The sequence below is a fragment of the Nannobrachium achirus genome, assembly GCF_963921795.1.
Source record: "Nannobrachium achirus genome assembly, chromosome: 16".
NCBI lineage: Eukaryota > Metazoa > Chordata > Actinopteri > Myctophiformes > Myctophidae > Nannobrachium > Nannobrachium achirus.
Window position 1 is genome coordinate 52390662 of NC_137823.1, and position 288358 is coordinate 52679019.

Consider the following 288358-nt stretch of genomic DNA (forward strand, 5'->3'; position numbering starts at 1 on the left):
GTGTAGACATTTTTACGGTCTATGGGTCTGCCGCTCTGACATCATGCTCTGATGTCACTGTGATGTCAGAGGAACCACTCTAACAGAATTGGGTTTCCGCTCTGACATCATGCTCTGGCTTCACTGTGATGTCACACTAACATAATCCCTTTTATGCCCATATATGGAGTTCCCTGATGCCATCGATAATAATGATATCCTGTTAGAGAGATCCCTGTGATGCCAGGGGGAACAAATCCCTTTTATGCCCATTTATGGAGATATGGAGATCCCTGTGATGCCAGGGGGAACAAATCCCTTTTATGCCCACATATGGAGATATGGAGATCCCTGTGATGCCAGGGGAACAAATCCCTTTTATTCCCATATATGGAGATCACTGATGTCCACAGGTCGCTTGTCTTGGGGGGGGGGATCAGGGGGAGAGTAAGTAAGCAACTTTAATAATAATTCTAAACTAGCCCTTACCCGTTCAAAGATATGAGCTCCAAAATGATGTGCAGTGTGTGGGTTATGGGATGTGCACTGTGCACACAGTATATGAGGGATGGAAAGTAACTTTAACTGGTGCTTGCATGATGTAGGAGCATCAATGTAAGAAACCGGTTTCGTTTAATGGCTACAGAGATACTGTTCCCCCCCCCCACCCGCCCGCCCGCCCGCCCGCCCGCCCACCCACCCACCCACCCACCCACACACCCACACACACACACACACACACACACACACACACACACACACACACACACACACACACACACACACACACACACACACACACACACACACACACACACACACAGTTAAACATTTTGCCTCAAGCTAGATGCAGAATAGATGTGCCTCATGCTAGATGCAGAATAGATAGTAGATGCACCATAAAAATGCTAATATACAGCATACGATTTGTGAAAGTGACAAACGGGCTTCACAGTTATGTCAGGTGTGTTCATATGCTTATGGTGATGCGATTTCAGATCAATTGCTCCAGCCACCGAGGAGAAACGCTGTGACAGACAGACACTCACTCACTCACTCACTCACTCAGACATTCGCAAAATTATAGTATAGATTATAGAGTACATTTCTAGATACTCAAAGATACTTTACAAAACAAATAAGTGTTTTTTGAAGTAATTAATTTAAGTAATTAATTTAAGAAATATCTAATCTAATTGTCCGGAATACGTCTTAATGCCAAGCTTCTTGTACCTTAGTGAGCCTATCGTGTAGGGCTGTGCCAGTTGGATGACGATGGCCCCGGATCCCAGCTGGTGGCAGGTGTAGCCCGAGTCCCAGTCATAGTTGCGCGTGTCTCCGTTCAGCAGTGCGTTCCTGCTGCGACTCACCCCTTCAATCACACTGGAACAGGCTGCGATGGTCGCCACATTCTCACTGGGCACTGTAAACAAACAGCAGGGCAGGGGAAGACAATTCTCAATATTTCTATTACTACTACTTTTATGGGTATTAACCACTTATGCCTAAGGATGGAGCTCATTAATTTTTATTGATAATGAGCACCTTATCGATCCAGCTTATTGAGCCGGGCTTTTGAGCCCACTATTGAGTTTCCTAGCTTGTAGCTGTTTTAGCTATTTAAAAAATAAATTAGGCTTTCGGCTATGACAAAATGGGATGCCGATTGAAAGTATGCACATCTACTGTATGCGTCTCTAAGCAAGACACTAAGAGGACAACAGTCAAAGACAAGACATACCCTAAAAGAGTAGGGACTGAATTAAATCATTATAATCATAAAGTGGTTAAGGCTATGTAAGATTTACAAATAAGTTGTATTGATGAGAAGAAAAGAAAAACAATAAAATAATTAATTTGATATTCCTAAGCTTGTTACACACCTAAAAGGCCATTTTCAAGCGTAAAGGGGCGGTTGGTGAACATGCATTCAAAAGCCACAAGGTGGAAGACTTTGTTGACAGTGTTGTGTGTTCCCACGATGCGAACGTACCTAAAGCAAGACACAAAAGCAGGATAAGTAAACATTGTACAGTAATTCTGATGTACAGTAGGTGATATTATAAAACCATGTATTCATACTGAGTGACATGCACTCCATGTATTCATACTGAGTGACATGCACTCCCTGGACAAGACAAAAACAAAGGACATTGCTTTGCACACTCAACTGCAATTATTATTATATATTATCATCATCATCATTATTAAAATTATAATCTCCCTACAGGGGTCAGTTCATAAAACCAAACAGTTAACATCATTAACCCTACTTTGAGTCACATTCCTTTCCAAAGTTTCAATTCTTTTCCCCCTTTTATTTTAAGATTTGTTTTTGGGCTTTTAGCCTTTATTGGATAGGACAGACTGACAGGAAATGGGGGAGAGACAGGGAGTGACATGCGGCAAAGGTCGCCCGGAACGGGAATCGAACCGGCGACGCCGACAGGCATTGATGCCGAAATGGCAATGCCTATATGGTATGCGCCTGGTCCACTAGGCCAGTGGTTCTCAACCTTTTCAGGCCGCGACCCCACAAATATTCATATTTGAACTGGGGACCCCTCCCACCCTGCACAAGCACTTGGAATTGTAGTAGTAGGCAGTTGGCATTACATTTAGTTTGACTTGATCTGTTCCATCTGTGAAAATAGCCAATCTACATGCTCTGTGAGCATGTAGATCTGCTATTTTCACAATTTCTGCCTCTAATATTACTAAAAAGGTCTTTAAAGTCTTTAAATTGTCACTTTAGAAATGTGAGATACACTTATACTGTATGTTGGTCTGTTAACTGTTGAGTGAGAAAACAATGTTAACATTTAGCTAAACGTCTGGGGACCCCCCAAAGTAATTTGGGGACCGACCCACAGGTTGAGAACCACTGCACTAGGCCACCAGGCGCCCCTCTTTTCCCTTTTTTTAAACAGCAAAAATAACAAGTCTACAAGTTCACAATGAATTATTCTTTGATAACCACACAGACCATCACTGATTCTCCCTTACATAAGGGAGAATCGAGAAAGAAAATTTTAGGTTTACCTGCACACACGAGGTGTGAAATATAGGTTCTGCCAAGAGCGACACAGGAACTTGGCATGGTCCACCACTCTCACCCAGTCCAGCTCATCCATGGACACTTCAATGTAGTAAGAGTAGGACCTGGACATAGTTACACAGACTCTGTCAGGGACACCCTCTCACTTTTTTTAAAACATGGAGCGTTCTAGTCCTAAATTAAAAAAATTAAATACAAACATCTGACATTTTTACCTGGAGCAAAATGCCAGTTAAAAAAATAATAAATAACCTGCAGGCAAGTGAAACCTGTCCAGTTTGAAACCAGACCTGCCCGGTTAGGCAAGTACCAATTGAGTGCAATGATTTGTCTTGTTTTCGTTCTTGATTTATCCTGCCAGTTGCAGGCTGCCTTTTCTGCATCTCTGTCTGAGCAGAGTACTAGACTAGAATCAAGTGTCTGTTAAAACGTTACTTGAACACATTTTTGCGAGTGCATGATGATCTGATAACCATGTCATGTCTGAAGAAACTAGTGAAGTGCACACAAGACAAATATATGTATTGATTGTCTCATTTATTTTTTATTTTGTATTAACTCAGTTGTGAATTGCCACACATGCGTGTTCACTACATTTTGGTCAGGTTGTGTACGAGGCTACAGCGCTCGCACACACAATTAACACACACTCCATAGTATGGAGTCCCATGCTGTTGATGTTTGCTAGTAGGTCTGCATGGTCTCAGATGATGCCATTTGCAGGCAACACAGAGTCTAGGGACATTACTTCACCAGTGCTACCAGTGGAAAAGTTATTCGGGAGCCCTGTAATTCTGAACTGACCACTGTTCAATTTGATAGGTTCAGTTTCTGCCATGTTGCTTTTAGCCGTCCATGCTTCAAATTAGGGATGTTAATCGACGCATTATTTACGAATCGACGCGTCGCGGCCGAAAATCGACGCGTCGATCGACTTTTTTCACTTTTATGTTTTTGTTTTCGCTAAGCAGCAGCTGAGAGGAGACTCAGGAGAGCACAACACAACGGGGCATTACTTTAAGCAACACAACTTATGCAGCTGCACCCATCAGAACTGGCATCAAAGCCCTAATAATACTTATAATTGCTCTTCCTTGTGTTAGCACAGAGTCTGTTCTCTAGAGACTAGAAGCGGAGTGACAATTTAAAGTCCATGGAACGTAGTGGTAGCGCTCTGGCTGGCTGGCACCCCAGGCTAGTGTATCAATGTGGAGGAGCTTTGGTCTGCCTCGATCTCTCCCTCCCCGACCGCATCCACGGGTGTCGCATTAACGACGATGTATTTTGTGTTGTTTTATTGTCAATCTTGACAAAATCACTGCACACGAGGCGACGCTGCCATTAACAAGCGAGCTTTCGTGTCAAGCATGCATGCACACAGGCACATAAACAAAACACATCCAGTCAGCGCGGTGAGCACGCACTGCTATGACGCGTGCACACGAACAGACCAGCAGTGTTTCTCAACCTGTAGTCCGCGGACCTGACTAGCGCCGTATGCATGCGAATCTGCGATGCATGCATGCACAACACAGACGTTCACTCGTCCCCGACACAGAGACACACACACCGGTCCGCTCACATTTGGAAAACATTAACGCTTATAACGTTTTTGAAGCGATTAAAACATTTTGGGGGGAAAAACTTTAGAAAAAAAATAAAAAATAAAAAGTAAAAAAATCGACTCATACGTTTTTGAGTCGCGGTGAGCATGAGTCGACTTTCGATTTTTTTTCACATCCCTACTTCAAATAAATTAAAAGTTGGAACATCTATAATTTAATAGATTGATTGATGAAATTCTTTTTTCGTCCTCTCCATTTTTAAGAAACTCATGTTCTGTAGTGTTTCACACATCAACAGACAATGGTTTTTACATACACCCAGTAAGCAGGGAAAGATTGGAGGAGTATTTGCTCTGCTCTGCAGGGCAAGTAGGAAAAACCTTTAATAGGTATAGAGGGTGCCATGGCATTGGGTCCGAAGGTTCATTAATCCGAAGGTTCATTAGTCCGAATTTGCTAAGAATACTATGCCTAACTATAACCCTATCCTCACTCAGTAGTCTCGCGAGGCCAGACTGTTGCCTCCGCGATTTGTGCAAATGCTCCCGGCATACGGTCTGGCAAACGGAAATAGAAACGATGAGTGCCAGATAAAGCGGATGTGACGCAACCGCCCCCTTGGTGCAGTAGCAATAACATGTCCTACTGGAAGCGTTAAGTCTCCTTTCAATATTTCTGGGGGGGTTATTTCATCTTTCTCTGGTGTTGTTGGTGTTACTTTCATGATGTTTTCTTAAACTATACACCCATAACAAGAATAGGCCACTCGAATGACTTTGTCTGAGCTATTGTGTTTCTGTTATGTTTCCAATGGGACTACAGTTCAGTGCAGCAGTGGCTACTTCCAGGAGCTGCCGTTCCAGACTCTATATAGCATTCGGAGATTGTGGAATAATTGTCTGGCTACGCGAGACTATATCCTCCTCAGTAACCTTAACTAAATTCGGACTAATGAACATTCGGACTTATGGGCAGTCCCCGGTATTAGAGTAGAATAAACATCTTCTCACCGGCTATCTCTGTCCCATAGCAGGAGTCTGATGTGGTTGATGATGGAGGGCTGACCCAGTTTGATCTGGATGCCAGCCCGCCCGTCCTCCTCTATGGGGTGTCTGGAGAACCCGTGGTCCAGGTCATAGTTCTGGGTGTCTCCATCCAACAGAGACGACTTCAGCTCCCCCTTCACCACCTGGGCTCCATACTTCATGGTGGCTATGTTCTCCTCTGGGACTGAAATGGACACAAGAATACATTTCAGTCAGACAACTCCAGGATTAAATAAATATTATCTATTAAGCGTAATATAAAGAGCATAAATATTTAAGTATATTTGGCATCACAGCTCTGTCCCATTTCATTAATTCCCTGTAAGCAGAATTATAATATAATGATTTGCCAACTATATTGTAGTGGCTAAACAACAATAAAATCAAAGGGGGCCACTGAGAGCACCAGGATGAACGAATCTTACGCAGTGCAGGGAAGGAGTCCACTGTCCAGCCAGAAAATGAATTTTTTGTTGACGTCTTTATTTCAGCTCTGGATTGTGGTACAAAAGATATAAAAACTGACTGCTAAAACATATCCCTGGCCTGCTGGTAAAAAACCATGTACCCTCCCGGTGCTCCTGACTGCCTGTGTGCTCATTAGTTAAGTAGAAACCAAGCTGTGCTCCCCAAATGACCTTGAACTCCGCCCATGAACTTAAAGGGGCACTCCACCACTTTTCAACCTATGTTCATATAATTGGTCCTCACTCAAAAATATCTTTTTTTTTTTTTTTCTCAGAGGAGGGCTGTGGGCAGGTCAGAAACCCATAGTCTTGTGACATCATCGATTGCCAATCCAGCTTATAGAAACTGCAGGCTTTCTATTCCTGAAAAGTTGCAATTTTAAAGTGGAAGCCATTGTTCTCGCGATAATAAAAATCTAAATATTTTTTTCAAAAATAATGATTAATTTTTATTTTTGGAAAATGATGATGTCACAAGACGATGGATTCTGAACTTCCCACAGCTCTCCTAGGAGACTTGGACTGAGTAGAAAAAAATTGTGATATTTTATCATGAACATTAGTGAGGACCTATTATATGAAGACAGGTTGAAAAGTGGTGAACTACTCCTTTAAGTATTTTACTTTAACATAAATTAACTAAAATAATACATTTGTAACCAAATTAATTAAGCAAAACAAAATAACAAATAATAATCAAATAATATAGTAAATAAATAGCAAAATACTGAATAGCTCCCACATATATTTTACAGGGAACAAAATAGACCTCCATAAGGGAAACAGAGCCCACAAGTGGATGCTGGGGTGGTGGTGGTGGTGGGAGCAAAAAAACTTTAGCGCAGAGTACAAAGCAGCAGCAGCAGCAGCAGAGCAGCAAGATGGCAGAGAAGCAGCAAGAAGAAACAGCTGTGAGCCTGACTGTGAATGACAGGTACAAAGATAATAAATAATAAACTCACTTAGCATGCCACGGTAGTTGAGGTCCATGTCGCGGCTCTCAGAGCGGGTCTTGATGGCGTCGAGCAGGTCGTCGGGGCTCAGCAGGCTTGAGGGTCGAACAACGTTGAGCATCTCCGTCAGGCTCATCAAAGGCAGACGCACCGCCGACATTACTTCCTGTGTGTCTGCCCCCTCCCCGTGCTGCCTGCACCAACGGCACAGTGCCTGAAAGATCTCCCTCTCACTGGATGCAAAAGAGTCCCTCCTCACCACCGTCAGTAGGGCAATCTGTAGACACACAAAGAGGACAGAGTAAGCTAAATAAAATCACTTGATAAGACACATTTTAATTCATACCTTACAGTATATTCTAGATTCAAAAATACCAATGATGTCACAATTCGATGTGGTGTTGTTTCATGGGCAGTTTCATGGCTTAGGGTTAGAAAAATGCACAGAAACTTTCAGAAGAATATGTATAATTTTTATAAAGTGAAAGAGTTGCGCAACATATAAGTTAAGTCATAATGTGACAACGGCACAGTTTTGGGATTCCATGGCCCCATGAGTCTAATGCACTTCCGCTAAACACTGCTTAACTCATTGGTTGTTTACAGCCGAGGAAACCAAAGATGTTTCTATGTCTTTCACTGCTGGCTTCTCCTACCTGTTAACGCAGGCGCTAATCCAGTTCCCATCGTGCGCGATCGGACACTGCATGCACCCTGTGTTTGCGTATTCCATCAGCTTCTCAAATCCTTTTAAATTTTGAAAATTGATCAATCCATTCTCCATCTGTAAGCCGTGGTGTTTACACAGAAAGCTATCGGGCCGGAATAGAGGACGGACCATCCGCTTCCGGTTTGCGGCCTTAATGTTAATCGGTCCGCTCCATAATGGGTCCGTGTAGAAACCAATCCTGGCGCATTAGTTCCGGCCTATTTTAGTTCGGCTTCGATTTGCTTTTTTTTATTTTTCTTTATTAAAGCTTATTAAATCTTGGGTTCCTCGGGCATGGCAGAGAAGCCCTACAAAGGGGTATTTTTTGGCAGCTGTTGTGTTAAGTGTGACATCACTAATGAATGCATGGTATCTTTACAGATTTTACAAGACCGTCTTGTAAAATATTTTTTAACATACAAACAAAATCAAGATGACAGCAAATCAGGATGCTAACAAAAAAAGTATGCCATTCCGCAAAAACGAACCCACTCCATATCCCATCTCTTACTTTGGATAGCGTGAGGAAGCCGTCTGAATTGAGCACCTCTGGAGCATGTCTGTCCATGTAGGCACAGCAGGCGGCGCTGAGCGCACTCAGAGAGTAGAGGCTGGCCACGTCGAACACCAGGCACACGTTGTTGGTGTGCAAGATGGTGCGCAGGAACTCCGAGGTGGAGTCCTCCAGCGGCTGCAGGCCGTAGCGGTGCGCCAGGCCCAGGAAGTCCAGGAGGACCTCCTCGCGGGCCGAGCTGAGGCTGGCACGGCCCGTGTAGAGGTAGTGGAGGAGCATGGAGAAGGCCTCCGCACGCGTCTCCTCCAGAATCACCTCAGCCTGGGGCAGAGATTCTTTCATGCCACCATATAGAAGTGCCCTAGGGAAGTAATAAGAAGCAGAACAACCATGGTTTACGTTACACAAAATCACAAAAAAGGAAGCTCTGAAGATTGCCGTCTGAGATGAGATTGCTGTCTGAGGAAGAACTCAAGTAGTTTGAAACACATTTTCTGTGTTACATGACACCGAATGGTGACTGTAAGTGTGCTTTTAGAACATTGCACTACTTAATAGTGCTATCACAGATTTTTGTGCAATCAAAAGGTGATTTTAGTTTTCATTGTTGCAGTTTTTCTGCATGTTTGTAAGCCCACTCTCTCTGTTGTTCTCTAGTTTTAAATCAATAAGATTTTCCAAGATGTGTTGCTTGCTCTGTTCTGCCTATACATGAAGTTAGTTAACATTTGTTTAGGTTTCTTTAGAACTTTGATTATATTGTGTTTTTCTCTAGATAGATATCCATTTACATTGTTATATTGCTGTTATTGTACTGACCTATTATCTTGTTTATTATTGTGATGTTGTATCTGCTTATTGTAAATCGCTTTGGATTAAAAGCGTCTGCTAAATGCCTAAACTGTAAACTGTAAACTGTAATTAAACACTATTAATTCTGGTTTTCAGTTTTCAAATTTAAATACTTTTTTCCTTTGTTTACAGGGACTTCACCTTTACATACAGTTATGAGGCCTCTCCAGTCTCCATGCCTTTACTAAGAGGATTCACATAATTGTAAAAATAATACCTGGATTTTACTCAATTTGCAGAAACAGAAAATAAATAATTCAATTAACACATTTACATATACCCCAAAGAAGCTCTGCTCACCTGTCATTACACATTTTACATTTTACACACTGTTGATGACCAAATGGGAACTAAATGCATGTGTAACTCAGAGATTGTACAAATTGAGTATTTGCATACTCTGCAGGGTTTCCTGCAGGAAAAAATCTTGACCAGGGGGGGGATGAATTTTTTTGATAATTAATTAATTAATTCCAGTAATTAATTCACTTAATTTTTAATATTAATTCTTATTTTTGCCCTCAAAATAATAAGAGAACATTTATCATTTTTGGCCTAAAGAAGTAAAGAGAAGTGTCTTAATTATTTTCAAGGTATTTGTACTTTACTTGTCTATTTCCAGTTTTCAGTATTTTGATTCCTTCTACTCCACCACAATTTCGGATCCAAATATTGTACCTTTACTCCACTACAAAAACATACATTTTATTTGCATAGACCTGATTGCTTGTTTCTCTCACAAACAAAACATGGCAACGCTGAGCAAAGTTAGACGGTCGGAGTTGGAGATGTGTTTATCTTAACACACAAACACTTGCAAGCAGGCTGGACACACATGCAGCTCAGTAACGTGTGGATATGTGTCGCTGTTGGGAGGAAACGTCGGAAAAGCAGTGTTGATCACCAGCCCAGGAGTTTGTTCTGAGTTTCTGACTCTTTGAAAACAAAGACACACACGCGCCTCTCTACCTAGCGCTACTCCTGTGCCTGTTTTGGGGGATTGAGAAAACTCACAGCTAAAGACTAGTTTCTCCATAACAGTCACTTCATGTTCGCACAACGAGGCATGTCGCTTTACGGGTTGCATTGCGCGATTTTGAATTAGTTGCAGGCAGTTGAGCGCTCATCGCGTCCGGATGCACGTCTTTTTTTTGCATAATGTGAGCCTGTAGATTAGCGGTTTTCATCAAGCTCACACGCCAGCAAGCCTGCACTGCACAACGTTCGTACGGGAGGGACTGGGGGGGAGAGAGAGAGAGAGCGAGAGAGAGAAACGGAACACTATTGCCCCGTTCAAGTAGGCTAAAGAAACATATCCAATGTTAATGCAGGCAGCATGTAGGATCCGCATTTGCAAACTGTTGACTCGCTGGGAGGTGAAGATGATGAAAACTTTTTGTTGTGGTTCTCATCTGGCATCGCGTCCCATCGGACACATAGCGGCACTGTTAGCATGTCGGCTAATAATATAGCTCTCCCTCTCTCTGCAAGTGTGTGTGTGTGTGTGTGTGTGTGTGTGTGTGTGTGTGTGTCTAATGACGACGACGTGAAGTCTCTTTGCAAAAAAGGGGTATGGTGTATGCTCTGCACGCTGCAGCCATACAGCACAGCACAAAAGAATAAAAAATAACAACTATGTAACACAAATCTATCTGGTGTTAATGTGCGCTGATAGACAGCGCAGCGAGGCAGGATGCATGCACATTCTTGAACACATTCCAGAGCCGTGTCGCCTGCCTGTACGCTTTTAGGAGGAATTTTGCATCATTTTCCCTGGACGTCTGGCCGGGCGGGGGCGATATCAGACCGGGCGGGGCGCCCGGCCTATATAACGGTGGCGGAAACCCTGCTCTGAGATTTAAATGAGGATTTTACTGTGTGTGTAGGCTGTACCTGAAGTAATGACAGCGAGCAGCTAGGATGACCCGATGCGCCGGGAAGCGCTTCCCCTCCACAATGAAGGTGACATCGCTGTACTCCTCACCGGGGACCAGGGCACCCAGCTGCTCTGACAGCAGGTGGATGTGGTCGATCTCAGACACGGAGGCCAGGGGACGCAAGGGATGACTGTTACTCATGATCACAGGTCACAGGACGGCCACGCCCCCACCACAGTCACATCTGACATGGGACAAAAAAGGTTAAACATTAACAGTTAAATGTGTCAAGTGATTCTCCAAGTGGGGTCCTTAGATAGATAGACAGATATTATTTATGTATTATTACTGATGTGAAATGATTCAGCATTGTGTAAATGCAGTATAAAGATGACTTGACATTCAACCTGGCTTTCTGCACCTGGGCAGGCTGGGCTGGTAAGGTGTGTGCAACTGTGCATGGTGTATGGGCTACCAATGGAGGTACCGAGTGCAGAATAAATAAGCAAGCAACAGTATTTAACCAATATATAGTACAATCATTACCAGTAACACACATGCACATATAGTAGGAATGCGAGAACTGTAGATGTAGATAATTAATGCGAATTAACAATCCAGACCAATAACTCTGACCAAAATGTTCATCAATTTGAAAGTTTCAAAATAGCAGAAATAGTACTGTAGTGAGCTTATATATAGTGGTCCTATGAAGTATATAGCCTGTTTTGGCCTTAATACATTACTCGTTTTGATTATTGGTACTGGTCATTGTCAGTCAAATTATGTGTCGTTGCCCTGTGCATTTTTTTTGTTTTTAACACCTAAAAAAGGCAAACAGAAATGTATTGTTCTCATTTTCTGTTGCACACTGAAGCTGAGCTTCCTCAAGCTGAGCAGCTTGCGCTGGCCCTTTTAGTAGAAGGCCTCAAAGTTGTCAGTCAAGTTTAGCTTGTCGTTCACATGAACAACACCACCTGGCTAGCCCTGAATGGCGGTCTAATATTCCATACATTGCATCATGTATTCCACTGTTTCCAAAACGGGAATGGGTCTGGACCCATTTGTGGGTCATAGACCAATTTTTAAGGGTCGAGACTCAAGTTCATTTTCATTTAATATATTTCAAATGATTTTTTTAAATACTAATACTTTTATACATTTGAAAACAAACAAATCTAAAAGAAATTCCGTAAAATGAAGATAATACTATTAGGCCCGGGCAAATGTTAAATCTCTCATTTAATTTGGGTCTTGACCTGAAAAGTTTGGGAACCACTGATGTATTTGTATTCCAAACGCACAGCGGATGGGATTCATTTTGGTGGCATTCAAATTTGTAGTGCACACTGTGCACTCATCCAATAATACATGTATGTGTGACTCAGTTCTGATCATCTAGTATCATATACCTGTACATTTGAAACAATTGAAAGTTCAGGCCCAACACACTTTCCACAAGTTTCACAGACCACATTCACTGTATGTGATGGGATGACAATCACATCACTCAACACTTGTAAACCTCCTTCAAAGAGCACATACTGTAGTATACATGCAGTTAATGTGGGCTAATCGTAATTAAACAAGCCTTGGATCAAGACTACTACTTTCGCATCTAACGAAAGTAAAAGTCAGACTCGATCAAAACGAAACACATCTAAGATAGGATTGATCCAAGACTTTGCATATGTATTAGCCCTGAATACATGACTATAATATACATGACATGATAGTCATGTATTCAGGGCTACACATCACATGTATGTGCTCATATGTATGTGCTCATTAGCTCTGAATACAGGACGGTCATGGTCATGTATATGACCGTCCTGTATTCAGGGCTATGTGCTCATATGCTTTGCGTGTTCTACAGCTGTATAGAATAAATGCAATGTTGTACGGAATATCAGCTATTCTAGGGCTAGTAGTGAACAACCAGATTTGATAACCCCCACAGCATTAGTTCACACAAAAACACTGTTGAGAGAGACAACAAGGCCATGTGTGTTGTTAGCTCTGACAGAGATTACTGAAGCAAGCTAACACCACCTGCTCGTGAAACTGGCCGGCCGGGGCTAACGTTAGCCACAATGCTAATAACTGTTAGCTAGGTTAAACATGCTAAACATTAGGTTAAAATGGACGAACCTTCATACAGTAGATTACATAAAAACAGAGTAGTATCTTTCACTCTGTCAGAGCCCATTAAACGCGTTAAAACCAGACCCAAAACACGAACATAATGCAGGAGGAGCATGACAAGAATGTAGAGCATTTAAACCAGGATATGAGGGATGTTTACAAGCAGACACACCGTCACAAACACTAACCCGACAACAACACCGCTGTCCTTCCTTTTCTTCCCCGTTGTATTCCGTACCAAGCGCCGTTCGTTTGGTTGGTGTTGTCCCGTGTGTAATGTTATGTGTAGGCCCAAACACTCACAGAAAAGTGATCCAATTCAGTCCTAGTTTAAGGTTAAAGCAGCAGCAGCAAGCCAGATAATTCTAGCATCACACCAGCGGATACGGAAGTAGCTGACTAGGATTAAATACCATTTATTTTGGCAGTACAAATATAATTATAAACAAATTGGGTCCATTTGGTTACATTTTGGCGTTGAAGTGATGGTTCTCTGCATAAACCTTTCAGCGCTGGCCGAGGCTTATCTTTGCTGTTGCTCTGAAGTCTGAACTCTGAATGAGTGCACACGGCTGGCCCTTCCTGGGTGATATTCGTAATAGTAATGTTATTAGGCTGTCTAAAAACTTGTATTTATTCATTTATTATAGTATTTAAATACTGTATGACATAGTGTAGTGCATTTTTGTTTAGTTGCTGATTCATTGTCATACAAACAATTGTAATTTAAGAAGGGTAAATTACAATACTGCATGTCTACGGTCTCTGTGGTCTGGTAGGACACCTACAGGTTGGAGAGTGGTACTGCAGTAAAAACAGGCTGACGTTAAATCATGCTGGAACATTAATCTTCTTTTACATGTTTTGGACGTTATACAGTAATTGTGTAATACAGACTGTATGACATCGTGTAGTGACAGTTGTGTTTATTGTAGAAGAATGGCACAGAGTTCCCTGATGACAGTACAATATAACATCTTTAGTGTACTGTAATTAGTGTAATTGCTTACTTTTGATGAATGACAGTATGGCACCATGTCAAGTAAACATATCATATATTTACACAGGAACCATTTAGTAAAATATTAATAGTATTGTTAATAGAGCCTCAAATGTCCTGTTATTAACATCATAAAGCATTTATTAATCACAGACTGAGCTAAAGATTAAATTAAAGTATTTTATTTTATGAAAATACAAGTCTTCATATCAAGAAGCCATAGTCAGATAGGCCTACATATTAAAAAAAACAACATAATTGATTATTATTTTTTTTGTTCTGACAAAGAATTTGTTCTTGGTATTTCAGCAGGCAAGAATTCTTTGGTCCAAACGAGGCCACAACTACAGAACACTTCTAGGAATTACACCATCATTACATTTTAGTTGATGATTCATTATCATACATACAATGATATCAATTACTATTTGGCTTTGAACATAATTTGGAACATTTGAATACAATGAATTACATTTCTGTTGACCTTTTAGGATTTGTAACCAAACATTGCACAAGAAAGATAAGATGACTTAAATACACAAATTAATGACTGACAATGTCCGTTAATAGGCCTAATCATAATACATCATTTGAGGGCCAATTGTATGTTTTTTCAGTGTCTTTAACAAACAGAAGATCAGCATGAGGCTATGATACCATAAGGCTCAGGCTAAGAATTCCTGAGAAGCTGCAGATCACATACAGTATAGCCCTAGGCAATCGCCTACTCTGCCTATTGGACGGGCTGCCTCTTGCGGTACAGCTTGAGATGTGGGCTAGGAATAAGCCTCTGTGCAAATGCCCTCACCGTGTCGTCCACAGTGTCACAGAACAGAATCCTCTGACATTCACCGGGAAGATTTCTGTAGAGGTGAGATGACAGAAAACATCAAGAAAAGAGGTTTGTTGGAGAGGAACAAGCAGACTGCAGGGCATTGAACAACGGTGTTGCTTGCCAGAAGGGGGTCATGTTACCCGGGTTCTATGTTGACCTTGTTCTATGTACCCCAGATTCTATGTCCCCCGCTTACCTTAGCGTTAGTCTAATTGGGTGGTAAGAGAGAAACATAGAACCTGGGGAACATAACTACGCTCCCCTGAAAATAACTAAATACAAATATATTTTTTTAGCATGAAGATCAGTGGTCACCTACTTGTTAACCCGGATGCAGTTGTCCAGGTGACCCTGTGTTGAAAGCAAGATGTCAGCCTGGTCCATAGCAAACACTGTGATCTCCTGGAGGCTGATGACCTTGTACTTCACAGACCAGTCTCTGACTGTGCCTGGGGTCCCCAACAGCATCTGTTGCTGCACTGCTGCTACTGGCCTTACTGGACAAAATACAGAGAGAGAGATACAATATAATTACATTGTCATATCATTTAAATGTTCATGTTAAAATGCTACTTCAGTTCAGTTCAGTTCATTTTTATTTTTCAGCACTTTTGGACAGTTCAATACAGGTGCATGTCTTTTATCAGTGCATCTGAACATAGTATATGGTATCAAAAGATAATAATAAATAAAGAAGAGAAATTCAAGGCGCAGAGTCTATTTGAAGTGATAGTGTCCAAGGCGCTTATCGAGCCCTAACCCTGGCTCAGTTTCATAGTAAAAAAGTAGGAAAATAAGAAATAGTAAGAAATACAAAACATGTGTTTTTTGTTTTGTTTTTTACAGATACGTATACAGGTGTTGTGTTTTGTATTATCAGGTTAACATAACAATATACAGTATAGATATATGACTACTTCGTCCAATAATGAATATTATTCAATAAAAAGAAAAGTGTTGTATGCTTACATCCATTGCCCCAAATTGCTAAAGCCACATGGACTTGTGGATTCAATCTTTGAATCATTCTTGTGATGACTTGGCCAATCTCCACAGTCAGCTCAGGGACGATCAAAATGGCCTGCAAGTGAAACAAAATAAAATAAAAACGTGAATTCAATCAGTGATGGCTCGTTTTCAAGAGAAGCCGAAATTGTGTGGTTGTAATTTGTAAATACAATGACACTTACCTGACAACACGTGTTAGATGGTTTGATATGGTTCATCATGGCTTTTAAATGATCATAATATCTGAAACCAGGGAGTGAGTATTGGACAACAAGCTGACATTTAGAGAAGCAAAAAGAAATGAACACATTAAATAGAGAATATAAAAGGGTTAGAGCCGGTCTTTTGCCGTTAAGAACTCAACTAGATAACGAAATAACACAATGCATCACATTAAATGAATAGCTTAATACAGTATGTGTATGTAGTAAAGTAAATTATAATTTGTCTTCTTGTAAATAGCTATTCATATTTTAAATCAATTATTATTTCTGAATTACCAGAACCTTTCTAACTAGAAAGATGCAATTCTGGGAAATTGCAAGTGTGGTTGCCGTGATTTTGGAGTCAATGAGCAAAATGTATTCACTAATAAATGAATGGCCATATATGGAGATCTCTGTGTCCCTTTTATGCCCATAGAGATCCCTGATGTCATCAATATTAAGCCAGTCATCGAGTGCCAGTCAATTGTTATTTTATGTACCTGATGATTGGCGTAGTGGTTTGTGAGATTAACATTAACCCTAACCCTAACCCAGACAGACAGAGACTAAAACATAAATTTCCCTCCTTGCATTGGGGCCTGGGGATTACAAAGACAGTGGATTAATTTACCTTTCCACCAGAGCAAGGTTGGGGTCTGGCTGGAGGATCTCACCATGGTTCTGATTGCTGTTCACACCTTGAACCTGGAGAGGAACACACAATGTTTGCGACCGTAGGTCGCATTTACTACTGTAATACTGAAAGATACTTGCTTAAAGTGTAGTTTCAGATGTGGTAGAAATGAGACATGGAGACATGGATTTCATTCAACTCTCTTTGTTGGCAGAACTTTCCCTCCAGCACAGTCAAGTCAACAACACCATAGAACTGGTGTCCCCTCCTCAAGAGTCCGACCATATCCCCCAAACTGAAATATATTTGTTCCCTCTTAAACTTATATTGAGATAATCCCCAAAACATTCCCTTTATTACAGAAACACTATAACACAGATAAATACCCTTACATTACTTCCCCCTCCCCAAAAGAAATGTCCTCATTTCAACACAATCAACTGAAAAGAATGTCATTGACAATTCGAAACACCCAAACATAACAACACTCAGAACACAGTGCATATCCAGTATCAGTGCACAAACACAATTCTTTTTTTTCCCCCTCTGTTTCTTTTTCTTTTCTTTTTTTTTCTTTTCTTATCACAAACAACCAAATATCCACATGCAAAAACAACTGCGACAGAGCAAAGAAACAACAACAGTGCATTCCGTCATGTGTGGCAAGGCAAAAGAGAGACAGTCTGTCAGGTAGAGGGGGGGGGATGAGTGAGTAGCTGGCAACTGACCCTCGTTGTCAACTACCTGTAGTTTCCCTGATTCGAGTTGGAGCGTGCAGGAGACTGGAAGCGCACACGACCAGGGCTGGGAGAGTGGCGATAAGGCTGGCGGTCCTCCCGGCGGTCAGGAGAACGGCCACGTCGGTCATAGTCTCGCGGTGAGGGGCTGTAGCCTCGTTCATAGCGGCCTGATGAAGCAGGACGTGTGTAGGTCCCCTGCCTGTCCTCAGGGCCCCTATCATGCCATTGGGCCCTACCAGGAGGGCTTGGTTTACGGTAGCGGTCAGGTTCATAAGAGTCTCTATATCTGAATCTGTCAGAAGAGGGATAGCGACTGTCGTGTCGTGCACCGTCAGGAGTGGGGCTCCGAGCATGAGACCTGTAGTCCCACGACTTGCGTTGGTCCTCTCTTCCTTGGCGTTGAACCTGCAGTTGCAATTGATCCATACGCTCAGAGAGCTGTTCCAGAGTCCTCTGCATTTTCTTGAAGTCGTCTGAGCTGGCAGACTGAATGCCGAGTGAAGGAGCAGACACTGGCACAGTAGGTGTCAGTGGTGAGACATTGGGCCAGGCAGATGTCTGTGGGAAGGACTGAGTGTGAGGGGAAGAGAACACTCTACTAGCATGATGAGCAGTCTCAATCTGTAAGGCAAACTTCAGCGCCTCCTCAAGTGTAGTTACACCCTGTTCATGACAGCGCAGCTGGAGGTATGGCTCAATTCCAGCAATAAATCTCCGAAACTTCTCTCCATCCTTAGCAGCCTTCCCATAGGTGGGGAAAGCCTCCTCCACCAGCCGACCAATCTCTGCAGCAAACACTGGAAGAGCCTCACCAGGCAGACGGGGACGTGCATTGACATAACTTTGAAAAGTGGAAAGATAAGCGGTTTGTCCAAAGACAACTTTTAGCTGCTCCTTCACTAGCTTATAATCCTTCTTCGTTGCATCCGGCAGACTGTCCCAATAGCTAAATGCAGCAGCACCAAGGTGTGTAGGCAGCAGTTTAGGCAAAGAGTCATCATCACTATCAGGGTTAGCTGCCACAGCCACCTCAAAACGCCTGCACCAACGGGAGAAGTCCTCCTTTCCATCTCCCATGAAAACATTTGGCATTCCTCCTTTACCAGGAGCTTCAGAGTGGAAGGGCAGTACATTCCAAAGGCTATTGTTGTTATCCATTGTCAAAACGGAATCCAATGTCCACAGTGTTACTTTTACTTCTTCTTCTTTCTTTTTTTTTCTTTTTTATTTGTAATTACTTGCACTACTGTCTTTACATTTACAGTCCATAAATCCTTGCTTCACCCCTTGCCGACCGCTATTATTCCTACCGTAGGAGACGCCGTTTGAAGGAGCGCTCGTTTTATTGTCCACGACATTGCAAGCGGCGCGAAGGCCAGCGGACCTTGGTCCTGCTCTTCGCCCCCGAGCGCCTGGGCAAGCCCACGATAAACGCATTCACACCCGCCCGCGCAGTCCAAGTGACTACAGCCGAGCGCTCCAGAACTCCGCTCCAGCCAATCACAGGCCGCGCTTTCTAATTTATGCACACGCGTCTCCTATGGTAGGAACCAGAGCCCTAGAATGGAGAGTTGCGTCACTCCCGTTCACTTCATGGGGCCAGGTCTTCTACGCACACATCTATTGGCGTATAGTGACAAACGGCCAACCGGAAGTTTACAAAATGCATTGAAGTCTATGAGGTGTAAAGTGACAATGAACCACGTGACCAGCGCTGTTTCTGACCCCGCGGTGACACCACTCTCTGATTATACTGCTCTGGTAGGAACACTCGCTTACCGACCGACACGACAACTTCTTCCGCTGTTTGGCCAAGGAAATTAAAAACAAGGTAGGGACATATACGTCATTTTCGCTATCATGCAATTCCAGACGGCAGATTCGTCTCACCATGGGAGCCAGACCTGCGGCCGGAAGTTTGGTGGCCTGCATTGGATTCCATGGAAGTCCGTGGAGAAGCTCATGAACAAACCAACAACAAACAATTATTCTGACTGTCTTAGACCTTTGTCAAATAATCACTTCTGGAAAATAAAAGACATCATATAAAACTTTTTTTTCTGCTATGTTACTTTTCAATGTGCACACTGTGCAATTTTATAGAGGTATCTAAAGAGTACAATGTACGTTCTGAACGTGCCAAGGATTTAGTGTTGCCATGTGTGCTTATTATAAGCGACTTTGGACTTATTTGTCTGTGAAGTTGCTTGTAAATATTGGTTATTGCAGGTGGCGTCTTGGGAGTGTGTGTGTGTGTGTGTGTGTGTGTGTGTGTGGGGGGGGGGGGGGGGGGGGGTCTGATGGAGCAGATTGAAGACCTCTGTTCTAAAGTGAACAAGTTGCTTATTTATTTATTTTTTATTGATTGAAGAATGTATTAAAAGCCTGGAAAACGTACAGTTTTATGACAGTAGGCCTACTTGTAGCCTAATCATTGGTACAAGGTCAACTAAAAGGAGATCCTAGTAAGCTTTTCGTCTTATTTTAAGCCACTTTATGTATCTCATAACATTGAAAGAGACCGATGGAGCACAGTAGGCTACTTTGCATAGGATATGCAGTAACAAGGGAATGGGCTTTTTATTGTTTTAACCAGTGGTTCTAAGTGGTGGTGGTGGTACCAACGTTTTTTACTTGAGTAAAAGTATCATCAATATTATAAACGTTTCGATCAATTGAGTACAAAGGACCCCATGGAAACAAGCCATAGCCTACTTGTACTTTTTTGGAAAAATAATTTTAGCAGAACTTGTACTGTACTGTAGCCTACACTACGGGTACAGAGAGTACCCGTCTCTGCAAACTGTAAGTAATCAATCAATACAGCAATTTAGAAATAATCTCACAAGTTAAACTCAGGAATTAAAAATGAATGATATTAAAATATAATTAAAGTACCAATATAGAAAGTGCTCATTATGCAGAAAGTTATCAAATTCTTAGCAGATCTATTAGCTTGTTGATGGTTATTTTCAATACAGCAGTAAGTGCTCATAAAAGCCTAGTACCTGCCTGGCCCTAGTTGGTTATTTTGGTCTTGTTTTCCTAGGCCTGGTTGCTTATTTCTCAGAACCTGGCAACACTACCAGAAACGATACATGACGGAGGATGACGCTGTTTAGATGCCTCAATAAAATTATACAGTGTGCACATAAAAAAACAATTGATTGGAAAACAACCTGTGATATGCATTCTTTTATATTCCTGGACCGATTAACTGACAAAAGAGACAAACGTTCAGAAATATTTTATTCACAACCATGGTCCAGCTGGCTGTCATCCTTCTGCCATGGACTCCATTGCAGTTCACACAACTTCCGGTCCCAGTTTTGGCTCCCATGAGCGTCAATGGCGGATGCCCAGCCGTTTTGGCGACCATACCTTCTTCTAATATATCTTGTGTTTGGCCAAAAGAACGGTGATCAAAGCGCTTGTATTCCAGGTGGTAGACGTAGCCACGTTGGTCTTCCAGGACGTAGACGGAGCCGCGGCGAAATTCGCGGGAGTACTTGTTGCTGTAACTCCGCGAAAATAACAGAACTTCAACTTGTTCAGTCCACAACCGCTGCCACCAGTGAAAGATACTTGCTTAAAGTGTAGTTTCAGATGTGGTAGAAATGAGACATGGAGACATGGATTTCATTCAACTCTCTTTGTTGGCAGAACTTTCCCTCCGGCACAGTCAAGTCAACAACACCAGAGTGTATACTACCAAAACCTCCACCGGCTGTCTGTGAGTGAGTGAGTGAGTGAGTCCGTCACACTTTTGCCCTGCTCATATCTCCACAACCGTTGCCCCCATCCATGCCAAATTTTGCACACACACTCCTTGACTGCCAAACTACAACCTCCAAGGACCCCCGGAGCCCCAGGGACACCCAGGTCCCTGGGGGACCCCCAGATGTAAAAAATGACCAAATGTGCAAAAACGACCAAATGACCACCCCAACGGGGCTGCTCACGGGGAATTCCCGGGGACCACCGACTCCTGGTGCTCCAGAACGGATGCAAAAGTGGTGGCGCCCCCAGTGGAGGACCCCCTGCCACTGCAGCGCACATAAAATCCCGTAACTCGGGCTAGGAGCGTCCGGGAGAGCCGGGGCCGGTACCTATTCGTCCGCCAAGGCAACGCGGAGACCCCACCCCTCATTTCTCACATGGCCCTATTCTAGCGCCACCTTCAGGCCGATTTTTAAAACACATTTTTGGACACTGCTCCTACAGTTTTTGCCCTAAAATCACGAATATCACTACACAGCATGTCTACACTCATGTCATCAACATGGATCAGGAAGATTTTGGAAAAACACATTTTTGCCCTATTTGTGGAGATAAGCCACCTACGGTCGCTTATCTCCCGATTAGGGAGTCTTACTGTACACTATAATTCATTGGATGGATTTGTTTTTACCTGCAGGGCTCTATTTTTAGAGTATACATTTTGTTCCTTCTATCTTTTCCTTTCCCAGTCTTGGCAGAGTAGTTCTGGAGTGGTCGAGAGGATAATAGGAAAATCGCATCATCTCCGTTCACTACAATGATCAACCGGAGATGACGCGACTGTCCACTAGAGGCGGAAGTCCTATGTTAAGCAAAATAATTTCGGACAAAAATGCTTTTTATTCAACAATCCGGTAGCGGCGTGTAATGAACGTTGTGCGGCGTCAAATTGTTATCAAGGTTGGCTTAGGTAAGCACTTTATTTTTGAAATCTGACGTTCCTAGCTCAAACCGTTAAGGGCTCGATTGCCCACTACTCCTCAAGTTGAGGCGGCACCAGGACTCCTGTATTCAGGGCTAGACAAACGCAGCCCCAACCGAACGCAAAAGCGTCGCCCCAACCGAACGCAAAAGCGTAGCCCCAACCGTGCATTCGAACAGACATTCGACCAGAGGGGCCGCTAATGCTGCCATTCCGGCTGCTACTTCCAGGCTTGTAAACATTACCGGCTGATAAAACTAGCGATTTTAAGGGGTTGTTTCATGCAGCGGTTCAAGTTTTATGCACCGAGGTTAGGTTTTTACAGTCTGGGAGCTCGGAACTGCCGTTACTTTTTGGACAAAATTTCGTTTTGTGTGTTTTCCAACTGTGATGTGGAGGCTGTCGCAAGATTCCGGTGGCCATGTTTCTAGGACCTCATCTCGGAGTCGGAGCACAACAGGACGCAGCGACGGGTGAGGTTCTATATGGGGCTAGAGACAATATAACCCTATAGCGCAATAGACAACATGCACAAATGCGCGCTGTATAATGCGAAATATAGACTAGCCTACTCTGTAGCGAATATCAGTCAGAGTAGAGCCTATATGTGCATTTCTGGTGACAGCAACGGAACACACAGCCAGGAAGTACAGCCTTGTATAACCGGTATGTTATTATTATTATTATTACCCTTATTATTTTCATTCAAAGGACCAACTGTGGGAAGCGCTGTCTTTATTTTTATTTTTTTCAAATTGAAATATATGTCTATATTCTATCTATATCTATGCAGCAGGGTGCATGTATGCACATATCACGCCCCATTCTGCAATCTGCACTGTGAGTATATTCTCTTGTCTTGAACATATTGTTCTTATTTTATAATATCTCTTTAACTCTACATTTGTATTTAAATGCAGGGCTGTCAACATTGGACTGTCAGAACTCCCCAACCGGAGTCTGGGGGTCATCCCCCCAAAACTTCTTTCTATATATTTTCCTGTGTTCGGTTGAATTTTGTGCATGTTTGATACATTTATCAGGCTTGCTTTACTATATGGGTACAATTTCAGCCTTAAAATGCCAAATGTAGGTGTACAGATGTGATGACTGAAGCAAAGTAAGACATCTTTAATAATGACTTCTCATCAATATCTGTTGCATGCATTGCCCCCACCTCTAAAGCGGGGGGCCAGGTCCTCCCCCAGAACATTTTTTAACATACAGTAGATGTAATTTCCTGTGTTCTGGTGAATTTTGGGAGTTTGATACCAAATCCAGGAGAAATCCAGGAGATTTGCCAATCCAGGAGATTCCCAGGAGATGGGGTCAAAATCCAGGAGACTCCTGGGAAATCCAGGAGCATTGACAGGCCTGATTTAAATACCCTTTTAAAATGTGCTTCTTAATGTTTTGGTGTTAATATTGTGTGCCTTCTTGTTTTGTCTTGTCTTCTAGTGACAGTCTGACAGACATTGTGAAGTGGCATGCAACAGTCCCATGTGGTGTGCAGAAACAATGGGAGACATTTTGTGAGCGGCCTGAATACTGGGTCTGAACTCAGAAGATCAGCCAGTATTCTGCTAGTTTCATGACAGAGGAATTACACCTTGATCAAGGTGAGCATCAGTGCCCTGTCATTTTCTTTCAATGTCTTCTGTAATGAACTGTAATTGTGAGGGGGTGGACAACAGCGTTATTTCTTTTTTTGTTAAAATGTATTTCTTTGGAAACTCTTGTGTTTTATTATTATTTTCGTTATTCTAATGCTTGTTTTATGTTTCCTATCATACATTTTTACTGGTTCTGTTGTATTAACGCTCTTCCTCCCTGAACGAAACTCCACTTCTGGTGTGTGTGTGAGCAGAGACTGATAGGATAACTAGCGGCCGCTACTCGGCCAATGTGAAGAGACTGATGTCATTGACTCATTCCCCGCCAATGAGAGACTGGCGCAGGAAAGGGGCGGCATTTATAAGTGAGACTCAGTCACTCTGTCGTAGAACGAGGAAGGAGACGGACGTATGTGTGTGATGGGCAGAGGCAGGTGAACCGGCAGAAGCACCCGGTGATATGAGGGACTGATGACCGACTGCTAACAGGAGGGCATGAGCAGTGAGCCCTAACCAAGACACATTGATGATGAAAACGAGTGAGCCGTAACTAAGAAACATTGATGATGAAAACGAGTGAGCTACACAGTGCGACGCAGTGATCCAGACAACACGGTGGCCCAGCAGAACCAGCAGTGTTCCCGCGGACCATCTATCCTGATTCAGACGAGCCGAGACGAGCCGCTCTGTCCGAGCTGACGAGAGGGGTCGCAGTGGTGACAGTGGTGTCGTGCGAATCACCCGCACCGGCAGCCACTCGGCTGCCTGGTTGTGAGTATCCTATCTATGCACCATTGTCTATTCGAGCCACTGACCTGAAGTTGTGCCGATAAATTGAAGTATACGAAGATACTGGCCTATTTTCCTTGTTCGCAGATGCGTGGGCCTAAGAAGTAGACGTTACCGAAGAGTTGCTGTGTCCCTCTACACCTCTCACTCACTCTGCTTATTATTATTATTACTATTATTATTATACCTGCCTTCGCCTATTCCTGTTATTACCTAGACACCTACATACGTCCTAACTGAATATCCTTAATTGCAATATTAGTATTATTATATAACGAGCCTTAATTGCTAACGGCGAATATTGCACCCGCACTTTAACTGTGCGGTGGTTTTGAGGGGGGGGGGGAAGTTACCCGGGTTGTTGGTTTTATTGTTGGTTGTTTTGTAGTTTTTAGTTAGAGGCGCCATAGGAGTGATAGGGTTATTTTATTTTATTTTGCAATTGTTTTTACTGGCGTATAGAAGCCCCTGTATTTTAGCAAATAAAGATTGTTATACCTTTTCTAAATACTGTGTCCGGTCTCATTCTCTCCTGGTTTTATATTGCTCTGGTTACCTGAAAAACGTACCTGTGTGTCTAAGAAGGGTTATTACTATACATCTCCTTTTCCTCTTTTATAGAGGTGGCGTTGTCGGAAGTCTTATAATTATATATGGAAATGCTAATGATGATAATTAAATAATACACTTGAATCAAAAGGGTGTAACATAATTATTTATTTGTAAATCCAAGAAATAAGGTGTTGACAAGAGTACCAGTTTATACTGGCTGTTAATGTGAGTCGGGGCACTCTTACATAATGAACAAGGATGATTCCTATGAGAAGCCCTTTAGGCCGATATTGCATAGTCAACTCGCACATACATGTATACTTCACTTGCATATACACACATAATGGTCCTTCACTTGCACATACATACATACTTCACTTGCATGTACATACATACTTCACTTGCACATACATACATATCGGTACATTATTTGCACATATATACATACTTCACTTGCACATACATACATACTTCACTTGCACATACATACATACATACTTCACTTGCACATACATACATACTTCATTCGCACATACATACATACTTCACTTGCACATACATAAATACTTCATTCGCACATACATACATACTTCACTTGCACATACATACATACTTCATTCGCACATACATACATACTTCACTTGCACATACATACATACTTCACTTGCACATACATATATACTTCACTTGCACATACATACATACTTCACTTGCGCATACATACAGTGTTGAAAATGTATATATGTGCATGTTGAGTTTGTTTAAATGTGCGCAAAAGTATGTATGTATGTGTGCAAAAGTATGTATATATGTGTGTGCAAAAGTATGTATGTGTGCGCAAAAGTATGTATATATGTGTGTGCAAAAGTATGTATGTGTGTGTGCCTGAGTATGTATATAACAGGAAGGCACAATGATATATCCGGAAGGGACCCTACAGTTAGATTTCAAATTAAAAGCTTTTGGAAAAGCAACAGGCCTACTGCTGAGTGGAGTGCACAACTGATGAAAGCAGCAGCAGAAAGCAAAAATGAAGACAGTCCATTTGATTTGTTTTGTTTTGATTTGTTCGCAAATAGCGTAGCTATTTTTAGACCCCATGCAGTAGTGACGTAGCGTCCAACAAACGCTACACGTTACTATCCCGGCGAAATTTGACTGCTAAATAAAGTTTATGAGGAAAATAATTCCCAACAGATCCCCAAACGTGTTGTTCTGCGCAGCGCAGCTTTGCTTTCACTTAATTCAACAAACCTCCTGTCCTCCTCTGTGTAGCGAGAGACTAAACCAAGGGATGTATGGCTCTTTGAAGTGAGACCGAGCCAAAGATCTGTCTCACTATGCGCTCTCTACTTCGCGCTCTCTGATGCGCGAACCGGATCCCATCGTTCACTTCAAAGAGCCGTTCAAAAGATTCGATTCGTTCGCGGACGTCCCACCTCCCCGCAACGACATGGTGAAGTGTTCAGACTTCAGAGAGCGTCTGAGTGAGAACTGACATACAAGCTCACATCGCGTTGCTAATGCCAACATTGTGAGCTTGTAGATCTCCGGGGGGGAGCATAAATCAGGCTTGACTCGCTGCGCTGCAGCCAGAGATGGACAGTACTTGACCCGAGTAGCCTACTTGAGTAAGAGTACAGAGTATACTCCTGGTCACATTTACTCCAGTCCAATCCATAGTACACTCAGTCAAAATGTTACAAGTAAGAGTAAAAAAGTACTTGCTTTTAAATAAACGTATGTATTCAAGAGTACATACCGGTACATGCTTTTAAGCTACTTGAAGTACAAATAAAAGTAAAAGTACTCAAGTACATTTACTCAGTTACTGTCCACCGCTGGCTGCAGCTTATCAGCTGTTTCGACAGCCAACATATTCTCACCTTTAAAGCTAACTAATGACAGTGAAGTGACAATGTAAGGACCTTTTAGACATTTTTAATACCTAAAAAAATATAAATAAAAGAACAAAACTGCATCAAAAGTTATCAACTATATAAAAACTGGTCAAACATTGGCCAAATTGACAATATAGTAAAAGAGGCACAAATTGTGAAAATGGCAGATCTACAAGCTTGTGTTCCGAGGCCTTGTGAGCTTGTAGATCTGCTATTTTCACAAAATGTATTGGTGGAACAGAAATGTGAAACTAAATATAATGCCTCAACTCCTAATTCCAATTGCTTGTCAGGGTGGGGTCCCCAGTTCAAATAGGATTTTTTGGGGGGGTCACAGCCTGAAAAGGTACACATTTAAAGCTATACTATGTAACTTTTTTAAGAAAACAAATCTTAAAATTGTCCTAATTATTAAATGCTAAAGTTTTAGAACACCCACTCTGTTCATTTCAGCTCCCAAAGCCTTTTCTTTATATGTGTTCTACTGATCCCTGGTGGCCGTGACCGTGGCTGTTTTTCCCGGCATATGCATCATTCTGTACACGTGTCTCCCTACCGGCCAATCAAAGCCCAGATCATACACTGCCGAGCTCTTCAGGAAGTACACTGCAGTGTTTACACTGGGCTAGGAGTTTAGCATGTAGCTCCCCAACCGAGGCTCGTAGAGGGACACGAAAGACCTCTATGGATAGGTCTCGGCGAGGCGAGGCGGACGCGGTGGTCTGAAGGCCCGGTCCGCGGCGAAAAACGGCCGAAAAAAGCAGACGCGACTGCTATAACGCTACTGACCACTAGTTGAGCAACTTACACAGTATAGCTTTAATTTAAAAAGTAAATGAGAGGATGACACAAAAAGCCAGACATGAGGGCTTGTTTCCAGTTTTATAATAATCAATCGAACTGAGCATTTTTTGCCTGCCTATTTGTTTGGTGGAAAGTTGTACTTGATCATGAAGTTGATAAAAAAAAAAAAAAAAAAAAGTAGCTTTGTTGTAGTAAGCTACTTTTGCCGTGTAGCTTGTAGCTTGCTTTGCTACATTTTCTGTGGGTAGCTTCGTTGTAGCTTAAGCTATATTTCATCAAGAGTAGCTTGTAGCTTAGCTTACTACATTTTCCAAGTAGCTTGTCCATCACTGTCCGTTTCTGGCCGGAATAAACTGTTCATTACCCCATATAGGAGAAAATTGAGATACTGTAGTATAGGCATATCTCTCATATGTTTATGAGCTGCAAACCAAACTGAGATTATATTTTTTAGGAAAGGATTTTTTGTTTATATGTGAGCCCAACTAACCTCTGCATCGTATTATTTTAATACTATTTCACCCCCAGGGTGGGTAAGCATCGGACAAGCATCTATTTCAAATTTACTATTACATTTATATATATATTCCAAAAGCTTTTAATTTGAAATCTAACTGTAGGGTCCCTTCCGGATATATCATTGTGCCTTCCTGTTATATACATACTCAGGCACACACACATACATACTTTTGCACACACATATATACATACTTTTGCGCACATTTAAACAAACTCAACATGCACATATATACATTTTCAACACTGTATGCGCAAGTAAAGTATGTATGCATGTGCAAGTGAAGTATGTATGTATGTGCAAGTGAAGTATGTATGTATGTGCGAATGAAGTATGTATGTATGTGCGAATGAAGTATGTATGTATGTGCAAGTGAAGTATGTATGTATGTGCGAATGAAGTATGTATGTATGTGCAAGTGAAGTATGTATGTATGTGCGAATTATGTATGTGCAAGTGAAGTATGTATGTATGTGCGAATGAAGTATGTATGTATGTGCAAGTGAAGTATGTATGTATGTGCAAGTGAAGTATGTATGTATGTGCAAGTGAAGTATGTATGTATGTGCAAATAACGTACCGATATGTATGTATGTGCAAGTGAAGTATGTATGTACATGCAAGTGAAGTATGTATGTATGTGCAAGTGAAGGACCATTATGTATGTATGTGCAAGTGAAGTATACATGTATGTGCGAGTTGACTATGCAATATCGGCCTAAAGGGCTTCTCATAGATTCCACCAGCACTCACATTGTATCACTGATGTAGGCCTACTTTTATTTTACTTGAAAAGTAAAATACTTGATTAAATTTAAGGCATTGAGCCAAAATGCATCAGTTTGATTGCCTGTTGCTTGTTTACCTTTCAAGCAAAAATAAAATAAAAGTACACAAGGGACACAACATGAGTGCCGGCATCATTCTCTTACTGTATATGTAAGGCTGGCCCGACTCACATTAACAGCCAGTAAACTGGTACCCTTGTCAAACCTTCAAATGTAATTACTGAGTTTCTGCCAATAAATAATGAAGTTATACCTTTTTGTCAAAGTGTATTATTTAGATATTATCATTAGCATACCCCATATAATCATAGAACTTTCCGACAACGCCACCTCTGTAAAAGAGGAAAAGCCTCACTGGAGAAACAGTGCCTTTTGTACCCAAGGACCACAGGTTCGTATACGGGCAAGTACCAGAGCAATACAACCCTTGAGAGACTGGACCAAGACACATCAATAGAAAAGTATAACAAATTTTATTAGCTAATACAGGGGCTTCTATACGCCATAAAAACACAATATTCAAAATAAAAATAAAAGAAACCTATCCCTCCTACGGCGCCTCTAATCTAAAAACCTACAAATCCAACAATAAAACCCATATAGCAAATCTCCTCCCTTAGCGTTCACACTAAATTAAAGTGCGACAGTGCTTAGCGTGCTGGGTGGTTAAGCAGTTATAATAAACCACTTTAAAATACAGAATAACGGCTTAAAAGATATATATATGGCAATAGGGACTAATTAATTACACAATTCTTATTTAGCAATAGCAGAGCGAGGCACAATATTTATCTAAGCGGTATGGAATTAATAATGAAATAAGCAGAGCACATTGATTCTATATTCTAAACAGGTATATATTACAGAGACAGCAGTGCGGTGCGTGCAGAGGAACCCAGTCGATCCTCGGTAACAGCTACGTCGTCTGGCCCCAATCTGCGGACACAGAACAAATGGCCAGTATCTTCGTTTTCTCTTAAAGTATTGCCAAACTACAGGTCGGTGACTAGATGACAGTGGTGCACAGAAGTTCTACTCACAACCGGGCAGCCGAGTGGCTGCCGCTGCGTGGATTACGCGCGCGCACCACTGAAGTCACGGCGGACCCCCTCTTTCGACTGGCTGGAACGGCCTGGACTGGACCCCGTCGGTTCCCTGGATTCGGTTCACTGGAGTTGGCCCGGATCGCCGCCCGGTCTCGCCGATACTCCGTTGTCTGGATTCAATCGTGTCGCTCTGTACAAAGTACTCGTTCGCACACTTTAAGTTCAGTTCCGTTCAATCGGTTCACATGCTCGCACTTCTAGCCGGCTGCTTGTCTCGCCCTTCGGCTGTGCTCACATCATTCGGTCCGCTCTGCTCACACGTCTTTCTCCCTTGCCGTTCGCCAGCAGAGTGATCCAGAGTCTACTCATAAAGGCCGCCTCTCTGCTCGACCATGCGCTCATTGGTTAGTGATGACATCAGTTCGCCCATATTGGCCGAGCTGTTGGCCCTCGTTACCCTATCAGTTCTCTCTTCAAGTCACACATGCCCACAAGAGGAGGAGTTGGTTCAGGGAAAAACAGCGTTAATAACACAAAACCAAATACATTTATACAGGAACATAAGGAAATAAAAGAAAATAAATATAATTACCAGAAAAATGAAAAAAAAAAAGGATAACACGCTTTCTACCCCCTCACATATACTTTCTGGAGCCGTGCACCAGGCAAGTTTGTCTTATCGTTTATATTTGACTGTACTTGTTTGCTCATATTTTCTTCTAGACTTCTATCTATACTATAATTTTGCGAATGTCTGACAGACAGACAGACAGACAGACAGACAGACAGACAGACAGACAGACAGACAGACAGACAGACAGACAGACAGACAGACAGACAGACAGACAGACAGACAGACAGACATGAAACAGCGTTTCTCCTCAGTGGCTGGAGCAATTGATCTGAAATCGCATCACCATTAGCATATGAACACACCTAACATAACTGTGAAGCCCGTTTGTCACTTTCACAAATCATATACTGTATATTAGCATTTTTATGGTGTATCTACTATCTATTCTGCATCTAGCATGAGGCACATCTATTCTGCATCTAGCATGAGGCAACATGTTTAACCAGCTCTCTCTGTGTGTGTGTGTGTGTGTGTGTGTGTGCGTGTGTGTGTGTGTGTGTGTGTGTGTGTGTGTGTGTGTGTGTGCAGGCAGGCGGGTGTGTGCGCAGGCGGGTGTGTGTGCGGGCTGGGGGGGGGGGGGGGGGGGGGACAGTATCTCTGTAGCTGTGCGGGCTGGGGGGGGGGGGGGGACAGTATCTCTGTAGCCATTAAACGAAACGGGTTTCTTACATTGATGCTCCTACATCATGCAAGCACCAGTTAAAGTTACTTTCCATCCCTCATATACTGTGTGCACAGTGCACATCCCATAACCCACACACTGCACATCATTTTGGAGCTCATATCTTTGAACGGGTAAGGGCTAGTAGTGACAAAGTCCAGGATGGCGAGGAGGCGGTGGAGGAAGCAGCAACGCAGCATCATTCAAGCACCATTCTACAATCTGCGCTGTAAGTATATTCTCTTATTTTACTCTTTTATTCGAATGCACATTCTCTGAGACTGTATTTTCCAATGGAACCAAATGGACCCACTTGGCTCCATTTGGTCCATTTGTATTACAGACCTGTAAGGGTCCATTTGGAGGGTTTAAGTGGTTAACTCTTTAGAATTGTATTTAAATGTGTGATTCTTCTTAAATCCCAATGCCTTAGATGTTTAGTGTAAATGTTCTGTGCCTTGTTGTTTGTCTCCCATAGCCCATGGTGCATTCCTCTGTGGGATGGAGCCTTTAAGGCTGCCTGTGAACAACTTGGGTACTCTGCAGCTGATCTTGGGTACTCTGCAGCTGATCTGTCAAAGGACTTGTACCAGCATTGTAGTATGTAAGTATATTGTATTATTACATTTAAAATTTGTATTCAAAATATCTTTTTATGCTGTTAGGATTTTGTGTAAATTGTTGTTTTTCCCCTCACAGCCCAGCCAAAGCAGTGCCGTATCCAGGCTAGAGACTCCAAGATGCCAGTAACAACACAGGGTGCTTTGTAAGTATATTTTGCCAAAGCCCGGAGGATCATCAAGGACCCCTTCCATCCGAACCATGGACAGTTTGTGGAGTCGTGGTCCCATCGGAACGGGACAAAATACCAAAGCCTTGTGGGCAAGACTGAAAGAACACAAAAAAACGTTATTTTATCAAGCAATAAGACTCTTTAACAAACAGTGCTCTGCATATACAAATGTGATGTTTTTAATTTAGGGGTTACCATTTAAGATAGTCTTTGTTACTTTTTAAACCTAAAAGCACCCTTATAATTTACTTTTTAATTTTTCATTATGTGATGTTTTTATAGATATATAAATAATATATAAAATATAATTATGAACTGCAAGTCTGAGTAGCACTGTCAAATGAATTTCACCCTTTTACTGTAAAGTATTTTTAAGGTGTGACAATATCAATATCAGAGGTCCAAATAGACCCTTACGGGTCTGTAACTCTGAGTGTGCAAATGCCATTTGCAAGGTATGAAAAAGGGGATCCATGGCCTAATGTATATCACATTTTGAGTCCTTAATTCAAAAGGTTATGGATAACTGACCTAAAATGTATTTTTCCAGCTTGGGGCGTTGATATAAAAGTGACATACAAACGTAACATTCATAGAAGAGTACATGCTTTTGGAGACAGCTTTTTGGCTACTTCTGTCACCAACTATGGTGACACAAGTTACAGAGAAGAGTGCTGATCTGGTCCCAAGTCTGTATGCTGTAAGCAACATTCAGCCACTAGATGTCACACTTTTACAGCACTTCTGTTACATACAGCTTGTTATTTCTGCAGCAAAGGCCTTGCTGTAATACTAATCATGTTATCTGTGATATTTTAATAATATATTTAGTGTAGAGTAACGTAGCCAATGAAAAGCTTTGTGTTTATTTTTTATATTGAATATACAAATATTAATGGGGTAATGTTTTAGCGCTGTGCTGTTTCATGAAGGCAACAGAATAATCTAGTGTTGGGATGCCCACTGGCCTGGTGGTCAAGGCACATACCACATACTAGGCTATGATGCCTGCTGGCGTCGCCAGTTCGATTCCCGATACAGACAACCTTTGCCACATGTCACTCCCCATGTCCTGTTAGTCTATTATCCTATCAAATAAAGGCATAAAAAGCCCAAAAACAAATCTTTAAAAAAAAAAGAATAACATGTATAAATATTAGAACCATTTTCTTAAACTTTTAACAACCAAATAGACACAATATAGCTTACTTAAACAGAGGTTTAACATATGTTTAGAAAAGTCTCCAATTATGCAGTCAAGGCCTAAAAACCTTAGGCCCTTTGCTTCAACAAGAGCTTAATGGCTGGTTGGTTAAAGATCCCTCCCCAGGGTTATTAAACTGTTTTGTGTAAGACTGAAGGTAAATGTAGAGCTCCCTTGAGACCAATTAGTTTAGCTTTACTCTTTTGTAGATGTGAGGAACTAAAGTCATCTTTATGACCCTGGAGGAAACAGTGGCTGTCCTAAAGAGAGACTGAGTGAGTGCCCTGAGCGGTGGTGGAAAGTAACTACCTAAAGTAGGCCTACATTTACTTAAGTCAGGGGTCTTCAACGTTTTCAGGCCAAGGACCCCTTTTTGAGAGAGAGATGAAGCAGGGACCCCCACAACTTTTTCATAGATTCCATATACCATTAGTTTAATCGTTTGACAGCAATCATCAGTGTGTTTTGGATTAATGTCAATTTGTTTTTTCAGATATTTAACCACTTGAACCGTCAATACATAATAAACTTGACCTTTCACTCTGTACTTAGTCTGCTCTTTTTCCCCTATACACCAAACCTCTAAATAGCAGATCTACAAGCTCACAACGCCTCGCAGCGCGAGGCATTGTAAGCTTGTAGATCTGCTATTTTTGGCTGAAGTTCTCAGAATATGGACATGGACACTAGGGTTCAAGTGGTTAATATAAAAAAGGAGAAAAAGTTACTATCACACAAAGATTTGGAGGACACCCTGTAGTAACTCCGAGGACCCCCTAGAGGTCCCGGACCCCCTGTTGAAGACCCTTGACTTAAGTACTGTACAATTATGAGGTATTTGTACTTTACTTGAGTAGCCTATTTCCAATTTCTAATACATTTTACTACACTACATCTCAGATCCAAAAACTGTACCTTTATTCCACAACATTTATTTGAGAACTTTAGTTACTAGTTACTTTGCTTGTATACATTATAATAGTATAAAATCCAATCTATTTGATACCTACGCTATTTGAAAATAGACAATCTACAAGCTGGTTTGGGTAGGCTAGTTGTATTTTGTCCCCCCGGCTCTATTGAGACATTTAGATTGTCTCGTCTAGACAAAGGATGTGACATGAATTTTGACCTGATGGTCAAGATTCAGTTTATCCCCTAATAAGCAAGCAGGCAGGCTCTATTAGCTCAGTGGTAAAAATGTCAGCACAGGGTTCAAATCCGGGGTAGAAGAGGAAAGTTACATAGTGTTGCTTTAATGTATGTGTTATAATCGGCAAGGTAACTATTTGACTATTTGACTATGTCAAATAATTGTAGTGGGGTGAAAAGTACAATATTTGAAAAATGAAAATACTAAAGTAAAAGCACCTCAAAATTAAAAAAGTACAGTAGGCCTACTAAGTGTAGCCTATATTTAAATTAAACTTTACACCACTGATTTAATCTAATGATCCACTTTGATCTGGCAGATAAAAACCCAGGTCCACATCATCAGGCACGTTCTGAAAACCGGGTGCACCGATGTCCCCAACATCCTGGTCAACTTCCTGGCTGCTGAGCTGATGATGTCAGTGGAGAATTCCAGCTCTCATCACTAAGAGGTCATCCTTTGACTTTAGGGTTCAAGTGGCTAGGTTCAATGTTTTGTCAGATGGTAGAATGGTTAAGACAATTCTGGTTTCTTGTGGTTACATGGTTCTGCTGACATCTAGTGCCTATGCCCCATACAAAATACCTGTCCAAAATGTATAAAAACATTATCATATACTGATATACAGCAGTGGTTCTCAACTTTTTCTTTTCACCCTGACAAGCACTTCGAATGTCGGAGTTGAGGCATTAGTTTCTTTGACTCGGTTCTACAGATACATATTGTGGAAATAATAGCTTGCAGATCTGCTATTTTCAAAATGTTCTCCTCTTTCTTATATTAATTGACAATTAAGCCAATGTTTATAGTGTAGTTTGATTATTTTTGATGCAGTATATGCTCTTTTTCTTTGCTTCTATAACAATTATAGAAGAAATATCATATGGGGAGCCCAAATCCCAGTGTGGTAACCACTGTCATATACAGTACTCTCTAGCCAATAGGCCCGAGCCTGATGGCGTGGCTATACCACCACGGCACGTGTCATGAGGAGGCGGACAGTGTCTGGGCCCGTGAAGAGGAGGCTGGGCTGAGCAAAGGACTGTATGTGTAACATCGTCATACACATGTGCATATGATCCAGGCTGCACACATTGCCATGGGAACAAGCATCGTTCCACTTGAGGCCACATTCTTCCACGCTCCTCCACCTCCCTGTATTCCCCTGCCTGCATGTGCTCTCTGGGTTTGGATCTAAAAAGAAGTCTGTGTTACGTGAACAATTCGTTCCCATGCATGCACGTTTGGATTTGTTGGGGGGGGGGGGATAAAGGGAGACTCCTGTTACTGAACAAACACTTAAATAGCAATGAGTACCAGTAGATAATATATATTTTAACAAAAACATATCACTTACCACATGATTTGAATGATTGGTGGGGAGAGTAAATGCTGTTTTTTTTTCAGTTTCTGTGTAAAGAGTTTTAAGCTGCCTGGGATAAAACATATCAAACAGCGATAAAAGGGGATATCGAAATCAAATCAGAGACATGGAAATCCTGGCTATACGTATACACTTAGTTGATGGGTGTCCCCCAGGGGTCTGTACTTAGTCATGTCCTTTTCCCCTTCTAATTCTCTTTCTACAAGCTCACTGGGAAATAGCAGATCTTGTCAAAAAAGATCTACTAAGCAGATCTACTTGATCTTTTCTTTTCATCTAATGTTCACCTGCAGAAGAGGGGGTTCATGTGGTTAAGACCGAAGAGTCAAAAACAACCCTGTGGCTGTACATTGTGTCCACACTCCACACACACACACACTCCTGAGACATCTGCAAGTTCCTGTTGCTTAGTAATAGTGTTCAGTAGTGTGATTAAAGTGAGCTTCAAAGCTCCACACGCTCTCATTAGCCACTGCTGGCTGAATAATGAGTCCCGGGGAGGAAGCTGATTAAGAACGCCATCCTCCATGTTCACTAGGCTGAACACAATCACGTCCCAAAGCCCTGCTGCTTCAATCTCAACCTGTGGTGGGCCGAGAGGAATTTGCTAATGGGCTACCCAAAATAATTGGCAAAACACTAAGATTCTAATGATATTAGTATTTAAAATAGATTATGTTGGTGCTGTTAAAAAAAAGGAACTTAAAAGTATTAATTCCATTGACCCATTGATTGATTGAAAATGCACGTGGCCCACCCACCTGACCACTTAACATGGCAGTCTACTGTATAAGAGTGCTTTTGAGATCGTCAAGTGGGCTCTGCTGCAGAAAAGGTTGAGAACCACTGTCTTATAGCACAGAGCTTACTTGAACCAAGTTTAGGCTATCTGCATCAGTGGTGGACAGTAATGTTTATCAAGTACTGTACAACTGTACAATTTCAAGGTACAGGCTTTTTACTTGAGGAGGCCATTTCCATGTACTTGTACATAAAGTCTTTTTTTCCTAAGTTCAAAATCTCAGTACTTCTTTCTTCACCACTGATCTGGATAGAACTGGCTGACGGAAGGCGAAATTTCCAGTCATGAATCAACCTGGTGACATTTCCTAGCTGGGCACGGAATTTAGAGGTTTAAAATGTTGGGATCCACCTGCAACCTTGTCTGCTTTGCTTCCATGTTCTCTGTGTGTCTTCAGAGATTCACTTCTCTTTGATGAGCAGCTTTTAAGGCTATTAAAAAGTTGTGCCTTTGAAATAGTGAATTTCAATTAAGATCTTTAAATCAACTATGTACCGAGGCAGAATCCTTAGCAGTGAGAGTATGAGCAGAATTGTAAGAAGTCGGCTGCTAATAGAGTTGTTTGACATGTACTCCACATGTACATAACGGCAGTGACGGGTGGAACCCATGTATATTATTTCCCCTTCTTTTCTAAAGATCAATGCTATTTTCTTACTTCATGTCTCTCTGTGGTTTTTACAATAAGCCCCGTCTTTGCTTATATGACATGCCCAAAATAGTGATGCTATATTGAAAGTGGTTAACCAAAGAAAAGTAACAACAATCTCATAACATTGGAATATGTTTTTCTTTTTTACATTTCATGTAAATGAACAGTTTTGGACACTGTAAGGTTTCCACCTGACAGCGATGATGACAGGTTGTTCGATGCAATCAGAGAAGTGGCGGATTACCGTACTAAACCTCATCTGAGACCTAGGCAGACTTAAAGGCAAACAATCTTATGGACTAAACGCATAGATGCACAATGTAGAATGTGGAACCACTCAGCGGAGATGACAGGAAGTCGAGTCCCAGAATGGAAAGACAACACCCTGGTGACGCATAGGTGAGGATAATTAATGCTAGGATCTCATAAAAGCATCACAAACATGGCTCATGATGTAGAAATGAGAGTGGTAATGCACTAGACTAGATTCTATCTAGGGACTACAATTAATTGTAACAATAAACAAAAGATGAACAATGTTACAATGAAACAGAATGTTCTCTGATTGCAAAACACAATCATAATTAGAGTATCAGGTGTTCCTGTGTAATATTGGCATACATGGCATGTTTTTAGATGGCATACAAAACCAGTAATAACTTACTGTAGAGAGAAAAAACATTTGCCACGGTTGTGTCATCTACATTGCAAATGGTGACCATGGGCCATGGCACAGGATTCAAGTGGTAAACATCTGCTGTATTGTAGTCATGGTGCAGAGTTGCTTTATCCCCGGCCGATCCACTTAACTAACCCCAACACTCAATGTACTTAACCTGAAACCCTCATTGACCGTGCCGTGGTCCCACAGGGGTTCCGACTTGGCTTTTACATGCTTTTCCCCTCTGCAGTACACCAAATCCTTTCCCAGGAAATAGCCGATACAAGCTCACAATGCATGTGAGCTTGTAGATCTGCTATTTTCGAACATAACACACATTACACACACACACACACACACACACACACACACACACACACACACACACACACACACACACACACACACACACACACACACACACACACACACACACACACACACACACACACACACACACACTAAAGGAACGAACCATAAAAAGAATACAAACTTTAGACGGCATTAACAATGTAAGAAATATCTAATCCTTTTATTACATTCAACAGAAATACAGTACACTGAAATTGCACATATTCACCAGATATAGCAGCATTCTGACTAATCAATAGGCACATTAAAAAAGAAACATTTAAATAAGAAACACATGTTCAAATGTGTTTTGGTGGTCATTTTCTGGACATTCAAATTTCACTGAAGCGGTTAATTTACACACCTTGTAAAACAGACAACTACGTGTCTAGAAACATACCTTTCGCTGCCCGTGACCCATTTCACCGGCAGGAGAAGACGGGATGAAAGGTCTAAAGCAATGGCAGTGATGAGGGCTCATGTCAGCGATTCACGCAGTCCAGTGCTAAACCACAGAACGATGCTCGCCACACACGTACATGGCACTCGGCTGAATGCGCCGCTTCGTGTTACCCGGCAGCTGAGGGAGGAACTTGAAGTACTTGGGCATCAAGTCAAGGCAGGCGTCGCGGAACTTCTTGATCCGCCAGTAGTAGATGAGGGGGTTGAGGGCCGACTTGAGGTAGCACAGCCAGAGGAGCCAGGTGCTGATTTGGAAAAAGGTGTCCCTGCGGTAGAAGTCACTGCTGAACGTGCTCACCAGGCTGTACGCGGCGAAGGGCGCCCAGCACACCGTGAACACGGAGAAGAGGATGAGGATGGTGGTGAAGGCACGCGTCTTGAAGCTCATGTCTATGTTCATCTGGAAGGGCCTCTGCAGGCTCATCAGTCCCAGCTTGCTGGCCTGGCTCAGGCAGATGCTGTCCGAGTGGCTGTGGATGCGGATGGCGTTGTGGCGGATGGTGTTCAGGATGCCCATGAAGGTGTACAGCATGACCATGAAGGGCGTGAAGAAGAAGACCAGCATCAGGATCAGCACGTAGGCGTGGTAGCCCCTCTCCTCGCTGAAACCGAACACACACTGCGGGGCTCTGGACGGGATCTGGAGGGAGGGGTAGCCGACGGACAGCGGGAAGGCGAAGACGAACGAGAGTCCCCAGGTTATCACGATGAGCACCTTGGCTCGGTGCGGGCTCAGCTTGTCCTGCTTCTGCACGATGATGAGGAACCGGTCGATGCTGATGATGAGCAGGATGGCCACGCCCTCCATCACGAAGAGCCAGAAGAGCATCGCCGACACGCGGCAGAAGACGTCCCCGAAGATCCAGCGGGTGGTCACCACGGTGACCAGGGCGAAGGGCATGTTGAGGACGGCCAGCATCATGTCGGCGAACGCCAGGCTGGCCAGCAGGATGTTGATGGCCGAGCGCATGGCCGACCTCTGGTACACCATCAGGCACACCACCACGTTCCCCAGGAGGGCCACCAGCAGGATGACAACCATGATGGCACAGAGGAACACCTGGAGCGGCAGGCTGACGCCGTGCTGCTCCTGGCTCCCCGGGGTGACAACCACCACGGGCGTGACCAGCTCCAGCGGCACCCGGTAGCCATGGGAGGAATTTGCCATGGAGATGTTTACCGAGGAAATGTCCTCCATGACCCCCGCAGCCGTCGAGCCCTCCGGGAGTTGCGGCTGCTCGGAAAGGTTCAGCAGCCCCGTGACGAGGCAGCAGAGGCTGGCGTTGAGCTCCCCTCCGGGCTTGGGGAGGGGGAGGTCAGTGGAGTGGACCATTCTTCCCCGGCCTGGAGATGGGACATTGTTGACAGGTGCGTTCTCAGCCTTGACACAACACCTCCAGTGCCTCGGACGTTTTGGTCACACGCACCCGCATCTTCACAGATCTGAAGGCCTGAAGAAACAAGCACAGATAAGGGTAAGGCATGGTACGGGGTAACATACATAATAACATGCATACATTTTTGTCAAATATGTTTTATTGACAACAGATTATAAAACATTACAAAATTAACATGTTGTCTGAGTTAGTTTTCTGTTATAGCAAAATCAAAGAAAAAAGAAAAAGAGCAAGAAAACAGAAATAAAATAAAATACAAAGCAAGCATGAAAACAACCCCTTGTCTACTGTCATTCCAATTGAGATGAGAATCAATATACTGTATCAATGACTGGGCATTTTATAAAAAATACTTTTGAGATGATATAATCTTCTTCCCCACATTAGTGTTGTAATGAATGAGACAGTGAGCACATAATCAAAGAGTCACAAGGGACGAAAGTGTACGCATATGGCCATGCCTTCAACTCCCGAAATTAACTCTAAATTACCTTAATCTCTCTCTATAATGAGAAGGGATCTACCATGATCAAGTTGAATGTCACATTAAGTTTGACCTCACAGCCTGTTCAGACAGAGTGAGTGAGGCATAATGGTGGTTAGCATGTGATAAAGAACATCAAGTGTTTCGAGCGTTTGAACTAATGAGTACAGTACAGTTAGTACAGTATATTATGGTTTAGATTAACAATAATAAAGGAGCTTGCTGGTACTCCCCCCTCCCCCAAATATGGTCATTGAGCGGTGGTAAGAGTGGCTGTCCGTGTGTCTGTAGCCACTTTTCCTCAGCGTTTTGCCATAGCAATGTGTTTTCCTCAGCGTTTTGCCATAGCAATATGTGTGTGCGCGTAGCCATACAGTATTACATCCTATTACATCACCAATTATCTGTAGCCACTATCTGTAGCCACTTTTCCTCAGCGTTTTGCCATAGCAATGTGTTTTCCTCAGTGTTTTGCCATAGCAATATGTGTGTGTGCGTAGCCATATTATATCACCAATTATCTGTAGCCACTATCTGTAGCCACTTTTCCTCAGCGTTTTGCCATAGCAATGTGTTTTCCTCAGCGTTTTGCCATAGCAATATGTGTGTGTAGCCATATTACATCACCAATTACATCCTAGACCTGTCTGTAGCCACTTTTCCTCAGCGTTTTGCCATAGCAATGTGTTTTCCTCAGCGTTTGCCATAACAATGTGTTTTCCTCAGTGTTTTGCCATAGCAATGTGCGTGTGTAGCCTGTATTACATCACCAATTACCAATTGAAGACGCAAGCACGACCACCGCTCACTTCACATTGGGTGTGATTTTTATTATACTGTTTATTTCAAAAGGTAGTGAATAATAACTGTTATGAAAAAGCAAAAGCCTAAAATGATTAATCCATATGTGAGCAGTATGCTGCAGTTTTATTTCCTGCAAGCCATGTCACTAGCCAACATCCAGTGCTCAACCAGGAAGAACTCAATACGGCAATAAAAAGAAAACCCTTATCGCTTGTATAAACACTGGGTGCTGTTATTTCAGGACAGCTGGTATAATTTACAATGGCTCAGCAGCATGTCAAATAATAAAATATGTTTACCATTGCTTTTCCGCACAACACAAAGGTTTTGAAAGAGCCCATTGAGGCCAGCTCATCCTTTATAAATGATACATTTTCCACAAGATGTGCATCTACTTTCCCCCTAAATCTGTCCCTTTCATTTCTATTATTAGTTGCACAATGTGGATGTGAAACTAATATAATTACAATAAGGCAAAGTATTGAGTGTGTCGCAATTACCCACAGCTTTGTTAAGCAGGAGCTTGTTAATGAGAACAAATATGAACAGGGCCATTCCCTTTCTACTCCCTGCTTCTCCAACTAAGCATCCTACATAGCCTATTTCAGTGTTTCTCAACCTTTTTTCTGCATGGGCACACTTTTCATGTCCCAAGAATCCATGGGCACACCAACATAATACGGGGTTGTATCGTCACTGTCGGGAAGAAACCTTGTATCTCCAAGTTTAAAATGTGTACGTTTCTTCGCAAAGTAAAGCCCTGCTTCATCATACAAGACTGTCGCACAACAGTAGTGAGAATAGCAGATCTACAAGCACACAACGCCTCGCACCATGAGGCGTTGTGTGCTTGTAGATCGGCTGTTTTCACTAGTTTAAATCGTTTTTAAAATGATAAATACAATACTGACGGAGTGACTTTCGAGCAGTTTCAAGGGGCACACTTGACCCTTCTCAGGGGCACACCAAAGGTCCCCAGGCACAGTGGTTGAGAAACACTGGCCTGTTTGATATTTTCTAGAGAGGATATTGTGTCAGGAGTGCAGTGCAGCAGATCAGGCAAAATGTACTATTAGTATTGAACACTGTTCCACATCAGGGAGGGAGCTTGTTGTTCTTTGCAGGCAATGACCTGAAAACATTAAAATAGCTCCTTCAACCTCTGAGCAATCAGGTACACCTGCAGCGAAATGGATGCTTGGATACACAGGATTGGCGAAGACTGGGGATCGCTCAAGTATAGACGGAGCAATCATCTCAAGATGGAAAATTGCTGAGAAACCAATTAAATCAATGAAAGACTTTATGCTACATAGCCTTGAATTCAAATAAATTGCTATCACTAAAATGTTTCCATCTTTGAAGTCAATAATGGCATGTTGTTGAGAGCAGCTAGAGGTGTATGGCATTAATAAAATGCAAAAATTGTGACATGCATGTCTTTCTTTATGGCCATTTCAAGTAGCTTCAAACCTTTATAACACGTATGATTTATGATGATAGTTTGACATGAATCTAGTACCAGGAGACTTGAACTCATCCTGTTGTGCCAATGCTGCAAAGCTGTGCCCGAGTCAACTTCTACCCACCAAGATACGGCTGGCATCACTAAAAAGAGGCCTTTGGAATTCATCCATAATGGTCCAAGGAACCCCAAAACATATACTTACTGTATAACATTTTAAATCACCCTTAACCCTTATGTGAAATGAATTAATTCTATAGATAGACTTAATAACATTTTAATTTATGGCCTTGCATACTGGCATTTGGCCTTTGACAGTGTGCACTCAAACAGGGACCTTTCCCCTAAAAATTACAACATTCCAGGCCTGGGTAGAAGAGAGCTTTCTCTCCCACCCCTCTTCATACTAGAGCACTGCACTCATGGTATTGGATTTTGATTCAGAATAGGGTAATATACATCAGCAGCAGTATCATGCACATAAACACGCAACATTACTAGCACTGTAGGTCTATATTTACATTTAAATCGAGGTTTAGTGTTATGGATGGACTATAGCTAAGGTGGAATCTTAAGGTATTGCCTAACTTGTTCACAAGGATGCCTTTAGTAAAAACGGGGTGGTGTAATTATATTACAATGTGAATCAACTCAACTGTTATAATCAATTTTTTTCTCTCTTTTTTTACACTATGCAGAATTCACTGAGAGAGATTGCGTTCTGCTGCTGATAGCGAAATGCACTTAAATTCGTCTTTAATAGAATGATATGTGATCACAGCCTGTCACAAAAACACCCATTCAACAGTTGTTTTTCACAGCGGAATGTAATTTTTATCACCCTGTGTGTGTGTTGTATTGCAGACGAGAGGACATCCGTAATGATTAGTGAATGAATGGTAGGCCTACAATAAATATATAACACTCAAATGGCCTACGCAAATAGTGTTCAAATATCTGTGGAGCTGTATGTGTTTTTAAATACTATCAATAACAAAATGGGCGATAGGCGTTGGAAAACGGTTAAAAATACATATTATTAGCAACTGCAGCCATATGACCCATGTATAAACACCTCAGCTCTGCATGATTTTATTTTATTCCACGCATCTTGTTTTTCTACAATTTTATTTATTTATAGTTAGCTAATCAAAAATAGCAGATGTACAAGCTCAGGCACCCTAACCCTGCCGCGCTATATTTGTAGATTTAGACCTACTATTTTTGAAAAATCATGATGAACATTTGTGCAAAATCTTTTTTTAAATCAAACTTTGGTAACTCAAAATCTTTGCTTCTGGGGGGTCCCCGGAACAACATATTTTGAGATGGGGGAGGGAGACCGGTCCACGGCCAAATGCATACGATTTTGGGTGGTCCTCGACATGAAAGAGTTTGAGAACCACTGATCATATAGGATTTAGAAGACATGTTGTAGAATCGGAGGTAAAAACACGTCAATGTTGTATCGATCACAAGTTATTGACTTGAAATGACTCCATTATTACCTTCATTCTCCCACACAGAAGCCCAGCCCAGCTGCTATCCAGATGAATCGGTTCAAGTGTGTCTGTCTGTCTCAGTCAGTCCTTCATCTCGTCGCCGTCGGTCTGAACCTCTTCTTTGTGGTCGAGGGGCATGTGGTGGTGGTGGTGGTCTGGTGGACGGATTGATCTCAAGCAATGTAATAACAAGTTGCCCTGTCCTTCGATCAGAACGTAAAGATATATTTAGAAAAGACAGTGCGACAATATAGGGCGACGTTCCCTCCTCCTCCCACACGACTGAAAACCGTGAAGAGAAATCCGCGCATTACTGTCGCTTCACTCTCGCTTTTGTTTCCACCGGGAGAACAGAGGAGGGGAAAGAAAAGATTGTTTTACCCTCCTCCGCGTGCGTTTTTCTTTTTACCACCAAATAAATCACGTCATCTGCACGAACACGTGAATTCACCGTTAGTCACTGATGAGAGCAGGCTGCCACCCCTACTACAGTCCAATGAGATGTTCGATGCAACATATATATCAGGCGCTTATTATTAATACACTACACTCACTAACAACACTGTATTCTTTGGTCGTGTCCCTGGAAACTGACACCTCCACCAGCCAGTAGTGTGGATGAGAACTGCCCTTCGGATTGCGTCCTCCAATAGAAATGGCCAAATGCGTAACAGGGGGAGTGGTCGTTTTGGTCAAAGGAATTAAGGGACAAAAATCTAATGTTTGATTTGATAGTTTGACTGTCACTGAAACAATTTACAGTATTGTCAGAAGCTCTTGACTTAATATCCATTCTGTTACTTACATAACTGCTTCTCAGACTTTTTTTTATTTCAAGGACCCCCATAATAACGCTCAGAGTTACTTACAGTCAGACCTAGGGTGTATTTGGAACCCCCTCAAGGAACCCTGAGGGTCCCTGGTGACAACCACTGGGTTAGTCCCTATTTTGGACATGTCATATAGCAGGGGTCTTCAACAGGGGGTCCTGTACCCCTAGGGGGTCCCCGGAGTTACTACAAGGGGTCCTCCAAATCTGGGTGATTTTTTTCTCCTTTTTTATATTAACCACTTAAACACTAGCCATATTCTGAGAAGTTTAGCCAAAAAATATCAGATCTACAAGCTCACAAGTGGTTAAATATCTGAAAACACAAATTGACATGAATCCAAAATACACTGATGATTGTGCTGTCAAACAATGAAAGTATATGGAATCTATTAACAGGTTGCGGGGGTCCCGCTTCATCTCTCAACTAAGGGGTCCTTGGCCTGAAAACGTTGAAGACCCCTGTCATATAGGGTGCAGGCTAAGATTATCCACAAATATCTAAATGTTTAAATTAATAAAGAATAGAGGAAATAGCAGATCTACAAGCTCACAACACACCAGAACTTGTGGATCTGCTATTTCCACTATTTGTTGTACAATTAAGTATCCAATGGTTAACCACTTAAACCCTCTACTGGACCTCAGTTGGATCTGTACTTGGACACCTTCACCAAAAACAAACAATCTACCAGCTCACATATATCAAACTACACGTTGTTGTGAGCTAGTAGATTGTCTATTTCTGTCTGATGTTCTCCCCAGAATATGAATGCTGGTGGTCAAGGTTAATTTCGTGGCATTCATTTATTATTATTACTTATTGTTGTGCTAAAGCTGCAGTGGAATAAAGATGTTAGTTAATTGGTTGACTACCGTAATTCAAGTAGCTAACCTAGGATTGGCATTACTGAGACTCAGTTTTGATAGTTCACCACATGAGGACCGACACATTAAAGACTAAATTTGTGTTTGCTATAGGCAACAAACTATAGACCACACATATCCACATCTTGCCATTAAGACAATGAATCGCCACCCTCTGAAAGTAGTTTTCAATGCAAATTTCAAACATGGCCGCCAGGCGAATATGGTCAACTGTATTGGGTCAGAGACTTTTTTGCCAGCCAAGTGAACCGGTTTTGTAAATGTGTTGACTGATCAGACACGATTGGCTTAGCTTGACATCACAATATATTTTGTGGTTAACCTTTTTTTGACATTAGTGTCCAAGATATCCAGCCTTACAACCCGGATAACATCTATAAAAAGGTTTGCAAGTGTACAAGACAGGAGTGACACAGAAGAAGTAGTGACATTATAATATGCAATATAAATACAAGACAGAATTCAAGAAGGGGACTTTCTATTAAACCCATGGATTAAAATGTGCAAATGGAAAGTATGATGTGCTTGGACCTCCTCAGAAGCGCTCTCGAGGCACCTACATGTCTGCATCTTCGGTGAAGACCCCTCCTTCTCCTAACTCAGCAGTTCCGATTGCCTGACTCAACCCAGGGAAGAACAACTATGAGATTACACTGAACAAACAGCACTACCACCATCATGGCCTAAAATGACAGCATCAGTGCAACCACACTTGCAATTTCCCAGAACTGCACCTTTCTAGTTTTATATCATCTCATGATGAACATAGACATTGCGACCCAGCTGAAATTATATGGAAAACGATGGCTAAAACAAAAGTTTATTGTGTGCGTACATGCAGCAAATTGAGGCAATTGCCATAAGACAATTCTTACAATCTTAAGAGTCACCACCTATATAGATCCACAGCAGCGCGACAGCTTAGCCAACACCGCAGAGCTCAAGACCCTGATGCTAGATAGGAGAGTGTGGAGGGCAGCGATTTAGGAGTCCCAAGTTGGTGTGGGTAGACGCACTCTTGCGTCACAACAGTCACTGCTTTCGATATGACTCTCTGTATTCTTTAACCTGATAGGCGATGTGTATACACATTTCTTTGGGCCCCTCTGGTATAAATTAATCTATGTATTAAATTATAGAACATCTTGATAACACACTGATAACACAACATTTAATTGCATATCGATTACATCCAATGTGGACTTTTATCAAGTGATATACATGGTAAAAGAAAACCAAATGTTTAGGACAATAGCATTGGTCACAGCAAACTGGAACTAGAGTAATATAGATTCAACAATGAAATTTACCATATTGGAATTTATCCAGAGCAACTTATGGGTAAAATCAGAGTAGCAGAGTAAGCATGAGCCCTAGAGTCCACAAACTATTTACATAATAAATATATCATGACTATTTGACGGATGATGTCCTATTGCTCAATGTATACTCCATCGTATGACCGTGTCACACACCGAAAATAGGCAATCTGCAAGCTCACAATGCATCAAATCCGCAATGAGTTGTGAGCTTATAGATCGGCTATTTTCTACACAAGACACCGCCATATGACAGAGTACAAATCAGGCTCAAGAACCCTTTATCTGCTTCACATTTTCCATCTTTGGCGGGATGATTTTGACTTCAAACGGGATGAAGAACTTCAGAAGGGCTTTTGTGTCTTTCATGGTAAGGGAATACTCCTGCGCGATCTTCTCAGGGGTCCATGTTTGTGGCTCCCGCTTGTGACTTGCAAGGGCTCTGAGAGCTTCCACGATGGACAGTTTGCCTTTAGGAACGTCTGTAATTTCAACAAGGCCGTAAGGGTCCCCGGGTAAGCTGTACTTCAGTGGTCTGCGCTCCTCTTCTTTCTCCTCAAGCTTTGGTGACTGTGAAGTAACAATGGCGATTGACAATTAACTGTTTTGTTAAAATAAGTGTTAAATAGCTCTATATTCTGATAGTAATCATTACCATATTAGTGTGTTTCTTCAGTAACAGAGGGTTCTTCCCATCTCTCCAGTAAGCGCTCTCCGGTCTGCCGACCGCTGGCTCAAAGCTTGGATTCAACCCAGGGAGAGAGGCTATACATTCTATAAATGTGGCCTGCCGCATTTAGCCTCCCGCCGCCGAAAAGAGCAGATATACAAGCCCAAGATGTGCACCTTCGCCCCCCAGTTCTCCCCCCCGGTGGTCCCCGACTGCTGGGGTCGCACCGACTTTAATTGGGTGAAATTATAGAACAAACACTTAAATATTATCATCACAATATAGAGCTTTAACCTTTGAAACAAAAACACTTTGTTTTAAGCAAAATAAAATATCAGATTTGGCAGGGGTTGACACCAACGGTTGCCCGAGTTTTGCAGAAACTGTCTTTAGTTCGCTATAAACATAACAAAAGATGTCTGTGGAATTTAATATAAGACATATTGTATAGCTACAACGATAGTTGGCATAAATGTTGAGGTATGTGTCCATATCTCACATCCCAAGGACTCGCAAGTAAAGTAAAAAATAAAATGCTTTGTGCTGTCAAGTCTGTCAAGTCAACCCGTTTGGTGTACATTGAGGGGAAAAAGGAGCAGATCTAAAATAGAGCCCTGAGGGACCCCAGTCAGAAATTGTTAAGTGGTTCTGGTTAAGTAAAAGTAGCAATACCATTTTTGCATTTTGCATTTTGCATTGAACCTCCGTGTCGTCTCCCCTTTTTTGTGGTGGTCCGGGAGCCAGACCATCACAACACTGTAAAATGTTAGTAACATCTGAGGCGTAGGGGAGTAGAAGTATAAACATAAAATGGAAATGCTAAATGTAAAAGCAACTCAATGAATGACCAGTGTTTTAGTAAACATAAGGACAATTCATCCCAATGCTTGGAATTTTGCAGGCAAACAGAAGGTGCTTGTAATAAAATAGCAGATGATTACCATTATAGTATTAAATGCAACTAAGGCCACTCTCAGCTGTGGCTTTGTCCCAGATACAGATTGTATAGCAACTAGCAACACATGACATTGTGTTGCACAAGCATGCAACTTGTGCCCATTTCTGGATAAAGGAGATCAGTTAATTCTGTCAGCTTAATGATTTTAGGCCCAAGTCAGATTTATAAGCTGCTACATGTTTACCTGGGCTCACTGGGCTGGGGCAGACACCTCAGGGAAACTAACATTCAGAGATGTTTATATCATATTGTAGATCAGTGGTTCTCATCTGTTGGGGCCACGACTCCACAAAATAATCATATATGAACTGGGGACCCCCCCACTCTGACAAGCACTTGGAATGTAGGGATTGAGGCATTCCACAGACAAATATTGTGAAAATAACAGTTCTGGTACAAACCCACAATCTGCCATTTTCTAAATGTTTGCCTCTTTCTTTTAGACAATTTGGCCAATTTCTAACCAGTTTTTATAGTATAGTTGGTTGGTGTCTTTTGATGCAGTAAATGGTATTTTTATTTCAGGTATTAAATTTAGAGATGGACCGATTGCAAAATTCTTGGCCGATACCGATCCACCGGTTTTATGAAGGTCTGACCTGCCAAAACCGATTTTTCCGATACCGATTTCTTTAGCTAAGAACTAGGAAATAGGGTTGCTCCAATACCCTTTTGTTTCAGGCCAAGTAGGCCTACAAGACATACTTCAATTTGAGTACCAATAAGCTAGAAGAACACTAATGCCAAATCAATCACAATAGTACAATATCCAAAATCACAGACAATATCCAGTCTAATATAACCGTCTGGACTAGGCAGGAGGAAAGCAGGTGACGCATGCTTTTTCCCCCCCCTTCTTTTTGGAGACGACATTGACACAGGATTATGGAATATATCCTTACATTGCAAAGGTAATCGGCACCATCTGTATTCTGTAGGCTGCCTCTAAGTAGACTAGACTGGCTGCTACTTGCTAATGTTTACGTCACAGGACAGAGCATCATGCTGTGCAGAGATACAATTGGCCGATTTTGGCATATTTGTCAGTGACCTGCCGATCACCGATTTGGCCGGTTTGATGTGATACCTGCCGATTTCTGATATTGGCCGATACCGATGTCCATCCCTAATTAAATTGGTCTTAAAAGTACTTAAATTATCACTTCACTGTCATCTGGAGACCCCCCAAAATCATGTGGAGGTCCCCACATGATGACACAGGTTGAGAACCACAACCACTGCTGTAGGTCAACAAACTCATTGTTTAGTGTATCCTGTTTTAATCATAACGTATACGGGTATTCACAAACCATTCACACATACACGCATTAGGCCTTATAGGCAGATATGATTCCATATTGCATCACATCATCACACATCAATCTGACCTCTGTTTCTGGATCTTTCGACTCCACGTACACGGTCTTCAGGAGCGACAGAAGAGGGTCGTTCTTCTGATGGATTGCATCTGTGACCCCCAAAGCTGCAAGAAGCGAACACCAGGTTTGACAACATGCTGAATGTTTCACACAAGTCTGACATGAACTTGAATGTGGGAACCCAACAACACCCGAGCTGACCCCAGGCAGTCAGACATGAACAACAGTCAGAATTTGTCACCTCACTCACTCACCTTCAGGACTGCTCTCAGCCTGGGCTGGAATGTTAACGTGGTGTCGTGGTGCTGGCTCTGGCTTCTGCTTGGATATTTCACGGTGTACGCGGTTCTCTAGATTAAAATTCCTAAACACCCGCGATATGCGTGCTCCCATGTTTGACATCTTACCATAGCATCTTACACAAAAACTGCAGCGCACGAACAATAAAGGTTGTACAAAAAATGCATACGGCAAGCGAGAGGGTCCACTCCAGATCGGTCCAGATACAGAGCCGAACTGGTAATAGTACAGCGACGCCATGCGTTTGGAAGACTATTCCTGGACAGTTACACGTAGTGGATACGTGTGGCCAGCAGATGGCAGGATTGTTCATAGATTGTCACTAGCAGTGGCCTGAAAAATTGCAATTTGCAAATCATTGATTGATTGATTTAATACTTTATTAGAAAGTATTTATTTGTATCTGCATAGGAAAAGGTAGGCTACAGGACAGTACAGTTCACTGATACAAGGTCAACAAAAGGATAGACCACAAGAAAGCTGTTAGGCTTGTTTGCATTGGGGTCCCTTTGTACTCAATTCATACAAAACTCAATACATAACTCCAATGGTCAGATGTTAGGTTCCATTTTGAACCCCCCCAACAGGAACACTGAGGGTTCCTCCTGGACCCTACTTTGAGAATGATATTGCATATTGCAGGAGACACACAGTATTAGAGAACAACAATGTGCAAAGTGCAAACACAGAAGCAAGATGTGTAATTACTGTGTAGATACTTCAATGGTTTCCAGTGGAAATAAGCTTAGGCTTTCAATGGATCTCCTTTTAGTAGACCTTGTACCAGTGAACTGTACCGTCATGAAACTGTACCTTTTCCTATGCAAACTTCTAATAAAGTCTTCAATCAATCAATAAGATGTTGCGATAGGAGAAGGACGTCCAATGGACAATGGTATACTGAGGAGGACTAATAATCAAAATATATCACATCATATTTAAGAAAATTGCTGCTCTTTCTCAAAGGTTTTATATCTATGTATGCCTACAGGGTTAGGTTTAGAAATTAGGCATAGTAGCATTCACCAGGGTAAGGTTAACCGTCAGGTTATCATTCAACAGGTTAGCACCTAACTCTATGGTTAGCACTCACCAGGTTAGCATTCACCAGTGTCGGCAGGTTAGCATTCACCAGGTTATCATTAACCAGCGTCTGTAGGTTAGCATTCACCAGCTTCGGCAGGTTAGCATTCACCAGCGTTGACAGGTTAGCATTCACCAGCGGCCGCAGGTTAGCATTCACCAGTGTCGACAGGTTAGCATTCACCAGCGTCAGACTAATGGGATGTCGGAACAATGAGACGTCGGACCAATGCCATGGCACGGCTCCTTCCGGGGACTGCCCATAAGGTGAACTACAAAACAAGCGCTCCGGTCCCAATCATCTCACTGGTACCTCAAAAACATTGTAACGTACAGTATATATAAAATTATTATACCTACTACAGCCAACATTTAGGTTTAGCATTATTATGACATCTGCAGTCTCTGAGACGTTTCATGGAAGGTTAGTTGTAGTGTGTCCACTGTCCACAGTAGGCTGGGCAGTTTCAGTCAAGTCACCTTTACATAAATGAATGTTGTGGAGAACATCTGGTACTGATTGACTCTATCAGTCAAAAAGAGAAGAGAAGAGAAGAGAAGAGAAGAGAAGAGAAGAGAAGAGAAGAGAGAAACATAATATCGTACTGTATTATGTAGTCTATCAACAGTGAATATGTGAATGGTCAGTCTATCAACCTGAATATTTGAGTGAATATTAAGTCTTTCATCACTACATCCTAGTACAGTAGTTCTCTAACGTTTTCATTTAAATGCCCCCCATAACACTGAGTGTACAAAAGGGTCCATTTGGTTCCATTCGTACACTCTCCATTTGGAACCCCATGGAACCCTCACCCCGAGCTTCTCCTGGACGGTCTGGACCCCACTTTGAGAACCATTGTATATTATGTAGCTTACCACTCCTGAATAGCAATAGTTACAATATGAATGTTTGGCGAAGATCACCGCTCCAACAGCTTTAAGGAAGAAATAACTAAAGAAAGAAAGAACTAAAGAACTAAAGAACGAAAGAAAGAAAACAACACCAACGTGATGAGAAAAATGATTTTATTCAGTTAACCCATTAAAACCGGGAAAGCACCTGTGTCATTTAGATTTTTGCATTGGCTATTAAAAAATAGCAAGTTCACAGCGCGTCACTTTGTGCCGCACTGTGAGCTTGTATATCTTTTTGATCATTAAAACATTTAATCTTGAGTGTAACAACTACTGATTCTAGAAGGCATTTGTAGAATCGGGACTGCAGGTCTGCATGGGTTTTAAAGACAATAAGTGTCTGTCTGGAACATTGTGTTGGTTTGTTGCTGTTGGCTAAAGTTCAACCAGGTGTGACATATCAGGATTTCAATCAGGATTTCTATTAAGATCTGTGCTTATTACATTATGACATGGAGGGTGAGGATTGCTTATTTATGTATTTATTCTTCATGTGCCACTGCCATTTGGCTGAATGATCTCTCATAATTACATTCAAAATATTCATGTGAGTGTGAATGAATGAGGAGTTAAATTTACAAAATAATGTGTGACAACATAAGGGTCCATTTGGTTCAAATGTTACACTGAAGACTTGTAGTAGTTGTGCTACAATGTTAAATATTGGCAGAAGAAAAACAAAGAGCAGTACAAAATACACTTATGATGACTAGTGAATGACTGACTACTGAGCAGTGTTTGAGAAACATAAGCCTAGTATACCTTCATGGGCTATATTCTATCTGAGGTAAATATGGCCACATATACACAGTCATTTATTATCCATTTGTACTCTGAGACTGTACAAATAACTGTACAGCCTCAGAGTTAAAGTAGCAGTGAGGGTTTTACTGTGTAAAGATAACGTCTTATCACAAACTGTTTCAAGAGTGGGTACAAATGGAACGAATATTGTCAATGACCGCGTTTCCGTCATAATCACTGATGGAGCACTCCAAATATTCCATGGCAGGTTCTCTGTTCCGAGTTCACACATCCACTATAAGCACAATGATAGTCTCACGTAGACAGACAGTTGGAGCTCTCCGTCTACAATACGTCTAGTGATGTAAATTCAAAATAGTTGCTAGAATAGCTGTGAGAAAGTCAGCTAAACAAACCTACACACCCACTGCTTTGGAAACCAATCAGGTCATCGCCTGAATATGAAGGACTGCCCTAACGTCTTTGCAACGGTTCAGCAATGTAGTAATTATTTTAATTCTCACTACATTGAATTGAACCAAGTTACCCTGGCCTGTTTACATGTAGGCCTACATAACTATTTCACAAAGTTACAATGTGACTTAGCTCCGCTTACATATTTCTTTATTCCCTTTTAATTTACATACTTTTTTTTTATGTTTGTTTTATTTCACATTTGCTTTGGCTGTTTTCTCTCATGCAAATAAAGCCCATTTGAGCATAATGTAGCCAGCAGATGGCAGCATTGTGCTAATGTGGGGCAAGTACAGCATAGGCAGGGCCATTCTATCAATCAAATTATCATTGTGGTACTTCTAATCTATTGATAATGATAAGATATTGGGTCTCAGGCCTACATTGAACACAGGAGTATACGTCACCTGACGTATCAATAGGCAGAGATCTGTGATCGTCTGGCTACGCGAGACTAGCAAAATGATGGTGCACATGATTCATTTTAATTAAAAATTGTAAAAAAAGAGAGAAAAACACCACCACGAAAATATATTTAGCTTTTATATATATATAATATATATATATATATATATATACAGTTTATGTATATACATTTCTACTTTACTCCTAAGAACTATATAGACATCTCAAGTACAGACGGATGGAGACAACAGAGGCATTTTAGTGGCTAACCTTGAGATCGTTTGACATTAAGGCAGGACACCTCGACACTGTACAGGAACACACTTCACACACGCAAAATTCCACAGCTCCACAGAAGCTTATTACATCAGAGGTGGTCTGGTTTCTTATAGGCCATTCATCAATTCCTATTTGGAATCAATATTTTCTTTTTTCTTTTCCTGGACACACATTAGGTAGATTCTGGCTCAGACTGAGGTGTATGGTTCTTTTCATCCATGATTGACCATATTCACACAGCCATTTTCAGTCTTTGGTGGGATTCATTCTACCGATTGGATAAAATTGGTATCCTGGCCTGAAAATGTGTTTTCTGTTGACTAAATAACTGGAGAGATGGGGGAAATCCAAAAAAGACGGTATGGTTCATGCTGTTTACTCAGAGCTGTGAGTCGCTCTGGACAAAAACGCCTGCTGAATGTCTAAGATTGTAAATCACAACCGAGTATGACGTAAGAGACTAAATGGCTTCCATGTGAATATGGTCAGTGAATGATATAGTCCACTGGTTCTCAACGTCAGGTCCGAGGACCACCTGGAGGTCCAAATGGACCCTTACAGGTAGGTCTGTAACTATGAGAGTACAAATGGAACCAAAATGGACCCATTTGTACACTCTCAGAGTTACATAAGTACTGAGGATTTTAAAGAGTAGATTCTGGTCCATTTTGGTTACATTTGTACTCTCTCACAGAACCTGTGAGGGTCCATTGTCCAAATGGACAATTTTCCTTGGTGGACGCCAGACCTGAAGTTGAGAAACAGCTACATAGTCAACGGATGATCCCCTTGTTAGTTACATGCCATCGCACGGACGTCAGCACTGTGTGTGCGAGCAGGATGAATAGAGGTACAGTAAGATGAAGCTGTCAATGAGAAGGACGCCATAGAAACAGCGCTGGGTGTGCAGGCTCCGTGCCCTCTGGAAGCGCGTCAGCAACACGGCCAGCAGCAGGAAGAACGTGGCTATGTTCAGGATCAGGAACAATCTTATGTAGGAGGCGGCGCTCGACGCGCCCTCGCTCCCGGCCGTGGCCACCATGTGGACCTCCTTGAACCGGCGGCCCTTGACGAAGCCCCCCTTTCGGTTCTTGCGGCCGTCTGCGTAATCCACAAACGCCCGGGAGTCCCCGTCCGCGCCCTCCTCCGGGTTCTCGTCGTAGACGCGCTTCGTAGTCCTCTTTCTCTCCTTCTTCTCGCTCTCCTCGATCTGTGCAAAAATGTCGGGCATGCTCTCCGAGAGCTTCTCCCCGAGGTTCACCTTCTTGCCCCCTTTGCCCTTGCCCTGCTTCTTGGACATGGTGAACATCTTCTCGATGATCTCCTCCGTCTTCCTCTTGTCCGAGAACTGGAGCAGGCGCTCCGCCGTCTTGCGGAAGCTGGCGTGGTTGAGCACCCGGCCCAGGATGTGTCTCTCCATCTGCTGGAAGACGGGCTTGGCGTGGCCCAGGTTGTCCTCCACCACGTTGACGTATTCCTCCACCTCCTCGGGGGAGCCGTCCGCCGCCGCCCCGGCTCTCTCGAACACGATCTTCTTCTGGTCCACCAGGACCATGGCGAACAGAGGCTTGCTGGGGACTTCGCCGGTCAGCAGGTAGATGGTGTAGGTGTGGTCCTTGGTGGCCAGGTAGATGTCCACTCTCTGGTTGTCGCCGCGCAGGCTGAAGCTCTGCACGTCCACCCCTGGCCCGAAAAAGATGTATGCCGCCCTGGTGTGAGGAAATCTTAGTGGCATGGTCACATTCACAAAGTTGGAGCCGTTGTACGGGTACCCGCGAGGGTAGTTCCAGTACCCCAGCGCTCCTTTGTCACTGAAGCCTGTGTCGTCCATCCAGAACATTTTATAAGAGTCTTTGCCGTGCAGGACGAACGCCCCGTGCACGCCGTCTACCTTGGTGTCCTGGAAGGGCAACTCGGTGTTGTGAAAAAAAGCACTCATGGCCCTGGTGGGACTGTCTGCGTCTAGATGGATGTGGTCAACCAGCAGCAGCAGCTGGGGGTGGAGGAGCAGAAGGTTCCTCTGAAAGCTCTTGATCTTCAGGTCAGGACTGTACGCGGCCTGTCCCTCCCCTCGCACAAACACCATTCCCTGTCTCTCCATAGCAGCCTCCACGCGACCCTGGGTGTCGGCCGCCAGGCCCACCTTGTACTTGAGCCACTTGGAATCGCAGGCCTCCGTGACCTGGCCCGCCCAGGGCCTGAAGCAGCTCCCCGAGGCGGCCGGGCCAAACAACACGCCATTGTTCAGGAAAGTGTATTTGGGTCCATAGAGCGCCTCCGTGATGAAAGGCACACCGTTGGGTGCAAAAGTGAAAGTGTTCTGGTCCGGGTGCTCGTGTCCAGCGTTGAAGTTTCTCCACCCTTTGATCCAGTCTTTGTACTTGTTCCGGTGGACGATGTCGAAGATGGCACGTCCTCCGAGCTTCCCCGACTTGAAGGAGAGGAAGGAGTGGTTGGTGTCGGCGGGTAAAGCGCTCCCATAGGTCACCACTCCCCAGTCCTCAAAGTGGTGGAGTCGAGATGTTCCGAAATCTGGGGGAGGCTTGGCGATCAGACCCGGGTCATACCTGCAGAAAACAGTGATGGGGTGAGTTCAGAACTCCACTTAATAAATCACATACGCACGTGCGCGCACACACACACACGCACACGCACACGCACACACACACACACACACACACACACACACACACACACACACACACACACGTATGTTTGTCTTTGTGAGGACCTGAAAAATTCAATTTTACTTAACATGTTGGCTAAGTAAAATGTTTTACTTTTAACTTAACACTTTGACTCATTGATGAACTCAAATTGGGCACAAACACCTCACTGGACTATGAAACTGGACTCATTGCCATGTTGGGCTTGTGGTGGATATTTTTGTGGCTAAAAAGGGAAAAAGAGCAGACTAAGTACAGAGTGAAAAGTCAAGTTTATTAAGTATTGATGGCTCAAGTGATTAAATATCTGAAAACACAAACTGACATGAATCCAAAATACACTGACGACTTGTGCTGTCAAACGATGAAACTATACGGAATCTATGAACAGGTTGTGGGGGTCCCTGCTTCATCTCTCTCTCAACTAAGGTGTCCTTGGCCTGAAAAGAAGACCCCTGCCTTACTTACCAGATGAACTCGGTGTGGAGGGTACACCACCTCTGGCCTTTCCCCGCCTGCCCCGGCCCCTCCGTCACCCTGTTCTGGTGGATCAGGTCGGCCAGCCAGTTCCCGCTGCCGTTCCGCATCACGTAGCGGTCCAGGAAGACCAGCTGACTCTCTGGGCCGTAGAACCAGTTGTAGTTGGAGTCTGCGATGGCCACTGTCCTCTGGAACCCTGGTGAGACACAGCAAGGGAGAGGTTAGAGACCCATGTAGATTATTTTACAGTCTCAACACAGAGGGAGAGGAACGTCAATAGTGGCTATTCATAAGGGTTTGTTGGAGTAATAACTTGACATTGTTATGTTAAATGTCAGGTAAATATTACTTGACAGCTCACATGTTGATGTAAGGATTGATTTTTAACACTGCACATGTAATAATACAGAAGGAGGAGGTGTATTGTTATTATTAGTTATTTGAAAAAGCAACTCACACAGGTCCAATTCTTTTCATTCACTGCAAAGTAAACCAAAAGATTTTGAGACTTTGCCGTGTAGAATTACATTAAAAAGCTAAAATGTGGTCCAATAAATAATTTGGGAGGCAAGAACAACAATGACAATCAATACTGTCTGGAACATGAACAAACACTGCAACACTAAACGCACACGAGGATCAGAGATCTCTGCCTACCACAGTGGTGTAAAGTAAGTACATTTACTCAAGTACTGTACTTATGGTAAGTAACATGTTTAGGATCTTTTACTTTAGGCTGCACCCACACCAAAGTCCCAATGAGAGTGAATGACACATTCCGCCAATGCATTTTGCCATACTATAGACCTCACAATCCACTAAATGATTACAGCTGTGCAGCGGCGAAAATACTCTCGCATAAGTGCTCATATAGCCTAATATGGGAGCATTAATATATCCTTGTTCTGAGCTGGTGATCTTATCTGAATGATACGTGGCACTTGTTGTTAGATTTCTTCCATATTGTTAATCGCCTATAGATTAATTGCTTATCATTGTAACTTAGAAATAAAGTCGGCATGCATGTCATGATGTATGCTTTTATAACATGTTATATTTTCACAGGGATTATTTATCAGTGTGTTAGATATACATTTTGGAGTGGATACTTGTGTCAGATAGTTAGACAATGCTGCTCTGCATGTCTACAATGGCACAAAGTGGTGTAAGATGAATCCTACACCACCTCAGGACTTGACGTGAGATCTGATCCTACCCTACGCCAACGTCAAAGTCAAGTTGAGATGATAAATGCAGACGCCAAAGTTTTGATCTACACCACGTTGATAAATGAGGGCCAATGTCTGTTCCAGCCGTAAACAACACAACAAGGCAAATATTACACAATTTGATTATCATTTATTATTCTTGGTTAAGCTTATACGTCAAGTCAACTCAATTTAAGGCTTAGACTGATATAAAAATGGGCCTGGCATTTATACTATAGTTACAGTGTACCATGCACTTTCTAATCATCTGGGAGTACACAAGTTCATTCAAGTTTCCTGGACTTGGGAATTGGTGCAATTTAAGCCTCTAAGTAGATACAATCCCAAATTCTTACAACATCTGTGTCTATGAAGAATAACAGCGGTGTCTGTCTAGACAGTGGATTAAATGCTAAAATTGTCATAATGCTTCCTCTTTGCAATAAAGTATTATCTCTGAGTATGACTCTGGGCATCTTTTCTTTGCATATATACTTTCACACGTACGTACGCATGCACGCAGGCATGCACGCGCGCACACACGCACGCACGCACGCACGCATGCACGCACGCACAGCGTCGCACGCACACAAACACACACTTTTCTTTTGATCTGGAAAGAGGTCAGATTTAGGACAATCTGGGGTACCCCCTCACTACACCCCCTCTGCCCTTGTCCTCCCCCTGACCTTCAGACATGTTCCCCAGGACAGCCAGGCCGGCCCGGAGACAAATGGCAGAGACCACCACTGGGTCTCCATGCAGTGCAGTCTTTGAAAGGCATCCAAGAAATGTAATGACTGCACGCATGCATGCCCCATATCAAGATAATTTACTCTCTCTTAATGGGGTGCGCTAAGGTGATTTTCACGCCCAATCTAACCCGGCCAATGGTTAACATTGGCATGTAGTGGAGTGCGCTGAATTCTGACTCTTCGCAGCCATTCATGGCTAAGTCAACACTTACTCACAGATTGTTGACTCTGGCTATATTGGGCCGCCAAAAATATATCTTGTTCGATCGAAAAATGTATAACTCTGTGGCATTTTAAATTTCACAACAGATCTGTCAAACTAATTTAATAATTTCTTGACGTGAAAATATACAGTAAGTATCTGGCCATAGCAGATGAGGTGGTTTTATTTATTTTTATGGCGTGGCTTGCCATCTATGAGAGGGGTCTGTGTGTGTGTGTGTGTGTGTGTGTGTGTGTGTGTGTGTGTGTGTGTGTGTGTGTGTGTGTGTGTGTGTGTGTGTGTGTGCGCGCACGTGCGCGCGTGCATGTGTGCGTGTCTTTGCATCTGGACTGGAGCTAATTACACAAACCGCTTGACCAAACAACTCCATACTTTGAATGCACACTGTCAGTAGGTAGAAGTACATCCATCCACTAATGTTTTTTTCAATAGTGTTTTATTTTAATTTTATAATGGAAGTCAATTGGAGTCATATTATGTTATGTCATAGATCTGTCTATAAACAACTGTCAATAGATCAGTGGTCTTAACCTGTGGGTCAGGACTCAACTCCTACAATTCCAAGTGCTTGTCAGAGTTGGGGCATCCCTAGTTCAAATTTGATTATTTTGGGGGGTCACAGCCTGAATGACTCATTTCAGAGGCTGGCCACATAGTTATAGATCACTGGTTCTCAACATAGGGTGCGGGGCCCCAGCAGTGTTCCAAATGGACCCGTACAGGTCTGTAACTGTGAGAGTGTACGTACGGTGTACAATAATATATTGAGGGTCTTAGAGAAAGAATTATATGAAACAGGGGTCTGTAAAATAAAGAGAAATAGGTTGAGAATCATTGTCCTAGATCCACATTAGGGCTCTCAGATCAAGTGTCCAGATGCTCTTAAAAGTCCTGCGCACTCCACTGAAGCTAAAAATCGATGATGTGCCTTCTCGGTCGTGTCGCCAAATCTATGGAACAACTTGCCACTACTGTAGCTGTTAGGACAGCATCCTCTCTGGCAATCCAGACTAAAGACACAAATGTTCTCCCTGGACCTTAATTTAAACCAACTGTCCTACTGCCTCCATGGAGTAAATGCTTGGACTCTTATCTTGTGCTTTTTAAAAACCTCCCCGCTCTCCTTCTTTGTTCTCCGCCTAGTTGTGATTTTTATTTTGTTGTTGCTACTGTATATGCTGTGCAGCACTTGGGTCATCAGTGGTGGAAAAAGTACTCACATTTGTTACTAAAGTATCAATACTGCAATGGAGAAATACTCTGTTTCCAGTAAAAGTCCAGAATTTACTTGAGTAAAAGTACAAAAGTATTGGCATCAAAATGTACTTAAAGTACCAAAATTAAAAGTACTCATTGTGCAGAATGTCCCGTTTCACAAGTTTTCAAATGTATACAAATCTTTTGAAAATAGCAGAACTACAAGCTCACAATGTGCCGCATCTCGACACATTGTGAGCTTGTAGATCGTCTATTTTCAAATCTACAAAGAAACTAGAAACTAAAGTTTTAAAATAATGTACAAGTATTGAAGTAAAAGTATTGAGAATTGGAAATTAAGTACAGAACTTGAGTAAATCTTACTTTACGCCAGTGGTTCTCAAAGTGGATTCCAAGGACTCAGTCTGTAACTCTTGACAGTGTACAAATGGAACCAAATCCATTTCGTTCCATTTGTACAGGGTCCATTTGGTTCCATTTGTACACTGTCAGAGTTAAGGGGATACCTTGAGATTTGAAAGTTTGAGAAACACTGCCTTACACCACTGGGAGCCACAGTAATCCCACGTGGCTCCACATTCCATTCCGTGTTTTCTTTTCTTTTTTTACCTGGCAGGATGGTCCTGTAGAGGAAGGCGAAGTGCTTGAGCAGCCAGGGGTGGTCAAAGTGTCCGATGGAGAAGTGGCGCTGGGCCAGGAACATGTACTGGAACAGGGAGCGGGTGGTGTAGGTCCCGTAGGCCACGCCCTCGTACAGCGAGCCGTCCGTCACGTCCTGCAGCAGCACCATGGACTTCTCCATGATGGCCAGCACCTGCTTGGTCCACAGGTAGGCCTCCTGGAGGTAGCCTGCAATACAACACACAACATGGTGGTTTAGACTCCATTTAGATCAGAAAAGAAGTCTTCCAGATCCTAACAGTTTTTCTTTTTCATGTCAAGGACCCTCTAGAATTATAGGTATTTGACCGCAAACCCCCATCTGCAAATATTTAGTTCCAGGGACCAAGAGAAAGGAGGATTTGCATTACAAATGTGTGCTTTAAAAAATATATATACATTCAAAGATTTTCCCACATTTTCAAGTTTTTTCAAAAATAGCAGATCTACAAGCTCACTGTGAGCTTATAGATCTAAATGGGTTAAGACTCCATTAAGACCAGAGGCCGATTCCACAAATGTCTTCTAAATAAGTTTTCTGATGTCAAGGACCCCCACAGTTATATGTATTTGGTGTGGTTTAAAGTGGATAAAATCTGAAATGACACAGATGCTTTCCCGGTTTTAATGGGTTAATGAAGATATGGCGCTGAAACATGCTGGTTTGATTGTAACTTCCTTCTGTTGCAGTTTTGTTAAATTTGTGTATTTTTCACCTTGTTGAGTGTGTATTCTCTTTGAGACCTTTGAACACTTTCAACCTGGTCATGTCAAAATAAGTAAGTGAAAATCTTCAAAGATGTTTGAATAGCTATCTATAACCTCAGACCTCACAAAGTTGTGAGCTTGTGAAACAGCGATTATTTGGTTATTTAACTTACTGTATAATGAACATATTACCACATGAGTGGAGCAAAAGCAGAGATTGTAACTCTTATCACCTCTTTTCATGTGGCGAAAAAAAGACAGTATTTTACTGTAATCTTTTACTGTCGCTCCTCCGTGCTCAGCTTCTCCCAGTCACACGTTATTTACAGTAGTTCAACTAAACCATTATTTACCCAGGTAGATTCCCTGACACTCTTTTGTCCAGGAAACAGACATCAATGAAACACAAAAGTTACACACAAACAACGCGGTACCAAAAAAAAGAAAAAAGAAAAACACTGATACAATTCTTCACACAAAACTGAGATCTTACTAATCCTCTTTGCTAGCAGGGGCCTTATAAATACTTAGATTAGTAAGGATTTGCTCACAGCGTAACTCGAAGTGAAAGAGACCTTGCATTGCATTACTTCCACTCAAGCCTCCTGAAAGATTAGATGTAGTTATCGTGCTGCAATACTATAGGGGCCTCAGTATGTGTACCGTATGTAAGTGTTACTGTATGTCAACTATGGTTGTTCTCGTTCAGTATAAAAACCAGCATAGCAACAAACACAATGGATTAAAGCAAAAATAACATCTCACGACTGAAAATGTCTTGTATTATGGCCCTGTTCCTAATAGCCCCCACCCACAATAGCACACACAGTTTCCTAAACAATGAACACAAAACTAGAAAAGAAAATTTCTAAGAAATTTTAAGTGTGCCTGCAGCTCGCTAAGTCTGTGCAACCTTGTGTAGCCGTTGGTGTTAGTGTTTCGTTTTGAGAGGGTCGTTCCCCCTGAAAAACACGTTTTGGCATGAAACGGTTACGTTTTGCGCGTTTGTGGTGCCCCCTATGGGTCGAAGTGGAAATGCTTTTGGGTATATGTTCAGTATAGCGCCCCCCACTTGTGGTTAAAATTTGGTGTTGACTGGATGTTTTGTTTGTGATTTATGGCTACTTCTTAAAAAACGGGCTCCTCCCGCTAACTTTGGAACCCTGTTACGGAAGAACGGTATGGACTATCAAAATATCGTTTACATATGTTTATCGCATGAGTCCATAGATCGTGTGTATCGATTTTTGTGACATTTGGAGAAAATATGTAGGAAAAGGAGCAAAAAGTGTGTTTTGAAGAAAATTCAAAATGGCGGAAAATCTATCCTGACGCAAATGGGCGTGGCCTATATGAGGAGATGCGTCATGATGACCCAAGGAATCCAGGGAAAAAGGAATTTTAATTTTCCGACCCACGGTTCAAGAGTTACAGGCCGAAAGGTAAAGTGGACTGTTATAGCGCCACCATGAGGCCAAATGACGAAATTATTTTTTATTTAATCCTTGATATCATTATAAATCTCCTCTCCAAGTTTTGAAACTGTAGCCCCTATGGTTTGCGAGAAAAAAAATATTGAATGTGAGTTTTTGCGATTCCCATTATAAGTCAATGGGTAAAATTAATTCACTAATAAATTAATATCAATTAAACGATACAACTTTTCTCTTAGAAAAGTAATAGCACACCATTCCCGGCCGAGCCGCACGTTTTGATGTATATATTGCGGTGGTGGCGTAAATCGTGCGGCAGTTATTACGGCTCCAAATTTGTGGGATCATTATTATTAATTAAGTATGGGGGATTACAATAAGTGTTTTGCCATTGCATGGCAGGCACACTTAACTAGAAAAGAAAATTTCGAAGAAATTTTAAGTGTGCCTGCAGCTCGCTAAGTGTGTGCAACCTTGTATGTGTTAACATTAGCATCTTTGTTAGCATTAGCATTTGTTAGCATTAGCATGTGTTAGCATTAGCAATATGGTTTCTTGTTTTTAAGAAATAGGCTCCTCCCACAAGTTCCGCAAGGCGATTACGTTGTCCCGTCGCTCCCGAGATCGTTTGTGTTTCGTTTTGAGAGGGTCGTTCCCCCTGAAAAAACACGTTTTGGCATGAAACGGTTACGTTTTGCGCGTTTGTGGTGCCCCCTATGGGTGGAAGTGGAAATGCTTTTGGGTATATGTTCAGTATAGCGCCCCCCACTTGTGGTTAAAATTTGGTGTTGACTGGATGTTTCGTTTGTGATTTATGGCTACTTCTTACAAAACGGGCTCCTCCCGCTAACTTTGGAACCCTGTTACGGAAGAACGGTATGGACTATCAAAATATCGTTTAAATATGTTTATTGCATGAGTGCATAGATCGTGTGTATCGATTTTTGTGACATTTGGAGAAAATATGTAGGAAAAGGAGCAAAAAGTGTGTTTTGAAGAAAATTCAAAATGGCGGAAAATCTATCCTGACGCAAATGGGCGTGGCCTATATGAGGAGATGCGTCATGACCCAAGGAATCCAGGGAAAAAGGAATTTTAATTTTCCGACCCACGGTTCAAGAGTTACAGGCCGAAAGGTAAAGTGGACTGTTATAGCGCCACCATGAGGCCAACTGACGAAATTATTTTTTATTTAATCCTTGATATCATTATAAATCTCCTCTCCAAGTTTTGAAACTGTAGCCCCTATGGTTTGCGAGAAAAAAAATATTGAATGTGAGTTTTTGCGATTCCCATTATAAGTCAATGGGTAAAATTAATTCACTAATAAATTAATATCAATTAAACGATACAACTTTTCTCTTAGAAAAGTAATAGCACACCATTCCCGGCCGAGCCGCACGTTTTGATGTATATATTGCGGTGGTGGCGTAAATCGTGCGGCAGTTATTACGGCTCCAAATTTGTGGGATCATTATTATTAATTAATTAAGTATGGGGGAGTACAATAAGTGTTTTGCCATTGCATGGCAGGCACACTTAATGATGTAAAGGTATGATGTGTTCCTGCTGTTATACAGCTAACCAGGAGAAGAAATCCCAGACTGAGGCTTTAACCTTTGCTTTATATGAAATATCCGAGACTATTACGATTTCACGGAAGATGTTCCTGAATATTGTCACTGTCAGGCAGAAACCTTGTATCTCCAAGTTTCAAATGTGTATGTTTCTTCGTAAATTAAAGCTGTACTTCATCATACAAAAGTGTCAACACAAAAGTAGTGAAAATAGCAGATCTGGTGCGAGGCGTTGTGTGCTTGTAGATCGTCTATTTTCACTATTTTAAATAACACAAAAAAGGAAGGTTTTGGACATAACAAGGTTTCCACTTGAAAATGACAATATATATTGCTAGTTTGGCCACTTCAAATGCTCTAATCTTAAAATAATAACTGAAAATAGCCTATCAACAAACTCTCAATGCGGTGCAGACGCATTGAGAGCTTGTAGAATAGCCTATTTTCTCTGTGCAACATGCTTCCACAGAAGACATGCTGGCTTCTATGGAATCCAAATGACTGATATCAGTCATGGGAGAACTGAGAACTTTAATCCATGCAAACAAGAATGATTTCTTGGTCTGTTAGCTAAGGAAAAGTTTGAACAACTCCTTCCATGTTGTGCTAGATGTAGCTCTGGCTGATGGAAAGTGTGATGACTGCCGTAGTGTATAGTACTATGCAATGTGTGTCTTTCTCTCCCTCTTCCTGACTCTCTCTCTCTCTCTCTCTCTCTCTCTCTCTCTCTCTCTCTCTCTCTCTCTCTCTCTCTCTCTCTCTCTCTCTCTCTCTCTCACTGGATCACACTCACAGAGTTTACTATGAGAACAAGTCACCACCACATAAACACTCCGGCCACAGTTCATTGAGGAATCCCGGTTCTTTCAATGGTGGCACCATGGTCGCCCTCCCATGCATCCGAGCACGGCCACACTGTAAACAGTTAAGATTGTCAGTGTTAATTTAACCACCTTCAACTAGACAACCCTATTTTGGCCATGTCATTAGGCCAAAGTGTGAAATAAAATAAAATAAAACAAAATATATTTTGTATTGTTCACAAATAGCAGAAATAGGTGTGACTCAGGGGCCAAGTGCTTAGGGTTCATAGTGAGTCCCCAGTTCAATTACTGGCTGGCAAGTGTCATTCCACTACTCTCTGTCCAATATCGCTGTCAATCAAGACTTAAGAATGCCCCCAAAATGGCACAAATAGCAGATCGACAAGCTTCTAAATGTTAATTGATTATTAAAGTATAAAATAGGGCTTAGGTGGTTAACTCTGAGTGTGTTACAAATGTGCCCAAATTGACTGATTTGCATTAATTCTTTTACACTCTCCGAGTTCAATTAATACTGAGGATTTTACTGTGTAGCGGTCCATGCTGGTGTTTGGTTTGGGGGGGGGGCAGGTAGGACTATTTACTGGCGTCGGACAGGAACCGCGGGCATACAAAGAGCAGCATTTTACACAAACAGTGCTTGTCTGGCACGCTTGTGGCACTCAGTCAGTCACACTGCAGTCACACTGCAGTCACACTGAGGAGAAACACAGTCACAGAGACTGTTCTGGTCATTTCCTCTCATTTACAAGAGATAAGCCTCAAAAGCCCCTTTTCCACTGGCCCAACTCCACACCACTCCACACCACACCGCCCACTTGTGCCAGGTTTTCCACTACAAGAACCTGGGTAGAGTGGTGTGAAAGTGGTACTAAACAGGGTACAAAAAATTATCCACTCTAGAGTAGGTCTGAGCTAGGCCAAACAGGGCCAAACACATCATAATGACTGATCACTCACTGACTTTTCATAAAGCCCCGTTTTCATAGAGCAAAACTTCTGGAAGTTTTTTCAAAAATTACGGCAATTTTGAAATTCACGCCATGTGAAAACGGCCACCTATTTTGTGTGCCGGAAGTTTTGGTGTCCCAAACGTGACGGGAAAATACCTAGTAATTTTTGGTGAAAGTACCGTGACAATACAAATTTCCCTCCAGTGAAAACGCATGCCGCGAATTTGCCGTTTTTTTGACAACCAGGTGCATGAAAGGAGCCAGTTAACAGTTTAAAACATTGTATCTGGGATTGAAAACGACCTGAATGTAAAGGAATATATAGAAATAAAGTAGGTCTACGATTAATTATTTAGGCTAGAATCGCATTGACAAACACAGCAGAAGTCTCTTTCTTTCTCTGGTCATCCATCGTTTATGGTGCCGCGTGAAGAAAAAAAAACACAGCTAATAATCTACAAGCCCACAAGTGCAACACGTTGCATCATGCAGCGATCCTTTCTGATGCTGATGTTGTTGATGCATGAAGAATATATGTCTTGTAACTTGTTAAATCCATTTGAAGGGTTCAGGAACCGTTCAGGCCGGGTGAGAGAGAAAAAGAAAGACAGAAGCGAAGACTCGACGCACCCGTTACGGCTGCTCAACAAGCAGTCAGACTGTGTGGCGTGTTGCCATGCCTGCTACTTATAAGCGACTATGGGCTTGATTTCCGTAAAGTTGCTTATATATAATTTGATAGTTTCTGGTTGCGTTTTATTTGTTGTAAGCTTCTAGATCACTTTTCAAGTAGCTGATGCGGCGATGCGTTTAGTTTTAAAGTGCTCTTGTGGCCTAGATAATATCACTTTTTGGGCTTATTTTCGTACACCTGGTTGCTTATTTCTCTCGCAAAGTCTGGCAACAGACTTTCATACCGTGACAATTGGTTTGGTGAAAACGATGTATTTTATGGCTATGCCTGCATTTTTGCTCATGTGAAAACACCCAAAAAACAAAACTCCCAGCAAGTTGAAAATTATTATGCTAATTATTTTGCAGGAAAAATTCCGGAACTGTAATGAAAACATGCCTTTGGACCACCAGGATATAGTTGTAATACATGATAATAGATTCTAATGTGTTATAAACACTATTATGATCTATTATAGTGTATTATAATTATCATAGTAATGCATTAATACTTTATAGTGCATTATAATCACAGTTACAATCCATTATAGTGTATTATAATTTAGGATAGTTGTAATACAAATGTATATTGTATCACAGTTAAAAGGGTCAATTTGTTTCTTACCGATAGGGGTACTTTTGTGTAATGGAAAATTTCGATATTTTTATGTGGTGTGGTGTGGTGTGGTGTGGTGTGGTGTGGTGTGGTGTGGTGCTAAAGCAGCAGCAGTACAATAAGGAGGCTTGCATTTGCTGAGGGGGAGGGGTGATCCATGCCCCTGCTTTTTTGATATCCCTGCGGTGTTCTTTCTTTCTTAAATTTTTGTTACCGGTGGGGATATATTTTATCCCTGCTTCTGGTCCGAGGTTTTTCTAGCAACTGCAACTTTATTTCTAAAATGAGTCAAATTTGACTTTATACTCTGTATGTCTCAGACGTTAAAGATGGGGTGCCATGGGTTGGTTCCCCCCAGTGTTGCCGTGGTCTTGGGTCGCGCGCCCCCGACGACCCATATCTTTTTTGAGCCGGGGTCTCGCACCCCCCCAAGTTCACACCTCGACAACTGTTTTAACAAAGAAATTAGCCTATTTGCATATCAATAGACCTGTATAGTAGGTGTTGAGCGACGTTCGCGACCCCCCAAACATTGAATCACCACTGCACCACTGGTTCCCCCCTGCAGAAAGGGAGAGCCTCCTAGATGGCTCCAGTCCAGACTTCCCAGCCTTGCTAAAATGCCCTAAATTATACTCCACAAGAGCAGTTTCAAGTCTTTGGAGTTTAACACACTCCTTACTTTAAAATGACACAGGGCAAAAAAGTGATTTTCAGCCTCTGAAAATCACTTTTGTGCACTGCAGAAAAGGAGAGAGTCCTGGGTAGCTCCAGACTTCCCAAGCCTGGCTAAAATGCCCTAAATTATACTCCAAGAGCAGTTTCAAGTCTCTAGATGCCTTAGTTTTGGAGCTTAACACACTCCTTACTTTAAAATGACACACCCCCAAAACATGATGATCAGGTATTATGATTATATTGAAAAAGTAAAAAGAAAAAAAAAAAAAAAAAGGGAAATGTACAGAAAGTGTTAAAATGTTGTTTTATGTGGCCACACCCACCAGTTATGCCTGATTTTTTGTTTATTTGTTTATTTAAACGGATCCCCATTAGCTGACGCCATTAACGTCAGCTAGTCTTCCTGGGGTCCAAAACATTAAAATACATTACAAATATATAAAATATCACAAAGTATTACAAAAATACAAAGAAATACAAAGAAATACATAATCAGCAAAAATACATAATACAAAGTATCACCTAAAATAAAATAACATGTATACAACAAATTTAAAAAGTAAGAAAATTTGATATTTTATGTGTTAAGTATGCATAAGAAGACAAAGTTTCCTTTTAAAACAGGCTTTTTCTCTGGTGTTACGAAGTTCATTTGGAAGACTATTCCATAGCATAATTGATCTATAAAAAGCAGCCCTCTTCATAGAATTAGACTTAGGTAGTGGAAAAGTGATCAGTCCGTCACTTGCTGCACGAGTAAAATGTGTATGGATTTCTGAACAACTAGTTATATTCTTATAAAAAAATGTAGGTGTGTGAGTGTTAATGACTCTGTGAAAAAATTTAAGTAAACTAGCAGAAAGTCTTTCTTTGACCATTGACCAAGCAAGACGTTCATGCATGTCTTTAACACTAGTTCTATAAGAACAACCCAGAACCAGTCTGGCAGCCTTATTCTGTGCAACTTGCAATTTTTGAAGCAGAACATTAGATGCTGATGACCATACTACAGAGCAGTAATCCAAATGACATAAAACCAATGAGCACACAACTTGACGAAACAGATTTGATGTTAAAAACGGTAAACACTTCCTAGTTATTCCCACAGCTCTTCCCATTTTGCCAACAACCTTGTCAATATGTTCAGACCATGACAATGTGCAGTCAAGCCAGAGTCCAAGAAGCTTCACAGTTCTTACTTGTTGTATTGTTTTACCTTCTATTTGTAGATTTAATTTAGGATTATCTGATAATCTAGAGTTAGATCCAAAAATTATACTAATTGTTTTAGAAATATTCAGAATAAGTTTGTTATTTTTTATCCACTCATATATTATGCTGAGCTCACTAGTCAGAACTTGATTGAGCTCCGAACATGTGGGGGCTGCATAATACAGAGTTGAATCATCAGCATACATTGTTAGATTAGCTCTACTTATTGCATACGGCATATCATTTGTGAAAATAGAAAATAGAAGGGGTCCTAGGCAGCTTCCTTGTGGAACTCCGCAGCACAGTGCCTTACTATCTGATAAGGCACCATTAAAATATACTCTCTGAGACCTTGCGGAGAGATAACTTCTAAACCACAGGATAGCAGAGGACTTAAAACCATAACTAGTAAGTTTGGAAATTAAAATGTCATGATCTATCACATCAAAAGCAGCACTAAAATCAAGCAACACTGTGCCCACAAGCTTTGAGTTATCAATTGACGTCAACCAGTCATCTGACATTTGTGTTAAAGCAGTGCAGGTGGAATGTCCAGACCTATAAGCATGTTGGTACATAGTTGTTAAATTATAGTCAGAAAAATAATCTTGTACTTGTTTAAACACAATCTTTTCTAATAGTTTACTTAATACTGGCAAAATGCTTATAGGCCTACTGTTGGGACCACAGAATGTTGACTTTGTGTCTTTTGGTAGTGGAATGATTTTTCCTTCCTTCCACAGCTTTGGACATACACCACTAATCAAACATCGATTGAAAATATGACAAAGAGGTTTAGTAATATATTCAGCTGATATTCTCAACAGCCTGCTATCCAGGTTGTCAGTACCAACAGCACCCCCAACAGGCAACATGCACAGTAACCTTTCCACCAACACAGCATCTACTTGATTAAATTCAAAAGTACATGACTTATCTTTCATTATGAATTTTGTAATCAATTCTTCAGAGTTGGAAACATTAATATCCATATTGTCTCGAAGTATTGAAACCTTGTTCACAAAATATTCATTAAAATAATTTGCAATCTCCAGTGGCTTAGTTAGATAAACACCCTTTGTTTCAATGAAAGCATTACAGTTAGATTCTTTACCCATAATTTCGTTAAGTACACTCCATATTTTTTTACCATCATTACCACTCTCAAAGATTTTCTTTTTATAATAACTTTTCTTTTTTAATCTATTCATTTTTGTTACATGGTTTCTTAATTCACAGTAGTGTTTTCTGTCATAAGAAGAACCTGAAAGAACAGCAACTTTTTTGGCTTCATCCCTTTGTGACATCAGATTTTTCAAAGTGATATCAATCCAGGGTGCACTTTTGGCTTTGACTGTAAATTTCTTTAAAGGGGCATGATTGTTAGCAATTCCCATAAAGTTATCCATGAATATATTAAGAGCAATTCCAGCATCATCAACATTACATACCACTTCCCAATTAATTTGTCCAAGTTCCTTAAGAAAGTTATCTTCATTAAACTTCTTAAATGTTCTCTTTATTACAACCTTAGGACAGGCCCTGGGCAGCTTTGTTCTCCTTGAGACTGCAATAATATTGTGGTCACTGAAACCCACAGGTACAGATACAGTTGTGGAGCACAATTCAGGAGTATTAGTGTAAATATGGTCAATACATTTTGAAGTTCTAGACCCAGTATTGTTTACAGAAATTCTTGTAGGTTGTAACATTAATTGAGATAATCCACAGGTGTCTGCCATGGATTTAAGCTTTTTCTTCAGAGGACAATTATCAGCCAGATAATCCACATTTACATCCCCAAGACAGTATAATTCCCTATTTTCCTCTGTTACTTTGTCCAGCATATCACAAAATTCAGTTAAGTATTCTACTTTGGTACTTGGTGCCCTATAACAGCAGCCCACTAATATTGGTTTTAGGTGTGGTAGTTGTACTTGAAGCCATAACCCTTCTATATTACTAGCCATAAGATCATTTCTTAATTTCACAGGTAGATGTTCTCTTATGTATATGGCAACTCCACCACCAAACCTATTTCTATCGTTTCTATATACAGAAAATCCAGCAAGCTTGATCTTTGAATTTTCAATAAGACTGTCCAAATGAGTTTCCGAAATAGCTAGTATGTCTACTTTGTTAGATTTCAAGAATAGAGCAAGATCTTCAGTTTTGTTACTCAGGCTACATATATTAATATGTGCAAGGATTAAACCTTTAGGTAGTTTATCTATGCTAGTCATTTTTAAATGTTATATATATACACACAATATACACACATAAACCCACGTATGCACATGCACACATAAATATATATGATATACCCATTAGCTAACATACTTGAGAACATTATAGTACCACTTTTTATATAGCCAAGATTGTCAGGTGGGTGGTGACCAAGCTGAAGTTAGCCACACCCACAGTGTTGGGTGTATGGTAAAAGGGGAGGGGATGAGTTTATGATGTCATTAAATCTGTGTTTTTCCACCGGGCACTTTGACAAAAAGACACAGGGAAGACATATTTGCATATTATAACTCCATAGACACATACAAAACAGAAAAAGTGCAAAACTAATGGCACCACCTCTTTAACTTTTTTAAATAATATTCAGTAGCGCAAAAGCTCTATGTTAGGAATAAACCCAAGTACAAGAAGCAGGAGTGTTATTATACTCGTACATCATGTGAACGCCACTCTCAGCCAGCCCAGATGCTCAGAGGAATCTGCTTACATGTTGTATTTACCTAACCTAACTGGCTCAGCTCAGCTGATGCCGTTTGATCCACTGACTCTCCCTCAATCACCAACATACCAAGCAACCACTTTGTAATGAGCACACGACGCGGATACACATCGCCCACGCCAAACGGAAAACGGCATACCAGACACGCTGCGTCACAGTATGTATGCTACAGTAACAGTACGGCCTCAGCTCTAATTTCCTCTGTTCTCTCTCCCCGGGCCTAATGATGTGGCTAGTTTGCTTAATGACTAACAGAGGGGATAATGCTGCTGTCACACCGAGGCAGGCCTTAGAACCTTATCTCCCATGCTGCTTTATCCAGGGTGCAGCCTTTTGGAGACCCTGAACTCCCATCAGCACACATTAGCGGTCAGCACTTTGAGCGTTAAGGTACTGAGGCCCAGGGGCGTCACAAGGGGACTGAGTTACTAGGGCCCAAGGTGGAGGGGCCTGGAATTAGTTTATACTTTAGCTATTGAAAAAGAGCAGATATACAAGCTCACAGCGCGGCACCGAGTGCCGCGCTGCAAGCTTGTAGATCTGCTATTTTTGAAAAGTCGTGAAAATGTTTGCAAATCTTTGACTGTATGAATTTTTTAAGTTGTAACTCAAATTTTGCTTCTGGGGGGTCCCTGGAAATACATATTTTGAGATGGGGGTCCGTGGCCAAATACATTTTGGGGGTCCTTCACATGAAACCACTGACATAGAAACATAGTTTTTTTCAAAAAAAAAAAAAGAAAAAAAAAACTCCAAAGACTTGCACACACAGACTTGCCCTCGCAGCAAGGCACTCGGTGCCGCTCTGAGCTTGTATATCTGCTATTTTTCAATTGTTAAAGCACAAAATAACGCAGTGAATCCTTGAACCTAGGGCCCAGAATGTGGTGCGACACCCCTGACCGAGGCCTTCCAAATGACTCCTCAGATCACAGCTACCCCCGGTAGTCCAGAGGAATGTGAAAGGTCAGGAGGACTTTATGTTTTCCACTAAAGCTCCTCTCCTCTTTTTGCCTTCTGTCTCAGGTTTGGTCACGGAACATACCAAGATTTGATGACCAATAGACACGCCAGCTCGTTCGCAGAGCAAGCTTGGTAAACACGCATCGTGTTCGCACTATTGTACTCCATAAATGTTACGTTTTACAAACTAATTTGCAGAGTATAGTGTTCCAGGTTTTTGAAAATAGCAGATCTACAAGCACACATGGAATGCGTCACTTTGTGGGCATGTACATTAGCTATGTTTGCCACACGACACAATTGTATGACGAAGCTTAAGTGTTTAAATGGATAACCTGCTTATGTCAAATGGACTGCATATTACATCATGTTTTAGTCATCACAGTAAGGCTTGAAATTACAGGACCGTCATTTCTGGAACTGCCGTAGGCTACAATTATTGGAAGCTAAATATATGGTAACTTAAGCCGTACATACAGTACAATGCAAAGACAAATCGCCCTTCTATATGAATTATGTTTTTCAAGCTGTAACCAAAACTGTTTGGCTTACTGACAATTTACACTCTAATTACAGAATTAGAAAACTATCGCTAACACTTTCTATGACCACAAAAATGCATAACAGCTTGCAAAACGTCCACTTATTATGCAACGTACAACACAGGCAGCAGCAGTATAATAGTTTATAACATTCCTTGTGCTGTATCAATCACTTACACAAAAACAATCTCTAAATCACCAAACCACCTGAACCCTAGCATAGAGCAGCGTTTCTCAACCACTGTGCCTGGGGACCTTTGGTGTGCCCCTGAGAAGGGTCAAGTGTGCCCCTTGAAACTGCTTGAAAGCCAGTATTGTATTTATCATTTTAAAAATCAAACCTCGGTTCGAAGTGGAGCGGTGAATTTGAGCAGCTGTACCCTATGTGAGTGAGTGAGTGAGTGAGTAAACTGTGCCTGTGAGTGAGTGGTGAGTGTGCCTGGCCTGCACAAAACAGCGCCCCTCCTTTAACTAGTGTGTTGTGTGTGGCCACTCAAGGTATTGCCAGGCTACGGACATGGCCAGCCAGCCACCCACCCAGCCAGCCAGCCACCCAGCCACCCACATACCCACGGACATACCTGTCTATTGGGAGCGCTTTCACCGCTCCAAAAATGATTTAAACTTCCCGACAGTGACGATATTTACACCCCCGTATTATGTTGGTGTGCCCATGGATTCTTGGGACATGAAAAGTGTGCCCATGCAGAAAAAAGGTTGAGAAACACTGGCATAGAGGGTATGCATCATATGCCACTCAGGATCAGCACCATGGACAGACTGAGTGGCAAAACATAAAGCAGATCACAGCATTGGCTCCTCACTCCTACTGACTCCTCATGACTTTTTTACCCTACAGTTAAAAAAAATAATATATATATATATATATATATATATAAATATATATATTATATATACATATATTTTTAAATATATATATTTGTAATACATTTTAAAACAAACAAACAAACACATCTAAGAAATGCCATAAAGGAGCGGCCGCTGGCCTACTGGTCCAAGCGCATACCACTTAGGCATTGCCACATAGGCATGGATGCCTGTCGGCGTCGCCGGTTCGATTCCCGATCCAGACGACCTTTGCCGCGTGTCACTCCCCATCTCTCCCCCCATTTCCTGTCAGTCTACTTACTGTCCTATCAATAAAGGCATAAAATCCCCCAAAACTAGTCTTAAAAAAAGAAATATGCCATGAACACAAAATAATAATAATTAAGATGTAGTGAAAATGGCCGATCTACAAGCTCATAGCGCAAAGCAACGTGCTGTAAGCTTGTAGAACTGCTATTTACACTAGTTGGGTCTCAGGGCAAACGTCCAATTTCTCTTTTGGGTCACAAGCTGAAATGTTCGGGAACCACTGCCATATAGGTTTGAAGTGGTTAATAACATCTCAAGTCTGTAATCATCCATAAACACACAAGTCCTGTTCATGTTGCATTGTGTGGGTGGTCAGTGGGATGATGTGACAGGGCAAGGAGTCGGGGTCAACGACAGATGAACTCTGGGTAAACGGCACACATGTCCAATTAAAGTGTCTGGACGAGAGCCTGACTGAAGCCAGATTCTTGGGTTCGATGATGATCCCAATTCTGGAGAGTTGTTATAAAGCAGCTGGGGTCTTCAACGTTTTCAGGCCAAGGACCCCTTAGCTGAGAGAGAGAGATGAAGCAGGAACCCCCACAACCTTCTCATAGATTCCATATACCGTAGTTTCATTGTTTGACAGCACAATCATCAGTGTATTTTGGATTCATGTCAATTTGTGTTTGCAGATATTTTACCACTTTAACCGTCAATACTTATTAAAATTGACCTTACACCGAACCTCTTTGCCAAAAATAGCCGATCTACAAGCTCGAGCTGGAGCTTGTAGATCTATTTTTGGCTAAAGTTCGCAGAATAAGGACACTAGGGTTCAAGTGGTTAATATTTAAAAAAAAAGGTTTCTATCACACAAAGATTTGGAGGACCCCCTGTAGTAACTCTGAGGACCCCCTATAGGGGTCCCGGACCCCCTGTTGAAGACCCCTGTTATAAAGCATTAATGAGTTCTTATAACTATATTTATGCAGTGTTATAAGCAAATTATAATGCATTATACTGCGTGTTTATCATGCATTAGAGACATGGGATGCATAGCAAGTGTGTTAACGGTTATTTAGAACCTTAGAAAATGTCTGCCTGTAATGACAGCCCAAAATGGAGATGCCAGATTGAGAGTCATACTTCACATCCCATATTGGAGCCTCACGAAGCAGTCTACACCACATTGCTTCGTGGTTCATTTACGGGTGATTCACACTCATCATGTATTTTATATGAAAAACTGGGCTGGCTTTCTCGTGCCATTCGTAGAGAGCAACATTGTATTTGCAACAGAGCTCCCATTGTATTTATTTTCATTTTGAGAACCAAAAACTACGGCATCTCAAACACGCGCACAGACACACATTACTTGAGGATACATTACACCAGTAAGACTCCCTAATCGGGAGATAAGCGACCGGCAGGTCGCAGCGTGATTTTAGGGCAAAATGTGTAGGAGCAGTGTCCAAAAATGTGGTTGAAAAAAAGCGGCCTGATGGTGGCGCTGACTGTAGACATAGTGTGTACCGATACAAGGACTGCTGCTTGCTTTGTGTAGCCCTCTGCATTGTGATGTTTTTTCTGTTGTTCATTATTCATGGCCATGGGATGCATTTGTAGTCCAAAACGGCCATGTTGAGGACAGACACAGGTGTTTCAATTTGTCTGATTGGCATAGAACTGACTCCAGTATCTCAGCCCCTCCGAGCGCTCAACATCAGTCAAAATAAACTAAACTACTTCACTACTCACCAAACCAAAGGTAGTTTTGCGTTGTTGAAAGTCTATTCTCCGCGGTGGTAAACCTCTCAGCACCCCACCTACTCTGTAAAATACATTATTTTTGTCATGAAATAAAACGCACGCACCTCGAGCCACCTAGCGGCCACCGCAGATACGGTACAATGGTTCACAACCCGGAAATAAGCGGCGGTCGAGTTGGATGCACTTTATTTCATGCCAAAAATAATGAGAAATGTTACTAGGTTTTCAATGTAATGGGTCCCGGGACCCACAGGTGGTCATTCAAATGGGTCCCAGAAAAGTTTTATGAGTCCTCAATACAATGTTTTCGAGCGCTGTGAGCTTGTAGATCGGCTATTTTCAAAATGTTTGCCTATTTCTTATATTTATTTTACAATTTGGCAAATGTTTGAACTTAGAACTACTAAAACTACTAAAACATGTGCCCCTAATGAATTCGGGCACGCAAAATGGCGTCGGACGTTGGTGGAATCAAAACATTGACGTTTCTATCGCCTGTTTAAGACTTTCTACGTGGATTTTATTTGTGTTAACGTAGGGTAAAGTAGGATGCTTTCACCCATGAACAATGTTTTTCTTTTACCGCGACCCGGTAAATTATTTTAACATGGACTCCAATGGAGGCGCATCCCCGGGACCCCAGGACCATGACATGAATGAGTCCCTGGGCGACTTGAATGAGTTTTTGATGCGGGATGCGCACGTAATGACATCACTGTATTCTACAGAGTAGGTGGGGTGCTGAGGGGTTCACCACCGCGGAGAATAGACTTTCAACAACGCAAAACTACCTTTGGTTTGGTGAGTAGTGAAATAGTTTTGTTTATTTTGACTGATGTTGAGCGCTCGGAGGGGCTGAGATACTGGGGTCTAGCCATTTCCCGACGGGTCTGTCAGAGCGTCACCGGGAGGTGACGCGATGGACCAGAGCTAGTGTAGGACTACAAATGCAACCCATGCATTACACTTTATTTAATTTATATATATATATATATATCTTTTTTTGTATATTATGTTGTACTCAGGTCGTTCTTGAAAAAGAGTGCTTGCTCTCAATGGTCTTCCCTGAATAAATAAAGGTCAATAAAAAAAGAGTTAAAATGCGTCCACATCAGCTGTATTAATTGCCAATAGTGAAAACATCCAATATATGGCCAGGCTCTACTGCACACAGCTATGTCCAATTAAAGTGTCTCAACCTCCAAGCAGCAGCCAGCGACACGCAGACACCACCTGCATCTGGAATGCAATTATCCTTTTAAGCTGCTTGCCGTTCTCTTATCTAGTTATCTGATCCTCTCTCTTTCCTTCCTCGCGGGGCTTTCCACAACCTAAAGCCATATAGTCACACTTTGCTACATGATACTGTATGCACACAACAGGGCCTCATAATAATAACCGCTTAAAGCTGTCATCCTTAACTTGTTGTTGTGAATAAAATGATATTTGGACCAATCTGTATGGTAGGGTATGTTAGTACACAATAAACAACACAACTGTGGGGGTTTGAGTCGGTCTCCCTGCTCTTCTATTGGGAAATGTATATGCCGTGGTATTGCATGAACAACTAGAAGCAGTGCTCTTCCGAGCACAGGTCTCCACCAGGCCAGGCGTCCTGGTGGTGCTACTGTATAATAGGCCAGTGTAAAAAGGGTGGCATATGTTCTTCACCTTAGACCTTTCATGGCAATCGGACGCTGCATGCATGATTTGAAGCATTGTGTTCAAAAAATGTGTTTTGCTAAAGTCTACCTGCTGGTGGCGCTATAACAGGCCAATGTGAAAAGGGTAGCATTTGTTCCTTCACATAGTGGGAATATGTGTGGCAAAATTCGCGGTAATTGCAAGCTGCGTTGATGATTTGAGGCATTTTGTTCAAAAACTGAGCAATCCTGCAAACTTTGGAAGCTAATATTAGCCAATCAGGATGGAATATGAAATATCAGACGGATCAGACTTGATCATATGACTATAGAGATACTGTGTACTGATTTGTGTTATTTTTGGAGAAAATCTGAAGGCGTAATATCCTAAAATGTGTTTTACACAAGTCGGCCCAAAGGTGGCGCTATAAAAGGCTGATGTGAAAAATGCAGAGAAATGGTTTTTCCTTGGTCTCTAGGGAGTGCGCTTACAAAGTTTGAAACTGATCGGTGGAGTTATAGGTAAAACCACAAATCGGCCTGTTATAGCGCCACCATGAGGCTGATTTCAAAAATTTGAAGTGGCATTTCTTCCTCGACCTAGTGGGAACGTGTGTGCGCGATTTCATGATAATTGCAGTTTGCGTTTGTGATTTGAGGCATTTTGTTCAAAACGGCTCAATCCTACAAACTTTGGAAGCCAATCTTAGCCAATCAGGATGAAATATGCAAAATCGGACAGATCCATGTCGATCACATGACTGTCGAGATACTGCCTAGCGATTTGTAGGATTTTTGGACAAAATCTGTAAGAGTAGTGCACAGAAATGTGTTTTGCGAACATCGGCCACTAGGTGGCGCTAGAAAAGGCCCATTTGAAAAAATTAGGGCAGAGGTTCTAGATTGGCATCCAGGGAATGTGTGTGCTCACTTTGGCAGCGACCGGGCCAACGGCGACTGAGATTAGGTGCACACAAACTATGAGGACGCACGGACGCACGGACGGACGGACGCACGGACGGACGGACGGAGGGGGAAACATACTCTCCCCCATGCCTTCGGCTGGTGGAGACAATAAAATACCCAAACAGTGTGTAACATTGTAGCACAGTAGTAGAAAATGTGGCATTTGCGTGGGGGATTAGGGTTCGAATCCTGGGTAGGACATTAAAGTTGTGGAAAATTCTTTTTTTTTTTTTTTACAAAACAGGGAAGCCAGGGTTAAAGTGGCCGCCGTTGCCCCTCAGTTTGCCCCTCAAACCAATGGCATGAACTGAGGCCACAGTGGCATTAATGCCCCAGCTGACTGTACCACTTTCTCCTCTGTCTCTTTCTGGTCAATATGTAGATATATAGACACCGGTGTCTCTTTCTTGTCATGTAGACACCAGTTTCTTTTGTTGATGAAATCTTAACTCCCCCAGTCCCCCAAATCTTTAAACCAATCCAGTGACTTTGATTGGTGCAGGGCTGAGCATGGATCAGGTTATCATCCCTAACCCTTAAATTCAACAAATTCTTTCAATGGACTAAAATCTTGTTTTATTTTAATGGCCTTCCTGCCCTGGCATTTGGCCTTTGTGCCCTCAAAAAATGGACAGCACCAAAGGCCAAGTGGCCTTGCCCCCTAAAATGACGAAATCCCAGGCCTGTTTATGAGAATGTTGTACTATTCATCATCCGGTTACGTTTGTTCTCGTGTGTCACTTTGTTCTGTTCAAAGCCACCGCATTGGCAAATGCAAATGATTCTGTTTTTGTTTTGTCTGATGTGAAAAAAGTAAATAAATAAGGAGGAAAAAAAGTAGAAGAAAAGAAGTGGGAAGAAGTAGGAATTTCTGTGCGTAAACATAACACTAATGAATTAAAGTCTACCGTGTGACCCAGTCATAAACGTCTACAGTGATGGATAACTGCTGAAGAAGCCACAGTTCTGAAACGAAGCCACTGTTTATTCCATATTTGAGCTTTATGTGGCACATTTCCATCTATTCACATCTCAGCAGAATAATATTTACACGTAACGTCATACCCTGGTAACAGAAACGAATGATAATAGTGCAGGAGAGTGACTTGCAGTTAAACCTCCAACAGTGTTAACCACTTAAACACTGGGCTCTATTTTGATTGTCTTAAGCACCAGCTCTTATGCCCTAACTTAAAGGGCTGTCCATACTGTCTCCGACCCCCGAACTTTTCGTCTGAGAGTTCCGAATCTCTGACGTGCAGCTTTCCGGACTCTAATTCGGGGTAATGCTTTTCAGAAGATGCGAGTGACGTCATTTTGTAGTTGAACCGGACCTTTCTGACGAAAAGTCTGGTGGTCGGAGACAGTATGGACAGGCCTTTAAGTTAACGTATAAGAGCTGTTACTTAAGACAATCAAAATAGAGCCCATATCTTAAAGGGACTACACCATGAATTTTCATTTTTCCAATTTTTATGTATTTTCTTGGTGTCCCACCAGCAACTTCTATCCTCACAAAGTCCTATTTCTGACCATTGTGTCTTTCTCAGTTTAGGGGCAGATCTATGTTAGCATGTCTCAGAACGGTCCTGATTGTGAAATGTCAGATTTGTGATGTCACAAGGCCTGAGAAGGAGGCAGGAGGAGCTGGGAGAGGGTTGGGGAGGGGTGGGCAGGCCTGAGAAGGAGGCAGGAGGAGCTGGGAGAGGGTTGGGGAGGGGTGGGCAGGCCTGCTGAGCAGGAGGTGGGGAGGAGTGTGGGGCCAAAACTGGCTCAATAGCGCAGTCCTCCCACTCAGGACAAGGTGGTACTGCAGCTGAAAATGCTCTGAAAGCCAGGCAGAAATGACAGGGGCGCTGTATTCAGGAGTGGTAATTTAGCCTCAAACCTTTTCAAAAACGTTTTTGGGACACAAACAGTGTTATATAAATTATTTTTAAATGCATGGTGTAGGACCTTTAACTGGGATCCCCTCGCAGTCTATACTTGGAGAACCCTCCTTTTTTCCCGTGTACCAAATATCTTTGTCGAAAATAGCCAATCTACAAGCTATTTATTTCACCAAATGTTCGCCTATTTTAGCAGATCGTTCACCTCCTACAGTATCATGACATGCCCTGAACAGGGATGTTCATGTGCTTTAAAGAGATGCGTGACTACGGCTGCTAAACCAAGTCGTGTTTTGGAGCACTTGCGAATAAGTCCCAAAATCCTATAAGAAGCTATCTGTCACTACCGTTCGCCATAAAAACGATCATCCCGGCACGCATTTCAACAAATAGAACCCGGCAAGAAGAACCTGGCCATGATGCAAACGTTGTCCCCTTTCCAGGTAACCAAGACATTAATGGGCTGGAACGAACTTGGTTTTTCCTTGGCTCGAGAGACAAACAAGTTGAAATGAACCAAGGGAAAAAGAGGGTGAGCCATATAACTCTCCTGAGTGTGCAGTCACTCTGGAACCACTGTCCTCAACCCTCCACAAAGCACAGCACAGCGATTCCCCCAAAGGCCAGCTGTCGTTCAGCTCACATCAGCCTGGGTTCTTTTGTGCTCAAAAAGTTAAATCCCAGCGGTAAATAAACCAAGCTGTGCTGGCTATCACCTCCACATGGCCTGTTCCCTCCCCTCCCCTCACACAAACTATTTCCACCAGGATATTGATGTTAAAAAAAAGAAAGGGAAAAGAAAAGGAGCTACGGTATTTCGAATAAACAGGAAATAATCATTGGCGCCTGCAGTATTGCAGTCCTGACGCCTCTCAAGAAAGGAAATGCTGGAGTTAAAAATAGAAACCGAAAAAAAGAAAAAAGAAAATAAATGCTTTAACCTGTTAAAACCGGGAAAGCATCTGTCATTTAAGATTTTCGCGTTGGACATTCAAAAATAGCAGATCTACAAGCTCGTGCCACGCTGCGAGCTTGAACATCTGCTATTTTTGAACACTTTTTAAAGAGAACTTCTTATTTAGAAGGCATTGCGGCATCGGCCTGAGGTCTTAATGGGTTAAAATCATGTGTCGAGTCTCAGCTGGATAAACAGTTACCAAGGATCAGTGTACTCTAAGGTAGACTAAAAGCCATGGGAGATAACCGCAGACAGACTGAAATGAAATCCTTATTAAGTCCCGCAAGACTGAAGGCTTACACGTTGCTCCATCACCCATCTTTCACTCTGAGATAGACTGTAGGCAAGACTTAACCAAATGCAAGGAAGCAGAGAGCGCGATCAACACAATTGCCAGAGACAGCTCTCTGAGTATTAACAAGCGTTAACCACTGAAAGGGTTAGTACCCCAACCCTAATGACTTATTTTCTATCAATTACACACCTCATGAAGCCTTGAATTCATGGAGATTTTATTTCCTTTTGCATTCCTAAGCCAATAATTTGATTACCGGCGGAGTCTATCCAGTAGGAGAGGCACTGAGGCAGAATTATTGTCTTGGGAATGCGACAAAAAACAAGAACATTCAAGGCTTCATGGGGTATTTATCAAATGATAGAAAATAAGTAATTTTTCGGGGTGAACTACTCATTTAAACCCTGGCCTATATACTGTTAACCGGGTTCCCCCAGGAGTCTATTCTCGGTACCTTTGTTTTTCCCCCTCTACACCAATCCCTTCAGAAAATAGCCAGTAGTGCCTATTTTCACAGAATGTTCACCTATTTTCACCAAATGTTTGCCTATTACATGACATTCCCAGAATAGGGATGCTAGGGTTCATGTCGTTGTTGTCGGGTGGAAACCTTGTATCTCCAAGTTTCAAATGTGTAAGTTCTTTTGCAAAGTAAAGCCCTGCTTCATCATACAAGGCTGTCGCACAAAAGTAGTGAAAACAGCAGATCTACAAGCACACAAAGATCGGCTGTTTTCACAGCCGGCTGGTTTGAATCATTTTTAAAATGATAAATGCAAAATGAACGGTTTTGGACATACAGGGTTTTCACCCGACAACAACGATATGGTTAACAGGAGGAGCAGGTACAGTAACGAAATAAGAACAGTGCTTATTTCCTTATTTACCGTATTTTCCGGACTATAAGGTGCACCGGACTATAAGGCGCACTGTCAATGAAAGGTCTATTTTCGCTACCGTTGCGTTATGCATCCAACAGATGAAGCTGTGCTAAAGGGAATGTCAATGTCAATGAATGATCCATATACATGTATAAGGCGCACTGGACTATAAGGCGCACTGCAGTTTTTTGTAGTTTACCCACCTTGAGTCATGTACACCAGGCTGCCAGTCAGGAGAGCCACACAGTTGGTGGGCTGGTGGTTGTGCAGGTACTGGAACCCCCAGCCGCGCACGTAGGACTTCTCGTACATGAGGCGCGACGCGTTGCCTATCACCTGGAGGAAGCGTTCCTGTTGACCCTTGTTAAGGTACTCGTACAGGAAGTCATAGGCCGTCGCGAAGCCCACTAAAGAGTGTGCCAAGGGGACTTCATCCCAGGGAGCGTCCTTGACCAGCCTGTAAGAGAAGGATCAATAAAAAAAGAAGATTAGCACTTAAGTGATTTGTACAGTGGTAAAATCCTGAGAGTTTGAAGCTGCAATCCATTACATTTTTACCAGCTTGCTAAAGCTGGTCTATGTCCACCCTGAGGAATGTAGGCGTTTCCTCCAAAATGGAGGTGTGCCCTTCATTTCATATATAAGTTACAGACATTTAGACCCTGTGTTCAGGGGGGACCACTACTGGTTGACCAGAGGTATTGCATTGAAGCAAGAATACATACTGCGCTTGAAGCGCAGTATGTATTGCCCCTGCCTAAATTAGATTTCTGTCTTAGCTCAGAAGCAGACATTTTGGCACTTGCGTGTGAGGCCGGCGTTCAAAACAAGGCAGGACATGAATCTTAAGGATTGCAGGTTTGATTTGCATTTGTATCTATTGTGCATCTACTGCAATATCAATTTAATTATGACAACCAAGATTGTAGAATGAAACCGAAATCTCAATTTATGGAATGTGGTAAATTAATTGGTTATTCAATATAAAACAGACGGATGGAATACTAACAATAAGAAGCAATAATCAGCACAAGAACAGCAGAACAAAATAAACCTAATCATTCACTTCCCCCTAACATGCTAGACAATGTCAGGTGACAAAAGAATACCGCTGATAAAGCTCCTGCATGGGTTCAACACGTCCGTTCCCTTTGGTACAAAAAGACAGACGCTAAAGTAGCATTTTTAACCATGCATTTATTGAATCCACACCAAGTCCTGCTGTTTAAAGAGCCATACAAAATTGTAGCCGGGGCAATATGTGGCATGTAAGAATGCTGACTTCCTTGTATTTGTGCAAGTGCAAACTGCTGTAAAGCAGTAAACGGTGTTTGTTGAAGGCTCTGAAGGTAATTATAGAGAAATTACCTTCAGATGTGATGATGAGGCATCTAAAGGCGGTGTTTAAATAGCCATAAGTACGTTGGCCTCTGCGTCTCATCTCACCTCTAACGGTTATCCCCCTCACTACATCACGTTCTGTTGTACACAAATACAAATCAAGGTGCGGCCTAACGTGTAAACTGTGCTCACACATAGACATTAACTACAAACATTATCCATCAACTTGCCGGCTTTAAAACAAATGTTTACATATCTGTGATATGTTGTGTGCACTGCAGCAGGATAAGGTGCTCTCTCCGACTAATGCCTTGCGAGTTATGATGTAACTCATAATGATTTAAATACAAATATGTAGACTACACTTAGACACATGACAAGTATTTTATCACCAGGGCTGTCACGATTATGACATTTTACATGACGATTAATTGTCACTCAAATAATTGCGATTAACGATTTAATTGTGTTTTTGTCGTTGACAATTACATTTCTGTTTGGCTTTTAGGCATTGAAGTTGCACATGGTAGATATGACACATAACCTAAATATACAAAGAAATTACTGACATATTTGACAAAGAACATTTATAATGGAAATAGCCGATCTACAAATTGAGATTAGGTATGCTAACTATAATTACAGTCTAAATTCCAAACGTTCCCTGCCAACTGCCACCTTCCTTCCTTTGCATTTAACTGCACCAATAAAGATACGCTCCTCGGCGTAGCCAATGTGTCATTTCCATATGTCAACAAGCTGGGTGGTTCATTTGAAATTAGGCAAATTTCCTTTAAACAGGAACGTATAATTATCAAAGGGGATAAAAAGAATCCTTACATTTCCCCCGTATCCACCCCCCAAAAAACGGCACACCACCTTCACAAGCCAAACGTTGGCTGCTACATTAATCTCGCATGCACTGGAAAAGCAAGTCTGAAGAGAAATTCCAACGTCACTGCAGCACAGTGTATGGTGAATTATGCCAAAGCACACACAATCTCACTTCTGTATGTTTACACAGGAACCGTGTAAAAAAAATGAAACTGGGGACCTAGAATGCCACAAACTGGAGTTTTCCCCGTCGGAATATGGTTACCCTCCTCCACAAGTTGTCGGAGACATAATTTCAGGTCAGGGTTACCGCAGCAGCCTGAATCCTGGAGCCACTACGTAGGGGAACCGTGCGAGGTTCAGTGACCATAATAAAAGTGTGGCGAAGGAGCGAAGTCACAGCGTGTTCTTTAAGACGTGAAAACACATGCTCAGTGGCTTCTCGTTCCTCAGCTGTGGGGCAGACGTTACGATATTGTGGAAAAAAAATTGTCTTGTAAATGTTGCTAATACCATGGTGTCTGTCTATACAGTATGTAAACCCATGGAAATAATCCTTTGGGGGAAAGAATCCTCTCTTAAAAGGGTGAACTTGGTTGCAGAACAGTGGATTTGGTTGGTGGAGTAAAACTCTCCAAAACTATCTGCAGCTTTTAATAGCTGTGTGTCAGGGACCCCCCTCAAGCACTGGTTTCTTTAGCATGAGAATGTATATGTTATGATGAAGCATGTAAGGCCGCAAGAGAGAACGTTGGGATGGACAAAGGAATGTGAATCCTGTGAGCCTATTCTTAGTCAAATGTCCACCAATTTTCGACAAATGTTCGCTATTATTACATGCCCAGAATACTGACGCTAGGATTCATGTCTCGTTGTTATTGTTATTGCTGCTACAATGTTGAGGAAACCAAAACCATATCATTTTACTCGTGTATGAGATGCAACAATAGAAATCTTGAATCTGTGCGAGCCCTGCACACTCACGACTAGACAGTGCAAACATGACGGCTTTGCATCGATCGAGAGTCTTGATCTTAGATTTCTAGTTTAGACACTTGGCATGGTACTTGACATAACTTCAGACCCGGCTGCAAGAGATCAAAGCTGTGCATCGTGGGATATGCTATGTTTATTTTTCCATAGCTGTTGATGTTTGCTTAGTGTCATTGTTGTTCTCTTTTAGATCTCACTATAAAGGAAATGAGGCGGAGCACTTTGAGAGGCAGATTATGTAATTTATGTATTTTTCATGTTTCAATGTTTGTGCGCATTTCATATGGACCTCAGGAAGACTAGCTATCGCCCCGGTGTCAGCTATTGGGGATACATTCAATAAAACAATAAAGATGAGCCTAGAGGTTCTTGGAGAAACAATACCAAGTCACACACACAGACACACAGGCATGTCTGTGATGGGTGGCTGGAAATATTCCGCATCAGGAGTCTCGATCTCAGATTTCTAGTTTAGACACTTACGTGACTTAACTACAGGCCCCGCTGCAAGAGATCAAAGCTGTGATTCATGCTTGTGATATTCTATTTTGGCTGTACAGACGGTTTTAAGAAGGGGTTGATGTTCTGTCAGTGCCTTGTGGAGTAGCTGGTCGTTTCTCACACTTTATATCTTTTGTCAGACTGTGACTCTTGACTGGCGTCCTGGCATGACTGCCAGCTTCCGCTACACTGTCCTGTAACTGAAAGTTCACAGGTTCGACCCCTAAAGCTGCCAACTGTGAACACACCAGCATTCATCACTGTCAGAGGGTCCTACAGAGGCGAGGTGCTGAACCACTTTCTCATGTGTTCTGAGACACATGAAAGGACCCCAGGGGTCCTTGAGGAGGGTTCCAGGGGGCCCCCGGCTAAATGATTGATAGTTAGGAAACACATGGAAACTTAAGGGTCTGTAGCTCAGAGACTCAGTACTGTACATTACATAATTATGTAACCAAATGGTCCCTTAGTGGTCCATTTGGTTATATTTGTACTGTCTCTGAGTTAAAGGTAGAGTAAGTGATATTCCTTTGTTTAAATAAGTGTTAAATAACTACACATTATGATAACAATCATTGCTATCGAGTGTTTGTTCAGTAACAGGGGTCTCCCTGTCTCTCCAGCTCTTGCATAAACATTTATCTGTTTATTAAACAGCTGGAGACATGGGATGACTCCTGTTATGACCTCTGTTATTTATTGATCACTCTATCTATGGCAAAGCATACTATCAGAATATAGTTAACAAAAAACCTTTGGTTTTGACCAAAACATATCACTGTCTTTCCTACCTTTGAATTAACACTGGATTTGACTGTGTAGATTGATATCCGTGACCTAATCCATATCAAACTGGAGGGGCCATGAAATGAAAAATCACACCCGTGTGAACTGAGCGGTGGTTTACCCCCCCCCCCCCCTTCCCCCCTGTGTGTGTGTGTGTGTGTGTGTGTGTGCGTGTGTGTGTGTGTGCCTGGTCTGGCCTGGCCTGAAAACAGCGCCCCTCCCTTAACATGTGTGGTCAGAAAAGGTACTACACCACAGGCTTGAGGCTACATACGGACCCACCCACATACATAGACGGATACACACACGGCCACGCTATGGAGACGGTGTGACCACCGCTCAAAAAGTTCAAGAACCACTGCTCTCTGAGGAGTCGCACAGCTGAACACCAAAGAAAAAACGTAAAATGCAAATCTAATGACATTAGCTGCCAAAGTCCTCTGGGATCCCCTCCCTGGTCAGCTAAACTGCGGTCACAAACCCCAGATGGGCGCCATCGCAGCGCCGTAAGCCCACTCCAGCTCACATCTGAACATTTCATTTCCTTTTAACAGGGTCATGTTGAGGAATGAATTTGAACAGCTGTTATACATATTTCCTGGACCACAGGCCCGTCGGACCACAATGCGCTACCCCTGCCCCTCCCCTCTCCACTCCTGTGCTGCAGCCACACAGAAAAATGATAATAATGCATTGAAAAGCACAGGGATTGGATCAGGGGCGTCAATTGGGTATGGCAGGGGTATGCAGCTGCCATACCCTGGGTCCAGGGGGGGGGAAGATAAAAGTTACTTTTAAATATAAATCCATGAATGTCTCTTTGTCTATCTGGGCTGGTTATTATGTTGTTAAATTACAGTAAAATAACTACAAATGCAAAATGTAACAAAATGGTCACTTTAACAAGGTATTATAATTATATATATTCTTCAAGTTCACACTTGTATTCTCCCCATTTTGACAGAATGGTATATTCTGCATTATTGTTAATTGTGGCACGTTTACTAACATGCCAAGTTTAACTGCACTTGAACAACCATTCCAGGCTGCCATATCCAGCCCAAGAAAAATAGAATGTACTTCTTAAAATAAATGTATCATGCCTGTTGCTAAGGTATGGCAACATGACTGGTGACACCAGTCATGTTACCATACCTTAGCTTTTTCTGAACTGACGCCACTGGATTGGATAGGAGGAGGAGGGATGGATATTGGATAGCCAGCGGATGATGAACACGTGCGTAGGAGGTCTGCTGATAGCAGAGTTCCATCTTTATGTCTCACCGCGATTTCTAATAGTCATTGCGATGGGAAAAACACAGCCATTTCCTTCCACACCTGAGAGCGAGTGAGATAATGTGGAAAATACACCAGCTGGAAAGTACGCTAAATATTAAAGGCGAGCAGATATAAAAGAAGTGTGCAAGCTGATGCCTATGGATAATGTACAGTATATTGGACTGCTTAAAGGGATATTTCACTTTAAAAAATGTTTGGGGTAATTTTAACATCTATTCAGGCTTTTGTGAACACCCCAGACGGTTTTGAAGTAGCTTGATTCAGTATTTTATATATTCCATATTATATATAAAAAAACTAATAATAATAATAATAGAAAATGTGTTTTCAATCAATCTGTCATGGTTAAAATGTATAGGGGGGACAGTGTCTAATAAAATGAATAATACATATCTAAATACTGAATCAAGCAACTTAAAAAGCAACTTCTGAGCTCACAAAAGCCAGAGTAGATATTAAAATGACCCCAAACATGTTTAAAAGTGAAAAATCCCTTTAGGCCTAAGCACTATACAGTACACTGTCGTATGACAACTAGCGAAAATAGTCCTTTTACGAACTGACACGCATTATGTGAGCTTCTAGATCAGCACGTTTTTGCTGTTTTTGAAAATCTCGAAAGTTCAGGCTGATATTGGTCAAGATGTTGAACTGTCAGCAGGCTACCACTGTCGAGGCAATAAACGGGCTCTATGGAAGAAGGATGGATAAATATCAGGCCTAGAATTATTGAATGCTTTAACCATTGAAAAATAGCAGATATACAAGCTCACAGCGCGGCACCGAGTGCCGCGCTGCGAGCTTGTAGATCTGCTATTTTTGAAAAAGACATGAAAATGTGTGCAAATCTTTGAATATATGTAATTTCAAAGCGAACATTTGTAACTCAAATTTTGCTTCAGGGGGGGTCCCTGGAACTTTTTGGGGGTCCTTCACATGAAAAGGATTGAGAACCACTGACATGGTAGTCTCTCAAGAACAGACTAACTGAGCTCCAGTTAAGTGAAAAGGACCTTTTCTTTGACGATGGCTGGCCAGATTGCTGACATAGAAACATAGTTTTTCCAAAAAATCTTAGAAGGATTCAAAAGACACTTATAGAATCTGGTCAAAATTCAAATTTTCACGATTTCTTTAAAATAGCAGATCTACAAGCTTGTATATCTGCTATTTTTCAATAGTTAAAGCATAAAATAATGATACACAATAATGTGTACCCGTTCTAAATGGATAAATAAACAAAGAACAATTTGAAAGAAAATGTACCAACTAGGCTGAGCCGCCATCCTCTCCATGTAGTCCCTGGCGAGGTCCAGCGCCCCGGCCCGGTGCGGGTACAGCAGGCAGAACATGGACAGCACGCCCAGGTTGTTGCCGTACACCTCGTTCCAGCGGGCGCTGAACTCGGCGGGGCTCCAGGGCGGCAGGTACTCGTCGGGCCGCTCCAGCATGGTCTCCCCGGCCTCACGGATCCTCCGCGCCATGTCCCGGTGCGTGCCGGCCGCCGCCGCCTGCAGCTCCTCCACGTCCGCCTGGCCGAAGTACAGCATGGGATGCTGGGAGTCGTAGTTCCCTCCCATGAAGGGGATGCCCCCGCTGGGTAAGGCTGTGGTCACGGTTGTGAAATGTTAAGTTTGACGGTTAATTGCAAACACAAATCATTGCGATTATTTTTAGCATTGAACTTTGGAAACGTATGAATACAAATTTAATTTATGTTTGCCCTCTTTTGGGCTTCATAATCACAAGTTACAATATGACAAATAACTTAAATTATACAAAGAAATGACTGACATATTTAATAATTGTATACTGTAAAAATTAAAAAATGCAGAAATAGTTGATCTACAAGCTTACAACACATGTGTTGTGCGCATGCAGATCTGCAATTTCTGCTATTTTTCGGAATAACGTTTGAAAAAAAAAAATTCAACGTGGAAACGATTGTGACGATAGAGCAACAAAGTCATGACGTGACTCGCTCATCCCCCCGGTTCACGGAAGTAATTTCTCTATGGAGAATAACATTGTGTCATCTTAAAATCGTCTCATATAAGCATTGTGGTCCAAAAATAAACAAACGTTCTCCACAATGTTGTCGGCGAGGTGGCTCTGTGTGGTTTATGATAGTCAGTCATTCATATTTGATACAGTCTGTTTCTAGTGAAAATGTAACTAATTCGGCGACAGTAACATTAGCGTTTTCTCACCATCAGTTGATTCTTCATATCCATATGAGTCAAACCGCTGAGATCATTTGCTTATATTTGGAACACAGTTCATATATGACGCGATATGAAAAAAGTAAATGGGAAAAAAACGCGAACCAGGTAGGATAGGATGTGTAAATGACGTCAAACTTCACTGTTGCAATCAGGCGATTATCACGTAGTAATAATAACAGTGAGAGGCTGCCCTACCGCTGGGGTCCACCTCCTCCTCCTCCCCCGCCGTGGCGGCCCCTGCGGGCCCCGCCAGCAGCAGCAGCAGGGGCCTCAGCAGCGTTATGAAGAACACCGTGGGAGCCCCGCGGGTGTGGGTCCTCATAGTAACATCAGAGGGGAGGGGACCGTGATGGCATCGCCCGAAAGCAGCTCAGCTGAGAGGGGGAGGGGGGTGTCAGGGGAGAGAGAGAGAGAGAAGGATTTGAGTAAGCCAGCCCCATATTCGTCCACAGCGTTTTTCTTTACAAAGGCCTGCATTCCAAGAATAATTAGATACAGCTGTAGTCCTGATCATTTCTGACTTTACCCCTGTACTGTTCCAGACAGTTACTGAGCAGCACAAACATGAGAACTTTAGACCAGACAAATCACAGAAGCAAGTCTTCGATATAGCAACAGGCCAGGCAGCATCTTGTGCTGTACAGCCAAGCGGCTGACTTATTACAGATTTGAATGATTTATATTGTAAATGTTCATAACATTAGTACATTTTCCATTGTTACCAAGGAGTTTGTGTTTGGCCAAATGTACATTTTGCTCATCTACCTTCATGAAATGATTGATAGTTAAGAAACACATGGAAACTTAAGGGTCTGTAGCTCAGAGACTGTACTGCACATTACATAATTATGTAACCAAATGGACCCTTAAGCCTCTATCAGAGTTCAGGGTGAAGAGCTATTCACTTCACCGCGGTGTAGTTTTCTAGCTATCACCTAAAAATACATAACAAAGCCTAGGTGATAGCTAGGAAACTACACCGCGGTGAAGTGAATAGCTTTTCACCCTGGACTATGTTAGAGGCTTTAGTGACCCTTCTTTCTGTAGCCTACAGTATATTCTCCGGCCTCAACCAAACGTCCAAAAAATACATACAAACACAACTCTTGGCAAATATGATACTAACTACTGTCTGCTCTGTTTTTAAACAGACTTGCCGTGCGTGCACACCCAGATGGCCAGACATATTGTCCTCAGCACCCTGGAGGAGGAGGAGGTAATAAATGGCCCATTGCTAAAGTAACATTAGTCTGGGCCTGCTAAGTTGCTGGAGACAGTCTTTTACAAGAAAATGCTGTGCCTTACAGAAAGACAAGAGCTAACCTTCATCATCGCCACTCCGAACACACAAGAGTAAATTCCATGACCTTAGTGGAGTTCTTGGCAATTGCGGCGGGTGGAAAACCATTTGGTAGTGATTTAAAAGTTGTCTAGACTGAAGTCCATTTTTATGGCATGAGCTGTCCTTGGGTTTATTGTGCGAGTTTTTTATTAATGCCGGGGTAAACAACGAGCCAATCTCATCTCAGGAAATCATCTATTACTTTCAAGTTGAACGCTGACATCTGACCCTCCGAGGCGAGACATTCCAGCCTGAGGGCTGAGGGCAATGGTGGTGCACAGGAGGACATTGGACCTTTGGCCAAAAGAGAGCTGGTCAGGGAAACGCACAGGACTGATGTCTGACTGGTCAGCAGTGACTGTAGCCGCAGCCCATGATAGGCTACCCCCATTTTTCACACACTGAGCCCATAACTTCTTCTGAAAGTGGGATGGTCCATAACTGCTTTCTGTTGAATAACGTAGTCATGAAGACAACCTATTGCCCTTTTGTTCTCTTAAATCAACTTGGTAACAAAAATAAAATGGCTATACTCAGGGTAGATAGAGTAGCACTTCTGGGGGCTCCTGCAAGGCCCTCCAGGCCAGAATAACAAACTAAACACGCTACAGGCCTCATTTTCGACCAAAAAAACTGAAGGGTTTACCAATATTAAAACAAGCTTACACGTTAGGCCTATAATTTCAACTGTGAAAACTGTCTTGTAGTGTGCAGTGGGCTGACCTAAATTAAATAGCGTTTTCCATGTCTGTCAACCACCAAATGGTAATTTATGGTAGGCCTACTGCCGCTACTAGGCAGCTTACTACCCACATAATGGCAAACACACCTACTGTACTGTTGTCCTGCGCTGCGGGGGACCGAGAGCACAGTGGTTCCCATTCCCAAACAATAACATTTCAGGACGAGACCCCAAGGAGAGATTATTAGACGTTTTCCCGGGACCCAAACTAGTGGAAAAAGCAGATCTAGACTAGGCTACAAGCTCACAAAGCGGCGATGCTTTGTGAGCTTGTATTTCACTATAGGCCTACTTCTTTTTCTAATTAATCATGGAATGATTAGATTACATTTGTTGTATTCGTTTAATTAAATGACTTAGAAAAAAAACATTATAGTAGCTTACATTTAATTATTTTTATTCATGAAATTCTTAGCTTTTGGGTGAATGATTTAAGAAAATGTATTGGCAAAATGTAGGAAACTAAAAAAATAAGGGACCCATTCAAATGGGTCCCGAGCCAGTGTTTGGGCACCAGTGCCCAAAAGGAGCCCTGTCTGCCTGTGTGCCCATCGTTCGTGCTTGGCACTGTGGTGGCACCGAAGTTTAGTTGGGTCAGACTCAAGATTTAAAGCGTAAAACTTATTATTTTTAAAAATAAAACCGGGTAGGACTTTTTCTTCATTTCTTTTTAGACAAACACAGACATTACGCATATGACGCTGCTAGAACATAGACGTTTAAAACCTGTGATTTGATCTACCCCCGTTTGTCGTCTTTTTTGCCATCAATTAGCGTCAATCGATAAGCCGAATAGAGACGCACAAAAGCAGCCTTGTTCTCTTCTATCACGAACGGCTTAAAGCAAAGCAATGAAGGGGTACACACAAAAAAAATCCGTTTGCTTTACCTGTCAAAACCGGCAGTCCCGAATCGGTATTCCAGTCGTCACACGACGAGTCATCTCTGCTGCGATCCACAAAAGTAAAAACTTTTGCAATTTAATAATCGGTAATTGATATTAACGTCTTTTTTTTAGGAGCGAAACGGAGTTTCAGTGCGCTGGAGAAGAATGTGTGTGTGTGGAGTGAGCGTCATGCTGGCGAACGAGGAGGGGCAGAAAGAAGGGGAAAGTGGCTTAAAGGAGACCTAATAAATTAAGTGGCTGCCCTCCCCTCCCCTCCCCTCCCACAAGCTTTCAGGTACTCCTACAGGAGGGGTCTTCAACGTTTTCAGGCCAGGGAGGGACGGCAGGGACCCCTTAGTTGAGAGAGAGATGAAGCATGTAGGGACCCCCACAACCTGTTCATAGATTGGGTTTATGTCAATTTGAGTTTTCAGATGTTTAATTAACCACTTGAAGCGTCAAAAGGCCTACTAAACTTAATAAAGTTGACCTTTCACTCTGTACTTGGTCTGCTCTTTTTCCCCTCTACAAAACCTCTTTGACAAAAATAGCAAGCTCACAACGCCTCATTGTGAGCTTGTAGATCGGCTATTTTTGGCTAAAGTTCTCAGAATATGGACGCTAGGGCTCAAGTGGTTAATATAAAAAAGAAGAAAAAAAGGTTTCTATCACACAAAGATTTGGAGGACCCCCTGTAGTAATTCTGAGGACCACCCAGGGGTCCCGGACCCCTGTTGAAGACCCCTGTCCTACAAGTTAAAGTATCAGTAGCTTTAAATACTCTGTTGCAAGTTAAAGTCCAGAATTCAAAATGTACTTGAGTAAAAGTACAAAAGTATTGGCATCAAAATGTATTTAAAGTACCAAAAGTAAAAGTACTCTATTAAACAGAATGTCAAGTTTTCAAATGTATAAACATCTTTTGAAAATAGCAGATCTACAAGCTCACAATGTGTCGCATCCGGACGCATTGTGAGCTTCAAGTAGATCTATTTTCAAATGGCCAAAATGCATATAGGGCTGAAGTGGTTACTGTATATTTTGTGATAATGATCAACATCTACAAAGTAACTAGTAACTAAAGTGTTCAATTGAATGTAGTGGAGTAAAATATCTCGGATATATTTGGATCCGAGATGTAGTGGAGTAGATTAAGTAAAAGTATTGGAAATGGGAAATACTCCAGTAAAAATGCCTCAAAATTGTCACCCCCAAAATGACTTTTTTTCTATTGATTACTCATGAGTAGAGTTGATTCGAGTAAATTTACCCCCATTGACCCGTTTCGAAACGGGTCCCCATCCGGAACGAATGGGGGTAAATTTATTGTTATCACATTTTTGTCTTAGGAATGCGATGAAAAACTAAAAATATTATTGAACTCTAGTCTCCATGGCGTGACTAATCAATAGAAAAAAAGTCATTTTGGGGGTGAACTACTCCTTTAAGTACAGTGCTTAAGAAAATGTAATAGTTAGGCTACTTTACACCAGTGGTTCTCAAAGTGGATTCCAGGGACTCTGTGGGTTCCTTTAGGGGGCGTCTAAATTGACCCATACAAGTCTGTAACTCTGACAGTGTACAAATGGAACCAAATGAACCCATCATTTGTATACTGTCAGAGTTAAGGGGAGATCTTGAAATTTGAAAGTTTGAGAAACACTGCTTTACACCACTGGTATGAAGGCAATGTGGTGCATTACCTCACAACTTACAGCAATCATATCGAGTCGCGTGAGTTTCACATTTTGGTTAAAAGTAACCAGATACATTACGTTGTTCACAGCTGCGGTGATAAGGTGAAGAAAAGGGAGAAGTAATTGCAGAGGCAACTCACTGTGTAACAAAATCATAGAACATTTTATTTCATCGACAGTACTTCAACACTAGGAACACATAATTCAACTTTCCCTGTGTTTTCAATAACTTAAGACCACTAATGAATCGAACATAAGGCAAATGTGCATGTAAAAGTTTCCAAATCAGATGGGGTAGGGGTGTACAATCACTAAAGCTGTATTTGCACACACAGCAAAAGTAATCATTCATTTTTAATAACCATGACTTCACAGCCATTCCTGTCATCTAAATTATATTCTGCTTAATGTCAAATTACTTATTAACTTCTTCATAAGACATGGCACCACTGGCACAACTTGTCTATGCACAAGCACACCAACTAAATAACCATTCACAAGTCAGTTAAAACATACCTCAAACTGGTACAGCTTTCATGAAGCATGAGTTATAGGCCTATAGTCCATTTCTTGTTTTAAGTCACTCAAAAGAGCACATTGCAACGTTGCAACCAAAAATAGTACAGAACATCAAGCTTTAGTCTTCATCAAACCATTACGATCAATAGTTTTCCCAAACTGGTGGGATAGTTTTGTGTTTTTATGACAGCCAAACACAGAACAATTATTGTGGCATTCTTCAGCGACAACAACCTGAAATAACACGTTCCACAAAGTCGACACTGGAAACAATTAGATCTTGAACGTCACATTCAAGTCACTAAAACACACATGGTGAAATAAAACGTAAAAAAAGAAGAGAGAAAACCCCTGATAACACACAACAGTGTAATAATACATTTTTGTTTACAAATACTGACAAATACCATTTGCACAGGGAAGGAGAGGTTTCTTGTAATGAGTCGGGTTTGCGGTTACATCTTGAGGTAATCACTTCGGGATGGAAATACTGTGTGCATTTTTCAACAAAACGTTCTCTAGTATCCTTACTTATGAACGTCAAACAAGAAACCTGTGCAGCACAAATGGACGTGTATTTAAATGTTAAATGGGGTCAACTGGTTAGGGCTCTACGGTACATAAGAAACATGAGAGGGGGGTCGGGGGAGGGGGTCCTCACATAAAACAATAAGATCACTACATTGTTTATCATCATTATATGCCGACACTCACACACACGCATATTTTGGCAAGTAATTATTTCCACATATTACAGTACAATTAAACCACAGAACAACGTATAGAAGATGTGGGCGTTATTACTGAGAGATACAGTACATTCACATGGTTTCTCCAGGATGGGAAGATGGTTCACAGTAAAGTCCTCGGTGTTCATTTAACACTGCTACCGTCAGTCAGGGCATGGACATTGCAGCATCAAATGCCGAACAAACGGACTAAGGCCTAAGTTATGCTCCGTTGTGCGCAGAGAATGGCCGAGGAATAGCAGACCTACAAGCTCACAGCGCGTCATATGCGTGATGCGTCTTGAGCTTGTAGGTCGGCTATTCTCTGCGCGCAAACAAAGTATGAATCAGGTTCCTTGTCCACCAAGATGTTTTTGTTTCTGAGCGCAACGTGTCCTTTTAATTGTTTACAATGGGAGCGTCACGTTTTTTTGGAAAGAGCAGCAGAATGCAGTGATGTTACTAGGTTTTCAATGTAATGGGTCCCGGGACCCACAGGTGGTCATTCAAATGGGTCCCAGAAAAGTTTTATGAGTCCTCAATACAATGTTTTCGAGAGCTGTGAGCTTGTAGATTGGCTATTTTCAAAATGTTTGCCTATTTCTTATATTTATTTTACAATTTGGCTAATGTTTGAACTTAGAACTACTAAAACTACTAAAACATGTGCCCCTAATGAATTCGGGTGCGCAAAATGGCGTCGGAAGTCGGTGGAATCAAAACATTGACGTTTCCATCACCTGTTTAAGACTTTGTATGTGGATTTTATTTGTGTTAACGTAGGGTAAAGTAGGATGCTTTCACCCATGAACAATGGTGGTGTCTGTGGAATTTTAAAATGTTTTTCTTTTACCGCGACCCGGTAAATTATTTTAACATGGAATCCAATGGAGGCGCATCACCCGGGACCCCAGGACCATGACATGAATGAGTCCCTGGGCGACTTGAATGAGTTTTTGATGCGGGATGGGCACGTAATGACATCACTGAGAATGACAAGGCACTGAGCGCCTATATATTCTGCTTGCTGGGAGCTGAAATATTTCCAACATAGGTGTTTGGAAGTGTATTTACTAGCCGAGAGCTTTGCATTTTCTGCTGGGGATAAAAAAAGATGCCTTGTGGACACGGCCCCTAAGGGATGGTTTCCACAAGCCATGCCATCAGGCTGCTGAACCAAGTCAGTAATAAGGTCTTATTAAACTGGCACTATCACTTTATCTATGACTGTGGTATGTGATTCTTATTGTTTTTTTAAGTTAGATTTGTCTCAGTGTTCAATGTACCAGCTCTGAGAACACATCATTTCTATTCCCTTCACTTGTTATTGTACATACATTATTTAGTTTTGATTCTATTGTTCCACTTTGTTAACGATCTGTATGTCTTCTCATGCCAATAAAGCCATTTGAATTTCATTGAATTGAATTGTGTGTGTGTGTGTGTGTGTGTGTGTGTGTGTGTGTGTGTGTGTGTGTGTGTGTGTGTGTGTGTGTGTGTGTGTGTGTGTGTTTGTTTGTGCGTGTGCGTGCGTGTGCGAGAAGGGGGGTGTTATTTTGTGGCCCCTGAGGGAGGTTAAGTTACTTTTACTGGTCCACTCAGCAGATGGCTGCTCAGATGGCTCAGGGCTGCTCAGACGACACCGTTGTACGAAGGAGTATAAAACACGGCTTACTGTAAGTGGTTAAATGAACACTGCAGATTTTACTGTGTTCCTGTGCTCCACAGATGGGGAGGGAGTCAGGTGTGTGTGCGTGCGTGTGTGCGTGCGTGCGTGTGTGCATGTCTGTGTGTGTGTGTGTGCGTGCGTGCGTGCGTGCGTGTGTGTGTGCGTGCGTGCGTGCGTGTGTGTGTGTGTGCGTGCGTGCATGTCTGTGTGTGTGTGTGTGTGTGTGTGTGTGTGTGGAGAGAGGTGACTACACAGCAAAAATGGAGGCACATTCCTCTCCTGAGGCAGACGATTGAGGGAGGACGTCTTTAGGACAGAGTCTGGCACCTCTTCAACAGGGAATCCGGGGGTCTGGGGTAGTAACCGGTGGTGCAAGGCTTGTCGGGAGAAAACCTGGGGAACTTGTAGTCCAGGGGGAGAGCTGAAACGAAAGAGAAACCATTATGAACCCTAGCATCCCTATAATGCAGTGTTTCTCAACCTTTTTTCTGCATGGGCACACTTTTCATGTCCCAAGAATCCATGGGCACACCAACATAATACGAGGGTGTAAATATTGTCACTGTCGGGAAGAAACCTTGTATCTCCAAGTTTCACATTTCTACGTCTCTTCGCAAAGCAAAGCCCTGCTTCATCATACAAGGCCGTCGCACAAAAGTAGTGAAAACAGCAGATCTACAAGCTTGTAGATCGGCTGTTTTCACTAGTTTAAATCATTTTTAAAATGATAAATACAATGCTGGCTTTCAAGCAGTTTCAAGGGGCACACTTGACCCTTCTCAGGGGCACACCAAAGGTCCCCAGGCACGGTGGTTGAGAAACACTGCTATACTGGGCCTGTCATGAGAGGTAAGGATTTGTGTAAAGAGAAAGAGGAGTGAGCCAAGGATAGACGTACAGCATATAGGGTTGAACTAAAGCTGTTAATTCAAATAATTGCACAAAAGTATATGCAAAATCATGTTATCAGAAGTGATGTTTTGCTGGTCTTGGATCAATAATACATAACTATAACATTTTCAGGCCAAGGAACCCTTAGCTGAGAGCGAGAGATGAAACGGTGACCCTCACTAAATATTGGATAAAAAAATACAATGTTAAATGTGTTTTCAGATATTTAACCACTTAAACCCTCAATACTTTGTAAACTTGACCTTTAGCTCTGTACTTGGTCTACTCTTTTTCCCCTGTACAACAAACCTCTTTGCCAAAATAGCCAATCTACAAGCTAACGTTGCAGACGCATTGTGAGCTTGTAGATCTGCTATTTTCAGCAAATGTTCACCCCAAATGCGAGGATTCAAATGGTTAATGTAAGAAATAAAATAGGTCCCTATCACACAAAGACTTGGTTGGTGGCCCCCCTGCAGTATTTCCGAGGACCCCCTAGGGGCCCTGGATCCCCTGTTGAAGACGGCTGTATTCTAACAATGGATATAGAGGAGGCTGGTATGTTCAGTGCTGTACCACTGCTGAACAACCACTGAGCAGTCTAGTGAATCAGGAATTGTATGGAAGCCTGTTGTACATAATCAATACCACTACAGTTGTTAATACCCAGTAACTATCCTCAGTGTCTGGGAGTGGCCCGTTGCTCAACTGTTTTTCCCCTCACGTCTGGAAAATGACTGCAGCTCTGCCAAACCAAACCTCTCCAAAGAGAGGGAAACAAAGTTTAGAGAAGCATTTTTGTAATATGAAAGAAGAAGGGACAGAAGTTTTGTCTCAAAGCTTAAATAAAACTTTTCCGCACAATCGGGTTAAGTTTTTTCAGTTCAACAGTGGATGACACTGCCAGTGATTTCCCTTCGTATGGATTTGTTGCTGTGGTAGTTTTGAAGGCTAATACAGTGTGTTGCAAAATGCGAAAGCTTGCAGGATAGAATGTGTCAAGCATGGCCAACATCTAAGCACACTCAGCTCACTAGCTCACTTTGGATAACGTTAATGATGTTTGATGAATAGCTAGCCAGCAAGCCTTTGAAATCGTGACAACATCCCATACCTCTGAGTTACAGGCCTGTAAGAGTCCATTTAGAACCACTTCAAGGAACCCTGACGGTCCCTGGACCCCACTATAGAACGACTGGTCTATAGTATTGTATGTCTTTATATGTCTTGATGAATTGATACACAGGACCACAATGGAAAGTAGCGCGCCAAACTTTTGGTCACTCTTGAATAATAAAGTTGGACAAGTACTGTAACTATAGTGTGTTGCCCTGTTAGGCCAACCAAACTAATACAATAAAATACAATATTTAACACATTTTATAATGGACATCAAAGGGGCTGTGATCGGTCTGAAACGCCACAGATATGTCATAGATCAGGGGTACCCAAACTTTTTTTGTCTCAGCTAGGGCACCCCATAAATATTTTTTTAATACATTATAATTTTCACTCCCAGCACCTTATATTTGTAGCATATAGTCGTTGTCGGGTGTAAACCTTTTGTATTTATCATCTATAAAATGTATTAAACTAGTGAAAACAGCAGATCTACAAGCACACAACGTTGTGTGCTTGTAGATCGGCTGTTTTCACTAGTTTTGTGCGACAGTCTTGTATGATGAAGCAGGGCTTTGCTTTACCAAAAGACGTACACATTTGAAAGTTGGAGATACGAGGTTTCTGCCCGACAGTGACGATATTCTAGTGATTATGTTGTGAGGAAAACGTTGAGATAATAGCCATTTTGGTTAGAACTGACTGAAAATAACTTTGTACTTCAAGTTTAAAATGATACTAAATATTTTTTTAAGTGTCCAAATTAATTCCAAATACTATCAAATGATCTCGCTGCACCCCTGGACTGCCATCACGGCACCCCAGGGTGCCCCGTCACCCACTTTGAAAACAGAAAATAGATGACTGACGCCATAGGTGACAGAGTGACGTCACAGGCTGGTCACACGGAGGCTGAGATCTCATCATCATTGGAGCAACAGCGTTCCCATATGGATCCTGAGTTTCAAATGATTGTTTATTTTTTCTTTATACACTTTCTTTAAACACTGGCCCAATGTGTGTTGGAGGTTCCTTGGCAAAACACATACTGTATGTACACAGTCATACTGTACATATGTGAGTATTTATTTCACGTTTCCTCCAGTGGTGGTTGCAATTTGGGGGGCTGTGGTCTGGTGACCCATCATTGCTCACTGCATATGTAGGCTAAGAGAAACACTTAGCTGGTCGTTAATCCAGACATCCAAGAATGTGGTGAGGCCCAGTGAAAAAGCTCCCACCCCTTGTTATCAAATTGCAATTAAATCATTTAGACTGGAGATGATATGTCAGTTTTTTTGTTTTTGTTTTATGCTAGTTGTTTTCATCGCTCTGACCTTTGGACACTGCACTATTGGGTTGTGTTAGTAGTTTTTTTCTTAGTATTTCTGCTTGTGTTTGACATGATGGTGAGATACTTGTTGCACTAACTAGCATTGACTGTTATGGTCACTTTGATTTGGGCACTGTATTATAATGATAGTTGTGCTTTAGGACACTTTATGTATATATATTTACGTATATTATTCGTTCCCTTTCTTGTTGTACCTTGCTCTTACTGTACTTACTGTACTCTGTACTCTGTTTTTTCTTTTTATCTTTTTCATACTTCTCTGTAACTTTGTAAATAACCTGATACTGCTGTGCTGCCTCTGGGCAACTGATTTCCCCCCTTGGGATAATAAAGGTATCTATCTATCTATGTCAAACTATTTTGACATAAAACTAGGGTCAAACTAACCCTAACCCCAAATGTAATTTACCATTAAAAGACTCGCCTTTTCCATATATTTATAATTCCATTATTCAGAGGAGGAGGTGAAATGAGGATGAGATGGATAAAGTAAAACATATGATTATTATAATTATTAATTTACTTTGTACCTTTTTCCATATACTGTTTTTCTCTTCTTTCCCATTTGTACTCTCTCAGAGTGATGATTTTACTGTGCAGAAGGTTTTACTTACAGGCACCCACAGTCCAACATTACCTGCTATGTGTTCCACACTAGGGATGGCCATGGTGCTGTATTTGTGGATGCATTGGCAGCACCAGGTGAGCTTCTGCGTCTCCTCATTGGCTCCACTGCCCTTGTGGACGTCAACGAAGTAAGACCCCCACTGTTCGGACACGGCCGAGGGCGTCTTCATCCCTTGTTCCTGTCAAGAGGAGGTAACCATTTTAAACCCTCTACATTTAGTAAACTGGACAAGAGTTGCCTCTACACTCTGTGCACTCTTTTTACTTGCGCCAGCAGAGTGCCCAAGTACTGCGTTCGGTGTTTCTGTCGCGTATCTGTCTGTGTTTACGCCCGTAGCCAATCAGGGACCACCAGCATTTTTGGTGACGTGACCATCGACAAGTGCGAGCTGATAAATAAATAACACCGGGGAAACAGATATGCGAGTACTTGCGCACTCTGATGGCACACAAGTAGGCCATACATGGCCGTGAGTGCACAAGATGCAAGTTGGCACCTCGACAGAGTGCAGTCTAGTTCCCTCTTACACCACATCTCTGTCTCTGCCAAAAATCGGCGATCTACAAGCTTGATCGTGACATACGGTAAGGCCATCACACGCTTAGCACTTGCAATTCATGGGTTGCATTTGTAGTCCTAAACCGGCCATATTGAGGACCAACACAGGTGTTCAGTTTGTCTGATTGGCATAGAACCAATGTTCTACGTTAATAAAAACACCTGTGTGGTCCTCAAAATGGCTGGTGGAGGACTCCAAATGCAACCCATGAATAACAAATGAAACTGATCATCCCCTGTGTCGCTACTTCCACCTCATGCCATCTGGGCGAAGACACAGAACCTTGGGCCCTATTTCCGTCCGTGCCTTTACCCCTTATCCCTAAACTTCTTTGCCTTCTTTTACCATTTTGAAAAACATTTTAAAATAGTTTAACTGGCCCCTTGAGTTTTGTCCCCTCGGCCATTGCGGCATTAAACAAACTGGCCTGTTGATAGGAACCTCATGTACTGTCTAAGTGTTGTGTCATGTGATATGTTGTTTTGTGCTATATGGTTGTGTGTTGTTTTTTGGTGTTGTTTCTGAACAGACCGTGAAGACAAACATCCTTTAGGGGACAATAAAGATGATTATTATTACAGCCCTATTTACTATTGTACTGTAACTGGCCTGGAGATGAGTTCCCCAGACATGTTTGGTCCTGCTATACGGAGAAGACAACCCCACTATGAACTCCAATGGAATTACTGTGAATGAGGTAACTAACCCCCAACCGCTTTCATCATAAAAAAACTGCTCTGAGGATGACACAGAATTAAAATCGCCCCCATTTCCCAGAAATACCCAATCCTATTACTTAATTGTAATTTAATGAGTCAGTATGAGTCAGTTAAAGAAGAACGCTGCTGTCCTTCAGCCCCTGCTTGTTTAGTTTTTGTCTGTCGACTGAATACGGCATTGGTGTGCAAATATTTCAGTTTTTTGAATATTTATTTTCTTCCCTCTTACTGTGATTTACAAGATTGCTTAGTTTTTATTTGCTCTTAACCTGAATGTTGATTCATTTTATCCCCTTCCCCTCTCTCCCTCAAGGGAAGTTGCCTTTTGTCAGGCTAAAGTCGTGAATAAGAACTACTTGTTCTTCATTGTCTGCATGATTAAATAAAGGTTATATAAAATACAAAAATAAAAACTGCCTTCATCGAATAAAGCTCTTTGGTTGACATTTAACTCCACAGCATTACAATCACTCCTATTACTACCACTGCTGTTACACAATACAGCAGTGGTTTTCAGGCTGCGACCGTCAAAATAATCATATTTTAACTGGAGACTCCGCACCCTGCACAAGCACTTGGAATTAGGAGTTGGCATTACATTAAGTTTGACTATCTATTCCATTATGAAAATAGCCGATATACATTGCGAGGCGATGTGAGCATGTAGATCAGCTATTTTCACAATTTCTGCCTCTAATATTTGTCAATTTGACCAATGCTTGACCAGAGGTACTTAAAAGGTCTTTAAAGTCCTTAAATTGTCACTTTAGAAATGTGCAGATGCCCTGTATACACTTATACTGTATGTTGGTCTGTTTACCGTTGAGTGTAAAAACAATGAACATTTAGCTAAACATCTGGGGACCCAGCAAAATCATTTGTGGCTCCCGACCCACAGGTTGAGAACCATTGCAAAACAGTAGATGTACCGGTAACTGTGACAGTTATCATTTCTAGATGATGTGCTGATGAGCACAGCATTTCTGGAAAACAGGATGTGGTGTTTTAAAATGTGCTAAGCGTGCAGAATGTCAGATATGCTATCAGGGACAGGAAACAACACAGAGATTTAACCACTTAATACACCCATATATACTTCATTGACCGGGGTCCCCCAGCAGGGGCGTCACAAAGGGGGGGAAAGTGGGACTGAGTTACTAGGGCCCAAGGTGGAGGGGCCTTCATTATATCAAGCTCACAGCGTGGCACAGAGTGCCGCGCTGCGAGCTTGCAGATCTGCTATTTTTGAAAAGCCGTGAAAATGTGTGCCCGCTGGCCTAGTGGTCAAGGCGCATACCATATACTAGGCTATGATGCCTGCTGGCGTCACCGGTTCGATTCCCGATCCAGACGACCTTTGCCACATGTCATTCCCCATCTCTCTCCCCATTTCCTGTCAGTCTACTATCCTATCAAATAAAGGCATAAAAAGCCCCAAAACAAATCTTAAAAAATAAAATAAAAAATGTGTGCAAATCTTTGAATATACTGTATGTATTTTTTAAGCAACATTTGTAACTCAAATTTAGCTTCTGGGGGGGTCCCTGGAACGAAATATTTTGAGATGGGGGTCCGTGGCCAAATACATGTCATTTTGGGGGTCTTTCACATGACAATATGTGAGCACCACTGACATAGAAACATGGGTATTTCAAAAAACCTTAGAAGGATTTGAAATATTCAAAGACCTTTTCACGATTTTCAAAAATAGCAGATCTACAAGCTCGCAGCGAGGCACTCGGTGCTGCGCTGTGAGCTTGTAGATCTGCTATTTTTCAATAGTTAAAGCACAAAATGTGAGTGAATCCTTGTACCCAGGGCCCAGAATTTGGTGCGACACCCCTGTCCCCCAGGGCTCCATACTAGGCCCCCTAATTGTTTCCCTCTACACTTATCTACCAAGAACAAAGAGTCGATCTAAAAGCTCAGAGCTGAGATTTAAGTATTTTCGGGGGTTCAAATGGTGAAAGAAGAGATTTATTGCAATGGCTGTCCAAACATTTGGCGAGAGATCACCACACCACACACCACACTAGACAACTGGCCTCTAACTCTCTTAAACTGTGCGACATTTAAAAAAAATTGAAAATAAAGTTACAGTGTATCAGGAGCAGACAGCCAAAATAATATAAAATGAAATAAGGTTTCTCCAAATAGGTTTCATTAAGATCCGACAGATTTTGCCTCAAAGAACACTGAGACCCTGGCGATGTCGGTTACCTTGCACTGCTCATTGAACTGTACTGGCTCAGTGGCCACATTAGGGATTTTAAGCCTAATTTACACTCATACTGTAGTAGTTCCTTGTCGATTTCGTTCTCCGTAAATAATCACATCTGTGACACAGGTTGTAGATCTGCTATTTAAGGTATGCTCTAGTATAAATAGTATAGTATAAATCAGGCTTTAATGTGGAAAGAGAGAGACATTTTAGCTTAACAGTTATCCACAGAAATAGTTATGGTCAACTGTGCATATTGCTTATTAATCTGCTAATGTGCAATGCATAGCATTGCTTAATATTTAGTCTCATGTTGCTACCACAACTCTCTCTTCACAGCGTCTAGCTGAGTGAAAAACACGCACGCACGCACGCACGCACGCACACACGCATGCACACTTGGACAAGCCTAAAACCTATTGGGAGATTATTTTTATTATTTTTTGGTAAATCTTCATGTGTCTATCTAATCTGTCTTGCCACAGATACGCTGACTCGTGTTCTTGTGTGTATAGTGGAACACACATCCTGTAGTGTGGCCCACTGTCACAGAGAGGTCGACTGTGCAAGACCTGCAGCTTTCAACAGGCCAGGGCCTGCTATGTTGAGGGAGATGGCAGCTCTGGGCAGCATGACTGTACATCCTTGTTGAGAGCATAATCATTAGAGCTTCCTCCTTCCTCTCCGCAGGTCAGATACTCCAGAATGTTGCATGGCTCAGCTTTCAGTACAGTGAGGATCTCTGAACTGATTGAAACGTCGACGAGCGATAAATAAGTGGATCTTTTTGTTATTACCAGTGTACGGTAGGGATGGGATGATATGAAAAGTTCATGTCACAATGATTGTGACAAAAGAAATTTGAGATTTACGATATTATCGCGATAATCAAAATCCATTATCCTGGGGTGGAACATTTGGCAAAAATAGCCATAGATCTACAAGCTCGCAACGCGTCGCGTTGTGAGCTTGTAGATCGGCAATATTTCCGCAAAGACATTTGATAGAGAGTGAAAAAAAGACTGTATCAAGTACGTATATTATAAGTACCTTTTACCAATTATAGAGGGTTTAAGTGGTACCGGATATGCAGCTCGGCAAACAAAAGGTGAATTGATCCCAGTGCATGACGGAGGACGATATCACGATAAATTAAATCTCCACGATACGATTATCGTGAGTTTTTTTTTATCGTGATAAACGATAATATCGCTTATCGTCCCATTATCCCTAGTGTACAGACTCTATTTTATTTTTGTTGTATTGCTGTTTGTCCTGCAACCCACGACCACGTGGATGTGCGTGCTCTATCCATTGAAAAAAAAAAAAGAACATATCCTCAGTTGCCCACCAGACATAAAAAAGATCAGAGGGGTGGATATCAAAAACAGAGGCATGGATCAACCCTCCATCCCCCCCAGCAAATCGAACCCTGCATACTGCGCACACTGCAGCACACGTGTACACATGCAAAGACACGGTCTACAAAGGGGTATGTTGGTGGCTCTCAGCCAAGGCATGGGGGTAGGGAGGTTCGTAGGGGGCAGGCAGGAGGGGGGAGAGGGGGGGGGGGGGGGGGAGCAATGGTGGGTGAGCTCGCTAAACGGAAACAGCTGCTTGTGTGAACTTACCTCAAACTTTCCCTTCTTTTCCAGCGGCTCGACTTGGGCCTCGTTGGACTTGGCCGCGTCGCTCTTGGGGACGCCCTCTCCCTCCATTTCCTCCACCACCATCACCGTCTCCCACTTGCCGAAGCTGCTGGCGGGGAACATGTCCGACCGCATGCTATCACCAAAGTACACCACCTGGAGGGGGGTAGAATGACACGGGAGGGAGGGTCCATTAACAGCTGCAAACACTGGACTCAGCTCACACTTCTAAGAACCCAGGGGTTCCCAGACGATTTCAGCTGGAGACCCAGAGGAGAAAGTCAACCCGGAACCCAAACGTAATAAAAAAAAATCAAACCTTGGTTCGAAGTGGAGCGGTGAATCTGAGCAGCTTGCTAAATGCCTAAACTGTAAACTGTAAACTGTGCCTGTGAGTGAGTGGTGAGTGTGCCTGGCCTGCACAAAACAGCGCCCCTCCTTTAACTAGTGTGTTGTGTGTGGCCACTCAAGGTATTGACAGGCTACGGACACGGCCAGCCAGCCACCCAGCCAGCCAGCCACCCAGCCAGCCACCCAGCCAGCCACCCAGCCACATACCCACGGACATACCTGTCTATTGGGAGCGCTTTCACCGCTCCAACAAACCAAGAAAAAAAAAACATTATGAATTTACTACAACTACTACTAAAAATCAAACCTCGGTTCGAAGTGGAGCGGTGAATCTGAGCAGCTATACCGTGTGTGTGTGTGTGTGTGTGTGTCTAGTCTGCACAATAGTGCCATAGAAGCTGTGTGTGTGTGTGCCTGCACAACAGCGCCCCTCCTTTAACTAGTGTGTTGTGTGTGGCCACTCAAGGTATTGCCAGGCTACGGACACGGCCAGCCAGCCACCCAGCCTACCAGCCACCCACCCACCCACGGACATACCCACGGACATACCTGTCTATTGGGAGCGCTTTCACCGCTCCAAAAACAGCTAAAAAAGTTGCTCACAACACGTTACTTCACCACACAATCTGAGCTTGTAGATCTGCTATTGTCACAAGTTTTGAAAAGAATAAAAGAAATGTCTCAAATGTGTTGTTTTTTGAAAATCTTTTTGTTTTTTCTTTTCATAAAAAATATACATATTTACTTATGACCCATGAACACGGGTCCGCGATCGAAAATGGGACCCTATGTTTTTCAAAAACTGTTTTTGACTGACCATTACTGATTTGCCAAGTTAGACTTAGGTGATGTGATCAAGTATCAGTCTAATGGCAAGAGATGCTACAGTGATGTGGACATCAGGGAAGTGGACATCAGGGATCTCCATATATGGGCATAAAAAGGGATTTGTTCCCCTGGCATCAAAGGGATCTCCATATCTCCATATATGGGCATGAAAGGGATTTGTTCCCCCTGGCATCACAGGGATCTCTCTAACAGGGCATCATTAATATTGACGACATCAGGGAACTCCATATATGGGCATGAAAGGGATTCTGTTAGTGTGACTTCACAGCGAAGCCAGAGCGTGATGTCAGAGCGGCAAACCCATTCTGGAAGAGTGGTTCCCCTGACATCACAGTGACATCAGAGCATGATATCAGAGCGGGAAAACACACAGACCGTAAAAATGCGTACACGTCTACACAGACACGGACAAGCTGTGACGTTTCTCATAGTAAATTGCGACCTACGGTCACAACTACAGAACTTATTTAACAGAACGTTATCCCAAGGAATTCCTGTATTTCCATTGTTGAATATGCTTTAGTCTACACCAGGGGTCTTCAACAGGGAGTCCTCAGAGTTACTACAGGGGGTCCTCCAAATCTTTGAGTGATAGAAAGAAACTTTTTTCTTCTTTTTTTATATTAACCACTTGAACCCTATAGTGTCCTTATTCTGAGAACTTTAGCTGCGAGGCGTTGTGAGCTTGTAGATCGGCTATTTTTGGCAAAGACCTTTGGTGTAGAGGGGAAAAAGAGCAGACTAAGTACAGAGTGAAAGGTCAAGTTTATTAAGTATTGACGTTTCAAGTGGTTAATTCTGAAAACACAAATTGACATGAATCCAAAATACACTGATGATTGATCGCGCTGTCAAACAATGAAACTATATGGAATCTATGAAAAGGTTGTCGGGGTCCCTGCTTCATCTCTCTTAGCTAAGGGGTCCTTGGCCTGAAAACGTTGAAGACCCCTGGTCTACACAATACTGCAGATGGGGAGATGTGAAAACTATAATCAGAATGAAACCTTTTCATTTTTTAATAAGGGATCCCCATAAAAAGATCAGGGTCCCCTGCCACCACTTTTTGGGAACAACCGCTCTGGTTTGTCTACTTGACTGCAGAGTCTACTTGACTGCAGAGCTGCAGTAAAAACTGGAGTTGGACTGGAGTTCTTTTCTGCAGAGCACTCGGTGCTAGTCAAACTCAATAAAGCCAACATATGCTGCCCCAAAGGCCAACTAGACCAGACACGATGAGCCTGCAAAACTCATCATGACTTCTTTGACCATCGTATTTCCTTTGTCTTCAATGTCTGGAAAGGAAAACAAGTTGAGACAGGCCTTAAACTGAACAGCATTCCATTGACAGCAAGGGGCACAGCACTTAGAGCGTTTAATTCCCATTTTGACAACAGTTACTGTACCTTACAGTATATGGTTCTACACCGGTCAAACTGGAGAGGAAATACTGAAGAACCGGAATGTGAGATCATGAGATTGAAACGAAAAGCGATACAGAATTCAACCGAACAAAGCCTTAAATTCCTTTAATAAAATAAAAGGCTTTCCAGTATTTAAGGGTAGTATTATGACACAGAGCCTATTTAGGGACGGATATTAAATTTAAGATGTAGTTTGCACTTTGTTTGAGCATCGAAATGGCTGTAAAATGTTGGCATGAATCGAGCGAGACCCTTAAATGAAAGCCATATGTTTTAAGTGCATCACTATTGTACTTTCTCTGGCTGCAGCACAAGTCCTGGTGCAAGGTTGGCCCGCAAAAAAAAAGAAAGAAAAAAGAAAACATCTTTAAAACTCATAAATCTCCTTGCTCTGACTTATTGCTGCTTAAGTAACTTGTGCTTAGCTAGACTGCTCCATCACATGAACGGTAGCCAGTGGTGGAAAGTAACAAAGGTATTTTTTACTTTATTGGAGTATTTTAAAATTCTGTACTTTTATTTCAACTCCACTACATCTCAGATACAAATATTATATACAGTATTACTCCACTACAGATTTTAGATTTCTTATTATTACAAAACATACATTATCCACTTCAGCCCAATACATTTCGGCCATTTGAAAATAGATGATCTACATCGCTTTGTGAACTTGTAAATATGCAATTTTCAAAATATTTTTTTATACATTTTATACATTTGAAAACTTGTGAAATACGATATTCTGCATAATGAGTTCTACTTTTGGTACTTTAAGTACACTACATTTTGATACCAACACTTTTGTACTTTTACTCAAGTAAATTTAGAATTCTGGACTTAGATTATTACGCAGATTATTATTGATACTTTCACATCTACGTAAGAACTTTTTCCACCACAGACGGTAGCTATTGTATCAACACCACCCAGATAATACAGCTGAACACACATGCACCACATGTGGCATTTCTCATCGAACCTCATCTTTAAAGGCACTCGTGCTGAACATTAAAAGTTCTTACTTCCAATAATGATAATGAAAATGATACATGCATGGACAGAATAAGGCTAGGGCCTCATTCATGAAAATGGTCTTCAGGGAAAAATACTCCTCTAAAACGCTTAAGGCAAAACAAAAGAGATGGTGAAAGGTCATAACCTAAGCCCTTTGTCATTCAACATATGTCATTTGTCGGCATGTATTTTGCTGTTAAGCATGGTTATACATTATCTGACTCTTATGTCGTGATGCTGTTCTTTTGACCAGGTTCCCCTTTGATAAAACACATGTTTCGAGCTCCTGGTTAAATAAACCCATATGTTAATCATGACGCCTGCAGAATGACCATAAAAAGGAGTGTCCATCATGCATTCATGCAGTCGGGGAGATCACTCAACACAATAAAATCCTCAGCGTCAATTTATCAAATTTGTAACTCGTACTCGTACATTTGCACACTCTCAGAGTTAAATTACCACTCAGGATTTTACTCTGGACCCTTGTGGTGCGCTTACAGTACAGGTCCTCCATACAGGGGCGTCACAAGGGGGGGGGGGGAAGTGGGACTGAGTTACTAGGGCCCAAGGTGGAGGGGCCTAAATTATTTTATACTTCAGCTTTTGAAAAATAGCAGATATACAAGCTCACAGCGCAGCACTCGATCTGCTATTTTTGAAAAGTCGTGAAAATGTGTGCAAATCTTTGAATAATGTATTTTTTAAGCGAACATTTATAACTCAAATTTTGCTTCTGGGGGGGTCACATGAAAAGGTTTGAGCACCAAATAGAAACATGTTTTTTTTTTTTTTTTTCAAAAAAATTGAAATATTCAAATACTTGCACAAATTTTCAACATTTTTCAAAAATTGGAGATATACAAGCTCGCAGCGCGGCACTCGGTGCCGCGCTGTGAGCTTGTATATCTGCTGTTTTTCAATAGTTAAAGCACAAAATAATGCGTAATGATGTGTTCCCACTAGTCTAAATGGGTTAAACCCCCTCTCCCTATGAAGAACATTAATGGGGGGCCCGCAGTGAATTCTTGTAACCATGGCCCAGAATTTGGTGCGACACCCCTGCCTCCATACATCAACAAACAGCAGGGCTGCAGGCAGCGAGGTGGGCCAGTGGGGAAGAGCCTTCAGGCATCACATTTCCAGCTGGACCGATTCCATGTTTTTAAAAGAACCGCCCCCTTGTGGAACTCTTGTCCTCTCCTTCTTACAATGGCAAAAAACAGAGGATCCGTCGGGTGCTTGCTTGCCATGATGTGTCTCTAAAAAAAATCCAAGGTAAACTCAACTGTACAGCTGCACTTGTTTTAAGTTCCTCTGGATTAAGGTATGAAATGTAAAAACATATTTTCCCCCCCAGAACTAGCCACAGCTGTGCGCTATAGCCGAGGGAAAAAAAGCAAAGAAAAAAAAGCAAGGCCGTTCAGTACGCCAACCATTGTTCATTGGCCTCTGCAGCAGACGGCATGCGATCAGTATGATAAATATTTACAAGGTCCCGGCATTCCAACACAGAGGCAAAATATTATAGAAGGTGCTGAGACAACGTTCCGTTAGCCTGCAAATTACCGGAATGACACTCAACATGTCAATGAAGCAAATCAGAGAGGCTAAAGTGGCTCTAGTGAAAATACGCGTCGCCCTGGAATGCTCATCTTATGATTCTTGGGCAGATAGCTTTTTCTCGTCTTTGTCCCGGCTGACAACAGGTCATTATGTGACCATCATTCTGTCACACAAGATGACATTTTTTCTAAATGAAGGTCTTGTATAATGTCTCAGTCAATGAGACATTGTATTCCACTGTACAGTATACTGCTGCGGTCCAACAGACACCCCAATTCATCATCAATGCGGTTCTTAGCAAGTTGTGTAGTTGACACAACACGTACTGTAGCTTTCAATATAAAGTCTTGTGTCAACTGCTCTTAGCGTGTAGCATTTACAGGCCTGTTAACCAAATTAAGCACTTCAACCTGGAGTCCCTATTTTGGGCATGCAATGCAAAACCTTTCAGATACATTTAAAAGTAAAAAAAATAAACAGCAAATCTACAAGCAGATCTATAGGGCAATGCGTCGTGAGCATGTAGTGATTTTGTTTTTGCTAGATTTTCACCTACAGTATAATGACTTTCTCAATTTAGGGAAGCCAGGTTGAAAAGTGGTTAAACCATTGGTTCTCAAGCTCTTCTGGATCAGGGCCCTCGGCTACCATGTTAAGAGGTCAGATGGGTGGGCCATGTGCATATTCAGGGCATGTTTATTTTAATGATCAATCAATCGATTGTTTTCTGGCTTGGATCAATGGAACTAACATAGTATTCCTATTTATCAGTGTCACAATGAGAACTCATTTTAGAGAAATAAATACCATGTCATTTTTTTATTCATGTTATATTATTGTAGGGGGCCACTTGGAATATAGGTTTAGAATCACTGGATTAAAGGACAACTTTGTTTTTTTTTTTTACAACAAGGGTTCATATTTTAGATAGTCATTAGAGCAAATAAAAGATTAGTGTTAAAATGTTTTCATTTACTTCTTTCTATAATTTTAGTGATTTTAACTATTTTGATTTGCATGCAAGTGGCTAAATATGTATTTTTAGACACAATAAGCCCATTCACAAGATGCACCACAATCTTTCATGGGCATATGTAACTTATGGCGGCTGGTGTAAATAGTAACAATGAAATTGCCAGCTTATTGTGTCTAAAAAGACATATTTAGCCACGTGTACGCATGCCCCCAACCACTGAAATCAAAATACTAATAAAATTGCTAAAACAATAGAAAGCAGTAAATGAATAATTTTAACACTCATCTTTTCTTTTCTCTAATTACAATCTAAAATATGAACCCTTGTTGTAAAAAAACTAAGTTATCCTTTAAGTTGTGAAGCGTGTGCTTGGAGGTAAGGCTACCAAGGCCATGACCCAGTGTGTCTGCAGACTTTATTATTTTTGTCTTGTTATCATCACCACATCACTCAGCAGAGATTCCAGATAAAGCGGGCCGCGGGTCAACAGAGAGACAGGGGGCCCTTAGAAGGCAAGGGTACCTTAATGAGACCATTGTGTTCCACTGTGTGAGGTCTCTGGGCTACAGAGAGTGGAGGGCTGCAAAATGACACATCTGACAGGAAAGGTTCAGGGAGATAAGGACTTCAAGAACCCTAGCGTCCCTATTCTGGCCTGGGGTGCATATTCAGCAAAAATAGCCGATCTACATGCTCCTGTTGTGTCGCGACGTGGCACGTTGTGAGCTTGTATGTTTGCAAATTCCGACTAAGATATACTGTATGGCAGTGGTTCTCAAAGTGGATTCCAGGGACTTTGTGGGTTCCTTAATGGGGGTCTACTAGAGGATCTAGTACAGATCCATGGGAGGACTCCGGTAAAGTAAGTATATAGGGTTTAGGTGGTTAGGGTGGTTTAGGCCAGGGCTTCTCAGTTGTGATACTGGGGACACAGGGAACCATTTAGACCGGTGACACCAGGTGAATCCAGTTAACCACATTGTAGAGTAGAAGTCTGGTTCCCCACAGCCACAGGTGTGACCTTTTCATGACTAATCTAGAAGAGAAATAGATCAAACTAGTTTTGTTAGATCTGATACTATCTATACAAGTAAGCCGTTTCGAAATAGGGAAGAAAGAAAAAATATTATCAAGAAAATGTGCAAATAATCACTAGGGAAATAATTGATAGTTCAACCCTAATATCATGCATTTGCACCTGCATTTCAGCCAGTGAATCCAGGACGTGATCGAGGCCAGTCACAATTATTACATAATCGTCTAATCGTAATTATTTTGCAACATAATCGTTTCCATGTTGAAAAAGGTTCACATATTTTCAAATATTTTCGAAAAGAATATAGGAAATAGCTGAAAGTGCACCATGAAAGTATTAGTCATTAAATATGTCATTCATTTCATCGTATATTTAGGTTTAAACAAGTCATACCTGGCCTGTGCAACTTCAAAAAGCCTAAAAGCCAAACAGAAATGATCATTTTATTCATATGTTCCAGTGTTCAGCGACAAAAACGCAATTACAAATCGTTAATCCCAATTATTTGTGTGACAATTAAATCGTAAAATATCATTATCATGATGACAGCCCTACATTTGAGCCAGTGAATCTCCTACGTGACTCGTCACCCCAGCCGTGACCCCGGTTGGTCAGGACGGTAAGTGGGTGGGTGTAATCTTGCCCTGGCCTGAATGCTTCCATTCAGCCCCACCTGTGGTAAGCCATGTCAGGTGAAAGTGGAGAGAACTCTAAACACAGAGCGCCTCAAGTCACCCCGGAGGAGCTGCTCAAAAGCAGCCGTAAGTGCAGGTTGACACTCGCATTCCGCGAGAGCTTGCTCCACGTGGCTGAGGCGGGAGGAACAGACAGGGCATTGAGCCCCCTGAGCAGGGGCGTCACAAGGGGGGGACTGAGTAACTAGGGCCCAAGGTGGAGGGGCCTTAATTATTTTATACTTAAGCTATTGAAAAATAGCAGATATACAAGCTCACAGCGCGGCACCGAGTGCCGCGCTGCGAGCTTGTAGATCTGCTATTTTTGAAAAGTCGTGAAAATGTGTGAAAATCTTTGAATATATGTATTTTTTAAGCGAACATTTGTAACTCAAATTTTGCTTCTGGGCGGGGTCCCTGGAACTAAATATTTTGAGATGGGGGTCCGTGGCCAAATACATATCATTTTGGGGGTCCTTCACGTGAAAAGGTTTGAGCACCACTGACATAGAAACAGTTTTTTTTTTTTTTTTTAAACCTTAGAAGGATTTGAAATATTCAAAGCACACATTTTCACAACTTTTAAAAAATAGCAGATCTACAAGCTTGCAGCGCGGCACTCGGTGCCGCGCTGCAAGCTTTTATATCTGCTATTTTTCAATAGTTAAAGCATAAAAATAATTGTGCAGGGGGCCCGCAGTGAATCTTTGTACCCAGGGCCCAGAATTTGGTGCGACGCCCCTGCCCCCCGAGCCAGGGTAAGAGAGAGGGAAGGAAGGAAGGGGGGGAGGAAGAGAGAGAGAGAGAAGATCTGAGGACGTGGATGGATGATGACGAGTATTCCATCCATTGGTGAGTTTGGGGGTGGCTGGGTTAAGGCACAGTGGCGTCAGTTCAGCAAATGCTAGAGTATGGCAAAGATGGGAGTCCTCATGGAAAAGAGGCATTACATTTTGGATAACACGGTTCTATTGTGAAAAAGCTGCGAGGCGTTGTGAGCAAGTAGATCTGCTATTTTCACAATGTCTGAAAAAAAGAATTACACAGGTTTCTACGGTTTCTTGGGCTGGATATGGCAGCCCGGGATGGTTTTTCAAGTGCAGCTAAACTTAGCATGTTTGTAAACGTGCCACAATTAACAATAATGCATTGCACCTGTGCATCTGACCTGCGTAACCTGGTACAGTAATATACCATTTTGTCAAGCTGGGGAGAATACAAGTGTGGAGAATATAATTATAATACCTTGTTGAAGTGACCATTATGTAAAATTTTGCATTTGTAGTTATTTTACTGTAATTTAACAACATTATAACCAGTGCTGCATACCCCTGCCATACCCAATTGACGCCCCTGTTAAGGCAACGTAACTCTCCCGTGTGCCAAAAAAGTTTCTCCGGCGCGCTAGTTACATCTGAGCAAGATTCCAGGCCAAAACCTTTCCGCTACGCTACGCACAGTAAAAGAAATTAAGGGACACAAGCGTTTTTTTGTGACACTTTTACTACACTGGACGGAAAGAGAAGAGAAGTCACCATTCTTGTGGTTTTCGTTCATATTTCTTCCGTGTAGAAAATTGGCTGTGAAGAAAATGATCACTCTAGGGAAGGCTGTGTATCGGCAGCATGTTGTACTGTCTTACAAAGCAAAAGGTGGTAACCACAATTTCACCATTTTAAAAGTTCAGAGTTCATGACTAGATTTCATATTATCACAAATTCTACCATTAAATGCTATTTTCTTCGTTGTTTTGTTTCATGACTCGCAAAACTACTGACCTTGTAAGGGTAACATGTCATTAGGTCGAACATCCTTTGGATCGACCACCAAACTCTAACCCAAACCCTAATCCTAACCTCAGTAAAACTATGCCTAACTCTAACCCTAACCATAAACCTAACCTCAGTAACCGTGACGCAGGTGATTATCTAACCTGCCGACACTGTTCGACCCAACGGGAGTTCGGCCTATGTGGGCAGTCCCCCTTGTAAGACAGAGCACCTCTGAAGTGTCTGTTTGTCTGTCTGTTCGTCTGGTTGTCTCAAATACATGGATTTGAACAAACCTCTCTGTGGAAAGATTGGTCATGGGGCAAAGAAGATGGAATATTTCATAATGATTGACCAAACAAACACACACAAATGTGGTTAAAATATCACAAAAAGGCGTATCACTTCTAAATGGATCCATGTACACACACGAGATGGACACTGGACAATAGAGGATGATTGATGCCAGCCCCTTGAGCAAAGGAGAACTTTTCACACTGATTGGTGGTCAACCTACTGTACCCGAGCCTCTTTCTCCGGTTTTCAAATGTTTCCAAAGGGGTGTTGTGAGGACTAACAGTCAACCACCACGCTATGCTTACTTCACATTTTCATATATTAATGCTGGTCTATATTTTTCCAGCAATGAATAAATACAATAAACAACTTTTAAATCATTGATTAAATATAAAAAGATATGAAATCGATTTTCCCAAAACTTTCCATACAGTATGTGCATATACATACATACTGTATTATATACAGTGGGAAAAAAACAACCCAAGGAGTGGGGAGTCTGGGGACTATTCTAAAAACACAGATTTTGGGGGATCAATCTCCCTTAAATTACTTACACATCATCTCAGGGTATATGTGAAAGTAATTAGCTTGCAAGAATAGTGGGAGTGAGTGGCCTATTTTGTTTAAACTAAACAAAAGGCATATGTCACGAACGCAACAAATCTGAATTTGTTTGAAGTTGCTCTGCCTATGCATATGAGTACGTACGTATATCTGTAATTCATACATCTCGTGACTTAGTTAGTCTACATTTCAGTTTGAACTCTTCCGAGATTTTCCAAAAGAAATGTGAAAACGATGATGAGGGGGAGGAGGAGGATAAAGAATTGATTGATCTATTTAGTATGCCTTGGTGTAATCACAGATTTTGTTATAAGACTGGACTTGGTCTTGAAGTCGGCAGCAGGCAGCCTGCTGGCACTCGGCATGCCCTGTCAACAGCTGTGCCAAGAGGCTGCAGGACGTGTGGCTGCCTCCCTCACCCTGGTGTGAATCTGCCCCGAGATGATTGATCGCAAAGCTCTCATCTGTGCCTGAATCAACCACAAAGCAAAGATACATTCTTGTGGAGGCGGCTATGTTGTCACCCATGTCAGTGCTACTAATGTAATATCACTGACAATGTTTCCTGGACTAAATTTCTGCTGTGCGTTGTAGGGGCATTAACGACTTGTGATTTTTGCAAGTCGACTCGACTCAGTAAAAAGTTGAGTTCAAGTCGACTTTATCGTTTGATGACGTCATCACATCACACACAACCCACCAAATGTTTTGGGGGGTCCCCAGATGATTAACTTAATGTGCAACATTGTTTTCTCACTCAACTATAAACAAACCAACATAAAGTTTAAGTATATAGAGGGTATCTTCACATTTCTAAAGTGCCAATTTAAGGACTTTCTAATACCTCTAAAATGACAAATTAAACATTGTCCAAATTGTCAAATATATAGAGGCAGAAATTGTGAAAATAGCCGACCTACATGCTCACAACGCCTCGCGATAGATCTGCTATTTTCAAAATAGAAAGTATTACTTTTTTTTCAACTTCGACTTTCGACTTTCTCTGGAGGGAGTCGACTTGTGTAATGAAGTCGATTGAGTTGACTTCTCGACTTGCCCTAGTGCATTGCAAACAGGAAATAGTTTCCCAAAATGAAGCTTTGATCTCTTTTCAGCCACTGGTATTTACAAGGAATGGTCTTCTCTGGTTTGAACGTCATTCACTAATCTCACGATTACAGCAGCATTTGGAGGAATTAAAGGAATTAAAGACTGTAGTACCCGTTGTCCATGAAGCAGTTTGGTTAGCTAGCTCCACACTAACGTTCCCATACCGTGACGTCTGGCTTTCGGCTCAACACGAAAGCCCAGCATGCATGGGTGTCACAAGGGGGGGGGGGAGACTGAGTTACTAGGGCCCAGGGTGGAGGGGCCTTAATCATTGTATACTTTAGCTATTGAACAATAGCAGATATACAAGCTCACAGCGCAGCACCGAATGCCGTGCTGCAAGCTTGTAGATCTGCTATTTTTGAAAAGTCGTGAAAATGTGTGCAAATCTCTCAATATATGTATTCTTTAAACCCCCACCCCCTATGAAGAACATTCTTGGGAGTGCCCGCAGTGAATCCTTGTATCCAGGGCCCAGAATTTGGTGCGACACCCCTGCCAGCATGTGCTTTTCTCATTTCCGCTACACAGTACCCTTTGAGCGTGGGAGAACGGATGAAGAGCTCACTGTACAGTTACCTCGGGCTGGGGTTTGCCGGTCATGGTCTTGAGCAGCTCGTGGAGGTGGGGCCAGTTGCCCTGCGAGTACCAGCCGGGCTTCTCCAGGGACGGCAGACCCTCGCTCTCCTCCACATCGTTCACTGCCGGGACGAGAAAGACAGAGAAAACAAACCGCACGGTCAACCACACGCGCAGCCCAGCTGCTTGCTACTGGAAGAAGAGAGTCGACCGGAGGAGCAGACATGACCGCATGCTCTCTGGCAACCCGGAACATTCAACCGCCTCCTCTTACTTAACCTCGCGCCACCACAGAACTAACCAGTACATCCCCACAAGAAAATACAACAGGAGCAGATACAGTATAGGATCATTTGGGTGGTATTATTGTAATATACCACATTGTTATACAGTACTGGCAGAACCCTCGCTAAAAACTCCAGGGCAAAAATCCACTCGTCCGAGACAGTTTGCCCTCCTGGCCCCCAAGTTGTGGAATAAACTCCCTGTCGCACTTAGAACAACGGACTCACTCGCTAGCCTTCGCCGTGGACTGAAGACTCACCTTTTCAGACTCCACCTAAACCCTTAGCACTACAGAAAAATCAATGAATACATGAAGCTAGTTAGCATTTGTTTTGTTTTTTATGTTTTTTAGAACTTTGATTATATGGTGTTTTTCTAGATAGATATCCTTTTGCATTTGTTATATTGTTGATGATGTACTGACATATTATCTTGTTTATTATTGTGATGTTATCTGCTGATTGTAAGTCGCTTTGGATTAAAAGCGTCTGCTAAATGCCTAAACTGTAAACTGTAAACTGTACTGTACGTATATGAATTATCTGTAATATCGTCAGAACTTCTTCATTCCTTTCCCCCCTTTTCCTTAACGGTTTTGGACAGTCCAGGGTTTCTGCCCGACAACAACCATATATTTTTGTATGGCTCCAAGTCTGTGGGTTTATGTGAGGTGTCAGGGTGTGTGCGGTGGTCTTGAATTACCTAAAGTGTAAGGGTGGGAGGAAGCCTAATTAGAGTTTATACTCTGGCTCTGTTAGCACTTTACTTGTTATTTTGGCATAACTTCCATGGAGAGCAATATCTTTTTATTTTTGTCACCAAGCTCTATCGCTCGCTGATACGCACAGCAGTGAAGGGGGAAAACCAGACTGGGAGTAAAATCACAGTGATGGACTGGGCCCATCTTCTGGCCCAGCCTCATTCCTGGTCTCATTTCCCCCTTCCCTGTTACAGGCAACGTGTCAAAGACGAACGTTATGAGTCAAGCACAACACAACCTTGGGGACAATTACCCAAGTGAGACATTATTGAACATGGTCTTTATAGCAAATGATTTCCGCACATAAACAATAATAGAACATTCACACGAGTAAATATAAAAGATATAGAGAATGTGAAATATAACGTGGCGGCTAGAATAATGCATACTGGAATAAATTATTATTCTACTGTTCCACACACCAAGTCATTCATGACAAAAGGAGAGATGTTTATGTAAGTGTGTGTGTGTGTGTGTGTGTGTGTGTGTGTGTGTGTGTGTGTGTGTGTGTGTCTGTTCTGTATGGGACTAGGATTAAATTATCTTTTTGTCATTACTTATGCACAAGCAAGGCCTGTATCCAACATTCTATTGAATAGTGTAATCGGAGCAACATTTGGCGGGGGGATGTTGACAGAACCCTCGCTAAAAACCCCAGGACAAAAATCCACTCGTCCGAGACAGTTTGCCCTCATGGCCCTCAAGCTGTGGAATAAACTCCCTGTCGCATTTAGAACAACGGACTCACTCGCTAGCTTTTGCCGTGGGCTGAAGACTCACCTTTTCAGACTCCACTAAACCCATAGCACTACTGAAACACTCAATGACCATACATGAAGCTAGTTAGATTTTTTATTTTTTATTTTATTAGAACCTTTTTTTTTCTTTACTGATTATATTGTTTTTTAGATTGATTTTATTGTATTATATTGTATTAATTATTATATTGTATTGATTATATTGTTTTTTAGACTGATATTCATATGCATTTGTCATATTGTTGCTGATGTTTTGACATATTATCTTGTTTATTATAGTGATGCATTATCTGCTTATTGTAAGTTGCTTTGGATTAAAAGCGTCTGCTAAATGCCCAAACTGTAAACTGTAAACAGTACAAAGCAGTAGCATCTCTAGAAGTACGGGTACCTTCTCCCCAGTGAATAGCTAAACTGACGGCCCCCGCAGTCAATGTGTTAAGAATGTATCTTTACAGCAGCACATGAAGTGATCCATGTTGAGTTTGGCTACTGCCCTGACCTTTACATGTGCTGCTATCTTGTGTTTGGCCATTATCTAGGAAGCCTGCAACTCCCTCCCTCTTTGAAGTGGGGAATTGCTTATTCTGGACAGAAGAAGTTAAGGGTGATGTTTAGGACTGATTGGCACAGCAGTAGGGCCTAGGGGGTGGAGAGAGAAGAAAGCATCCTCCACTTTCATTTGTGAAAATGACTCACTTTCAACCAGAGTCCCCATTTTGAGCATCCAAAAGTGTTTTCCAAAAACTACCATTTTCACGCAACACCGCCATATGACAAAGTATAAAATATGGTTTAAGTGGTTAGGAGTGTCTAAGTCCCACGTTGAAAATAGACAGAAGAGAGTGAAAGAACAGTGCTGGCGCATTTGAACACGTGTTCGCACGTGTGCACATGTGTGCACATGCACGCACGCACACACACGCACACGCGCACACACACACACACACACACACACACACACACACACACACACACACACACACACACACACACACACACACACACACACACACACACACACACACACACACACACACACACACACACACACACACACAGCTATGAGGAAACTGGAGCTTGCGAGATAGAGGAATTTTTGGTAACTTGCCATGATCCCCATAGGGAAAAGAGTCCTCTGCATTTGATCCATCCTAAGTATCAGGAGCAGAGGGTTGCCACCTAGGGGCATTCTGGAAGCAGTTAGGGGGTTCACTTTGAAACAAATTCAGGAGGAGCCAGCTAGGGATCGAACCCGGAACCTTTGGGTTTCCAATAAGCCACTCTACCTCCCAAGCCACTGCAGCAAGTGAATGTTACAGTATGAGGTCTCCTCGAACCAGAATAACTTTGAACCGAGCTTCTGAAAGGATGTTTGGAAACACCTTTCACAATCTGTAGAGCTGCGGTACTGTAATCAAATTAGGTCTGCAAGCATGAGGCCAATATTTAGAGAGCGCTGGCATCATCTGAACAAATGGCTGCTGCATTGGAACAACTAACAAAAGGCTGCAGTGTGAGCCACTGTATAAGCCAAGAACTAATTATCTAAATACCTTTTCTCTGATAAGATAATAAAATACTGTAAGATAAACCTTTATTGATCCCTGGGGGGAAATTCAAGTGTCATAGCAGCAACAGCAGTAAGAGTGAAACCTACGACAGTCTCCTGCATCTCTCATGCTCACTCATTGTAGTTGTAGCATATTACGAAGCATATCAGTGAAGAATAGCTGATCTACAAGTTCGCAACGTGGTGGGTCTCCAACATCCGTGTAAGACTGGGAGGTTGGGGAGAGTTTTACTCCATAGCCAAACAGATGCACTCCTTACTCTCTCTCTGGTACACAGCATCTCTAAAGTCATGTCATCAACATGAATCTGTCTCATTTAGCGCCACCATCAGGCCGATTATTGCAAAACACATTTTTGGACACTGCTCCTACAGATTTTGGCCTAAAATCACGCAAAGCGATACACAGTATCTCTACAATCATGTCATCAACATGCATCTGTCCCATTTAGCGCCACCATCAGGCCGATTATTGCAAAACACATTTTTGGACACTGCTCCTACAGATTTTGGCCAAAAATCACGCAAAGCGGTACACAGTATCTCTAAAGTCATGTCATCAACATGAATCTGTCCCATTTCCCATATTCCCTCCTGATTCGCTACGATTGCCTTTAAAGTGTGTATATGCAACCTGACGGTTGGTCTCTCATCTCCCGATTAGGGAGTCTTACTGGTTTCTCCTGGGAGGTTGGGGTTCAATCCCCGGGCTGGGTTATACCAAAGACTGTAAAAATGGGACCCGATGCCTCCCTGCCTGGCTCTCAGCATCCAGGGTTGGATCAACACAAATGATTCCAGAGCGTGGCACGGCTGCGGCTCACCGCTCCAAGAGAGAACAGATTTTGCATACAGCAATGTATGTGAAAAATAGTAGGACTTTATCCTTTATAATATACTTATAAAGGGTTTAAATGGTTAAGCTCAAGCTTGGTCGTGGAGCCCAGAAAGCAACATAATACTACCGATATAGTACTTGGCAAGTACTGCACAAACTTAAACAATCCTGTGGGTTTGTCTATCAACTGGCAGTTCAAGCAATAATACTGTAACACACTGTAGATCCCAAAGCTCACATAATCCCAAAGCACACATTGTTGAAGTATAACTGCAAGCTAGGCCTAACCCGTGGTAGTAATAACTTCATCAGAAGCCTTATAAATCAACACTCTCTTAGGAATCAAAGCTGATGAGAGGGGACTCTTCACTCACCCCGATCCAGGGGTGTCGCACCAAATTCTGGGCCCTGGGTACGAGGATTCCATGCGTTATTTTGTGCTTTAACTATTGAAAAATAGCAGATATACAAGCTCGCAGCGCGGCACCGAGTGCCGCGCTGCGAGCTTGTAGATCTGCTATTTTTGAAAAATCGTGAAAGTCTTTGAAGGTTTTTTTTGAAAAACGTATGTTTCTATGTCAGTGGTGCTCAAACCCTTTCATGTGAAGGACCCCCAGAATGATTATGTATTTGGCCACGGACCCCCCCATCTCAAAATATTTACTTCCAGGGACCTCCCATAAGTGAAATTTGAGTTACAAATGTTTGCTTAAAAAATACATAATATTCAAAGATTTGCACACATTCTTTCATGTCACAGCATGACTGTGAGCTTGTATATCTGCTATTTTTCCAAAATCTAAAGTATACAATAATTAAGGCCCCTCCAACGGGAAAATCCTGTTTGGCCGGTGTAGCGATAGGGCGGTGTAGCGACGGCGAAGTGGACTAACAGGGGCAAATGTACGAACGGAGTTATTGTCCACGACATTGCAAGCGGCGCGAAGGCCAGCGGACCTTGGTCCTGCTCTTCGCGCCCAAGCCCGCGAAGAGCGGGCCGCGCGGCCCGGCGGAGCGCCGCGCGAGTTACGAAGCCGTGGTGAATGCAATCGTTATATTCAAGCGCACGATAAACGCATTAATGGACCGCCTTATCGCTACACCGCCCTATCGCTACACCGGCCAAACGGGACTAGCCCCCTCCAACTTGGGCCCTGGTAACTCAGTCCCACTCCCCACCCCCCCTTGTGACGCCCCTGCCCCGGTCACATACAAGTGTCAAAGCGGGCGTGCTCAACGAGCTAACAGCGTTGCATTACTCAGCAGCAGCATTGAGAAGAATAACAACTCTGGGTTGTGGAAAAAGTAAGTAATGTTCTCAAATACAAAAGGAGTGGCTAATACTCTACACACACACACGCCAGAGGAAGAGTACGTTCTGATTCTATTTCGGCCAACGTGGCAAGACGGAGGGGGAGCAAGAGAGAGAGAGAGAAATAGTTTGGAGACTGGATCACTGTGTCTTCACACTTAACGAATCCCACCAGTGTTATTCCTGGCAGCAACAAAGACCAGATGAGGGAGAAGTGGAGAGCATTCCAGTGTGCTGCCACTGCTAGAGCACACCTTCAGCACTGTGTGATCCAATACCAGACATTCTCAACCGTCTGATCTTCAAGATCAGTATCAGTTTGATATCCATTAGGCCACACAGACCCCCATTTGATACCCTTTTGATTCTTTGGGACCGCGATCTACACTGTAAAATCGTCAGTGTCGTGTTTTGTAAATCTTAGATTATTTCACATATAATGCCATGCCCCCAAATAAGGACACTACGTCAAAAGTGGTTAAAGTTACACTATGTAACTTTTATACCATTATTTTGTAACCCAGTGTCAGTTTCCTAAGCTGTAATCCTGGGCGCTACTCTCCCTCTGCCAACCTGGGGAGAGTGCCGAACTGAGCTCATGCTCCCTTTAGTGCATGAGGAGTGACAAGCCACTTCTTATCACCTGACAGGGAGAGTTTCTCCGGTAGGGCAACACGTTATTCCAACCAGTTCCTTTCCCTTCCATCAGTTGACCAGGGGGAGACAGTATAGAGACCAGGATTACTGCATGTTTTTTGTGAGGATACCTAGCCTATGGGACACGGAGAGAACATGCAAACTCCCCAAAGAAAGGCCCTTTCGCCAACTCCACCTAGGGTGTGGGCACTGTGAGGAGTGAGGACGCGGAGGAGAGAACACGCCTCCAGCAGCCACAGATTCCCCGGCGGGAATCTTACCCGGGACCTTCTATCTGCGAGGCTTCATTTTTGTTTCCTACATTTTGTTTTTAATTATTATTTCAAAACATATAAAAAATTATAATTGAATGATTTTCTGAAGAAATTCCATAAATTAGAAAACAAATATTTAAGAAGTAGTGAAAATAGCTGATTCACAAGCTAACAACGTGAGGTGATACCCGCCTTGTGAGACACAGACTTGTCACTGAGTTCCCTCTGGAACGTCCCATAAAGCCTCGATCAGAGTCCGCGGTGAAGAGCTATCCACCGCAGATTTTAGGTGGAAAGCTTTCCACCTCAAGTCAGAAAATAAGTGAAGGCCATCATAGTCAGTCACGGTGAAGTCCTATTCACCGTGACTGACTGGTCCAGGTCGACCAATCAGTGAACGGGGTGAAGAGCCTATCTGTCTGAAAGTAAAAACAGAGAGATGTGTTGGGACTCGCGGTGGAAAGCTCTTCACCGCGAGGAATGACGTAACGTTGTAGTTTCATGACTCAAAAAGACTACACCGCGGTGGATAGTCTTCCACCGCGGAGCCGACTCTGATCGAGGCTTTACAAGTAATCCCTGAGTGGAGGATACTTGGACAGGTACAACATACAGTAGTTACAGAGCATCAGCACAAATATCTAGCAAAAAGTTTCTGGGGAAATAAAAGTGACTTCTAAGCCACTTTGATTGTGATGTTTTCCCACGTGTCTGTATTGCCCCATCCCTTACCTTGTAGATCTGCTATTTTGACGGCCGATTTTCTCCGAATGTACGCCTATTTATGGGTTCATGTGGTGTTTGCAAATTTGCCACTCATCATGTGTCTTTAATTGAAAGCATGTTGGGTATTGGATATTGGTTTAATTCCTCACACCTGTAACTGATAAAATACCATGCCGTACTGTTACACGCTACCACACAGCTCTGGGCAGTTCAGTTAAAGGTAAAGATGGACTCTTCTACCACTTTTTCTAGTCACGTGTTCAAATACTGGATTCTGATTGGCTAAATTCCGGAGGTTATGACAAAACAACTGCCGCAAAGTTGTATGAGGACTTGTCCGAGATCAATGCACCTCAGTGTACATCCGGGGACTTCAGGAGGTAGTCGGAACACCTTTCCCCCAACCAACAAATGACGGTGGCAACGGTCCTATGTTTACTAACGTGCATGCTATAGTCGCCGATTTATTTGGATCCAATGCAATCCGCCAACTTTAAAGCCCCTTTTCTCTGAACCTATGCCTTTCTGGAAGCGAACAGCCTCTATTTACGGCCGGAACGGTACTTCTAACTGACGTTAGCTTAGCTGTAAGCTAGACGCATGGATTAGTATGGAGTTGGCGCCATCTGTTGGTGAGTAGAAGATGTTGTTTGTGGAACTATCTGCTGTCTCGCGGAAGTTTTATAGGCAATAATGATTGTAACTTAAGATCCTTGCAAGTTACAACTATGTGTTTTCTTTCATGTATACGGGAAAAAGTGGTAGAAAAGCTATTTACCACTCGGGGTCGGACATTATGCTCTCATAATGTCCTGAGTGAGGGTGTTATCGGACTCGGCTGCGCCTCGTCCGATAACACCCTCACTGCGGACATTATGAGAGCATAATGTCCTCTCACTCGGGGTAAATTGCTTACACCTAGGCTTCTAAAGGGTTTAAGACGGACTCACCTAGGAGTTTAAAGGGTTTAAGACGGACTCACCTAGGCTTCTAAAGGGTTTAAGACAGACTCACCTAGGCTTCTAAAGGGTTTAAGACGGACTCACCCAGGGTTCTGAAGGGTCTCTGCTGAGGAACCAGGGAGAAGAAGCCAGGCTTGAGGGCGTTTGTGATGATGATGTCGAAGAGCTCCTCAAAGTCCTTTCTGTAACGAGAAATAAACATTGCTATATTAAGCAATATTACACGAGAGGGTGTGTGTTATCGTGAATATCGGCACGCCTGCGTTACTGCAGGAACGAGCCGTAGGCGGGTTCCGTAGGAAGCTCAGAAGTGCCGATAATCACGATAAGGCATCGCCTACGAAAACAATGATAGCGAGCCGGCAGCTTTTTTTGTGACCAGCACAGCTGATATCTTTGTTTGATGAGAACCGTTCCATAATGCTTAATATCACCACGGGTAGATAGCTATTTCAAACCAATACACTTTGTTATACAACAAATTGCAACAATAGCCAACCAAATGTAAAAGCTCACAACGTGTTGGCAATTCCTTTTTGTGCTGGGCTGGTGCAGTGGTAAAGTGTTTGCCCACCACTGCGGAGGTTGTGGCCTCGAATACACCGGGGTGCATCCGGCCGTTCGGTGTAGGGAAGCCGGGCAGAGAGGGTTTGTCACTGCACATATTCCTACAGGCTGGGGCGGCACCAGTCAGAAGGGCAGGAGGGGTAGGACGAAGGCTCTACGTCCTCCTGGTGGGGGCTCCTCACTGGGTAGGTGATTCAGAAGGATACAACAGCAGTGACAACACAGACATGTGTGTGGGGGGAGGAATCAATTGGCATAACGACTACATTGGGGGAAAAAAGGGGTAGACAAATATGCCCAAATAGTTCTCAAAGTGGGGTGCAGGAACACCCAAGAGTCCTTGAAGGTGTTCCGTGGGGTAGCATAATACACTCTGTTTGGGTAGACGGATTCATTTCCTTTCTTTTCCAAAAATGTTTGGGAACCACAACGTCAAAGGAAAATGCTTGGACAGCACCCAAATGCCCTTATGTAACGTGTGCAAGTCTAAAGATGAGTAGAAAGTCTAGAGAGGGTTGTTTAACTGAGGTGAGTAGAGAAGGTAGAGAGGGTTGAGGTGAGGAATGCAAGAGGCCTAATAACGTTAACATTGAGACAGATGCAGCACACCCATAGCAGGCTTTGTTGTTCAGCATCAAAGCTAAACTACTGTAACACAGTGTGGATTTTACAGTGTGCAGGGTGGGGATTGTGCACTAGTTAACTGTGTACTGTAGTAGGTGAGTAACACAACGCAGATGTCTTGACGTTGCATCTTGTGGTGCCCACCTGGACCAGTTGTCTCCTCTCATCGCCACGTGGGGAGAATGAATCACTTTCCTTTCCTTTCCTATTGGTGAGATATTTTCAATAGGTATTCTGTTGATTAAAAATGGATCATCCAAAACAGCCTCTTTTTTGACTTAGATTGCATAGTGATGCAAGTCTCAAAGTGGATAATCAAATCAAACTTTATTTATATAGCACATTTACAACAACCTAGATTGAACCAAAGTGCTGAACAAGTATACATTTAAAACAAGAAAAGAAAACACAGCAATAAAACAAAGAGAAATACACCATAACAGTAAATTGGAACTAAAAAGAAGAAAATACATGGCTTCAGTGGTCAAACAGTGTTAAAAGCTAGGGAGAAAATATGGGTCTTTAATAAAGATTTAAAAACACCAAGGGACTGAGCACAGCGAATGTTAAAAGGCAGGGAACTCCATAACCTGGGACCGGCCACAGCAAAAGCTCGGTCACCTCTGGTCCTACAGGAGGCACCAGGCTCAATCAAGAGCCGCTGGTCAGCCGACCTCAAAGAGGCGGCATAGCTCAGGGGTAGAGAAACCATTATTAGAGCACAAAGGGTTCCCGAAGGGTTCCCAGTTCGAATCCGGGCTCCCCCTGAGTTAATGTCGAAGAGTCCTTGAGCAAGACTCTGAACCCCTAATTGCTCCCGGTGAGTAGGTTGGAGCCTTGCATGGTTTCCTCCGCCACCGGTGTAAGAATGTGTGGGTGAATGTAATGCACAATCTATGTAAATCGCCTTGGATAAAAGCGCTATATAAATGCACCATTTAACATTTAAAGGTCTGGCTGGGACGTATGGTAGAATGAGCTCGCATAAATACGAGGGGGCCAGACCATTTTGAGCTTTAAAAACAAACAATAACATTTTGAAATCAATTCTAAAACGGACAGGGAGCCAAAGAAGAGAAGCAAGAATAGGTGTAATGTGATCCCGCTTTTTCTTTCCAGTGAGGAGGCGTGCTGCAGCATTCTGCACAAGCTGCAGGCGCCTGAGGGCATAATAATACTCTGTCAATTTGATTTGACTATTTGAAGATCTGAATCCAGATCTGTGGCTCCACACTGAATCCACTGAAGTCAAACAGAAACAAATGAAATGGCTATTTTGAATAATCACATTTTAAATCAATGGAGCAACTATTGAAGATATTACCAATTTTTGGAGTTACATCATGGCATGATAGGCAAGATAGACACATGCAAGAAAAGACACATATCGTCGCTGTCGGGCAGAAACCTCATATCTCAAAGTTTCAAATGTGTACGTTTTTTTCACCAAGTAAAGCCCTGCTTGCAGCATACAAGGCTGTCGCACGAAAGTAGTGAAAACAGCCGATCTACAAGCACACAACGCCTCGCGGTGCGAGGCGTTGTGTGCTTGTAGATCAGCTGTTTTCACTAGTTTAGTTCATTTTTAAAATGATATATACAAAACGAACGGTCTTGGACATACAAGGTTTCCACCCAACAACGACGATATATACAGTATACAGTAACACACCCAATTCCTCTACCAAAGAGTGCTTTAACTCCGAGACACCCACAGAGTTACACATGAATACATCACTGTGTATTCTAGTAGATAACTGCTATGCATGTAGAGACCAAAAAAGCTATCAAAGTCAAGAAGGAAGAGTGATAAATCTTCAACTAAACAAAACTAAACAAAGCAAACGTGCTGGCTTGAGGGAAGAAGAGAATGTCGAGTCATGTTATCTGATGTCTTTGCTTCAACTTAAACCCACTAGACTAATTAGAGTTACTTGGTCTGCTCTTGTTTCCCTCTACAGTACATCAAATCACTTCAGAAACAGCAGACACGACGTGTTGTGATCTTGTAGATGCACAAATATTCATGATTTTTCAAAAATAGCAGCTCTACAAGCTCAGCGCGGCACAAAGTGATGCGCTATGAGCTTGTACAGTACTATTTTTTGATTAGCCAAAGTGACACAGATGCTTTCCCAGTTTTAATGAGTTAGGGCAGTGGTTCTCAACCTTTTCAGGCCGGGACCCCCAAAATAATCATATTTCAACTGGGGACCCAATGATTAATTTGTCATTTTAGATGTATTAAAAATTCCTTAAATTGTCACTTTAGAAATGTGCAGATAGATACCCTCTATACACATAAACTTTATGTCGGTCTGTTTACTGTTGAGTGAGAAAACAATGTTTCACATTAAGTTAATCATCTGGGGACCCCCCCAAATAATTTGGGGACAGAACCACTGAGTTATGGTATCCTTCTGGACCACTTCCCATTCAATCAAAACCTGTTCAGGTCCTCGTTCAATGGATGGCATCGAAACGTCAGGCAACACGCTCCATCTCGTAATAAATCTGGACATTAGGACAGCAGCTGTGGCTGGAGGAGGCTTGTTAGACAGCTCTGGCTTTGGTACGTTACTTCTGACAGATGACTGTCACTGGCCCCCAGCCTGCCCAGTCAGCACACCCAGAGGACCCGAGGGATAGCCTCGGCTCTCATCTCACAAGAAGGGAGAGCGGGACTTTCCCAATGGCAAGAAGGGGAGGAGTAGTACAGGACAAAACAAAACAATGTTTATTTGTTTTCATTTTTTCTACTACCTAATGCCCTGGATGCGAGGCCCTGTTGTTCTCACACAACATGTGCACGGGCGGGCACACGCGCGCGTGTGTGTGTGTATGCACACATGTGCGTGCGTGTGTGTGTGTGTGTGTATTTCTTCGTTTCGGTATAACGCTCCCTTGGGACATATACATTTAGTAGTAGTAGCAGTAGTAGTATTAGCTACCAGTAAGACTCCCTAATCGGGAGATAAGCGACCGTCAGGTCGCATATGTTGTCTGCATAAAGCAACCTCATGGTGGCGCTAGAAGAGGGGCATGTGAGAAATCAGGGGCGGAGGTTGCGTTTTGCCAGCCAAGGAGTGTGTGTGCAAAGTTTGGCATGTATAGGGGCAACAGTACCGGAGATAAGAGTAGGGCCAAAAGTGTGACGTGACGGACAGACTGACTGATGGAGGGACTGACTGACAGACAGCTGGCGGAGGTTTTCATAGTAACTTGGTCAGCACACATTCTAGTGAGGAGAATGAATGGAAAATGTACCAATTATATTTTTATTTGAATGAAATACAATTACTGAATATACCTTTAATGTCATGTGTTTATGTTATGTGTGGACGCCGGGAAGAGCTTGATTGATATGAAACTAAAGCGACGGCGTCTTGATATTTAATAGTGATAATAATACAGGAAGTGGCAGAGTACTCTTTCATATCAAGGTTGAGGTGCTGAGACATGTCGAGATCAAGAGCTATCCATATCAATAGATCAAGAGGGCCGGGTTTTATGTGTCACTCACTCATACAGGTGTTGGTGGAACAGAATGTTGGTGGGACACAAAGACTGTACAACAATAATAATAATAAATCTAATGAAGTAAAAAACAAGAAAAGTATAGATAAAAGATAAAAGTTAAAAGTACATGTAGAACAGCAGGTATGGTAAAACCTCTTAGGGCAGGTATAGTGGTATCTTTAGAAGCAACGGGGAATGTGCAGAATAAGGGGAGCGTGTCGCTATTTCTACAAGTCATCTTTTCGACAACCAAACCTAACCCTAACCTCCGCGGGGTGAGTAGCGATACCTGCCGACGCTCCGTTGTCGAAATGATGAGCGTTCGAAAAAGCGAGATACCACCTAAGGTGGGTGGTATCGTTGTATACAATTTACACAGAAGGACAAAATATACACTTTTTCCACTATTTCAATCATCTATCTACTGTATGTACATTTGTACAAGTAACATTTTGAGCAGCTATTCTGGACTTTTTCAGATTGAATGGCGTTTTTGTCTTATTTAGTACTATACTAAATCCAGAGCGTTTTGGCCTGAAGCTGGGTGACGAAGCCTCAGTCTTCCTGCGTATGGGGACAGAAAAAAAACAATAGCCCATCATGCAGGAACCCTCATAAGCAACTAAAGCAAGTCGATCCCCCTTCTAAGAACAAAGCGCCCTTGTGCCCACAAGCCACAAGCCCCGGCAAGATTCAGCCTGCCTCAATTTCCTCTGGTGGGCTATCACAACATAAATCTGCATCGCCTGACCTTGTAAACACAGCCATATACGCTGAAGGCAGCTGGGCTACTCTTTGACGTGACGTGGCGCGTCCTTGGGAGGTGATACACGCTGCGGGGTCAAATGTCGCTGGGAGGGGAGGGGGAGGCCAGGGAAACAGCGGGAGGGAACAGGGGAGAGAGGGAGGCAAACAACAGTATGACCAGGTGGCGCGCTGTTTGACAGGAAATGGCTAAGGGTGTGGGGGGGCTTGGGGGGCAGGGGCGTCACACCAAATTCTGGGCCCTGGGTACAAGGATTGACTGTGGGAATGAAAAATAGCAGATATACAAGCTCACAGCGCGGCAACGAGTGCCGCGCTGCAAGCTTGTAGATCTGCTATTTTTCTTTTTTTAAATGTGAAAATGTGTGCAAGAAACCTATGTTTCCATGTCAGTGATGCTCAAACTTTTTCATGTCAAGGACCCCCAAAATGATATGAATTTGGCCACGGACCCCCATCTCAAAATATTTAGTTCCAGGGACCATCCCCCAGAAGCTAAATTTGAGTTACAAATGTTCGCTTAAAAAAATACATATTCAAAGATTTGCACACATTTCCACGACTTTTCAAAAATAGCAGATCTACAAGCTCGCAGCGCGGCACTCGGTGCCGCGCTGTGAGCTTGTAGATCTGCTATTTTTCAATAGCTAAAGTTACTAGGGCCACCTGGGCCTTGGGCCCTAGTAACTCAGTCCCACTTTCCTACCCCTTGTGACGCCCCTGTTGGGGGGGTCTGGGCCACAGACGTCCCATGAGACTGTGCTCTGGCAGCCAGAGCCAACGACCCACCGCTGGGCCCCGTTGCCTTCCTGCACTGCTGCAGTGTGGAGCAGTGCTACGTAATGTTAACCACTTAACCACCCATAGAGCCCCGAAGCCCATTCTACAACATGCCGTCTAAATCCAAACTTTTCTGTTGTTTAAGATGTTACACAACAGCACTCATGTGTTTAATGTTTAAGATCTTTCAGAAATGTTCAAAGAATTATGGACAAGCTTGCTTTCCCAGTATTAATGGGTTAAGCCCCATTGTCAATTGGTCTTGAAATCATGAACATCTTTAATAATTTTCACCTATAATTTTTTTATTTATAATTTTTATCCCATGATTTTGTAACCCATTTTTCACCCAGTGCCAATTGCCTATGTAATTCTGGGCTCTGCTCTCCCTCTGCCACGCCTGGGGAGACAACGGACTGACCTCATGCTTCCTTCTATGCATGAGTAGTCCAAGTTGCTTCTTTTCACCTGACAGGGGGATTTCCCCCGGTTTGGATGTAGCGCGTGGAAGGAACACGTTATTCCAACCAGTTCCTTTCCCCTCCATCAGGCGCCCCGGCGGGCCAGGGGGAGGCTAATTATAGAGACCAGGATTACTGCATATTTTTGTGAGGGTATCTACCCTAAGAGACATGGGGAGAACATGCAAACTCCACACAGAAAGGCCCTTATAATGACATGCCCAAAATAGGGATGCCGGGTTTGTTTCATTATAATAATATTTTACAATTAATGAAGAATGAAGAATTGAAGAATTGACACATTTCATTTAATATTGTTGTTGTATATTTTGTGGCCACAGTTAAATGGTTTATTAATTAATTTTTGAATAATTTAAAAGCCTAGCTGAAAACGGTGCCGATGTAAGATTAGGTTTCATAAAGTCATTTGTTTCCCAAAAACCCATCAAGGCTAATAAAGGGATTCAACAACTAGGAATTGTTCTGATTGGCATAGAACATTAGTTCTATGTCAATCAGACAAATTGAAACACCTGTGTTTGTCTTCAACATGGCCGTGTAGGACTACAAATGAAACCCATGAATTTAACCAAATGCTTAAGTTAAATTATCAACCAAGCAATAGTTGTGCATCAACAAAAATAAATATGTGGACTAGAGTACAGGAGATAGCATAACTATAATACTTGGGAAATATGCACACTTATGTGTGTGATGACTAACAAAGCAGTAATCACACACCAAACCATGCTTCACCAGTGTAACAGCAACATCACCGGCTTCCAACAGTGCATGTCGCTCATATCGCTGCTCCATTGAGTGTGTAACAGGGTTTAGACAGGAATAATAAGCCCTAATCACTGAGTGTACACTGCATAGAGTGGTTGTCGACCAGAGACCTTGTATTACATATTTAAACTTTTTACAGCTTTTTTTTTTTTCATGAATTAATGCACTACTTCATTGTACAAGAGTGAAGAGCAAAAAGAGCAGAAATAGCCAATCTACAAGCTATAATGTGCTATTATTATTATAATTTTAATACTTATTAATATTATTAATTTTTTTAAGTGGTCAAGTCTGTCTGTGGGTTTTGTAAATACTAACCAATGTAAAATATTAAGAAGAACTTGTGATTAAATAATAACTGCACTGGAATCCACTGGATCCACCTTAACACAGGTTCTTTTTTGCCATTTCCTGAAAAGTAAGGGTTTGGGACATACCGTCCGTTCAAGGTTTCCACCCGACAGTGACTGACTGACGAGAGAATCAGGGAGGGCCGTTACGCAGACCACCCCTCTCCTCTGGGTCAACTCAAAGTCACAGCAGGCCAATGAAAACGCTGCAGACAACCCCGCTTAGGACAGAAATACTTTCTGCACACTTTAACCTACATACTGTAGCGTTTGCTATTTAAGCTGCGCAGGGCCAAGGTAGGAAATAACAGGTACCCGCGCATGGTGCTGACAGGCGGGCCTGTTGTTTAGGGCGAGCTGAACTGACGGTGCGAGAGGTGTGTGTACAGGGGCGTCACACCAAATTCTGGGCCCTGGGTACAAGGATTCACTGCAGGCCAGGCCACCCATGAATGTTAACTATTGAAAAATAGCAGATATACAAGCTCACAGCGCGGCACCGAGTGCCGCGCTGCGAGCTTGTAGATCTGCTATTTTTGATCTGCTATTTTTGAAAGATTTTGAAAGATTGCACTCGGTGCCGCGCTGTGAGCTTGTATATCTGCTATTTTTCAATAGCTAAAGTTACTAGGGCCCCTCCACTTTGGGCCCTAGTAACTCAGTCCCACTTTCCTTCCCCTTGTGACGCCCCTGTGTGTGTATAGCGTGTGTGTGCTACGATGCCGCTAATACTCTAGGCAGACTCTAGTGAACTGGTGGGGGGTTTGACCGAGAGGAATGACTGATGGCATGTGAGAGCTCCAAGGAATGTTGGGAGTCGACGGGGAGGGGAGGTGGGGATCGGGTGCAGAGCCTGGACTGTACCGAGACTGTCTGCATGTGGATACGCTGTCCCTCTGCGAAACTTTCCAGACCGCTACATTATAATAAATCCTGTGTGTGTGTCTTTTATGGTAAGCTAAGTTAAATATCAAACCAGACCTTCCTGCTTCAGTCAAAGCGGCAGCAGTTGCTTTATGTCGTAACAAGAAAGAAAAAGCTTCATTTCAGGAAGTACATCACGTCCCTCTTTTTCCCCACCGAATCAGATCGCCTCACCCACATATTTTCCCCCTCACTCCAGACATTCCTCTTGATTTATAGACTACATGATTTAAATACACAATTATAGAATAATGTATATACTAAATGGTGTTTCCATATTATATTATCTAGATGTTAATTAGCAGTTCATTGTAATCTGGGTGAACCTGAGAGGGAAGCACACTGTCCCATCGGCATAGAATATTAAAAGTAAAGTAATTCACGGCCATTAAGAGGGAGAAAACACAGGGAGCAGACATGGTGAGAATAAGTCGCACTTGTACATCTCTCTGGATGTGTGATTTATATCTGTGACTTTGTCACACTTAAGCCTTGTGGCTGACACTCATTTCCCAGGCTGCACACAATCTGAGTGGGTTCTGGGTTCACTCTTTCCCAGAGCGAACATCATTGGAGTGGCTCATGGGATCATTGTGTCCCAGGCAGGGTGTGTTAACATCATTGGAGCGGGTTCTGGGGTCACTCATTCCCAGGGTGTATGGATACATACTGTACATCATGTGAGTGGGGTTATGGGTTCAAGTGTGTTTGTGGCTCCTCTCATGGCCAGACTCACCCCAGGATGTGGTCGCAGATGAGCCTGCAGTAGTCGCTGTGAGAACTGGTGATGAGCAGAAGGACCTTCCCAGCGCTCTTCATGCTGCGCAGCCAGCTCTTCACCGAGTCGGAGCAGGGCTGCAGGTACCTGCCGGGGTCCCTCTTCACGCTGGGGAAGTAGGTCCCCGTGTCGTCTGTGTGGAGACACAGGCAGAAGTGAACATACAGTATATACAGGTATAGGCTTAATTCTCAACCCACTTGCTATATCAGTGGTTGTTCTCAAACCTTTTCATGTCATGGACCTCCACAATTAGATGTATTTGGCCCCAAAATATTTTTTTCCAGGGACCCCCAGAAGCAAAAAAAAAAATAGTTCAAAATGTTTGCTTTAAAACATACCGGTATATGTTACAGTGTTTTTGAGGTACCAGTGGAGATTAAGACCAGTGAGATTGTAGTACACCTTATGGGCAGTCCCTAGAAGGAGCCGGTGCCATGGCATTGGTCCGACGTCTCATTGTTCCACGATGCTATATTATGTAAAGTGTATGCTCCATAAAGTGTCTTGAAACACCTTGTTGTGGTTAGGCACTATAATAAAACTGAATAGAATTGATGGGATGCTGGAGCTTGTACAATAAAGAATTCCTACTTCTATGCACTTCTGTAAAACTGTGATATGACAATAAAGCTGAAGAAGCCAAGTTGAGTGCAATGAATATAAACCGTTTTTTTTTATATATATATTTGGAAGAGACAAGATTTGAAGGCAGACAAATAAGGATCAAGCCAGTGTTCCAAAAGAGGATGCCTTTAGTGAACTCACAATGATTCTTGAGAAATATTACCGACAGGATGAGATTAGTTTTCAGATGGAATTCAGATGTGCTGAATCTAAACCGTTTTCAACTTTTATAAGCCATAACTACACCTACAGAGAATAAACCTTTTACAGCCTCAGAATGTTATTATATATTATTATGTAATATAACATAATTATATTGTATACATGAATTATTCTCTATTGTATTGTAACTCCTTGCATGAATAGCCATGTCAGTCATATTTGGAAGAGACAAGATTTGAAGGCAGACAAATAAGGGTCGATTCACACTCTAATAAAGAGCCTAACTAATTTCGGTTCGGCACTAGGCAAACCCAAATATGGTTCGCCTCCCCCGGTTCGGGGGGGCGTCAACCGACTAAACTCGGCTCCTCGGTGCTACCGAAATCGAGGGCTTGGAGCGTAAAGGGCCCAAGTGACATTTTCATTTTTTTCACAGGACAGTTTTTCATTGATTGTAATAATTAAACTACAAACAACATTAAAAAAGTATAATTTAAAATACATTCATTGAAGCCTAATCTGTATTAAAGTATAGATTGATTAAACATATTTATTTTTATTAAAGCTATACTGTGTAAGTTCAACTAGTGGTCAGTAGCGGTATTGCTTTTTTCGGCCGTTTTTTGGCCGGAGTCGTCGCGGACCACCGCCGCGGACCACCGGAGCGGCGCCGCAAACCACCGCGACCGATAGTAATCCGTGGAGGGGTAGAACGCATGGTAGAACGTAATTTTCTGGCCAGGATTTGTGGATTAAGAGGTTAAAATCCTTCACCATGGTAAACACTGTAGCCAAGCGGAGGCGCTTCCTGGAGACCAGAGCAGATAAGCTGTGATTGGCCGGTAGTGTACCATGTGTGCATGATCGGCGATGTGATTGGGCAACGTATACACAACGTATACAGATGATGCAGATTACGTCATTTTGGCGCGAAATCCGGTCCACGGCCAGGATCATAGAAAACATATAAAGAGAAGGCTTCAGAAGCTGAAAATAACGGAGTGGGTGTTCTAAAACTTTAGCGATTTAACAGTTAGGACAATTTTAAGATTTGTTTTATAAAAAAAGTTACATGGTACAACTTTAAATAATTACAATCAATGGAAAGCTGTCCTGTGAAAAAAATGAAAATGTCACTTAGGCCCTTTGCGCTCCAAGCCCTCGAAATGTTGTGACCTCCCGACTTAATTTCGGTACTCAGCGGTGTCTTCTCATTCATTCAGCCCGGCTTCACGTTCATATTCTCGGCTGTGAATCCAAGGAAACAGCGGTCGTTTGTGAGGGAGACACGCCGACTTCCAAATGATTGTGGACGCCGTGTATTGAGTGTTTCATAGCGAATACAGTGCAACTGGGTCTCGCTCCGGCTGGAGAGTGATGGCAGGCAGGCGCGCGCACACACACACACACACACACACACACACACACACACACACACACACACACACACACACACACACACACACACACACACACACACACACACACACACACACACACACACACACACACACACACACACACACACACACACACACACACACACAGCTTTGGTGCATGTCTTGCTACTCGCCGACCGTTTTAAAGAGAAAAGAAAAGCATAGACACAACTTTGCTAATGTTCCGTGTTGATAGGTTTTCCACGACGAGAACTTGTGACTGCGTGATGACATGCATGCAGCAAGAGAGGCGGCCGCGGCACGTCTATGTGAGCTTGTAGATTAAATGTTTTCGACAGAGTTCGAGCGTTTGTGAGAGTGAGTGAGAGAGAGAGAAAGAGACCTATGGAAGAGACCCCGTGTCCCCGTCACTGGCGCTGCTGCCTGCTGGAGCTGCTACTCAATCAATGGACTTCCAGTCATTCATCTTGCAGCGCGAGGGTCAGTCAGATATGTATCCGCCCTGCAACGCTCATGTATCGGCCACTAACGTTGTCATGCCACGGACCTCCAATATTTACAAACGACTTCGGCACTAGCCGTTAAGAAAGTATGGATGAACTCCCCCCGAACCTAAATAATTTCGGGTCGGGGAGCCCTCCCGAACCGAAATTAGTTGGGTTCCTTATTAGAGTGTGAAACGACCCTAAGGATAAAGTTAAAGTGTTCCAAAAGAGGATGCCATTCTGCAAGCCTAGTGAAATCACAATGATTCTTGAGAAAAAAAAAAAAAAAATATATATATATATATATATATATATATAATAATATATAATATATAGACAGCATGAGGTTCGTTTCCAGATGGAACCCAAAACAGGCCTCCCTAGACAGTACACCAACATGAATAATAAACAAAGGGTTTGTAGACATCAAAGGACACATGCTCTCCATTTCTCCCTATCAGAAACAAGATGTTAGAGGGAGTGAGTGAGCCAAGCGTGATCAATGACGCTCCAAGGATCTTTACCATGAGCAGCAGCTTTTGCGTGTTAAGGCAGTCATATGGTGGACAGGCCTACAGTAAGTGGATGAATAGAGCGTGTCTCACGCTGGCTTATAGGATGTATGAGACAGAGCTTCACACCAGCAGACAGCCAGCCAAGTGGCTTTCATCACAGCAGAACCATACTGCAGACCTCTGCATACTCAAGCCGGAATTATACTAGTGTACTTATTTGCATGCCAGTGTTGCGAGTACGAAATAAATAGCAGATTCACAAGCTCACAATGCGTTGCAGCGCGTTGCATTGTGAGCTTGTGGATCTGCTATTTTTGAGCTTGTAGATGATCTGCAATTTATGAGCTTGTAGATCTGTGGTGGGACAGTGACACCGGTTTGCAGCGTCTAACTCAGGCATGAGGGGGCGGTAGGCCAACTCTGGAAGACTCTGTCAACTCTTGTTCACTGTGTGGTGGAAAGGCTTAGCCAGAGTGCAATACATTAAATCATTTCATTACACAAAATCCCATAAACAATGAGCCTTGCATCTCTCTGAAAACACAATATTCAGCGTTCACCACAAACACAACATAATCCAGCAGCGTCATGCCCACCCCCTCCATGCTTCTGCTCCATTTTTTCCATCTCAACTGACCAATTTCCAGTCTCTATAAAGAAAAGGATTTAAAACTCTTTTAATAGGTAGATAATAATATTTTTAGAGTATTGACTTCACGTAATGGGGAAGCACTACTATGCTCTCGTCTCATCTGCACTGCCCGTCGGCTGATATAACATACTGGTGGCCGCAAGCGCCCGTGGGGTACAGCTGACGCGCAAGCCATACCGTGGGTTTGTTGATAACACACAGACAAATATGTAAATATTAACATTAACAAGGCCAGCATCATGACATGCAAGTATAACATCTGAGATTCAAACCCGGATCTCCCGCATGGAATCCAAGCATACTGCTTGGTCAAGAGGGAATCTCCCCCTCAGCTTCAACTCTGCTATGGGAAACCTGATCCGGGTCACGACACCAACAGAACACCCAAGATTCGAACCTGGTTCTCCCGGGTGAGAAACCAAACATCTGGTTTACCGCTAAGCCAAGAGGGAGTCCATCCTTGGCCAGGGGAGATATTAGACTTTTTTGCCTTTAGGTTGAGCTCTACACAAGCATAGCATACTGTAGATTTTTCATTTTTACACTGACAATCTAAAAAATACATCATTTGGGTAGGAAATCTGGGACCTTGGGGTCAAGTATGTGGTACCCCATAAGTATTATTTCCTCTATTTTTCTTCACCTCCAGCTCTCCGTCTGTAAGTACAGTATAGGGCAGTGTTTCTCAAAGTGGATTTCAGGCACTCTGTGGGTTCCTCTATGGGGGTCTAAATGGACAGTGTACAAATGGAACCAAATGGACCCGTTACCATTTGTATACTGTCAGAGTTAAGGGGATGCCTTTATTTGATAGGACAGTAGACAGACAGTACTCTCAGTCAGACTGAGAGTAGGGGAGTGACATGCGGCAAAGGTGGTCTGGATCGGTGACGCCGTCAGGCATCAATGCCTAGTATGTGGCAATGCCTATGTGGTATGCGCCTAGACCAGTAGGCCAGCGGACGCCCTTGAAATGTAAAAGTTTGATAAACACTGGTATAGGGGGTACGGGCACCTTGGGGTCATGTTCCTCACTTTCGAAGCACTGGAGATGGGTTGCCTGCTCTTCAAAGGCCCCTCGAGCTGCTTCTTCCTACATCCTGTGAGACCCAGCCTCACAGAGCGCTGCAGCATGCGGCCCAGGCTGTATGGAGCTAAATGTGGTGCGCGTCTTCTGATCTTTGTTACACAACCCACCAGTCCATCACAGAACATGCCTCTTGAGCTGGTGTTCCCAGCAAAGCTTTGTAATTCTGAAAAACCAATTAATAATCTATATTTAAATGCACAGAATTTGATGTGTGGGTGTACTGCATAGCACCGTCTGTGTATGGCAGAGGACCTGAGGATGTGTTGTGGAAGATGAGTGGGACCAGCGGTTGTCCAGAACCACATATCCCCAAACCTTTGCATCCTTCTGAGTCCCAATTAATGCCCATACCGTAGAGAGATCTCTGACTGTATCTGTCTGTCTGTCTGAAAGTCTGCCTGTGTCCCTTTTATGCCCATGTATGGAGATCAACGGGTACTGCATAACCGGAGGGGTATGCATTCAACAGCGGGCATTAGCCTGGTAATCCAAATGAACGAAGCAAGCTGACGCTCCCATGTGATTCTAGAATCACAATCTCGCTGCTATTTGGTGATTATTATTACATTAATTAATTATTAAACATATTAATATCTGATGAAAGCTCATCTAGCTGAAAAGTGTCAACAAATGTGCATGCTAAGCAAGGTGCTACCACTTTATTACTCATTTAAATCCCCCCATAATACATACTCTTCCACTAAACCGATTACAAAAATCATTGGCTTCTCAGCAGCACTCCTGATGATGAGAGGCACGGGCTGAATATTAAACGTGGCGACATTTACTGTATAATCTTATCATAACATCATAGCTGGGCCCTACCTGGGAACGGATTTTGCACTTGTGCCAATTCGCCAAAGAATGTGCTCAATATATAGTCGCTGTGTTGGGCAGAAACCTCGTACCTCCAAGATTTCAACGTTTTTTTTTCGTAAATGAAAGCCCTGCTTCATACAAGAGTGTCGCAGAAAAGTAATATGAGGCAGGGACGTGCTGGGCCCCTGATTCAGCCCGGGAAAAAGAGTTGGAGAGGCCCTCATTGGATTTGAATTTCAGATCATGACAAGTGACAAGCCAGTGGGCCAATTACATGAGTTATATTTTGTCGTTGTCGGGTGGAAACCTTGTATGTCCAAAACCGTTTGTTTTATATTTATCATTTAAAAAATTATTTAAACTAGTGAAAACAGCCGATCTACAAGCACACAACGCCTCGCGGTGCGAGGCGTTGTGTGCTCGTAGATCTGCTGTTTTCACTACTTTTGTGCGACAGCCTTGTATGATGAAGCAGGGCTTTGCTTTGCGAAAAAAAATATACAAATTTGAAACTTGGGGGATACAAGGTTTCTGCCCGACAGAGACGATTTACTTTGTTGGCCGCCCAGCCCCCAAAATGGAACGAAGGCCGACATTTTATTTGTATTTTTTTCCTAATGGCGGGCCTGGAACGGCCGGGAATGAACCAGCCGCTCAGGAGTTGTCCCACTTTTCCCAATGGCCAGCACGTCCCTGATATGAGGTTTGCAGCCGACAGCGGCAATATGAGAAGCTAGCATTGCTTCTGTGGCGAGAAGGAGAAGAGAGGGATTAGGAAAACAAGGCAGGGAGCAGATGAGTGGCACGTATTCATCAGGCAAGATGTTTACCCTGGCAATTCAGCCTGTTTTTATACTTCCACGGCCGATCTACAAGTTTCCAATGCGTTGCATCGCAATGCCTTGTGAGCTTGTAGATCAGGGGTCGGCAAACTTTTTGACATGAAGTACCATGTTTTTCTTGATAGTCAGTGTGCCATATGATATCAACTTTAAGTTGAATTATGACACCACATCAAAAATTTATATTTCCAATTGATTTTGACAGGCTATAAATAACAGCCTTTATCTGTGTTGTTCTTTAGAAATATATTACATTATGATGTAGGCCTAATGATCATTAGACTCAAGCAATAACACACTTATCTCCCAGACTCTCTCCCCAGTCAAAGTTATCAGTTTGAATGAATGTAGAATTGTATGCAGGATGTAAATCCTCTCTCACACTTCTGCCAGTGTGCCAGTGATCACCCACCCCTGTGCCAATGTTGGCAGTCTTGGCACCCGTGCCTAAGGTTGCCTACCCCTGTTGTAGATACTTTTGTCACATGACACGACTCACGAGTATACAGTATATTAAGGTTCATCACATGCCTTATGGAAGGAGAGACACAGGGAGGAGATAGAAAGAGAAATAAGAGAAGAGGGGGAAAGAAACCTTCAGAAAGACACAAAGTAGAAAGAGAGATTCATCCCTACATTGGGATTCGATCCCCGGTCTTCCACATGAGACCGCGTTTCTACACCTCAGTGAAATCCCCACTTGTCTGGGGATATTAAACTCATGACAGTACTACTCAGTCAGTAGCTGTCCTATAGCCAACAACAGGGTCTACATTTCTCAATCGAAGTGTAGGGAGATCAGAGATTTCTTATTTTATTATTTCAAAATGGCAGATGCAAATCAATAAATGTGAGCTCAGCTCGTGAATATCAAAAGTCCATATTTCAATATATTACAATATTACACGAGACCACTCAAAACAAGGATTTATAATAGAGAAATGTCAACCTTCTGAAGTCAGAGTTGGGAAGTCCAGTGGGAGGTTTCCACAGTCAGTTATGATTTGGGGTGCTATGGCATCTGCAATGCTTTTTTTACACAATATTCTATTTTTTTAGATGGATCTGTATTGTACTGTTCCTCACAGGCAGGCATCTATATGCCATAGACTGAGAATGACAATGTCACATATGTGAGCATACTGCCCTCCTGTGGTACAGTGAGTAAGTTACACGAGGTGGGAAACAAAGCTATTGTAGGAAAAGGTTTGGACAGTACTGCATTATTACCAACAGGTGGCGACAAACACAAGGACAAAAAAAAACACACTGAAAAGTGGGATTCTGATGTAATCCAAATCAATGATTACTGAAGAATGCTGAAGTAACAATTGTTGGATTTAAAAGATGGCAATTAACCCAATATTCAAGCAGTTGAAAAAGTTAAACACTGGCGAGAGGAAAGGGATAGTTTTCAAAATGTCCAGGCCTGACATTCACTTGCTCTCTCCGCAGGTCATTTCAATTCAAGTTAACCACAGAAAGAAATGCTCCTTCCTCACTAAAGCTCATTAGTGTGGTTGCTATATGCACCCAGACTTGCTATGAGGCGACAGCACCACCATGCCCCTAAAACCATGATCTTGAAAATGTCTGTGAACTACTGCATACTGGTGTACTGTAAAACAACAAACTATTTATTAATTTATCAACACCATCTATGTATGTCTATATGTATCTATGTATGTATGTTTGTTTTATGCACATCTTCAAAATAATTGCACAAATAGCTGATTTAGGGTTCAGAATTTTTAAAGCTCTGGCAAATACAAAGTGTCATTGATGTGCATCAATTATTATTATGTCGCTTGTTCACATTGGAAGTGTCAAATAGTCATATTAATAGGCTACCAAGTCCTCCCGACTTTCCATTACAGATAGAAAACAGGCAAGTTATGTTATCCAGAAGCAAATAACATAAATGACACTAACAACATGCTCACACATTATTATTAGCCACTGTCCATTACAGAGAAGCATATCAACCATGCCGTCAAGAACAAAGCCAAGGCTCTCTGACGCACCTCTTCTGGACATGACCAAAACTTTTGGCATGATATATTTCATTGGTTTTCGGATTTATATGGATATATGTTTAAACCTGACCCAGAGACTTGTTTGTCTCATAATGTCTCTGTATAAAACACAATAAGTATGGAATGGTAATTGCAACAACAAAAAAAGATTCTGGAAATCAGATGTTGGCCCTAACTTCAAGACTTAGTTATCTGAACTTACGTTTCTATTACATATGGAGAAAATTCGATATGACATGATGGACAATTCAAGCAAGCTTTATGATATATGGCAGCCATTTTTAGCTCATACTGCGCAAATGTCACACTGACTGAACCTACTTAGTATTTAGATGTATGCCTTCCATATTCCACATTACCTAGCAGTGTCATTGTAATGACTATCATCACCGAGAATAGTCTTTTCAACATTATAAAACTTCCTTTGTTTTGGTGAGTAGTGAACACTATAGTTGGAGACGCATGGTAATTAAGTCTATGGATAGCATTAGCACCACGACCACGCCTGGCAGAGCGTTAAGAGAGAACTTGCTAACGCTCTGGACCAGAGCTAAGACACCCACATTTCCACCACAAAAGATTTTCCGCCATATTGCGTTTTCTTCAAAACACACTCTTTGCTGCTACATATTTAGTACAAAACTCACACAAAATCGATGCACATTTAGTTTATTTGTTAACGTGATCAAGTCAGATTGTTCAGATTCCATTCCCATCCCATTCTGTCCTATCTGCTCCAGTCCAAATTGGAATCATACATTTAGGGGGCCTCTAAACGCACAGCTTACAAAGATACACGCTAGACGGCTGCACCCCATGACGACACAGTCCTGGTTAGGCAACATGGCCTGGCGGAGATCTGCGCCCCAAGGAGAAACAACAGATAAACTTGAAGCAGTGCTCTTCCGAGCACAGGTCAGGTTATTGTGGCCCCCTGGTGGCGCTATAATAGGCAAATGTGGAAAGGGTGCCATGTCATCTGCGGCCTGTCATGATTTGAGGCATTTTGTTCCAAAAATGTGTATTGCTAAAATTGAGCTGCTGGTGGAAAATTGCATGGAAATCGCAAGCTGCGTTTATGATTTGAGGCATTTTGATCAAAACAGACCAATCCTGCAAACTTTGGAAGCCAATGTACATGACTATAGAGATACTGTGTATTGCTTTGCGTGATTTTTGGAACAAATCTGAAGGAGTAATATCAAAAAATTTGTTTTACATAAGTCGGCCTCCTGGTGCCAGAGATTAGCTGTCCACAAACGGAAGGACACGCAGACGGACAGGGGTGAAATCATAGTCTCTGTCATGCCTTTCGGCCTGGCGGAGACAATAACGACCATCATCTGAATGTCATCTTATTTGCCGATACACCAATGACAGTCAGCAAGGCGATAGTCATGTTTGGACAATTAATTGCTGCATCCTTAGTATACCGGTACTTACAAAAACAGTGTTCCTATCAGCATACAATACCACCCTCTGCATCAGGGCCTACTGACTAATACCAGGTTCAATCTGTAACATTGGGAATGTGATCAATTAATTAAACTCTCAAGAGTTAAATTATTGTTAAACATCTGCATTACTTAACGCACAAGAAGTCTACACTATTAGATAATGTAGATTATTTTTTTATTTTGTTCAATTGCCTGTTATCTCTCCTATGGGTCCAACATCAGTATGGCATGGAATCCAAAATCTTATCCAACGCTAACAAATTTTGTGTCTGAGAGGCTAAATCTCAGCAAATGGTGGTCCGTGGCTCAGATGCCGAATAAATAATGGACCTCGATATGAAAAAGGTTGAAAAGACATTTCCGAAATAGGGAACACCGGGCTGAAAGTGGTTAAGTGATTCAGTGATTCCCAACTCAGTGCCAGTCACAGAGAGGAAGGGATGGGTTGCCTGGCATGCGGGCTAGCTGGACGGCTGCCCAGCACGTGAGAACAAGCGTCGACCCAACACAGCCACTCTCACACACATCAAAGTGGCCCTGACAGGAAAACACAAATCAACAGTTGCAGTCGCAAATTAGGGCAGAGCACGGGAGCGTTTCACAAACAGCCACACCAAACCAGCACATTCATTTTCACCCGGCTCGTCAGGGGGACATATACAGGTCATCAAAACAGAAGCAAACAAAAGCTTTTGACGTTCCTAATTATGGTTAATCACCTAAAATCCTCTCATTGTGTACATAAGTAACATGAAGCGGATCTTAAAAGGAAAGCTATAATTGTGTTTTCTCTCCAGACAAACTGTTGTGAGTGTGGGCTATTTTTCCATGCACCTGTGTGAAACCTTTGTGTGAGAAGACAGCCATCAGAGAGCCATCACGCCTGTGGATTCGCCATTTTTAGCCAACTGGCCACAAAACGCTGCGACGTGTCCCGTATGTCACATTTTTTTTGAAAAACGTTGTTGGTCGATGACAGACGCGGAGAGTCTTAATTTAGTGGCCACCGAAAACAATAATGCTACGGTTCGATAAAACCCTATATGCAGAGGGAGCATTTTAATGCACGGTCTCGCACAAGCATCTTCTTATGGTGTCAACGTGTAGTGAGCAATACAAAAAGACTTACGTGGGATAGCTTATGTGGCTTTTATAACGTTGTAGTGAAGGAAACGAGACAGGAGTACAATGTGACAGCGGCTCTGAACAGGATTCAAACCTGACATGTCAGAAGGACACGATGCTGTATGTGCTTTTTGCTTTGTTACAATGTAACATCATACTGTACGATTCAATGTGACTAAGGTAATGCCAAGAGAACAGTTAAAAAAAAGGTTTTAAATTAACTAGCCAGCGCTACGGTGAGGCACCAGTAGGAATGAAATATTATTCAATTATAAACTAGACACAGATGCTTGAGCCTTTCAAGTCAGGTGTGTCAACCACTAAACTCCCATAAGCATCTGGTTCTGCCCTAATGATCTTGATTTTCAGAGATTCCAAAACAAAAGAAAGAGAAAGACCTGTGCTGTTTCATACCATACAGTAGGGCATTCACCAAATATTCGAATATTCGAATATCAAAGTCACTATTCGACGTTGTTCACCGAAGTCGAATATTCGCTTATTTTTATTTTTTTATTGTTTTCTCTTTAAAAAATATATAGTTTATAAAGCTTGGCTAGATTGGAAGTCATAAGAATGAGTTGTCAATGCCCCTGTGTGTTAATGTGTTAATGCTCTACACCAGGGCTTCTCAAACCTTTTTAGATGTGACCCCCAAAATAAACATATTTGAACTGGGGACCCCCACCCTGACAAGCACTTGGAATTGTAGGTATTAATGTGACTCGGTTCCACAGATAAATATTGTGAAAATAGCAGATCTACATGCTCACAACGCCTCGCAACGTAGATCGGCTATTTTCACAATGTTTGCCTCTTGCTTACTTAATATTTGACAGTTTGGCCAGTCCTGTCGAATATTCGACTATTGGAATACTTTGAGGTCGAATAATTCTAATACTGAAAATCACTATTCATGAATGTCCTACCATACAGTATACACACCAATATGTTGCCTAAGAGTAAAGTGACAGCGAGATACAAAGAGAACAATGGCTGCGCAGAAAGAAGGTATGGTGGTTTTGGTACAACACACACACAGTCTGTGTGACAGACACTGACGCCAGTTGCATAGTCACTATCCCGTTAGAGCTAAAGTGAGGACATTGCAATCTGTCATTATATAAAAACCATCGCTATATTTAGCTGAGATATCTTAGGAATAGGAGCGTTGGGAGGATCTGTACTTCAGGATCTGATCCCAAGGGCAGCTTACTGTATCTTTAAAGTGATGTTGAACTAGACCAGTATTGTCAATCATCTTCATCTGTTGGTCACCTGCTCCATGTGCAAGGAATGGGGAATCTCGTATTTCTTTCTCGAAGCAGGTTTAAAAAATCTCACTTTAAGTGCATAAATGCGAATAATGCAGATTCTGGCAATATCTCTAGTGCCACTGCCCAATGGTGACCTTGGTGTATGGGTCACCAATGTCAGCGTAACACAACACACAATGAATGGCGATGATGACGCTCACATTATGTTTACCAGTAGGTGAAATAGCCGAAAAACTAAATTAATAGGACTGTCGTTATGATCCAGTACATTGGAATAATCTGCTTTGTTTGTGTTCATTTAGTTGCTAAAAGTGTGATGTTGATGTTTCGCTATGCATGAGAGTAAATGAAAAAAAAAAAAAACTTTTCTTCCCACTCACAGAGCATAGCAAGAACTGGTGAAGATAACATTTGTACTTAAATGCTGTACAGAAAGATGCTATATACAACCTATAGGCTCAAGCGAATTTCAACATCGCTTTAATTTCCAACACACGAGTTGAAGAATCTGCACTACTACACCTTCTCCAAGTACAGTTTACATTTTAGGCATTTAGGAGACGCTTTTAATCCAAAGCGATTTACAAAAAGCACTAAGCAGGTAATACACATAATAAGCACGATAATATGTCAGTACATTAACAACAATATAAGAAATGCATAGGAATATCAATCTAGAAAAACAATAACATAGGTCGACCACGCACCAAGTATCATACCATTATTGGAAAGTGGCAACCACTGTCCAAAGTATACAAATAGTTTTGAAGGTAAAAATAGTTGTTCCATTAAGTCAGATTAAAGATTATAGTTTATTACTGTGTAGCACTTCATGCATCACAGTTAAATTGGGCTTCCTATTTAAATGCATTTGACTCCTCGAATTGTAACTAACTGAGCTGAAGATTTGCTGACTCGTGGGGTAAAAATGAAGAAACCGTGGCAAGTCAAGCCAGTTGTGTTTAATCATAGAGGGGCCTGGTACTCACGGCAATAAATCACACTTCTGTCTCAAGATGCAATCTCCACAAACAATGGCTTACCATCTGCCACGGGGGCAAGCTGGGCTCAGAGTTTATCTGCAACACTACAGGAGTCGTGGCAGTGGATGTACACTTCACAGCCTGTGGGATGTGAGGAATTCATTTCCCACATTTCACAAGCTGAAAATATACTGCGTACTATTTATGGAAACAATAAGGTTGTCATTTCCACAGATATGGAATGCAAAAGGTGATGGAAGGAGCGTTGCACACATCTCAATCAGGGAACCTCAACACTGACAAAACTGAACTGTGTATGGATTTTGCGATAGTTGCCACAGACCCACAGTCACAGTCACATTATACATTATGTGCTGGAGCAGTGGTTCTCAACCTGTGAGTCGGGACCCCCAGGGGGATCCCCAAATTATTTGAGGGGGTCCCCAGATGATTAACTTAATGTGAAACATTGTCTTCTCACTAACAAACCAACAAAGTGTAAGTGTGTAGAGGGTATCTGCTCATTTCTAAAGTGACAATTTAATGACTTTTCAATACCTCTAAAATGACAAATTAGACGTTGGTCAAATTGTCAAATATTAGAGGCAGAAATTGTGAAAATAGCCGATCTACATGCTCACAACGCCTCGCGTTCTGCTATTTTCACAATAGAACCGTGTTATACAAAATGTAATGCCTCAAATCTTAGTGCTCGTCAGGGTGGGGGGGGTCCCCAGTTAAAATATGATTATTTTGGGGGTCGCGGCCTGAAAAGGTTGAGTGACAAATTAAATAACTGAGAGTGGAGAAACAGAACGACTGCATCTGCTTCCATACAGGTTTACAGTGTGATACAATTAAGCAAGTCTCATCCTATCATGAATCATGATCTGAGTACACAAATGCTCAGCAGGCAGTTGAAGATGACAAGAGAAAAGAGGGTTCTTTATTGGGCAATGGACGGCAGGAGCTTCAGTCAAAAACACTTCTGAACAGGCTAGTGATTCAATAGGAACAGTGACTAGAGTGACATCTGCATTTAGATCTATGGGAAAGTAAATAGGGTCGGAAATTGTGCACTGTCAGCAAGAGCAGTACATCAACAACTACATAGAGAGGGATATTATAGCAGGGTTGGAGTGCATAAACCCCTCATTACAAAGACGGATGCCCTTTTGAGTTCAATTGGTGCACAAACCAACCATAGCCACTAGTCTGTGGAAAAACGTGAGACGGCCAGATGAGTCATCTTTCACCATATTCTAAAAGTGCATGTGTGGGTGCATGTGTGGCGTCCATCAAGAAGACGGCACAAATGCCTGATCCCTACTGTGAGGGTGGCTCTGTTATGCTGCACGGACATTTCCCTGACATGATTTGGGTCCACTTGTTCCATTTGAGGGAAGAGGCTCTGAAAATCAATACAAAGTAACGTTTCTATCCTGGGAGTAGTCTCATCCTGATGGTAGAGATGGACCGATTGCAAAATTCTTGGCCGATACCGATCCACCGGTTTTATGAAGGTTTGACCTGCCAAAACCGATTTTTTCCGATACCGATTTCTTTAGCTAAGAACTAGAAAATAGGGTTGCTCCAATACCCTTTTTTTCAGGCCAAGTAGGCCTACAAGACATACTTCAATTTGAGTACCAATAAGCTAGAAGAACAGTAATGCCAAATCAATCACAATAGTACAATATCCAAAATCACAGACAATTTCTACTATGACCGTCTGGACTAGGCAGGAGGAAAGCAGGTGACGCATGCTTTTTTTCCCCCTTCTTTATGGAGACGACATTGACACAGGATTATGGAATATATCCTTACATTGCAAAGGTAATCAGCACCATCTGTATTCTGTAGGCTGCCACTAAGTAGACTGGCTGCTACTTGCTAAAGTTTACTTTAGTCACAGGACCAGAGCATCATGCTGTGCAGTGCCATAGACACAATTGGCATAAAACCGGTATTTATGTCAGTGATCTGCCGGTCACCGATTCGGCCGGTTTGATATCATACCTGCCGATTTTTTATATTGGCCGATTCCCTACCTGATGGGCATTGATAACAATGCCCCATCCACCCCCCATGGTTTGATGAGTATGAAAATGATGTGAAGAGCGAAAGGTGGAGGCAATGTGGCGAACAGGTTGGCAATCACACACACATCTTTTGGACATGTCCCAAGCTACGGCAGTTTTGGAATACAGTGTTTTGATACTCAATTACCACAAGACTTCAAGACAGCCATATTAGGGATTGTACCATTGGGCTTCAAAGGCAGGAAAAGTATCTACTTCCTACAAATTCTATTAACAGCAGCCAAGAAACCCATTATAATTAACTGGTTAGGTGCACTCACACCAACTCATGATCAATGGCTGAATAAGGTATGAGATTAGAGACATGGAAAGAATAACCTATTTGGTGAGGCTACAAAGTGAACAATATATTAAAAAGTGGACACCTTTTGCACGCATAGAGGTCTAGCAGGACACCCATCCTCCCTTCTCTCACTCACTTTCTCTCTATCTTTTTTCTTTCCCTTTTTTACCGTTTCCTGTGTACTATGTTGATTGTCTACTAGAAAATGTATTCTGTCAACGTGATTTCTCTGTTGTTTTCTGGATTTTTTCTGTGGTGAATGCTGACAATAAAACAATAAGTTGAAAAAAATATATATATATATGTGAATATATATATATATATATATATATATGTGTGTGTGTGTGTGTGTGAAGAATCATATTAATACAGCCTTCACTGTCACCAGATCTCAACCCAATTGAACGCCTTCATACACAAAGTATACTGTATGGGAGGTTTTAAACATGTTAGACAGCATTCTCCACTACCATTATCAAAACAACAGGGAATATCTTGTTAGAATTGTGCTCTATCAGAGCCTTCCTTGTACAGTAACAATCAATGCCAAGGCACAATGAAACTGTTCTGGTGGCTCGTGGCACAACACACACACATCTTAACGTGTTGGTTTGTGTTTTGTCACCTGTTGATACAGGTATGTACTATGTACTATATGTATGTATCTACTGTATGTACATATGGTACAGTATGTTTTTGCCATGTTGCCATGCCATAGCTCAACATGGCAACCACCTCACAAATTCATTACTTTGCCTCACACCCACAATGAGAGTACGGGTGCACTATTAAAAGTTTCATTAAGTAGGGGTAGTAACCACAGCTGGTGGCACTAACTTACAGTAAGTCAGAATTACAAGCATATTAAAAACAGACTTTCTTAACAGCTACTTTCATCCGACTGCAAATGTTGCACACTTTGCAAGTTGTCTTAGATATCACAATCCTTTCAATCCCTCATGACTCCAAATGTGTATTCAAGTCAGAGGAAAATAGATGTAAAAAGTAGCGTTTCAACTAAGTCAACATTAACATTTTTCTTGAAAAACGGATGCTAAAATAAAAATAATGTTTCATAAGTGTGTTTCTATTCAAAAATGACCACAAAAAGCGTAAAATAATGATACAATAATCATTTTGGCCATTGTCAGACCGACACTTTGTTTACATTCTAGTCTAATAGACTAGGATGTAAACAAAGTGTCGGCCCTACAATGAAAAAGTTGACTATAGCTCCTTTAATTGTTTTTCGTTTTTTAATGTGTCTTTGAGTAGGCTATATAGATTACCGCTATATAAGTTTGATTTACAAGTCTTGCTCTGTCGAGGTCACCCATGAGCCAAAGCATTTTTAAGTCATTGACTTCTTTCAGTATTCTTTAGAGATGGATGGTCCAGGAGGTTGTTGTAGTTGATAACCACGGTTTTATTTCTGCATTTAGCCCAAGACCAACCTTGGCACACAACCGTCTGCACTCTGGTCAAGAGCTCCCTGTGCCTGCCCTGCTCCACACGGTCAGATAGCAAGCAGATGTCATCCCCAAAGTCATGTGAAAAATTACCCTCTGAAAATAGCAGATTGCGATGCAACGCGCCGTGAGCATGTAGATCGTCTATTTTCGGCAAGCGACACCATCGTACGACAAAAGTATAAATGGGACCTGGAGATGAAGAGCAGCGGGCAGCTTGGAAAGCGAGCGGGGCAGTAAACAGGTTTATTACCGTTAAAGTATCTCCTTCACGCTTGCCTAACACACCACTGCCCAGTACCCACCAGGCAGTTCACCAGTTGAATCGCCGTTAACTTTACACAGTTGTGGGCATTCACAACACAACAGACCCATCTGTGGCAGACAGCATAGCGATCAATCAACAGAATAACAAAAATATGTTCAGTTTGTTACAGACTATTAAAAATGCTCTGTGATTTCATAAAACTTTATAAGCAATTATAATGTAGTTGCCTGGACATTTACGAGAGTGCTTTTGCGTGGCAAAATGGTGCCAGAAGGGGTGTATCGATGTTGTCTAGTTCAGTGGTTCTCAACCTAGATGACAGTGAAGAGGCAATTTAAGACCCTTTTAATACCTTATCAAAGATAAAGACCATTACTGCATCAAAAGTATTAAACAAACTATACAATAGAAACTGGTCAGACATTGGCGAAATTGTCAAATAACATAAGAAAGAGCCAAACATTGTGCAAATAGCCGCTTTGCGAGGTGTTGTGAGCTTGTAGATCGGCAACTTCCACAATATCTATCTGTGGAAGCCCGTCGAACTAGATGTAATAATAACTCGACTCCTACAATTACAAGTGCTTATCAGGGTGGGGGGTCCCCAGTTAAAATATGATTACTTTGGGGGGGTCCCCAGTTCAAATGTGATTATTTTGGGATGTCCCTTGTTCAAATATGATTATTTTGAGGCGTCCACACTTCAAATATGATTAATTTTGGGGGGGTCACAGCCTGAAAAGGTTGGGAACCACTGTCTAGCTGATGCTGTACATTTACGTAGAAGTGTAGCTTAGTGAGTGTAGCTTAGGAGGTGGAGCCTTGCGCCAACACTGTCAGGGTTATGAATTCCACTTCCACGGAGGCCACCAAACAATGCATTCAGTCTTGTTGTATTGTTACTGAAAGACACTTTAAATATAGTGCCTTTCAGTGTATGTGTGTGTGTGTGCGCGAACGTGCGTGCGTATATGTGGGTGTTCCTGTGCGTACAGTATGTATTATGTGTGTATATTTATACATATAACACCCACACCATTCCTCATCTATTCCTATCCTTTTTATTTCAGCTTCCCTCATCTGGAAGACAGGATAGCAATTGAATATTGTGTCTAGAAACCAGGTGCTGTAAGAGCAGTTACAGTTCAGCCACAAAATTGAGCCTTATGCCTGTCAACTATCAACCTTTAGTGATGATGACAGTGCTGTCTTCTTGTTCTGATTCAGTCTGATTCAAATCTGACTTTGACAGTGCGCAGCCCTGACGGAATCATGGTAATACTGCCTTTTTTTTCATTCAATCAAAGATGTGCTCACTTCCTTAAAAAACAAACATGATTTAATAAAACCAGATGAAGCATCATAACTATTCAACTATGGCCACTTCTTTAAAGTTGTTCTGGGCTATTTTGTACCGTGCAGTATGTAACACAGATCAAGGCGCAAACACAAATCAGGACATCATTTAGAACGACAGACATACTGTTACCCACCCTGAAGAGTGATGGCTTGCCTGGAAAATATACACAAGCATACATTTCACAAGCATACAAGCGTTTATAGGTCTCGACACTTTCAAACAAAAACAAACTGGTTCATTAAGGGGCTTAGGTTTCTAATAAAGTCATCTAAGGTCTGTTGAAAATAGACTAAAAGTGATCCGGGGTAAGCAAGGATTTAAGAGCGAGCTTTGCTCAGCATCGCATTTGAATTTCAGTTGTTGACAGTTCCTTGCAATGAGCCTCCCCTCAGAGACCCACAGTAGAGACAAGAGGGCTGAAGAGTCTGTAAACTGTCCATTTCCTCAACACTATACAAAGCGTCCTGGGAACAGACACGGCAAATCATATTCAAATACTGTACAACTTGTTATAGTCCTCAGGCTCAGAGTACTGTAGAAACTGGTGCACCTACTGCATGTTTAGGAAACACTGGTCTACAGTATTAGCACATTATATTGACTGTGATTGTACAAATGTTGCATAGGCTATACACTCCTTCACAACTGTCTGATAATCCATTCCAGATCATTTCTTTCTTTGAGACATATACAGTAAAGGCTGAAAATTCCATTTAAACCATATTGTAAGTGTCAGACGAAAAAAAGTTGTAATATCATCTAGTTTTGCCATTTTCAAACATTTTGGAAACATTATCGTGAAAACGAGAGGCAAAAAAAGAAGGACTCCAGGTCAAAGTTGATCCAATCATTTTCCTCTATATCTCCCCTTTGCGGCTGAAGTAGATTCAAAGTGTAAAAGAAATGTTTGATGGCAAGAGCAGATGGTCTCAATGTTGTGATGTGTGAAATTAAACAACTAGGAATGTCAAGTAAAAGTACTAAGTACAGTAGCAGGGGACTGAGTACTGAGATAAGCCAGAACAATGTCCCATACTGTACATTACGTCTACTGCATCTCAGTAAGCAGGCCCACCTTGCACGTCTCATAAAGAAGGCCGCTAATTTAACATAATGTGGTGTGGGACCATTTTAAATACATACAATAAATTAACCCAACACGCAACTTTCCAGACTCATAAGTGTACATGTGTCATGGATGACTTCATAGTCTCACTTGTCATCTTATAAAGCTGTATATAAACATGGCTACTGTTGCTATGTCAACATATAAGTGAACACATGTACATCTCAAGTGCATTTCAGCCCAGGTGCATTTCAGCCCAGGTTGATTTGTTATGTGTGTGTGTGTGTGTGTGTGTGTGTGTGTGTGTGTGTGTGTGTGTGTGTGTGTGTGTGTGTGTGTGTGTGTGTGTGTGTGTGTGTGTGTGTGTGTGTGTGACCACTACTACACTTCGAATGCATGCTGCCAGCAGGCCACAGAAGTACCTTTACTATACAGTTTTACATACGTTTTATACTTCATATTACTCTATATGATGGGAGTCAAGGGGTCTTTGTCTGATCTAGCCTGGAAACCAGACAAATCTGTCATTCAAATATAATATATATGTATGTGTCTGGCCATGCCAGGCTATCTCTGATCAGGCTGGAACCTTTCACAAATCTGGAGTCATACATCATAGATGTGTCATGACCAAGCCCCCAGAACCCTGGGTGAGCCCTGAGGCGCAATGGACATGGTGGCCGTTTTGAGGTACTGCAGTTGGGGCCAGAAACATGAAGGTGCGTCTAGGTTTCTTTGTATTGACTGGCGTTCATACCGGAAGTGCTCGTTCATGAATTGGAGCCCCAGCGCGTTCATGAACACAAACTATGATGAAAAATTTGTCACAAAGGCCCCACTACGTCACGGTTTTACTACCCGGAAGGAGGGGTGAAAACGCCTCATGCGCTGGGTGAGCAACTCAATGCAAGTGGACGGGCGGGGATATCTGGTGTCCTCTCTATTCTTCTTATAACTCTATGGTCATGACTGAGACTCCTACATTCAATCCCTCAATTCCCATTGGACATGCATTGGGTGTTGTTGTTACCACTGTCGGCCAGTTTTGAGGAGAATAACATTACTATATAAAGATTTAGGAGAACATACTGGTCTCGCTTTCAGTAAATTTAAAAGATAAATCATATCTGCCAGCGCAAAAAGAAAATAAATCACAGCAGTTGAATGTGTGTGACAAAGATAGTTTTGTCTGTCTTGTCTGTTTTGAGGATGCATTTGCCTTTATAGCTCCCTGTAGACGCGAAGTACCTCATTTGGGACAATAAAGTCTCGAATTTGACACGTTACAGTAGCTCCAGACACAGAAAAACGAAGAAAACGATGGCCACTGGGAAATTACACTGCTGGGTTACAGGTTGACAGTGGTGAGTTAAAGCCAAGCAGTCTGACTGTAATTGTCCCACATTAGGAAGAAAAAGTCACTTTGTCCTGTTTTTGGATGGTTTAGAAGAGATTTGCCTGTTAAAAAAAGGGGGCAAGAGGAGGATCAAAAGAAAAACCCAGCAGCTCTGTGGTTTGCAACGCCACTGAAACAAACCTCTGTCCAGAATAAAGATAGCCTATCAGACATATGCAGCAATGATATTATTTTGTAGAGCAGTTGAAAAACAGACCTGGCAGTCGCAATTCCATAGTGGACACTGAGGTAAAGGACGTGGTGGGTTTGGTGAGAGCATTCTGGTATTTTTTGCATCTTAATACCATGTTTGAAATGAAATTGCTGACTTTAAGCCTTCTTTTAGATTTGCGAAACCAAAGCAATGTCCCTTTACCAAGAATGTCCCCCGTGTCACTGGTGAAATTAAGCATTAATTTTCAACTGCTGCCCGTCCTATCCATGTAGTAAAACATTGACACACTCAGTGACTTCAAAGTGAAACCGAGTTGCACATCTGCATACGGCGTGGGCAGTTAAGTAGCTGTGATGTTTGTTTCTGTGGTGATGGCATTGGCTACCATCTTTTCTTTTTTTGCCAGCAAACCAAACTTGGTAAACTTTAATTGTGCTTATATAAGATTTTAAGACTGAGTCATACATACTGTAAATACAGTTGTTAATATTTCTCAATCTTTCATTAGTTACCATCTTCGGAAAGCATTTATCTCAAAAGTCGTGAAAGTTCAAAAATGTGGCTTCAGTTTCCGATACTCGATGTGGTTCTGCGACTATATAATCTGGATCTGTCTGTGCAACAGACAGTAGACAAAGTGTGTGCTATCTCTCCCTGTTAATTAATTGGTTCCGTTTGTAGTCCCTCAGAGAGGGATTGTAGACGTTTGCTTGTTTCTCCTATAATAATAATTGTATTGTTGTTTATCACTTGTTACTATGCTCTGCTGCTACAATGGCCAAGAAGCCGAACAAAAATAATGTGTACACTCCTGTACCTGTACACAAGACAAGACATGACAATGAAAAAACCTTGAACTTGAAATATAGTTTTGTACCTCATAACTCCTCAGCCAACCTTTGTTCAAAACTGTCCACAGACATCACAAGCCTTGTGTTTATGACCAAACTAACACAACGTTCGCCAAGAAAACCATTACAATTAGGTGCACTCCCACCGACTCATGATAAACGGCTGAATAAGATAAAAGAGATTAGAGACATGGAAAGAAGTACCTATTTGGTGAGGCTACAAAATGAACAATATATTAAAAAGTGGACACCTTTTGCACACAGAGGTCTAGCAGGACACCCCTCCTCCCCTCTCTCTCTCTTTTATCTTTCCCTTTTTTTTTGTTTCCTATGTACTATGTTGTTTCTCTACACGATTATATATTCCGTTTTCTGGAATTTTCTGGTGATGAATGCTGACAATAAAACAATAAGTTGGAAAAAAGAAATCTAAACTGGAAAGGCCAGTGCAAGGTCCTGTACGTGAGCTTTTGTGTATGTCTGGGGAGTGCTTTTTATGTTGACATGCAGAGTGGCATACGTATTCAGTAGTTTTAATACGGTGCAAGAGTTCTATATACATATCCAACTACTAGATGGCAGTTTCGAATATGGACTGATACTTTTCAAATCTTGTACAACTGTGTAAAATCCAAAATGAGTTAATAGCCCAGCCAGTATGTCTATAGGTTTTGAAAGTAATCACTTGTCTGTGCATTACGTAAATCTCAAAGAAATATGTATTAACGATGATATTTTGTTTGTGAGCATCTCATTCTGTTGATCTGTTCTGTGTTGTAGAACAACATCACTTCCCTCTCTTTAGGAGGGGGCAGGGGAAAACTTTTTTCCCTCACTATACTGTCCCTACGGTTGACACAGGTCGCCATGGGTACTTCTTGCGGACGGACACGTTCAGTACGTCGGGTTGACTGTTGTCCGCAAACCAGATGGACAGGGAGATGTCCGGAGATAAAGGCGAACTTAACGCAAGAAATCTGTATCCCCCTCAGTTTCTGGTAAGGATGGGCAATATATCGAAAATATACCGGTATATCGAGGTATCAACATGCAATTATACATTATACATGAAAAAAAGATGGCTTGAAATGAGGTATTGGTGTACTGTATGTGTCAAATTAATGAACACAATATGCATGCACGTAGCACATGCAATAAAGCAATTGTTTCTTAGTAATATTGTGAGTAATATCTATATCGAGGTATTCAACAACGTTATCGAATATTGAAGGATTTCCTAGTATCGCCCAGCCTCTGGTGTCAACCAGCGTTTCTCTACAGTATCAGTACGAATGCCACTGAAGACGTCATCGTGATTTATTTTTTTGTGTGTTCCATTTTGTGTCAGAAAACCGCAACATCCTTCATTCTCCAAAGAGAACTCCTAGGCCTTGCTGAAAGTGGTTGCAGGAAGTTTCATAAATACCTGTTATGTACTCCTACCCTGAGGTAGGAGTATTTCTGGTCCTAGTAAAACTTTCATCACAATTCCTAGGAGTGACTCTGAGATGCTTGATATATACCCGAGTTGTGGTTGAAAAAGTTGCTGGTTTGTATCCTCGGACCTGCTCAGAAAATGTGGGCCAGGATTGAGAATGAGAGAAACCTCCCTCCCTCAACAGCCACAATTAAGGTACCCTTGACCTGCTGTAACCCCCGACTGCTGCCAGTAGAGCTACTCAGAGGCCGGTGTTGGAACTCTGTGGTATGTCAGTACTGGCCACCTCCCAGGTGTGTGAAACACACCATACATAGCTCAGACAACTTTCTGTGGGTAAATAAAGGTTAAAGAAAAGGTTGATCGTAGGTCAGTTCAGACGCTGCAATTTTAGATCTTGTTTTAAAAAGCTGCATGATCTGTGCCCAAACAAATACGGACAAAATGTTCAGCAACCGAGTGCTTGCTTTCAAATAGAAGTGTGGTTTTGAAGCCCTCAGAATAAATATGGGCAGTTAACAGCACTCCATTACTATCTTATGCTGCAGCACAATATGTAACGTGACATCATATGGTTCTGAATGACTGATCGTTGCTATACTTAAGACATTCTGGCCTACTTACAGTATAATATGAACTGGGTAAAGTTCCCAAGTTAGAACCACAAACTCACAAAACATTTTTGTTGTTGACAACTGAAACATGTGCTCTGACCTACACAGTGAAATCTGGTGCATTCATTTAACTGTGATAAACCTGTATGGTTTGTGCACATGATGAGAATTAGCCTCACAAAGCCAACCCACAAATCATGTTTCGCCCATTGTGTGTCTGGCAAGGATCAACAAGCATTTGCTTGGAACATACAGTACATTGTCGGTGGGTGTAGAGTAGACTACAGCTTACTGCAGGTGGATCAGTCTTTAACCAGTCAAAGCTTACGGTCATGACAAACTGTAGAACCTTCTGAGCCATTTGGGTAATAAAAGGATGTGTTTGGAATTGAACATGTAAACGGCATACTGCATAATTCACCAGTTGCCTACAGTATTTACTGTATTGTGCTGTACAATACAGCTACTACAAGAGCCCCCTCTGACATCATGGAGTATTTTGTTGTATTGACTCAGGGGGTGCCGTTCTACTAGGGTTGGAGGCAGTTCCTGGTTTGACAGTCTGTGTCTGTTCTCCATGTTTTTTCTGCTGTGTTTATTCTCTCAAATAGTGCAGCATGTTCTACCTGACTGAGAGGATTGGCCAGTACTGCACCTGCGGTAACTAATGTTTTCATGGGTCTCATGCAGGCTTCTGCCGCAAGTCTGCGCACCGTTTGTGCAGTGACGGTGATACGCCTTTGTCCAACTGCACTGGAGTTCCCTGATCTAAACCACTCCCCATATAATTGCGACCGTCAGGTCGCACTTACTATCAAAACCTCCACAAACTGTGAGTCAGTCAGTCAGTCCGTCCGTCCGTCCGTCCGTCCGTCCGTCACTCTGTCTGTCACACCTCACACGTCACACTATTGCCCTGCTCATATCTCCGCAACCGTTGCCCCGATCCATGCCCAGAGCTCCAGGGACCCCCAGGTCCCTGGGGGACCCCCAGATGTAAAAAATGACCAAATGTGCAAAAATGACCAAATGACCACCCCAACGGGGCTGCTCACGGGGAATTCCCAGGGACCACCGACTCCTGCTGCTCCAGAACGGATGCCAAAGTGGTGGCGCCCCCAGTGGAGGACCCCCTCCACTGCAGCTCACATTAAATGCCGTAACTAGGGCTAGGAGGGTCCGGGAAAGCCGGGCCCGGTACCTATTCGTCCGCCAAGGCAACGCGGAGACCCCACCCCTCATTTCTCACATGGCCCTCTTCTAGCGCCACCATGAGGCCGATTCTTGCAAAACACATTTTTGGACACTGCTCCTACAGATTTTGCCCTAAAATCACACAAATCGGTACACACTATGTCTACACTCATGTCATCAACATGGATCTGTGATAGCGCCACCATCAGGCCGATTTTTTCAAACACATTTTTGGACACTGCTCCTACAGATTTTGCCCTAAAATCACGCAAATCGGTACACAGTATGTCTACACTCATCTCATCAATATGGATGTCCCATATAGCGCCACCATCAGGCCTGATTTTTTGAACCACATTTTTGGACACTGCTCCTACACATTTTGCCCTAAAATCACGCTGCGACCTGACGGTCGCTTATCTCCCGATTAGGGAGTCTTACTGGTACAGTAGTTTTCTGACTGGAGCGAGGCTCCATTGATTCTCAGTGGATGTTTTTACGCACAGGTATTTCACAGCAAAAGCTATATACTGTAGGAGCACTACATAAGATGATGTATGTTGTGTGTAATTTGGGGAGGAAAGGGAACTTTTTTGTTCCTCTTCATAAGATGATTTTTTCATATTGTTCATTGCAGCATCCCATCTGTAGCCATCCAGTGAAGTGAAGTCATGTCAAGGATGAGTAGATGTATCTGATACACTAACTATACAAATGTAATCTCATTCAGGGTCAGCATCCAGTTACCATCTGTAAAATCCTTGGACATGTAAAACCCTCCACTATTATCTGTTGGACATGTGACATGCCCATTTTGTGAAGAAAGCTGAGGGGAACGTTCCTTTCAAACCAGCCAAGTGCCACAAGTGAAGTGCCATACTCTCAAACACCTACTCTAAACATCAAAAAGTTTTGAAGTTATGACATTGCATTAAAAGTGTATTCACTTCAGCACAGAACTAGGAAGCACAGACCACAAGACCTATTTGTTACCAACAATGGTAACACAATAGATACAAACTGGTGTTTAAATATCAAACACAGATGATGACATTTTTTGTGACGTGAGATCATGAAGTAAAAAGGGGGGGAAATAAGCAGTTTTGGGCCATGAAAACACGTGTGCCATGTGAACACAGCGGATATGAAATCCTGTTTAATCCAACTATAGTCTGGGAATAATAATAGCATAAGCAAGTCTGTGTTTACTATCTGTGCATCAGCTGTGGTCAGACTAAACCATTCATAAGATAAATGCCAGGGTTTGCTCTTGATTCAGTTCCGCAGGGCTTTTCTTTGAGAAGGAGAGCCACGTGCTTCTGAACTTTCCCTAAGTGCATTCTTACCACCGCGCTAAGAATGGTAGCCTCGGGGAGCCTTCCCAGGCCAACACCTAAAATAAAATCAAAACCGACAAAAACAACAGCAGACCTGAGATTTGCGAGAGGAGCCCAGCAAGGGAAGTCAGCGTCAGCAAGGATTTCAAGCATAGTTCATATGAAGGCAAGCGAGGCTGATATGGGCTAGTTTCAGCTTTAGAAATAGCACCCTGTCGGTCCAAGAGTATCCTTAGTACCAATGTACATGAAAAGGTGCATTAAGGGAATTGTGGCTTGTATAGGCTTACAAGGCTTGGTAATGTGCATAAAAAGTATAAAAGTACAAAATGAAACCAAGCAACATGTGTTACTGTGGAGTAAGTGTAACGGTTCATTCATTCCCACCAAGATGAGAAAGAACAGAACAAAGTGGTTAAGGTTAAAAGTGATGAAAAATAAATGTATAGGCGTTCCTTAAATCACAATCCTGCAACAGAAAAAAGTAAAGTCTGTAAAGCTGCCATTTCATTCTAGGTGAAGTGACAACGTTTGATTGATTGATTGATTGAAGGCTTTATTAGAAGTTTGCATAGGAAAATGTACAGATTCATGACGGTACAGTTCACTGGTACAAGGTCTACTAAAAGGAGATCCATGAAAAGACTAAGCTTATTTCAACAGGAAACCATTAAAGTATCTCATATAACATTGAATGACAGACAAATAGAACACAGTACTATGCAGTAGATATGTAAAGAAAAAAAGAAAACAGTAGGTCTATACAATCAGTAAGTACAGTATATACAATATATACAAGGAAGGGGCAGGTAACAGTAAGTCTAAACAATCAGTATGTACAGTATATACAAGGAAGGGGCAGGGAGGGTAGGGTAACGTTAACCAACTTTAACCTTTGGTGTGTTGAACATAACCTTGTTTTTCTATCCAGTGCTGGCAAGAGACTTCTGTTGTGACAGAGAGGTGAGAAAGGTATGATCGATCACTAACGCATTTCAAATGTCTTGTGAAGCGCCTGCAATGGCTTTGCAGTTAAGATTAACGTGAACCCTAACGTCCCTAATCTGGGGCAAATAGATTTGGTGCAGAGGGAAAACAGCAGCAGACCTAGAGTTAGTATAGAGCAGTGGTTCCCAAACATTTTAGCTTGTCTCCCCCGTGACCCACGCTAGTGAAAATAGCAGATCTACAAGCTCCTCACTCGTCGCGTTATTCCTGGCACAGCAACATCTTCAGAAATGTGCTACAATCAATCTAGTCTACTATGGGTGTTTGGGTTGTCAGTGTTTATTTTTATTGGTGGTGGGGTGGTGGTTTGTGAAGGGGTTCATTTGATACAAATACATTTAACATTTCAACAGGTTTACAGACTGGGATGTTTACAATCTGCAGGGCCAGAATAGCTGGGTTCCTCATGCCAGCATTGCCAGCATTTGTTTTCACCCACCAGATTTTCGTCAGCCGTAAATTATTTCAAGAGCTTCGTAATTTGGTAAACACTGGCGCTCCCTTAAAAACCATCACAGCATTGAAACTGTTTAAAATAAGACGTCTCGGCTTGGCTTCTCACACCTTACTATGCCACAAACCCCCTACGCAATCCATCAACAGGAGATAATTCAGAAGGAGATTCTTTTGCTAACACAAAGGCTTTCATCGTCTGCATTCCACCACCCACCAGGAGGCTACTGGGTGAAGAAGGATACAGTTAGGGACATTTGATGCAAAACAGAAAGTGGAGGATCATGGTTTAATCAAGGGGTACCGATAGAACTATAGTAATCTTCCTGTTGCATTCTGGTGGACTGTGAAATCATACACTTTAAATAAATTACCAGGACCTTTGCAAAGCTTACAAGCAGATGCAGCTGGATTTATGGCAACCATTAGGCCTACAGTAAGTGAGGGGTTGGGAGCCTGCAGAATGTACAGTATGTTGCAGCATTCGCTTGTCACGGAAGTCACACCAGCCAAACAGGATGCCAGCAGACACCGGTACCTCCAACACCTCAACTTACTTATAAAACTAACTTATTGCAACCTGGGTCGCAGTTTACTATCAGAACCGTCACAGCTTGTCCGTGGCGTGGACGGGTAACACCTGACACTGTGGTTCCCCTGACACATCACTGACATCACAGGTGACATCACAGTGATGTCAGATACTCGGAGCAGGGATCTCCATATATGGGCATAAAGAGGTGACATAACAGTGATGTCAGATACTCAGAGCAGGGATCTCCATATATGGGCATAAAAGGGATTCTGTTAGAGATCTCCATATATGGGCATAAAAGGGATAGTATCCCAGATGATGCCCTGTTAGGAGAGCCACACTAACAGAATCCATATATGGCCAAGAAAGATGGCGCAACCTCGCCCTTTAGGTTTTTCGCCCTTAGGCGTCTTACTGGTCAAATATACTGTAAACACAACAATGTTTTTAAGGAACACTTCAAGGACAATATCGATAAGCTTGAGTTGTTGAAATATTAATATTTCAAATATTTAATTTATTATCACAATCAAAGATGGAAAATAATGCTTTACAGTAACTAGACAAATAAATGCAATGAATCTGCAGGGCTGTTTATTATAATCACTGATGAATGATTCATTTAAATAATAATGGACCACATTCATTGTGAAAGACATTGGTTACCTGAGGGTGTGGGAACCAGGCACAGTAAAATGAAAAATAATGGCCATCGCAGCACATTCTGTGCTATGCCCTGCCTTAAGGTAATTTCCTTCAAACAAGCCCATTACCAGGTCCTAAAAATGAACCTAAAATGAGGGCGAAATCAGATTTGTTTCAGCGCCTGTGACCTTAATTCCCCTTCTCACAAATTCTTAATGACTTGGGCGATATATTTTTGTTTGTCAAGATGCCAAAAGTCCAGCAGGCTACAGATTGGGGTTTTTTGGTTGCTATTCTGAAATGCAGTTAGCCTCAGGTCGGTTGGAGTTCCGACTGTGATTTTTTGTTTTCGGGTCCCTATAATTGTACCCAGTACCCACATTCAGCCAGGAGGTCCAACATCAATCCTTCCATTCATAAAGCTGCAAGTGCCTCTTAGTGGCATATTCGGTTTATTAAAACGTTAAATCTGGGCCCCAGTCACATATCCCGGCTCTAACGGGTCTATCTTTAGCACCCACTTTCCAGTCTTCCCACTGGGCCTAGTCACATCATCAACCTGCAATTATTTTTTTCTCTTCTCTCCCAGCTATCATGGCATCCTCTGTTTCCTGGGAGTTAAACGTAGACACGAGACAAAACAAAGTGACAAGTTTAACCTTTCTGATGTCTCAGAAGTCTCAGATGAATCAGATGCCTCCTAGATTTCGGCGCTATATAATGTACACTTACTGTATGTTCCACCCCGAATCTGTGTGCACGAATCACTGTTGCTAGGAATCGGCTGACGTCCGAGCAAATCACTGTTATTATAGGCAAGGTTTTTTTTTGCTGTGTGTGACAACAGATCAGAGCTCGATCAGTGAGAGAGAGGGATAGTGAGACAAGGATGGAGAGAAGGTGACAGAGGAAGGAGAGTGGGAAGGAGGGAGAGATGGCTGGATGACTGGATGGAGAAAGACAGAGGAGAGAGAGAGAGAGAGAGAGAGAGAGAGAGAGAGAGAGAGAGAGAGAGAGAGAAATAGGAATAAGGAGAGGGAGGGATGAAGTGGGAAAGTGAGGGAGAAGGAGGGAGCCTATTTCGCCCATGCAATAATCCGGCCAACGCTGGGTACCAAAACCTAAACAATATGAAGAACAAGATGTGCGTACATATATTTCTGTGTACTAATTCTATAAATAGCAGATCTACATAACAAGCTCACAGCGTGTCACAATGTGAGCTTTCTGTTCAGCAAATAAGCAATGCTCCCTTGGCCAGGGGGGAATGTGCACTTATGATCTTCAGGCAGAACTACTTGTCAACCAGCATGTGTCCTGCCTGACACCAGGGTCTAATTTGGTCAATGGAAGAACAATGAAGTTGATAAAATGATCGACTCCACACATACAGTACATGTATGGATATAACAGCACCGAACTGGGGACAAAACCTCCCGAACCCCCAACTACTGCAGATGTGCTAAAATGTCCCTATCTGTTCATGAAAGTACCGATTGTACAAATAATTTTTTTCTACTTTCTACATTAAGTTACAACTTAGTATGAATGTACATTACATATGAGGGACATCTTAAAGTTTCCACAACGTTTGATTGTGTATTGACAGTCATTTTCAATAGGAGAATATACAAGGGCTCTAATACCTTGAAATCAGGCCATTGCAAAGTAAAGTGCTGAAGCATCTTGCCTTAGAATAGGCAGGGTTAAAGTTAAGAGTCAAGGGCAGTCCTGTAACACTTTTAATGGCTTTCTGCTGACGCATTTGAAATACGTTCTCCTCTGACACTCAAACTGTCTTCTGCCACACTCCATGAGGTCTTTCCAGGATGCGGGATGCACATTTAGGTAACCAGTTACAGTCAATCACAGAGTGCCCAACTTTAGATTAAGGAGGATGTAATCTTGACACACCAAAATTAAAAAAAAGAAAGCAGGAAAAGACTGCTGACATCCAAGTGGTAGTGCCACAGTGTGGTCACTGTCGCTTTCATGGCACGATGCGAGTGGCTGTGGAGCTTAAAAAGCTGTTAAGTGTTGTTGACTCCACCCCTGCCCCACAGCTCTGTCATTTGACCAGAAGGCTTTGCCAAAGATGCCCGAGGCTCAGCAGTCTTTCTTCCGCGGCCTCAACTTAGAACGTTGAAATGATATATGCCAAGGAGGGGAATCGCGGTTTTACCCAAAAACCATGGATACATTATGTTGATAAGACAAAAATAAGAGCCCTATTTTGAACTCCAATATCCTTGAGCTATTGTAAACCGATTGTCCCACATGGAGTGTGCAATTATTTGGGGTGTAGGCAGCCTTCAACAAGCCTGTGAACAAATTATAATACACCTAACCATGAACAAAGGCTACAGGATGAAAATATATATATTTTTAAAGTATCATCTTGTACATAATAGCATAATGTGTTGCTTTGTAACTTTACTTTGTTTAAAGGTTTACTAAGAGTTTATTAAGAAAACACTTATCTGCTGAGCTGCCGATCAGTGTGCTGGTGCCCGAGAATAGATGCTTAATTGATTGATTGAATACTTTAATGGTGAGAAATGTACAGTAACAGCACATGGTACAGTCAGGCGGGAGGCTCTCTCCATTCCGACATGTCGCCACTCCGAAATTGACTTCTTATTGTCAGAGTAGCGACACTCCCATGGGGGTTCGGTTTAGGGTTAGGGTTAGAGATAGGGTTAGTGTCGGAATGGAGACATGTCGGAAAGGAGACATTTCGGAGTGGAGAGATGCACTCCAGTCAGGCACATGGTACAGTCAGACAAAAGGTCCTGGGGACTTGTCTCCATTGTTTCTATTCATCAACATAGCATAAAAACACAAAAATGAATGAAAAATAGCAGCAGCAGGGAATTACACCTCCTTTCAATGGGAATTTGCATTTACCTCCCCTTATGGTCTCCTGATAGATGGGCCAGGTTTGAAAGAAACCAGTGATTCACATCTTTTCATTTTACCATGTTTGTTCTATATTTGAGTATTACCTGATCATTGTCACTCCCTCTAGTGTTGTGGCTGTGGGTGTCATTCACTTTGGAGAAGTAGTTAGTCAGGTATGGTATTGAGGGCACTGCCCCTTTGACCAGCTCAAATAACAAATGCTCACATGCAGACAGACTCACAGGAGCGAAAACCCAATCTCCCCCTCCCGGCCACGATCACGTTTAACTTTTCAATGATCAAATCGGTACCCTAATGATTCCCAAGCCAGTTGACCTCGAAACCCCACCCCCATCGCTGTGACACTTGTGCAGCTCTCCACTCAATGTGATGTTCCACCTTCCTAAGTTCCTATCCTGTTTCACTCAGAAATACGTCACGATATGGAAGTTGGACACTCACGAAATGCCATTTCAGCTCAACTTTAAGAAGTTGCACTGTGGGAAGGAGACTTTTGCACATACCGTATGCCTGCAATCAGACCTGGGATCTTCCCATCTAACATTAGTAGTGTACAGTAGCTGTTAGCCACAGAATATCTCCACGGGAGCAGTTGAGTGTCTTGATAGCATGTCGTACAAACCCAAATGTACTTACCAAGTCAAGCAACATTAACCAGCAACCAACAACAGCCCCATTCGTCTATCCATTTGGTTACCAGGAACCTAGAGGACTGATATGCAGCATCAAATGCAACAGGTCTGAGACGAGAAACTACACTCTGCCCCCTGGTGTTCTGGTCTAGTATTTCCAAGTGCATGACAAGCTTTACTGTAATAGTTCTGAGCAGACCCAAAAACACTGAGGTTACAACAATTTCCAGTGTTACTTCCATTACTTCTTCAAAGCAATTGTGTAAAATGTTGGAAAATGCCACTGAATATATTTGTATTAGAATCCTACACACACTTTAGGGCAGTTGAATCAGCTTTGGAGCTGCACATGATAATGTTGCTAAGAACACTTCAGACAAAGATTTGTGCCCACACAATCAGACTCTTTCTCTCATCTTTTACATTATTTTGACATCTTAAGTATGATCCATAAATGGGGTCAGAAATACAACCAATATAATATATATATATATATATATATATATATATATATATATATATATATATATATATATATATAAATATATATATAGGTTTTCTTAAACGCTTCCTGAAAATATTGTGTTTCCTGAAACAGACACAGAAATGCTAGTAGGGACATTTAATGTACGGTGTACTGAGAGAGACATCAGACTGAAGAAAAACACAGACAGACCAATGCAGTCTTTATTTTTCCAGGAATACACCCTGCAAACAGACACCTCGTCAATAAACTTGCTCTTTAGATGGTGAATCCTCTAAAAAGGCCAGCAAAAGTATATTTGTTTGAGCAGTTAAAAAAAGCGAATCCAAGCAGGAGCAAACTAAAAACACTAATTTACCCCGCCAAGACGTACACAGTGATTAAGATGTCAACCGCATGAAGTTAATAAATTCAACAATCTGCACAACCAGCACACCACAGGTTACACTAAAGGCTGTAAAAATCCCACCGAAACATAAACTCGAGACCCACCAAACATAACGCAAAAAGATAAAAATGTCACTCATTGAGGGTTTTCCTTTTTACATTTCCCTCAGCCCTGCTCTATACATAAACATAAACACATAGGCTGAGAGAGAGAGAGAGAGAGAGAGAGAGAGAGCGAGCGAGCGAGAAGGGGGGGGGGGGGGGGGATAAAAAGGCGGAGTCAAAAAAGAGAGCACTATCATCCTAAAGTGACATGCCTTCTGAGGACATGGCACCCGTCATTAAAGATGACATCACAGCAGGGAGGACCTTCCACATAGTATTGTGGACCCTACATGATGCTGGGAGACTCACTCAGTATAAATACCTTGAGCTTTGCCCTGGGAAGCAGCAGCAGCCGCTCAAAGAAAGACAGACAGACCCGACTCCACACTAAAGGATATAACAGCACCGGACCGGGACAGCACCTCCGGACCCCCCCCTGACCATTCTTTGGAGCATAATCGTGCCGGTAAGGTGTGCTTTCATACTGTATTGTTCCTACTGTAGCATAGCCATTTTGGCTCTTCATGGTGGGCCTTCCTCTGCTGGTGGGTAGTGCATGGGCCCTGACTTGCCCTGCACCTTGGGTTTAACCAGGTGCACAGTCAAATCTGGAAATGGATCTTTGGATGTCATGGGTCCATTTCTACACTCACAGGAGTTACATTTGACTGTTGATGCAAAGCTTTCGCCTCCCAAGGCGAGAGAACAGCTCGGCACTGATGGCTGGCTTTGAATTGAAGCCTGGTGTCAATCCACTGACTTGAAGCCAGCCATCAGCAAGTGTCTGGCTGGTACCGTAAGCCACATGCTGATCTTGGATGAATGTAGTGTATGTTCTAAAGTATAGCCAACAAAAACTAAATGTCAAAAAAGATTACAATTGAAAGAGAGTTTGAGGCCCTTGGTAAATGCATGAGGAGATTCAGTTCAAAATCTATTGTTAGGATTTGTATTTCTGCATCAATGGTCACAGCTGGATTGCTTTAGACTAACCTTAAACATTGTAGCTCAATTGACTTAGTGTTAAAGAGTAGCAAAGCCATTCACTTTCCCAGGGTATTTACATGGTCTATTACGGTTTGTCATTATCGTTTCACAGCAAAGAGAGGGAGATGAAAGCAATGAGGAGAAAGCCATAAGAAACAGAATCAAATGTATTGTCACATCACAGGATTACAGGTGTAAAGAAGTGGGTGAAATCATTTTTCATCCAAGCTCCATCATCAACAAGCTATTGTTCTGATTGGATTTTGTATTTGCAGGTTTAGCTTCAGAAGATGGATCTGAGAGTAACGAGTATTCTCCTAGTCCTCCTTGCTTTGGCAGAGGCAACCCCCTACCACCATAGTAAAGTACAAAAGACCCCTTACGTCCATCATACCAAGCATGGTAAGTTGCACATCCAGTTCTTTCCTTGCATTGACAATTTGTAGATGGTGAATCCTCTAAAAAGGCCAGCAAAAGTATATTTGTTTGAGCAGTTAAAAAAAGCGAATCCAAGCAGGAGCAAACTAAAAACACTAATTTACCCCGCCAAGACGTACACAGTGATTAAGATGTCAACCGCATGAAGTTAATAAATTCAACAATCTGCACAACCAGCACACCACAGGTTACACTAAAGGCTGTAAAAATCCCACCGAAACATAAACTCGAGACCCACCAAACATAACGCAAAAAGATAAAAATGTCACTCATTGAGGGTTTTCCTTTTTAAATTTAGTAAGTGTTTATCTAGCAATGCTCGAATCCAGCAGTTGATTTCACATTGTAGCACTGATTCAATAATCCATCACTTTTGGTGTTCAGTATCAAAACTAAATGGAGCAGCGATGGCTTAAATGTTAGAGGAGCGTGCTTGTGAAGAGAATGTTCCTGGTTCAGTCCCTCAGACAGGCAGGGAACGTCTGGGCGGGGAAGTGAGTGAGTAACACTCGCCCCTAGAACCTCAATACCCAGGAATATATCCCAACTGCTTCAGTGGAGCTGATCAGGGGCCAACAGTACAACTGTACAACTGTGGTTGCGCTGGGCAGCTCCCAGGAGTGAGATGTCTGTAGCTAAATGAGTATGAAGCAGGGTATTTTTGCGCTTTTGCGCTCAGTAAAATAAAGGTTTTAACAAATAAGGGTAGAAATACGAGTGGTAGGGTTAGGGTGATTCTTTAAGTTATTCTATTTTAAATATAAAGAATACATCCAGCTCTGTCTTTTTCTCCATGTAGAGAATACAATGCATTTGCTCTAAATTCAACTCTAGTCAAAAACTAAAAGTGTGATCACATGTGGTAACATCACAGAGCCTTCCAAACAAGTGAGATTTATAGCAACAATTCAAACATTTACGAGTTTGCTTTCAAGTCTTTTTAGGACCTATGACCTTAACAATTGATATTTACGAGAATATAATACCATTATTCAACTCTTAAAAGCGAAACCTTTGAAGACACAAACAGTGCCTGACTGTTTTAGTGACTCAGCTAAAGTTGTTTCTAAATGTTGGAAGCACTACTGTAAAGCTATCCTTCAGCATGGCACTGGGCATGAGTTAAAAGCATAAAACGACTTCTACAACTGTAGTTGTACTGGGCAGCTCCCAGATGTCAGTGTAACTGTATGAACATAAAACAACATAGCGAATTATTAAATAATAATGCATGTTATTTGTACGGTATTTACACATATGAAAATAAAATAACTACAATGAAATGCCACAATTAAACTTTAATGCTGAAAGGAGTTCAACTGTCAGCTTTAAAAGTTCCATTGTGGCATTCTGCATAACTACAGTAGGTGAACAGTTTGTGAAAATAGCAGATCTACAAGCTAGCAGTTTGTGTTCAAGTAGTGTAAATGAGCATATTTGGTGTAGAGGGGAAAACGGAGCAGGCCAAGGACAGACCCCTGGGGGACCCCGGTCAGCGCATGATAGTTTGACCGGTTACAGTACAACTATACTTAGTTGACAGGGGAGTGTATACTAGGCCCCCTCCAGTTTTCCCTCTATGCTATATCTCTTTGCCAAACATAGCCTATCTACAAGCTCACAAAGTGCCTTGTTGCATTGCATCGTGAGCTTGTGGATCTTCTATTTTCGTTGAATGTTCACCCCAAAATAGTGATGCTATGGTTCAAGCGGTTAATCAATAAAAGAGCAATGATCAGATACAAAACAACAACACTATAACAATAAATATGCAAGTGGCACCTGTTGTGAAACTCATCTTTCTTTCAAGGCTGGGATAAAATGGAGTGCACAGTTCCTAAGTGAGATGGACAGTCATAGAATGCATTGAGCTATATTTTCGTCCATGCCCTTATCCGTACACTTCTTTGCCTTTATTATTTAAAAAAAAAAAAACATTTTAAAAGACTTCAAATGGCCGATCTACATCGACACGTTCTGAGCTTGTAGATCAGCTATTTGAAATATTTAAAATGTTTTTCAAAATAGTAAAAAAAAAATGGCAAAAGAGTTTAGGGAGTTTTGGGTAAGGCATGGACAAAAATAGGCCCTGTATGTGCTCCCTGGATAAAAACAGAAATAGGCAACCATCACTTCTGCACGCTTCACTAAAAAGCCCTGAAGCCATGTTCACAAAATAATTGCTTAGCTGACAACTCTGTAAATACGTCAATGACTTGTGGTCAAGATTTAACACAGTTCCCCACAATGCAATGACTTGGGTAGCAAACAATTGAAAATTAATTTCAGCTTTTCAGAGGCTTTGATGTGGTTTTAATGGCCCGTGGGCTTCAACATAAAAATAGAAGCCTTTCCACTCAACAATGAGCACTCAAGATTTGAAAAACCTTCCAAACAGATGTCGTTACCACGTCGCAGCGGGCACACCCAAACAAACCACTTTCGTGGCGTTAAATGTTTGAACACAAACACAATTTGAACGCATTAAAATAAAATAAAATGACGAATGAAAGTGTCTCACACGTTCCATGACAAATGTATGACTAGCCAAATAAATCAAAATGTGCCATAGCTCACCGTAACCTTGCTAATCTATGTGAGATTATATTTTTCTGAAGCAGGAGACGGTAAACCAATTTAGAAAAACAAGCCGGACAGAAAGTGGGTGTAAAGTGGATAAAGTGAGGACTGTGAAAGAGAAATATTTCAACAATGGATTGGTGCGGCACGTTGACACATAAGCAGGCTGCTATGCAGTACAAACAGTACTGTCACGGTTCAATTACTGGTTAGGCCACCATGCTAACCGCGGCCAGTATCATCACCTCCAGTTTGAGGTTTCCCTGGCTGCCAAAAAGTCCAGTTCTGGACCAATTCTTCATTCGTGGTTTCAAGCACATTTTTTATGTGGCTTCCAAATTATAGCCATGTCAATCCATTTTACGCTCAAGCCACTATTGCAAAAGAGCTCATACACATTCACATTTCCTTTTATAATACGCATTTTGATATTTCAACAGACTGTTCCATCAAGAAGACTTTTTACAGCACCTACTATTCTTGGAAGGCCAATCCAATGTATTGTTTGGCATACAGTAGTTACGTTAAAAAGAAATAAAGAAAATGATTAATTGTATCACATTTTTCTCCTGCTACATGGATCTCATCTTACTTGACATGAACACAGTTAACAGAATAATGTGAGAATACGCCGACTGTCTCTTGTTCCCTAGTGAGTTAGTTTTGGTGCTTTCGTATTCACAGCCTTCCTTGTTGTTTAGATAAAAGGTTAACAATTCAAGTAGCTGATGAATAAGGAAGTCTGGAGTTATAAAAAGACATACAATAATTAGATCAAGTGTTGGTATCGTCCCTCTCCTCCTGATAAGGTTTACACAGTAGCCAGCAATAGAAGAACATGGTTGTAGACATCTAATTATTTATCAGGAAGTAGTCAAATTAGATTTCCGCATTCACAAAAAAAGAAATAATAATAATAATAAGTCTACAGTGGTGTGTTTTTTTTCCCATTGAGAAGATGCTTCCCATTCGTTAAAATGAGGTTAAAGTAACAGGGCGGACCGCTGTAATATATTGCCTGAGCCACAGTACAATATCTAATTTGTGATCAAATCCTATTCTGGTCCACATGCTGTGCAGTACTGTGCATACTGTATCCTCACATGCCCTACTGTGCCCATGCACTTCCACATTAAGTGGCAGAAAATGGCTCAAGGTGATGTCAACATCCTGCAGACCACTAACCATCCATCCACTGCCATGGGCTGCACCAGCAAATTAAAGGGTATATGGTATAGCGTGGCCGAAATCAAAACCGAAATACACAGGAGCTGGGGTTACTGAGTTTCCCCGCGAGGCAGAGTGGGTCTTAGTGGGAAACATCCCCTCAGAACACTGGTCTTGTCAAGAGACTACCCTGGGAAGTGTCCGCACAACCTCTCCCTGTAATCACAGGGAGCAGTGTCCTCTGCGTTTTAAATCAGGTTGTGGTCGTATGAAGCAGAATACCAACTGTGATGTTAGTCAAGCACTAAAAAGACATCTGAGGAGTCAAACAGAGAGAAAAACACAAGAAAGAGAAATGATGTGGAGACAAAATAGTGAAACAGTAAACCTTTTCTACGAGCAGAAATGTTCACATTAATGCTTGCATGTCTGCCTCAACATTCAGTGAGATAATAAAAAAAAAAAAAAAAATGGCCTCATCAGTGTCACAACAAGTGATGCGTGACAGACTGGTTAAGTCAATATGCACAGAAAATGGGGCACGTATTATTAGATCCATGAGCTTTTTGCCATCCATTCACAGTACAGCACCACTGAGAATAATGTGCCTCAGGAACAAAACACTGACTCTTCTATTGTTTAACTCACTTAGCGCCGAGCGAGCCAGATTTCAATATGAATCTGCGCTTATAACGCCAGGAAATAGCTATATTGAATCCCCAAAATCACATTACATAAACAGGTACACGTGCCTGCGGATGCCACAAGATGACCACTAGAGTGAGCCATAGCTCATAGACTTTCCATGGTCCCATGTTAAGTCAGAATAAAAAACAAGGTTCATGACATAACAGGATGGTACAATGACATGCTCTCCATTGACATTCAATGGACAGGCCGCGGGCCGCCATTTGAGCTCAATACTGCTCAATTCGTGCTTGATCGTCTCAAACCACCATTGGTATGGGCATCGGAACGTATATAGATGCCACACAGAAAGTTTCCGAATCAAAATCCGACCTAGTGAAGCTACGTGAGGGTCGGATGGTTTGCATTGAGCCTAGCGGCTAACAGAGGCCTACGTAAACAGGAAGCTATGGCTTAAAGGTGACGTCATAATCGTATCCTTTTTTTTCACGGTTTTCATCTGTATGCTAGTCGAAGGTAAGCTAACCGTTCCGCTCCGTCTATCAACCCAAATTAAAAGCTTAAACAATGCTTTTATATAAAAGTCGCTCCGAGTCGCTCGGCACCAAACGCCATCATTAGTTAGTCGCCCCGAAAGTCGCTCTGCGCTAAGTGAGTTATTAAGTAAACCTGTGTTTTTAGTTTGGCTGTGTTACACTGTACATTATTAGGTACAAGGAAATAATGCAATATCACTATTCACTATTAACACTCACACACCATTTACAATACACAAGCTTAGATGTACCTGTCATTTCACCTTCTCAAAGGAGCACTTCACCCATTTTCAACTTTATCTTCATATGAGTACCTGAGACGAAAAACTGTCTCCAAGTCCATATTTTAAAAATGTTAATATACCGGTAGATATTTTTTTTGATTTACCAGACTGTAAACCACAAACTAGAAGTTTTTAATCTGTTAAATTCTTAATGCACTCCCCCCTCATTTTGTTGAATTAGATTTTTGTACTTAACTCATATATATTAGGAATTATAAGACATAATACTTATGGAAAGTGAAAAAACAGTATATCTCCAACAGTTTGTGGAACAACAGTATAAGTCCGTACAAGCAATATTCAGCAGACAAAGGGAGCTGATAACATTAAAACAGACAATTGAACAAAATGAGGGGGGAGTGCATTAACAATTTAACATATTAAAATGACTAGTTTGTGGTTTACAGTTTGGTAAAAAAATAAATAATAATAATAATAATATATATATATATATATATATATATATATATATATATATATATATATATATATATATATATATATATATATATATATCAGGGGTTGACACTAAGGTATCAGATGCACTTGCCCATCGGGCAAGTACAGGTTATGTTCTACTTGCCCTAAGGTCATGCCCACTTGCCCGAAAAGTAAATCGTCCATTATAAAATGATAGGTATGATAAAATGATAGGCGGTAATTGCTGAATTTAACTTATTTCTTTACTTTCTGGGCCTGTGTGATAAAAAAATGTAACAAATACCTCCAAATCCAAATACCTACATACTGTAGCTATGATTGAATATGTCTATGGTTTCACACAGTAGCCACAGTAAAAACTGCACATTATAGGTAAATACTGCTCTTATTTTACATTCCACAGACCAGAAGACAGATCGCACTGGCCATGTTTAGGTGTTTAGACAGATATCTTGTGTTGTGTTTATAGACGTTTGTGTCCCCTCTCAAATGAGCACTTGCCCCGTCGGGCAACCTGAAAGCAAACTTCACCTGCCCTGACGTTTTATTTACCTGCCGGGGGCAGGTGGGCAAGCCTTAGTGTCAATGCCTGTATATATGTATATATATATATATATATATATATATATATATATGGACTTAGACTGTTATTTGTCTCAGGTACTCCGAATTGGTCCTCAATATAATTGGCTTCCGTCTCATTGGCTCATTGGTGGGTGATGGAAAGCTTAGAAACCTGCCTGCCAATGACATGTCAATTGATGGGGATTACAAGCTACAGCCTTTCTCTATGGTAGGCAGGTTTCTGAACTGTCCACAGCCCTGCTGTGAGTGAGACACAGAGTGAGTACACAGAAATGGTGACATCTTATAATGAGCATTAGTGTGGACCTATTATGTGAACACAGGGTTGAAATGGACAAAGTGGTCCTTTAACTACTTTCACCCTTGTGTTCCTAATTTGGGCATGTCATTATAGGTGAACATTGTCAAAAATGAACAAAGAAATAGCAGATCTACAAGCTCAAAATGTATCTGTCCCGTGACACACAGTGAGTTTGTAGATTGTCTATTTTCAAAAGTATTTTTAATAGGGCTAAAGTGATTAAATAGTTTAAATGTTAGAGAAGAAGACTGGTACATATTTGACCCTTGTGACACAGACAGACATATATGGTCTCCTGAACCTGACACCTTTATTATAATTAAATGTAATCCATAGCTGTTACCTGCATTATGCAACAAGTATTTAACTTTTATTTTTTTATCAATTCCCCAGCCGTTGTAGGTGAGCAAGGACCTATGGGTGTATCAGGTGAACCTGGACCAATGGGACCACCTGGACCTCCTGGAAAGAGCGGTGTGGGACACACTGGACCACAAGGCCCACCTGGACCTGCTGGAGCCACCGGCTACTCTGTAGCTGGCAAACCTGGTGGCCCAGGTGCCCCTGGCAAACCAGGAGCCAATGGTCTGCCAGGTGCCACAGGTGCAACTGGCGCAACTGGAGCAATGGGACCCAAAGGTCACACAGGTGCTCCTGGAGCCCCCGGACCTCACGGGCTTTCAAGCGTTGGCAAACCCGGCCCACATGGCATTCCTGGCGCAATGGGACCCAGAGGAGAGGCTGGCCTGAAGGGACACCCTGGAATTCCTGGAATTCCCGGTGCCAAGGGAGAAAAAGGACACGGCATCGTCGGGCCTCAGGGACCCCAAGGCCATCAGGGACCAGTGGGTGCATCTGGAATTCCCGGCAAATCTGGAGTTGGTAAGCCCGGTGCCACCGGATACCCTGGTGAACCCGGAAAGTCTGGTACCCCTGGCAGAGATGGTGTCCCTGGAGCAATGGGCATGACTGGACCAAAGGGCCACACTGGCGCTCCCGGCATTGGCGCACCAGGAAAGTCAGGCCAGAATGGTACTCCAGGTATGCCTGGACAGCAGGGACCTAAGGGTCCTCAGGGTCCTGCTGGCCATTCTGGATCCCCTGGCATGCCAGGCATTGGCAAGCCAGGTATTCCTGGAATACCAGGTGACAGAGGAGCCCCTGGTAGCTCAGGAACCACCGGTCAGAAGGGAGAGCCAGGCCCCACTGGTTACACAGGTGCACCAGGTGCTGTTGGTCCTATTGGCCCAGCTGGACCACAGGGAGCCAGAGGATTCCAGGGAGAGCCAGGCGCAATGGGATTAAAGGGCGACACTGGTATGGTAGGAGCACCAGGGCCTAAAGGCACCAAGGGTGATATGGGACATCAGGGATTCACAGGAAAACCAGGTATCCCAGGAGCAAATGGAGGTGCTGGAGCTACTGGCCACACTGGCCATCAGGGCCCCAAAGGTGAGATGGGCCCCCACGGTGTCCCAGGTACCCCAGGCGCTATGGGTCCAGCAGGAGCAAAGGGCCACACCGGACATCCCGGAGCTCCAGGAAAAAGTGGTGCCAACGGACTTCCAGGAGGCATGGGACCTGTCGGACCCCCAGGCCCTCACGGTCCCGCTGGTCTGAAGGGCCACCCAGGTCTTCCCGGCGCACCTGGCCCCGCTGGCTTGACCGCTAAGGGAATCTCTGGTCCACAGGGTCCACCTGGAGTCCCAGGAGCCAAAGGTAAAGACGGTCACCCTGGCCCCATGGGTCCTCCCGGAGAACCCGGCGCCCCCGGCGAGATTGTCTACCACCACCACGAGAAGCATGCCGTGCCCATCAAATCCCATGAGGTTATGATGCCCCATGCGATGATGAAGGCCCCCATGTCTGCCTTCAGCGCCGTGCTGACGAGGGCCTACCCCGCAGCTGGACACCCCATTCAGTTCAGCCAGGTTCTGTACAATGGCGAGCAGCACTATGACGAGCACAGTGGCGTCTTCACATGCCAGATCCCTGGTCTCTACTACTTCGTCTACCACATGCATGTCAATGGCGCCAATGCTCTGGTGGCCCTCTACAAGAACGAAGAGCCCATGATGTTCACCTATGACGAATACAACAAGGGCTTCCTGGACCAGATGTCAGGCAGCGCTGTGCTCATGCTGAACGCCCACGACAGGGTCTTCATTCAGGTGCCCGACGAGGAGAGCAATGGCATCTTCGCTGCAGACAACGTCCACTGCTCTTTCTCTGGGTTCTTGATTGCCTCAACGTGATTTCACAAATCCAAAATTACACCTCAAAACCATACCAAATTCAAGAACTACTCAGAGGATTAGTCCAGTTTACAAAAAAATACCATTGACATTGTCATTGTAGAACTCAAGAAATGTTGTTGTAATTTCAACAAGCACATCTGCCTCAATCACATTTTTACATGGAAAAGGCAAGATTTAAAAATGGCCAAAACAATGTATTGGTAAAACCTTTAAGGGGGGGTTGAAATAAATTAAAGATGTATGATTCATTATGTTCATATTTTCCGGTGCATGTGTGCCAGTGCAATTTTATGAAACAATATTGGAAGATACCGGTAGATATAAGTGGTGCTCTACAACTGCCTGTAACATTTACAGCAAATTGTATCTTTTTTGTGTGTCTGTTAATGTCTGTTGTTCAAAGTTTTACCTGTAATATACATGCAAAAGGTATCACACTTGTTGTAATAAAATATGTTGTCATTAAGACCAAAACATTTTTAACAAGCACTGTGATTAACAAAAAACAAGAGGAATTCAAAGTTTATTTTGTCAAAATCCCATTGGCTGTATTATTGATCAAAACAAAAAATAAATGTATAGTTCAAAAAGTGAGAAACAATGTTGTTTGTGTTTTCTGTGCATCTATGTGTACATTTTCTGAATTTCTCCCTACTGTACTGTAATGTGTGATTTCAACCATGGACCTGAATGTGGCCATCACAAAACCATTCTCAAGTGAGAAAAACAAAAAACCAAAATTCCACATACCTTTAAATGCAGATGTGTTGTAATTATGGTCAATGGCAGCCACCATGTCTTTCCAAAAGTCTGAATTCACCTCATTTCCACGCTGTTCAGAAGAAAACATGCAGTCATTTTTCAAGGGGAAAGAAATGCTATACTTCAAAATGTATTCCAGTTACCTATTGAATTATCATATACAAATGTAGTAGTATTATAAATAAAGTTATTAGATTGTACCTTGTGCAACATGTCCACCACTCTTCCACAGAGAAGAGCCCCAGGTAGATCAAAATAGTTGTCATAGTAATAGTACTTTGCTGCAGGAGAAGAAAAAGAACCCTCAATAAACATTTTGGCAATGCTCAACTTGAAGTGCATTCAACAGCACTGAAGGTGCTGTATAGTGAGCATATCAATCAAGTACAAAACGTTATCATACTTTTTGCATTATGGTAACATTCAAAAATATTTAATGTGGTGCTATATGAATTTGACACAATGACTCTTTCCTAAACATTTATTTTGATTACTAAACAACTGTCAGAAAGTATTAAACACGTAACCACTATCAACTTGGTGTCCCTATTTTGGCCATGTCATACAGGCAAACAAAACTATTTTATGGAAAAGAAAGTAGAACATAGACAATATACAAGCATTTGTACAGGTATTCTTTTTACATTGTGTGTATTACAGTATACCACATAATTGACCAACTGTACATCAATTGCCATTGTAATGATTGTAATTCACCCATGGTGTTCTTACAGTATAATATGCTTTTGATGTATTTTGTACCCTTCACACTAGTGGAGATAAAGCCATGTCAGGCATGGCCAAATACATTGCTGATGAAGAGCTGCTCAAGCCACACTGCATAAATGAAATGGGTTGTGTTAAATAACAGAGGGAAGAGGGGGTGAGTGGAAATGGTGGGGAGAAAAGTGTATGATTGATTGATGCATCACTGGAACACTGAACAAAACGTTGAGGCCAGTTTGAGCGTCACTTTGCAGCTTCAATGCCGCTGGCCTCCTTTGAAATTGACTTTTAGCCTGTCACTTGGTCACCGCGACTGTGAACACTGCCTTATCACATACACTTCCGAGAGCTGCAAATATTTCTGCTACGCATTACGGAATCCTTCCATGACCTGTATTGTCCACAAAACAGCCAACAGCCCAAAAACGTATAAAACAACATTAAATCAAGATCTGAAACGTGAATGAATAATCTTGCATGGGAACACCATACCAGATCTGGTCAAGGAGGTATTGAGGCTGTCGAAGTGCTTCCATTCTCTTTTGGGACCATAGTGTTTGATAATCTCTTCTGTGGTGAGGTCAGTGGTTCCATGTGTTGCCCTAATGAAACAGAAGAATATGTGTTGTTCAGTAATCCCATTTGCGTAATAACTAAAGTCAAATATAATATTTCAAAAAGTATAGAAGAATGTTCAGTTTTAATGATGAAACTAATAATGTAGACATTTATTTAGGCTATGTCTCTTTAAGCGAGGCCTACCAGATGAATCAATAATTGCTTAAATAAGTGTTGTTTTATCTGAAAGCAGAAATACTTTCATTTCCTTTGGAAAATCATTTCTAACCCTGAAAACCTAAAGAGTACCAATTCAACATTACATGACACAACTCATTTATGCACATTTTATATTACTTATTTGACAGCCATCCTCAGATATTACCGTAAGACGGTTCCATCTTCTGCCAACTTTACCAGGTTTCCATCCTCAAGATCCACGACTAGCCCTTTGAAACTGGATATGGAATGAGCATTAAATATTTTAGCCTAGCTAAATAATAAACATAAAAAGGTGCACCAGATCATGCAATGTTTAGGCATTGCATCTTGCAAGCTTGACACATTTCTTTCTTCATTAAGTATGAAAAAGTATAAACCCACCATCGCAATTACCAATAAATAGTAAATACCAATAACGTTTCCTTATTGAATGAATGATCTCATTCTTTGATGATTGTCAGACTCACTGTATTTCAGGAATAATGGCAAATGTTTTTTAGCTGATTCTGATTTGTCTACAAAGCTTTTCCAGAAGAAAGGTTACAGAATCCTCTATATGCATTTACTTTAGTTAATTCGTTTATTATATGCAATAGAATAATGTGATGCCCAGAAGCTCTGTGAATCTGCTACTGAGTGATGATGACTCACCAGAAATCCCAGGTTGCAGGTGTTAAATTGAGGAGGTCCTTGTCATAGCCTCTGTGCTCCACCAAGTACCCGGCAAAGCTCTCATAGATCAGCTGCAAACAAAGAAGTCATGTCAGTTGACAGCCCAGAAAGAATCCAAACAGTACACAGGTCTGGGCTCACAGATGTAATAGTCCAGTTTTTACTGTTTTAACAATTGATGGTCCAGTGTACAACTGTTGCTACAGAATTACAAGAACACCACAGATCACAACATAATTACTCTGTAACAATGTTGTTACAGACAGTAACAAGGTGCTGCTTGGCTGACACAATTACTGTACCAATATGGTGTTCGTTACAGTAACACACTGCCTGGCTGACACATGCCATGACTGCAAAATCATTACACTCCAAAGCTGCCCACAAGTGAAGCAGGCCTTCAGCATGCATGACACTGTGCTTAATGTGATTTGGACCAATGAATGAATGAATGTCACACGTCTGTCAGTTCTACAAGGGCATTTTGCGATCCTTGCATTTGCAAACATCACTCAAAAGGCATTATAATAACAGATGCAGGCCTCGAAGCTAGTTAAAAACATATATGATCATCATCATCATCACCGACGCTGAACCTGTGGGTGAGTCACGCAGAACGACTGCAGCTGCAGCAGCAGCATCCAACACGCACACGTTACATAGGCCCACGTTACATGAGATCAGTGGTTCCCAAACCTTTTGGCTCAAGACCCAAAAGAGAAATCAGATGTGACCCAACTATAGTGAAAACAAGCGTCGTTGTTGTGTGCTTGTAGATCGGCAAAATCACTACTTCGTAATTTAGCATCTGCTTTCTAATATATGGTATTTCTTTGATTTGTATTTATTCATGAAATTCTTTTGAAAAATTATCGTGACCCATAAAAAATATGTTCGCGACCCACAAATGGGTCAAGAAGACCACTGTTTGGGGAACAGTACATTAGATAATATCCATCACTAAAAAATCTGGAGCAAACAGCAAATCGGTTGCTGAACAGATGAGCCGCATTTCCACGTGGGCGCCACATTATCAAAACACAATGTGACGCCAAAGGGAATCGTTACAATTAAAACAAATATATATATATTTTTTTCCTTTCTTTTTTCAGTTCAAAGGAGCTTTATTGGCATGAGAAAACATAGCCAACGTTTACATTGCCAAAAGCAAGTGTCAAAATATAATAAAAACATTTGAAAATGGGGAACATAATATACAGTTGGAGGGGGTACATAGAGCATTGATATACAGCATTATATCATCATCACTGACGGTCATCACCATTATTGTCACCATGGCATGGATGGTGATGATGCTCGCGCTAGCTTATGCTGCTTACACAAGCTATTACAAACTCACCCTGGAGGTCTCCTTCAGATGGTACCGGCAGAGCGTGTGGTCCAAGTCAAAGCCGATCACATCGCAGTCTGAAAGGCTGAAGTATTCGCTCATTGTAGCGAAAAAAGAACCGGGGATGGAACAATCGATCGATCAGTATAACGTGTGGTGTGTACAACACACATCCAGTAGTTGCACGCGCCTGCTCCTGCACAGCAGCTGCACAAGACTGATGTGTCAATGTCAATGACGACAGGAATCTGCGGCGTCTAAACTAAAGCATCCGCCTCTCTCTACGTACAGGTCCGTTTTTATAAATGACAATGGGGTTTCCCCGCGGAACTGTTTGTAGAAGTCAACACCCAAACGTTCATTCAATGCGATTTGTCAATAAGTTGTCCATAATAATATGCAACTGAAGTTGAGGGCTGCTGCTATCTCGCCAGGAGAAGGCGACAGAGAGGCGACACCAAACAGCAGGCTTCCGGGTGTGTCTTGGAAAAACCGTACAGGACAGTGTAGAAGCGCAGCCAAGATGAATGTGCAGCGCAGCTCATTTCTATATACGCCCACCCCAGATCCCATCCACTAGTCCTCAAAGTCTTTGAGGAATTGAGGGAGTTCCAGAGAGGGGTCCCCACCGTCTCCCCGCTCCCCAGCAGAGCTAAATGATAGTTGAGGAACCAAATTGACCGTTATGGGTTGTGTAACTCAGAGATGTACACTTTGCTTTTACAATATAAATTGGGGTCTCAGAGATAGAAATACCATTAAATGGGGGTCCGTGGACGGTGCATGTCAAACTGGGGGTCCTTGAAATTAAAATGGTTTGGAATCCCTACCAGAGAGCCATACAAATCTTCCTTTATGGGGGTCCCATGTTTATCGTTTCAAATGGGGGTCCGCGGGCTTATAGTTATATGTGTCAATGTGGGAGCCGGAGTCCCCTTGACATGAAAAAGTTTGAGAAGCACTGCACTACGACTTCAGAATGACAGAATAAACCTGAGAGATTAACAACTCAAAGAAAATAGAAAACACTCTGTGAGATACTCACATAATATGATATAGGCCTATAACCATTGAATACTGGGAATTATATTGTGTTATTAATTGTCTTTGTATAATTTATAGGCAATTAGGTAGGTATAGCGCATTATTTACCAGTATTCATTAATTTTATTAAAAGATCAAAACTAAGCTGTATTTTTTTCTTGATAGTTATTTTGCGCTCAGTCAGGGCCCTTGGAGTGTCCCTCAGCTCAGAACACGAGCATTCATGAGCCCAGTGGTGGAAAGTAACTAAGTACATTTACTTTAAGTATATGCTACTACCTACTGTAAATACTTTTTTTTTTTTTTTACTTGAGTATTTCCAATTTTCAGTAGCCTACTGTTTTACTTCAAGTAGCCTACAATCTGGCTAAAAAGGGAACGCCCTCTCTGTTTTGTTCCTTTTCATTTCAGAGTCTGCTATCGAGAGATTACTTCAAGTAAAACATGTGAGTACTTTTTCCACCACTGCATGAGCCCATAGGTATGCATGAGCCAGTGTGACTGTCTGGGTGAGAAGCCTCCAGCAGGTGAAGTGAAGGACTCAAGGAGCACAGTCTGCACAGCACAGAGCAGCCAGCAGGTGCAGGTGATTGACCAACGGAGCGCTGAACCAATACCATAAACCTGTCCGCGTCCCCGAGCTGCCAAGAAGCAAGAGGGCAATAAATCCCTTCTTCTGACCACCTTTTATGACCCGGGGAGTGTTTTTCTTTTCTTTTACCTCTTGACTTTCAGTCCAAAGACCGCAGAGCGGCTGACAGGGAAGTGCAGGACAACTTCCCAGCAACTACAGAGGTAAACTATGGACCATAAGGGCGGATAACAACAACACAAGGCATAATTATATCATCGATCGTTTGTCCCTGATCGCCTCAGAATCAGAATGACTTCCACCAAAGAGATTCGAGAACAGTGCGACTTGTGTTGCCAGCGGTTTTTAAGTTGTTTCAAGAAGCCAAAGCCCGAGTCCGGAGATAATATCGACGGCGGGAAGAAGAAACGCATCGATGTGGTGATCGTGAATCCTCACGCGGCGTCGTCGGAGCCCAAACCCGGCATCTCTCTGCCGAAACTCCCGGCGGACAGCAGCGGCAGCGGCGGCAGCGTGGTGAGCCTTGTTTACATCGCCCTGTACGACTACACCGCCCGCACCGAGGAGGACTTGAGCTTCAATGCCGGGGATAAACTGGAAGCTTTGGACAAAAGTAATGGGGACTGGTGGTACGCCAAGGCACTCACCGGAGTGTCTGCCTCCAAGAAAGGTTATATTCCTGCCAACTATGTGGCCCCCGTGGAGAGTATTGACGCCGAGCCGTAAGTACATTAGCCGGTCCTGACCATCCATCCACCTGTTGGCCCCCCGGGGTCTCCACTGCTTGCATGGGCAGTGGGCAGACTGGGCACCACCAGCACACAGCACAGTGGTCAAAAAAGTATTTTACTTAAATAGCCTGCTAAATAAAATGAAATAAACCAATATTGCAATGTAGAAAGGAATACTGTTACAAGTCAAGTAAAAGTTCCAAATTCAAAGTTGAATTGAGTAAAAGTGCAAAAGTAGTGTTATCAAAATGTACTTATAAGTACCAAAAGTATATTAAAATGTTTGAAAATAGCAGATCTACAAGCTTGTAGATCGACTATTTTCAAATGGCTTAGGTATATAGGGCAGGGCTAAAGTTGTTAATGTATGTTTTATAATGTAATTAGCCTATGTATATCTGTAGCTTGTAAATAACTAATAATGTTTTCAAATAAGTAAATTAAAAAAAAAAAGTATATATTTGTCCCTGAGATGTAGTAGAGTAGAATTAAAAGTATAGACAATTGGAAATACTACAGTAAAGTAAAAGTACTGAGTAAATGTACTTAGTTACTTTACCCCACTGGGCACTAGGTTAGGCCCAGTGGCCCCACTGTCTGTCAGAATACTGCTCTGCCAAGCTTTGTATTCACCTGGTGTCCCACCTGGCTGAAATCAGAATGCATAGATAGAATAGATAGATAGATTCATGGATTCTACTAGCCTAAAACGGCTGTAGATCCCCTAAGATTGTAGTTGAAAATAATTCATATTTTGTATTTTATTTAGATAAATTCAGCATACGACTAGACATTAACTAGACAATAAACATTATGTTGATGGCTGCTGTGTAAAACAAAATCTGTGCATAATTGCACTGACATAGATAGCCTTGACCAATTATCCAAAAGTGTCTTAACTATTAACCTACTTAATCAGTAGTCAATATTCATGTTTCAAATTAATGGGTTGTGAGTAAATGTTGGCCTATTTAATATCCATACTGACCCATTTCTTTCAACATTCCTTTAAATCAATTGTTTGTTTGATTTATTTATTTAGCCTGTGGGACTGGGAGTGCCACTGTCATTCCTGAGTTGTCAGTGTTGGGCTAATGTGGTTAATCATTGTCCAGGACCAGGAAGTACCTACAGTAGCATAATGGGCTAGGACCGCTAGGTTAATCATTCTGGTGATATACCTGCGGTGCGGTCAGATCACCAACAACAAGCATTAATATGCTTCAGATGGCATTTAATGGATAATCGCATCTAGCATCAAATTGCCACAACAGTGGATAGACAAACTGGTTGTGCAAAGGCGGTTGTACCTGTACCACTAGACAGAGGGTGACATAATGAGATAGAAGGCCTACGTCACCCTGGCCATAAACCAACAGGCTGTTGAATGGGTTTCTTGTGAGAAGTTTCGTGAAAGGGTTTTTGTGACATAAATATATTGTATCCTTATTTTATTATCAGAGTGTGGGCAAACCATCTCTCTTTGTGCTTTTAAGAAGATGGCACAGGAGAGGGTGCTCTGGTAAGATGCATTCTTTGACCCGCTGGGGTTACGGGGGACCATCATAATCAACTATACTAGCCCTTACCCGTTCAAAGATATGAGCTCCCAAATGATGTGCAGTGTGTGGGTTATGGGATGTGCACTGTGCACACAGTATATGAGGGATGGAAAGTAACTTTAACTGGTGCTTGCATGATGTAGGAGCATCAATGTAAGAAACCCGTTTATTTTAATGGCTCCAGAGATACTGTCCCCCCCCCCCCCCTCCCCCCGCCCGCCCGCCTGCCCGCCTGCACACACACACACTCCCCCTTTGTGTGTGATTGTGCATGGCCTGAACAACAGCGCCCCTCCCTTAACATGTGTGGTCACAAAGGGTACTGTAGGCTAAATAGATATAGATACACCATAAAAATGCTATTATACAGCATACGATTTGTGAAAGTGACAAACGGGCTTCACAGTTATGTCAGGTGTGTTCATATGCTGATGGTGATGCGATTTCAGATCAATTGCTCCAGCCACCGAGGAGAAACGCTGAGACACTCAGACACTCAGACATTCGCTAAATTATATGTTAGATTGCCTCTAGAGACTAGGCACAAAACAGAATGTCAGGAGGAGAGTAAACTTGAATAGTACACAGGCATGTTATGTGTGGAGTTTTTATCCCAGTTTTACCCAAAAGGAAAGTCCTGTTGAATACAAATTCAACAAATAGAGCCCACTGTTTCCAAGCATCCCTATAAGAACCCCTTTTCAGACCAGCTGTAAGCTAGTTTTTCCTGTTCTTTCATTCATTCACTTACAGTACCTGATGAGCGTGTTTTGTGACAAGGTAGAGAGAGTGCTTTCAGTCATCATGATTGAACGACCAGTCCAATGATCTTAATCACTGATTAACCTTAACACAGTCTTTTGGTCAGACTGCTGTAGAGATCTACTGGCTGTGTTTTAATCCTTTTAAAACAAAACAAAAAGATGTGTTCATAACACATTTCAAAGCACAATGTTTCCCTGTAGAATATTTACAATATTATTTTCTAACATTTATTTATACAGGGTAGGTTTGCTGAGCATGAATGCTCTTTTTCAGCAATGCCCTTTTTCACAGTCGCACAGTTGCACACACTCACACCTGGGAGCTGCCCACTGCCCAGTACAACCACAGTCTTATAGTGAGAGATCAACCAGGTGCTCAATGGAGATAAAAGTAAAAAAAAAAAAACGTAGATTGGTGCTTCTAGGATTAACAGGAACCAAAACTTGAAAAAGAGGAGAGATCCAAGCAGTCAGAAACAATGTAGGAGAGGGTGTAAAATCAAGGTATTCGTAAAAAATACCATCATGTTTCAGCCAACAACTTGTCTTCATCAGGGCGAGTATAGGAGGATCTCTCCTCTTTTTGAGCGGTGCCTGCTGCTCCAACATTTGACAGTGTGTGTATGTCTGTCTGTCCATATGTACAGTATGTCCATATGAGTATGGCAAACAACAGCTGCAGCCACCTAGCGGTGCTGTTGAGCAGCCTGCACCGCTCATTCACACTGGGTGTGATTTTTCACAGTCGTATAGTGTTTGACACTTAGCAGCTCCACTGAGGCAGTTATTGGTCATGTGCCTTGCTCAGGGGCACTTCAGCGGCAGAGATTTTCCCTGCCAGTCCGGGGAATCAAACTGGCAGCCTCCTGCAACAAGCACTCCACGAGTCTAGAGGCTCTAACAATAATACATTGTATTAAACGCACCTGGCTGTGATTTTTCATGCAGTGTTTAGAATGTTTGATGATTATTCATTTACCAGCATGAAAATCGCACACTGGTGCTTTCTTGTGGAGGCATGTTTTTGACTAATGCTAAACATTTTCATACTCAAGGCAGACTTATTGATCAAGAGGCGACTTCATCAATACAGTTTGATTGTATTCATCTTGGACCTTCCTATCCAAGAGACACTTGACTAAAGCTAAAGCGACCATTGTCAAATAATGACATATCTATCTGCTTCCTTTGTGATTTGCAGATGGTATTTTGCTGACACAAAGAGACTTGATGCAGAGAAGCTGTTGTTAACGGGAGACAACCAGCATGGAGCCTTTCTCATCAGAAACTGTGAAAGTCAGAAAGGGGACCTCTCTCTTTCAGGTAATCTCATCTCCTGTTGACAAGCTGTACCATGTTAGATCTTTCTTTTTCCTTCTATGAAACCATGCAATTAACCTGGTGGACTTTAGTATCAACAATAATAATAAACAAAGTCATGACTCATATTATGTAGCACCTTGACCTCTATGTATTTCTGTACCTGATAAAGGCCTAAAGCAGGAATTGGATACACTAAACACGTTTCATCATTCCAGAGCAGTCCCAGCTTTGCTTAGAGCGAATCATTCTTTCCATCACCTGACTGAAGTGATTGATCAGTCAAGGTCAACAACTTAAACAAATGACGAACTCTCCATCGATAAAAGCAACATAACTTTATCTTTGTCTGGCCTAATCTCTTCTTTCACCGTGCCAGAGGACCTTGCTGTAATTCATACATTAAACCCAGTGAAGGACCACCCCCTCATTTGAAATTCTACTTAGTTCATTAAGCAGCTAATAACCCCATGTTACATCAATGATGAGCCCAAGTGTCTTAGATGTACTGTATATGATTGATCACATTTAATAAACATGTATTAATAACTGCCAAACCATAGCAGAGGAAAATAAAATGTGGTTATTGCTAATAGCCAGCTACAGATTTTAACCTTCTGCATGTTATCGTTTAGTGTTGGACAGAGGGAAGGTGAAGCACTACAAACTCAGAAAAACAGAGACTGGCCGTTATTTCGTGTCCAAGACTAAAAGCTTTGAAACGCTGCGGGAGTTTGTGGAACACTACACCAGGCTGGAGGACGGGCTTTGTGTGCGTCTGCACGAACCATGCAAAAAGGTGAAACATTGATTCTGTATGCATCATGTACTAAAAGCTATGAATGGATTCCTCGGTTGGTTTTCTCTAGATAGTGGTACAGTAGTAGAACAACACTATTATCAAAATAAATGAATGCATGGCATATAATTATCGTAGTCACGTATCTATATACGCTTATCTAATGTAATGTTACAATGTAATTGTAGTTCATACTTAAACCCAATACACTTCAGTGTGTCACAACGCAGCGTTGAGCTTGTAGATCTCCTATTCTACTGAATATTAACCCCAGAATAGGGACACTAGGGTTCTTAATCAGGTGCCATGGCATTGGTCCGAAACCTCTTGGTTCCGACAGCCCATTAGTCCGAATCTGTTAAGAATGCTATGCCTAACCCTAACTAAATTCAGACTAATGAGATGTAGGACTATTGAACCTTCGGACTTATGGGCAGTCCCCTGATAAGTAGATTTTTAGGACCTTTTAACCTTATAATTAAAAGCTCTGATAGTCAGAGTTATTTTTGATAAGTAAAAGACGCGAAGCCAAATATGAGCAGAGAAAACGGGAGTACAATAAAGTTGGTTTATTCAGAGAATGCATTCTGAAGTCACTCCCCTCAAAGGGGAGAAAGTGAGACATCAAAGAAAAGGGTCCTGTGTACTATCTTTCTGTACCAGGCACCAGGTAGCACAGGGCTGCAAGTTGATGAACACAGTTCAGGTTTAAGGTCAAACTGACACAGTTTCAGGTTTATGCTAGTGGAAACTCAAATAATATAATGAGCTATCTTCAATGACAAGACAAATGTAAACACTTTAAACATACAAAAGTGTAAAATAGAAGCACACTATAAAACATTCTTTTCATCCCCCTTAATCATTCATCATCACTAAGATTTTTGTTTAGTGCATTAGATGGAACATTGGTTCTCAAAGTGGATCCCAGGGACTCTGTTGGTTCCTTTAGGGGGCTCTAAATTGACCCATACAACTCTGTAATTCTGACAGTGTACAAATGGAACCAAATGAACAGGGGAGACCTTGACATTTGAACGTTTGAGAAACTCTTGAGATGGAAAGATTGATCTGATTTTGACTATTGTGACTGGGCTCTTTGCAGATCGAGGCCCCACAGACTCATGGTCTGTCCTACAATACAGTGGACCACTGGGAGATTGAGCGGAAATCCATCAGACTGCTGAAGAAGCTGGGAGCGGGTCAGTTTGGAGAGGTCTACGAAGGCCTGTGGAACGACACCACAGCAGTGGCAGTGAAAACGCTCAAACCTGGTAAATAAAACCACTGTGCCTGATTTAGTTTTGCAGACCTAAAACACCCTAATGTTAACGTGTAAAATACTGAATAAAAGTAATATCCAGTAATGGCTATTCCTCCTCAGAGAACAGAAAATCACAAAATGTCTATATTAATACTAACATAATGGCCAAGAGAAACTCATGGGAACCCATAAACTCTCTCCCTGTTACAGTTCAAAAGGACATAGTCTCTTGGCTCATCAGTTAATGGCCTGTTAAGAGTTTTGTGTTAGAGTATTCTAATTTAATTCTCCGTTAATTGTCTGCCGTGCTAATGCAGGAGAGAAGCCTGATGGGGTTCTTTAATGACTTCAACTAATGTGATTGAATACTGATGTATAAAACGATTAACCGACACTCTTCCCAGGTACCATGGATGCTCAGGACTTCCTCAGGGAGGCCCAGATCATGAAGAAGCTGCGTCACCCCAAGTTGATCCAGTTGTACGCTGTGTGCACCGTGGAGGAACCCATCTACATCATCACAGAGCTCATGAGTAATGGCAGCCTGCTGGACTACCTCCAGAGTAAGCGATCATTTTAAGGTTCAATTTGCTGGGGGGATCCATGCCACTGCTTTTGATACCAACCCGTCATTCATTTTACCTGCCAGTGGGATATGTTTTATACCCGTTTCTGGTCAGACTGAATTAGATACATGCATTTTCCTTTAATATCACAGTTGAACAGTTTTTCATTGACTGCCAGGATTCAGAACGTTTTTCACCAAACTGTGAAAAATCGCTGAATGTTCTGCGTCGCTCCGATCCGCCCATGGGAGCATTGAAAACACGCCCACGGGTATGTTAGAATCCTAAAAGAATCCTTGTCCATTTGACAAGGATTATTACCATCCATTTGAAAGATGGAGTCTTCTGTGTCGTCTCATTATGTGTTTTTTTTTTCTTTCTTTTTCCCCCTTTTTTAACTTTCTTTTTTTTTCTTTTTTGGTTGACATGTCAGGTGACATCCAGGGGAATCGGGAAATAATTGGTGACCCATAGGTTAGAGAACAGTTAACATTTTCTCAATACTTTAACTTAAAAAATGGCAGAAATAGCTGATCTACAAGCTCACAATGCATCACGATGCGATCTTAATACGTTCTTCAGTTGAAAATCAGTTACTTCCATCGGTGACGTAGTCGAGTCAATCTCGCTTTGATCTGCAAAAGTGCTGGTTAGATAATGTTCATTCCACATGGGGATCAGAGTCCTCTGCTGCTATTGTTCAGATTTTAGACATGCAACGAAGAAGTTGATGTTTAACTAGATAAGGGAAGTTTCATTTTCCTTTCTTTCTTTTTTTTCCTTTTTTTTAAAGCCAGGCAAAACACAGAGAGTTCAGAAACAAAATGAGGGAAGCAAAAGTGCCTTTTTGAGGGTTTTCAAATTAATAATTCGGGTTCAGTTTGAAGTGTGATGGCAGATCAAAGTCTGAGTCAGTAAGCGTAAGCGATCTTACTGATGTCTTCCTACGCGTGTGCAGAATGCGTCTGCTTCTTACTGATATAAAAGAGAAGGAGGGATTTGCTAGAGTCAGCTTACTTTTATCTCATGTCCTCGGGCCGGTACACTATGACGGGTTGAAACCGAGTCACGGAAGAGTGCTTACAACATCTCTCATTCACAACATATTAGTCACAACTCGCCCAACAAAATGTCATCTGTTTGCTATGTTTGTTTGTAAATGTGTTCACATCCTTGTTTTGCTGCATTCCTGAGGACCTGAGATGTCTTCAGGAATGAAATGGAAAATGAGAAAAATTTGTGTCAACATATTACAGGCTCTCACTATACCACATGAGATTTTGGGGTTAGGGCTTTTGCTTAGAATTGGGTTACGGTTAGTCACGTACTGTATAAGCAAAGGAGAATGGAAGCCGTCTCAAGTATAGTGAAGCTAAGTTAATGTGTGCTTTCGTGCGAGTACACCTGGCGCTGGGTGGGCGGGCTGGAAACAAAAGATAAGACGGAGAGCAGCACCTCAAACAACAGCACTCTCCTCCAGATTGTTAGCGTTTGTATAGGGTCGATTACAAGGTGTTCCAATTCAAGCTTCATGGACAGCCTAATAACATACATCACTGACCAACGTTTTCAGGCCAAGGACCCCTTAGTTGAGAGAGAGATGAAGCAGGGACCCCCACAACCTTTTCATAGATTCCATATAGTTTCATTGTTTTCCAGCACAATCATCAGTGTATTTTGGATTCATTTCAATTTGTGTTTTGAGATATTTAACCACTTGAGCCGTCAATACCTAATAAACTTGACCTTTTACTCTGTACTTAGTCTGCTCCTTTTCCCCTCTACACCAAAGCTCTTTGCTGAAAATAGCCGATCTACAAGCGTTGCGAGGCATTGTGAGCTTGTAGATCTGCTATTTTTGGCTAAAGTTCTCAGAATATATGGACGCTAGGGTTCAAGTGGTTAATATAAAAAGGGAGAAAAAAAAGATTCTATCACACAAAGATTTGTAGGACCCCTTGTAATAACTCTGAGGACCCCCTAGGGGTCCCGGACCCCCTGTTGAAGACCCCTGCTGTAACATGAGAGATCAAAGGCAACGTTCCCCCCAGATATTCTCCCATGCAGAATCAGTTTTCAGAACGGTGACAATCAATGTTAAGGCTCAAAGTATCACATTTACTGTATTAGGGGTGCAATCCAATTTATCGATTATATTTTTTTAACCAGCAGATCTACAAGCTCTCAACGTGTCATGATGCAACACCTTTTGAGCTTGTAGATCGCCACAATGAAGTATAAAATGAGGACTAATCAATGTAGTCGATCGTAAAAATACTAGAAATGTTTTGCATTGATTCTGTTTTGCGATAGTTGCAGCCCTATACTCTATCAGACCTTTTCTGTGTCTGATGTGGTCTTTTTTTTTTGTGCCATTGCATCTGTTGGATTCACCTCCCATGAGGAAAGGCGTTGCGGCAGCGTGACAGATGTTGTGTCACTGCCAGTCAGACGGATGGTCGGTTCTGAGGAGCGCTCATGTTCAATTGATGTCTGTGGCCTTGAGTTGGCTTTAGCGCCGCATGCCCTCTGGCTCATGACAAGGACTCTGTCAACGCCGCACAGAGGCTGGCCTTTAACATGTACAGACGGGTGACAAATGAAAGGAAATGCCTGAATAATTTGGTGGAGAAACGTAGCGAATGCAGATGCTTCCACTGCACAGGTGTTCTGTATGATACAATTAAGCAATTAAGATCCTTTCATTCATGCTTTGTGTAGCATGTATAAAGATGGTCAACGGGCAGAGATTGTCCATTCGATACTGGGGACAGATGGCAGGGGCTTTTAGTCACAAAAAAACTGTCTAGTGTTTCAAATGGAACCGTGACTAAAGTGACATCTGCATATCGATCTATGGCAGGGGTCTTCACTGTTTTCACCCAGGGACCCCTTAGTTGAGAGAGAGATGAAGCAGGGACCCCCAAACCTTTTCATAGATTCCATATAGTGTTTTTTGGACTCGTGTCAATTTGTTTTCAGATATTTAACCACTTGATCCGTCAATACATGGGGTGCGTTCGGAAACCCGCACCGGGTGTGTGCTCGGTGTAGTGAGTGCAGTGGGCGTGTCGTTGTATAGTGCGTTCAGTGTGGCTTATTTACGAACGACCAGTTTTAAGAGGCAGCTGTGTGCTTTTTCAGTAGCCTAAACTTTCGGAAAAGCAGCAGTTGCTAAGTATGCTAACGTAACGTTGCTATTGAAAGGAGATGTAATTCATAACATTGGCACACCTGCTGTTAGTTTACACGTTAATGTGTGTGAAACTATCAAGGCCAAACGACCAATTAAGCTGCAAATGCTGCATTTTGCGGTAATATCCTCCATTGTTCACAGCTGAGAAGCGTTCGAGACATGGCTATGAAAACCAACCAATCAGAACACCGAACCACCGCACCACACCGCCTAACCCCATCTTCTGAGTAGGGTTGGTGAGTGCGTGCGTGCACTCAACACACCAGTGCGCCGTGCACTGGATTTCCGAACGACAACGCACCAAGTGCACCGAATAAACGAACGACAACATGGCACACCAGTGCGTTGAGTGCGCATTTCCGAACGCGCCCTTAATAAACTTGACCTTTCACTCTGTACTTAGTCTGCTCTTTTTCCCCTATACACCAAACCTCTTTGCCGAAAATAGCCAATCTACAAGCTCACAACGCCTCTCAGCGCGTTGAAAGGAGAAAAAAGTTTCTGATTTGGAGGACCCCCTGTAGTACTGAGGACCCCCTGTTGAAGACCCCTGATCTATGGGAAAGACATCTGTACGTAGGGTTTGGAAACTGGGATTTGAAAGAAAGCACATTCAATGACCGTATTGTTCATGTATGGTAAACCAGGAGGAACTCTCTCAGGTGACTGAGGGTATGTCACTGCGACAACTACTATGAGAGGGATGTCATAGTAGGGTTGCAGTTCATAAACCCTTCATGCACATTTTATCGTTCAGTGCTGCAATTAAACCATAGGCACTGGTCTACTGAGATGTGGGGGAAAAAAGTGATATGGTCACATGTGGGGGGGGGGGGGGGGGGGGGGGGGGGGTGTTATTGTTAGATGAGTCATCCTCATCATATTCTTCACAAGTGTGGGAGTGCAATAGAATGGTACAGGCCTGAATGCTTCAGCCCCTACTGTGGGGGGAGGCTCTGTTACGGTGTGGGGGTAATTTTGCTGTCACCAAATCTCAACCCAATTGGACGCCTATGGGAGAGTTTTGGACTGATGTATTAGACGGTGTTCTCCACCATTGACAGTGCTCTCACAACAAACACGACAAACACGGGCGGCATAGCTCAGGGGTAGAGAAACCGTTATTAGAGCACGAAGGGTTCCCAGTTCGAATCCGGGCTCCCCCTGAGTTACTGTCGAAGAGTCCTTGAGCAAGACTCTGAACCCCTAATTGCTCCCGGTGAGTAGGTTGGTGTCTTGCATGGTTTCCTCCGCCACCGGTGTATGAATGTGTACGCAATCTATGTAAAGCGCCTTGGATAAAAGCGCTATATAAATGCACCATTTACAATTAACAAACGTCACAACCCCAAATGAGGGAATATCTTTTGTTATAATGGTTTTCAATTCATCACCACCCATCTGTTCCATTACACTGTGAAATACCATGTTAATGCTCTCCTTGTCTCTGCAGAGGACCAGGGTGCCAAACTGGGCGTTTCTGATCAAATTGAGATAGCTGCTCAGGTGGCGGCCGGCATGGCCTTCCTAGAGCTTCAGAACTACATCCACAGAGACCTGGCAGCCAGGAATGTGCTGGTGGGAGACAACAACATCTGCAAGGTGGCCGACTTCGGCCTTGCCAGGGTTTTCATGGTGAGTTTAATGGCTGGTGCACACAGGTTGTTGTTTGGTGAGGATTTATCTTTTTTCTTTTTGACTGGGATACCAGTCCGACAACCACACGTCTTGAGATTGGCGTCACTGATCCCGCGACCTTTTGATGATTGGTGCTGCTTGACAGCCAATGAATGCTTGCAAATTTGTTCCCATGCTCTGGGCAGCCTTCTAAGCAAGAGCTACAGTACATTACTCCTCATAGCGGTGGCTTCGCTGGCTGGTGCATCAACAGGGCTGGAAACGGACAGACAGGACAGCCGCAGCTTATTTCTAAACGCACTATTCATTGTAGCCGATCAATAGATCACGTAGACTTAACTATGTGCAATATTAATCAATACTGAACAACTATGTGATGTAGTTGTTCAGTATAATTAATATTGCATATACTGCATACAGCTTCTTTGTTTTAGCTATGTCCAATCTGCTGGAGACTAGAACACAAAAAAGACAAATGTGTTCATGTTTATGGCTCTGCCTGCTCTGTTGGTGTATCCCCTATCACATTATAGGGGATATATGTTTTATATAAACAGATTTACCAATAAAAGAGCGTCGGAAAAGGTTCATCCTGTCTCCTTTACTCAGCAGCCATGAAGAATCTGTGCGTGTGCGCGTTCGCTGTGTTCGCTCTGCCTGTTCTGTTGGTGTAATTAGAGATTCGACGGGGGATATTATGTTTTATATACACAGATTTACCAATAAAAGGGCATCCAAAATGGGTCATGCATTAAATGACAACCCGCTATCTCAGTCACACACATGACATGGGTCATTTGTTCACGTTTTGTTTGTTTTACCAAAACTCTATACGGTAATTAACCACATGACTCTGGTGTCGCTTTTCTGGGGTGAAGATTTGGCGAAAACATCAGATCTACAAGCTCACAAGGCATCACAATGCCTTTTGAGCTTGTAGATCAGCTATTTTCGCATAAGAGATGTACTATAGAGGCTATAGACACCTGGGGGACACCAGTTAACAAAGTATTTAAGTAGTTAAATAATATATGTAACTACTAATAATAAATACTTTTCTACTATCTCAAACCACAATCTCCCTGGAGCCATACTGTATATGCAGATTATTACACACCTGATCATTACTACCTGAATATTATTGAAATATATCAACATTTGACTAAAAAGCAGTCTACATTGTGCGCTTGTAGATTGTCTATTTTAGGCTAAGATATGTAGTGGGGGACGGACCAGTATAGATTCTTGGGGGACTCGGGTAAACAAAAGGTTTATATTTGCTCTTTTACTGAGAGATTTAGATCTGTTGTCTGGTAGGGCCACTACCCGAAGGTAAAATTTGATCAGTGGTAAACTTTCAAGCACTTGCTTGGGGATCGAATCCACAAAAGGACCTGAATGTTACGGAATGCAGCTTTTAAGTCATTAAACCAGTAAATCCATCTTCTCTGCCTTGTTTTGTGTGTGTTTCAGATGGAGAGTGAAAATATATATGAAGCCAAAGAAGGAACCAAATTCCCTGTGAAGTGGACGGCTCCGGAGGCCTTCCTGGACAGCAAGTTCAGCATCAAATCTGACGTGTGGTCCTTTGGCATCCTGCTGTATGAGATCGTGACCTTTGGCAAGATGCCCTATCCAAGTAAGATCAATATTAAAGTTATTCATCACATTTTACAAGTGGGATGTGTATGATTATTGTTATTGTTATTTTTTCTTTTTCTTTTTGGAGCGGTGAAAGCGCTCCCAATGAACAGGTATATCCGTGGGTATGTGGCTGGCTGGCTGGCTGTGTCCGTCCGTCCGTAGTCTGGCAATACCTTGAGTGGCCACACACAACACACTAGTTAAAGGAGGGGCGCTGTTTTGTGCAGGCCAGGCACACTCACCACTCACTCACAGGCACAGTTTACACTCACTCACTCACTCACATAGGGTACAGCTGCTCAAATTCACCGCTCCACTTCGAACCGAGGTTTGATTTTTACATAACTGACAAAAAAAGGGGATTCCATTAATCATGACTTCATTATTTTGCCATTAACTTAAATCATGGTCTTCAAAGTTTTCAGGCCAAGGACCCCTTAGTTGAGAGAGAGACGAAGCAGGGACCCCCTCTACATATTGTATAAATCTGTGGTGCAGATTTTCATCGATTTCATAGACGGATTCATAGACTTGTTTGACAGCGCTGTCATCAGTCTATGTTGGATTTGTGTTTTTAGTTAACTTGACCTGTCACTCTGTATTGGTCTGCTCTTTTTTACTTCGACACCAAACCTATTTGCCGAAAATAGCCGATCTACAAGCTCTCAACGCCTCGCAGCTTGTAGATCTGCTATTTTTGTCTAAAGTTCTCCTCAGAATAGGGATGCGAGGGTTCAAGTTGTTAATTTAAAAGAATGATCACAAAGATTTGGAGGACCCCCTGTAGTAATTCTGAGGACCCCCTGTTGAAGACCCCTGACTTAAATATTTAGATGTGAACTTTTATATTGGTAGTGGAATTAAGTTGTCATTTGTCTCTGAATCCATCCAGCCATGACCAACCAGCAGGTGGTCCAGAGGTTGCCAGGGGGCTACAGGATGCCCTGTCCACCTCACTGCCCCAAAGTCATGTATGAGATCATGATGGACTGCTGGAAGGAGAACGAGCAGGACAGACCCACGTTTGAGACACTCCAGTGGAAGCTAGAAGACTTCTTTGACCTGGACGTGACGTCCTATGATGATGCCAACCGTTACTAGTGCAGCCCACCCACTCCAGATTGACATTTTGAACATTGAAAACCAACAACTGACACACACATTCTTTATTATGAAAAACAATAGGCAGTTGAAAGAAAAGTCAAATCAATCATCATTGATGATTTCCATCTCCATTAATGCAGCTTACTGTGATTCAAGCTGCATAAATTCCCTTCATTTGCCACAGTGCCCTGCTCTACCTGATCTAATTACAGTCAAAATAATTATTTTATTTTTATAAATGGTTTGCCATTGTAGAGACTAGAGAGGAGCACACATGACTGCATAACCGGAGAGGCATTCGGCATGGCAAAGGTTATTTGCAACAGCTCTTCTTCTGCTTATTTAGTTTGCCAACTTGAATGCACTTTGAATCAGACGACAGGGGAGTGAAAAGTCCTTTCTAGTGCACTCGACTAGACGTCTCTCTCCCTCCTCCGAGGACGTCTTCTAAGCCTTGCCGCCTGGACGTAGCAGCTTGCTCTCAGGTGAGCTGGAATGCTGCTGTCTTATCTAATCCTGATGAACCGGTTCTGCGTGCGTGCGCTCCGCATTGCACGCATACTTTCAACTGGTGGGAGAAGAGAAGCTACCTGTGAGGATGAGCTCCAGTCATGTTCATTTACGGCCTCAATCAGTTTGGCTTATCCACGTACGTACATGTGCGTGCGTGTGTGTGTGTGCACGTGTGCTTGTGCGCGCGCGCGTGTGTGTGTGTGTGTGTGTGCGCGCGCGCGCGTGTGTGTGTGAGAGAGAGAGTGATTTAAATAATCTCTGCACTGTCAGAAATACAATTTCCACTGAGATCAATCAGAGGAGTTTCTGTATTATAACACCATAACTAAATACTGTGCATTGGCCTGTATCTCCATCAGACAAGTTGTTGTACTGGAATAATCTTCTCACTCCCCTGGTCTTCATGTAATGTAGTGTAACAGTTTATATTGTGACCTTATTTCAGTGTATTGTTATTTGTTAACCTATGGAAAAGCATTGTGGCTGCACAATATGTACTCAATGACAATCACCCTTGGATGCCGTTTAGATGGGTGTAACAACACAATGCATTTTCACAGTTTAAGTCCTCGGTGCTGCCTTAAGCATGATTTGTACTTCCGTCATATGATAGTGTCATACCAGAAATAGCTGATCTAAAAGCAGTGGTTTGACGACTGAATGTAATGAGATGGAATGATCTGAGCCTATGTTTATCTTATCAGGTCTCGTGAAGTTTTAATTCTATGACCTTGTGCCAAGTTAAGTTCACCTGATTATGATCTGATAGAGGGAAATAATGGACCTTGGACGTAATATGACACCTACTAAGGAAAAGTTGCAGAACATTATTCCACCTAATTTCTTATGTTTGAAATAGTAATTTGTGTAATGTCTTTTTTTAATGTTGTGAACAAGATCTTATTAATTGTGCCATGTAGCTATTTGATATTTTGAAGTGTTCATATAAGCTTATACATTTTGATTGTTTTAACAAGGATTACATTTTATCTTTGATGTACAAATGATTAAATGGATTGTTTAGTATGATTTTGTGATTCATAATTTTGACTTATTTATAAATGTTTTGCTAAACGTATCTTCTAATTTGCCTTGGAATGGGTAAAGGAATTCTCAAAAGTCCATAGCAAACCTTTTTTAAGTGAGACTAAAATGTAACTTCTCAAAGTGACCACATGGTGGTGCTGATACACTCCTGCTTAAACTCATGTCCCACTGTTGTAGCCTTGTGGTCTCCTTTTGAAATGAAACCTTCTCAAGTTGGCAAACTCGTTTAATCTTCCTTAAATTCAACTAGTAATCTATGACCTTTTTATCCATAACCTTTAATGCTGGCAGGATTGTAATTGTTGAGTGACTGCCCATGCTGAAATCCCTGCCAGTTTGCATAGCTTTTATTAAATAGTACTTACGTAATATCACTTTATCAAACAAGGCTGTATATTATTTAATTTCCTTTCCATGAGGTCTCAGAATTTGTTGTCAACATTTGCCAATCAACCATTTAATAGGCTTAGGTGGCTCTGGTTTTATTTTGGAACTGATTGTGCCAGTTAGGGAACAGCCTACAGACAGTCATCTCTTGCTAAGCGTGTGGTTTGGCTCAAGCTCAGCAACCCTGTCTCTCTAAATTTGGGGATTATCTACACTGCCCCACAAAGATGAACAGCAGGAGGAACTACTTTGTGTGTGTTTCTTTTTAAATGTTACTGGTTCTTTCCAGTCATATAACAAATGCTTAAAATCAATACTCTGACTTTACTATTACATTTTTGGTATTTCCCAGACACTCTTATCCCCATCGACCTACAGGGAATCAGTAAAAACAAAACATCAAACCTATAGCATCTAAAAATGATCTAAATACTATGATTAGTATTTGTGGTCAAAACAGTACATGTAGGTACTGTTAAAAAAAAACAATAGGCAATATGTGAAAAAGAACCTTTTTTATTTTTTTAAGAAGGCATACAAGGAAAGAGGAGTGCTAGGGGGTGTAGTGGAGTCTGAAGTGAGTTTTCAGACTGGAAAATGGGGAGTGAGTCTGCAGTCCTGAAAGATGAACTGTGTGAACTGAATGGAGGAATGGAGGACCATGTCTTGAAGTTATCAACAATTATTCAGTTGAAGTGTCATTTGATTTAAACACTTTCAAAATGTTCAAAAAGTTCAAATCTGTGTTGCATCACGACTCGTAGGTTGGCTTGGCTATTTCCATTATTCAACAATAGGGTTTAAGTGGTTAATCACTGTATGGCGACTATCGCATCGAACTTATAATAGTCACCGAGAGGCTAAAATCGGGGAAATATATACCTGCCAGACGCGCTGTTCGTCATGATCATGAAATCACGGCTCCATGGTACTGCGTTTTGTTCATTTATTAAAGTTTAAAAACAGTTCATTTAATGGCATTCATTTAAAAGGAAATCATGACATTTGTTTGTGTGCTTACGAGCGGTCAGCAAAGTGTGACTTCCCCGTTCACCCCCTCTCCATTCACTGAAACCCGCGGGCCCGTGAACAGCTGACTTTACTACTACGTGACTGACGTAGGCACGTAGCCACCAACACCACGTGACCGATTTGTGAATGGTGATAACAGTGAAACCATAACGACTCATTCAAATTCATATACCTGTCACCAACATTCCGGCCCCTAATTATTACATATAATTACACAGTAATAATTACCAATGAATCAATTCATAATGGGAAAACAATACATTACAATTTTCTTTGCCCTTTTTTTTCTTTTTCACATTTCTGGGCATTTTCTTTTGCGATTTTTTTGCGCAAGGCGGTCGATCATAGTTCGTTAGTCCATTGCAGGTCTTGGTTCACTCTTCTTGAATCGACCCCCACCCCAAAATCAAGTCAATTGAAAGTCACGCAAAAGTCAAAGAAGTCAAAGCACCCCGATGTCTTGCAAAAGTCAATTAATCCGTATCCATGGAAACGAAGTAAAGCCTTCACGCCTCTGTCGACTCCTGAAGAAGGCAGATCTTGGACACGGGTCTGCAGAGAACGCTGGTCCGGGTCTTGATCCGGACCTGTCGCACAAGTCCATTCCTATCTGGCATTGTCTCTATAATCCTCCCAATGATCCAAGAATTCCGAGGTGCGGAATCGTCCATTATGAGAACTATGTCTCCAGGGATAAAGTTCCGTTTGATCTTTGTCCACTTCTGTCTTTCCTGCAATTGTGGCAGGTACTCCTTAATCCACCTTTTCCAGAATAGATCAGAGATGTATTGCACCTGCTTCCATTTCCGGCGTGCATAGCTGTCCTCCTTGTGAAACAGACCAGGTGGTAAGCTGGGCTTGACTTTAAGAAGCAGAAGATGATTGGGTGTTAAAGCTTCCAAATCATTCGGATCTGTGGATTCTTTAGTGAGAGGTCTACTGTTCAGAATTGATTCCACTTCGCAGAGTACTGTATGGAGTCCCTCCTCATCCAAACTTTGTGTCCTCAAAGTGGAATTAAGAATCTTCCTGATGGAACGAATTAACCTCTCCCAGGCTCCGCCGTGATGTGATCCGGTAGGAGGGTTAAATGTCCACTTGATTCCTTTCATCGAGAGCACGTCGTTGATCTGCTCCAAGTTCCATCCTTCAATAGCTCGTTTCAGCTCACGCTCTGCACCGATGAAATTAGTGCCATTGTCAGAGCGCAGCTCTTTGATCTGTCCTCTTCTTGCAATGAAGCGCCGCAAGGCGTTGATGAACGAATCTGTATCCAGAGATGAGGCAACTTCAATGTGTACGGCTCTTATTGTCAAACATGTGAAGATCACTCCGTATCTTTTCACAAGACTCCTGCCACGCTTGATGTCAAATGGACCAAAATAGTCAACTCCGACATAAGTGAACGGAGGTTCTCCCGTTGAAACTCTGTCACCAGGTAAGTCTGCCATTTGTTGTTGACCTGCAGCTCCGTGTAGCCGACGACAAATGACACATCTAGAAATGATCTTCCTTATGGCAACACCTGCAGCAGGGATCCAATAGCGCTGGCGCAGCCTCGACAACATATGGTTCCTACCGCCGTGGCCAACTTCTTGGTGTATTTGACGTAGGATGAGGTCTGAGATGTGGAGATCTTTAGCAATTATGGCTGGATGTTTAGACTCTTCGGGCATGGCAGCCTTACTAAGTCGGCCTCCGACTCTCAACACACCATCTTCCAGTAATGGACTGAGTCTGTAAATGTGACTGTTCCCTTTCACACACTCTCCCTTTTGGAGGCAAGAGAACTCTTCAGGGAACCTTCTTCTTTGACTGTACTTGATTATCTCCAGTTCAGCCTCTTTGATTTCTTCCAATGAGAGACATTTCTCCTTGTCGAGAACGTCTTTGTGTCCTGTAACCTTTAATGCTGGCTGAGAAGCACCTCCAGTGACTTCTCTCCTCTTCCTGTTATCACGAAGTAAGGTTCTGAGCCTCAGGATCCATGCCATCACTCTTGTGAGATGTCTCCAAGATGAGCTGCGTTTGATCAAAGTCATCACAGCATCATCCTCCTCTTGTTCCACAGAGACAGTGGCAGCTGACACCTTAACCTCTGGATCTTCAGGTGAAAGTTCTCCCAAGTGGTCTGGGTAAACAGGCCATGTCTCCTCTGGCTGTATGAGAAATGGAGGTCCAGATATCCACGTGTCGTTCTTAAGGAACAGCTCCGCCTTCATGCCTCTGGAGGCAAGGTCTGCAGGGTTGTGTGCTGTATTCACATACCTCCACTGTGAAGCATTGGACATCTTGAGGATCTCTGTGACTCTGTTCGCTACAAAGATGCGAAATCTTGAGGATTCGTTCTTAATGTATTTCAGCACAGAAGTACTGTCTGACCAGAAAACACTGTCTTGCAGCTGCAGTCTTATCTCCTTCCTCCATAGCTTGTCCATGCGAGCTGCAACGACTGCTGCAGTCAACTCCATACGTGGGATTGTCACAGGCTTTAAGGGTGTCACCCTGGATTTTCCCATCACAAAGGCGATGTGAGTCTGAGACTGGTTGTTGCGCAACAGCAGGTACGTGACAGTACCGTATCCCTCCTCACTTGCGTCAGCAAAGTGATGCAACTGGGCGCTGGTTGCTTCTCCAAAGTTGGACGGTTTTAAACATCGTCTGATGCTGAAGCCCTCCAACAGGTGTAACTCCTTGAGCCAATCAGCCCACTCCTGTGCCACAGATATTGGTATGACATCGTCCCATCCTAGCCCCTTCCGGCATAGGTCTTGAATGATCCTCTTGGCTGTGAAAACCACGGGGGACAAAATTCCAAGAGGGTCATAGAAAGAGCTGACAGTAGAAAGGATTCCTCTACGTGTCAGTGGTTTGTCCTGAAAGGTTATACTGAACTTAAAGGTGTCTGATTGGACACACCAACGCACTCCCAGTGCCCTCTCAACTGGTAGGATGTCGTTGTCCAAATCCAGGTCTTTGACCTCCTTTGCTCTTTCCTCCTCTGGTATCGCTGCCAGCACACGGCGACTGTTACTTAGCCATTTTGTTAAACGGAAGCCTCCCATGGAGCAGAGGTTTACCAAGTCCTGGTAGAGGGATATGGCTTCATTCTCTGAGGCTATGGAAGCAAGGCAGTCGTCGACATAGAAACTGTGCATGATGGTCTCGAACGCCTGCTGGCTGAAGAGCTGTTTGTTGTCTTCTGCGCACTTTCGGAGAGCGAAATTAGCGCAGCTTGGTGATGATGTCGCGCCAAACAAATGGACAACCATCCGGTATTGCACCATTTGTTGACTGAAATCCCCATTGGGCCACCAGAGGAATCGAAGCAAGTCTGCATCTGCTTCTGGCACTCGAACTTGATGGAACATGGCCTCAATGTCAGACATCAGAACAATGGGCTCCATCCTAAACCTGGTCAAGACTCCAACCAACCCGCTTGTCAGGTCCGGTCCTTGCAGGAGATGTGCATTGAGCGATGCACCTTGAAATGATGCTGCACAATCAAAGACCACACGGATCTTTCCTTTCTTGGGATGGTATACCCCGTGATGAGGGATATACCAAACCTTGCCGTCACTTCGCTCCAGTCCTGTAGTTGGCACTCTCTCAGCGTATCCACTGGAAATCAGGTTTTCCATAAATGCAGTGTAGTCCTTATGGAAGGACGCATCCCTGCTAAACCTCCTCTTCAGGTTGAGGGTGCGTTGCTCAGCGACTTTACGATTGTTGGGCAGGATTATAGTTTTATCCTTCAGTGGCAATCCAACAACGTAATGGCCGTCAACCAGTTCCACAGTTTCATCAGCCATTTCCAGAAATCTACAATCTTCCCTTGACTGCCCTTGCAGTTCATCCTGGCTGTTTTCAGGGAAATCTGACTTGAATTGTTGGTTCCAGAGCTCGTCGAGGGTGACAGCAGAGATTCTATTAACGGTGATAGCGGACTGAGTCACAGGATCATCACTGCTGTCTTCCCCAAGTGGTCCATTTACGGTCCATCCGAGCATCGTCTTGACCGCATATGGTCCTCCATCAATGCTTCGGATGACCTCCAGCGGTTCCAAGGCTCTGGGAACATTCAGGCCAATCAACATCTCCACGTCTGCATCTATCTGTGGCAGATAGACATGCTTCAGATGAGGCCATTTTTTGAGATCTTGCTGTCGTGGGATGTTCCTTCTGTTAACGGGCATCTGATGTTGTGTGAAGACTTTGGGCAATTCACAGTACCAGTCACTGTCCAATCCAGCGACTTCCAGGTCGGATGCAATGCGGCTATCAACCACCTTTTCTTGGCCCATGGTACGTAAAAGGATCCTCGTTTTCCTCCCAGAGAGTCCCAGTTTATCCATCAGACCCGTCGTGCAGAAGGATGCTGAACTCCCTGGATCCAGAAAGGCATAGGTCTCCACTGACCTTTGACCTTTACTTGATTTAACCTTAACTGGTACGATGGCAAGTTTACATTCTTGGTCACCGGCCCCAGTAAGACCACCGGTTTGGATTTCAACTAGAGCTCGGTCCACTGCTCTGTCTGAGTTGCTCCTGCCTTTCTCTGCATCACCATTCTCCTTAGAGTGGATGTGAAGTAGGCTAGGGTGTCGTGAGCCACATATCTTGCAAGACAGACGTTCCCTGCATTCTCTGCTGATGTGCCCAATGCACAGGCAGCCAAAGCAAACTCCATTCCTTTTCAGGAACTCCATCTTCTCACTGTGGGCTCTACTCTCCAATAGAGTGCACGACTCCAGTTTGTGTCCATCATTTTTGCAGAAAAGGCAAGTCTTCACATGGGTTTCCTTAAGAGCTTCTCTTTCGACAGTTGCAAAGGTTGTGGCAAAGCTGCTCCCTCTAGCCTGAAGACGAGGTACAGGTTTAGCTCTGCCACTTTCTTTGAAAGCCCCCATCGTTGGAGCGTCTTGTATGTCTCCAAATACAGGGTCTGTAGCGATTCTCACTTCACGCTCAATAAAGTTCACAATATCAGCAAACATAGCTCTTTTGCGAAGTCTTTCTTGGATGTTACATGCTTCTGTTCGCCACTTGTCCCTTAACTTGTAGGGCAGCTTCTTGATCACAGCGAGCATGTTTGCAGATGTATTCAGGTCACATAAGTCGTAGACATCTTTCATGGCATTGCAGCATCCGCGTAAGAATAGACTATACGCTTGCAAGGCTTTCCCATCCTCTGACTTGATTGCTGGCCATGCAAAGATTTTGTCCATATAGGCAGATGCTATGACGTGCTCATTTCCAAAGTGCTCCTGGAGTAAAGCTTTTGCTGTAGCATATCCAGTGCCGTCAGTCATGTGTTGGCAGCTTCTGACTAACTGTTGAGGCTGCCCCCTGGTGTATTGCTCCAGGTAGTGCAGGAGATCAACAGTATTGTCAGTCCTCCCTTCTATGGTCTGCTCAAATGACTGCACAAAAGCATGGTACTGCAGAGGGTCACCGTCGAATAGTTGGACGTCTCTTTTAGGTAGCGAGGCAATGCATTGCTGGTGCACCAACATCGCAGTTATTTCGTTTTGCTTTTGCATTATAGACATAATGTTGTTCTGTTCAGTGCTGGCGTTCCTAGAAACAGATTGCATGTCTTTGTACAGGGACAATGGAGGCCCTGTAACCTTTGGGACCATGCTCTGTTTCTGTGTAAGAGCTGAATGCTCTGTAGCATAATTTGGTACTGCCCTCCGAGTCTGTGTGAGCACTGAAGGTTTCTGGAGGTGTCTAGCTCCATCAAGTTGCCTTTGTTTTGGCCTTGTGCCTCCAACACCTGCAGGTTGTCCCCTTCCATCCTTGTATGGTACAAATGTCTCTGCATTAACGTTGAGGCCCTTTTCAAAATAGGATTCTATTCCATCCAATTTATGAGAAGCAGCACGCCGCACTCCTGACTGAGAGGTTCTCAAAACGTTAAGTTTAGCCGCCGATGCGGCTATGTCTGCGTCCAGTTCAAGTTGTTCTTTTTGTTTTCTTAGTTGAACTTCCTGTTCTTCAATGGCATGTTTCTGTCGTTCTTTTTGTTTTTTTAGTTGAACTTCCTGTTCTTCAATGGCATGTTTCTGTTGAAGCAACTTTTGCCGAGCCCTCAAAGCAGCCATTTCAGCCTCTGCTTTGATGCACGCAGACGCAGTAGAGGAAACCTTTGATCGTATAGATTTTGTGCCACGATTTTTGCTGCTCTGGTTTGATATGCTGTCAATTGGTCTAATATCCTCCTGAGCATCATGCACATGTTGTGGCTGAGGCACAATCACCTCCACATCTTCCACGCCACCATATTCTACATTTTCCTCTGGAGAAACATCATAGACCTGGTGTGACTGAGACACGTGCATTTCCACATTTCCTACAACAGGTTCTCCATTTTCCTCATCAGCAGCACCATAGACAGGATGTAATTGAAGCACAGGCATTTCCACAACTTCCAAACCATGTTCTCCATTTTCCCCCTCAGCAGGCTTATGCTGCTGGGGCCCTTCAGAAGGCTTGTTGTGAGCCTCTAGCTGAGGTCCTCTGTTTATTGAGAACCAAGCATCAACGTCCTTAATGAAACCATTTTTATATTTATTGACCTTGGAAAACCATTCATTTTGCTTTTCATATTCCTCATTTGGAATCAGAGGCATTAAGGAATCATGCAGTGCATTGGAATCATCAGACAATCGCATCAACACATCAAGTTGTCCTTTAACCAGTGAAACATTTTTCTCATCTTTCATGAGTTCTTTGGTAGAGGTTATCAGAGCCTTTATTTCATCCACTTTCTTTTTGCGTTCCTTTTGAATTGATTCAATTTTATTTCCCAGGGCCTTTTCAGTGAGCATTATTTTCCTTTTTTCCATGTATTGTTTCCCAACATTTGAACCAACATTTGTTCCACTCATTTTGAATGCACAGCGAAGTGATCACATTGAGAAACAGCCACAGCGATCGGCGACGGCAAAACACAGCAGCGCCAGCGCATGCACGTTAAGTTTGTCACCCACACAATACAAGCTTGGCCCGGCGGGCCGCGAAACATCCACAGCGTATTTGACAAAATGACAGTTTCCACTCAGCGGCAGAACCAGCACAAACTGTTCCAAACGAACAACTTTTAGTTCACTGCAGAACGCAACAGGTTTGGGTTACATTACCGCTGGTCCATTGATGCGCTCCGGTCCTTTGTCGTTGCGTGCGTGCGTGCGTGCGTGCCGTGCATGCGATCATTCCATTGTTTGCAGCATAGCCACATTGATCGCTTGCTCCGCGTCCAATGCGTGACTTGTCGGGTCCTTCCGTGGCTCCAAATCCAATCCGTAGTGTCACGTTTTGCTGACAAATGTATGGCGACTATCGCATCGAACTTATAATAGTCACCGAGAGGCTAAAATCGGGGAAATATATACCTGCCAGACGCGCTGTTCGTCATGATCATGAAATCACGGCTCCATGGTACTGCGTTTTGTTCATTTATTAAAGTTTAAAAACAGTTCATTTAATGGCATTCATTTAAAAGGAAATCATGACATTTGTTTGTGTGCTTACGAGCGGTCAGCAAAGTGTGACTTCCCCGTTCACCCCCTCTCCATTCACTGAAACCCGCGGGCCCGTGAACAGCTGACTTTACTACTACGTGACTGACGTAGGCACGTAGCCACCAACACCACGTGACCGATTTGTGAATGGTGATAACAGTGAAACCATAACGACTCATTCAAATTCATATACCTGTCACCAACAATCACTATCCATGCGTCAGTTGAGGTGGATGGGGATCCTTCACCAACTGGACTTAAAAAGACATTTCTTACAGTTTTCATGAACATTCTGACATGAAAACCTCCCAGTTGGGGCATGGCATTATTGCGACCAAAGGTCGCGGTATACCATGAGAAATGTCGCAGCTTGTCCGTCCGTACAGGAAGTGCGGTCCGTCTGTACAGGAAGTGATGTCACGTGACATCACCTCATCAATGCCACTGTGACATCACAGGTGATATCAAAGGTGACATAACCAATATGTATCCATATATGGGTATCCCTTTTAAGATCCTTGATGTCACGCACCAGTGTTGTGCACCATCTACACACCATCTGATACAGTTCACAATGTGTCACAGTGTGACGCGTTTTGAGCTTGTAGATCTATTTCTGTGGCTCTCTTCTCACCTCTCACCAACCCACTTTAGCGTTTGTCAATCACCTAGCCTAGAGGCATCATCATGTCCAGACTGCAGACAGTTATGGAATGATGGACAGTCTGGTGGGGTGAAAGCGGGACACTCATGTATACTGCATGAAGCAATAGTGTGTTCTGAGAAAATAAGGGACGTCTTTCTTGGTGCATAGACTGTAGTAATCTCCACCCTCCCTTGAAACAGCAGCATGTGATGAGCAGGGGCTGGTGCTGAGTGGGGTGTTTTATTATAACCAGCTTTGTTATGATACGCTGCCAATGGATTCCAGTTGCCATCACTAGGCCAATTGGTTTACAGTAGGGGTGCAGAGTAGACCTGATGATAGTTCTTACACCATAGGAAGCATGACAACATTCTTGGTTAATCCAGCAGCAAAGCACTGCTGGAATACTGGAGAAAAGAGAATCCCTGATAAACTGTTTGCATAATTTGGATAATGAATCATTGAGCTTAAGGTTTTGCACTGCAAAATAATCAATCTTCTCTTTTAGTATTTCACAAATGTGCAAGGCTGCAGATCCACCTCGGAAAGCACCTGTCTGTTTCCATTAAAAGGTGTATTTTTCCCCATTTACCATAATGCTACACAATAACAGAGCGTATTCTAAGATATCCCTGTAAAAGAAACACGGCAGATTCACCCATGCTCATAAATTACGAGCCGACAACGGGTGATTGCTTCTCAAAGGGAAAAGGAGTGGATGAGACAGGTTTAGTGAGAATTATTCAAATGAATTGCTCTTGTTTGCACAGAGAAAGGGTTTTTTGAAAAGACAGGGGCCGTCTAGAATGGGATGGGTAATTATTTTTTTCCAGCCATATCCAATATTTATGTGTGCTGCGTTAATCCCTCCCCTCCATTCATAGGGACGGATGTTGAACCTCGCCAATGTGTGCATCTTCCTCCTTGTGCAGTTGTATTGTACAAGACTGCTTGGTTTTCTATCACAAAGAATCAATTTTATATAGAGACAAACTGGATTTAAATTAAAATCCCCTTTCATGGTATAAAAATGGAACAGGTTATCAGCGTGATAAATCAGAGGTTTGGCTTTTTATTTGAGAATTCATCATAGGCCTATACTGCACTCTCAACAGTAATATGAAGTGAAGAGGCAACATTCTTAGACATGATATCTCCTTGATGTTGTGAATGACTTAGAATATTGTACAGTCTTATTATTTGTTATGCTGTCCTGCCAACCAATTACACAACTAAACATAACCCTATAACCAAACAACAGGTTATTTTGTAGATGTAGTTTAGTTTACTCCTTTAGCCATTATTGATTGGGTTCAAATTATACACCAGTCAATTAATCTTGCCACTCCAGCAAGAAGCTGCACTATTATTGGCACAAAGCGACTGGAACCCTCCTGGCTACACTGAATCACTGATACCTTGCAGCTTGCCCAAACCTCTTGACATCAAAGCTTGGCAGAGCAGATAATTTAATTCCAAAATTAGATTTCGGAACACACTGTAATTCTTTCATTTGTTCTACGGCTCCTCCAAGTTGGCCCGCTGCGGTGACTGTAGCTGGCGTGATTCTCCTGGTAATCACATTCTCACTCTTTTTTCCTTGAGATCAATCAGTCACTTAAAAAATCTTATCTGTGAACACCACGGTGCATCAGAGGCAACCTGCGTAAAAGGAAGAGACAATCGCACTCTCTCCGTCTTCCTCCAAGGCCTGGCCTTTCCTTATCAGTGGGGGCAAAAAGGTAGGAATGGGCTATTTCACAAAATGTGCAGCACACTGGCTACAGCTGAGGAACAAATTGTGTGCGAATTGGTATGCTTGAAAATAGGTGTTCTAAAAAAGCAATAGAATAGAACCGGTGTCCTTTGTAAAGCAATAACCCCCTCTACACAGAGGATTTACAGAGGATTTGTGTCACTGTGGCTTTCCACTGATATTAGCCTACAATGGTAACTGAATTGTGTATTATGTAATTAAGAAGCTATTTGTTCATTTAGTTGTTCTGGTGAGCAACCCGCTGTTGATTTACCCTAATGAAGCAGGGACCTCCACTACAGACTGGATTCATGTTAAATGTGTTTTCAGACACCCTCATACTTTGTAAACTTGACCTTTGGCTCGGTACTTGGTCTGCTCTTTTTTTCCCTGTACACCAAACCACTTCACCGAAAATAGACGATCTACAAGCTCACAACACGTCACAGACACGTTGAAAGCTTGTAGATCTGCTATTTTCAGCTAAATGGTCCCCCCAGAATAGGCATGCGAGTGTAAGTGGCAAGTGGTTAATGTGTATGTAATCTCGTCAGCATTGCAAATGAGGGTGAACCTCAATGCTCTTTTCGAGAATAAATAAAGGTTTCAATCAAAAATATTAAAATACATCTCCTATCACAAAGATTTGACAGCACGGCCCACCTGCAGTATCTCTGAGGACCCCCTTGGGGTCCCGGACCCCCTGTTGGAGACCCCTGTTCATTTTCCAAAATGTGACAGCAACAGCAGGAATTAACAACACAGAGAGAGGACACCAACTCCGCTGCCATTTCAAAACCCTGTGGTCAAGCTGTCCCATTGATCTTATAGACCCCAACATCTCACATGATCTTACACTAAAACCTCATTTCATCCCGCAGGAAGCAATATTGGAGAAATCAGAGGAGGTGTTGACATATAGAGCAGATGATGACCCCATCGCGCTCCGCAATGATATCAGCTCCCCTCCTGGTGAATGTGTACTCAGCAAATGCGCCGGTCGATATCTAATCTGGTTTACTCGTACAGATATGGCTTAGTTGACCGCGTCCAAAATGACTGTGTGGATGGCTTAGTTACCGCAGACAAATGTCATGTACTGTAACAGGCTTGAAGACAAGAAATAAAAGGGAATGAAAAGGTTGGATCATCATTACCTATAGGATGCAGTATTCATATCAGTCGGTGAAGCAAGTTCACTAATGTCAAGGGGTGTTAAACAACCTTTAACCATTTTCCTTGTGGCATCCCTATTTTGGGCATGGCATTATATGCAACAATTTCACATAGCTACCCGTTGTGTGCTTGTAGATCGTCTATTTTTTTCCATTTGTCATGTGATGAAGTAGGCGGGGGACGCTCTCCATTCCGACATGTCGCCACTCCAACAGTGACTTCTTATTGTCGGAGTGGCAACACTTCCATAGAGGTTAGGGTAAGAGATAGGGTTAGTGTCGGAATGGAGACATGTCGGAAAGGAGACATGTCGGAATGGAGAGATGCACTCGAGGTAGGCTATATGGCTTGAGTGGCGGCTAAGAAGAAAACCATCTTTGGTGACATAAACTTCAAGGTGACAAATCCCTCCTAATTTACATGTACAACAACTCCGAGAAGACCACTCTAAGAAGATCACCTTTATTGTAAAAGTGCGACAAAGATAAATGACGCATAATAATTTCAAGGTTGTGTTTAATTCACCTTCATCAGTGGGGACACCTTATCGTTCAGTGGGCCAACCTTTGGGGACCACCCCCCGTTGGCTGTGAAGATGAGCACCGTACCGTCCTCATAGAGAGATGGTTCGGTACGAGGAAGCCCAGGCGGAATGTAATTATATTTGTGGTGTGGGGTCAGGGCAGGTTCAGGAAGACTCTGCTGGGGAGGGAGCGTGCGGCCGAGTTGGGCGACATGATGGATGGAGTCTGTCCCTGGCCCACTCACATTGATCCTGCCAACCCTAATGGCCCAGGGAGAGGAAGGGTGGTGGGTGGTGGGAGGCGGGGGACGTGAGGTAGGGGACAGGATGGGAGCGTCCTCCCAGAGACGAATGACCCTAACAACGCGAGAGAGTCCTGGGAGTGAGCATCCCACCCGTCTTCTTTCCGGTGCCCCCCTAACCATCACATCTTCATCACGGCATCGATTTGCCGGACGGCGATAAATGCGTTGCCACGGTGGCCGTCGCGAAGGAGATTGTGTTAAGCCTGATTTATACACCGTCGTACGATGGTATTGCGTGCCAGAAATGGACGATTTACAAACTTTTGAGAGCATGTAAATCGGCTATTTTCTGCATAAACGACAGAGCACAAATGAGGTATTAGAGGGAGTGGAGCAGACAAGTTGTGTTGTAGCCTTCATTAGCACAGCCCACGGTGGCCCTGACCTCTGAATTAGATGCTCTCTAATTTAATTATCCCTTGCTCAGTAAGGGGGAGCATAACGGATGAGCAGTGAAGGTGTTGCTCTTAAGGCAAGGCCTGTAAGTAAACGACCAACTTCCGTAATCCAATGAAAAATTAAATGTTTTCCGGAATTGGGCGGTTTACGAGTTCCACCACGAGAGGTTGAAAACGTTAAGGTTCAAGACTTAACCCCCCGAATTTTATGGAGTAGTCAATTATTTTCCTTTTCCCAAATTAGTCTTAGACCAATTATCTCTCCATATACATATTTCTGTGCTGTGTAAAAAAACACAAACAAAAAAGGTCTTCTCTGAGAATTTGTATCACAGGACACGAGGCGTTGGTTACACAAACACACACACACGTTCTGCGTGTTAACCTTTAGTACAGGTACGGTTGAGCACTAACGTGAGACAGCCTGATGATTGTTGTGGTCAATGACAGCTTTCTTCATTCTCATCATGCAAACAGGATCAATTGGAGCATCTGGAGTGACATCAAAGATGTGCTCTGGGGAACAGGCAGGATGATCAAAGGCCGCAAAGGGAGACTGCGTGACTCTCTGCCTTGCGTCTGTGCGTTCTGTAGTTGGTGACTGGAGTCTGTCTGGAGCTTCCATTAACTAGAAAATCTATATTAGGTGTAAGTCTCTATCATACGTTGATTGATGCAAGCATTACGCACATCTTATATTGGCATTGACACATGGAACAAAACCAAGTAGCCATAGCTAAGTGATTTAATGTGAAGTTCTTAAAGATTCATGCTTGGATTGACTAATGTAGACAGAGTATTAAGCCCGAGGTCTAATTACATTTCTTATTTTGTCTCTTCTCCCCCCCCCCCCCCCCCCCCTATTTTCTTTATTACCAATTCTGACCTCTCATAGGATTCATCTATATTTAAACATTTAGTACATCCCTTCCATTCACTCACATCCTCAATTAAAGATCAAAATCTATGCATGCTAATTAGAATTCCATTAGCCCATTTAATAGTTTGTGTCATTACATTTCTTATCCATAATAAAAGATTTTGTCTTTTTTTTTTTTTTACGTCTCCGGGTTGACATTCTGGTTAAATGGGGCCAATGACAGTGTGCCTTGTGAAGCTGTGAGGTGTAATTTGTTCAGACTTGATGACACCTGCTAAGGCTCTGAAAACCAAGTCAAGCTGTTGCCTCAGTGTGTGACGATGGCCACCTGCTCCATCTGTGGGCAGCCGGACCCCAACGGACCCCGATGGACGTCTCTTGAGAGGTCATCGCCTGTCTGTACTCGTGCTGCAGCTAATGCTGCTGATGTTGTTGTTTGTTGATGTGGTTTGAAACAATAAGTGGTTTAGAGTATGACAAATCTCCCATGTGACCCGCAAAATAATCATATATTTGAACTAGGGACCCTGCACCTGATAAGCACTTGTAGGAGTTGAGGCATTCAATGTCGTATGACTCCGTTCCTCAGATAAATATTGTGAAAATAGCAGATCTACAAGCCCACAACGCTTTGCGTTTGGAGGCGTCGTGAGCTTGTACAGTATAGTAGACCGTCTATTTTCACAATTCTTGCCTTTTTCTTTTTATTTGACAATTTGGCCAATGTTTGACCAGTTTTTCTAGAATAGTCTGTTGATGACTTTAAATTGTCGCCACACAGGTTGAGAATATGGTATGGTATGGTTGGCATGTGGGACGCAGGCCTGATACTTGTGTAATGTCATGCAGAGTAAAGCTGAGGTGATGGATTTGCATGGTTTATGGGCCATAGTGTTGGGTGCAGCTACAACAAACTCTAACCACTGCTTCTTTCCCCTCTCCTCTCCACGTCCTCATTGTCACGCGGAGCAATGGTTGTGAATGCGGGGCTAAATTATCCAGGATCCCACTGTGTCACCATATGCTTCAGCCATTTGATCAGAGGCTCACATCGAGCAGCAGTCTGTTTCAAATGGATTAGATCAAAGGCAAAGCATATAGATCAATTTAGAAAGAAAGACAAAGGTCTGTTGTTTTCCAAAGCACAAATATAAGTCAAATCTAGTTGTCTTTATATAAGCATGAGGGCGAGATTGAAACCTTTATGCCAGCTAGAAGTAGGCCTTCACACATTTTGGAAATTTAAAATCTTAAACCACTCAACCACCAACTCACTCCTTAATTAAAAATCGAACCTCGGTTCGAAGTGGAGCGGTGAATTTGAGCAGCTGTACCCTATGTGAGTGAGTGAGTGAGTGTAAACTGTGCCTGTGAGTGAGTGGTGAGTGTGCCTGGCCTGCACAAAACAGCGCCCCTCCTTTAACTAGTGTGTTGTGTGTGGCCACTCAAGGTATTGCCAGGCTACGGACGGACACGGCCAGCCACCCACCCAGCCACCCACATACCCACGGACATACCTGGCTATTGGGAGCGCTTTCACCGCTCCAAAAATCCAGCTCTTCATTTCTGGATAGGCTGTAACAGAATAAACCCTTTTGTAAATCCCGCCCCATTCTGCCCTGTTACTATGATGGGACATTAACCCTGGGCAGATTGTTTTTATAGTGGAAGTGGATGGGATTTTTTTTCCCCTTCATAGCCTCATTACAGCTATATAAAGTACCAAAGGAAAAACACCTAGGTGATATTAATAAAAAGGGAAGACAAAGGTACAGTAGTTACATTGCAAAACAGGGGGTTTACCCGAAAATATATGTTTTAATTTGTTTAATCCCAGTGGGACAGAATCCTCTTTGCAGATTCTTTTATAGTGGAAGTGGATGGGATTTTTTTCCCCTTCATAGCCTCATTACAGCTATATAAAGTACCACAAAAAACACATCTACGTGATATTAATAAAAAGGGAAGAAAAAGGTACAGTAATTACATAGCAAAACAGTAGTTTTCCCCCGAAAAATAAATGTTTTAATTAGTTTAATCCTCTGGATCAGAGATAGAAAGAGAAGCGCATTGCATCTTGGGTACTAGGAAGAGGACAGAGAGAATGTTTCTCCTCACATAATAGGCTGGCTTTTCGTAATTCTGCCCATTTAAATTATATGTACCCAATCGTGACTCTTAGACCATTGATAAGGTACATGTGAACTAGTTTGTTGAAGCTTATTCGTTATGATGAGCGAGATCGCTTGACGCTTGCCGTCGCTATCACCGTACCGGCCGATCTCCGTGTCGCGCACTGCGGACAGTTGTTGAAAGCCTGAAGCAACATTCTCCACTGCACAAACTCCACCCCCGATAGCAAAAAGTGAATGTTTTTTTCTGGTTGGCCAGTCAGGGAGTCTCAGGGACCAATCAGAAGGCTGACAAACGGTCTATTGAATAATTGATGAAATCTAAAATGGGTAGTCTATAGCGGTTAGACAGACCATCCCATAACTGCAAGGTAATTCCAAGAATCGCAAATGACTCCATTAACTGCTGTCATGTGGTATGCATAGTATGTCCTTAATTGAGACTGAACCTCAGCTTGCTACCACTTGAACAGCGTAAGCAAAATTGCCCAGGGCTTATAGGGGTTACACTGTGAATTTGGGTGGAACTTATTTCTTTCCCAGAAGGTTGCATTGTTACAGGACTCTATAAAGCGCCAATCAGTCTCTAGCAATTTGAAAAATGAACTTGATAACAGATGCTGATCAGCCGGTTGTGTTTCTCGTGGAAATTAAATGCCTGAACAACAGCCAGAAATGTCCCTTTTCACCTTTGGACAATAAAGCATCCGCCTCGGCAAGTACTCCCTGACATTGGCACAGATGTTCAAGTCTATCAAACGGCGCTCAAGGACTGTCATGACCATTGGGCAAAGCTGGCCAAGAAAGCACTCGGATTTTCTAATCTCACTTTGAATAAAAGGAGAGGTGCCCTTCAACGTCAACGTCGTCTCATTTTTCATTTGCTTGAATGAGCAGAATGTGACAGTGTCACAGTGAAGCCTGATACTTTGTCATAGGACAGTGTCGCACGGTGAACACAGCCGATCTACATTGCAATGTTAAATGAGCTTGTAAATCAGACATTTTTGCCTGTCCAGTCATTCCAGCCCGTGTTCAACCCCTGTTCAGCCCCATTGAAAAAGAAATGTGTGCGTGAAATAGGCTGGGAAGTATATCAGTGCATGTATGTAGCAGTGGCGTATTCAACGGTAGGCGGAGAAGGCCGCCGCCTACCTTGTGTGATCTGATCTAGCCTAAATTCCTGAATATGTCTGTGACATGTAGGCCTACAGTACAGAGATACTGAGATAACAATCGACCCTCACAAAGAATAAATAAAATACAAATATGTGTGAGCAGGCTACACACAACCAAGGCTATGTAACTAAGGTAAGGACATGTTCTATGGCATGTGTCATTGATGCACTGGGAGGCAAACTGGACAGTTGTATGAATAAACTGAAAGTCTTGCCATGACAGCTCACCCAGCTCTCATTGACTTCAATACAGTCCATCAAACGTCTGGCTCCAGTTTGCCTCCCAGTGTGTCGAATCTGCCAGCTGGAATTGCCAGACCAAGAAAGCGACGTTCATGTTTCTTTATTTACATAGCCTTGGACACAACAAGGACACGATGAAAGCTTATTTATGACATCAATCTCTCTTGGATGTTTCTAATCTCCAGTGAATAGAGTGACTACATTAAGTATGTCCACTCAGTACTCCTCTCTGTAAAGATGATTAGAAATCCTTCAGCAGTCTTTTTCTCATTCATGTTAAGTTCTCTGTTTTGTGTTTTGAACCATCTACAATTTCCACTTCAATAATAAGAAATGTTTTGCTCTGCTAGCTTCAAGGGTCTATAAGGATGGCATTTTCAGTCCATCTGCCCGTCGGTCCTTTAGAATACTTTGGTCTACAAGAAGCTATCTCAAAAACTACTGACTGGATTGCTGGGGACTTTGCAGTGCACCTTCCTCCCCGGAGGATGAGTCTTAATGATTTATGTGAATCCATGGCTTTTCCTCCATTCAAAATGTCCACTTGCACTTTAGATATCTCTAAATATAATGTCCAGATTATCAATAAACTTGCTGACGACATTCATGCTCAACTACTTATGTGACCCCATGACATTTCTTCTAGTCTAGTGACACCCTCTGTCCCGATGTCAAAGATATCCCACAATTTAGTAGTAGGCAGATTGATTCAGATCAGTGGTTCTCAACCTTTTCGTGCTGCGACGACCCAAATAATCATATTTTAACTGGGACCCCCCCACCCACCCTGACGAGCACTAAGAGTTGAGGCATATTACATTTTGTATAACACGGTTCTATTGTGAAAATAGCTGATCTACATGCTCACAATGCCTCACGTTGCGAGGAGTTGTGAGCATGTAGATCGGCTATTTTCACAATTTATGCCTCTAATATTTGACAATTTGGTCATTTGAGAGGTTAAAAAGTCCTTAAATTGTCACTTTATAAATGTGAAGATACCCTCTATACTTTGGGGACCCCCCTGGGGGTTCCGACCCACAGGTTGAGAAGAACTGATTCAGATGACACCCTCTAGCATCACTCTAGGTCCAAAACTTCTACATGATTTCTGTGTTAAAGGCACTTACTGTATGTTATATTCTGTCTCAGTATGTATGTATGTATATGTATGTATGTATGTATGTATGTATGTATATGTATGTATGTATGTATGTACTGTATGTATGTATGTGTAAGTGTCGGTGACACTTGGTCATTTTAACTTCAATTATCTTTCATTTGAAGTTATTTGTTATTTTCATTGTTTGTTTGGTTTACCTACATGTATGTGTTGCTTTCTATTGCCTTATTTTGGTACTTCCTGCTTTATTTTGACATTTCCTGTTGCCGCCCAAGAACCCTTAGAGCCCGAGAGGCCTGCTTGGTTCACAATCTAGTTCAAACACACTGCATGGTTAGACACGTGGAGAGACAGCATGTGCTAAGAAGCAACATGGCAAAGGTATGAAATGCATGTTTGTAATGCAACTTTCACACTTTTTGAAGTATTGTCGAATCAGTTTGAAATGTTCAGTTTGAGTGAAGTTGTTCATATTGTCCTCAGTGCCTGCCGGTTGCAATGCTGTGCCTTTGTTTGGTGAACCTGAAGTGTCAAGGTGGCATTTGATTTAGACCTGGCATCCCCCAGTTAGCGGAGTGAGGTACATGATGTTTGTTTGTTGTTTTGGTTTTCTTTTATACTTTGAAGTTTCCAAATTGTATTTGTTTTTGGGTTATGGTAGTTTGCTTTGTGTTTATTTGCTACTTAAAGGACCTACACCATGAAATTTCACTTTTTCTATTTTAAAACCTTTTTTTGGGGTCCCACTGGCACCTTCTATCCTCACAAAGTCCTATTTCTGACCATTGTGTCTTTCTCTGTTTTTGGGAAGGCAGAGTTGAAAAGCTTTCCACGGGTTCTCAGAACAGTGCTGTTCTGAGAGTTGATCCGTGTGACGTCACACGGATTCCCTCCCCCTCCCCCTTCAGGTAAAAACCAGAGCTACTGTTGTAAACCCAGCCCCTCATTTGTTTCTAATTTGCTTAGCCTCCACCTCCATCTGCAGCTGGCTTACTGTTCTGGGGCTGCTCACTCAGTGCTCTCACTCTGCCTCCCTGTATAGTAGACAGAGTGATTTCCTTCTTTTATTCTATCAACATTTTTGCTATCAACTTGTCCAAGGAGAAGTCTTAACGTTCCTGGATTGCACTATATATGTGACGTTATAGACTGCGAGGACCCAAGCTTCGTCCCTTCTATCAAGGAAACAAAATACTATTTTAATGGCGATGGTCCTGTCTGTGGCTGTGAAGAAAAGCCCAGATCAATCTTGGCTTTGCCTTTGCCACAAACCACAAACCCCCATTGCCCAGGTCTCTCTCCCCGGGCAGGGAGCAGACAGTGTCCCCGCCGCCCATGGAGCTTCCCTCCTCCCCGGCCGCTCCGAGTTCCAGCGCCGCTAAGCGGCCGCTGCTGGCCTCCTCCTCCTCCTGCTGCTGCTCCCCGGCCCGCAGGGGGTCCATGCCGGTCGGACCCCCTTCCCTCCTCCTCCGTGTCCGTGGTAGACCGCCTCTCCTATCGCTGTCCCACCCCCGGTTTTCCCCTCCCTGTCTCCGGCTTGAGAGAGCTTCACAGCCCGCCTCTTCTGTCACTGTCCGCGGCTAGAGTGAGCTAAAACACCCCGGTCCTTCCTTTCATTATCCCCGGCTATATAACAGCCCATAAACCAGGCTATATTCTTTTCTTCACTGCATACTACGTATCTCTCACGGTAGAACAATGTTTTTTGGCGATAATTAACCATCTGCGCTGCAGATGAAAACGCTCCAACCAGGAGGAAGAGGAGCGGGTCGAGCGACCAGACCGAGCGTAGGTGCCCGACGTAGGTGCACCGTCTCGGGCTGCGCTCGAGCGGCCCGCGATCCCCGGAGCTCGCGTGGCGAGCGAGCCGGGCTCCCGGGCCCCGAGAGCGGCCCGCGAGCGCAGCCCGAGACGGTGCACCTACGTCGGGCAACTACGCTCGGTCTGGTCGCTCGACCCGCTCCTCTTCCTCCTGGTTGGAGCGTTTTCATCTGCAGCGCAGATGGTTCATTATCGCCAAAATAAATAAATAAATGGGCCGTTATATTTCATACATTTTTATACATTATACATAAATGCGGGTGGGGTTGATTGTCTAATGTAGATTAACGTTCTCTAATGTCTGGTCTAGCAACGGTCGCCCTGTGTCATTTGACAGTAGGCTTATATCATACAACATAGGCCTACAGTAGGCTATAATCAGAGCTGCAACATTATCCTATTTTTAATTGGCCCAATATATTTGTTGTCAACGTTGGAGAGGAGAGGAAAAAACCCCACTAGATGCGCCACTGAGCAAACAAAGGCCGTTTTGGTATTGCAGCTTGAGAGCCTAATTATAGGACAGCTAGTAGAAACAAAAGGAATGGTCAGAGTGTGTGTTTGAGGGTTAAGACCTGTCTAAGACTAAATTTTGAGCATATATTTATACAAAAAATATAGTTTTAAAAGCATGGTGTAGGCCCTTTAAATGATGTACTGTAATTTATGTATTGAAATCATTGCATTATGATTTAACTTTTATTGTAGAATTGAATAAGTTGAATTGAGATGGATTGATTGAATCACTGCAGCCTTTTTATTGTTGAAAGGAAGTTAAAGTGACTAAAATGCACATGTTTTATTTAGTGGTGTCCAACGATTAAATATTTTAATCGCGATTAATCGCATGATTTATGTAGTTAATCGCGCGATTAATCGCAAATATATGTAGTTAATCGCGCGATTAATCGCAAATAAGTCATCAGCTTTTATCAGGTCACAATGTAACTTAGAGGGATATCTTTCAAGTCTTTCGTGGCCCTATTAACTTGGGAGTGGAAATATTTGCTGGATTTATGCGAAAGTATGTTAATCTTTTATTCGAAATCAATTAAAAACCTGAATAAATCATAATGGTATTGCATTAAACAGACTTCAGCTGATGGGTATAAGGATCTGCTAAATGATTACTGTTGTGTCCACCTTTATGCTTTAATTATACATTGTATTTTTTGTTACATCAACAGGGATGGACCTTGTAGCCAATATAGCCGATATTGTAGCCAATGTTTGTAAATATGCGATTAATTGCGATTAAAATAATTAATCGCGATTAACATAACGGTGAGTTAATTGCGATTAATTTAGTTAACTCGGACAGCACTAGTTTTATTGGTTGTGAAACTGTGAAATGATTTGTCATATTTATTCTAATCATTTTTATTATTTTATACAGTTTTCACAGTGTTTGACAAAGCTTCATCTGTGAGAAGTCCAAATAAATAACACCCGTTGAGACCATCCAACTTTGACATCTTTTCAAACTGAGGGGCCGCTACAGTATGTATGTATGTCCTGTTTTGAGAGTGCTATTCAATGCATGGAAGAAAACATCTAAATTGTAATGTCTTGAAATTTAATTTATTGTGTCATCTTTGAGGTGATGTAAATAATCAAACTAAACAAGACATTACCTATAGTATGCCACAGACCAACATTTTCCCATTTCATAAAATGGAATCTTGAGAATAGGTTCCCTGCTCTCTAACAACTAAAACTTCCTATGCCTAAACTATACGATTAGATGGCTTTTGACTTCATTTGACTGCATAACTTCTAGTCAGCAATAATGGCTTGCACGGACGACATGGTGCACGCATCTCCCCCCAAACCACGGCGGAGAATTATTCCTCACAACCCGTCCCAGATCCCCTTAATGCTATCAATCCTGCTTTTCCTCATTCCACTTCATTGTCTCTTTATTTCGGCACTTTCCTGCATGGGGAAGTTTGATTGATTTGGCTCTCAAGGCTGGGAGACAGGAAAGTTGGGGGGCTAGGCAAAGTGTTTGGGAGCATCGCATAAAACCCTGACACAGACAAATGACTCGGCAAGCGCCAGATGAATCATTTGACTTTGGGAGGGGAAAAAAACGGCAATGGTTTCCTCTCAGACAAGTGGCCTCGTCATGGCTTTTCTCTGGTCTGATAATGTGGTGACACGCACATCTGTTCTCCTTTGTCCCGTATTACTTAGCAGGGGTCTCTACATGATGAGCGCGCTAAACTCATGGGGTCTGGGAAGTCATTTCAAAGTGGGGGGTGGTGTTGTTGTTGTTCCTGGAGCGGTGGTTCCCTGACTTCCCTCACAGACTCACGTCTGTTGATGAATTGCTGCATCCTGAAGGAAGTTGGTAGATTAAATTCGGTTTGTGTGTGTGCGCACTTGTGTGCTTGCTTCTGTGTTTGTTTGTGTGTGTGTGAATGAAAGGAAGGGATAAATATAGATCTATATAGTAGATATTGTCAAAGGGAGAGAGAAAAAGACCATGGGAGAGATATTCAAGGTCTCATGACCTCTTTGCTGTACGCTGTATCTGCAATCTTTTCTTTTTTCTTTTTTAAATCTCAGGCAGAAAACTGAAGAAAACCATCATGGTAAACTATACTATGGTTTGCAAACTAATAGTAATAAAATATATATTTTTAAGTAAACGTATTCGAAAAGGGGTGAGATTAAGTAGAATGTATAACCCACCCCCCCATCTCTGTGATTGAATAATTACTCACCAATTTAAAAAATAGGCAATGGATTCTTTTTAAAGGGTACCAACCATAAATGATGAGTCAAGGTACTCCAAATAAACTCATACTGTACCTGATAAAAAACACATCCCACAAACACAAGCCAGCTATAATCAAAGCAAGGTGAGGACTCGAGTCAAGTGACTATAGAATCTAGAGACCTCAAGTTGCAATGTTTGTATCTTGACTTAATTCCAAACAAAGGCGTATGAATATACTTGACCGAGGTCCCCCATGGCTCTATACATGGTCCACTCTTTTACCCCCCATCTACATTGAAAATAGCAGAATTACAAGCTTACGAGTCACAACGCAATGCACACGCCGGAATAGGGACGCTACATTTCATCTGGCTCAAACATTTTGTGTACATGAGACTAAGTCCCCAAAAATGAAGACTTAAGACTTGACTTTGGCTCATTGACTTGGAACTTTCTTGGGACTTTACTCTGTAATACTTGAGACTTACACGATACTTAAGGCTAATACACTGGCAAAGTGCTGATATTGCTGACACCTCAACCACCACATCATTAACCAATGGAGGGAAAGTTAAATACTTTTTCTTGGCAAACAGTTGCAGAGTACGTGTGACTTCTTATAGAAAACGTGGCACTGACAAAAAATTGTGTGCAGATTAGACACAGGGAGCTGAGAGAGAACACTGTGGGATGGAGACTTGGGGGCAATTACCAGCACTGACACCATTCTGTGTGTTGATCCTGAGCCGGGTTTTTCATAGAGAAGTCCCGCAGGCATCATCCAGCCCTCCCTCACTAATCCTCTGCAAGATTTCCATTTTTAATGAAGTTCATTTATTTTTGTTACAACTGCTTGAACATTTCAACTCTCTCTCTCTCTCCCCCCCCCCCCCCCCCCCCCCCCCCCCCCCCCACCTTTTCCTGTGCCTATTGGACGAGGCTTAGCTTGATGTATTTCAAATAATCAGTGGTATAGGGGCTTAAGCCAAAAGACCAATGAAGTCATTTCTGACCCCTCCCCTGATACTCTGATACTTAAAGGCAGGGAGAGGACAAAACTGTAATAAAGTCTAATACTGTACATAACCAGACATTGATGTCTTGATAGTTGAGAAAAACAAAGCACAGTAAACACAAGTTTGCGTTTTGCATAGATACATAATTTTACAACAGAATCCAACAAATTAACCCATTTAGGCCTAACATTATTTAACGCTTTAACTATTGAAAAATAGCAGATATACAAGCTCACAGCGCGGCACCGAGTGCCGCGCTGCGAGCTTGTAGATCTGCTATTTTTGAAAAAGTCGTGAAAATATTTGCAAATCTTCTGGGGGGTCCCTGGAACTAAATATTTTGAGATGGGGGCCCGTGGCCAAATTCATATCCTTTTGGGGGTCCTTCACATGAAAAGGTTTGAGAACCACTGACATAGTAGTCTCTCAAGAACAGACTAACTGAGCTCCAGTTGAAAGTGCAAAGGACCTTTTCTTTGACGATGGCTGGCCAGATTGCTGACATAGAAACATAGGGTTTTTCAAAAAACCTTAGAAGGATTCAAAAGACACTTATAGAATCGGGTCAAAATTCTAATTTTCACGATTTTTCAAAAATAGCAGATCTACAAGCTCGCAGCGCGGCACTCGGTGCCGCGCTGTGAGCTTGTATATCTGCTATTTTTTCAATAGTTAAAGCATAAAATAATGATACACAAAATGTGTACCCGTTCTAAACGGGTTTAAAAATATTCTGCTCTTTACAATTTCACAAATTCCACAAAGTTTACAGAGCACTAAAGGTGCTTCAGTGCTTCAGTCCCTGCTGTGTGGCTGATCTCACTGTGGCTCTGTTTCAACATTAGGCCTGCAGTGCCTCTGCAATATTTATCGAACCTTATGCTCCCTTTGTCTTGCCTACCTCAAGGATAGAGATGGAGCTTTTTTTGATGGCAGCTAGAGCCCCAATCTAATGAGAACCCTGAGGCCAGTTCTCTCTCTCGGTGAAAAGAAAGTGTGGTATAGTGAAACACATAAGTTTGAAGGGTCACCACCAGTAGCTACGATATGAAATGATAACTGAACGATACCAAAAGAAAAGGACAGAAAATTGTGAAATTGAAAGCGAAGGCGTGAGAACAACAGAACAATTTTGACATTAGTAAGTAATATTTATCTGAAAGACAACATGACTTCATGCCAGAGTCAACCGAAAAAACATTTAAGTTTATAATTTAAAAAAGGCAAAAATGAGTATGGGTTTGCCTTAAAGATGCTGTGCTATGATCCCCCCCCCCCCCCCCCCCCCAAAAAAAAACAAACAAACAACAACATGATGATTATATGGAAGATGATGGATTTTAGATTAATTCCCTAGAAAGTAAACCATTTCCAGAGTGACTTAGCTTCCACCCACAGAGTAAAACCACAGTTAGAGTCAGAGTCCAAGAAAGAGGCAGCACACCAATAAGTCAGTTTGAAATAATTGTATTAACAGGATAGTTCAGAGTTCAACGTACACTACAGTACAGTAAGTCAATAGTTCACCCATAGTTGCTTTCTGCCTTTACAAAACATAATTTCACAGATAATGGAGTTACAGAATGCATTAGTCACATTCCGATTGGACTCCGATTGGACAATTATAACCTAACAGTGGATATCAGATGTTTTCGTTTCTTGGGCCCAGTAGCCCGAAGGACAATGCCAATGTGTTATCCAGTGTCCTGGGCATTATGACCTTATTGAAATATAATTTCTCTGGTCAACATCCTTTGTACAGACCTTCAGTGAAGCATATCTCATCACGTGTATATAGGTATGTAGGTATGTATGTATATGTATGTGTATGTGGATATACATGTGCATGTTCATGCACATGTATTGATATATATATTTGTATATAAAATTGTGAAATTTTAAGTTTATTTTGAAATAAGTCAGGTACAAAAGGGGGTGGGAGTTTATAAGTTTTACTTCTTCTCACTCCTTTTCGGATATGTTATTATTTTGATTTGTTTTGTGTTTTTATTACTTGCTATGTTTTCATTTTATATTCTTTATTTTTTGTCTTGTGTTTGGAAGTGCAAAATTGTACTTTTTTTAATTTGACATATTCGAAATAAATATGACTAAAAAAAAAAAAAAAAAAAACGTGCATAACAATGTTAGAATAACAATAGTTTTGTGCTGGAACATAGAGGGACAAACAGCACAATTAATAAATGATCTGTCATGTACAGTAGTTTGACCTTAAGACAAAATTGGTACAATAATATTAACCAATTTTTTCCAACAGAAGATTTATTCCAAAAAAGTGTACAGAAAGTGTTAAAATTATGTTTTATGTGGCCACACCCACCAGTTTATTAAGTATGCCTGGTTGCCAGGTGGGTGGTGACCCAGCTGAAGTTGGCCACACCCACAGTGTTGGGCGGGTTGATTATATGATGTCATTAACTCAGTGTTTTTCAGTTGGTCCTTTTGACGAAGAGGCTTTCAGTAAGTAACCAACAATACACAGGGAAGACAGATTTGTACATTATAACCCCACCCTGTGGTCTATTAGAGTAATGTTAACTTCATAGACGCATACAACACAGAAAAAGCACAAAACTATGGCATCTTCCCTATAGAAAGTGATTTGTATTTACCCTTGTCTGACTCACAAGATGTTCCAGTCCTAAAACCAGGTGTGCCAATGAGACAGCGCTGTGTTTGCTGTCAGTCACGAAATGAGAGTTAAAGTAATTGAACTTGATTGGCCTGGCCCTTTGCCCAAATCATTAGAGTGATAGATAGAACTGGCAGATCTGACAAGGAAAGGCGGGAAGCACTTAAGTCATAAAGCAAGGTCGTTTTCACCATGCAACTGGCTCATTTGCAATGTTTGTTTCCACTTGCCTTGGCGCGGCACTCACAATGTCAATTACGTGAACGCGGGGCAGATATTTCACTTTCCGGGGTGACCATCCACTTGACGGCTGCATTGTAAATGCAAATTGAAAACAAGAGGCCATGAATCAATATGCATATATATTCTTCTCATGGTATAGAAAACCGCAGTCGGTTGGTATTTGTCACAGTGCCAAGAACGCTCCTATCTATCTATATCAGATATTGCAAATAAACCGTCCCCCCGTCATAATTTGAATAACTGTATCACCTTAACTGTGTTATCTGATCACCAACCTGCAGAGTTTATTTATATTTTTTATGAAGCGCTGTTTAAAAAAAATCTGATTATAATGTGCTCTACAGATAAAAATGGAGACAAATACAGATAGAAATGAGAGATTACCCATCTAATGAATCTCATTTTGTCTCTAGCCGTATTATATAAGTGATGTGTACTTACATTACTGTAGGCTAGTTGCTGTAGAATTGTTACGATTTGATAGATTGGGACCCAAACCTTCGTTAAGTTATTGCATTTTTGTCCTTATGCCATGTCAAATTTGCTAGATGATTGGTGTCGGGTTGTGAAAGTGGAAATGAATGAGGGATAAAGGTAAGCATATACTCATGGGAAAGTGGGACACATGAGGTATTCAAAGCACATCAACAATAAGCAATATGGGTGTATAAGTATTTACACCAGTAAGACGCCCAAGGGCGAAAGCGACCTCGCGCCATCTGTCTCTGCCATATATGGATTTGGTCGTCTGACAACATATAAATACAATCCCTTTTATGCCCATATATGGAGATCCCTGCTCTGAGTATCTGACATCACTGTGACGTCAACTGTGATGTCACAGTGATGTGTCAGCCTTTTATGCCCATATATGGAGATCCTGCTCCGAGTATCTGACATCATTGTGACGTCAACTGACAGACCATACATGGTGTTCCATGCGAGCCCACACTGTTTCGTAGGAACAGTATTTCTAGTTTTTGGTTTGTATGTTTGCGACCGTAAGGTCGCAGTTTAGTATCAAAACCTCCACCGGCCGTCCGTCCGTCCGTCGGTCGGTCGGTCGGTCGGTCGGTCCGTCACACGTCACACGTCACACCTTTGCCCTGCTCATATCTGGGCTCGTTTGTGTATTGTATGACATCACGCCACATCATCGGCTGAGGACTGTGTGATGTCATCATATCTCCATATATGGAGACATAAGTTGCTCATGCCCAAATATGGGCTGGTGAGGTCAGACTTAGTGTGATGCGTAGGTTATCTCCATATATGGAGATTCAACTTCAATGAGTAACCATGGCAAATCACACCGTACACAAATGACCCTTATATAAGACCGGCATTATCTACCGACAGCTGCTATAAGCCAACCCTGGCGATAAGGTCTGAGTCGAAGAAATGCTTCTTTCCTGGTATAAGACCGGCATTGTCTGTCGTACATTTCGGTCAATTCCAGTGGGGATGCCATTGAAAAGTTAATCTAGTTGTACAAAGTAATCAAAGAATGGGTTGACTGGTAGGCTGGTTGACTGCTTTATCTGTGGAGAGTGTATGTCACTGAGAGTCCTTTTATAGCGATTGAAATCATGATGAGGTCACGATGAGTCATCTATGCCCAAATATAGATTTCTAGGTCAGATGGCCCATGGAGTTTGTGATGTCAAACCTAGCAACCCAATATAAACAAACCTGATGTCAGACCTGAAGTATCCTTTTATACCCATATATGGAGATACAGAGATCTCCATATATGGGCATATTAGAAAGCCCATATATGGGCATATACGGATGACATCAGGGATATCCATATATGGGCATAAAAGGGACAAGGGCTTACAGTTAAGAGATCTCCATATATGGGCATATCAGAAAGCCCATATATGTTCATATACTGATGACATCAGGAATATCCATATATGGGCATAAAAGGGACAAGGACTTACAGTTAAGAGATCTCCGGGCATAAAGGGACAAGGACTGTTACAGTAGATATAGAGATGTCCATATATGGGCATAAATGAACAAGGACTGACAAACACTGAGATCTCCATATAACCTATGGGAATATAAGGGACGAGGACAATGCGTAGCATTGTGAGCTTGTAGACCTATTTTCTAAATATTGTTATACATTAAAAACTTGAAATGGGTCGTTCTGCATAGTACTTGGGATTTGTTGATGTAAATGTTCACATAGAGTGTAATAATTGGTAAAACAAACTTTTGGCCTATTTGTGGAGATAAGCGACCAACGGTCGCTTATCTCCCGATTAGGGAGTCTTACTGGTTACCTAGTATTGCCAATCGATCGGTGTACTTGGAGGCCAGTCTGACATGCATGGACCTCCTTATTTGGGCATGGCTGACGGAACTCGTCGTCATGATGACATCACAGTGACGATGCAAGCACTGAGGCGCCCTGGGTATAAAAGTAGAGCGCAGACAGAGGGAACACCATCCGGTACGAAGCACTCTCCCTACTGGCCATCACCAACTGCTGGAAGACCACTTGAGCCTCCAAAACACCTTCAGCGCTTAGAAGAGGAGCTGAGCTTGTTAGAGCGAAACGCCAGGCTGACACGATACCCAAGGAACGTTGGAACTGTAGCCTCGTCATCAAACACAGCCACTGCACTCTCTTGAAAAGGACGCCCTCGTTCCAGTTATTATCGTTTCTACAATTGTATTCTCAATTCGTAGAAATGGCTTCTGCCAGCGTTCTCCTGTCTGAAGAGCAGCTCCGGTGTTCCATCTGTCTGGATGTGTTCACTGATCCAATCACCACTCCATGTGGACACAACTACTGCAACTCCTGCATCACTCATTACTGGAACACTGAGGATGTGTGCAGGTGTCCACTGTGTAGGAAAGCCTTCCACAAGAGACCTGAATTCGCTGTTAATAAAGTTCTCGCAGAGATGGCCGATCAGTTCAGGGTTCACAAGTTGTACGAAGAATATGAAAGAACTGAAGACCACCTCCCCCTCCTCCAGAACACCACATCCATCAACACCCCTCCACCCACCAAGGACTGGACAAAGATCAACGTCCCTCGATCTTCATGTGAGGGGACTGTGAGGAAACTCGGGAAAGCTGTGGCTCAGCTGGAGAAGACACTCCGTCAAGAGATGGATAATCTGTGTAAGGATGATGAGCTGAGGAGGATGCAGCAATATGAAGTGGATGTGACTCTGGACCCTGATACAGCACATCCCAACCTCATCCTGTCTGAGGATGGAAAACAAGTGAGTACTGGAAACATAAGGAGGAATCTCCCAGAGAACAAAGAGAGATTCCCTCTATATCCCTGTGTCTTAGGAAGACAAAGCTTCTCCTCAGGAAGGTTTTACTATGAGGTTCAGGTTAGAGGGAAGACTGACTGGATTTTAGGAGTTGCCAGAGAGTCCATCAACAGGAAGGGAGACATCAAGGGAGACATCAGACTGAAACCTGACAATGGTTACTGGTCTATATTGTTGAGAAATGGAAATGAGTACTGGGCTGCTGATGGCCCTGCTGTCCTCCTCCCTGTCAGAGAGGAGGTCCAGAAAGTGGGAGTGTTTGTGGATTATGAGAAGGGTCTGGTCTCCTTTTATGATGTGGAGGCCAGAGTTCACCTCTACTCTTTCTCTGGCTGCTCCTTCACTGAAAAACTCTACCCATTCTTCTGTCCATTGAAGAACGGTAGAGGTAAAAACTCTGCTCCTCTGATCATCTCTCCTGAACAGGGGCAGGCTGGCCATCTGGCATAGAGGGCATTTGCCCGGTGGGCTGGTAGGCTAGGGGGCTGGTGTAAAAAAATAAAAAATAGCCAAAGTTCTGACACATTTTGGCACTAATCATATTCATACTCCACTTGTTGGTGGTGAGAACTGTATGCTAACTTAAACAATTTATGGATTGTGTAGTTGTGTATTATCATTGCGACCGTCAGGGAGCAGTTTACTATGAAAACCTCCACCGGCCGTCCGTCTGTCGGTCGGTCACACGTCACACGTCACACATCACACCTTTGCCCTGCTCATATCTCCGCATCAGTATGACATCACACCACATGTGTACACAAACCTTTGTGTACGTTGCTGTGGCAACAGTCTGTTGTTGCTGGTTTGTTAGTGTACGTTAGCAACCACCTTAGCAACCATGGTTTTACCCTAGCAACCAACTGTTTACCCTAGCAACCAACTGTTTACCATAGCAACCATGTTTTTTTACCCTAGCAACCAACTGTTTACCATAGCAACCAGATACGCAGAGCAGGAATCTCCATATATGGGCATAAACAGGTGACATCACACTGATGTCAGATACTCAGAGCAGGGATTTCTCCATAATATATGGGCATAAAAGGGATTCTGTTAGGGATCTCCATATATGGGCATAAAAGGGATTCTGTTAGGGATCTCCATATATGGGCATACAAGGGATTCTGTTAGGGATCTCCATATATGGGCATAAAAGGGATTCTGTTAGGGATCTCCATATATGGGCATAAAAGGGATTCTGTTAGGGATCTCCATATATGGGCATAAAAGGGATTCTGTTAGGGATCTCCATATATGGGCATAAAAGGGATTCTGTTAGGGATCTCCATATATGGGCATAAAAGGGATTCTGTTAGCTGTTAGTGATCTCCATATATGGGCATAAAAGGGATGCTGTTAGGGATCTCCATATATGGGCATAAAAGGGATTCTGTTAGGGATCTCCATATATGGGCATGAAAGGGATTCTGTTAGGGATCTCCATATATGGGCATAAAAGGGATTGTATCCCAGATGATGCCCTGTTAGGAGATCCACACTAACAGCATCCATATATGGTCCTACCGACAGCTGCTATAAGCCAACCCTGGCGATAAGGTCTGAGTCGAAGAAATGCTTCTTTCCTGGCAAGAATTGCCCCTTTATACTGTAGGGCTCGTTTGTGTATTGTATGACATCACGCCACATCATCGGCTGAGGACTGTGTGATGTCATCATATCTCCATATATGGAGACATAAGTTGCTCATGCCCAAATATGGGCTGGTGAGGTCAGACTTAGTGTGATGCGTAGGTTATCTCCATATATGGAGATTCAACTTCAATGAGTAACCATGGCAAATCACACCGTACACAAATGACCCTTATATAAGACAGGCATTATCTACCGACAGCTGCTATAAGCCAACCCTGGCGATAAGGTCTGAGTCGAAGAAATGCTTCTTTCCTGGTATAAGACCGGCATTGTCTGTCGTACATTTCGGTCAATTCCAGTGGGGATGCCATTGAAAAGTTAATCTAGTTGTACAAAGTAATCAAAGAATGGGTTGACTGGTAGGCTGGTTGACTGCTTTATCTGTGGAGAGTGTATGTCAATGAGAGTCCTTTTATAGCGATTGAAATCATGATGAGGTCACGATGAGTCATCTATGCCCAAATATAGATTTCTAGGTCAGATGGCCCATGGAGTTTGTGATGTCAAACCTAGCAACCCAATATAAACAAACCTGATGTCAGACCTGAAGTATCCTTTTATACCCATATGGAGATACAGAGATCTCCATATATGGGCATATTAGAAAGCCCATATATGGGCATATACGGATGACATCAGGGATATCCATATATGGGCATAAAAGGGACAAGGGCTTACAGTTAAGAGATCTCCATATATGGGCATATCAGAAAGCCCATATATGTTCATATACTGATGACATCAGGAATATCCATATATGGGCATAAAAGGGACAAGGACTTACAGTTAAGAGATCTCCATATATGGGCATAAAGGGACAAGGACTGTTACAGTAGATATAGAGATGTCCATATATGGGCATAAACGAACAAGGACTGACAAACACTGAGATCTCCATATAACCTATGGGAATATAAGGGACGAGGACAATGCATAGCATTGTGAGCTTGTAGACCTATTTTCTAAGAATTGTTGTACATTAAAAACTTGAAATGAGTCGTTCTGCATAGTACTTGGGATTTGTTGATGTAAATGTTCACATAGAGTGTAATAATTGGTAAAACAAACTTTTGGCCTATTTGTGGAGATAAGCGACCAACGGTCGCTTATCTCCCGATTAGGGAGTCTTACTGGTGTTATGGGTGCAGGACCTGTATGCGTTGACTGTTTATTTTGCCTTGAAGAATAGGATTTAGTGACAGAGAATAAATATAATTTGATAAACTCAATTGACAACGTCTTGGTCATCAGTTTGTATTGAGTTGAGTTGTCTGAACTTTGATCCCTGGCCTTCAGCAACCACGTAGTGCTAAAAGTATAGGACTTTGCCACCACAATAATTACCCATAAGTGCTTAAATTGGTACGGCTCTGCTGCATGTACTGTAACCACCTGTATTTAAAGGGTCACTTGCATGGGACACAAACAACTACCGCTGATCCAAAGGGGAATCATCCCCTAGTCAAGGGAGGTTCTAGGCTTCTTCTGTGCTTGCAGGCAGGGCTACTCTACTACATACTAGAATGCCTGTATTGTATAATATTACATAAGATTGAGTGCTTCCTATACCACGAGAAGTTGGCACTGGCGTGCTACGGATGCAGGCAGGAAGAGGGCAGAGTCTTCAGAGCCATAGATCAGCCCACCAGCAACAGGCATTAAAGTGAGAGTTCCCATCCCAATTTATTTCTTCTATTGATTACTCATCCCATGGAGACTTGAATATATGTATATTTGTTTGTTCTTTTCACATTCCTAAGCCAATAATTTGATGACCAGCAGTGGTTTCCTATGGAGACACAAAGAGCCTGCTTTGTTCCCTATGGAGACACAAAGTGTCTCCTCAAATTAAAAACAAACCATCCATGAATCCATCCATGAATTCAAGTCTCAATGGGGCGAGTAATTGATTTAATTTTGATGGTGAACTATCCCTTTAACCTCTGCTGGAGTCCCCCAGGGATCTATAGTAGGCTACCTTACTTCGTCCTCTCCTTTTTTCCCTCCACACCAAATCTTTTTGCCGAAAATACCATTGAGAGCTTGTCAAGCTGCTATTTTTAGGAGAACGCTAGAACTCTGTGATGCTAGAGTGCATGTGGTCAATGTAGTGCAACCACTTTGAATTCAGTGAAACACTTCTGCGATCACTCCCATGTCTGCTCCGCCGCCTGCGTTTGGGTGGGGGCAGAGGCATTAAAACCATTTAGGCCTAGAATTATTGAATACTTTAACCAGTGAAAAATAGCAGATATACAACCTCACAGCGCGGCACCGAGTGCCGCACTGCGAGCTTGTAGATCTGCTATTTTTGAAAAAGTCTGAAAATGTGTGCAAATCTTTGAATATGTATGTATTTTCAAATACATATATTGTAACTCAAATTTTGCTTCTGGGTGATCCCTGGAACTAAATATTTTGAGATGGGTGTCCGTGGCCAAATAAATATCATTTTGGGGGTCCTTCACATGAAAAGGTTTGAGAACCACCGACATAGTAGTCTCTCAAGAACAGACTAACTGAGCTCCAGTTGAAGTGAAAAGGACCTTTTCTTTGACGATGGCTTTTCTTTGACGATGGAAACACAGGTTTTTCAAACAATCTTAGAAGGGTTCAAAAGACACTTATAGAATCGGGTCAAAATTCTAATTTTCACGATAAAAAAAAATAGCAGATCTACAAGCTTGTATATCTATTTTTCAATAGTTAAAACATAAAATAATGATACACAATACAGTGTAGACGTTCTAAATGGGTTAAACACAACACAGCTCGTTCGGGAGTGTTGCCATTACAGACGTTTATGATGTGCCGCGGGGGCCACGGACAAGCGCCGCTCAGTGCTTAACGCGGCTCATGTGGGAAGATTTTGGGGAGACGGAGATTACACCGATCTAATTAATTGCCGTCATAAAAAAACAGCAAACATCATTAAAGTGTAATTCCATTAGAGTTCCTCGTTCCTCCAGTATTCATTAGCAGACACGAGCCCGGAAAATGGGAGACGTCCGGGGAGTGACACGCACGCGCACGTTCGCACGCATGAACGCATGCATGCACCGAGGTTTGTATTATTATACTTATGAGGACATAAACATTTTAGGACTGCAATTTTATAGATGCAAATTTTTCATATTTTATTGCCATTTTAACACTAAAGCCTGGTTTACACTTGCCTGCTGCCGGTTGCCGCACACCAAAATAGCCAATCTCTAAGCTGACATGTGAACTTGTAGATCGGCTACACCCGCACACAACAAGAATATATGGCATAACTTCACCCCCAACTCCTACACCTACTGAACCCTCTAAATGCCTTGTTCAACCTAAATCCTTTCCCACATTTTCCTTTAACCATAAAACAACCAGTTCTGTCGTGAGGACCCGTAAAATTGTCCTCGCAATGTCTGTTTCTCAAATGCTACTACATTTGTGGGGACATTTGGCCCTCGTAAGTATTTTAATAAAAGTACCCACGTGCACACACACATTCTCACGCACACATTCTCTCTCACACACACACGCACACGCACAGAGAGAGAGAGAGAGAGAGAGACTGTTGTGCTATTAGTCGGGGATGGAGACATTATAAACAACACTATAAAACATAGAAATTCACTGGGGTTGTGGAGGTTTCATGAGCGATGGCCGAATCACTTCAAGGTGTATTTATATCTTAGGCACGGACTCTGGGAATGCTGCTGTGCCTCTGCTGCATACCTTGTATCTCGATCCATACTTAAACCTTTTATGGGTGCGTTCGGAAATGCACACTCAACGCACTGGTGTGCCATGTTGTCGTTTGTTTATTCGGTGCACTTGGTGCGTTGTCATTCGGAAATCCAGTGCGCGTCGCACCAGTGTGTTGAGTGCATGCACTCACCAACCCTACTCAGAAGATGGGGTTTGGCGGTGTGGTGGTGTGGTGCGGTGTTCTGATTGGTTGGTTTTCATGGCCGTGTCTCGAATGCTTCTCAGCTGTGAACAATGGAAGAAATGACCGCAAAATACAGCACTTGCAGCTTAATTTGGTCGTTTGGGCTTGATAGTTTCACACACATCAACAACATGTAAATTAACAGTAGGTATGCCAATGTTGTGAATTAGACCTACATCTCCTGATAGCAGCGTTACGTTAGCATACTCAGCAGCAACTGCTGCTTTTCAGAAAGTTTACCCTCAGAGTTCAGAGTGAAAAAGCACACAGCTGCCTGTTAAAAATGGTCGTTCGTAAATAAGCCACACTGAACGCACTCTCCAACGTCACGCCCACTGCACTCACTACACTGAGCACACACCCGGTGCAGGTTTCCCAACGCACCCCTTGTATCTCGATCCATACTTTAAACTTTTTATGTTTCATTCTGGTAAATGAATTTCCTACTTCGTCATACACTACAGTGTCACACAAAATATAGCAAAAATAGCTGATTTAAGCTCACAACAAGACATCACAATGCGCCATTTCTAGCTTGAACTGCTACTTTTTGTGGTTAAGTGTGGTGGGTTTTATAAATATTGAACAAATGAAAAGTATTACCCAATAATAACTACAGTATATCGTCTCAATTTCAACTTTTTCCCATTTACTCTAGAAAGCGACAGTTTTGGACATAGGCCTACATTACAAGGTTTCTACCCGACAGCTACAATATGTTTTTGGCAAAACAAAAATGCCTTTGTTTAGATTAGACTTGAATCACCTTCTCTCAACTCCTTTGGACATCATTAGAGGAGACTGACAGTGTGCCGTGTGGAAATTGCCTACATTTAAGAACAAGCCAAAATGATGACATTGCCTATGACAACATTATTTGGAAACGGTGTCAGTAGACAAACAATAATTGTCAGCGAAAATATTAGTGCTGCCAGTTTGGGAAAAACAGACAGACTAACAATACAGTGATTTATTTTTGCACCAAATCTTGGATGAAAATAATATTTTCTAAGCAATTATGATTGTCTCACTGATGCAAATGTGATGGTCTTAACAGCCGCTGTGTTTAATGAAGCACTTTCCACAATTCATGTGTTTGGTGAATTAGTTGATATTAGACATATGGTGTTTACTTGTTCACAACACATGTTTTTTGTTAATTTAGATTAGTTTTCCCCCCACTAACGACAAGAATGTTATTTTGGTATGTTGTTTAGACACACTAGTTGTTCTTGAGGCACTACAACGTTCTATTTGCACTCTACTTATCTGACTATTTGCCTTGTTATTTGTTGACCATGTTTCTAAGCGTCTGCTAAATACCTAAATTGTCTTTACAGTTATAACTGAGCTCTCTATAATATAGGACAAATAAAAGGGACCACATTCTACCACTGAGAACATATTGACCATTATGCTTTGGAGCCACACAGAACCACTTACATCAAAATTGGATTCAGGATGTGAAAATGTGCTCTAATTGGCATCTCCATGTGAGTCACTCTGGAGTGCTCTTGATGGAGAGGGGGGCGTTTTAGGGGCGCTTTGACTTCTGAATGAAATGACACCCGGGGCCGCAGCTCTCCAGACTTCAACATGTGCCTGGGCTCACCTGCAGCGTTGATGGGGTTGTGCAGGGCTCCTATCACAACCCTCTTCATCACAAGTGGAGAAGCTTAGTGAGGGGGGTCGTCACACCCTACTCTCTCTGTCAATGGCCCTTAAATTAGTGATTCTCAAACCTTTTTTTCCATTTCGAGGACCCCCAGTTTGATATGCATTAGGCCACAGATAAAAAAATAATCTGAGTTACAGACACGTAAGCGTCCATTTAGACCCCTGTTGGTCTCCGGACATGATCTTTGAGAAACCGTAAGTTAAAGGATTAAAAGTATTATCAGCCGACCTAAGAGATGATCTACTGTACTTTGCCGCAGATAAACCTGGCAGTTGCAGGAATTTACCATCAATATGATATTGGATACACACGTTATTTGGCCATCCACCAGGGGGATTTGGAAAGGTCGCGGAGGAGACCAGGTATAGCAGGCATAGAGCTTTGTGAGGTTGAACTTCTATCTCATCACACTTTTATCACTTAATCCATCTACTTGACCTTTTTGGCGGAGTCTCCAAAAACTATTTCTTTTTAAAACACATTTTCTTTTCTCTCTGTTTTGCAATGAGCCCCCATCAAATCCCAGAGGACAGCACCACAGTTTCTGAATGATTAATGCCCTGCTTTGTTCTGCCTGAAAAAGCTTTTCTTACAAGCCCTCATTCAGCCGAGGGATCAGAGGGGGGGGACAGGGACACTGACAATACTGCAGAAATAAATAACATTCACACACTCCAGACTAGTCATATCTCACTGGCCATTGACAATGAAAAAGGACAGAATCTTTCAGGCTATACGATTCATTGTCAGTAGAGTTAAATGCAGATTGCCGGTGAGGTATTCTTGTTTTGCTCGGTAATTCTCTTGCAAAGAGTAGGCCTTAACGCTTAATTTAAGCTCTGTCTTACTATAGTGTCCTGCGCCAAAAATAGCAGATCTAAAAAGCGCATAACGTGTCACATACGCTAAATGTTGTGAGCTTGTACTATTTTTGGTGCAACCTTCTTACGTCAAAGTACAGTATATATATAAGACTTTGAGAGATAGAGTTTGACAGACTGATTCTTTGTAAATTTGTTTTTACTGTCAGTAAGACTGCCGGTAAAGAAAAACAATCTTTTTTGATGGAATTTATCACATGATACAGCTGCCTTGTATTTCCCAAAGAAAATGTGAGTTTCCATGGGATCTAGAGGGGTTTCTGCAGTGACATTTGAAGCATTTGTGGCAGGTCTACATGTAAGTGAAATAGCGTTTTGCATTGTTTTAGCGTGACTTTAAAGTGTGCATGGTCAATTGGACTATATATGCGCTCCAGATTGTTGGTAATTTCTGTCAAATAAGCCTCTCAAGCACGTCGGAATGTAGTATGAAATATCTGCTATGTTTGTTTGAACAGTAGCTCAAACAGTAGCACACACACACACTCGTAAACATAATCCCCGCTTCCTGGCCTAGTGGAAATAACTAGTGCTACCCTTCTGGATCCATTTCGACACACTCTAAACTACAGGTGTAGAGTGTAGGAGTTAAATTTACCGGTACACTCAAGAGTTCAGTACACTCAAGAGTTCAGTGTTCTGTCATAGAGTTGACTCCTACAGCAAGTGAACACTTCCCCTTTAAACTGAAAAAGGCTCTGCATGTGATGAATCATGCAGATACTGTAGGGATTATAATCAAGTGAAATGTCATTCTCAAGGTGAGAAAGCATTGCTTTTAATGCGGCCAGTTTGCCATGGGCCATTATGTATCCAATCTGCAGTGATGAAGCAGAGTTGTCACTCCTTGCCTCCATCTGGTCAAGTGTTGATTGCCCGAGGAATGAAATGAGATTGCCCGAGTGGCACCGGCTACTGTTCAGTCAGTGCCATGGGCCCGAGGCTTGCCATGGGCCCGAGGCTGCCATTTTGTTGGCACTGACCCTGGACGATAACAGAGAGAAAGAGTGGGTGAGGAGGGGAGATAAAAATGTGTATATGTTGGCGATATTCTTTTTGTTACATCCATGGCAGTGAGTGAGGTGTGCGGAATTGAAGAAAGAGGGAATTTCAAACAAGACTATTAAAAGAGTTTGACATTCTGCTTCACCACATGCACCAAAAATGGCTATTATTATAGCATGGCTTGGGTGCGTTAAGTACTGGGAGCTCAGCTGATGGTACAGTAGGTGTTACGCTCCACCTCAGCAATCCATCTCCCAGCTAGGGGTCTAGCGCATTGTGAACGGGTTTATAGACTCCCGATCTTTGGCTGATACCGAAAATAAGTCTCTCCTAACTACTTACAGTACTTACGCACTCACTTTGCAAGGCGGCAGTGCAGACTTTATAGAATAGTGCAGGGCTCTTCAATGTTTTCAGGCCAAGGACCCCTTAGCTGAGAGACGGATGAATCAGGGACCCCCTCTACATGTTGTATACAACTGTGTTGCAGTTTTTCATCAATTTCAAAGGTAGATTCATAGACTTGTTTGACAGCACTGTCATCAGTCGATGTTGGATTCGTGTCAATGTTTCAGACATTTAATCACTTAAATTGTCGATACTTTGTAAACTTGACCTTTTTTTTACCTCCACACCCAACCTATTTGCAGAAAATAGCTGATCTACAAGCTTGTAGATCTGCTATTTTAGGCCAAAGTTCTCCTCTGAATAGGGATGCAAGGGTTCAAGTTGTTAATCTAAAAGAATGATCCTATCACACAAAGATTTGGCGGCCCCCCTGTAGTAACTCTGAGGGCCCCCTAGGGGTCCCGGACCCCCTGTTGAAGACCCGGGGACTGCCCATAAGTCCGAAGGTTCATTAGTCCGAAGGTTCATTAGTCCGAATTTAGTTAGGGTTACTGAGGTTAAGGTTAGAGTTAGAGTTAAGCCCTTTGCGCACAGGTGCGTTTATCCGCACGGATAAAACGGACAATTTTTTTTTTTTAAGAAAACAATGATTCTCTACAACCTCATGCACACCATATCCGAATTAGCCGTGTGACGAGTGGCTGCGGCCGTGCGTTTTTTCTCGATCGAACCCAGTTCGATTTGTGCGTCTTGTCGCATGCGGTAAAAAACTCATCACTCCTTTTATGACTCCTTTTGGGATCCGCAGCACCGATTCCGCACAGCATTGCACACCAAATCCAATGCGTTTTATTCATGCAGCAAACGAAAAAAACGCAACTGTCCTGTGTGCAAAGGGCTTTAGGCATAGTATTCGTAACAAATTCGGACTAATGAACCTTCGGACTAATGAACCTTCGGACCAATGCCATGGCACCGAAGACCCCTGGAATAGTGACTAAGCTGTGAAGGAACACGCCATGTCGAACACTGTTGCAGCAGATGGTTTTCATGGAATCTGTGGTTGAGCTGACACTGGAGTTTATGCAGGCGCAAAGGAGCCAAAAACGCAGAACAGGCAACAACAACCTTAAACGGTTGGCAGAACGGCAACGTAATGGTTTTTACCATTGTGTTGAGCCAACTCCTTTCTTGCGTCGTTTGGCATTGACATTAATGTTAATCTATTTATCACAGACTACCTGCTGTTTTAGTCTCTTCCTGAGCCCTTCCATCCTCTACCTCAGGCTTGCTAGATACGCATAACCCCAAAAGAAAACTGGAGATGCGGCTTTCTTCTTCAATTATGCTTCCGAATCATAGAATACCTTATTTAAAGAGATTAGAGAGGCAAGCTCTGTTGAAACTCTTTCATTGACTGCGGTCCCCCAGGGGTCTATACTGGGCCCCCTCCTTTTTTTCTCTCTACAGCAAATCTCTTTGCCGGGTATAACCAAATGATTTCCCTTCATTCGTCATTGCCCTCGATATCCAACCACTGGGAAACCAAGAATGAACAAAGAACAGATGGAACGTGGAACATTGACCATGTTAACTCTTTTACTGCTTCGAACGTTAACGCTCGTCCCAATTCTGACGGCGGTGCAAAGCCAATACGAACGCTCGTTCTTTTACCTTGTTTGAGCACTGTAAGCTGATGAGATGAGGGGTCGCGCGGGTGTGTACAGTTAAAAAAAAAAAACATCTCCCGTAACGCTGCTCTCAAATCTCACCACACGTAAACATCAATGGAGTCCCAAATCACTTCCTGGCTGTATTCTGTGGACCTGATCTAGAAGAGGGAAGGGCCATTTCACATTCATTCCTTGCATAAGGCTTCCCCCTGCCTTCAGTTTGGCTATACAGTACAGATATATGTGTCCATTGAAAAAATGTATGTTTGGAAATAATCCATATTTTCTATAACATCGCAAAGCTAAGCTACTTTTTGATGGCACCAGCACAAATAAATACATAAATAATAAATATGGCAGTAGAATTGTTGTAGCACCTCCTCAAACTTATCAAAGCTACACAGGCATTTCTTACCTCCAATACATTTTGGCATTTAGATGTGCTTATCCTGATGGGAATAAGCAGTGTGAGTACTGTATGAACTCTAGTCGTAAGTGCAGAGAGAACAATGGCCACCTCCGTTGGCCCTGCTAGTCAATGTTCTATGCCCTTCTGCTACAGGCCATGGTTGATAGTCAAATTGCTTTCCCTTTGCCAGCTGAGGTGTGCAATATTTTCAAGTGGACGCTAGCATGGACAATGAGCAGTCAAGAGAGTATCCAAGATCACTGGGCGGGTGCCAGTACCACTGATGGTCCATTTGGCACCGTCCAATAGTCGATACAGTGCTCTCACTTCACTTCTTCATAATCTAATGTAAATGCAGGCTTCTTCTTTTTTTGGACCCTTCCACGTGCTGAAAGAAATTGCTGGCAGAGTGAGTGCAACACTGGTGTTAATTCATTTTCATAACATGTCATAAACCAAAATTGATGACGCGGAAAAGGATGTATCCCAAAGAATTTATCATTCAAAGGGGGAAAAACTTAGCGGGCATGTCTCTGTCATAATTGGCCCCTGAGTTATTCAGAGTGCTGGCTACATAAACTGACAGATTGTTAAGTGAAAAGACATTAATGAGTCATGCAGACCGCGCTCCTCTCCATTTTTTTCTCTTTCCCCAACACTCTTCACTTTTTTATTCAGCTGTCTGCACACTTTCTGTCCTTTCAAGACCTTCCTCTGTCTCTTTCTTAATATCCTTCATATTTAAGTATTGAATTCTTGTGTACTGCTCCTTATTTAAAAATACAACTTGAGGCAGTTTGATGCATTACCATACACATTTCCATAATGTACAATTGGTTGATAAAATAACATAATCACGTCTTTAGCAACTAAAACCCTACCGGTACTTTGTTGATCAAGTTTCCTCCGGGGTCTGTATTCATTTTGTCAATTCTTTTTTTCCCTCTATAACAAATCTCTTTGTGTATTCTCACTGAGTGTATTCTCACTGAATGTTTGCCCATTATGGCCTTCCCACAATAGGTTACATTTGGTTAATATGCAGTTGTTGATATCTAACATCATCATATATCTTTAATCATCTCCCCCTTTCTGTCTCTGTCTCTCTCTCCCTCTATCTCTCTCATTATCAGTAGACAAGTGTTTTTGGAGCTTGTTGCCAACCAAGCTGAGGCTGATCAGAGTCATTGCCCTGTGGTGTTAAATGCTACTGATGATCAAAGTGATAATGCCCTAATCTATTTAGTCTCCTAGAAAGACATTACTTTTAGTTTTTCAGGTCCTTTAAGGACACAACACCCTGAAAGGCAACATAAATTAAAAGCCATGCAAAATCTATCTGGAGGGTTGATTAGAGAACAAAGTGAATTTCCTGCATGGTCCTCAGGGACGTGCTGGCCATTGGGAAAAGCGGGACAACTCCCGAACGGCCGGTTCATTCCCGGCCGGTCCAGGCCGGCCATTAGGAAAAAAAATTAAATAAAATGTCGGCCTTCGTTCCATTTTGGGGGCTGGGCAGCCAACAAAGTAAATCGTCACTGTCGGGCAGAAACCTTGTATCTCCAAGTTTAAAATGTGTTCATTTTTTCGCAAAGCAAAGCCCTGCTTCATCATACAAGGCCGTCACACAAAAGTAGTGAAAACAGCAGATCTACAAGCACACAACGCCTCGCGGTGTGCTTGTAGATCGGCTGTTTTCACTGTTTAAATCATTTCAACAAAAACAAATGGTTTTGGACATACAAGGTTTCCACCCGATAACGACGAAATATAACTCATGTAATTGGCCCACTGGCTTGTCACTTGTCATGATCTGAAATGGCAAATCTTTAGATGGATGGATCCAACTTCCCTTACAACCAACATCTACATCCATAGAGCCCAACCCGGGAGTCAACTTTACACTTGACAGTACAAAGCAGAAAAACAAAACAAACAAACAGGGGGTGATGATGACGACGACTACGTTCAATATTAACACTGAGTAGCAGCAGCGCTATAGAGAGAGATCTCTCTCTATAGCGCGCAATGAGGGCCTCTCCAACTCTTTCTCCCGGGCTGAATCAGAGGCCCAGCATGTCCCTGCTGGTCCTGATTGGCTGTCTCTCTCTGCCTCTGCATTTCCTGGCCAACATTCGACCTCGCTCGGCCCATCTGGCCTAACAACAAATGTGCCCTGGCCTGCTCCACGACCAGTCAGATATCCCTGAAACTTATTTGAAAAAAAAAAGAAAGGTTTTTATTGGGATCGGGATTGAAATAGCTTGTACATTTAGAACTGAACAGAACTGTTTTTAATGTCTGCGCCAGTGGACAGCTGCTGCCAGACGTTTATCTATCTATTCCGGACGGTTGTCCATCTGTCTGTCCGTCCATGACATTTGGCACAAATATCCACTTGATTCAAGGATGAACCGATTAGAAGTAGGTGGTCAAAGCCAAGGTCCTAACAAAACACATTCATTACATTCCTTAAGTCTTCATTCAATACTATGGACAGGCATGGATGTACATTTCTAAAGTTACAATTTAAGGACTGTTAAGACCCTTTTTTGGCCAAATTGTCAAATATTAAGTAAGAAAGAGGCAAACATTGTGGAAAACCAATGTTCTTGAGTACAGGAGCCTGCAACTTTAGCCTGCAAGCCTGCAGTCTGTTATGGATGTTCAACAGGTCCAACATCTACAGTCAATATGCTATTTCTTTATCTATCTCTCTGAATATCTGGAGTACAATCATTAGAAGGATTCATCCACAGCACATCACTAGATATGTGTTCTCAGTGAAGTTCAATTGATCCTAGAGCAGGTCAAATGCTACTGCTAGCACATTGCTTTATTTTCAAAGTACAGCTCAACAGCATACGTTAGATAAATAATTAGACAAAATACCCTATATTTCATTATCAATTGATTGAGTTTTTTATTGACACTGATCATTATGCGCAGACAAGTTTGTTATTTGGGTTATGCAGCAAGTGATCACGTCTTCAGACTCCACCATAGCCCATAACACTTATCGTAGCACTTGCCTACCCTCAATGACCATACTCGTAATTTAGATACCATTTTTATTAGTTTTTTATAAGGTTTTTACTGAATAGGTCCTTGGTCTACCTAAGTTTTTCTTAGATTACTATTTCTATGCATTTGATGTATTGACGTTGATGTATTGACGTATTATGCTATTGTAAATTGCTCTGGATTAAGAGTGTCTGCTAAATACTTAAATTGTAAATTGTAAATTTGTAAAATGCCCCAGTCAGCCCTGACGCACCTTTTGTTGATAAGGTCATTTTTTGATTTAATAGCCCAAAATATCTGCATTAACCAGGGTCCTGTTCTTACCTGAACCCATAGAATTTTGACGGGGGGGAGTTTGTCAACAACTGATAAAAACTATGATTTAAAGCAAACCCAGGCTTTATCTAACCACTGCACATTTTAAAACAGCTAGACAAAAAATTGCCAGTCCATGTTCCCCAGAGATGTAGTCAGTGGCTCACTGCTGTAGGCCTAATCCTCCAGGGATCGGATTTTAATTAAGCTACGATAATTGAATATTATTTTCATGTTTATACAGAACATGGATACAAGGGAGGCAGAAAGTATGGAGCATCCCAAGAGACCTGCTAACAGATGAGCCAGACCATGTAAGTGTCAGCTTAACTGATTCACAGTTCCATCCATCCAGTCTAACACAACCTGACCTGTGAGAGCAAAGCCAAATGGATCTAGAAGAAGTAGGGGGTGTCACATCAAATTCTGGGCCCTTTTGAAAAACCTATGTTTCTATGTTAGTGGTGCTCAAATATTTTCATGTGAAGGACCCTCAAAATGATTTGTATTTGGCCACGGACCCCCGTCTCAAAATATTTAGTTCCAGGGACCCCCCAGAAACAGAATTTGAGTTACAAACGTTAACACTTAAAAATATATATTGTAAGATTTGCACACATTTTCACAACTTATCAAAAACTCGGTGCCATGCTGTGAGCTTGTATATCTGCTATTTTTCAATAGCTAAAGTATAAAATAATGAAGGCCCCTCCACCTTGGGCCCTAGTAACTCAATCCCCCCTTGTGACACCCCTGTCTTGAAGGCACCCGGAAACTAGAAGCAGGTGTTACACCCTTCGCACAGAGAAATAAACAGCCTAAAGAAAGATGAAACGCGGCTGTCTTAGCTGGAGCAAACGCAACAAATTAACGAACCCAGAGAGGAGAGGCGGGGGGAAAACCAGTCCTGACAGAGCCATATGTTAAATGGAAATTCTCATAATTAGGCACCTGGGGGGTGCGCAGGCACATGCGAAACAGAGGTTCTATATACTTTCCGTCTCCAGTTTGACGGGCATGATGTGCGAGCGAGGTGGTGTGTCTGCTTGACGGCCAAGAAACGGCAGATGGGCGGAGAGCGCTATGCGATGATGTGGAGACGGCAGCCGTCCCAGCCTGTCTCATTGTCACCTGATCACGCAACAGCCCAGACGTGACAAAGCACAATGTACACCACGGTGACTAAAAAAAGGAATTCTAATCAGTCATGCTGCCGCCACGATGGCAATTCTGCATGCGCTATTACGCCCTCCTTCAACTACCAGCCAGCTCCATTTTGGTCTGCCATGTGCAGATGATGAGCTAAATGTCTGGGAGGTTCATCAGCACACACAGGTTCATCAGTGTGACCATGCAGTTATGTCTGTAAGTGGAAGGCACTTTACTGTACTTATTTATCCTCCCCTTGTTCATATAAATAGGGGTGTTTAAGGAACCTACCATGCAAGAAGGGCAGTCTGGCAACTCTGACCTCTCTAAGCATGTCATGTGGCTCAGGACAGTGGGTATCCAGAAGTTTCCTGGAGTCGATGGCTCTTCCTGCTTTGTGTTTAACCACTTAAACCCTATATTTACTTAACTGAGTCCTCAGAGGTCTGTACTTGGCCCCCTGCTCTACAACAAATGACTTGGCTCACACAGTGTTGCAATGTGACACGTAAGATCTACTATTAAAATTGTGCCTATCTTTTGTCAGATGTTCGTCTATTATCAATCAATCTTTATTAGCGGACTCGGGTACATAAAACAGGTACAAGACATAAAACAGTGTACAAGACATAAAATAAACACGCCAGGCAATACAAATCAATAAGAAAATGTAAAATAAATAGTACATAACTTGGCCCACAGGAAAAACACACAGGCACATTGCAACACTCGCTTCTTACGACACTTGATTCTGTTGCTCCTCTTAAAAAGAAGGTAATAAAGCAACAGAGGTTAGCCCCTTGGTATAACAATGAAACCAGAAGCCTTAAGCGAGCCTCGCGCAAACTGGAAAAAATATGGTGTTCAGCCAAACGGGACGAATCCTGTATAGCATGGCAGAATAGCCTTAAGCTATATAGAAGGGCCCTTTGCAATGCCCGAACTGCCTACTATTCATCCCTAATAGAGGAAAATAAAAACAATCCCAAGTTCCTTTTTGACACCATAGCCGGGCTGACAAAAGGCCGTGACTCTGTGAAACAGCGTATTCCGCTAACTCTCAGTAGTAATGACTTCATGGGATTTTTTAATGATAAAATCAAGAAAATCAGAGATCAAATCGATGATCTACTGCTTTTGTCTCCTACTGGTCCACATGTGGCCTCGGGAGTGGCTTTGCAGCCTAGTGTGTACTTGGACAGTCTCTCCCAAATCGAGCTCTCTGAATTCACCTCGATTATCACTTCCTCCAAGTCAACGACCTGTCTCCTCGATCCAGTCCCCACTAGATTACTTAAGGAGGGCCTGACCCAGATCGGTCCTTCCTTACTCAATATGATAAATATCTCTCTTGTGACAGGCTATGTGCCACAGTCCTTTAAGGTAGCAGTAATCAAACCTCTTCTCAAAAAGCCTACTCTCGATCCATGTCTTTTAGCTAACTATAGACCTATATCGAATCTCCCGTTCCTCTCTAAGGTCCTTGAGAAGGCAGTTGCCAAGCAGCTGTGTGACTTTTTACAACACAACAATTTATTTGAGACTTTCCAGTCAGGTTTCAGAGCACACCATAGCACTGAGACAGCACTTGTGAAAGTAACAAATGATATCCTGATCGCGCTGGATAACGGACTCCTCTCCGTGTTAGTTTTGCTGGATCTTAGTGCCGCTTTTGACACTATCGACCACCATATTCTGTTACAACGACTAGAGCACCTGGTTGGTATTAGGGGTACCGCACTGGGATGGTTCGAGTCCTATCTGTCGGACAGATCTCAGTTTGTAAACGTTAATGATACATCCTCATTACGTGAAAAGGTCAGATACGGAGTCCCACAAGGCTCTGTGCTTGGACCAATACTATTCACCCTATATATGCTTCCCCTGGGTGAAATCATTAGAAAACATTCTATACACTTCCATTGCTATGCAGATGACACTCAATTATATCTGTCAATGAAGCCAGATGAAACGGATCAACTGGCTAATCTGCAAGCATGTCTCAAAGACATAAAGAGTTGGATGACCAGTAACTACCTACTCCTCAACTCTGACAAAACAGAAGTTATCGTCCTGGGCCCTAAGCACCTAAGGGACAAACTGGCAGATAGGAACTTTGCTCTGGATGGCATTACCGTGGCCTCTAAGGCCGCTGTGAAGAATCTGGGGGTTATGTTTGATCAAGATATGTCTTTTCATTCTCACATCAAGCAAACCTCAAAGATTGCCTTCTTCCATCTGCGTAACATTGCTAAAGTGAGGCGCATCCTGTCTCAAAGTGATGCAGAAAAACTAGTCCATGCATTTGTTACCTCTAGGCTGGACTACTGCAACTCAGTACTATCAGGCTGCCCAAGTAAGTCTCTGAACAGCCTACAGCTAGTCCAGAATGCTGCCGCTCGTGTATTGACAGGAGCCAGAAGAAGTGATCATATCACTCCTTCCCTGGCATCTCTACACTGGCTCCCGGTTAAATACAGAATTGAATTTAAAATTCTCCTCCTCACATACAAAGCATATCACGGTCTGGCACCGCAGTACCTCGAAGAGCTCATTGAGCCTCGCAGTACTGCTAGACCGGTGCGTCCACAATATGAAAACATGCTTGTCATTCCCAAAAAAATACCTAAGGCCAGAACAGGAGCCAGAGCTTTTAAGTATCAGGCACCTCAGTTGTGGAACCTCCTCCCAGTCTCTGTCCGTGTGGCAGACACACTTTGTGTTTTTAAGACTAGATTAAAAACGTTTCTCTATGATAAAGCCTATAATTAGGCTCGTTCGTTCGTTCGTTCGTTCGTGCGTGCGTTCGTTCGTCGCTTGTTCGTTCGCTGCTTCGTTCGTTCGTTCGTTGCTTTGTGTCGATCAATTCGGAGGACTCGCTCCTCCGCGGCTGGGGCGTCGCAGGCTCTCCGGAGCCTTCGTCCCCTTAAGTACAGACCGTTGCTTCGTTCGTTCGTTCGTTGCTTCGTTCGTTCGTTCGTTCGTTCGTTGCTTCGCTTGTTCGTTGCTTCGTTCGTTCGCTGCTTCGTTCGTTCGTTCGTTCGTTGCTTCGTTCGTTCGTTCGTTGCTTCGTTCGTTCGTTCATTCGTTGCTTCGCTCGTTGCTTCGTTCGCTTGTTCGTTCGTTGCTTCGCTCGTTGCTTCGTTTGTTCGTTCGTTCGTTGCTGACTAAATTACCTCCCTCAGGCTGTCCGGGTGCATGTTGGGACCAGTGGCCGGGCTGACAAAAGGCTGTGGCTCTGTGAGACAGCGTACAGTCACTCCTAATCCCAACCTACAAAGTCACTGGGTTGGGCTGAATAATGGGTCAGAGGGGAGGGGGAACCCTCCTCCCTCTCTTCCCCCTTTTGGTTGTGTGGGTTTGTGTCACATCATTGCAATTGTAACTAGCACTGTGCCTGCCATTATAAGGCCTGCCACTAATTCGAACTCCGGGGATCATCCCCGGAGTTTCTTTTCTGTCTCCCACTCCACAGTTCCAGTTCCTGGAAACTCGACAACCTAAATACCTAAAACTCGACAACTCAGCTGCTGGGATTGCTACTAAAACCCGACTACTCAGCTGCAGACCAAGAGTGTGACCCCGGACCAGGCCTCCATGAAGCACACCTGTGGACCTGCCTGGATCTATCTGTGTCTATCTCTTGTTCTCTCTTTGTTCCTTACTGTCCCCCCGACTCGGTCGAGGCAGCACGGCTGTTCACCCCAGAGTCAGGATCTGCCTGACGTTTCCTCCTCCTTAAGAGGGGGTTTTTCGTTACCATTGTAGCAAATTGCTTGCTCAGGGTGGGGGCCCCGGGCCTGTGAGGTATCCACTCGAGTTCTCTCGGGGGGGTACCTCACAGGTACAGGTTCTGCTCGGGTTCTCTCTCTCCTCCCCCCACCCCCCCTACCCTTACCTCCCCCTCCCCTCCCCTTCCCCTACCCCTACACACGCGTGCGCATGCAGCGCCTGTGTGTGTGTGTGCGTTCGTTCGTTCGTTCTTGTACATACGCATGCGGGACCTGTGTATGTGTGTGCGTGTGCCCCTTGTTGTCTTTCCCTTGTCTCTCCCTTGTTTCTCCCTCTCTCCTCTCTCTCTCTCATGGCTCTTTAGCCTTTGTAAAGTGTCTTGAGATAACTTGTTATGATTTGACACTTTAATAAAATTGAATTGAATTGAATTGAATTTTAGCCAGTGTACCCTTAGTCTGGATGTATAGCGTGAACTGCTCATAAGGGGGCTTGAAAGCACCACAATGATGCCGTTAGTAGATACATCCAACCATTATGACAGAATAGGGACGCTATCCACAAGTTTCCAACGTCCCATCATGCATTGCACAGAAGGTGAGTGGCGCTTCCGGCGTCGCAGCCGAGAGTGATCTACAAGCTCACAACGGTTGCATCTGCAACACGGAAACAGGTGGATAGGGTTCATGTGATGTGTCCTTGAGCAATCAGTCCCGATGGCTCCTGATGAGGGTGAGAATCTGGCAAGGTTTTCTCCTCTGTCTTTGTGTGAATGGGTGAATGTATCGTATCGCACATTTGAAAGCACCTCGGATAAAGGAGCTATAGAAATTCATATCATTTACCAAGAGCGAGTCCATTAAATGTTCCAATACTCTCTCCACACTTCTCTCTCACATCTTTCTTGAGACCTACTATACAGCGAGGGCAATTTACCTTGTCTTTGCAACTCATGAATACCAATGTTTTATGATCAGTCTGCTACAGTAAAGGCTTGAGAGCTTATTTCCACAATGGAAATGAGCTGTCAAGATTTTGTGTGTTTTATCCTATTCACAGATACAGTACATAAAAATGTATGTTCGTAGATATACATTTTATATCAACATCAATCAGTCAAAGGAGGTCTTTATTCAACAAACCAAGCAACTATCCAAGAGTGGCACTACAGTTTCCCCAGACATTTTAATTAAATATAGCATAGTGTGAATGTGAGAGAAATTGCATATGAAATCTTTTGACCTTCCACAGCGACATTGCTCTCCATCTTTTTCTGTGAATCAGATATAGTATAATATAGAGATGAGTTTTCTGTCCAGTTACTGTTGGAACATTTGAAACGCCCAAGATAGCGGCAGCGACATCGTATGACGAAGATGCCAGCGAAACTAACCTCCAATAGACTTGTATGGAATGTTGTGACGGTGGATAGCACAAGCGTGAAGCGTCCAAGCATCAAAGTGAAAAAGAAAGTATTTTGGAAGGACTTTTAACTCTCCATGTTGTAATGTATACAACTCACCAGTGTTGTATGAAATGTTAACAATAATGTGGATGTCATATAACCTTAAATGTAGAACTCCCCATTCAAAGAGATTGTCCTTGTTAGGACACAAGTCATAACATAATGTATTATTAAGACAGCGCCCAAGTGAACCAACTCTTTTGAAAGACACTGTGACTCTCTCTGTGCAGGGCAGAGCCTTCCCTGCCTGTCCATCTTTCACATGTCACATCGGCGTGTCGGTGGAACGAGGAAAATTATAATTCAGTTGATTTGCACAGAGACGGGACCTGCCGACGGCCTGGATAGATGGCTTCCACCCTCCATCATAACCGCTTGCATGGCAATGTGACTCTGTGCCATTTTTTCAGGGCCTTTTTGGAATTCTGCGAGCACCCGTCCCTCCCGTCTCATGCCGAGGGACGTCTTGGCCCCTGGGTCTCGGAGCAAAGGGGCTGCCGGGTCTCTCAGATCTGTCACTTCCATCTTCCTCTCCTGTCCAACCTTGGAGGAAGATCATGACCCTGCCTGTTCTCCCAGAAGGTTAGATGGACAGACAGACAGACAGACAGACAGACAGACAGACAGACAGACAGACAGACAGACATTATGCAGATGGACAGACGGACTGGCAGACAGGCAGGAAGATGGAAAGTTCGAGAGGGAGGAGATCGCTCCGTCTTGTCCTGAACAACCTTGGGGTTGTAGGACAAGGCTGGCTGACTGACAGACAGACACATATTGAGGGGACTAAGAGACTAGTATATACCAGGGATCTTCAACGTTTTCAGTCCAAGGACATTTTCATAGATTCCATATTGTTTCATTGTTTGACAGCACGATCATCAGTGTTTTTTTCTTGCCAATCTGTGTTTTCAGATATTCAACCACTTGAACCTCAATACTTAATAAACTTGACCTTTCACTCTGTACTCTGCTCTTTTTCCCCTACACCAAACCTCTTCGCCGAAAATAGCCGATCTACAAGCTCACAGTGAGCTTGTAGATCTTCTATTTTTGGCTAAAGTTATCAGAATATGGACACTAGGGTTCAAATCGTTAATATAAAAAAGGAGAAAAAAGTTTCTATCACACAAAGATTTGGAGGACCCCCTGTAGTAACTCTGAGGACCCCCTAGGGGTCCCGGACCCCCTGTTGAATACCCCTGCTGTATACTAGTAGAGTGGTCCGGCAGCAAGGAGACAGACACAGATGGACAGACAATAGATCATGGATCAACAAACAGGCAGACGGATCACCATAAAGACAGATAAAGATAAATGATGAGCAGACGGACAAGCACAGTCACACAGGCAGAACAGGGAGACAGAGACAGAGTCATGCAGTGGTGACTTAGTATCAGGCCTCGCTTGGTGACATCCTCCAAGTCTGACTCTGACTCAATACACTCCTGGGACAACCACCAAGATTTTTCTCACTTCCACAGGCAGCCTTGATTTTCCACACTACTGGAAACTGGACACCATCATCTGTTATTGGGTTTCTGTGTTGTATCACCACTCCGAGGGCTGCAGATCGCCTATCTATTATGGGAAATTTAGTGTAGGGTGCTTTTACCCAAATGAACCGTACGTCACTGTTGGGCAGAAACCTCGTATCTCCAAGTTTCAAATTTGTAATTTTTTTTGCAAAGTAAAGCACTGCTTCATCATATGGCCATCGCACAAAAGTAGTGAAAACCGCTGATCTACAAGGACACAATGCCTTGTGTGCTTGTAGATCGGCTGTTTTCACTTGTTAAAAATGATAAATACAAAACAAACGGTTTTGGACATACAAGGTTTCCACCCGACAGCGACGCGTAGCCTACTCTAGACATGTCAAAACAGGCGAACATTGGCAAAAATAGGAATTGGCAAAAAAGCTGTTCTACACTGTGGCACGCCATTGTAAGCTTGTAGAGCAGTTATTTTCGGCGATGAGATTTGGTGTTGGAGGTTGTGGGGGGAGGGGGGCAAGTATAGACTCAATGAAGTATATGAGGTTTTTAAGTGCTTACGATATATTCCATAACACACAATGGATTTTGGAGGGGGAGGGTAATGAGGTACATCTCAAGGTAAGTTGTCACAAAATGAAAGACTGCCAACGATCCATTTTAATCGCCGCTCATGTGTTTTTATTTTTTGATGGGCCTAATGAACTTGAACTCCTGCAAGGGTTTAGGCCATGAGGCATTCAGAACATTTTGAGCAACAGGCTAAATTTCACGGTGACATGCGGCATGCCAGTAATGGGAAAGCACAGAGTGACAATATGACCTCAAAAGCTTTGCCGGCAATAATTTCTCCCCACTCCCGGCATCGATTAGAGCCATTTAGCAAGATCATTACCATTCAGACCATTCATGATGGAGCATTACAAAAAGATACCTTGACAGACTGTTTGAGATCCAGTGGATGAATCAACATAATAAAAGAGCAAGGCATCCATCATCTTCCCAATTACCTTTCTGGCCAAATTAGGGGATATCTCTGTTAAAGGTCAAGGTTGCTCTTAGCATCACTGCCCCGCAGGGACGTGCTGGGCCCCTGATTCATCCCGGGAAAAAAGAAGAGTTGTAGAGGCCCTCATTGCGCGCTATAGAGAGAGATCTCTCTCTATAGCACTGCTGCTACTCAAAGATTTGCCATTTCAGATCATGACAAAGTGACAAGCCAGTGGGCCAATTACATGAGTTAAATTTCGTCGTTGTCGGGTGGAAACCTTGTATGTCCAAAACCGTTTGTTTTGTATTTATCATTTTAAAAATTATTTTAACTAGTGAAAACAGCAGATATACAAGCACACAACGCCTCGCACTAAATTTCGTCGTTGTCGGGTGGAAACCTTGTATGTCCAAAACCGTTTGTTTTGTATTTATCATTTTAAAAATGATTTAAACTAGTGAAAACAGCCGATCTACAAGCACACAACGCCTCGCACTGCGAGGCGTTGTGTGCTTGTAGATCTGCTGTTTTCACTACTTTTGTGCGACGGCCTTGTATGATGAAGCAGGGCTTTGCTTTGCAAAAAGATGTACACATTTGAAACTTGGAGATACAAGGTTTCTGCCCGACAGTGACGATTTACTTTGTTGGCTGCCCAGCCCCCAAAATGGAACGAAGGCCGACATTTTATTTGTATTTTTTTCCTAATGGCCTGCCTGGACCGGCCGGGAATGAACCGGCCGTTCGGGAGTTGTCCCGCTTTTCCCAATGGCCAGCACGTCCCTGGAGCTGAGGCTTTTTTTCCAGACAATCAAAGAGAACGCTACAATGCAATGCTGTCAACAACAAACAGACTCTGTGGGACGCTTCTAAATCATGATATGATATGATATAGGCTAGTACTTTATTGTCACTCAGTTCACACTGAAATTTGTCTTATGACACAGCAGTCATGTATTCAAAACATATATACAAACATTTGTAACACATCAAGGCATACGTGACACGCTGAGTCGCGGTGCAGCCCCTGTACCAGCGCACCAATCATAACCTAAATAGCCCTCACCTGTGACAGACTTGACAGTTCGAGAAGAAATAAATGTGCAACTCTACGCCGGGCCGATTTAATAATATTCAGGGGGATTGCTACTTGGCAAGCAATGATTGTGTTCTGTGTAAAGAATGTCATTTGATATACAGGTGTGCTAAATCAACAGTAAACCTTTGCTTTCTAATGGCATGCCAGCCATGGCATGGTGCAGCATAATTACAATACACAATAGTAGGCCTACACTTGTATAAGTGTAGGCATTAAAAATTACAGAAGTGCATTACACAGTACATTGTAACCAGTAAGACTCCCTAATCGGGAGATAAGCGACCGTTGGCCGCTTATCTCCACAAATAGGCCAAAAGTTTGTTTTACCAATTATCAAGACATACGGGCAGTTGACAGTTTGCCATGGTTACTCATTGAAGTTGAATCTCCATATATGGAGATAACCTACGCATCACACTAAGTCTGACCTCACCAGCCCATATTTGGGCATGAGCAACTTATGTCTCCATATATGGAGATATGATGACATCACACAGTCCTCAGCCGATGATGTGGCGTGATGTCATACAATACACAAACGAGCCCTACAGTATAAAGGGGCAATTCTTGCCAGGAAAGAAGCATTTCTTCGACTCAGACCTTATCGCCAGGGTTGGCTTATAGCAGCTGTCGGTAGATAATGCCGGTCTTATATAAGGGTCATTTGTGTACGGTGTGATTTGCCATGGTTACTCATTGAAGTTGAATCTCCATATATGGAGATAACCTACGCATCACACTAAGTCTGACCTCACCAGCCCATATTTGGGCATGAGCAACTTATGTCTCCATATATGGAGATATGATGACATCACACAGTCCTCAGCCGATGATGTGGCGTGATGTCATACAATAAACAAATGAGCCCTACAGTATAAAGGGGCAATTCTTGCCAGGAAAGAAGCATTTCTTCGACTCAGACCTTATCGCCAGGGTTGGCTTATAGCAGCTGTCGGTAGATAATGCCGGTCTTATATAAGGGTCATTTGTGTACGGTGTGATTTGCCATGGTTACTCATTGAAGTTGAATCTCCATATATGGAGATAACCTACGCATCACACTAAGTCTGACCTCACCAGCCCATATTTGGGCATGAGCAACTTATGTCTCCATATATGCATGGAGATATGATGACATCACACAGTCCTCAGCCGATGATGTGGCGTGATGTCATACAATACACAAACGAGCCCAGATATGAGCAGGGCAAAGGTGTGACGTGTGACGTGACCCTTTTCGCTTGCAATTGTCTTTCCGTTTCACTCGAACTGTGTTGCCGTCCACCAATGTGTCTCATTTCCTCATTCCTGTGTGCACATTACACATGTAATACAGACCAAGTCTGTGTCATGGACATCTTAAGGAGAGGTCTCTTTTGAGTGAACTGGAAAGGAGAATTTGAAAGTTGAGGGATTGAGTGTCACCACTACCGGGACAGTCCAATTCTTATGGGGACAATAGTTTCCCAGGACAGGAGATATACTGTACAGTACACCTCTCCTCCCTTTTCTGATTGCTTTCTTGTCACCCCTGCATTCCCACAAAAGTAAATCACTTGACAGTGATCCACACCGTTGCACCCATAATGAAAGTTTGATTGGTACTACCTGTACAGTGTATAAATTCACCAATATACAGCATTACTTGCTGTTATTAAAGATGTGACAGTGTGTGCAAGCAAAGGTATAACTTCACATAGATCAAATCTGGAACGAAAACTCGCTGAAGCACATGGTTATTCTTTTTAGAAAATAATGATCGCAAACCTACCAAAGTTAAAAAAATATATATTACAAACGTAAAAAGGTTTTGACACTAGCTCTGTCTTTCTCAGGGTCTGACTGTGACTATGACTATATGAACACCAGCATTGTATGTTATTAATTACAATAAACTTAAAGAAAACCAAAACAAAAATCTGTATCAGTTGCTCCTTAAACACCACCAGCATACAAACGGGCGCGTATCGATATTCCGATGTCCCGTTATTTCGAGGTGCCAGTAGTCTGAGGCTAACCTGCATGCCGACGCGGGTGAACGCCAATCTGCCGACTACCGACTGCCGATCTGCTAAGTTGCTAACCTGGTGAATGCTAACACAAACATTAACCCTAAACCTACGCTATGCTTGAGATTCCACATGCCTCCACTGAGTTTGGAAAGTTGGCTTTCAAGTGTTGTACTTGGAACACATTGTCGTCCATACAAAGGTTGAAATGAAATGGGTGCATTTTGGGGCTGGTTCTTCATTGTCATGTTGTTTGTTGCCCGTTTAGAGTGATGTTTTGGTGTTGTGCTTGACTGTCCTTTGTGTGCTTGTGAACTTTGTGTTGTGAAGTTGTCATTAATTGTCCTCATTCTTGCATAACTGCAAACCCCATTATACCTGTTTTCATAGGACCCGTTTTGACCATCTGTCTGCCTGTGTCCATTTATGCCCATATATGGAGATATCTGTATCTGTCTGTCTGACTGTCGGCGTCCATTTTATGTCCATATATGGAGATCACTGCAGTTATAGTTCTGGGTCCATTTTATGCCCATATATGGAGATATCTGTCTATCTGCGTCCATTTTATGCCCATATATGGAGTATCTGTCTGTGCCTCCAACTGTGTTGCAGACCTGTTGTCATGTCATAGGACCCGTTTTGAACATCCGTTTGCCTGTGTCCATTTATGCCCATATATGGAGATATATGTATCTGTCTGTCTGCGTCCATTTTATGCCCATAAATGGAGATCTTTGACCATCTGTTTGCCTCTGTCCATTTATGTCCATATATGGAGATATCTGTATCTGTCTGTCTGCAATCCATTTTATGCCCATATATGGGGGCATTCATTTTATGACCATATATGGAGAATGCGCGTGCCCGTGGGACGAACGGTTCTCGAGATACGCGGATTACATATGGAGATATCTGTATCTGTCTGTCTGCAATCCATTTTATGCCCATATATGGGGGCATTCATTTTATGACCATATATGGAGAACGCGCGTGCCCTGATGTCAGAGCCTTTTATGAAGTGATGTCACAATGAGTCAGAGCTTTCGCCGATTTCCTCCGGAACAGCCTGATGTCAACAATCAGCTCCGCATAAGGAGATTCCGAACGTTTCGCGCCGGTTCGGGAAAACCGCGCGTCGGGTGGGGTCGAGACCCGGCACTGCACTCCGCGCCGCGGCGGGGAACACGCGTGCCGAATCTGAAGCCGGTGGGACGAACGGTTCTCGAGATACGCGGATTACAAACAAACAAACAGACAGACAGACAGAGATTTGTCGCATTTATAGATAGATAATGCCCCAAATGCCCTGGTGACGTCATATTTGTTTCAGATCATTTTGGGGCATTTTGTGAAAATTGCAGATCTACAAGCCAACAGTGTGTGAGTGTGACATGAGACGTGCTGCATAAAATAGGGCATTAATTTATGAAAAATATAGAAAAGGTGAAATATGGAGATTACAAGGCTCACAAGTATTCTGCCTGACAGTGTCGATATAAAATATCACTTGATGTGAGACATTTTTAGGGTAGACTTGTGATTCTGTGATTCAAATCCTAAAATAGCTTTAGATAATGTATCATTACAACACCACTGGTTCTTGCAGCAATTGGCATTGTTGTGGTTTATTTTGTTTTTGTATCCCTGTTTCTAAAATGCATGAGTGATGAACTCATGTGTTGCTTTGAAACACATTTCTGCAATATTTAATACAATGCAATACCCTGCAGGATAAACATTTCTTCACAACAATTAAATGCACCTCATCAGTAGGTGTTATACTGTAGTAGTACAAATAATTTCTCCAATTATAATATTATTAACCATTCATTATGAACAATATAGTCCACACCAAGCTGCATTCTTCTCATTTCAAATCTAACCAGGGGAATGTATTTCTAAGGCCTTCATCGAGATAATGAATAATTCAAAACCACTTTGTAAATCCAATCCTCAGCCCTCAGCTCAACAAACAACAATTCAACTGCAAGGACAACAGCAAAGACACCCAACAACAAACTTCCTCTACACTAACAAAACTAGGACATATAAGTGGATCTTATGTGGACCTCGGACTTCATGTGACCAGCTTCTGTCATCACATCGGTCATCTATGACTAATAGTCATAGATGACCGAGTTTTGGAGTTGTATATCATAGTCATTGACTATGATATACAACTCCAAAACTCCCAGTATAAATCATATATGCAAAAGAAATCGCACCTGTTCGCATGGTATCAAACACGACACACGTGTCGTGCATATCTCCTTGTATTGGCCGTTCTGTCCGTGACGTCCGTTATCTCCCATACGTGGAGATCCGTGCTCATACTCACAAAGTGAAACCTAGGAGTGGTTAGCACCTCTCAGAAATATATATATAGTGGTGGTTCTGTGGCCTACTGGCAATGGGCACAAGAACGTTTCCTTAGTAGACTTTCATTGCATTTATATTTATTACATAACTCCTTACTCAATTGGACAATGTGTCCTCCAATATGGCCTATAGGTCAGGAATATGGCCTAGGTCAGGAGCAGGCACACATGCATGCACGCACTCACAGAACCTGTCATAGACCCTGCCATAGATGCATGCGTTCTCTTTGCATCCTTTTTGAAGTACTTGCTCTGCTGCATTGTATCAATAAACTATGGGCTGTGCAGATCGACCCTGTAAGACACAGATCTATGTGGCACGCAGTCCTCCTGGCTCCTGGCTGCTGAAACACCTTGAGCAACTTGGTCTCCGTCTGCTGTGCATCAAGCCCAGGAACCTGAGCACAGAGGGCTGACAAACAGAGGGAGCGGAGTCAAGCAGAGCCATGTTGGCCAGAAGCAAAGCAGGCAGATGGCAAAAGGAAGGGGAAGGGAGAAGGAAATATAGGCTTTAGGGTTGAGGAAGAGAGACAGACTGAGAGACAGAGAGAGACAGAGAGGGAGAAGATATTTTGAAAAGGGATGCAAGGCGGTGATGTAATTCAGTGAAGGCCAGTGGTGTAAAAGTAACTAAGTAAATGTACTTAAGTAATGTACTTAAGTACAATTTTGAGGTATTTGTACTTTACTTGAGTATTTCCAAGGCAATTTCCAATACTATTACTTCTACTCCACTACATCTAAGATCCAAATATTGTACTTTTACTCCACTACATTTATTTGAAAACTTTAGCGACTAGTTACTTTGCAGATATAAATTATAAAACATACATAAACCACTTTAGCCCTATTTTGTACGGTGGCTATTTGAAAATATCCGATCTACAAGCTCACAACTGCGACGCGTTGTGAGCTTGTAGATCTGCTATTTTCAAACATTTTGTACTTTTACTTTTGGTACTTTAAGTACATTTTGATCCCGACACATCGTCACTTTCATACTTTTACTCAAGTACATTTTGAATTCTGGACTTTTACTTGTAACGGAGCACATCTACAGTGCAGTACCGATACTTTTACTTAAGTACAAAATGTGTGTACTTTTTCCACCTCTGACAGAGAGAAAGAGAGAGAGAGAGAAAATATATATATATTTTTTAAGAATATCTTTATTCATGTCAAAGTCAAACAAACAATGGATTCATATCATTACAGTATAATCAAGACATTTCTTTTTTTCCCATCCCTCCTCCCCATTTATTGTCGTCTTTGTCCTATCAGTCCACAGAATAGTTAAGGTGAATAGAAAAAAGGGAAAAAAAGAGAGAAAATATTTTGAGAAGGCATGCAAGGCGGTGATGTATTTCAGTGAAGGCCACAGGTATTGGCCACAATAACAATGCCTGTTTTTTTTTCTCTCTCTCTCAAGGATTTCTTCCCTTATTCTCTGAGGCCGCTGCATAGCACGCTCTGCAAAGAACACAATCAACCGGGTCTCCAGTTGTGTTTTTTATTACCGTCCTGGTAATAAAGCTGGTGACAGGCACTTTCAGGGTACTTCAGTGAGGAATTACTTGATTGATTGAAGACTTTATTAGAAGTTTGCATAGGAAAAGGTACAGTTTCATGACGGTACAGTTCACTGGTACAAGGTCTACTAAAAGGAGATCCATGAAAAGACTAAGCTTATTTCCACTGGAAACCATTGAAGTATCTCATATAACATTGAATGACAGACAAATAGAACACAGTACTATGCAGTAGATATGTAAAGAAAAACAAAATAGAAGACAGTAAGTCAAAACAAACAGTATATACAAAGAAGGGGCAGGGGAGGGTAGGGTTGGGCTAGATTCTTTTTTACCAGTTGCGAACGGCTGCTGCCTGTAAGTGGTTTTTCAGGGCAATTTTAAAGGATGCTAGTGATCCACACTCCTTTGTGGCCTTCGGTAAGGCTTTCCACATTTTGGTGGTATAGCAGAAAAAAGAGTTTGACCCTTTGTTGGTTTTGACTCTGGGTTGAAAGTGATCTGTGGCGCTGCCTCTGGTGTTGTAATTATGGACATCCTTAATGTTTATAAAGTATTTTGACAGGTACTTGGGTATCATAGTGGTGTAGTGTATCTTGTACACCAGGCCCATTGCAAGTTGCTGTACTCTGTCAACTACTCTGAGCCACCCCACTCTTAACTGGTGAGTAGCGGTGAGGTGAGTCTGATAGGGAAGTCTAAGCAGGACCCTAATTAGTTTATTTTGGGCTGTTTGTAGTTTAGTTTTCAGGGCTTGTGGGGCGTCACAATACCATACGTGGACTCCGTAGTCAAAGAGGGGCTGGATTATTGCACCAGCTATGGTCTTCAGTGTGTTGGAATTGACCATCGGGGCGATCCTCTGTAGGAAACGAGTTCGTTGGTTGATTTTATTTATTACAACAATTACAAACATTGCTCCCCCTTTGGCAAAGGCACCAGAACATATCCAAGGAGAAAAATACATTCACCACATTAGAACAGCTATGTTCTCTCAATTCAAAATGAGCACAAACAACCTGACAATACTGCAAGGGCGCCAAACACATAAGCATGACTTACCTCTCCAATTATCAATCGCATTGCATTACACGGCGACTGCATGTGTCCACCTTTCATACTGGTTAGTGCTAGCTTGGTAAACTGACACCTAAGGAAAGTCTGGACTACGAGGCTAGGTTAGTGCAGTTGAAAGTGACGTAACTCACGCTGAACCGAGTAGTGCCCGAAATGTGCTTTTTATTGTTCCTTTGAGTTCATTTTTATGACTCTATATAGGGACTCAGGATTAAGTGTTTAAGTGAGTGAATGAATGAATGAATGACTGAAGTGGACACAGCTTCAGAGTTCCACAGCCTCAGACTGGCCTAAAAGTGCTGTATGGTACCGTTCATCCCATGGACGGATGGTGGATCTGAGATTATATTCACACACACACACACACACACACACACACACATACACACACACACACACACACACACACACACACACACACACACACACACACACACACAGGGCCGCAGCACGTCTGATCAGCGTTCTAGGCGAGCTCTCAACTCGATTGCGCCTCTCTCCACTCGCGTGCACGCACGCTTTTTGCGGCTTTTGCCGTGATTTTTGTCGTTTTGGGCCGGTTTGGGGCTGGTTTGGGTCCACTCCCTCCATTTCGGCGCCCCCTCGGCGCCCTTCTAGGATGGCGCTCTAGGCGACCGCCTATAGCTAAAAACGGCCCTGCACACACACACACACACACACACACAGTTATCGATGACCATCGCCGATGTGAAGAACATTCCACGATTGACTTCCATGGCCTACTGGCAGCGTGCACGATAATTCTGACTGATGCTGATCAGTATAGTGGTTTGCAAGGTTAGCTGTGGACAGACACACAATGTGTTGTAAATGTAGTCAGTCATATTTGTCCTATATTATGCAAAACACAACCATGCCTTTAAAACAAAGGCGATCACTGGCAGTATCTGTATACTATATACTATACATATACTGTATGTGTCACTTCCTTTGGCAAGGCACAAGAGAGGAAAGGAGGCATACGAGACTAATGGCCTCTCACAATGTTTTCCAAAGAACAAGAGGGGGAGTGAGGCAGGAGGAGGAGGATAATCTTGGTCTATGATTTAATCATGGCCGTGGCTCACCTTCCCGTGAGTGCATTCCCATGTCCAACACCTTGAATTACAGCCCTGCGGGTCATTACCACAGCTACTGTAGGAGTGTTTGGAATCGGAAATCTATTCATCTGCTTTTCTGATATTGATTCGTGGTGGCTGCCCCCCCCCCCCCCCCCACACACACAACTCCCAATCTTCCTCCTCTGTCTGCTCTCCCAGACGGAGAGTGTGCTATTACTTATCACTATCAGCGGAACCTAAACCGAAGCCAGGGCTCTACTATGGGTCCGTTAACCCACCGCTTATGCTTTAACGTTGGCATCCTGAATTTTGGATGTCCTTATAGCAGGGGTTTTCAAAGTGGGTGACGGGGCACCCTGGGGTGCCGTGAAGGCTGTCCAGGGGTCCTGCGAAATAATTTGATAATATTTGGAATTTGTTTGGACACAAATATTTAGTATAATTTTAAACGTACAAAGTTATTTTCAGTCAGTTCTTTTTTTTTTTTTTTTAAGATTTGTTTTTTGGGCTTTTCATGCCTTTATTCGATAGGACAGTAGACTGACAGGAAATGAGGAGAGAGATGGGGAATGACATGTTGCAAAAGTCGTCCAGATCGGGAATCAAACCGGCGACGCCAGCAGGCATCATAGCCTAGTATGTGGTATGCGCCTTGACCACCAGGCCAGCAGGCGCCCCTATTTTCAGTCAGTTCTAACCAAAATGGCTATTATCTCAACGTTTTCCTCGCAACATAATCACTAAAGTATCGTCACTGTCGTGCAGAAACCTTATATCTCTAAGTTTCAAATGTGTACGTCTTTTGGTAAAGCAAAGCCCTGCTTCATCATACAAGGCTGTCGAACAAAACTAGTGAAAACAGCCGATCTACAAGCACACAACGCCTCGTGATGCAAGGCATTTTACAGATGATAAGTACAAAACGAACGGTTTTGGACATACAAGGTTTCCACCCGACAACGACGATATGCTATAAATATAAGGTGCTGGTAGTGAAAATTGTTATGTAGGGGTGCCTTGGATTAAAACAATATTCATGGGGTGCCCTGAGACAAAAAAGTTTGGGAAACCCTGCCTTATAGCAAATTTTTGGAAGAAATTGCCAAAATATGAAATGCACAAAAGTATAGAAAATTGGTTATTTAAAAAAGAAAAAGAAATTAGCCTCATCCCTGAAGTTCCCTCAACCCTCCTCCCACTCACACCTCGTGCGGTGGTTGGAAAGTTTGAACACCTAAAGTAGAGCATCATCACTCCTCTCCACACCGACATAATGTCCCCGATGTGGGCAGTTCAATGTTCCACTTTGCCTGGGCGCGCCACGGGCACTGAGGCACAGGGTGCCATTCCCAGCCCTCCCTATAGAGTGTAATAGAGACTCTCTCCCAGTAATGAGCCTGTAAATGGACTCGCCCCGGCCTTCTGCTTCCCTTCCCCTCCATTGCGCTTGCCTCCCCCTTCTTTTCTTCTTATCTTCAACTTCTTTTCTCCTCTAATGTGTCTCTGTAATGATAGCGGCACTTTCAGGGGCCTCTCGAGACGGAGAGAGGAGTTTACTGGGGGGGGGGGGGGGGGGGGGCTGTATACGATCCTGTAGTGTACACACACACTGTTGAAATTTTACTTGATTTATTCAGCTTTAGTTGTACGTGGCCTGATTGTGATTTTCCCAGAGATGAAATGAATAGTCAGATGATCTGTTGCGTCATGAGTGGTAGCCTACTGTAAAAGTGCTGTCATCAAGAAAGTAGACATACTTTAAAAGTAAGATCTGAAAATCTGTTAATTACATATCACTGTAAAATGAGCAATAACTAGAAAACAGTGGACAAAATTGGGTGGGGGGCACACAGTATTTAATCACCAGTGCAACTCACATGCATGTTCCTCTGTCTTTAGTCAACTACTGTAACTCATCGCTTACACTGGCAGAAGTCACAGATGAAGATGATAACCCAAGCTTCTAAGGTCAACATTGCTTTAAACGTGCATATCTGTGTCATTCTGTTGTTTATTCCTCATTCAGATTTCTAATTTTCTTGCAAGACCATTGCTGTCATAATTGATGATTACAAATGGCACCATTTCCTTTATTGTACCTTTAACACTCCTTTGTCTTTGGGCCATTATGACCAAACCATCCTATAAATCATTCATAGTCACAGACTGGGGGGACAGGCAGAGTATAGCAGTTTCATGGCGCTCTATTTTCTTGCTAATTGCTGTACTTTGCTGTTGATTTAATTGACGAATGAAATTATTATGATAATGTTCATGGTATATTCAGTGGTGCCGTTAACAGAGGCTTTTATAGACTGAAAAGAAACAGCAGCTAAGATAATAATCCCCAGCAGTGGCAGTTATCCTGCTGGTTAAGGGCAGACAGAACTCTATTCACCCCGAGTGTGACTCTCTCTCGCTCACACACTCTGTGTGAGTGTGTGTGTGCGTGTGTGTGCGTGCGTGTGCGTGCGTGCGTGCGTGCGTGTTTGTGTGTCCCTCAGTGATGCATCCTTCCACTGCTGATGATAATGGTATGCCTGGGCCCTTATTGGCCTGTCAGCCATTACAGATGTGCTATTCCCTCCTGTGTATAGGTCACCCTCTGGCTGCAGCAGCTGCCTCTCTCTTGTCTCTATCTCTCACTCTCTGTGCCTGCCTGCCTGTCGCTCTTCTTCTTCACCCTCCTTCCCCCGTGGAGCTGAACCCAACCAGCCAGGTTCATCTCCGCTCCGGACCGCTTCCTTTCCTGGTCCAGCCACTCGACACACACCACAGTGGCCCCAACGCCACCCGCCCCCAACCCCGAGGAGCTGGCGCGTGAGATGGCCGCTCATTTGGACCCCGTCACACGTGGAAGCGCGGGGATGAGGCGTTGCCACTGCAAAGCGTTTGCTAATCAAAATCCCATTACTGTTTCTTTTTTTCCTTTGATTTCCCCAAAGTCTAGGCCTTCCCTGTCCGGTGGGTTTTCAGTAGCCAAGACTGATCGGGTGTGGCAGGAACCCCCTGGCAGCAGGGTGATGAATCAGTGGGGATGTACGAGCACCGTGCGAGCTGTAATTTTATTAACTGCGAGCCTGTGATGGATCGTCCCTTTGCCCCGTTTGCCCCCCCCCCCACACACACACACACAAATAAATGTCTGCTGCATAAACAAGTCTTAAAAAAACAACAACTGTGGAGCAGTGGTGAGCTGGTTGTTAACGTTGTGCTCAAAGCAGCCCCTCCCCAATCCGTCTGTCTAATGAGCAAACAACTGTGTGGTGCGATCAATTTCCCTTTCTGAGACCACCTGGCCTTGACTTGGAAGGACAGGTGGGAAATGACGTGGTTTTGTCTCTTGCATGTTGAACGTGTGTGTGTGTGTGTGTGTGTGTGTGTGTGTGTGTGTGTGTGTGTGTGTGTGTGTGTGTGTGTGTGTGTGTGTGTGTGTGTGTGTGTGTGTGTGTGTGTGTGTGTGTGTGTGTGTGTGTGTGTGTGTGTGTGTGTGTGTGTGTGTGTGTGTGTGTGTGTCAGTAGCAAATTAAAGTGTGTTTATAATTTAGTTTTAATTATAGCACACTAAGGTTTGGTTAAGGTTAGGCAAGTGTTCAAGTTAGGGAAGTGGTAGTGATCAGGGTTAGGCCAGAGGTTCATGAATGAATGTAGTCAATAAACAGTGTTCCTCATAACTCTGTGTGCGACTGTGCGTGCGCTCATGTGCGTGTGTATATCTCTGCTGTCGGGCCGAAACCTCTTAACTCCAAAATGTTCATTTTCAGGGAAAAGTTAGGAGGTTTTCACCCGAAGGGCTTTTTACTACTTTCCATTGGTTCAATATTATTTGAACCAACACTCAGATGTAAAGGGTGTTCAATAGCACTGATTTATGTCCAAAAAAATCTAAAACCTCAAAAATGGAGGTTTTGGCCAGACAGTGACGATATGCGTGTGTGTGTGTACTCGTCACGTGTGCCTTGAGGTTACACGTCTCCATTCCGACATGTCTCCTTTCCTACATCTAACCCTATACCTAACCCTAACCCAAACCTCTATGGAAGTGTTGCCACTCCGACAATAAGAAGTCACGGTCGGAATGGAGACATGTCGGAATGGAGAGCACCCCCCGTGCCTCGACATGCCTCTATCAGAAGCAACCTCATCTCCATCTGTATTCTGCTCCGACTCTCCCGTGCCGCCCCATACATTCTACTTGTCAATGTATGCAGAGCAGTCCATTCTTCTATCCCTCTCTGAAAACATAATGCATTATTCCATCATCCCAGCGTTCCTCTTGGATTGCTGGGAAGATTACCACCATAAGTATTCCATGAGGGCAGAGAGAGAGAGAGAGAGAGAGACAGACAGACAGACAGACAGACAGAGGGAGAGGGAGAGAGAGAGAGAGAGAGATGATGCATTGACTGTGGTGACTAGCTTTCAACTGCCTATTGTTTTTCATAAGATCCAACTTATTTTTTCATGCATTTAAATGTTCTGTGTATTTTGTTCTCCACAGTGATGAAATCAGTCTTCTGTGAGGTGTAGACGTCATAATACACAATAGCCTACCCAGCTTGCGGGTACCCTGCAATTGCTATGGAGCTCAAGTGATAATAGGTATCATTACACAGCCTGAGGGGAAGCTTTTTCATAATCCCACTGAGACAAATGAAAGTATTAACATACTGCTCTCTCAGCAAGTTATGGACTTCATGATAATAACGGTCAAGTAACACTTCAAAATAAGCCGTCCGATTGACCACTTAGCACAGGGTTTCCCAATTAGTTTTCCCCAAGGGCCAAATTATGTTTAGGGTACCAAGCCGAGGGCCACAACATTGCAGGGGGCGACGGTGGCGTTCCCGCTACTCCAGTGACAGTTCAGATATCTTCGTTACCGGGTGAAAATCCTGTATGTCCAAAACCGTTCGTTTTGCATTTATCATTTTAAAAATGATTTAAACTAGTGAAAACAGCCAATCTACGAGGCATTGTGTGCTTGTAGATCTGCTGTTTTCACTACTTTTGTGCGACGGCCTTGTATGATTTGCGAAAGAACGTACACATTTGGAGATACGAGATTTCCACACGACAACGACGATATACTTGTGTTGTTGCTGCTCTTATACCACCATTATTACTGGGGTTGGTGTGTGCCAGACAGTAGACCCCCGCGGGCCACAAATGGCCCGCATGCCGCCTATTGGGGAACCCTCACTTAGCAGTTCCGTTGGAGCAGGGATTGGGTGAATCCATTACATTTGCTTTGGATGTTCTGCTTATCTTAATTTTTCTAGTTTTCTAAATAATTGCTCTTGGTGATGCAACAACAGGGCAACAGCGACAAACTGTAGCCTCAGACTTCTACAATAAGCCACCTCTTTACCATTTGTAATTATAACACATTTATCTGCTTCTGTGAGAAAACAGAGCAGGTGAAATGAATAAAATTCATTAATGCATGCTTCAGGCTTGAAACCGACCAGGAAGTTAAGTGCTACATTCCTAATGTGCAGGAGAGCAGTAATGATGAGTGGGCACTATTACAGAACTGATCAGCATACACAGGATGAAACATGGTTTATTGATACCATATCAGTATAATGTCCGTCAACATTTTGATCAACATTTACCATGGTATGTTAATCGCATATCGTTGCTGTCGGGCAGATACCTCGAGTCTCCATTTGAACATTTAATGTCTTTTAGGTTTTGTTGTAAATTAATGCCCTGCTCCATCATACACCATTGTCACATAAAACTAGTTAAAGTAGCAGATCTACAATCTCACAAGGCATCGTGATGTGACACGTTGAGAGCTTGTAGATCGTCTATTTTCACTACTTTATTATTTATTCATCTTTAATAAGAAGAAATGGATGGTTTTGGACATGCAAGCAACAATATTATTGCATGGATGCATTACAGTATGTACTGGGCCAATGGGGCCTGTGCCCAGGGGCCCTTAACTACCAGTGTAATGTTGTGTTTTTATCATTGTTTCCTGCTCGGTTGGCATCACATTTCCATTTTGGTCTTTGCAGTAAAGTGTTGTACATATAAAGTTTACGATTATCTGTATTTCTTTTACTGCAGCACACTCCTACTTCTAAATCCCACAACATAAATCCTGACAGGTCAAAAAGTGTAGCTTGGTGGATCAATACATAGAGAATTTATCAGTTGCCTGTGGCAATTCAGTCTTTAGCGATGTTTTATTATGTACTTTATGTTACAGTAAACTGTCAGCTTGGGGTGTGCCACTCTGTCTCATATGCAACAGAAAAGGGAACATATTTGTGTAGCGGAACTGCAGGTTTCGCCAGATTATTAATTTGTCAAGAAACCTGAAGTGAATTTACAGTTGCATCATGTGCGGCATCGGCGCAGGGAGGAGGCCATCACTTGATCTCTCCTGTAGGCCGGGGTTGGAAGAGTCGCAGAGGCTATCACACAGTATTTAATCACCAGTGCAACACACTTGTTCCTCTGTCTCTTTGGTCAACTAACTCATTAGGTATGTCGGGATCAACTGGCCAATCACACAGCCAAAATGTGTATTTGTGCTGTTTAAAGGACAACTTTAGTCTTATACAACAAGGGTTCATATTTTAGATTGTAATTAAAGAATATAAAAGATGAGTGTTAAAATTATTTCATTTACTACTTTCTATTGTTTTAGAATAAGCCCATTCCCAAGATACAACGCAACCTTTCATAGTTGGATGTGACTTATGGGGGCTAGAAGTGTTACTGTAAATAGCAATAAAGAAACTGCTGGCTTATTGTGTCCAAAAAGACATGTTTAGCCACTTGTACGCATGCCCCCATGCGTACGCATGCCCCACATTTTAGCATGGTAAACGCGATAAAACAATAGAATGAAGCAAATGAAAACATTTTAACACTCACTTTGTCTTTTCTCTAATTACAATCTAAAATATGAACCCTTGTTGTAAAAAAACAAAGTTGTCCTTTAAATGGCATTTTTCAAAATAAAAATTAGGTTAAAGGGGTGGTGACATCCAAAAATAAATTTTGAGTTTTTTATGCTTTTTTTAATGTTCCCTGGCCTCAATTACACCAAAAAAAAACACAACTTTTGACATGCAGTGGTTTTCCTGCTATCTGTGTGTTTGTGCCGGTTTCTGCATGATGAGTCTCAAACGCGCAGTTCATTGGATACTGGACTCATACGTCGTCAGTCCTCCTCTCTCCCAGTCTCCCTGTCTGTATTTCTCCCATAGAGTTATTTCTCCACAGCCCAAGTTTTGAGGAAGTGACCTCTTACATTATATCGTCCTTTAATTGTAAATATGGGCATATAAAATACATTTATCCATTCAAATATCTTATTTACATCAATATCCTTCATATCAAGTAGTCTGTTTATGCTTTAGTGAAATAATTAAAATCGCTATGTATTTGCGCACAGCGGAACCTCTCTCCTTCTTACCGACACTCTGTGTCGGCTGTGTCCGACTAACAGTGCACTGCTCCCCGGGGTAGAGCTAAGTGGAACCTCCCTCCTTTTACCGACACTCTGTCGTTGCTGTGACAGCGCACCCACACACACACACACACACACACACACACACACACAGACAGACAGTAATGCGAGCAGACAGCTATAACACAAGCAATAGGTGTTTCTCTAAACTGAGGCATTTAGCCAAAATATGTTGCTATAACTACAAAGGACCATGACGTTTTTCTGCATTGCGGAGCGGAGCTGAACGTTACCGCGGCGCCGACGGTCTAAATTGAACTCCGCGAAGGTACATAGTAACCGCAGGGCTCCGGTAATGTATCGTTCCCGGGGTAAGAAAAAACACCCGCGCCTCGGCTCGTAATGACACAATTCCCCGCTGATCATGCAGACGCGTATGCCTCAGGCCAGGGCTTAGCTCAGCCTCTTTAGCTGCCATGGTGTCTGTGTCACAGCCACTGTCTTGTGCGAAAGCAACAAAAAATGCGAGCACGCATCTCTGTGTGTTGGAGCCGGGGCGGCCGCAGATCTGTATGTGCGTGCGCGTGCGTGTGTGTGTGTGGCCACTTTGGGTACCATAGTTTGAGAATCGCTGTCCTATAAGGGCTGAAGTGATTGATTTGTATTAATAATCAAAATCTACAAAGTTACTAGTAACTAAAGCCTCCAAATGATTGTAGTGGAGAGATAAAGTGCATTTGCCTCTGAGATGTAGTGGAGTAGAAGTATAAGAATTGAAAATTGGAAAGGGTTAGGGTTAGGGTTAGGGCTAATACTCAAAATTGTACTCAAGTACATGTACTTACTGCACTATAGGCCTACTAATATTTATTTTGTTAGAATGAGTGGGAGAGAGAGGCTCCCCTGGTGGTGAGTTTAGAGTATTTCAGGTGACAGACCGTTTTTCATGACACCTAAACAGAGAGAGACACCATGGCTCCATGGAGTGGATTTTCAAGTTTAAACATTTTAAAACATGTTTTTAGGACCAGGGCAAAGACTTTTATGATTGGTAAAAACAGAATGTCATTTAACCTTTAAGTGGTTATGATGAGGGATTTTTTGATGGGGACCCTGGAACCCCTCAAGCCTCGACCCTACTTTGAGAACTGAGCTATAGAGATGGGTGTCTGAAGACAAGCCTGCATTACAGGTGCTGCTGCTGTTGCTGTGAATGCTTCTCATATTGTCAGATATTCTCATAATAAGCCATTTTTAACCTTTTTTTTACCGAATGTTCCCGCTAAAGCTGCATGTGATGTGCCTCCACACCAAGCAGAAATGCCAGCTCCTAGCTGGCTTAGTGTCAAAGTGTAAGCTACTTGAGCAAGACACTGAGCCCCAAATGCTCCCCCAGGTGGTGTTCAGTAATTGCCAACTGCTCCCAAAATAGCTTATCTACAAGCTTGGCTATTTTAACAAAAACTATTTGGAAATAGTGATAATAAGTGGTTAGATGAAGAGGAAAAATTCCAGGTACGTTTATGTGCAGATGTAATGCCAATATCCTCTACAGGGGATTGATTATTATCAATCCTAGTTTGCTGTTACCAATATATCATTTTGTAGCTATGATTCCCAGCTTTCAAATGAAATGAAAAAATGAAAAAATAAAATAAAAATCCAATGACTATAGCCGTTTGCCGTGCTGAGTCACTAAAATGAACGGAATAAATAATCTGATTTGCATCGCTAAGTAATGGAACACTGATATTTCCGTATTTTGGCTTCAAAGTTGGGGAAGTTGACAGTTAGCTTAACTATTTAGCCATTTAGGCCACCAACACAATATTTTCGCTTTCTCTTCACATTAGTTAAAAAGAGTCTTATTTACATGCAGAGTTAAGCTCTGGGGTTTAAGTGAAATGTAACCTTATATTATGAGATTGCTGGTGTGGCTTTATCACATTTAAAAAAAAAAAAAAAAAAAAAAGTCATTTCAGCTCTGGTGTAAAGCTGAGGCTTGCGAGATGACTGCCCCTCAGCCACGCTCAGTCACATATAATCCTGCATTAATTGACAAATGTATAGCGCCTTTTATCTAAAAACGCTTTTCAATGTGCATTACATTCACACGCAAACCTACAAGGTACCAAACTGCAGCAGTTAAGTCTACTTGCTCAAGTACACTTCGACACTAACCGAGGGGGAGCCGGGGATTGAACCTGCGGCCACTCCTGAGTCCTGAGGCCACCACAATGACTGTTTACATGAATGGTTCACATGAAGAACTAGAAGCAGTGCTCTTTGGAGCACAGGTATTGCGGCCTCCTGGTGGCGCTATAATAGGCCAATGTGAAAAGGGTGGCATGTCTTCTTCTGCCTTTCACGACAATCTGACACTGCAGGCATTTTGTTCCAATGTGTTTTACAAAAGTCGACCTACTGGTGGCACTATAACATGTGAATATGAAAAGGGTGGCATTTGATCCTTGACCTAAGTGGGAATGTGCGTGCAAAATTTCACGGAAATCACACGGCACTGATCCGACCAGTGGTTTGCAACAAACACACAGACCGACCCTCTTAGCTAGCATTGTGCCTGAGCCACACTGTAAAAACAGAAATCATACTAAATAAAAACTTTTTTTTTCTATTTATTTCTATAAATCCACTTCTTCATGATTTGAACTCTGGATCAGTACTTCTAAATTCCTGATGCTCCTATCCACAAGTTTCCAGCGTCCCATCGTGCATTGTGCAGAAGGTGGACGCCTGGGCGGCAGTTCAAGCTCGCAGCTACGCCGCAGCCGAGCCGAGTGTGACGTAATCGTAATCCCGACCATCATTGACGGTCCCAGAATACCCGGATGTGTCCCACCACACATAATTCTACAGTAAATTCCTGCGGAAACAGGTAGATAATTGGGTAAAGGCTTAATTATGCTCTGTTACACCAAAGGTGTCACATGCCGAAAACAGCAGAACTACAAGCTCACAATGTATCACATCTGCAACACGTTGTGAGCTTATACGTATGCTATTTTTAACGCGCGACACCATTGTCCGACAAAGTATGAATGGAGCTTAAGACGCTGTATAGGCAGTTCTCCATCAGCCTGCCAAGGCAGTGTGCTATTCATATCCACCATGCAAATGGATGCCGTCAGGTCATGACTTGCTCTCCCCCAGACTGAAATACATTACCACTGATCCTGCTCTCTTTAAGAGGATGAAAATTGCAGAGAAGCAGCCTCTCAACTTCCTTGGCTTGCTTGGCAGTCCTATACGATGTATTAATCACATGACCGACCGAAGGCTCAAAATGAATTACATAAACTCAGGAAATGTATAAATTAATGGCTGCCTCAGGCGTCATTTCTTTAAGGCCCCTGCGCTGACAGCATCGACGTAACCATCGGGGCAAGATATCGACACTCGCTGCACCGTGGCTAGTAATTGTTTTCAGGTGAGCGTTGCACGTCTCATTTATTTGCTGAATAAATCGCACGTGGAGCCTTGCAGTATTTTAATTGTATACCCATACCCGAGGGCACATACTGTAGGATTTGATGGATTCCTCCCCGTGGCTGGCAAACGTGAGCAATGCGATAGAAACGGCCAATTCCGAGGGACAAGATAACACCATGACACCCTTTAAGGATCCTCATTAGAGGCCTTCAAATGTTCAGCGCAGTACAACAAAAAAGGCAGAGGCTGCATTTAATGACGAATCTCTCCTTGACCGGGCTTGATCCTTGCTGTGACTGCCTGCTGCTAAGACTGATCTCCGTCATCAAGCCTTATTGAAACTATTACACCTCTGGGTCTCATTTCCACACCAAAATGGCACTTTATACATTTGTCAGAGAGTGTAACTCCAGGGGGAAAGGTGTTTAATTCCACATTATTGTTGCATTAATTGTGCAGGGTTTTTCACCTCGCTAGCAACAGGGCTCTAATATACGATCTGTCTGTCGGACACTCCCAATAGTCTGGGGATATTATCAGAATAATGTCAAATCTGGGAATAAATTAACGGCCATAGCCACTTTCCCAGGTCATCACAAACCATTTTTTGCAGGCCGTTTTTTAGCCCAAGGAGAGTTTTTTTGTGCAAAACAAATGCAATGGATTCGGAATCATGAGAAACCCTGAGTTTGACCCTATACTGACTTGATTAACTCAAGGTCGAATGGACAGATCACCATGGTACTTAAAGTGCATTAAAGCTCCCGGGAGAATTAGACCTTGCTGATTTTGGTGACCCTATATGGACTTTCCTCTTGCGCCAAACCTGGCCCAAAATATCCACTTGCATACAAGAAAATGTAATGTCTCAAAATCTTATGGGTGGATTGCGCACATGAGGCTATAAGGCTCACAAACCCCAAGCCTTTGATCCTGTGGCTGTTTTGCTAGTGCATCCGTCGGGGAAATCTCGCTATCTCTACGTCCCATCATTTCGACTAAGGGAGTTGGCAGGTTAGCTACTCACCCGCATTGATTGATTATTTTAACATCCCAAAAACACTTTTTACTGTCTTTTTTACGTTGGAAGCCCACGGTATTTAATTCATGACAATCACGGTTACTGAGGTTAGGATTTGGGTTAGGTTTAGGCATAGAGGTTAACATTCACCCACGTCGGCAGCTTAGCTACTCACCCGCGTCGGCAGGTTAGCTTTTCACCAGGTTAACATTCACCTGAAACGAATGAACCGTCGAACAGATGCTATGTCGCGATGTCGACACGCTCCCCATCCGTCAGGCCAAAATGTCAACTTAGCGCCGTTCCTTTTCCACCACCCCTTGGCCATAATGTCCCATAGGGTAGCAATGCTTCTAGAGGCTGTTTTAGACTGTTAGTCTTGTTTCTTTCAGTGTGCGACTGGGGAAAGTGGGGGACGATTTGAGGAACCGATTTAGACTGTTTTCTCCACCATTTCATGTATTTGGAGCTGAGGGAGTGTATGTCTTGATTTATTCATTGAAAGCATGGTGTGGTTACTGTGCCTTGATGACTATGGTGCTAGTTCTTTTTCTCCCTTTTCTCTTTTAAACTTTCCCACGCACGCACGCACGCACGCACGCACGCACGCACGCACGCACGCACGCACGCACACACACACACACACACACACACACACACACACACACACACACACACACACACACACACACACACACAGTAAGTTCCACTAAATCAGACACAAAGGCCTAAAAGCTAATAGGGGCAGGAGGCAATGGATGATGAAACTCCACATGGCTGAGGAAAGCCTCTCTCTTGACTCAAATTTATGTAGAATTAATTGGCATACTGGCAAGACCTTGTTGCGTAATTGCACCACAAGGACAACTGACTGTCTGTCATGGCCAAAGTAGGACAGAGTACCCAAAACTCTCTCTGGGGTGTCATGGATACTATGGGTCAAAAGCTTTTTAAGTATATCTTTTTTTCTTTTTTACAATAGACCAAGGATATTTGAGGGGTCCTTGGCATGGGAATGTTTGGGAACTCCTGGTATAGGTCAGTGAAGGGGTGAATGGCCTTTTTTGTGTGTGATTTGTAAACAATAATAACAAACAAGCCACAACGTTAATTCATGATCCAATTCTGAATACATTACAAAGTTGCCTTCCCAATTGTGTAAACATAACCTCGCCCACAGAAAGCCTGGTGTTCGTTCACAACAGGCCGCTTGGTTTCCGCCCAACGCGGAAAACCACTAGAAGAAGCGGCGTCGCTTTGATTTGGTTCCCCCCGTTTGTTTCCCCAATCCCTATTCAAATGCTCGAGTTGCCTAGTGTAGTCTTGCCAGTCGCTACGAGTTGGACTAAAAGATGCATATACCAAATGTTTTTTTTTCAAAAGCAAAACTACGCCGCATCAAGGAGTTTATTAGGGAGGCCCCTAAAAGTATGTCCTGGGAATTATGGGAATTATTTTGGGTTAAAACTGTTTCCGGTGGATAGTTCCAGCAAATTGTTGTCCTTTGAGTACTACAACATGACGTGTTGTGGTTTCCGCTCCAGACGGGTTATACAACCCAGAAAAGTGAAGTGATCCCAGGCTATAGTGTAAACATCAGCGACATCCGTAATGTACCGCATTTAAAGTAAATAACAACGTGGCATAATAACACTGAGAGTTTTTACTGGAGCTGCTACAAAAAGTAGCAGCAGTTACTGCACTGCATTATTTCATTGTTCAATATTTCAGACAACAGAAAATGAATTGAAATAAGCAGGGATTTGAGTCGTTAACCACTCAAACCGTCTATTGACCAGGGTCATCTTTGTTTCGGCCAGGATAGGGATGCTAGATTGCAAGTAATAACATTTTCAATTGAGATGCCACAATCACTAGCACTCTTCCGTTCAGCATCAACAATTCAGAGAAGCAGAGAAGTCAGATGTCTCGCTCGTGCTCTAGCATTGTGGGTTTTTTTTGCATTTTTGATCTGCTACCGTATCTTTTTCCTCTCAGGCAAGTAGATGACAAATTGGTACACGTTCACTCGCAGTGTGCTTAATCTGTTTTGGAGAGATTAGTTTCACAGCACTCAATTTGCCAAGGTACTGTACGTGTGACAGCCTTTTGCTGTGTCTGCCAGCCTCTAAGAAGAGGAAATGTGACATTAGTTTGCTGTCGCAAACTCCGACATCATCCCTAAGGATGTGTGGATTAGTAATGCATTGTCACTTCAATCAACATGCCCGTTCAGGAGCACCATAGGAAGACTTCCTGCAGTTGCTAACAGGAGGTCAGCATAATTGTGTCATGCCAACTGTGACTTACACATGCTGCCACAAGTAGAGGTCACATGTACTGTAGTCCCCCTGGTGGCGCAGCTCCAAGAATGGTAATGTTGGTCTGTACATCGGTCAAACCATGTAAGTTTTGATGCACCTTGTGCTCCATAGAGGAGCCCAGCCCACTTCTTTGGTGACCCCTTGGCCTTTCCTCTTGAGCCACTGCCTCCTTTGATGGCAATGAGAGTGTAGGGCTCTAACATCTTATGAAGCGAAACATACCGAACGTGCAAGTGTAACAGATAATGTGATGCCATTTGCAATACCTGTATTACGGTAGTTTACCTGAGACCTCCCCCCATGTGTCCCTGCAGACTTGGATAAGAAACCCTGTTCCCTCTTCCCAGTCTGTTATTGAGAAGAAACATGCTCTGTTTTCTGATGTCGTGAAGCTGCGCTGGTCCTGATTTTGTCCTATTGTCCTTATTGCCCAGACTTTCTGGCTGTATTGCCACACTACGGTATTTTTTAGATTTTCTTACCTTTTTATGTGCTCTTGAAGTGTTGATCGTGCACGATCGTTCGAGCTAAGATAATCTGTGAAACTCATTTTATGGCAGTCAATGTTTAATGGATACTCAATACAGCCATTCTCAATGGCCATGCACGGATGCTCCGATTACACATGTCATAACATTCCCTTCTGGATGGATCTTTTTGGGTCCACAGTCCACACACATATTCTCATAGGAATACAAGGGTGACCACTGACCAGTGCGCACAACACATCGCTTGTGCTTTTTTGTGGGTTTCGGTGTGTTCGGTTATACAATATAAAAATTCTTATATACTTTTGCCTGGTGTCCCCAAGGGATACATAGCTGTCTCTCATCCCGTTGTGATGCTGCGTTGTGAACTTGAAGATCTGTTCTTTTCATAGAAAAAGCCTGTCTTCACTAAAAGTTCACCTATATGATATGTCCAGAATATGGACTAGGGCTCATGTGAATAAGGATGGCCATGTACAGTACGGTTGGCCGAAAGGGGCTACCAGCAGAGCTTTTAGACTCTTGTTTACTGTGTAATGCTGCCCGCTGGCTCCATGCCAAACAGGAATTATTTAATTTAATCAATTCACAGACCGTAAAATATCAGTCTCCCAGTTACTCTGAAAGTCTGAATAGGCTTGCTGTATTATTTTATGGAATAAAAAGAAAAGTCTGCAGTTCTTGAACGGGATTAAATGCACCACAGAAACGCATGAACGCAGGCCTCCTGTGCTCTTGACTCCAATGAAACATTCCTGCAATGCGCTTTAAATGCTCCCCTTCCACTCCACATGTTATTCCAGGCAGTGCGGGCTGCGGGCAGGGGCGTCACAAGGGGGGGGGGGGGGGGGTGGAGTGAGAAGTGGGACTGAGTTACTAGGGCCCAAGGTGGAGGGGCCTTAACTGTTTTATGCTTTAGCTATTGAAAAATAGCAGATCTACAAGCTCACAGTGCGGCACCGAGTGCTATTTTTTAAAGGTCATGAAAATGTGTGCAAATCTATGAATATATGTATTTTTTAAGCGAACATTTGTAACTCAAATTTTGCTTCTGGGGGGGTCCCTGGAACTAAATATTTTGAGATGGGGCTCCGTGGCCAAATACATATCATTCTGGACGGTCCTTCACATGAAAAAGTTTGAGCAGCACTGACATTAAAAAACCTTTGAAATATTCAAGGATTTGCTCAAATGTTCACACTTTAAAAAAATCGCATGTGAGCTTGTATTTATTCTATTTATTAATAGTTAAAGCACAAAATGTGAGTGAATCCTTGTACCCAGGCGCCCAGAATGTGGTGCGACACCCCTGGCTGGCTGCAGGGGCAATGGCCTGTTTAGGCGGGGAAAGCACCTGCTCTTCAGATTACATTGTCTGCGTGGTAAAGGTCTGGAGAGACGGAGGGGCTGCTTGATCTCATTTCTGTGCTCATGATGAAATGGACATGCATGGCCTGCCAGGCAGGCAGCGGTGGAGGGAGGGAGGGGAGAAGGCCCATGCTTCACCTATGCTGGATTTGGACCCGCTGAGCACTGCAAATATTTGAAATGTCAATCCATTTGATAATGTCACCAGGCCTCAAAGAGCAGAGTCTGCACTAAAGGCAACATGCAGGCTTCATGCAGCGGAATTAGCGTCTCCGTCTACCCAGTTTCTCCATTTCCCGTCTCTGCAGGGTCTAACCCCCCCTTGCCTTCTATTTGTTTCACGATAGGTTACAGGGGCAGGGGCGTCACAGGGGCAGTGGGGGGAAGTGGGACTGAGTTACTAGGGCCCAAGTTGGAGGGGGGGCCTTTGAAGAACATTCATAGGGGGCCCCACAGCGAATCCTTGTACCCGGGACCAGAATTTGGTGTGGCGCCCCTGTACTAACATATTTATGAAACAAAAAGAGTTGCAAGCGTTGCAATGTGTTTGAGGTTAACCCCTTATAACCCATAAAATGCCCGCATGGACTAAGAACCTGTTACTGGTCAAACACTGCTCTGTTCCGGATGCTCTGACAAGCAGCTGACTAAAAGACTAGACCAGGATTTCTGTACTCCTACGAGGGCTCAAAATAAACAAAACTACTTTGCTACTCACCTAACCAAAGGTATTGTTGCGTTGTTGAAAGTCTATTCTCCGTGGTAGGAAACCTCTCAGCACCCCACACACTCTGTAAAATACTTTATTTTTGTCATGAAATAAAATGCACCCACCTCGAGCCGGGAGCGAGCCACCGCAGACACAACCCGGAAATAAGTGGTGGTCGAGTTGGAGGAGTTTTATTTCATGACAGAAATAATGTATTTTACAGAGTGGGTGGGGTGCTGAGAGGTTTCCCACTGCAGAGAATAGACTTTCAACAACACAAAACTACCTTTGGTTAGCTAAGTAGCGAAGTGGTTTAGTTTATTTTGACCCAAGTTGAGCCCTCGTAGGGGTAGAGAAATCCTGGTCTAGTCTTTTAGTCAGCTGCCTGTCAGAGCGTCAGCTAATGCTCTGGACCAGAGCATGTGCACAGGAAGAGACTGGGCCTCGAAGGTGGGTGGCTACGCGTTGCCCAGGGGCCAGCTTTGCCATGAAGGTCGACAGTGACGTGTTCGTCAACACCAAGTACCTCGTCCACAAGTGCCTGGACAAGCTGGGGGTGGAGATCACGCCGCCCCTGCCAAACAAGTTCAACCAGGGCACAGTTCGCTGGTCAAACCACAGCTACAGCCGTCTGGTCACCAACCACCAGTTTTCGCCCAATAACATGCTGGAGTTTTGGAGCCGTCTGCAGCACTAAAGAACCAGTCTTTCCCTGCAGCACTGATTGACAATGGAAAACTCCACAGTGGTCAGAAGTCGTCAACCATCTGAAAAAATGAGGGGACTGAACCATTGGGGACCCTGGTCAATGAAGTAAGTGGTTAAGTAAGAATCAGACATCCAGAATATATTATGAAACACTCCTACATGGAAGTGGAGAGTGAGACACAACATAGATGCTGACAATAGCAACTCTGCTGGCTCTGTGTTTCCAAGTATGATTACCTATATGGAAATCGCTCTGTTTATCCTTTTCTTTTTCTTTTTTAAGACAGCACAAATGTTAATGTGAGCCACCTTGCATTCAGATTTCGCAGCAATCCATCATTTAGTCTGCAAGAAAGTGGGGTTTTTTTCTCCCCCACTGATCCCATATGAACAAGAGGAAGAGAAGCCCATCGATGCATAAATCACCCCAAGCCAGCTCCAGAGTGTTCACTGAGACCCGGACGCTGTACTGTACAAATGATCACGTTTTCTTCATTTTATCAGCATAAAATAAATCTTCGACGACATTTGGGGCTGAGAAATGGTTCTGTGAGCAGTATTTATGATGCTGGACTGGTAGTGTGCGTATATGTGGTGCCTGCGAATGTGCGCGTGAGCGAGCGAGTGTGTGGGCACTCGCGTGCTTACGCGTGTGGCGTGCGTGCGACGTGCGTTCAGTCGAGCCTCATTGCTTTTCAGCTCAACCTCCGTTTTTTATTTGCAGCTGCTGTGAAAAATGTTTTTTTATTGTCATCTTTATGAAGTTCACTATTGTTGTATATTGTTCCATGCCATTCACTAGAAAGAGGGGAACAGTGCATTCTTTATTCTTGACATAAATGCTTTATTGACAATGAAAATAGCGTACATATCTACAAGAAAACTAAGACGTCCAAAGCATGCATTCCCATTTTGGTCTGTTTATGATGAATTCCCTGTGTGATAAATGGCCTTTTTACTCAGGGATGAAGGAAGTCGTGAACGAAGCAAGTAGAGAATACATACCCCACCGGTTTATGCAATACCGTTGTACTTTTTGTACCCATTACCAGAGTACCCATACAGTACCCGCCACTACCATACAACTATAATAAATATTGAGATCTCTATTACTATTGATCTTGTGTTGATGATGTACATGGGCATAAATGGGAGACAGACAA

At 42.6% G+C, this 288358-nt stretch overlaps 7 protein-coding genes across 7 annotated transcripts in view; 2 read left to right on the plus strand and 5 right to left on the minus strand.

Moving 5' to 3' along the window:
* The window catches only part of btbd9 (BTB (POZ) domain containing 9), a 16430-nt gene extending 2997 nt beyond the window's left edge, over positions 1–13433 (minus strand). The window contains exons 1-8 of the mRNA XM_080744360.1: positions 13354–13433; positions 11037–11264; positions 8289–8652; positions 7078–7345; positions 5613–5832; positions 3022–3141; positions 1863–1972; positions 1213–1402 (exon numbers count right to left, since the gene is read on the minus strand). Of these exons, the coding sequence (XP_080600486.1) occupies positions 1213–1402; positions 1863–1972; positions 3022–3141; positions 5613–5832; positions 7078–7345; positions 8289–8652; positions 11037–11221 (1457 nt within the window). The 5' untranslated portion in view covers positions 11222–11264; positions 13354–13433. The remainder of the gene's footprint in view (positions 1–1212; positions 1403–1862; positions 1973–3021; positions 3142–5612; positions 5833–7077; positions 7346–8288; positions 8653–11036; positions 11265–13353) is intronic.
* Positions 13434–38926: 25493 nt separating this feature from the next.
* On the minus strand, positions 38927–40390 carry gpr63 (G protein-coupled receptor 63; the record flags this gene model as incomplete). Its single annotated transcript, XM_080744191.1, has 1 exon — positions 38927–40390. The coding sequence occupies one exon, from the start codon at positions 40388–40390 to the stop codon at positions 39101–39103; it is 1290 nt and encodes a 429-aa protein (XP_080600317.1). The 3' UTR covers positions 38927–39100.
* A 7046-nt stretch (positions 40391–47436) lies between these two features.
* On the minus strand, positions 47437–51154 carry ndufaf4 (NADH:ubiquinone oxidoreductase complex assembly factor 4; the record flags this gene model as incomplete). Its single annotated transcript, XM_080744472.1, has 3 exons — positions 47437–48315; positions 50762–50856; positions 51007–51154. 3 exons carry the CDS (start codon positions 51152–51154, stop codon positions 48016–48018), a joined length of 543 nt encoding a protein of 180 aa, XP_080600598.1. The 3' UTR covers positions 47437–48015.
* A 4618-nt stretch (positions 51155–55772) lies between these two features.
* dse (dermatan sulfate epimerase) lies at positions 55773–95645 on the minus strand (the record flags this gene model as incomplete). The annotated part of the gene is made up of 7 exons (XM_080744359.1): positions 95545–95645; positions 92767–92945; positions 91613–91952; positions 84796–85049; positions 62115–62354; positions 58090–58297; positions 55773–57522 (listed from the first exon to the last, which is right to left on the minus strand). The coding sequence occupies exons 2-7, from the start codon at positions 92891–92893 to the stop codon at positions 55773–55775; spliced, it is 2919 nt and encodes a 972-aa protein (XP_080600485.1). The 5' UTR covers positions 92894–92945; positions 95545–95645.
* A 4084-nt stretch (positions 95646–99729) lies between these two features.
* On the minus strand, positions 99730–188295 carry nt5dc1 (5'-nucleotidase domain containing 1). Its single transcript, XM_080743965.1, has 12 exons — positions 187911–188295; positions 186530–186621; positions 186042–186113; positions 185591–185700; positions 184574–184653; positions 184361–184442; positions 139150–139324; positions 129719–129816; positions 121510–121631; positions 109277–109450; positions 104156–104324; positions 99730–100575 (listed from the first exon to the last, which is right to left on the minus strand). The coding sequence occupies exons 1-12, from the start codon at positions 188001–188003 to the stop codon at positions 100463–100465; spliced, it is 1380 nt and encodes a 459-aa protein (XP_080600091.1). The 5' UTR covers positions 188004–188295; the 3' UTR covers positions 99730–100462.
* On the plus strand, positions 174663–183607 carry col10a1b (collagen, type X, alpha 1b; the record flags this gene model as incomplete). Its single annotated transcript, XM_080744460.1, has 2 exons — positions 174663–174774; positions 181746–183607. 2 exons carry the CDS (start codon positions 174663–174665, stop codon positions 183605–183607), a joined length of 1974 nt encoding a protein of 657 aa, XP_080600586.1.
* Positions 188296–189546: 1251 nt separating the features above from the next.
* On the plus strand, positions 189547–204727 carry frk (fyn-related Src family tyrosine kinase). The gene is made up of 8 exons (XM_080744187.1): positions 189547–190259; positions 193796–193917; positions 194550–194713; positions 195819–195987; positions 196382–196540; positions 201193–201374; positions 202851–203016; positions 203914–204727. The coding sequence occupies exons 1-8, from the start codon at positions 189829–189831 to the stop codon at positions 204120–204122; spliced, it is 1602 nt and encodes a 533-aa protein (XP_080600313.1). The 5' UTR covers positions 189547–189828; the 3' UTR covers positions 204123–204727.
* The last annotated feature ends 83631 nt before the right edge of the window (positions 204728–288358 follow it).

Bases quoted from the DNA above. Each gene is read 5' to 3' on its own strand.
- nt5dc1 (XM_080743965.1), bottom strand. From the start codon at position 188,003: ATGAGCGAATACTTCAGCCTTTCAGACTGCGATGTGATCGGCTTTGAC. The intron at 186,114-186,529 runs GTGAGTCATCAT...TTCCATATCCAG, and splicing joins CCTGCAACCTGGGATTTCTG to TTTCAAAGGGCTAGTCGTGG. The intron at 129,817-139,149 runs GTGAGTCTGGCC...TTCTCGTTACAG, and splicing joins ATCTGCGACCACATCCTGGG to AAAGGACTTTGAGGAGCTCT.
- frk (XM_080744187.1), top strand. From the start codon at position 189,829: ATGACTTCCACCAAAGAGATTCGAGAACAGTGCGACTTGTGTTGCCAG. The intron at 190,260-193,795 runs GTAAGTACATTA...TGTGATTTGCAG, and splicing joins GAGAGTATTGACGCCGAGCC to ATGGTATTTTGCTGACACAA. The intron at 203,017-203,913 runs GTAAGATCAATA...GAATCCATCCAG, and splicing joins TGGCAAGATGCCCTATCCAA to CCATGACCAACCAGCAGGTG.